Source organism: Leptidea sinapis, chromosome 32 (assembly GCF_905404315.1).
Source record: "Leptidea sinapis chromosome 32, ilLepSina1.1, whole genome shotgun sequence".
Classification (NCBI taxonomy): domain Eukaryota; kingdom Metazoa; phylum Arthropoda; class Insecta; order Lepidoptera; family Pieridae; genus Leptidea; species Leptidea sinapis.
Genome location: NC_066296.1, coordinates 10,103,090 through 10,391,447, shown reverse-complemented (window position 1 = coordinate 10,391,447; position 288,358 = coordinate 10,103,090). Strand labels below are relative to the sequence as shown.

Here is a 288,358-nt window from a genome sequence, read left to right as displayed (position 1 = left end):
TGCATACCTATGAAATAAATAAAAATAAAAGTTATACTAGTCCACAGAACTATCGCAAAATTAAATATATAATTAAAAGCTTTAAATTGAAAAAGTGAAATTTTCAAACAAAATAAATATTCAAATAAATGTAGTATAATTTAACTATATAGACAACTTACCTTGACCCCGGAACGATGTGCGAAGGCGGCAAGTTGTCGGCTTTACCTTTGATTCGTTTGATAATTTGCGACGTAATTTAAATTCACTATGTTTATTTATACGAACACTTTTTTATTTCGGGATATCTGAACTGAACTTAAATTGAATATTGTGCATTAGAATAATAATGGAAACGTAAATTTTCAAATTTTCTAAATGTCCACCACATTCTTGATGAATACACAAGTTACATCACCGTACAATGTTGTCTCGAAAAATAAATATCAAATTCACAGTAATAATAATAATAACAACTAACTTAAAAACACAATTTACACATACACAAAGTCAAATACCTAGTTAATAAGTGTCTATTTCACTAATTGCATTTATTAATTTTATTAGCTAAAAGTTCAGTTATCAAATACAATTACTTTTTACTTACTGCGCTAGTTAGCTAGAACTTCAATTAATAAGTACAATTAGTTTTTCATAGTCAATCGTTTGAGGCAATCGCGCAAAAAGTATGAAATCACTGCGAAATACAAATTAGCCTATTTACCCAGAAGACTCGCGATAAACTAAAGTGGTGCTCAGTTGCCACATAAAATAACGAAAAAATTATTCCTCACAATTATAGTTTATCGATACTTTTTTATACTTATTTATCAACCATCACCAAATACCTGAACATGGCTACTTATTTTGTGTTTTTCGAATATCTTAATAATTTTAACAAATTATTTATTAGATAAACTTTTTTTATTAGTTTTCAAAGAACTTTCTCCCACGTACAACCTAGCAGGCTGTGGAATGAACGTCCTTGTGCGGTGTATCGTGGACAAATGTCAAAAAAAGTATGTACAAATTTCTTAAGGTCTAGCAATGCTCATTTCTCCATAAAAAATCCTGAGTATCAAACGGGCAAGTTGGTACGATTTTTAACAATTAGATTGCTTTGTATTACGTAACATGTAAGGCATACCTACCCTACAATTCTATTTTATCGATACTTTACTACACATACACCAACAAGATAAACTAGCCTACAAACTATAACAATTAGTAATAAATTAATGAATGGGTAAATTTTGTAAAAAAGAAATTATTTTCGTAAGTTCAACTTACAAAACCACTGTTTTCTGAGTGATTTCTTGAGCAGCAAATAGGTAAGTTGTTACGATTTTTTATAGGTTGCTTTCGAATTACGTAACATGTCAAACAAGTTATAAATCGTTATTGTTAAGTTCTTCCCTATTCACAATAATTATCTCTCAACTCCTTTATAATTTATAAAAACTAAATCACGAAGGTGTTTAGTTTTAAATACCTAGGGTGTAGTGTATTTTTACAACAATCATTACAGAACAATTTTAAAATAAACTTAAATAACTTATTGTCCATTGATTACAACTCCCTTTAAAGAAAGCTAATTATCGATATAAGATATCTTTACACTACCCCGCCCGTACGAATTTCGAGCTTGCTTTGAATCGCGCCGCCCGCGACCGTCAAAGAGACACCGCCGGCACGTGTATGCTGCCAAAGAAAACCGCCACTGGCGGCAAGGCCGTCTTATGACACTATTGAAATATTCAAGTTCATTGAACCCTTGACCCAGTAACTAATACTACACAATACGTATAAATTTGTGCAAAATGAAAAGTCTACTTTTTGACAAAACCAATGCACGGATTTCGTTAATTTTTGGTATATCGTCAGCAAATATGCTAACAAGTATGTACCTACATTTGTTTCATAAAAGTTAGTTCCATACTGTATATCTATTGAACACGGGAAACACGCAATGAAACACAAGTAGCGCATTACAATGTTCATAATAATAACCAATAACGTCACTAAATCACAACGAATGAGTATAACTCAGTGAGCGGTGCATCGCGAATGAACTGCATTTTTCACTTGACCGCACTCACTTTGTTAACGGCCACCACATTACAACCTCTATTTCCATTGTGTGTAAGTTCAAAATACTCGTATCGCTTACATTTTGTGCCACATTATCCATGTGCACGAAAGCGGATGCGGTTTGGCCGGAAATAAACTAATTTATTATGTTTTTCCATACTAAATGTTGCGCGTTGTAAGCAGAAAGAATATTGCATAATAACAACGACGATTGAATCATGAGGTATGTGTTATAAAATCACGAATCATTTTGTCTTTAAATGACTACACTATCAGTGATTTGAAGATCAAGATACGCTCTCAGAGAAATTAAACGGCGTTTGAAACTACTCACAAAAACCATACCTATTATAAAATCGTCCACGGCTCTGATATAACCCTGGCGTCTTCCACTCTTACCAGTCCTTTAATTACTCAATAATTCTTGAATAATCACATAAGTGAACGTACAGAATAATGTCGGCTTTTTAATAGATTTTAATTCACATTCACACACATGCGATATGCGTAATGAGAGCCTAGAGAAATTGATCGTAATTGGGAACACAAATAGCAAGCGAGCCCGAGGCCGATCTCCTACCAGATGGACCGACCTAATAAAAGACTCCAGGTCCCCGAGGTTTAGCTCCGTCGTCAGGGCCGCGATGGACAGAAGCCGATGAAAACAAATAGTTCACTCCAAGTGTGGACCACTTGTTGTTGACAATGATCCTCAGTCATGAGAGAACAATTAGAGAGAGATTAGAATTAGATTAGAGGGAAGAGAGATTAGAGAGAGATACAGCAGTCCGTTCGTACGTCTGTCAGGGAGCTAAATATCCTAAGCTGCTACGGTCGGGTAGTTGGAACATTCACAGAGTTTATAACCGGTGCCACTTTTACAATTACAGAAGCGGCCAAGTGCGAGTCGGACTCGCCCATGCAGGGTTCCGTAGAAGCAAGTAACATAATATAAAAGTTCTTGTAGTTCGTTGTAACTTTGATCGATGTTTTATAATGGTATATTTAAAAAAAGACAAGTGTCTCTCGCGCAAACTAAGAAGATTCTTTTAAAAACCTATCAATAGATATCTCACACGTAAGGGTTTGATGAAAAAAAAATTTTGAGTTTCAATTCTAAGTATGGGGAACTCCCAAAAAATTTTTTTTGTTCAAATCTTAATGCGTTTCACAGAATACATCTACTTACGAAGGTTTCAACACAATAGTTCTTATAGTTTTGGAAAAAAGTGGCTGTGACATACGGACGGACAGACAGACAGACATGACGAATCCATAAGGGTTTCTCCGTTTTTTGCCTTGCAAAAATGATGGTATAGATGCCATCGTGTGCGTGAAGAACTCGCACGTTTTTTTAAATAACTTAAAAAAAGTATATCGGTAGTTACACATACAATAACGATGTTATTTGAGGGTGAGAAATCTCATAACTATATATTTATAATATTTAAGGTACAGGCAGAAATTGCTTTATTCTTTGAACACTCAAAGAATAACCACCCCACTCAAAACACCCGTATGACGCGCATAACCACCAAAATTATCTTTAAGATATCCTTTTATACTTCGAATAGTTAACCATCACATAAGTTAACAAAAAGATTCCACAATTATCTCAATTTAAAAGACTGTCTTTAAGATAACTTACTTTAGCAAGCTAGTGTAAGTGGTGAGCTCGAATATAATTTATTGTTTTGTGAACATAGACAACAAACAAGTTCAATTATAAGCTGCTTGTTAGATCACGTTTCGTTAATCTTTTCTGAGTGCAGCTTAGCGCTAAATCCACTTTGTAATTGTATGTTGGTTGCACTGGCAATTCTCTGAAATATTAAATTAAATTTACTGACGAGCGTTTAAGAGTATTAGTTGCTTCAATAACAAGGCTGTACAACTATGGTTATTTGTGTGGAGATTTAATGTTGGATCAACGGATGATCATGGGGTGTTTTTTATGGAAAAGGGGGACAAACGAGCGTACGGGTCACCTGGTGTTAAGTGGTCACCGCCGCCCACATGCTGTTGCAACACCAGAGGAATCACAGAAGCGTTGCCGGCGTTTAACGAAGGTGTACGTGCTTTTTTTTAAGGTACCCATGTCGTTTCGTCCCGGAAACACCGCACAAGGAAGTGCATTCCATAGCTTTGTAGTACGTGGAAGAAAGCACCTCCTTGAAAACCACACATCTAGATGGTGGGGATGATCCTAACTGTGGCGTGTCGTGCGATGGTGGAATTTGACGGCAGGAATCAGGTGAAGCAGCTCTTCGGAACACTCCTCATCGCCAAGAGATCCAGCCAGAGCACTGGGTCCCCGACAATTCGAGCTACTCTGCGGTGCACGCGGTCAAATTAATCGAGCTGATACTGGGGTGCATCAGACCAGAGATGACAGCAATACTCCATATGTGGCCGGACCTGCGCTTTGTACAGCGCTAGAATGTGGACTGGCTTGAAGTATTGCCGTGCTCTATTAATGACGCCGGCAGGGTTCACTTGATGGCGGATGATTGCTGCAGGACCCTATATCATTCATAATACGCATCTGACAATGTCAAGTCTAAGTAAGCAAAACGTGCAATCCGCTCTTGAAAGCCCTAAAGTTTGTGAATAGTTTCATAACCCAGTTGTAAATGTACCACCTGAATATACTCTTATGCCAACAAGTGGAAAAACATGAATTGTTCTTAGCGGGGATCAAACCTTGACAGCTTGAGGCAGACGTTAAATTATATAAAGTCCTTTAGAATATTACTTCTTAATAGCTTTTCCATTAAATTCTCAAATATTTACTAAAAATATTTCCAAATAGTGGAAAATTCGAACAAACAATCTCATGAATAATATTTCAACTTAATTACTGACATCAAAGCAATGTCTTAGAATTGCTTCATGTATTTATAGATGCTTAATTTATCGCTGTTAGCGCTCAGAATGGGCGTCGGAAAGTCGCTGAGACGATATTATGTCTCGGTCGATATTATGCTGTACTGTGTCACGTGCACAGATTACGTACAAACATGACAAGAAAAATGGTTAGTCTATGGACGTCAATCATTTTTAAATGTTTGAAAAGATTAATGAATCATATTAACAGTCAGAACAGGCTATTTAAGCTTTGATGACTGACTTTTTCGATTTTAACGCTGTTTGAAACGTCGCGGTCGTGCTCCTAATGAATGTAATAATAAAATTGGCAAATGTATCGAAGTAAGCTCTGTTCAATAGGCATTTTACTGTTTCTAACTTGAATCTTGCCACGAACACTGCAAAGAGTGCTCGAATCATTTTACATATTTTAAACGTTGTGTTAGACCACAAGGCACGCGCAAATACTTCATAAAAGTGAAATTAATTCGAAATTGAACTATTTTTTGATCTGTTGTTACTGTTACTGTTATTGATACATACATTAATAAAATGTACAATACAATTATAATTGTGTTTAAATTTCTCTGGTAAATATTGCTGTGACTATTGTACGCTCTTTTACGATCGTTATATAGCCGAGCGTGACAACTCAGTCTTATTCAATCCTCACAAAATAAGAGCATAGCATAATATCTAAAGATGTATTCACTTCAAAAATAAAAGAGCGTGAAAGTACAGCCAATATCCATTCCAATTACATTTCAATGATTGGCCGAACTTTTCATAAACAGGAGCACTTTAAACAGACTGTCAAATTTGTTGCGGTCTGGTATAATTCCTATGTTAATAGTGTATGTATATGAAATCAGTTAAAAACTGTTACATCATTTTTAAATTTTAGTGTGTTTATATAAAAAACAGATAATATGGTAATTTAAACACTGTTGCATAAAGCGGTTCCATTAATTAGTGTCACGATAGGTTAACAAGACGAGGCGCGCCGGAGAGAGGCTTTATAGTTCAAATGACATTTACATCAAAGATGGCAAAGGGCACTATTCTAATCAATTACATATTATGTTTCCTAAATAATTTAAATAAAATATATCTTTAAACTGTGAATTCATTTAGAATTACATCTTTTTAATCCTTATCAAATATAATTCAATTTTTATAAATACTTTATGGTTTGGACTTTTGAGATGTTGTGGCCTTCAAAGAATTTAAAGCGATTTATCTATAAAGTTTATATTTCTATTATTAATAAGTTGCCGATTTTAACAACATTAAATTAAAAAATTATAATATTTGAAATCACAAACATCAAATCTTAACTAGTAATTAATATTGTAAAGGTAGGCTAATTACTTGTATATAATATTAAATAGTATAACTTAATAGTATAACTTAAATAGTATAACTTACAATATACACAAAATTAACAAAGTATATTACTTTTATTTATAATTTCTCCAAAGATTAACAGGAGTTGTTCAAATATTTGAAATTTGTAGAATAATTTACCTGAAATTAGAACAAATTGACAGCTTTGAAGGTGATACGGCTGAAACCTTTTCACGATACGACATGAAATAACTTTTCATAACATTACCTCTCTAGTAAGGCGAATAAAATTTTCAGAATTGGAATACTGGGTCTCGAAATCTCGAGCGATTGCCAATTCCGTGGCCATCTGGAGGGCAAAGCCAAATTGGCTTCGAAGAAGCTGGGCGTCATCAATAGAGCACGGCAATACTTCAAGCCGGCCCATATTTTAGCGCTCTACAAAGCGCAGGTCCGGCCACACATGGAGTATTGCTGTCATCTCTGGTCTGGTGCACCCCAGTATCAGCTCGATCCATTTGACCGCGTTCAACGCAGAGCAGCTCGAATTGTCGGGGACCCAGTGCTCTGTGAACGGCTGGATCACTTGGCGTTGCGTAGAGACGTCGCTTCATTGTGTGTCTACTACCGCATTTATCACGGGGAATGTTCTGAAGAGCTGTTCAACCTGATTCCTGCCGCCGAATTCCACCTTCGCACGACACGCCACAAATTAGGATATCATCCCCACCATCTGGATGTGTGGCGGTCCTCCACAGTGCGGTTTTCAAGGAGCTTTCTACCACGTACTACAAAGCTGTGGAATGAGCTTCCTTGTGCGGTGTTTCCGGGACGATACGACATGGGTACCTCCAAAAAAAGCGCGTACACCTTCCTTAAAGGCCGGCAACGCTCTTGTGATTCCTCTGGTGTTGCAAGAGAATGTAGGCGGCGGTGATCACTTAACACCAGGTTGTCCTCCTATTCCATAAAAAAAATCGAATTTCAAGTTGAGATTTCAATTAATTTAGAAAACCATTACACAAAGGCAGGTCGTACAAAGATGGATTTCGGCGGCAGGAACCAGATCAAACAACTAATAAAATAATAAAGACGTATCGCTACGAATATTCAATAAATCAGATAATGAATACAAAGCAGACCAAGCTGATGACGAATAGTTCAAGATCTCCGATTGAAGTAAACAGCGTAACAATAGACTACGTCGACGAATATACTTACCTCGGACAGATAATCTCCCCTACGAATACTACCTCAAAGGAAATACATAACAGAATAAATATAGCATGCAAACGTTACTGGTCCCTAAAAGAGATTATGAAAAACCCGTCATTACCACTAAAACTCAAAAGTATTGTTTACAACAAGTGCTCTCCCAGCCATGACTTATGGTTGTCAAACATGGGCACTAACCAACGATAATCTCAATAAACCAAAAACATGCCAACATAACATAGAAAGAAGTATACTAAGGATTAAGAAAAGTGGTAGAATAAACTTAAAAGAAATAAGAAAAAGGACAAACATTGCAGACGTATCACAAACTATTAGTAAACTCAAATGGCAATGGGCAGAACACCTAATACGGGGCAAACAAGAAATATGGGCCAATATAGTAACAGAATGGTATTCTAGAGAAGGAATAAGACAGAGAGGGAGGCCGAGTCGTAGATGGAGCGACGATTTAAAAGATGCCGCTGATGTGATGTGGATCAGATCATGTCATGATCGAGAACACTGGAAGAGCCTGGGGGAGGCCTCTGCGAAAGCAAAACAATATATGCCGATGTCTACTGCAAACTAAATGTAAATCTAAAACTATTTAAAGATGGTTATTGAAGGCTATTATTATTATCGCTACGAATATTCAATTCAAGGCATAAGGATAATTAAGAATAACTATATTATTACAAGTGAGCAATGAGACCATTGAAAGATAGACTGACAGACGGTGAAGAGTTCCTTTTATAGGTATGCTATATCAGAGTTTCATCATCATCATCAGCCGGACGATGTCCACTGCTGGGGAAAGGCCTCCCACAATGATTTCCACGACGATCGGTCCTGCGCTGCCCTCATCCCACGTATTCCGGCGATCTTGACCAGTTGGTCGGTCCATCTTGTGATGAACACACACTGGTTGAAAACCTTCGTCTTCAAACACTGTGGTATTTGAGACGAGCAGATTTTACGGAGCTTCCCGAACACTGCTTGAACTTTCGCGAAATCGGACTTGCCTCACTGGATTGTTTGTCCAAGATAGACGTACTCGTCAACAATTTCAATTAAATAATTTTAATTATAATATAGATATTATATTCAAGTAATTAGCCTACCTTTATCAATATTAATTACGCCATCCAACTGAATAATGATGGCATTAATTATTAATTGCGTATTAACTGGTACATTTCGCTCAATTCGAATAATCAACGTGTTCAAAGCTGGTTCAAAGGATGTAATATATTAGTTTATGTGTCTGTGGCACCAAAAAGCTGCGTTTCTTTAGGCAAGAGCATAGACATTGTCAAAAACTCAATAAAGTTTACTTATAATTAGTTATCATGGCTGTATAAATGACAGATAAAAGTAGAGGAGAAGAAAAAAAGTGTGTGCGTGTAATCTTTACGCGCGATTGAAGTAAAACTTAATAATAATTAACTTTAAGAATAATTAACAGATACATAAATAAATTACATTATTTACAGATACATCTATGAAAGTCGTGTTACCAACTAAGAACTCACGTATTGCTGAAAAGCTAAGAGCATAGTTAGATTTTTTGCTATTTTTTTTTCTACTATAACCTCATGTTTTGAGCAAAGTTTTTTTTTCATTTTCTCTACTGAGTAAAAAAAAATATTTATAATTAAATTATTATAACAAGTGAGATTTTATATATTTTACAAAGAATGATTATTCATTAGAAAATAAACACTTACACTTTTTACAGGTCAAATAATTATTAGGTTCTTGATTTTCTCTTTAAATCCTATTTATTGATGATTATTATTATCATTTTATATTCTATTTAAAGTCATTCATACCACTTGAACATTTTGAAATTTTCAATCATTAAATAAAATAATTGAGAATAAAAAATTGAAGGTTACTGAATATTAACGAATAAGGCTGTATGGGCTCGAACACTTTACCTGTCCTAATAATGGACGAAGAAACCACCATCAAATCAACAAATGGCGCTAATGTCAGAAAATTTCTGAAAACTTTTATTTATTACAAAAGTAGTATTAAATAAACGAAATATAAACTTGAAGATTTTCAAAAAATATTACTGAGCAACTTGAAATATTTTTTAAAACCATTTTAAGTCTATAAAATTGTAACAGTTAAAATATTGTTTCAATTGACTTTTTTACTGAGCGTTACTACCGTCAGAAAAAAATCTGAGTCGCGCCTAAAGAAGTTTCACTTCAAATTTTTTTTTGATAAACAAGCCGTTTCTGTTTCCACCGATGTAATATATATAGCAATATATATACCCTAAAAATGTGTTTCTTGTATTTCAATCGGAACACAAACAAAAAAATTACTCAAAAGAAAGGAGTTGTGAACCATTATTAGCTACGATGACAGTATAAGCAATTTATACATTATTATTTAATAACAAAACAAATATTTTTTCTCCTCCTGGGAGGCTCGTTTGCACAGGAAGCCGGCTAGATTATGAGTACCACAACGGCGCCTATTTCTGCCGTGAAGCAGGAATGTGTAGACATTACTTTGTTTCGGTACATTACTGAAGGGCGCCGTAGCTAGTGAAATTACTGGGCAAATGAGACCTAACATCTTATGTCTCAATGTGACGAGCGCAATTGTAGTGCCGCTCAGAATTTTTTGGTTTTTCAAGAATTCTGAGCGGCACTGCATTGTAATGGGTAGGGCGTATCAATTGCCATCAGCTGATCGTCCTACTCGTCTCGTCCCTTATTTTCATAAAAAAAACTGTATATACAAACATTTCAAGCACTCGTTAAAAATCTACTAAGAAAAAGTGATAAACATTTGAAATAACATTTACGAGACCAGACGACGCTAAAAATAATATAACTAATGCTAAACAGCATCAGTCCAGATAGACGTGCAATCACAATGAGAGCTGAAATCCTAATCACTTAGCATCAGGCGATGGAGTTCTATTTAACAAAATGTGATTCCTTTTAAGCCGTTCATTTTATTAAGTAAACAATTGAGAGGGTTGGTTATCAGTGGAACTGTTAAGACGCCATAAATAAGCCTTCGTGTAACAGTTACTAAAAGAGTTATCTTTACACAGCTTTGTTTTGTTATATTTAAAAATAAACTGGTTTAGCCTCAGTGGTTTTCCTTACCGTGCATTCATTAGTCGTCATGCAATAGAATATTTATATTCAAATATATTTATTTGCAAAGGATTTTGTTTTATGACAATATGAATATTATATTAAAACTACCACGGCTTTGTAAAAAGGAAGATACATCCAGTATGTAATGAAATGAAATGGATTAAAATATCAAAAATATTGTCACAATCCTTTTATCATTTAGGTAAACTAGTTTGAATAAAACATCGAAAGAATTCGAACAAAAGTTCTTGGATCTAAATGCCGTAACTACTATCGACTCAAAGCTAGAAAAATTTCTCATTAATTCATTCAAACTCAAATATTTTTATTCAAAGTAGGATTTAAAATCACTTAGGCTGCATTTAGTGCTCGACCGACGGTCAACACTGACGTCGGTCGAGCGTAGCTATAATCATGAAAACATAATATTATGAACCCGTTCAGTCCAGCGCTGATGAATTGCTACGCGCGTAGAGCTCCGACGCGCTGATGAGAATCGTAGGTCGGCCTCGTGGGTCTGATGTACGTCAGCTGACGAGCTATGGCGATAAATAAGTGCGTTCAGTGCGACACACGTGTAACATCGTAATCAAAAATGGTAGACAAAAATTTTCGTTTTGGCATGTTCTAATAGATTGTTTAAATTTCTCCTTCAATTTGACGCTCTGTAATAATTGGGCAATCATGATGTCTTCTCCGTCTTTTATTCCATAATTGTTTGCGTAAATATTAAAGAGGATTAAAATGGATTCATTTTTCTTCGCAATTGTACACGTGCAAGTTTGCTGTCAGCTGAGCACTAAACGCAACATGGTGAGCAAAACGACAAAATCTACTAAAACTTATGCCACAGTTTGTACAAAATTCGCTAATGTGCCAATGTCAACAGTTAAAATGTTCAATTCTTTAAATATATAGATAGCGCGAATATTGTGCAGCACAACACAGAAATTAGCGCAAGCTAGTTAAACAACAAGTTGTATACCTATAAATTTAAATATTAGTACCTCAAGTTTTATTTAAAACGTTGATTATGGCATAATATATGGCAATATAACTTACGTATGACAATAACACAAAGTTCATCTTATTTTTTTTTTATGAAAATAAGGGACGAAACGATCAAGACGTTCAGCTGATGGTAACTGATACACCTTGCGCATTACAATACAGTGCCGCTCAGGATTATTGAAATACCCTAAATTCTGAGCGACATTACAATTGCACTCGTCACCTTGAGACATAAGATGTTAAGTCTCATTTGCCCAGTTTACTGGGCTGGGCTTAAGAGCTTCGTTGGTGTTGGTAATCGTTCACATAAATGTTGAATTATCTATTCAGGAAAACACAAGCTGATTGAGACAAACATTTGAATGAAAGCATTTTATAATTGGACGTAGTTCCTGAAAAACGTTCCAAGCCACAACCATCACATTTACTTACTACTTCAATATTATACGATCCAACGACATTTCAAAGCTAAAATATCCGCCGCCGCGACAATTGAATAATATATTACAATAAATATTCTTTATAACTCCTGTAACTGTACTTAACCGCATATAAACTGGCATCGATAGGGGTCCTTCCCCTAACGCGAAATAAATAATCACGTACAGATCTTATCCAAGCGAAATACGATGGCGAATGGAAAATAGTTTCCACCCTTCCAACAGAGAATTTTAATTAGCCTCGCATGGTAAAGAAAAACTGCAGTGTTTTCTAGAGATAAGTACCGGCCGGTGGAATCGAGAAGCGATTAAAAAAGTAATTGAAATTGCGAACGATAGCAAATACAAAGTTTTAACTATTCTTTTACGGTGACATAAAATTTATTTACTGGTACTTAAATGTTTATTTGAGGACTTTGTTTTTGAATTACAGGTTACTTTTATTGAAGTGGAACGGTTTTAATTAACTTGTATTAATTACTAACTCTAGTCTTACTGACTTCTTTCAAAATAAATAGTTTACCCAGTTGATATATAATTAGTCTATTAATCTATTTAAATTAGGATAATTTTTTTATTATTATATCTTTTGTTGCTAGGAATGAATCTGAGGCCAGTAAAAATAAAATTTAACTTCGCACTAAATTTCCGACCCAATTTTTTTAGTAAGGTCAACTTTATAAAAAAGAAAACTCACTCTTACTCCACTAACTGAGCATAAAAATCACAAAATGGTGACCGATCCAGGTGGAGCTTCAAGCGCCATCTTGAAAAGTTTGGCCGATATCTCGCTCACAATTTGCTGTAGGGCTATATTTACTAAGACCATTATTGTAGAGAATAAAATATTTAATCAGTCTGAATTTGTATTTTTATTAAATACTTTAAATGTTGTTTCTAAGAGTCACTTTACTGTATTGTGTTTCATTGATTGCGCTAACAATCTTACAAATCTAACACTTTTACGATAGAATTGTTTTAAACCAAGTATATTATACCTTAATGTAAAATATCTATTTCGCGGTCATTTAAATTTCAGTCTAGCATTAGTTATGTAAGCAAACAAATTAACTAAAGTGTATTTTTCTAGCTTGATGTACCAGGCAAGAAGAAATAATAAAGAGGTTGCATTAAAACAAAAAGTTGGAGTTATGAGCGGCACGGAGCAGCTGCATATCGCCAGCAATATTCCAAGCATCTGAGAGTGTACAAGAAAACAATCTTAAGATAAATTTATCCCGAGGCAAGTTGTTGTAAAGTTTAGTTTTGACGTGAGCGACGAGGCTTTGTACTTTAAATATTTTCTTGAAAAGTTTCGTTAAGACTATTATTATGCTTTGCTATGACGATCGTTTAAAGAAATAAGCTACTTCTGTATTCAAAAATTTCTAATTTACTGATAGCTTTTATATTTAATCAATTTGTGTTGTTTATTATAATACTAGCTAACCCGACAGACGTTGTCCTGTTTATAACAAAAAAAAAATCTTGCGGGTGGAATTTCTTAAAATCCGTTCTTAGCTGACCTCTACTCGGCGAAAGGAATATTCCTACCAAATTTCAAGTCTCTACGCCGGCTCCAGAGATATCGCGATGAATGACTATATACGTGGAAATCTATCGGGTGGCCAGGATCGTTGTCAGATATAGTTCGTTACACGTCACACGGTGGCGCTGTTGTCGAAATCGATCTTAGTTTTGATTTGATTTATTTTACATTTTACGATCAAAAATATTTTTATCTAGTAAGAATTTTTTAAGATGTGTTCTTCGGGATCTGGATAGGATTTTTTAGTATACAAACATTTATTGTTAAGTTCTAGCACTTTTGACCACTCTCGAGTTGTGGCGCCATCAACAGGGTCTATTTCTCAGTTGAGAGAGTTGCATTTTAGTAAATTGACTTGAGATATTGGTCTTTCAACTCTAAACAATTATTCTTATGTAGTTTCTACCAAGATTTGTGGGCTATGGGTCATTTAGCTCAGCGGCTAAGAGCGTTGGGGACGTGGGTTCGAATCCCGAAGCTACCATAATAAGTGTTATAAATTCAAAATCAGGCGTATATTTCAAGATCGGATCGGGATTTTTGATGGAAGAGGAGGATTGTACCGATAAAGGCCCATGTAAGTAAGAGATAGAAGGCAGGCAGGTCAGACCGTGGTTAATGATGGTCCGTAATAGGAAGGCAGATCACCTCGCTGAGGGACGAGCGTCATTATGTGATGGTGATGATATTAAAACGGGATGTGCTTACTTAAGACACGACAGAAGTGAAAACTTCATCAAGGCTAGGTTAATTATACGAAATAGAATATTTTTTGTTCTAAATTTTTAAAGTTGTTTCTCTGATAAATGTTGCGTCAGACAGATCCCGCTCCCTCAGTCAACTTGAGTCGACATTAGCCGAACGAGCGTTACATTGCCGAGCGTGATGGCTCAGTCACTTTAAATATCCACAAAATAAAGTACTCAGTGCGCCTAAAAAGTTTCTTTTTTTATTTTAATTCAAAGACGCTTACCAAGCAAAAAAGATAAATATTGTCTACAAACTTTTGAGAATGGTGCCAATTTAAATACATAATCACAATATTAAATACTTACATAAATAGATAATTGAAACACAAATGAAACTGAAAACAAAATTAAATGAACGATGCGGGACTCGAACCCACGACCTCTCGCGTGCTAGAGCCCTTTCTACTTGAGCCAACTGTCTTCCATAAATTGGTAAAAAATATTTCGAAATCGATTCAATAAAAAAAATACACTATTTAATAACCTATAAATTTATAAGTCGGTTAAACATTTTGAGGTTACCCGCTATCAATCCGCCTTTATTAGTTATCGAAGAGTGCACAACTTCGAGCGACAGAGTGGCATGTCTCGCAGTAGTTAACACAACTTATCACATACATTTCATAATACGGATAGCGCGCTTTATCGTAAATATTATGCGATACGCGAGCTTTCATAATGAAATTATTATCTAACATACGTCGCGTGACCGACTGTCGAAGAAATACATTTTACTTCTATGTTTCGTTTGATACCGCTTGACTGCGTGGTTTTGTAGGCAAAATACTAACGGCCTTACAAATAAAATTTTCATAAAGTTATAACTAAGCCTAAACCAAGACTAAGTAAAATGTTTACAAATAGACATTTTGCTTACGAATTGTTTGTTCGGAGGTATAAAGTCTCCCGCGTTTATTTGCAAGGCAGCTTGTCATTAGGAAAACTTCAGAATTGTCAGTGTATTGATAGTGTTGGCAACGATAATGTAAAAATTTTGCATTTTCTTTGTTTATCATCAGTTATAACTTTATACCAAGTTTATTTGTAGGGCCGTAAATGTTAACTCATACAATTTAAGGAAATTTATTAATTTGTTTACAGAACAATATATAATAGAGGATTCGAAAAGAAAGCCTTTTTCAACCATACCTTTAATTCGATGTAAGCTTTATATTATTAATTTAAAACTGATTTATTGAAATGCACTGACTATGGGAGAAATTACATAGCAATTGAAAACATGATTTACAATAGGAATAGGAGGACAAACGAGCGTACGGGTCACCTGTTGTTAAGTGATCAGCGCCGCCCACAATCTCTTGCAACACCAGAGGAATCACAGGAGCGTTGCCGACCTTTAAGGAAGGTGTACGCGCTTTTTTTAAAGGTACCCTTGTCGTATCGTCCCGGAAACACCGCACAAGGAAGCTCATTCCACAGCTTTGAAGTACGTGGAACAATGCTCCTTGAAAACCGCACTGTGGAGGACCGCCACACATCCAGATGGTGAGGATGATATCCTAACTTTTGGCGTGGCTTTAATTAATCTAAATTTCAGTGTCCCACCAAATTACAATCTCATTTGGTATAAAAAAATGAAAAAAAAAAAAAAAAATTGTGGCATAATAATTGATGACGACCGATTCTCAGATCTACCAAAATTTTTCGTACTGTATTTATTATATTCGATTTCCATCTTGCAACCCTATTGCGAATCTGTGGATGGAACAGAATAATATAAAAATCGCGATACAAAATAGGTGTTGATCGTAGAAGGCTGAAAATTTTAAGTTGTATGTATTTATAATGCTGAATCATAATAAAATAAAAATAAATAAAATTGTCAAAAAAAAATATAATTTAGGGATGGGTCACCCTTATCATTTAGGTATAGGAAAAATAGATGTTGACCGATTCTCAGACCTACCCGACATGTGCACCAATTTTCATACAAATTGGTTAAGCCATTTCGTAGGAGTTTGGTAACAAACACCGGGACACGAGAATTTTATATATAAGATAATAACTTATGTGTGTTACTTAGTTTTTTGTAGGTTGTTTATTTAACAAAAATACATAAATGCAGCTAAGTAAAAAATACATTTAATAAAAGCTAAAAGGAAAAGCTAAAAGCATATGAATCATACAATATAATTTATTACTTTAAACTGAAAATAACATAATATTCCGACTACTCATTGGTTAAGCTATCTCAATTGTATATTTTTGGATAATTCCTAATAACCTTTAATAAAAAATTATTTATATAACACACATTATATTAAACATAGCTAAAGTTATATAAAAATATTCAAGTAAAATACATATAGTATCTAGTAGAAGCCATTGTTTTAAGAGCCTTTTGTCCCGACAATAGCATCAACAAGTTCGAAACTAGCCTTAGACAAAGTTCTGGAGTCGCCAACTTAGTGCTCTTGTGATTTATTCATCAGTAACTTAGTGTTTAGAGAAGAAACTTCTCCTAACTTAGTATTGAAATCGCTATTTCTTATGTTAAGTTATACTTGTCTTTTTGTAATAATGCACGAAGAAAGCTCCATTTCCGTTGGTATATTACAGAACATTTTGTGACTTAACCGGCTGTACGATACCTGTACAGGGTTTATTTGTGTGTAGGTATATACTCCTGTGATTCCTCTGGGATTGAAAGAGAGAGGCGGCGGTAATCACATACACACATACCATCAAATGATCTGAGCACTCCTTGTATGGAGATATAGAAGAAACCATGAAAGCTTATTGAGAAGAAACATTAAAGGAAAAAAATAACCAAATGCAAAGATCCATAACAAACTCTGTAGGTTTGTAATAGCTAGAATTACCACTGCTCTAAGATAGAGGAGGATCGCAGTCGGAGACCCAGTGCTCTGTAAAAGGCTGGATCAGTTAGCGTTGCGTAGAGACATCGCTTCATTGTGTGTCTTCTACGGCATTTATCGGTTTCGGGGAGTGTTCTGAAGAACTGTTTCACCTGATTCCTGCCGCCGAATTCCATCTTCACACAACACACCACAACATAGGATATCAGCCCCACCATCTGGATGTGAGGCGGTCATCACAGTGAGGATTTCAAGAAACTTTATTACACGTACAACAAAGCTGTGGAATGAGCTTCCTTGTGCGGTGTTTCCGAGACGATATGACATGGGTATCTTCAAAAAAAACCGCGTACACTTTCCTTAAAGGCCAGCAACGCTCCTGTGATTTCTCTGGTGTTGCAAGAGAATGTTGGCGGCGGTGATCACTTAACACCAGGTGACCGCCAGGTGTACGCTCGCTTGTCCTATTTATCCATAAATAATGTAAGTAGTAATGTAAACTTTATAATCTATAAACTAATTAAGCAGATTTTTTATGGTATATGTCAGCCAGGTCTTTTTGCAGGAAAAGGTACCCAAAGCCATAAAACCAGGGAAGTTTGACCACAGCTACAAACAGCCACGCCTAAATATAATATCAATGTGGCAACTTGTTGCATCAAACATTTTTTTATGACAGTAAGGACGAGACGACAGGACGTTCAGCTGATGGTAATTTATAAATTACCATACCCATTACTATGCAGTGCTACTTAGGATTCTTGAAAAACCCAAATATTCTGAAGGGCACTACAACTGCGCTAGTCATCTTGAGATATAATATATTAAATCTCATTTGCCCAGTAATTTCACTAGCTACGACGCCCTTCAGACCGAAACACAATAATCCTTACACATTCCTACTTCACGGTAGAAATAGGCGCTGTTGTGGTACCCATAATCTAGCCTGCATCCTGTGCAGAAGAGCCTCCCACTGTTTTTAAATAGATGATTTACTTGACGATACATCTGTATACTGTAAATTCCATCTTTGAGATCAGAAAAATTCAACTTTTCTTCCAAAAAGTAGACCTATTTTAGTTACCTGAGTGAGAAGACATACAGACGTCGTCTGAACAATACCTTTGGACGTCTATCATTGAAGAAAGCAGGAATTACCTGAAAATAAAGAAAAAAAATTGTGAAAATTAATTTAATTTAAATAGCAAATGAAAAAATCAAATATTCTGAAGGGCACTACAACTGCGCTAGTCATCTTGAGATATAATATATTAAATCTCATTTGCCCAGTAATTTCACTAGCTACGACGCCCTTCAGACCGAAACACAATAATCCTTACACATTCCTACTTCACGGTAGAAATAGGCGCTGTTGTGGTACCCATAATCTAGCCTGCATCCTGTGCAGAAGAGCCTCCCACTGTTTTTAAATAGATGATTTACTTGACGATACATCTGTATACTGTAAATTCCATCTTTGAGATCAGAAAAATTCAACTTTTCTTCCAAAAAGTAGACCTATTTTAGTTACCTGAGTGAGAAGACATACAGACGTCGTCTGAACAATACCTTTGGACGTCTATCATTGAAGAAAGCAGGAATTACCTGAAAATAAAGAAAAAAAATTGTGAAAATTAATTTAATTTAAATAGCAAATGAAAAAATCAACAAAAGTTGCAATTCGTTGCAAACACTATTTTTTTTTGATGATTTTTAAGAAGGTACAAAATCTTAGACAAAAAAAAACTAAAAGGACATCTGGATTCGAAGCGGGGTCTTCTGCTTTCCGGATCACCCAATGTCCCATCTGAGCTATTAAAGTCTTGTATATAGTTGCGAAATTTACCTTTGTATTCTCATGCTATTGTAGCACGTAAAACTTCATTTTTAATATAATAACCTAGCTAGATCGATTTCTCGTAGCTACCTGTATACTAAATTTAATTATTTTAATGAAGCCCATTCCGAGATTCATATATATATATATATGAATCTCGGAATGTATATATATATATATATATATTCAAGCAATTCTTGTATATATATATATATATATATATATATATATATATATATATATAAGAATTGCTCGTTTTAAGATAAAAGATTTAACGTTTGTTAATTAAATGTGTTGCACTAATAAATGAATATTTATTTGAAACTTTTGACTATTGAAATCATAGTTACAAATTAATTATAACAAAAAGTAATCACAATGAATGAAATATATGATAGATGGGAGTGAGGCTTGAGTGAATCTTGGCTTGAACTGCCACCTACTGACCCAGCCAAGGTGAAATTTATAGAAAATATGAGTCTCAATATATCTCTTTATAACTAGACTCTCTAGTCTATGTAGTTATTAACAATTTTATATGGAAACGTTTGAACGGTGAATAGTGGATTGAGACTACAAAGAACAGGGATAGTTGGAAATCTCTAGAGGAGGCCTTCACCTTTGAGAACGAGTGGTTAATACATATATAAAAAAAAGTTATAATATTTAAGGAATATGTACAAATTATTTCATCTAGTAAGAAATATAAAGCTTTTTTTCTTTTTATTTATTTATTTATAGAATGTTTCTATTCTCTATACTCTCGTTGAAGTTCCAGAGATGTTAACTTGCGCAATATGACATTATGTATTTCGAACTGTTCATTAATTTATTTTGTATTCCCTCTAATCGATCTTTATACTTAGAACTTAACGGGTTCCAAACAGCGGAATAAATAAAATGGTACCATGGCATTCCATAAAACAATATCTATCTGTGAGATTCAATGACCTTAACCTCACATGTCAGGACAACAAAAGGGCACGAGACTGGTAATTCTTAAAATAAGATCAGGAAAATATATTGGAAAAACTGCGTCGAATGTGTTGAAGGGCGCTTAAGTCCTATGAGATAAGATTCTGACAGTGACAGATTGCTAGAAGGTGTCAGCTTAGTGCGACTCCTTGTGACGTCATAGAGTAATCTGTTCACAAAACCACGGGAGAACGGGATTTTATAATCTGTCTAAAGTGTATTCGTGCGTGTATGAGTTTTACAAAAGATATTTTTGTGGTTTAATATTCTTCACATAGAAATAGAAATATAATTTATTTAACATATGGAGTGACAATAACATAACATATTGTAGCAACACTTGGTAAACTTCATGAAGCTGCATCAGTTCGTAAAAGAGGCTTTGACATTGGAAGAAGAACTGATAAGAAACTTCCAGCCCATCATTTAAATCATATAACATTTAAGCCTATTTAATATAATATTATACTATTTTAGGTGGCCAGCGCAGAACGATAGAAGATCCATGCATCATTTACTATTCTGTCATTAATCTATCATAATCTATAGGAAGCCGTCTTTGTCAAAGAAGCTTTAACATATTTCTTGAATTACTGTAAGGTTTTTTATTGCAAAAATTTATTTAATGAAGGAGCTCTTAACTCTAGCGAACTTATTAACATCGAGCCAATGTGCCAATACACCCGAGGAGTGGAATCGAACATTTTCGAGTAAAATAAAATGCAAATGATTATAATCTGAGGAAATGATTAACAACATCAATTTTACAAACTGAACGCAGAGAACATTTTAAAGTGTGTGTTTGAGAGCTTTTTACAGCCTTAATAGCTCGTTATGGTATTGATTCCTTTAGAAACTTGATTAAAAATTTGCTATTAAAAGGTATTTCAATGTGAAGGAGTGACGAGACGAGCAAGAAGTTCATCTGATGATCATTGATCCTCCCCATTAAAATGAAGTGCATAGACCAAGTATAGTAACTAGACTAATAGATAGCTTCCGTCTCACTCACACAAGAAAAATAAAAACTTATGCGAGTCTCATGTAAAGAAATGAGATAGAGTGATTTGATTTTTTGTTTCAACATGCGTGCCGGTGTTTTCAAGGTCAGCACACCCGGTGTGCTAAACAAACTTGACAGCGCTGCACAGATATTTTGTTTACTTTTATTTGCGTCTATAAGAATGAGCTGTCATTGTTGTGAATCGTGTCAAATATCCACTATTTATTCAACATCAGTGACAATTTTAAGTAGAATAAAAGGAAATATGGTGCGATGTTATGTTTTACGATGTAAAAGTGATAGTGAAAGAACATTTGTGTTGTATTAAGTACCTATATATTTAGGATATTATCTGTCTTATGTTGGTCTCGCCAAACCGATGTCTAGTTACTATACTTGGTCTATGATGAAGTGCTTGTTGAAATGTGTAAACGAAAACTAATAGGTTTAATTTGTCACTGTCACTGTCATTGTTGATAGTGGTTTGCCTTTATGTCATATTATGTCAATGTTTTTTGTTAAACTGTGGCCCTCTCTGGTCTACCATATCGTACACGGTCACACATTCTAGCGCTTTACAAAGCGCAGTTCCAGCCACATATGGAGTATTGCTGTCATCTCTTGTCTGGCGCACCCTAATATTAGCTTGATGCATTTTACGGCGTGCATCGCAGAGCAGCTCGAATTGTCGGGGACCCAGTGCTCTTTGAACGGCTAGATCACTTGGCATTGCGTAAAGACGTCGCTTCATTGTATGTCTTCTACCGCTTGTATCACGAGAGTGTTCCGAAGAGATATTTCACCTGATTCCTGCCGCCGAATTCCACCTTCGCGTGACACGCCACAAATTACGATATCCCCACCATCTGGATGTGTGGCGGTCCTCCATATGCGATTTTCAAGGAGCTTTCTTCGACGTACTACAAAGCTGTGGAATGATCTTCCTTGTGCGGTGTTTCCGGGACGATACGACATGAGTACCTTCAAAAAAATCGCCTACGCCTTCCTTAAAGGCCGGCATCGCTACTGTGATTCCTCTGGTATTGCAAGAGAATATGGGCGGAGGTGATCAGTTAATACCAGGTGACCTGTACACTCGTTTGTCCTCCTTTTACATAAAAAAACGGTGAGTGTGCCTATTCTTTCTTCACTACAATAAATCTATGTTAATCACGTTTGGTATTTCCTTTTCAGAACTACCCTCAGATCATACATGATAGATTAGGTATTACGTCAAAATAACCGGCTGTGAAAACGTCAAAAATAATGATGTTGACGGTTAATCTCTATTTTGAGCAATGCACGTACACTAACACAACGTGACATACAAATCGCGAGTGTAAGACGTAGCTTATCACGTACACTAAACCTGGCCTGTTTTCATCTGCTGTCTAGCTGAAAGAGGCTCTATCTAGATGTATAAATTATTAAAGTCTAAACCCATAAGTACCGTTCAGGATTTCTAACAAACCCAAAATACAGAGCGGTACCTTAGTTGCACTCGCCACTTAGAGATATAAGATGTTAAATCACATGAGCCCAGTAATTTCAGTAGTAACTAGTAACAGTAGTAAAGCCTGCAAACCGAAATACAATAATAATTGCACAACACTATAGCTAAACCGTAAAAGAGGCCGCTGTGGGACTTATCTAACCGGCATTCTGTGCAAAGAAGTATCGAAAGTTGAGTAAAACTTTATTGTTTAAATCCAGCAGCACTGGTTTTAATTCTTTAAATATATTTAAAGTAAACATTGATAGTAATATTTTTTATGTTACAACCACAGGAATCTAAAGGAGCTTTAACTTGAGTTTGATTTGACTCGTTGTTCAATGATTACAAAATTTTAGGAGCTGACCTTATAACCCGGCTCGAGAGATGGGGATAGGCCGCCATGTTAATGACGTCATAGTGACGTCATTAACATGCATTCAACATTCAAAAATCACCAATCAAACGATTGCAATCCGACGACTGCCTGCTAACGTTACGCAAACGTTAACAAAATACAATTAAAAATCTTTATTTATCTTTATTTTAAACTAGCACTATAAAACACATTGAAATGTTAAAACAATTCTACCACATTCCAAGCTAGCAGTTAAAAAGCACTTAAATTTGAAGAGTTATTCCGCGGCACAGCCTAGGTAAGCACATAATAGGCACTGAAACAACGGAGGCTGCATGCAAAATGAACTACAAATTACAATTTCACATGAATTTTCTAGAAAGCTACGATTTGCATATATTTATTCAGGTTGTTTTGAGTTAGCTGAAAGTTAAGCTGAACGTAAAGTAAGTACCTAACAAATTGTAAAATAAGTCATATTTAGTGTACTGATCCCGAAGGATACTGCCTATCGGGTTTCTAACTAAGAGTCCGCTGTTTGTCTGTCAGCAATAGCACTTGAAAACCCAATAATTCTGAGCGGCACTACAACTGCGCTCGTCACCTTTAGACATAAGATGTTAAGTCTCATTTGCCCAGTAATTTCACTAGCTATGGCGCCCTTCGGACCGAGACACAGTAATGCTAACACATTACTGCTTCACGGCAGAAAAAAGCGCGGTTGTGACGACCCATAATCTAGCCGGCATCCTGTGCAAAGGTGCCACCTGGGTATATGTTTTCTGAGTTGTGCCTCAATTGTTCGAATTTTGCTTACCTTTTTTTTCGAATCTTTGGATAACGTTAAAATGACAGCAGCTCCTAGTAGGAAACACTGTTGAAGACCCCTATAGCTCCTAAGAAATGCATGTCGTATTGCACGTGTCACATAAAAAAAACTTATTAAATTTTTACTAAATATTGCAAAACTTTTCCCGTCTTTGTAAATTTCCAACATCCAGGTCACACGCTGTTTGCTTTTCATTTTCCCGAGCATTTCATTTAAATTTTTCACTAGCACCAGCTTTGTGTGTTAAGCGAAGTTAACTCTAATAACTACTGTACTTAAGTTTGCCATTTCATTGTTAAATATACAGGAGCCTGACAAAGTGCCGCATTACGTTTGCGGATTGGGCAAAAAATATTATTTGTAGAAATTAATATGTGACTAGAAGTGTGGGTGGAGTATTTACGATATTCGAATTTATATTTTAAGTTTGCTAGATTACGTTTTTGCGAAGCTTTCTAAAATTGGCAACGCTCTTGTGATTCCTCTGGTGTTACACCCCTATAGCCTAGTGGTTAGTGACCTGCCTACTAAGCTAGAGATCCCGGTAGGTGCGATCATTTATATGATGAATATGAATGTGTCTTTCCGAGTCATGGATGTATATTTGTATTTATGTATGTTTAAGTAAGTATTTGCATTAAATATATCGTCGTCTTGTACCCATAGTACAGGCTATGGCTAGTTTGGGGCAAGATAATTCGTGTAAGAGTGTGCCAATATTATTATTATTATTGACCGACGAATATCATACGTTTTTACTTTATTTATTTTAAAGCTTTCACCCGAGACTGCGATTAATATCCTTAAATAACTGTCAAATATCATGAATGAAATGAAAATTTCTTTCTGATCGAAGGAAGGATCTTAATAGCATTTTAGAAATAGAAATTTGAAATGCAAATTAGTTTAAGTAGAAAAAATTGTTTTGTTAAAATTTTGGCTGTTAATGATTTAATTTTGCGAGACATTACGAAACATAAAGTTTCTGAAACTGAAACAAAAAAAACTGAAAACAAAATAATTACTGAATGAACAGAAGTAGATACAAAACCTCAATAGTTATAACATATTTGGAACTGCACTAATGTTAGGTATACTCTATTGATAAGCGTAACTAAGCAGAGGTTCATATACGAGCTGACCCAGCAAACGTTGTATTGCCATATAAAGTAATTAAAAAAATCAGTAATTAAAATTTTTAGGATATAAAAAATTGATGTAACCGATTCTCAGACCTATCAAATATATCGTACCAATATTATTGTATTCGATTGGCATCTTGCAACCATATAGATACAAAAAAAAACTACGTTTAAAAAAACTGACTTCAAAAACTGAAAGGTATCAAATAATTAAAAATTAAATTTAATACATCTCTTATGCAAACCTTTACCTTTATTATTAATAAAGTACTATTATTTGTATGTGCTACATATTGATAGGTTTTAAGTCAGTGCCAAGCCCTAAACAAAATAAAACTTAATATTATAAACAGCTTACTTACTGTAATTATTAAGGTCGCCTCGCCACGCGTGTCGGTCCGCGTGGGTTGTTTGGTTAGACGAAGCTATCCCGCTCAAAGTCACGCGTGGCGAGTGTAGGTAGCTTTACTACATTTGGCTCGGCACTGACATCAAACCTATCAATATGTAGCACATACAAATAATAGTACTTTATTAATATTAAAGGTAAAGGTTTGCATAAGAGGTGTATTAAATAAATTTTTTAGTTATTTGATACTTTTCAGTTTTGAAGTCGCTTTTTTAACGTAGTTTTTTTTTTTAAATTTTTTACATTTTAGTGCCACTTAATAATAATATATAATCAACCTGAATGAAAAGTCCAAAAAAAAGCCGTACACAGAAACCAATTATTATGTCATCCAGGTAGACGAAAATTTTCATATAAATGTTTATAAAATGAAAACCACTGGGCCAAACTATGTAAAATGGGACTAAATGACATTTATTTCGCAACAAACAAAAGAAGAATTACGTAAATCGGTTCATGAATCTCAGAGTAATCGGTGTACATACATAAATAAAAAATACCGATCGAATTGATACCTCCTCCTTTTTGAAGTCGGTTAAGTCAAAATGTAGAAGGACGAAAATTTGAATTTATATATATTTTTTAATGCTGAATCACAATAAAATAAAATAAATGTCAAAAAATAAAAATATATATTTTCGGGTGGGTCACCGTTATCATTTAGGGGTATGAAAAATAGATGTTGGCCGATTCTCAAACCTACTCGATATGCACACAAAATTTCATACAAATCGGTTCATCCGTTTCGGAGGAGTTTGGTAACAAACACCGGGACACGAGAATTTTATATATTAGACTAGCTGACCCAGCAAACGTTGTATTGCCGATATTGAAATCGCGATACAAAAGTAACTGTTGATCGTAGATGGGTGAAATTTTGAAGTTGTATGTATTTTTTAATTCTGACTCACAATCAAACAAATTTAAAAAAACAAGTCAAAAAATTAAAAAAAAAAGTTGGCGTGGCACCCTTAACATTTAGGGGAATGAAAAATAGATGTTGTCCGACTATCAGACCTACCCAATATGCACTCAAAATTTCATGAGAATCGGTCAAGCCGTTTCGGAGGAGTTTGGTAACAAACACCGGGACACGAGAATGTTATATATTAGATGTAGCCTCTGGTATAATGTACTTGGAACGCTAGATGGCGTTAATTTCATAAATGATATCCATACTGTTATGATGCCGGGCGCTTGAGTAAATATGTCAGACGATCTTAATACTGGTACATTTTAGCCACCTGGAAGCAATTTCATTTTTCATGTGTCCGTTGTCCTTTTCTGTACCACTGACATCGTGTGTGAGTACATACTTTAGGTGCGAACAATGGGCTTATGGATCTCTAGTTTTGTGTATAATATCTTTATTATTTTACGTCTGAGCTCCATCGCTTACGAAACGATTTGAAATCCCAAAAATCCATAAATGATAATGTATTCAATGCTAACTGTAAATAAATTAATAACTCGTGCCTCGACATAATGAACTGAAGTTGTTATTTCAAAACCAATTTGAAAGTTTAAATTACCCGAAACGGTCGCTCGCGAACAATGTTCAATGTTACTGTTTTAATCTAACATCTTTTGTTCAATGTCAATTATGGAAATGTCTTAAGAGATACCTTAGTTGAGAGTTGTTCTTATAAATTAAATATAAAGACATGAGATGAGCTGTGAATATATTTCATTAAACTTTTTGGTAATCTACTGTTTCAACCGTAGAATATATTGTAGACTTTTTTTTATAATAAGACGAGCAGGACGTTCAGCTGATGGTAATTGATACGCCCTGCCCATTACAATGCAGTGCCGCACCGGATTCTTGAAAAACCCAAAAATTCTGAGCGGCACTACTATTGCGCTCGTCACCTTGAGTCATAAGATATTAAGTCTCATTTGCACGGTAATTTAACTAGCTTCAGCGCCCTTCTGACCGAAACACAGTAATGTTTACACATTACTGTTTCGCGGCAGAAATAGGCGCCGTTGTGGAACCCGCAATCTAGCCGGCATCCCGTGCAAAGGAGCCTCCCACTGGTATAGCTTATAAACGAATTGATAACCGATACTTATCAAAATCAGTTACTAACAATACATTCGCTTATCTTTTCTACCTTGCTGTATCTCCGTTGGAGAGATTCTTCTCTCTCGTATGCTTTGTTTGTATATACGCTAGTATAATGTTATTATATGGTTTCAAACTAAGACCATTTATACAACTAGATAGACTGTAACAGCTATGAAAACGTCGAGATAAATTGAGGTTGCCAGTTAACCTCTATTTTTAGCAACGCACGCACACTTACATATCGTTTCATACAAATCGCGAGTGTAGAAGGTAGCTTGTCATGTAAAGTAATAAACCTGGCCTAGCTCTATCTAGACGTATAAGTTATCTATGTTTTTTACCTATTTTAAATATATGCATTAAAATTAAACTACAATAAATTAAAGTCCTTATTTAAATGTAAAAATATATAAGAGACATCATTCCTGTTCCAAGAATACTGCTTATTACAGCAATACTTGTAATTAATTAGAAAACAGTAATAAAATATTTTTATTTCTCATCGTGAGCTCGAGAACTCTGTCATTTTTCTAACTAGTTTAACAAGTTATTTGATTGAACAGACTTCTGTGGAAGTAATTGAAAAATGTAATTACCTTGCTTCAAATATAACCTACCTTTGAGTAGAATTTTTTTATATATTAATCTTAGCGTTAATAATTAATACTTAAACAAGTAGTAAATAAAAAATTTATAGAAAAACGTCATACGCACTGTGTCAAGGCACAGTGCGTGTGACGTGCGAAAAAGGCTAAAATAAGATAAATAAATAAAAAAATCAAAATTAAAGTTTCGGATAAATAAAATTTTTAAAATTTCCTACTTCAAAGCTATCAATATGTAGCACATACAAAAATCGCATTTTATTAATATTAAAGATAAAGTTGTATTAAATTAAATTTTTAGTTATTTGATACTTTTCAGTTATTGAAGTCGGTTTTTTTAACGTATTTTGTTTTTATTTTACAGAATCAGTTAATAATTATAATATATAATCAACCTGAATGATAAATCCTAAAAAGCCGTACACAAATACAATAATATCATCGAGGTAAACAATTTTTTTATGGGACCAAATGGCATCTATGCATCGAACTAAAGAAAAGTTACGTAAATCGGATCATAAATCTCAGAGTAATCGGTGTACATTCATAAGAAAATACCGATCAAATTGATAACCTCCTCCTTTTTGAAGTCGGTTAAAAGTATGTCCATACAAAACCAATATTGGAATTAAAAATAATTATGGATCCCAAATGGAAATAAAAAGTATCCTATCCCTCAAGTTTGACTAAATTGCACTCCATTCCAGTAATTTAGTTTAGGACTTCGCTGGAAACAAACGTCAAGACACTGTATTTATATCTATTAAGATAGGAAAAATAACAACAGCTCTGTCGTGAACATGATCATGCAATTGGATCGAAACGTCAGCTATCGTGAGTGGTTAAATAATTGTAAATTCGAGTGATCGTCAGTAGGTCAGATCAATTCGACTAAAATAAGTCAAATCGTGGACGAATTATATTTTCTTACTTTTAAGTAACCATATTTTAAAGTAGGTAGATGAAGCATAGATACAAAACAAGCATTTAGACTAAAAAAGCTTGCGAAAAAAGAGAGATTTTTTTTTTATATGAGGCGACCGTGCAAAGGCTCACGGTATGGGAGTGGTGGGGCAACCGCCCATAGACATCTCTATCAAATATCTCTAACGGAGATACAGCAATAAAGAGAAATTAAGCGAATCTTTTGGTACTGTAACCAATTTTGATTGACAAGTCGTCAACAGTCAGCCACTCTTTTCCTTAGTATTTTCAATATTAAACTACTAGCTAGCGCAAACATCGACAAACAAAATTGATCACACATTACTGGACTGTCAAGTCGTTTTACATATCCTAAATCTATGGTTTGAAGTCATTTCACTTTTTGTAAAAAGCTTTCTTCTAAAGTTAAAAAAACGATAGGTCAAATATTCACGTATTAATAAACATTATTGAAGTTAAATCCACTTCTCTTTCCTTTCCTCCTCAGCCAGTTTCATAAATATAAACGGTTAAGGCTATAATAAAAAAATTTGCGTATTTATAATAAAATATTATAATTAAATTAAAATAATGCGGTACCGCCGGCAGTAGGTTTTAATGCTTTATAATGAGTCTTGTTTTTCTTATCTACTCCACTTGCATTTTTATTACGCCCATAAAAATGTTCCTAAGTGAATAATACTGCGGTCTTCTAATTTAAATTCATTGTTATAGGATTTCGGATAAGTTGGATTTTTATGTGTGCAAAAGAATTTTATTGTCCGCAGGGGTGGTATTTGTGGCAATAGAGGATGGATCTGTGGGCGACTCTGTGAGCTTGAAAATGAAATAGAAATATATATTTTTCCATAGGGAGTGACAATTCTTCGACCAAATTGGGGACGTTTTGAGAAAATGAGAGGTCCGAAGCACCCGCAACCGGCGAGCATGTATGAAAAGAGTAATAAATGTAGAGGAAGCGCGTGAGGTTTGTAAGGATAGAAGCAAATGGCATTCTATTGTCTTTGCCTACCCCGACGGGAACAAGACGTGAGTGTGTGTGTGTGTGTGTGTGTGGAGTGACAATAACATAACATATAACAACACTTGGTAAACGTCATGAAGATACATCAAGTTCGTAAAGTGGATTTGACATGGTGAGAAAACCTGATAAGACGCTCCCAGCCCATCTCTTAAATAATATAACAACTTGGCCTACTTAATATAATAATATCCGGACGACCGAGTCTTGCTCGGATTTTTAAGAATGTACAAAACTTGAACAAAAAAAAAACTAATAGTACATCTGGATTCGAACCGGGGTCTTCAGATATCCAGATCACCCAATGTCACATCTGAGCTATTATAGTCTTGTATATAGTGGCGAATTTTATCTTTGTATTCTAAGTTTATTGTAGCTGTTTCTCATTTAAACACGGATAAAACTAATTTTTTTAATTTTGAAACTACCTGCATACTAAATTTCATTAAAATCGTTGGAGCCGTTTTCGAGATTCAGAATTAATATATAATACAAGAATTGCTCGTTTTAAGATATAAGATTAAAACATTTTGCTTGCCTGCGCAGAACCAGACAAGAAGCATGCATCATTATCCACTATAATCAATATAATATACTCTAAACCATATAGTAAGCCTTCTTTGTCAAAGAAACTTTAATATATTTCACTTGAATTTGAGCGCAGTGATAACATAATAACAAATGAAAATCAAACGTCAAATACGAAACAGCTTGTCAGCTTCGATTCATACCTACTTTATCGGAGAGAGACAATGAGTACTTTAGCACTAATATGCAATTATGAATAATTAACGATGTTTTAAAACTGCCATAAGACATTATCAGTAAGACCATTATGTTTGTCAAAAGATAAGAATTAAAAATAATTCAAACATGCAATCAATCGTTTAGAATAACAAAACATTGTTCGTGGCTTAATCGTTCAAAACATTGTAAATTTTTAACTACTTACCTAAGACACAAATCTACAAAATCTAGAATTAAATAATATAATTTCCATCTACCCACATTAATCACAACATCGACGATAACCACAAGACGCGCTCACAAATGGCCGCACTTTAATATAATTTAAGTGTTCCGCGCACAAAACTTTTGGCCATAAAGAAGAGAGTCCGGAACATTTTTCATTAGAGTGGTGAAATTACAAGAATTTATCTAGTAAACAATTATATGATGTATCTTGCTAATTGTTCGCGCAAGCTATTTATCGCTTAACGAGTTTTAAACGGTGACATAACAGGGTATATACCGCACAGATGAAAAGGAGATTTTTAACACGACGGATTATGGCGGAAAATGTACCTTTTAGATTTTGGTCTTTATCACTTGACACTACAAGAACAACACTTTACAATACTACAAATTTATTTCACATAATTCGTATATTTTGCCCTGTGTTTCCCCGGGGCATAAAAAGTATAGGGAAGTCCCAGGCCCAATGTCGTAAGAGGCGACTAAGGACATTCACGAGTGGGAGGCTTCGTTGCTCAAGATGCCGGCTAGAGTGTCGGTACCACAACGGCGCCTTTTTCTGCTGTGAAGCAGTAATGTGTAAGCATTCAAGAGTTCAGAAGTTTTCTGAGAACAAAACCCTGACTTTTGAGATCTTTACTCACAAAGTTTAGTCGGAGCTGCAGTTGTCTTTACCTCACTCATGTTTGTCTCGCCCGCGTTAGCGCGACGGTATGTTGTTTTAGATTTCATAAATCTGAAAAATGCCGCATAAAATAATAGGAATTTAACTCCACAGTTTGGTTGAAAAATTCTTCACAAGCATAAATCTAGAATAACCAAAATGTTGCAGAATAGTAATACAAATTATACAGATGAGACAATTCGTAGTAAAGCTACGTTATCTCAACAATCTGTTACAAATATTTGTATGTAAATTGAATGGCTCCTGGCCGTCTATGGGCAGGCTTTATCTATTTCTCTCCAAGATTTCAATTAAACTCTGACAGGACAATCTTAGCTGATTACAACTTTACTTGGAAATATTTCATGCTGGAAATAATAGAATTTTGGCTTGAAATTAGAATACTTAAGAATTTCATACCCGAAGAAATTTTCTACTCGTTTTTTGGGGTATTTAATCTGAATGATCCACCACGCTCGGTTTGAAACTCGCTTGGTGAGCTAATTAAGTTTTTTGTGCTGTTAAGTACGCCTAGATGATGTGTGAGAAGATTTTTTATGGTTTAGTAGAAAAAAGAGGCTACGGGATTCTGAAGATGGTTTTACATCAGTGTAAGGAGTGGCTAATTTTTATGGATGTAAGTGGCGGAACAATCAAATAACCCAACTTTTAGTAATTACTTATGTTCCTTCGTCCGGAAGACGTCCTGACGATTTTTCCCCGATTCCTTTAGAAAGCTTATGCTTCGTCAGAATCAGTTTGCTTAACACGCCTTTTTTGCAGTTGTTAGATAGAATCACTGCGGACCGTGTGGCTTATCCAACTCCGTTTGTGACTTTTGATCTACTAATCGATAGCTACTTCATACTATTTAAAATCACGTTGCACGATATTTTTTGAAATCTAATTATAAATTGTACATCACTTATTGAATGTCAAAGTGTTTCAGCATTTCGAATAGAGTCTCAGCCTGAGAAGAACGAGCGCAAGAAACCCAGCGGGCTTTTAATTATCTTATCTATTTCCGCGTATGAACTGAGTCTATCATCCAGTCCATTAATGTGGAGGCAAATTGTAATTTTGAATCAAGATTAATGCTACGAAATATAACTATTCATATGAAGGCTGTGACATTAAGAAATCTATATCATGAAATACCAAAAGTGACAGATACTACTAACTCTAAAGAACTCTTTGATTACTTTGCTCGACGATTAATGTCATTCAACGTTTACCCTTTCTTCAAATGGACGTGAAAGGCTCTCATACATAAGTACAGGCTCGTAGCCAACAAGTTACAACATTCATGTTAATGCTCCCAGTAGCACACATGTTTGAAGGCCTACAAACTGTCATTAGTTCAAATTACTGGAGCGCTATCACTCCCAGGGAGGCAGTTACAAAGTTGAGGGTTTGAAATTCACGAACTAACACGTCTCGAGTACATTTTAAATTTATCAGCGTGTTTCTTACGACGTTTTGTACCTGGGTGAAAGTGTAACATTAATTTTTAATCAAGTTATGTCCATGTTTTAAGGGTGATTTACACTGGTCTACAGAAATTTATAATATCACAGTGTTGCAACTCGAAATAAATATATTTCATAGTTTAATTATGGTCATCAACATAATATGTTATCATTTAGAATTTAGATTCTTTACTATAGAAATAGAAAAATTTGTGTATGGAGGGATCTATAACACTGCATTTATGAACTGCTCTAGAGTAAATAAATCATTTGATGCAAGTTCAAATCTAGTTAAGATAATAGACATAGACTAGCTACTGTGCAAAAAGTTTTTTAATTTTATTCACATCTTAAACGTCCAAAACTAGGCTTCAGTCCTGAAAAAACTCAGCCAGCTCCTACTCTACTCATAAAATTTCGTCTCAATAGAATTTGGCACTATAAAATTTATTATTAAATAGCCTGAGGGCAGTCGCTCCAATCCAAATATGGAGTATCATTGAGAAGGTCATTTACGTTATAGTAATCTTTAGAACATAAACGTTTAATTAACAATTCTTTTGAATTAAGAAACACTTTTATTTTGCACATTTTCTGGGATCATGTTGTAAAAGCATATACATCACCCAAGAAAAGATTTACTAACTCGACTTATCTCGGCATAGTAAGTTTATGTTTGTTACTGGTGTTAACATAATGATTGTGCCCATGTATAATACCTAGTGCCTACATATGTATAACATTATCAAGAATATATTGAGATGCAACAATTATTTAATCAAAGAACAAACAAATTAATACCGAAACGACAGCAAATCCAATATGATAGAAATATTTCAAAGTAAAATGAGTTGGACAAAGTCTAAAATGTTTCGTTAATCTAGCGGAAACTCATTGCCCACCCATAAAATACTCCCCAAAAACCTGTTTCAGGGAAAAAGATCCAAACTACGTAGCGTTTCTACATTTCTACGGCATCAATCAACGTGGATATGACGTCACTCCGGCCGGAAGCTCTCCGGGAGGGCGAAACGTCGAAGCCCTTAAACGATTTTCGGGGTCACTAATGCCCTCCGTGTACATTATAGAAAGGTTCCCGCGGGAAGTTAATGGACCTCTCGAAAAGGACAAATGGCTGGATGTTCATCATATGTTTTGAGGTACAGTTATTAGGCCTTCATTAGGCAAGAGTAATTTGCCTAAGTAAATGTATCTATGTTGTTTTGTCCGATTTAGGTTTTCAGGCAAAATACACAATAGTTTAAGACATATTATCAGTGCTGATTACATTTACCCCTACATAACTGATATTTCCTCGTTCTTCTCAAATTAATTAATTTATGTATCGTTTAAAGTTTTAATTAAAACATTGAGTTTTAGTCAGTACAAAACTATTTAAAAATGGCGTAACACATTTTCAAACTTCCAATTTTCACGCTCGCCAATCGTCCAACGAATTAGCGAGACAAGAGTCAGCGAGAACTTTCATTCCAGTGATCGTCGAGTCAACAGCTCCAGAAGATGCTTCGTGTACAAGTAATTTTGTTAAACTTTAATTAATGCTAAAAATTATCGATTATAACATTTACAACAGCAATGAATTTCCGTACAAGAACGCCTCAAGTAAATAATTTTCTTAAATTTATTTGCTCAGAAATACTATTTTAAATACTGGGATAGCATTAATCCAGAGGCTATGTCGGTGGCTGTATTGGTTCAACCGTTGACTCTCACCACAGTACCCCGGTTCGATCCTCGCCCGCCACGTTTCAATATGTCTATGCGCTTTATAAATCTGAATTAACGCACATGTTATTTCATAGCTTCTATGCAATCGTTTTCAAACCATCTTGAATCATGACGTTGCATATTCACGTAACAGTAAGTGACCACGTGCTCCCAATATGATAATTTCACCTCTAATCGAACTATTTTTAAGTTCTCGGATTAATTATTATAGTTTGACAAAGTGAGGAGGAACACAGTCCTTAATCTTAGTGAAGTATTCATAAAAGATAGACATGTTAGGCTGAGATCCATAGAGAACTTAGACATTGCTCAGAATTATCCAGCAACTTGAGTCGAAGTCCGTATTTATAAACATCGGTTTGAAACCGAGCTAAGCTTTAGCTTAGATCCACCATAACGATGTCTTAGGAAAAACTGAGACTATAACCCGAACAAAAAGGATTTCAAGAATTCCTTTCGTCTTCACAACAGCTGTTGTCGGACGTTTTAAAATTCCCGTATAATACACTGTCTGCTGTCACCCATAGCTGTCACGCATCTTAAAATGCGTTCCGTTTCTCATACCAAACAATTGCCAAATAAGTTAACAAGTACGTATTGTGCATAAATCATTCATCGATTTCCACTTTTTTTCACATTTCCGAATCAAAGATTGCGCTAATCCTGAACTCAGCTAATTTTTAACCAACTTCAAAAAGGAAGTTATCAATTCGATCGGTATTTTTTTATGTATGTTTACGTAAGTAAAGTCTGAGTACGCCCCATAGATCTCAGCCTAAGAACTGGGTTAACAGGTTTACCAAAAAACATCATATCCCCAAATGTACCGCTTGTAATACATTTGTTGTACTAAATAAAGTATGTCATTACGTAGGTTGTGTGAAAGGCTCTTGAGGAGCTATTCACGAAACGTCGGTTGATGTCCAAGAGTGTCTATTATCATTAGCTTTCAACGTTATTTTGTTTGGATAGTTAATAAAAAGGCTCCCTTTATGTATTCTTACTTAATGCGGACCAAATGTTGTTTTTAAACCGACTTCAAGATAAGAAGGATATCAATTCGAGTGTTATTTTATGTTTGTTAGTTCAGAACTCCGTCCCTGATGCACCTATGTTTTTGAAGGCTTTTCAAAACAGTAAAAATGATGAACACGACTACAAATGCCCAAGGGAACTTTGTAATGATACGTATTTTACGAAAAGATAGTAAATAGATTATAACTAGTCAAAAGTAAAGGATTCAAATGAAAATAGCACTATGGAACTAATCTGGTCATGAATCTCCAAACTCCATGATCAACACAACTAGAAACTAAAAGTGTATATTTCGTATTGACATTACATTGTATAACATAAGCATTGCATTACTCAATTTTTATGTAAACTCGACCCCAGATTCAAAATCTAATCTTGTCTTTAAATATATTAAGATCATTATATCAGGATCAATAAGATTAATTTTTATTCTTTTATTGCGATTGAGTTCGTGACGTCACAGCTGTTGCTATAAATACCGTGGAGTGGCGGTTGACAGCCCATTTCACCGCGATCTAGAGCTTCCGACGATAGCTCAACACTTTAAAGAGATCTCGCGATGCTTCTTCGCCTAACCATCCCAACATCTTGGTTAGGAAGGCATGTGGGTACACCCCCCTTCACCATAGTGTCAACCCAATAAGACGTCCCAGGCACGTCACGGTAGACCCGGATGACGACATCGCCATCGCGAACGCGACACCAACACAAACACCGACACTGACACGCACACACCGCCTTCGCAGGCGTAGGCGCGGTCAACCACTGAAAACCACTGGCACTCATCACTCTGACGATGGCCAGCGGCCCGCACCCTGATACACCACACATTGTTTTGATATCCGACGAGACGTTAGTCCTCGTCCTGTAATCGTTCGACTACAGACACTCACACACGGACTGACTGACGGACTGACATACACCACTTACACAATCACAAACACACACAAACACAAACATACATGCACACAAACATTTACACTACTTACATACATACATACAATCATAAACACATACATACACACTCACATACATTACACAAAACATCACCACACTCGCCGGCGAGTGTGTTCTTCTCACCTTTTCATCTTTAATCTTCATTTCATCTTCATTTTCATTCTCTCTCCTTCCCACAAGCACACAGTCCGTCTGAGGTTCGAGTCTCTTTAGGAGACGCCCCGCGACTGTTGTTGCGTAGTCTTTGCGGCCTCCACGGCCCACGTCCTACTTCGCTGTGAAAGCCAGGGCTAACAGCATAGAGGAGGTTTTAGTCGGTATGGGGCGTCCGCTTACGCGGACACTCGAGTCCGACATATTACGCCCCGTTCGGGGGCGTAAATATGTAACAGTATTTCCTCCTCTCAAAAAAAAAAGACAGCCCATTTGCTGATCGGCGCTCGGACGGAAAAGTTCTCTGTGCTCGTTAGGTAACTCGGTCGATAATTTAAATTGACGGTTTTACAGTGTTGACAGTGACAGATAGACAGGGTGAATAGTCTATAAAAGGCGATGTCTCCCTAGCGTCAACACATTTCTGCTGCAACCGTTGACTAGTTAGGTCGTTACTCTGCCCAATTTCTATTTGAACATTGGTCACTGTGATATTTGAAATTTATTCTTAGAAGCTTAACAAATTGATGTATTTCATTTAAAAGTTAATTAATTAGATGTTGGCTTATTTGTGAATTCTTCGTTGGCGGTTTAAAAATTTTTCAATTGTTATAAATAAAAACCCTTTTGATCTTATATCCTAAAAATATCTATAATCTATATCATCAGTTCGGAGCGTTTGGTGTACACTTTCACTACTACGCTTTTTATAGAATAAAAATAAAGTTCACCTGAAATAATGCAGCATTGCAGCTTGTAGGAAAAATCGGTCATTATTCTTGGGAAAAAAAACAATAATCTGATCAGCATGTTAATTCTCATTAGCCCCGTAATTTCCTTCAGACCGAAACACAAATAGTGTCTGCACACTACCTGCTTGGCGGCAGAAAAAGGCGCCGCTGTGGAAGCCATAGAGGCCTACAGTGGTAAGGACATTCCGCAGAAAAACATTTTAATTTTGAGTCTATTTAGTGCTTCACCGACGGTCAGCGCTGACGTCGGTCGAGCGTAGCTATTACAATGAGAACATATGAACGCGCACAGTCCAGCGCTGATGAATTGCGACGCGCGTACAGCTACGTCGCGCTGACGAGATTCGTCAGTCTACCGGCGTACGTCGGGCCGCTGATGGCGATATCATACTGCAGCTTTACACGCGCAATCAAGTTTGCTGTCAGCTAAGCACTAGAGGTCAGCGCTGACTGTCGGGCGGGCACAAAATGCTGCCTAAAATAAAATCATATTTCAGTTGGCTTGGGCACGGGAAAGGACGCTGGTGTGGGACGCGACTTGCTTCGACACTCTGGCTCCTTCTCATGTCCAAATCCGTATTGGAGCTGCTGCTTCGACTGCCGAGTAAGGCAAGCGTCGGAAATATATCGGTCTCAGTGAGTCTTGCATCTTTGTGCCGTTTGGTGTCGAGACGCTTGGCCCGTCGGGCTCAGTAGTAGTATCTTCGCGCCTCAATCGGGCTACTGGAAACGTAAGCGCTAGCAGCTATTTCGGTCAACGGATCAGCCTAGCTATCCAACGCGGTTATGCTGCCAGTATTCTTGGTACTCTTCCACGTACGGATAGTTTTTATTTTAATGTAATCATCGTATTGTAAATATATTTATAAAATTTGATTTGTTTGAATAAATAAGTATTCTTTCAGAACCATCCCATATGAATATTTCAAACCCCAGTAATATTAAAATATCAACCTATCAATTGTTCCGCCTGCCTTAGCAAAGGACCCGTTAAAATATACCTTTATTTTCTTTTATTCAGGTATTTTAGCTTTATTAGTGATTTATATTTTGGTCGACATTTCATTGTAATATTGCAGAAAGCGACGTGAAAGTAAACAAATTGCCCTGAGGATTACTTTCGGGCGTTGGATAATTTACTCCTGAAAAATTGCCACTAAATTAAAAGTGCTGATAAATTCACAAGCCGTGTTGAATGTTACTCAAAATTCAACACGACTAAAACTAAATTCACCAATTATATCTTCTACTTAGTAAACCTTTCAGCATCAATTTTTTAATCTTACTAGTGATAGATATTAAATTAATCTCACTTATACAATAGGCCTTCACTCAGAGTAATACTACTTACCCATATTACTTAAAAAAATAATAACTAATATAAAATCAACAACTAACTAACATTAAATTTAATATTAGCTATATAACTAGATAGGGTTTTGAAAAGCTCTGTAATTTGGTAAGGTATGGATGGAATAAAGGTTTTTTTTAATAATATTTTTTTACTTTTCTTTTTTGTATGAAAGGGCAGCCGTGTGTCATGGTCGCTGGGGCTTCGGTACGCTGAACTTTCGCGTTACATGACATGTGTGACCGAGTAGTTGTTCACATCGCATAGTATTCGGCCAATGAATGTTTAACGCGCCACTGTCGCGTCGGTAAACCGGCGCGCATCAAAGGGTTTTATCGCGACAATTTTCACTTGTGTGACTTCACTTTGCCACTTTTGTTGCAGTCCTGAATTTGAGCAGAATTTTTAATGTTTTACAAATGTAATGTATGTTCGAACAATAACAAATAATAATTTGCCTACATGCTACAACCCTCTCATTTTGCTTCACAAGAATAAGCGCATACGTCGGTGATTGCTTACGTAGACAAGAGATCGCGAAAACCCGTACCTGTTTATATCGCACCACCGCGATCGGTGATACCAATATTCGCGCGTTAGGTACGTAAACATAGGTATGTTTTCGTCTCTATCTGGCGCGGGAGATCGTGAAGGCAGTCAGTCATACAGTACTTTATCAATCGGTCACCGCAACACCCACATGCTGCCATCGAATGGGTAATGTTTGGCCATCAATGTAAGTTAACCTCAAATCGGTATAATCGAACGAATTCAATTTGCTTAGCTTGACTGGATGTACGTCGTTCTGTATAAAAAAATCCCAAATAACGACACAAGGATTGACACAAGATGGAGCTTGATAACATTTAAAATCCCAATGCTGAGATGTGATATGAGGTTGTATTAATTTCTCAATAGGTATAATTATATCAAATAACCAAATGACTTCTTTAATCTGTATAAAAAGTTTTTACCCTTGTTCAACGTTCGAACGTAAACAATGAGTTAATTAATAAATGAAACTTTTATTTTAATTTAATTAATTAATTTGTAATACACCTAACTATGTTATTCTTCTTAGGTTTCTGCACTTTTCTTTATGTAAAATTTAACTTTATTAAAATTTAAATCACCCAATATGAACGGGCACCAAAGTTAAAGCATCACGTATATGTATATATTTTTTAAAGAATTTAACATGTGTACTTACAGTTTAAGTATTTTTCATTTAAAAAGTCGATTTTTTAAAATGACTGAGGTTGACAAGATTGGAAAAAGAAATTGACAGTAGTGAAAAATGTTTTAGCACCATTAAATTCCTCGGCGGTAATATTTGCTATAAATGGTTAGTATTGGCAAAATTAACTGACAGTGTCCTCTTCTTACCAAATGTGAAGTAGCACAGGATAATTTTATTACCTAATTGAGCTTAATATAATATGTAGGTACATCTTTTTGGCTTAGAAAATTACTATTCTGAAAAAGAAAATACGAACCATTTATTTCGAAAAAAGGTTAACAAAATCCATGATACGCATGTCATGTTGCATTATATTCTTACCATCGCATACTATCTCGTAATATAATAAATAAACCCTGGATATTCTCGTGAACATGTCAATGACCTACAATATCCATTTGCAGGAGATATAAAAAAACCCTCTTTAGAACACCATGGATAAAGGGGTGTCCCATGAAATAGGCTAGAAGCTTCAATAATGGCAGACGATATCATATCATTGAGACGGCAACGGCAAACTAACACTCGTAAACTCCGTTCTACATGAGAACGCAGCTATATTTGTTTGCGGTAGAGTAGACGTGCGACTTTACAATTGAATTGTTCGGTTTGTAACAAGAATTTGCGCTGGTGTACACGCTTCAAAACGCTGTTGGATAAAATCAAGGTCATATAATAGGTATTAATTCAAATGGATTCGAACAAAACATTTCTGAATATACAATTACATTTGTTACTATCTTAAAATTGCATATTTTCAAAAGAATAGAATAGTAACTCAGCGATTGCTCATTTAAAAATTACGTCCATATGGAACAATAATTATACCATCAAAAAAGTTAAATACCGAAACAACAATTAATATGAAGATAACCCTATTATTATTCTTCAAAATTTCTTTGATTTGATAGTAATTTAATATTTCAAAATGTATTTTTTTAATTACTTCGTCGTCAAAGGGCTGACATATTCTGCAAGTTTTTTATGGGTCCACAATATTATGGAACATTTGAAACTCAAATTTGAAGAAAGGGTGTTTAGTCAATAGCAAGCTAACTTGAGATTCCTTTAGAAGAACAAAATAAATCAGCTAATGCAATAACAAAAGGTTAACAGATATTTGGAGATCCAACCACGTTTACCTAATACAAACATCTAGCGACTTTTCTGCAACCGTCGAGCCATAGTCGCAAAGAAGTTGATCGTCGGTTTACTCTTGTGTTTACAGCCTTTATCATTACACATTCTAACTCCCGCCCATCAAACGAGCAGGACCCCCATAAATAAGCTACAGCCTCCAGATTGTCGGGATATAAATGAAAGGGTGCAAGAATTAGGGTTTTTTACTACGGGACCCTGTCATGGACCTCGCCGCTTTCGGACATTTTAATATTCTGAGAAAGGCTATTAAGATTGATGGAAGCATAGTATGAAAGGCATTGCGAGGTCTCAGTTATGTAATAAATTTGGAAATGAAAAATTACTCCCTCTCTCAGTTGAGCTGATGCGAGGATAAGCCGGCGTTTTTTATTTTTTTTTTGATTTTTCCTTCCTACATTAAAATTACCATTGTTACTTATAGTTGTCACCGCGATTTCACTGGTGTATTATAAATATTTGACATAGAATACCCACTCATGTATATTATACAAGGCATTACTGTTGCGGACTTGAAATGTACTAAGGATCAATTCTTAGAGATTGTGTTTATGTAACATTTCGTTAACGTGGAAATCTGATAATTAAATATTTTTATAATGGGCTCAAAGTTTTTTTTTTCATTTTCAAGATAAATAAGGACCCTGAGTTGCTCTCTTGTTGCCATCTGTCCGTCGAGCGATGTGCTCTGCCCACTGCCACTCCAGTTTCGCAAGCAGGAATAGATACTTACGTATAAATTTAAATGTAACAAGAAAAAATATATTTTCTTTCAACGCAACACTTTTAAATTTCAACGCAACACAATGGATGTAGGGCGTTCGGTACATAATAAATTTGGAGATAAAATCACAACATACGAATTATACTCAACATACAATTAATAATACATGCTGAAATAGCTTTCCGTACATCCGAGTTGCTTTAGATCGTTATTCAGCAGCAATATAGATTAGGTTAACATAATTTAATCTGTGGTTAAGTTCCTATCAAGACATACTCGTAGATGTATTTACATAATTGCAACCAGCGTGAGATGTGATGTTCCTCTAGACAACTTCTGACGAAGTTTTCAACTAAGTTTTCAATTAACCGAAGGATAGATATGCGCGAATGATTATGTACCTACAGGGCAACATAACTTGGATATCTAGAGATAAAAATTGACATGCAAATATGTCAACATAATTTAAGATTTAATTGCATCCCCAATTATTAAAAAAAGAGATCATTTGATTAAAGAGAAATTGGTGATAAAGGTTTGATATCGATCCAGTACGTAAATAAAATATTATTTAGTAAACGTTAATTTTAAATGTTTATGTGTTATGTCATGTCATTACAATTTTTTATTATTCAGATGGCCGGTGGGGCAGAAAAGTCCTCGAATAGCGACCACGTACCGGAAGACGCAGTGTTGGTAGGCCACCACAAGATGGACAGACGATCTGGTCAAGATCGCCGGAATATGTTGGATGAGGGCAGCGCAGGACCGATCGCCGTGGAGATCTTTTGGAGAGGCCTTTGTCTAGCTGTGGACGTCTTTCGGCTGATGATGATGGCGGGGCAAGGCCGGTCACATGGTCAGAACGTAGTCTACCCGGAATGCGCGTGCGACACAACCGCCTCGCTCGATAGTACTTCCCTGACTGACTGGTTGGAGCTCGCCCGGCGCTCGCACTCGCACCGCACGCTGATTACACCCGAGCTAAGAGAAATACCGAATCATCTCCATGATCGCTCGACGTTCTTGACGACATATTATATATTTACTATTTGTTTATCATAAGAACACTCTTGGCCATAGTAAGCTCTTAGCAGAACCCACTCACAAGCTCGCTCAGTTAATAATGAATTAATTAATGCATCGTACCAAACTTCCGAGACGGCTTCAGATGGAAACTCTAAAACTAAAGTATCTGGATATCAAAGTGTTCTTATTAAATCCCCTTTTGGCTAAAAGCCTAATGCTTTCTGTTGATATCAAGGATAAGTTTCGTTATAATTTACTTTCCAAGTTAATGTTTTGTTTGAATAACAAACATTATTTACCAGTGGGAGGCTTCTTTGCACAGGATTCCGGCTAGAATATGGGTACCACAACAGCACCTATTTCTACCGTGAAGCAGTAATGTGTAAACTTGACTGTGTTTCGGTCTGAAGGGAACCGTAGCTAGTGAAATTACTAGGCAAATGAGACTTAACATCTTATGTCTCAAGGTGACGAGCGCAATTGTAGTGCCGTTCAAAATTTTTGGGCTTTCCAAGAAGCCTAAGCGGCACTGCATTGTAATGGGCAGGGCGAATCAATTACCACCAGCTGAACGTCCTGCTCGTCTTGTCCCGTATTTTCATGAAAAAAAAATCTATTTGTACTATCTACACCAGTCATGCAATCCGAAAAGACGTTAATATTTTTATAGTGGCTGTAAGATGCGATAGAACAATTATTAGAAGTGCTAAGTTTTAATAAATAAGAATATAATCAATATGCTAAAGTTAGAATTTAATGGTTCTTTGATTTTTATTCAAAGTAAACAAATCTTATAACTATATTTACAATACCATCATTTCTTTAAATTAAAACTACCGTTTGCGGGGAAATGTACCAAGAATACTGGCAGAACTTCTGCGTTGAATAGCTGCCAGCGCTTGGGTATTCAGCAGCCTTATCGAGGCCTATATGTTAAATTGCTTATAAATTCTGTGGGGTAGTGCTAAAAGGACCAATATCAATCTCCTAATAGTGACTTTAATTTTAATATGACTAGAAAATAAGGATTTGTTTGCAAATGGCTTCATTATATACAAGTTTGTGTGTTCACCACTAAAAAGTCTCCCTTTGTCGTATCCTCTCGATTCGAGATCACTCCTGTAACTACCACAGCCTGTATTGGCATACTTGGCGTCGATATATCGAGCGACGTTCAGTTCTGTGGTCACTTGGAACAGAAGGCAAAACTGGCCTCTAAAAAGCTTGGTGTACTCAGTTAGGCGAGACAGTACTTCACTAAAAGCCACCGCCTGCAACTTTATAAAGTGCAAATTTGGCCTCACATGGAGTACTGTTCCCACCTCTGGGCGGGTGCTCCCCAGTACCAGCTTCTTCCATTTGACCGCATACAACGAAGAGCGGCTCTAATCATCGACGATCAAGTCATCTCCGATCGGCTTGATTCTCTAGCATTGCGTAGAGATGTGGGTTCTCTCTGCATCTTCTACCGCATTTATCACGGGGAGTGCTCAGAGGAGCTGTTCGGGTTGATTCCAGCGGCCGAATTCCACCATCGGACATTACGTGCAAAGTACCATCCGCATCACGTAGACGTCTGGCATTCCACAACCGCGCATTTTGTTCGAAGTTTCTTGCCTCGCACAGCCACTTTGTGGAATCAACTACCGGCAGCGGTCTTCCCGAACAGATACGACTTGGGGACCTTCAAGAAAAAAGCATACTCCCACCTTAAAGGCCGGCAACGCATTTCTTGACACACCTGTTGTTGCGGATGTCCATGGGCGGTTGCCTCACCTCTCCCCATCCCGTGAGCCTCTTGCCCGTTTGCCCCCTCTCATATAAAAAAAAAAGAGCTCTCAGGGGCAAAAACATACACTTCCTTAATAAAGTCCCATTCGCAATTCAGGTGTAATATATACAATTATTTATTTAAAGTCACTATTAAGAGAAAAAATTGATATAGGCCCCTTTAACACCAGACTACAGAATTATATTTGTACACTTGAATGAATGAGCAAAATGGCAGACCAGATGTTGTTCAACTCTTGCAATTACTGGTTTCAACTTACGAGTGTTTACGCGAAATGTGTTTCAGTTTGAAATTATAATCACATTTTTGATGTTCGATACAAATTCCACCACCCTTTGAATACGGAGCCCTATTGAGATACCTTTGTTCAGTAACCAGTGGGAGGCTCCTGCTAGACACAGGATGACGGCTAGATTATAGGCATCACAACGGCGACTATCTCTGCCGTGAAGCAGTAATGTGTAAGCATTATTGTGTTTACTCTGCTGCTAAACTGCGCACTGCCGCTAAAAGATGGTGTGCCGCAATAAATAATTGTTTATGGTAACAAATATTAATTTATAAATAAAACTATCCACATACTTGAAAGAAAATGAAATTATATCAATTTAAAAAAAAAACTACTGTTAATTATTTATATAATATTTTTCCAATCTCTGTTATCTTAAATAAATACATAAAAGTTTAAATAATAAATATACATTTAATATATAGATAAATAATGGTTAGTATTTGAAAAGGCCTTCATATAAAAAAATGGGTGTAACTTATACTATGGTACGGAACTCAAGTGCGGTGTACATGACTCCCAATTGACGACTATTTTCCTATTATATTATTAATAGGAAAATAGTAAATACCTGCTAATATTACTAATACACAACATAGAAATCACATCCATTCAACTCATATGTAACATTTCATGATGAGTAACTTTGTTGATAATGTTTGATGAGGGTCGGACTGTGTACATTCGGAGACAGTCATACAAATAATTTGAACGTGGTATTTGTTGTTTGAAGAAATATTTACAGTTCAATTTACTTTAATAGTTTATTTTTACCCAACTACAGCGATTCAGAATGAGGGTTATCATTTAGGTACTAGGTTACTTTTGTTTCAAGTTAATGATTGCTGTTATTTTAAAATGTATTGTTTTGTTAGTGTAGGTGATACGTGGGTAACAATGAAAATGTTAAGAACTGGCCAGTTAGAAAAATTGCTCATGAAAACTTTTTTTGAATTTCAATTTTAGAACTCTTTGGTAACTTAATGTAGTATATAGCATTTAACAGCGACGCATGATAGAGGTCTTCCTCTCTTATCTTCAAGAGACCTATCAGCAGATACGGGCAAGCCTAGGCATTGGTATGAGTCAAATTCAAAAAAACGAACATTTAGGCGTCAGAAAGCTTTCATCCTGATGTGATGTGATGGGGAATCCATGGTACCTTTGTACCAGATGGATTCCCCATACTTTAACCGGCGACCAGAAACACACGCATGGACTGGTGTCGCCAAATGTTAGATAAGTTCAACGGCGATGACTCAAATGCTGTATTTGACATCACAAATTGGATATATGGCTACGAACCCGAAACCAAAAGACAATCAGTTCAGTGGGTGTTTCCTTTCGAGGATCGGCCAACTAAGGTAAAAAAAGGAAGATATCAAGGAAAAAAGATGATTGCCTCATTCTTTGGTCGGAAAGGTCATATCGCGACAGTTGTGCTAGAAGATGGAAGGACAGTTACTACACACTGGTATGTCAATCGCTGTTTGCCTGTTGTCTTGAAAAAATGCGACAGCAACTACCTCGAAGCAGGATCCTCCTTCACCACGACAATTTTTCACCGCACTCCGCGAAACGGACTGTTGAATATTTGACTGTGGCAGGTGTCGAGATAATGAGTCATCCGCCATACAGTCCTGACCAGGCGCCCTGCAACTTTTATTAATTCCCAAGAAATAAAGATAAAATTCAAGGTATTCGCTTTACGAGCCCTGAAGATTCGGTGAAAGCGTACGAAAATGCCATAGAAGAGACCCCTAAGGAAGAATGGGCCCACTGCTTTTCTCTGTGGTTCCATCGAATGCGACGATGTGTAGAGAGGAACGGATATTACTTCTAAAAACAATAAAAGTATTAGCAACTTTCTACATTAAGCCATTTTTCATTTACCAAATATTTTCAGTGTTACCTAGGTATTGATCTTATTCTTCACGTGCCTCTCCAATACTAGAGGTCAGTTTCTTAAACTTTTCCTTGTCCACGGCTAGGCGGAAAAGTTCTTGGACTGTCTTGATACCAGTCATCTCTTATGTTTCTTATCCAAGACTTCTTTCTTCTTCCAACACCTCTTTTACCAGCATTTTTCCCCATCAAAATAGTTTGCAGCAGGCGGTACCTATCGCAGGTGATTATGATACCTACTAGATATGTTATTCGCGCACGCGTGCCTTCAAACCGACCTGCATATTTTGTCAGTAAATAGCGTTTATTCACACAACGTTTGATAGTGACAAACACGAGCTGTCTTTTGCTAATTGTTTAAATCGTGCTTTCCTTTGAAATGATGTAATCATTTAAATATATCTGTATGTTTTGCTCTTCTTTCAATATTTACCCACTTAATTCAAGAAAATAATAAAATAAATAACTAATAATTAAAGAAAATATAAAAAAATATTGATTATTGCGAATTTCGAAGAAATGGGCTCCCAATTTAAGTATAATATGTATTTATCCACATGGCTAGCCCATGTGGATAAATAACAAAGTTTCGGATTGGCGTTATAGTTAATAATATATAAAATACAATTGTCCTTAAAATGAGTGAACCATCTAAAATAAGACAGCGATTCCATAAGCCTATTTCTAATACATAAGCCACAGTAGATATTTTATTACATAACTACGGAAGGCAGGGCTATAAAACATAATATACATTCATTGCTTAACCACAAACTCTTAATTATTAATAATATTAAAAATTATTATTATTATTGGTCTTAAAAATTATTAATATTATTAATAATTTTTAAGACCAAGAACTCAAAAGGTTGTTTAGATTGGAAAAAGAGAGTCTGTTGTTGTAATTATTTCGAATTTTGTTTTCTACGAGTGGGTGGCACACTATGCACAGGATGCCGGCTAGATTATGGGTACCACAACGGCGTAGCTAGTGAAATTACTGGGCAAATGAGACTTAACATCTTATGTCTAAAGAAGACGATCGCACTTGTAGTGCCTTTTAGAATTATTGGGTTTTTCAAGAACTCCGAGCCGCACTGCATTGTAATGGCAAGGGCATATCAATTACCATCAGCTGAACGTCCTGCTCGTCTCGTTCCTTACTGTCATAAAAAAAACATAACATTTATATATGGAGTAAATACAAATACTTAGACATGGTAGAAATTATAGTATTTTCAGCGGCTATATAGACTACTGCTGCTGTATAAACTATTCGGAGTGGTCAAAAGTATTCCATTACCGTGAAGTTATATAGCGACTCCTAATCGCGATCAGACCGTATCCTGTTCGTTGCAAAACATAGGGTTGTCCTCTACGGATAAATGTAATAATGAAAATGTTATTTGAGGACTTATTGCAGTAAATCTAGTTACATTCTTCAGTAGTAATTTTACCCCACCAGCATAAGCATAAGCAACACTCCATGTTCGAGTCTGAGATGGTCGCAGTCGGGGGGATCAGGGTCTGTTTCTATATATTTTACATCAACAGATGTAGATATATAATTAAACCCTATGATATAAATCACTATAGCTTTCATAAACCGTCCTTATATTTCATAAAGGTAAGAGTTTTTCACAAGTCTTATATTGAACCCAAATAATAATAATGTTAACACGACGAACAAACATAAATTTGTTAAAAGGCATAAAAAGGCATAAAAGGCATTTATTTTCTCAAAATTGATTCCTTTAGAATTCTTTTTGATGTCATTTCTTATACTACTAGATACTACTACCGATTCGGAAACAAATGGCGCTCTGAGAGAGAAGAAGCGGCGCAAGAAACTCTCCCAGCATTCATTTTTTTTTGCGCTCTTTTCAATAAAAATATACAATATTGTACAGTCGCTATAAAATAATCACAATCTAGTCCCAGGCTGTCCGATCATTTAGATATTCAGCAGTGAAGTAATAGGATTAACGACAGAGCCATTTTTTTTATAAAACATTTAAATTTATTTATAGATAATGCCTGAACAGTGGCTGGGACTTTATTGTAGAAGTGTATACATTTACCCTTAAAGCTATTATGTATCTTATGAAGCCTACTAAAATTAGTTACAAGCAATCCCTTATTTCTAGTGTTATAATAATGAAAATCACTATTAAGAGCAAAAAGGTGACGATTTTTGTGAACATATATTAAATGAGGCATATAACTGAGGCATTATTTTTGGAATGGGTGGTAGTTTTTGACTTTCAATAAGTGATGTCATATCCTATTTTAAATAAAAATATTTGAATATGAATTTGAATTTTGAATTTGAATAAAATAAATTTATTAACATTCGACAACCCTAATTACAACAGTCTGTTCTTGAGAGCCAATCGGAAATTGAATTTCCGATATGATACGACCCGCTAAGAGATTGAACACGATACCGGCTCACATAAACGCTCTCCACTCAACTAAACGAATCTCGGCCCGATTTATTGTAAATTTAAACTGTATCGACCCTGGAAACCTTCCAAACAAGACAACCCTAGCGAAATAAACAATGTCTCTGTGTATTTTTCGGACTCTTCAGAAAACTTTAATATTTTTTATCGAAGAGTAGGACCAACGAGTATACATTTAACGTACCAGTGGGTGACTCATTTCTTCTCGCGGCCTATTTCTGCCGTGAAGCGCCTGTAAAGCGGTAACTTTAACCGGCATTCTGTCCTGAAAAGCCTCCCCGCTACTGGTAAGCTTCATGCCAATCTATCACTGATCTCCAATGTCCAAAAGCCCGACTACGCTCCTGTGATTCCTCTGGTGTTGCAAGAGAAAGTGGTCGGTGGTGATCACTTAATATCAGGTGATACCTACGCTCCTTTGTATATTCCTCCTCTTCCATAAAAAACCGTAGGACTTCAGTTTAAAGATATAAAAAATTCATATGTTGTCTTAATTAGAGTACTCTAACAAATCCTTAATATACAAGAATTAATTCAAAATTGATGAAACGTAGCAACAACACACGGGGGAACAATGCTTAATAAAGCTTTGTAATTTAAAGCAAACAACTTACTTCTACGTGATTTGACTTTATCCAAGCTAAGACGCTTCAAAATTAGCTGCACCGTAAGCCTTCGCGTCAGAGCTTTTCTTCCTCATATATCTTTACAATTTATTTATGAAATCTCAGCGCTTCCGGAATATTTAAAAGTTCCGTATTTTTGAAGTGAAAACTTCTTTCGCGGCGTTGAGCAGTTCTTTATGAAATGGGTATAAAATGTTAAACTCGCGTCAGGACACGTGGTCTGATGGAAAATTCGTAGTCATTGAAATTATGGATGAAATATTTATAGTTCAGCTTTTTCAACTTAATGATCATACGGTCATTGGACCAGTGGTTGAATCATTGTGATTGCGAAGCCGAAACACCGCGAGGTGGAGGGATCAAATCTCAGCCGTGAACTAATTTTATAGTTATTATTATTATGGATGAAAGTTTATTTTTCTAAATATCAATTGGCATTTTTGTGTACGATAGTGCAATAAATGAATATTGTATTTAACCACATAAATGCTAGTAGTTTTATACTGATAATTAATTAGTAATTCGTGCGAAATTATTCTCTGCCAACATTAATGATCAAGGTTTCACTTCTGCCGGTACTCCCGGAGTGCAATGCCTAATTTTTTTATGGAATTGTTGTATAATGAAGTCTACATGTCACCTGATGATGATCATCATCACCATTCAAAGACCTGGCGTGAAATAATAACAATTTGATAATTTTTAAAGTGATAACTTCTGGGATTAAAGACACAAATTCAATTTGAAAATAAAATATATGAACTGTTATGAACAATTGTCATATGAGGTAAATTGCCGAGTTAACATATTAGTTTTATATAAAAGCGGTAGCCGCCACGCGGTGCGGGGAGTTGGCGTATAAAATTGTGTGTGGAAATTAAAGTAATTCGGGAGTCAAAAAGTGTTTTTTTAAAAAGGCCACCAGCGCGTCCATCCTAACAGAACGATGCCGCACTCGAACCCGCGAACTCTCGCGTTCCGTGCGAGCGCTCAACCCCAGAGCCAACCGTTCGAGTGACGTATCGTTGAAAGCCACAAACTAATAGTTGAACAATACATACAAGATTTATCAAGTTGGCTAAGAGAAAGAGGGCTCGCACAGAACGAGAGAAGTCGCGGGTTTGAGTCCCGCATCGATTAATTTTTGTTTTCAATTCAAAATTTAATTTGTATTATGGCAGATGCTCAGGAACGATAGCGATGGGGATGCTCTGCGGACGCCCTCTACCACAACTAGAGTGTACCATAGATATATCCCACTGACGTTCGATAATACATCTATGTAAAATGAATGTAAGTTTAATGTGAGTAGATATAAAAATATGGTTTGGTATTTCTTTCCCAAGCGGTAGTGACATTAAAAAGAAACATAAAAGAATAAATTTAGAGAAAATAAAATTTAATTAAAAACGGCTCAAAGTGTGCTCCGCCTTGCTCAATACACAACCTCGCTCGTCGGTTTTGGCTGTGGCATTTCGCACCATCGTCGGTGAGCCTATTGATGCCAAAACCGATCCAACACGGTGTTCCATCTCGGCAACCGTTGGGCAATCGGAGAAATACACTCTGTCCTTCACATAACCATTTTTTCCAACTTGACATATTTTTTTGAAACCAGTACTTGAGTTTAATGACATCCTTGTATTGAGGTAGCAAACATTTATGATTGAAAAACAGAAAAACTATTGAAGTACACAAGTATGAGGTAAAATAGGTACGTAGGCCTTTCTGTTTAATAATCTGGTTCCCTTACATGACAGCATACTATGGTTGACAAAATTTTTGGCTTGGATAATTAATTATATTTTTTACGGGATATTTTGTAACACGTTGTGAAAGTTTTAATAATGTTATTAGTAAATAATGATAATAAGTATTTGTATGAGTTGTGGGAATCCTATGTAAGTATTTCAGGTGAATAAATTAATTTACCTTCCTGAATATTATTATTATGTTATTATACTTTATCAGAACACGGTATCAAATTGCAGCATTTCCTTTTCGATGCAAAATAAAGGCAATACTGAAACCTTCGTACGATTTTATTTCCTGCAAAAACCACAAAGGAAATGCACTGAAATCTCCAATGCTCAATATTTTCATTTCACATACGTGCCGGGAAATAGAACTTGATTTTACTATTCAAACATACGTCTAGTTGAATCCTTTTTTGAATCAACATTATCGTTCAATGTTCGGTATATTGTGTGCGGAATGAAACTTGCATACAATTTTATTCCTGAAGGATTCTGATATGAGACAGTTTTAAGTGTACTTTAGCTTTGGAATAATAACAAAAACACTAGAAAAATGAAAAATGAGAAAAATGGCGAAAAGCCTGCTTTTGTGACCTTTGACCCCAAGTAAATTTTTTTCCAGGTGTAGGATCGATAAGAACTTTTCACATTTCATTTATAAAAGTGTTACAATAATAAACAATCCTACCAATTTTCAGGCGAGTGTGATTTTCCTCATTCCTCATTTTTGTTCCAGTTTGACCGAACTACCGTTTGACAATTCACCATTTCAGTTTTTATTATTATAGATGATGTCAAAACACTATCTAACCTGAGTATATATTAATTACGGTTTTTGAGATAATACTGAATTTTAATAACGGAGCCTTAGTAATAAGATTCCCGTTAGTTATTTTTTGGAAATCTAAAAAGTAAAGAGATTGCAGTTGTTTGATGTTATATTGTTGTGAAACCATTCCGCTGATAGCTGACCAGTCTTAATAGGGTTTTATTTTTTATAATAGAGGGGTAAACGGGCAAGTGACTTACTTGATGGAAATAAAAAAAACAGGCTTCCATAGATAAGTTTCCGGCCTTTGAGACCGGAGTATGTTCGATATTTGAAGCTCCCTGAGTAGAGCCGGTTGTGTGAAGTAGCTGTGCGTGGCTTATATTTGTAGTTTAGTAGTTTGTAAGTACGTTGTTAGTATATTTAGTTTATATATATATATATATATATATATATATATATATATATATATATATATATATATATATATTGTATATTAATTTAAATTATATGTACTTATTGCTAAATTTCCATCAAACCCTATTTAACAAAATAAGATACTGTCGGTAAAAAGAGAAAACTATATTTTTTCGCGATCAGCAACTCGCGTTGAGATTAGCATCAAATAATCACTTAATGATTAGTGTTACCACTGTCAACAATTACCTTAACATACTTAATTGTTATCATCAAACTTCTTCAAATATTTAAACAAATAATTAGAGAAGTTAGAAATCAGAAACACGTCGATGAAACCCAACGCTATCGGGTTGCCATTAACAGACTGTAATTGAGACATTGTTGACTTTCGATCGCTTGTATCTGTTAATTGGTCGTCGTTATTGCCAAACTGTTTTGTTACGCTGTATCAAGTAATTACACTTACTAGTTAACAGCTTTTTTAATGAATAGGACGCGATACTATGCAGTGCCGCTCAGGATTCTTAGAAAACCCAAAATTTCTGAGCGGCACTATAATTGCTTCTTGATATCTTAACATCTTATGTTAAGTCTCATTTACCCAGTAATTTCACTAGCTACGGTGCCCATCAGACCGAAACACATTACTGCTTCACGGCAGAAATAGGCGCCGTTGTGGTACCCATAATCTAGCTGGCTTCCTGTGCAAAGGAGCCAGTCCAAATATAACCATTTTTAACAGTTCTTGAGAGACCGTTCGTGTGTGACAGTGGCTTATCAGAAAACCTTATCAATAAAATTTATAATTTGGCACAAATACACATAATATCTGAGTGGCATAACTTATTTATCTCGACATTTAGCATGTGTTCGCCTGTTTTATTTTATTAAAATTTAAGTCAATTCGAAAATGTGGTAAAACAACCTCACAACATAAAAATCTTAGGCCTACCTTATTACCCTAGTATCGGTAGCTCTACGAAAGGTGCCGCGCGTCTAAAACACTATAAGTTCAAAGAAACGGGAACGGAAGAAAGGAATTGACTTCGAAAAAATGCTGTTCGAAACTCTGTTTCACGATCTTGTGAGACAGATCGTGAAGAACCTTTATTAGCAATGAATGACAGGTAGCCTAAGACCCACTTATCAATCAACTTAAATTTAAAATCCTAAAAAATCTTCCACGTAAACACGAATGTTCATAAAAATATTCATAAACTGAAAATTACTACATATTACATGAAATTTTTATGGAACCAAATGGCAACTATTCCGTATCAAACTAAAGAAGAATCATGTTAATTGCATCATAAATCTCAGTGTAATCGGTGTGCATACATAAAAAATATACCAATCCAATTGAGAACCTCCTCCGTTTTGAAGTCGATAAAAAAATCAAATATTAGTATTAAATTTGGTCTTTTGACATGATGACATACATTCGGGATATGCCTCAGACTTGATTAGACGGCCGAGCGTAAGAAACTGTGTAGTATTTTTTGTAGTTTTATAAAATTGCATTACAAACAGTGAACGCATATAAAAGAACTCGCCGTTCCCGCCCTCTTCGCTTGGCGAATTTTAAAAGGAAATAAATAAAATTTTATTCATCTTATTACAAAAAGATAAATTTCGCAACATTGGTGGTAGTTTCATGTCGATAAGATCAGTGGTTTATGCGTGAAAGAGCCTCAAACATAGACCATTTTCATTAATATAGATTACAAAGGGATACGACATGACATCGTGTGACGCATCTAATATTATAATAGAAGCCATGTTAGTTTATTTGTCAAGCTTAGCCTGTCTTAATGTGTATAATATACATTCTTGATGACACCGTATAATACCGAATGCTACTTCATATCCCTCAATGACCTAATTTGCCTTAATTTTATTGGAATTACATCTCTCATGGACGGAAACTTGCATCGCTGAAGTAAACAAAGATCAAATCAAATGTCACGTGATAAAAATTTGCTTATCATCTCACCAGTAGGTGAGAATTTCTAACAACATTGTGATTACAATTCCTAGATACAAAAGTCTACCTAATTGTGTTATTTTTGTATTACATCCTCTTTCTACAATGTAAACTGATAAGGCAGCGGACTGAGATGAATGAGATCATGTTACCGATCCTGATGTAGAAGACACCATTCTTTGATATTTTATAAATAAGACAGAGTGCGCTATGAGTGCGAGTGCTGTGACAAATTGTCACAGGTAACTTGACTAGCAGCCATTTTGACACACACTGCCACACAGCTGCTATATAATAATATCTCGGGAAAGTTATTTATTTATTATTTATAAAATATGTACTAGGTTACTTTTAGTTATAATTTTTCTTTGTTATTATTATTATGTAGTGTTTCATGTGTGTGTCAAATAAAAGATATTATTATTGTATCAGAGAAATATTTAATGCGGATTTTGCCGGTATCGAGGCAAATAAAACAAAAACAAAAATGCACCGTACTGGCAGATAAACAAAAGACGCGCTAAAAAGTTTTATTTTTCGAGATAGGAGAATAACCCTCATAAAAAATCGACAAGGATGACAAAGTAGAAATGATCTTGGTAGTTGTGATTTGTACCTACAAGAATGTATTTTGTATAAGATGAAGCCTGAAGATGCTGCCTTGTCGTGGATGCAGTTCAATATTACATTGTTTAATCGAGCCACGTAGAAGTTTGGGCTTGATACTATGGTGTAGAAACGTTTTGGAACATTTGGGTTTTCTACAATACCTCTACGAGAGGTGTACCACTGTACAAAGTACGTGCACGACTGGATTCGTATTTTAGATACACTTAAGCTCCATACTACTTTTACTGAGTCCAGAACGTTTCCAGTTGAATACAATACTAGACTTCTGCGGTCAAAGAAAACGTATGTTCCTTAGCAGTCGGCAGCTGGTTTAACCATTTCCTATGATATTGCCAAGGAGCTTATTGTAATTAGTAATTACTTTCTCTATTGTATTAACATCATATGATCTATAAACTCCGTTCCGATTCCAACTAAATGAAATTCACTAAACAACAATAAATACCAAATTATAATTTGCATATTTTCTTTAGGAGCAACCAAAAGCCACTGTAAAGTTTAATTTATTTCTCACATCTCATTCAAAAGCGCACCCGAAAGTGCCTCGAGGCTTCGTAATAAGTGGATGGCATTTTCATATTTACTCCAAAACAGCGCCGCCTCAGGCGATTTTGTTTGAAGTTACCCTGGGACTTGCTGTAATTAAAGTCAAATATTTAACAAATTAATAACGTAGACAATTCATACAGTTAAAATAAATACAAATAAAAATATAGGAAGTTCTAAATTTAAAAACCAATCTTTATCAAACAAAATTTGGATTGGACCACGTACTGGACTTGACTGACCGACTGATTGATAACCATCAGCGCACAGCGTAAACCATTGGTGATAGAAACTTAATAATTCGCAGAAGGGCTATATGAATGAATCTCACCACTTAGGAAATTAATAAATAGTAGTTCAAAAAAAACTAAAAACACGCTTTTTATAGAAAACCCAACTTGATTGAAATTTATTATGAACTTTAAAATTAACATCAATTCCTGCCTTAAAGACGATTGATGAAAGTTATATAAATTAACAAAAATTTTATTTTGCAAATTGAAAAATGGAATAATTTACTAATGAATAAATTGTCATCGGTCCTCGAAAAATCTACGAAGTTTGAGCTTAATCTGGCCGTTTAAAGTGGGTTAAAATCGCGCCCAAATGAGTCGGTTACAAACAAATATTCATACACTTACTTGAGACAGATGTTAAGTCTCATTTGCCCAGTAATTTCACTTGCTACAGCTCCCTTCAGACCGAAACACATTAATTCTTACAGTATTCTTACAGATTACTGGCAGAAATAAGCGCTGTTGTGGTACCCATAATCTAGCCGACATGCTGTGCAAATGAGCCTCCCACTGGTACATTCTTGGTCTGCTTCTAGTTAGGCGGTTAGGCTAATTTCGTTATTTTACTCCTAAGACGGAAATAGGATTGAATGTATACGTGTCCAGTTCGTTGATTTTGAAGTAATGAGCAATAGCTGGTTTTTAGATGTATTTATAATACACAAAACAGCTCCATAGTTGTTAATTAATAAAGGTTTCACCATAAGCGAAAGCGTCTGGCAGACAAGAATAAGATGACACCTATCAAACGAACCGATTTCTTAAAGGTATACTTCGCTATTTACAATACGTGTTTGTGAGTAGTTTATGGAAGTAGGTAACAATTAATGTATGGGACACCTGATGGTAAGACAGCTCTCACAATTTTTGAGACATCAATGGAATTACAGAAGCGTTACCGGCCTTTTAGGGAACAGTGTTTTAAGGTACCCTCTACCCTACTCTATCTGTGTTACTAATAAACGCGAAGTTAAGGCGTTATTCCAAGTATAAAACATTTTGTCTTACCTTTGTCACTACAGAATTTCATGACAGGGAGAAGTAATTTTTAACTTGAAGTAACTTTATACTGCGTTTATAAATAAGACAGTTGGTGTACGTACTCTTTGAAAAACATGGTGTGGAGGAACACAAGAAGTCCAGGTGGTGAAGATGAATTCGGCGGCAGACATCAGGTGAAACAGCCCTTCTGAACACTAGCCGCATAAATGCAGCTGAAGCCCTGTGGCTTCTGAGGCCAATGAAGCGACTTTTCTACGCAACGACGAAGGAGCTGTTGAAAGAGCATTGGAGTAGCGATGACTCGAGCAACTATGAGTTGCACGTGGCCAAATAACTTGTGCTGATACTGGGGTGCACCAGACCAGAAATGAGAACTATACTCCAAATGTGGCAATACAAGAATATGGGTTCAAGTATGCCTTGCTCTATTAATGACCCTCTTTTGCATCGAAGCCAATTTGACTTTACTTTACCGATGACTTCATTAGCAATAGCTAGCACATGTCGAATGATGTAAATACAAAACATACAAAAGTCATAACAGTGACAAACCTCAACAGAACAAAACAAAACAAAAAGACATTTATCTAAGCACACCAAGAATAAGTCCGCAAATAAAAATAAATTATTCTTAAGGGATGAGAGTTAAGGGCATCAACTAAATGATTTCAAACTGAAATGCTCTTTGGGACACCTGAGCCTCGGCAGAACGACTTTAGAAACTGTCGCGCCGAAGGGACGGTAATGCCTTCAGTATAGTACTCTGAGGAGTTCATATGTCCGAGGAAGAGGAATTACCTTTTCACAAGATAAGTTGACTTATGCTACATATACAAACGGGAAGTCAATGTTAGTCCTATTTAAAGCAATTCTATTGTTTGACTTTGGACACACATATAAATTAAGGAGTAGCTTAGTGTCGATTGTTTAAAAGTTTTAATATGAGTTTAATTTCTATACTATATATAATTTTACCAGTGGAAGCCTTCCTTTGCACATGAAGCCGGCTGGATTATGGGTACCACAACGGCGCCTATTTCTGCCGTGTAGCAGTAATGTGTAAACATTACTGTTTCGGTCTGAAGGGCGCCGCAGCTAGTGAAATTACAGGGCAAATTAGAATTAAAATCTTATGTCTCAAGGTGACGAGCTCAATTGTAGGGCCGCTCCGAATTTTTGGGTTTTTCAAGAATCCTGAGCGGCACTGCATTGAAATAGGTAGGGCGTCTCAATTACCATCAGCTGAACGTCCTGCTCGTCTCATCCCTTATTTTCATAAAAAAAATATTCATAACAGGCAAATGAGACTTTCTAATGTGACTCAGGAGGTCAGGAGGAGAAGGAATTGCAGTTGATCGGGTTCATAGAAAATACCGCGAGGTAACATTAGTGGAAATCTTTCTCATAAGTCAGAATTTTATACCATTATTTATGTTGCGGTAACGATAACGGTAAGACGGCCATCAGTGCGATCAGGAGAACTGAAACTCCGACTATAAACTATAGTAAAACTCTAAAATTAGGGTTTCTACTGGACTTTTTCCGCTTCCGAAACTAAAACGATTGTAACTAAATTTTAGAAATTGAATTGGAAGATAATATTCCGTCTGACTGGCTTGATTTTTCCGCTTACATTAGCTTCATTTTATTTGCGCGGCCCATTGTAAGTAGAATATCTTCCCTACTAGCGTTGATTCACACGGTTTTAGCGCTAGACGCATCTAGGGATGTCTGCATCGCATCTACGAATAAATCTTCAATTCATTTTTTTTGTACGTAGCGTCGCTAACATTACTTCTATAACGGCCGTTCCCAATATACTATCTACAGATAGAGATAAATTGCTACCTTCTACTGTCAGTAATTAGCTGTCAATAATCCGACGCTGTCCCAATATAAGGCGATAAGAATGACTTATCGGGTAAAATTTCCATACAAACTTCTATCGCTGGTAAGCTATACGTCCTCTCATTGACAGACAGCGTGTACAGATAAGGTGAGTTACCGCTGATAAGTTTATAAGGACAGAAAATTCAACGATAGTTACTATTTTTATCTCAAGTAGGCCACAACCGGAGATAGACTGAATATTGGGAACGGCCGACACACATGTGAAATTCTGTGATTTTTATATAATAAATTACATTTTACCTGAATACATAATATAAAAATAAAACAATGACATTTTTAATACATTTGACTATTTGAAAATTTATTAATATAAAACGTTTATAAGTAGTAAAAAAAGATTATTAAAATATTATGATTTATTTACTCAGAGTGCAAACCCAGACTGCACTGCCGGCATTCACTGACCCCCTTATTCATAATAGTCTGATAACTTAAAGCATTGCTAATTCTCACTCTGTCTTCTTCTATTGACCTAAGTCAGAATGAGAAAAACACTCCTAAGCGGCTGTTTAAAGTTAGAGGACCATTATGAATAAGGGGGTTAGTGTTTGCCTGTAAGCGTCCTCTGCCCCCACCGCACCGCAACTTCCCACTGATGAAGATGTTCTACTTATAAAATTATTACCAACTTTGCATATTTTTTGGACATATACAAATATAGGTAATTTATGAGAAAATGTTATTACACACAAGTCAAACGCGGGCCACTATTACACTACATGACTTTTTTTAAATTAAAATAAGGGACGAGACGAGGAAGTTCAGCTGATGGTAATTGATACGCCCTGCCCATTACAATGCCACTCAGGATTCTTGAAAAACCCCAAAAATTCTGAGCGTTACTACAACTGTGCTCGTCATCTTGAGATATAAGACGTTAAGTCTCATTTGCCAGTAATTTCACTAGCTACGACGCCCTTCAGATTGAAACATAGTAATGCTTAAACATTACTGCTTCACGGTAGTGGTACTCATAATCTAGCCGGCATCCTATGCAAAGGAGCCTCCTACTATATAACAATATGCCACAGATTAGAGAGCAGCACGTTCGGGTTACATTACTATAATAAATAAATCTTTAAGAAAAGCATTTGTTCCTATTGTACCTATTACAGACAGACAGCATTATAATAGCAATAGGAAAATTTGTCTGGAGCATTCATTCTTTCTTCCACTTTAAAATGTCTTAAATTAAAATACCTTGGAGTAGAGTTTCTTCGACAACGGAACTTAACAATGGTTATACTTTATGGACAGACTCAGTAAAAAACTGGAGACAGCGCGACGTTTGAATCATATTGTTTGTAGAGATACGAGTAAATGGACGATGGAAATGTATGGCGTTTGTTTTACATGTAATTTTTAGTAAGTTTGTAACTATCCAGATATATTTGTAGAGATAAGTTATTTGTAGAGGTATGTTATGGATATGTTCTTAATTTTCAGTGTAAAAACATTTTACCAGGGGCAGGCTCCTTTGTACAGAATACCGGCTAGATTATGGGTACCACAACGGCGCCTATTTCTGCCGTGAAGCAGTAATGTGTAAGCATTACTGTGTTTCAGTCTGAAGGGAGCCGTAGCTAGTAAAATTACTGGGCAAATAAGCAGTTGAAGTACCGCTCAGAATTTTTGGGCTTTTTCAATAATCCTGAGCGGCACTGCATTGTAAGGGGCAGGGCGTATCAATTACCATCAGCTCAACCGTCCTGCTCATCTCGTCCTTTATATTCATAAAAAAAAATTACTAAAACTCTAATTATTAAACTGTGCTTCGATCCCGAATCTTTAGCGGTGTTATTGAAGAAATAGCGCCAAAATTAATAAAAATATTTTCAATTGGTGTCCAGTGCAATATAAGCGACTTAGGTACTATTTACGTGGGGAAAATGATGTAGCAATAGACTATAGTACTTGAATAAATTGGTCCATAAAAAAGGCGACGCTGAATATTATTCTACAGACGGGTCGTGGATTCGATTCTATATTTACACAAACTTTATGTACAAAATATAACACAGTATTGACACACTTTAACACACATTATCTTGCCCTAAACAAGGCATAGCCTGTACTATTGATACAAGACAACGATATATTTAATACAATATACATACTTAAACATACATAAATACATATAAACATCCATGACTCGGAAACAAACATCAATATTCATCATACCACCAACGGGATTCGGACCCGGGACCTCCAGTTCGATTCATATAGGCAGGGTCACTAACCACTGGGCTATATGAATCGTCAAATATCGTTATCTCAATCGTAATAAGAACCTAAATTAAAATAAAATTTCCTACAAAAATCTTTATTACTTGTACAATTAGCCATTAAAAGGTCCTCTTGTACAAGAACGTAATTAATTTACAATTACTAACAAAAGCTTTGAAGCCTTATTTAATAAAAGTGTTCTGAGGCACCGTTTGTGATTTATAATGAATTCGTATTTTTTTATGTCGGAATTTTAAAATTATTGTATTCAGTAGTAACAAAAAATACGGTTTTTTAAAGAAGCCTATGTTATTGTCCTTGCAACTTCAAAAAAAACTTCAACTGTAAAAAATTAATACACTAGATCACTTTTTTTTATGAAAATAAGGGACGAGACGACCAGGACGTTTTGCTGATGGTTATTGATACGCCCTGCCTCAATTCTGAGCGGCACTACAACTGCGCTCGTCACCTTGAGACATAAGATGTAAAGTCTCATTTGCCCAGTAATTTCACTAACTACGGCGCCCTTCAAACCGGAACACAGTAATGCTTACACATTACTGCTTCACGGCAGAAATAGGCGCCGTTGTGGTACCCATAATCTAGCCGGCATCCTGAAAATAAATACTATCAGATGACAACAAAAGTATTTAATGGAAAAAAAGGCTATGTTCGAGTCGGACTAGCCCGCGAAGGGGTCCGTACCATAAATATTTATTGTGCTCTGTTTTTAATAATTTTGTTATAGCGGCAACCGCATACATCATCTGTGAAAATTTCAACTGTCTGCCTATCACTGACAGACAGACAGTCTTAATAAAAGGGTTCCATTTTTACCCTTTGAGTACGGCACTCTAAACAAACTTCATACAATTTTAAAAAGTACTAGGTAATGCAACAGAAGTTTGCTTAGTTTTAATTCGCCTTTCTCTTTTGACTTAAATGCGCTTTGACCATTTAAAAAATTAATGCGATCAGATACCATTCAACTGCTATAGAAATATATATACGCAAACATCATTTGACCCGGCAAACGTTGTAATGCCATAATATGAATAATTAAAATTGTAAATCCCAATAAAAAATTTTTGGGGTATAAATATAGTTTACTACCGATTATTAGTTTTCGCTGTATAAAAATATTAATTAATGAAAAATATGCAATTAAAAAAAAATTGATATGAATAATAGATTACCAGACTACCCGATTTGCACACAAAATTTCTTATTTTAAAACTTTTCCAATGAAGTTTTCATGTTTGTCGTGTGATCTGTATGCTATGCTAACTAATATGTATAGATCTTTTTAATGTACTCATAAAATATAAACAAAAGTGAGATATCAACTTCAAAATCTTTTCCACCATTTGTCCATTTTATTACCAAAACAACTATCGCTCTGAATAAGTTACATAAACAAATGTACAGCTGCCAGAGTCACGTTTTAATATTAAAGACGCTTAGCATAATTTTAGTGAGAGTGAACAGCATTGATGCTTTGAAAAGCACATAAAATGGCGTCATGATCTGCGAGATCAGTTTCACTGAGCGAGCCTCTATCCCTGCCACTTGAATTTTTAATAACTTGTAAGGGTACTTACCCATATGGTTGAAGATAAGAGTGCGTTGACAGTTTGGAGTTAACTACTCAATAATCGATGTTCATTTATAATTTGCGGCACTGAAATTGTACTGAGAGAAGACCGCTTTAGTTTTTTGTTGTTTGTTACTACTCTACAGGTACAAGAAAAATTACTTGTTATACTATTTTTATTTCTAGATTTTTAGTGAATCTGACCTACACTAGCTAATTATTTGTCGAAATATGTGTAAATGTAATAAATTTGGCAAAGCAACAATGAACGTAAGCGCATTGCAATTTAATTACAGACAGTTAGAAATTCAGCAACAGATCGCACCCTTACTGTGAGTCGTTAGGGAGTTTCATTGATCATCATATTTGACAACGACAATTACTTGACCATAACGTCGTTATTGTAGGTGCCTCAAATATCAGGATAGCATATAAAAGATTACGCCTAGTATCGTTAGTTTGCTCCTAAGAATTTAAGAGTTCCGTTACTTTGTCATGGATCGCATAATCAGAACCTAACCAACCTCTCACCAAACTACCTTTGAAGTATATCCTTTTTTTATAGTTTTCTCATGGTTGCCGTTATCGGATCTGGACCAAAATAATGGGTCCACACGGGAAGCACCAACATCTTAATAAAAAAAGAATTATCAAAATCGGTTCACTCAGTCGAAAGTTCTGAGGTAACAAGGATAAAAAAACCGACGAATTGAGAACCTCCTCCTTTTTTCAAGTCGGTTAAAAAGTAGTCGAGATACCTATTGCGTATTTACGAAACTGCGCTAACAGTAATTTACATTTAATGTTGTTGGTGGTTAGAAAGGATGACAGATCATGAACATCAACCAACTGAGGTGAGCGGGCGCTGGCATCTAAAACTTAACTATAATTAACTTTAGGAATAATTAACAGATATATTCATATACTTTTTTTGCTTATCTGAAAGCTCATAGACAAAATATGTTATTTTCGTTTGCCCTTGTTTGTCCAACCTATTCTAGGACATCCAGTATATAACAAATATTCTTAAAAAGTTGAAAGACAAAAAGATTTAATTTATACCGTTAAATATGTGCTTAATTAATTATTAATTAAGAATTATTAATATCACACATATCAATATAACGTTGTAATTGAAAATTAACGAATATGGCTCGATGGGCTCGGACCTTTTGCCTGTCTTAATACACTTGGAGATTTCCAGAAAATATTACTGAGCAATTTGAAACAATTTTCAACCATTAAATTATAATGGTTAAAAATTATTTCAATTGACTTTTTTTCTGCCGGAAGTGCTAACGTAACTTCCGTCAGAAAAATATTCTGAGTTACCCCCAAGTCACGCCTAAAGAAGCTTTACTTCAATAAACTGTAACCTTAGTTATTAATTTAAATGTTAAACAGTAATTTACTGACTTCGCCTGGCAAGTTTAGCCTATTACGTTTTCAAGTCACAGGTGCCATTTACTACAAGTCTGTTCACGCCTTTATCCAATATGCGCCGCATACTTGATAGTTTGTCGCAACTATATTATAAGGTTCCTTTGAGCTTTTGAGTGATAATAATGGTTACGTAATGTAAAACAGGCTTGCCGGCTTGACTAGCACATTATATATTTCCAATATATAGTTAGGTCGTGCTGCAAGTTTTTGGATTCTCATTAATAATGCCACATATAATGTTTATGATGTATTAACAGTTTTATAACAGTACTTAGTCTGACCATAAATAATGTTACAATAAAGAATAAACAAAATATTACATTTGAATTAGGAATCTGTCGATCTTATACGATGGTTCATTGAGTTTTCTCATTTTTGCGCCATTGTACAATATTTTGCGATATTAAAATGAACTGGGGTGATAAAGAGAACCGAATCGCTGTTCGCGATTGCGATTGCATTACACAAGGTAGGTTTGAGCCAAATGCAATTTTTTCTCTCCATCCGCTTGGTATTAGTAAAATGTTTGTGTACCGTGCTATTTGTGGTACAATGAGACCTCCTCTGTTTGTGACAGTTTTGGAACTTAAAATAATAACAAGGCGATCCGTACTGTATGGTGGATGCGTCATCAGTTCTATATTTGAGGCCTTCAAACACCCATTCCTTACCTAAGGATGACTTTCTTGTGAGAACTTTTCGCAAACTTTTTAACCGACTTTAAAAAAGGAGGAGGTTCTCAATTCGTCTTTTATGTTTGTTACCTCAAAACTTTCGACTGGGTGAACCGATTTTGATAATTCTTTTTTTATTTGAAAGCTGGTGCTTTCTCAGTTGTCCCATTGTAATTTGGTCCAGATCTGACAGTGGAATCCATGAGAAAACTATAATAGTCTTAAATTTTGCTATACATACGTATAGCAAAGTGGATGATAAATTTACGAATAACTCAATATCGCGCCAACCGATTTCAATGATTCTTTTTTTATTGGAAAGCATATAATTCAAAGATAGTTTGGTTAGGTTCTGATCACGGAATCCATGACAAAGTAAAGGAACACTGTCTGTAATCAAATTTCAAAGTACTTACGTTCGTTGCTGCATTGAAAAATTTAGTATATTTACACATATTTAGACAAATTGTTAGTTAGTATACTTCAAATTCACAAAAAATCATAATATAAATTTTTTTAAACAAAAAAACAACCGCCTTCAAAAACACTATTCCAAAACAATAGATATAATGTGCACTAAAATGTATAAAAATAATTGCGTATTTTTATACAATATAATTCATTAATGTTATTCTAGTTACGATTAATGTAATATTTGGAGTCGGTGTCATTCGTTTTGAAATATCGTGGCGCTGTGAGTTCGCATGGTAAGAAATTCACTCTCATGATTTTGTCCAAACGCGCAATAACACGTTAACGCGCTTAAAAAATAATCATCATCACACTTCAGCCGAAAGACGTGCACTGCCAGACATAATCCTCCCTCAAAGATCTCCACGACTATCGGCCTGCGCTGCTCTCATCCAACGTATTCCGGCGATCTTAAATAAATTGTCAGTACATCTCGTGCCTACTCTGCGTCTTCGGGTACGTCGATATTTGAGGACTTTGGCTGCCCCAACGGCCATCTGTCTGCTGCTTCTATTATTACTCATATTATTATTTGCAGAGGGTGGCTATTTGGCTAGTCCTGATGGGGTCCTAGTAAAACCGCGTCCAGAATTGAACTACTGTATTCAACACTCATAATTATAGCTCATCGTCAAGCCCTGCCGCATTTATGAACCGCAGCGCTTCTTGACGCGAGTATTACAAACAGCATCTGGGAGTAGGGCATAGTCGCCAAGGTTGGTGTTGTGCTTATGCATTAGTTGGCCGCAATTGCAGAGAAGATGAAGAGGCGTTTCATCGGCCTCAAGGCAAAAGGCTGCTGCTTCTATACTGCTACTGGTACTTCAAATTCGCAATAATCCGAGCGATGTCGTTGACTTTTGTTCTTCTACAGATATCTTCATTTCTGATTCGATCTCGCAGGGTTACTCTGAGCGACCATGAGCTTTCTCACGAGGCCCATAAAATAGTCATACCTCACTACAAAAACTAATAGGTATATATAAAGTAGCAACTCATATAAAGTAGTACAAAAAAATTTTTTTAGTCGCTAATACGAAAGTTGTAAAACGATGTATCAAAATAGTATCACCTTCTAATCATCATTTCAGCCGTAAGACGTCCACTGCTGGACAAAGGCCTCCCCCAAAGATTTCTATGACGATCGGTCCTGCGCTGCCCTCATCCAACGTATTCCGGCGATCTTGACCAGATCGTCGGTCTATCTTGTGGGGGCCCTACCAACACTACGCTTTCCGTTACGTGGTCGCTATTCGAGAACCTTACTGCCCCAACGGTCATCAGTCCGCCGAGCTATGTGCCCTGCCCACTGCCACTTCAGTTTCGCAATCATTTAGGCTATGTCGGTGACTTTGGTTCTCCACCTTCTAATAAATGAAACTTATTCTCTATTGTTGACCAATACTCAATTGCTCGCTCATATAAAAGAAACGATTCACATAATGTAAGCAACAAGAAATACACAACATTAATAACGTTGTATAGCAGCTGCTGTTTAGAACAAAAAGTAAAGGAAAAGTTATATTGTACGTATGTTGCAACCCTGATTAGGGGTGAAACACACTGTGCGTTTTATGTCAACTGCCACTTATAATAATGATAATTCTCTTTTGCGAGCTGCGGTTTTGAATTGCGGGTTTGTTGATCTAATCACTAAGATTTTCTATAAATAGTAGTACATTTTTTTTTATTTTATGGAATAGGAAGACAAACGAGCATACGGGTCACCTGTTGTTAAGTGATCACCGCCGCCCACAATCTCTTGCAACACCAGAGGAATCACAGGAGCGTTGCCGGCCTTTAAGGAAGGTGTACGCGCTTTTTTTGAAGGTACCCATGTCGTATCGTCCCGGAAACACCGCACAAGGAAGTTCATTCCACAGTTTTGTAGTACGTGAAAGAAAGCTCCTTGTAAACCGCACTGTGGAGGACCGCCACACATCCAGATGGTGAGGATGATATCATAACTTGTGGCGTGTCCTGCGAAGGTGGAATTCCGCGGCAGGAATTAGGTTAAACAGCTCTTCAGAACACTCCCCGTGATAAATGCGGTAGAAGACACACAATGAAGCGACGTCTCTACGCAACGCCAAGTGATCCAGCCGTTCACAGAACACCGGGTACCCGACAATTCGAGCTGCTCTGCGTTGCACGCGGTCAAATGGATCGAGCTGATACTCGGGTGCGCCAGACCAGAGATGACAGCAATACTCCATGTGTGGCCGGACCTGCGCTTTGTACAGCGCTTTGCAGACAGATGTGTCAATTATTACTATTGTAGATCAAACTCAACCAAGAATTGGAAACCAATGGATGAATTCGTTTCGGTAAATGGTAAAAATCAGTATTCGTTGTTAGTACATAGAGAAGCCTAAATTCAGTTTGTTCTACCTTCAACCACAGTGTATGTCTTTTGGATATATTTAAAGTTTGGTAGATTTATTTTACAGAGCAAAAATATCACTAAAAACGAAACATTGCTATGTTTCAATTTAATGTGATATTTACTTACCAATTGACCGCACGAGACGAGTGTATTGACTACCATTTGGTGCTTAATCACCGATAGATAATTAATCAACTAAACCAAACAGTAATATGTAAATCGACGAGCAGCTGCCCACGACATTGACTGAGTGGATTCTCAATAATAGCAGCGGAAGTTAATCTTTCCAACATGAGTTAAAATCGGTGAAGCCTTATAGGAAATTATGCAGAACAAAAGGCAGACAAAAACAACAGGTACCTTGAAGTTTCACATAATGCATTTAGTAGCAAGCTCTTATTTTGACAAACAGACAGTTCAATGTTATTTATACGTATAGAAAACATCCGATCGAGCGTTGCCTCAAAAAGTGTTCACGCGCTTAATTTAGTTTTCACTCCAAAAACCCTGAGGGCAATGTTGCCTCCATGGTACCAAATCAACTATAGTAGAGATTGTATGCCAACAGATCAGCGTGGCGTCTGGTCGCTATTAGTACTGACGAAGCAGATAAAGTGATCAATAAATCGGACCTTCCGACGGCTTTACCTGGGACGTGATCTATAAATGATACTTATCAGATTATTTATTGAAGTAGGCGTTACTTTGCGGAAATCCATAATTATACAAATAATTTGAGTCTCGCCAAAATCTGGCACTGCCAGATTTTGTTTTGTTTTAATCTTGTAAAGGGTAGATGAAAGTAAAAATACTGAAAATAGAAGCCTTTATTCAGATAGTAGAATTAACGTACATATAGGTACTATCCTTAACTAAGTATCTATCACTATCTGTTTGTCTATTGACAAAGGCCTCTTCCAAATTCTCCCACTCTTTTCTATCTATAGCTATCCTAGACCATGTATTGCCTGCTATCTTTATCGTCTGACCATCTTCTGTATTGTCCTCCCCGTTTCCTCTTTATAAGGAAAGTAAACTGGATGTGAATAAACGAAAACACGGCCTATGCAAACATTTACGATCAAATCGGAGATATAATGAAAAGGAGTCAAGAATATCACCAATAAGAAAGCTTATATTAAGGTGTCTAATGGAGATCAATAGTCTTTTCCTACCTCCCTGGGTACATAAAGTTGATTCAACACATAACTTAACATAACGTGAAGACTCATAAAAGAGTGGTCCCAGCGTCTACAAGATCTGGCAGGTACCTCTGTCAGAGAGTAATAATTTGACGATTCATAGAGTTACCTCTATGAATCCTTAATCTCACCAGCAAGGGCACCTTAACGAGATGATAAGTCTAGTAGTAGTAAAATGTTTAAAGTTTAATGTTCATCCAACTCTGAAGTGTAATATGATTTACATTCACTTTTCAAAGTACATAAAACAAAAACATAAAATTAAAACCGGTTAATAAAATCGTACTGCACTTACTAATATGAATAGTAATTCGTATTGTCAGTTTATACAAATTTGCTAAGTGTCAATTTCTTTTTCAAGACGAGCTGAGGAAAGCCGACCTATTTCACAAAATCCTGAATAAATATCCAACATCAAAGCGAATCAGATATAAATATATGAGGGTATTTGAACACGGTAATTTCACGCATAATGTATCCCGTCCCGAACCGTGTACGAGGCCATTCGTCATCCGACTTCCGTGTGGGACAGACGTGTGTTATAATGTTATTCTCTATTTTAGCTACTATATTTTTATAATACTACAGTATGTCCAAGTCGCAGTTTTAATATAAGTTATTAAATATTTTAATAATTTAAGTTACATGGACTCAGAAATTAGTTAGAATCTCTACCAGTTACCACTAAAACAAACAGTTGAAGACAAACAAGCGTATGAGACGGATCTAGGTTCAGATTTATATCTCTAGTTATTAGTTACGTGCTGTATATTTTAGTGAGAACTGCAGTCAGGATAATTGAAATGCTTTCGGTTGGTGAGAGTGATCTACTCTAACTTATCGAGGCCCTGACATAGAACATGCTTACAATGTTCGCATTGTTCAGGCCATGTAGAAGCACGGGCGTGCATTGGTTTTCTAGCAAGGTAGACACTGTGAATCTAACAAGTCGTAGTTGAGCTTTGGAATATGCAAAGATTGCTTACCGTAAGTTAAATTTTATGAGTGGGTGTTCAATAGAAGTTTGGTTATAAAATAACGGAAACAAATTAAACTGAATTAACTTTAACACTAGTGCTATATTTATTTAGGTTTATAACTAGATATGCGCGCCCCTGTGTGGAAGTATCACGGTCACAGAGTACTGAGTATTGAACACTTCGAGCAACAAGTATCGTTATTATGTTTAATAGTTACGAATTACATTACAGCAGTAAGACTTAATAATTACGAATTACATTACAGCAGTAAGACTTAATAATTACGAATTACATTACAGCAGTAAGACTAACTGTAACGGATGTGCAGTGATCGTAAAATACACCTATTTCTGTTGTTAAATCATACCAAAGTAAGTATGAAATACTTCGGTGTAATTACAGAATCATGAGCCATTCCATCTTGTCATTCGAAACATAATTTTATACATAATAGGGGCAAACGGGTAAGAGGACGTGAGGCGAAGTGGCTAAGCAAACACATTTTCGAAATTCTCAACACGAAGGGTCAATAGATGCGTTGCCGGCCTTTAAGGTGAGAGTATGCTCTAAGCTAAGTTTCTAAGTCGTATCAGTTGGGGTAAACTGCAACCGGTAAGAAAGTGCCTGGGCGAGGCAAGAAGCTCCTCGCAAAACGCAAGAATATGTGGGGAAATAATATATATTGTAGATGTGACAACCATAGTAAAACGAAACATATTTAAATAACATTAGCAACATGTATGAAAGAAAATCACTAACTAGAATTCGTTATAACGGCCTTCTGCGAGAATCGAACTGGCACCGTTGCTTCACGTTGCTGCGTATATGTGAAAATACGGTAACTTTAACTTACTGTTCCGTTAATACTAACCGATTTTTGTATAATGTAAGTATCGATCGAAAGTCCACCTGCTTCCTGCCAACTGTACCATTTGAACGAAACTCAATTTGTGCGAAATTTTATCGTTTCCCCACCTACCTGGATATCTCAACGTTTAACAGGACGCCATGAATTTATGATAAGTTGATATAAGATGAAATATATTACGATTATGTGAGTTTCTGGTTGTAAAATCTAAGTTGTTTTGGATTTTACATCTATCAGATCGATTTTATATGTCAAAAATCTATTTATAAAGTAAAAATGTGACTTTCACACTATTTCTTTGTACTTCTAAAATCATATCTAGAAGACAAAATATTCCAGATCAAGGAGTAAGATGCTTGATCTGAGTTTTATGATAGAACCGGAGTCCCGCAGTGTTCAGTATTGGAACCATATCTTTACAGCAGACCTCTCGTATCCTATATACTAGATTATATATAGTATAGTAGATTACTGATTCTAGATAAGGTTGTATAAAAAAAATCGATACGACAAAGGCAAATCGTCGGAATCGAATACTTTTTGAATGGCTCGATCACTTCGCGCTACGTAGAGACTTTATTTATTGTGTCATCTATAGCATTTGAAGTGTCGGTTCACGCAGAGGTAATTATAAAATAAAAATTCAAGAATCCTGAGCGGCACAGCATTGTAATGGGTAGGGCGTGTCATTACATCAGCTGATCGTCTTACTCGTCTCATCGCTTATTTTCATTAAAAAAAAGTAAAAAGGAAGCCGACGTTGTATATAAATTAATAATGATTCTTCAAGAGCACACTCTCAATTATTTATTATGGAAATTGTATACCTTACTTACAGGCTAACTCAATATACATAAAATATATAAAGAAGAACTGATAAACAGTACAATACTTTTTTTGCAAGTATTAAAAAATTAGATCATGAAAAAAATTAAAACAACTAAAAGGTAAATAACAATTAAAATACAGTATGAATAAAAAAAAGTCAATGTAAGAATAATAAAAAAAACAACAAAAAAAACAAATCAAGTAATACAACATGGTGGTGATCATTTTTACACGCTTTTTATTATCTTCACCTGTATGTATATTTGTTTGTAACTGACTTCTTTGGGCGCGATTTAAACGGCCAGATTTCCTTCAAATTTTCGTAGATTCATCGAGGACCGATGACAATACATTAACTTCTTAAAATTATTCCATTTTTTAATTTGCAAAATAAGATTTTTGATAGTGAGTATAATTTTAGTTTAGTTTTCTATAAAAGCGTGTTTTTTAGTTTTTCTTTTAACAACTATTTATTTAAATTTCCGTTTATGTTAATGCCTAAAGTGTCTAAATTATTATGTTGTAAAAGTCTTTGTTTGTCATCAGTACAGAATCTTTGGTGTGCGTCTAAGTGTCCCCTTTTTCCGCTTTATTGTAATAATGATTTTTTTCTACCAAATATAATGCAACCAGTAATTGAAACTTGTTGTGCAACTACGAATTCTGAAGTTCTTTAGTCACATCTCCAGAAATGAAGGATCGATTGAGCGGTTGATAGTGCAAGGCAAGGTGGAGGGGAAAAGAACGAGAGCACGCTCACCGACGTCATGGACGGACCTTATCAAAACAGTGACCCAGACACCTGTTGTGGGGTGCTCCCGCAATGCTGCAAACCGTCAAAAGTGGAGGAGCATCGCGAGGAAGGCAGTGCGACCCATAAATGGGGAGACCAACGGCGACTAATGTTGCGTCATCTTGGCAACCACGACCACTCTGACAAGAGTCACCGATGGAGAAGAAGAATTTAAACTTATACTTAACTTAAAAGTAACCATAAGTTGTTCCAAAATAGTAACGAAGCTAAGAGTAATTTGCAAAATGTAAATTACAAAATGTCTCCAAAGCTACATCATTTTTTGTTCAATCACTTATAGTCTTAACGTGATCCATGAGCTTTATACTTCGTTGGTTTTCGTAAAACTGCCTGATCCGACATTATCTTTCCAACATCCCATATATTTCCCGGGAACCTTTCCAATTTTTTGATAAACGTGTCACTTGAAGGTTCGACAAGTCAGCCCTAAAAAGGTTTTCGATAATATCCGAGACAAATTTGCTCCGTTTGTGGCTTACAGATTTGTTTTCCACTTAAGTTGTAACTTAAGTAATACTAAATATCTTTATAGTCATTACAACTTATCTTTAACCTACTTCAAAAAAGAAGAAGTTTCTTGACTATGTATTTTATGTTTATTACCTATATCGGTATCCGCCGTTGTTGGAACGATTTGAAAGTATTACCAACCTCAAAATAGTTATAGAGTAAACTTTTTTTACCTTGTGTGTATGTATATATGTATTTCATACATGCCGAAAACCTAAAGCGGAGAAATATGCATCACTCGGTGATGAATACATATTTTTTCCCTTTGGGGTGGAGACGATTGTTCCTTGGGGTTCATCGGCACAAAAACTCATAACAGAGTTATCCAGGCGTCGAACCGATTAAACAGGTGACCCAAGATCTGGTACGTACCTCTGTCAAAGGTCTCTGACAAAGAGGTAACGTTGCCAGCTTCATGGGCACCTTACCTGCGTTCTTAATGATATTTACTATTTGTAATTAATTAATTTTATTAGCTTATTTAAGTTTTATTTTATTATTTTTTATATAGATAGTGTTATTAATTATTAAGCCATATGTAAATAATTTGAAATAAATTCCTACCGTAAATAAATACTGCATTTCATTATATGTATTAATGTTTAAGTAAGTACTTAATATATTGTGTTAAAAATATCGTTCTCTTCATAACAGGTTATGCCTAGTTTGGGGCAAGATAATTGTTATTAATAAATACGTATCATGGACAGGTGATAATAAAATATTGTCAAAACTAGGAAACGAAATAGGATTATCAGAATTATAACAAAAATAACGACACATACGATATTATATGTATTTCATTTTGAAGTCTATTGTGGACCTATTTTGCGAGCAACTTCCCAACCCAGTTGGTCAACTTCATACAGTCTTTATAATTCATCGGAGGTGTAGGTTTCCTCACGATGTTTTCCTTCACCAGAAGAACGTCGAATAATTTGTACATATAAGTATATTCGGAAAATCGAAAACGGGTGACAACTGCGCTGTGTCACTGATGCTCGTTCTTCGATTCAGTATAAAAATTAATGAATCATTCAAAGTGATTCCATCAATTCTAATGAAGAAATTTTGAATTTATTGAATGATGTTTGAAACAAGCAAGCAAACAGTATAAGTAAAATAAAGCCACAGATTTATAAGTAGTTGCTTTGAAAAGAGTTTTTCAGTGTATTCAAAGAAACATAAACCGCTCAAAGGAATAAGCTATAAATAACAAAATCTATTGATTTATTCATGAGCATTATATACATTCAGTATGTGACAATCCCATAAAGCATTTCAACTTAAAACGTGAGACGGAGAAACACCATTTTTTAGGTCGGCCATAAATATCCTCAGATAAATATGTATCATTGATCGTCTTGTTTCCATACGAAAATATTTGGGGTGAAAATTCAAATAGTTTTGGTACAGTTTAAAAGTTTGTTGGACTCGGAGCTTTGTTCGTGATAACAGCTTTGAAAGCTACGCAATACTTGTTTCTTGTTTTGAAGTTATGTATGTTGTAGAGTAGGTTTGTATTGATCTTTTTGACACATAAATAATAGATATAAAAATCATTTAGATTTTTTTAAATACATAATATAACAAATTAAACTTAGTCAATAATACTTTGTTTATAATTAGATGTATATTTTAGTCATATTCTATTGTGGTTACTGAGACATTCCTAGCAGCCCTTTGTAATTGTAATTGTAAATCTTTTTAGCGTACAAAAGAGCGTAGGGTAAACGACTTTTAAACGGAGAACTTGTGTTTCTAAGAATACAATAAGAACGAACCGTGGTAAAGCGCTGCCGGGTGTTGTGAGTGCAATAAATACTATTTGTATTCTTGCGATTGTTAAAAAAACTACGTTTAAAAAACCCACTTCAAAAACTGAAAAGTATCAAATAACTAAAAATTTAATTGAATACACCTTTACCTTTGATATTAATAAAATACTATTATTTGTATGTGCTCCATATTGATAGCTTTAAAGTCGCTGCCAAGCCCAAAACAAAATAAAACTTAATATTATAAACAACTGACTTACTGTAATTATTAAGGCTGTAGGTGTATTAAATGAATTTTTTGTTATTTGATACTTTTCAGTTTTTGAAGTCAGTTTTTTTAAACGTAGTTTTTTATTTAACAATCGTCAGAATACAAATAGTATTTATTGCACTCACAACACCCGGCATCGCTTTACCACAGTTCATTCTCATTGTATAACAGCAAAATTCTTACATTGGTATACAAATGTTATTAAAGAATTTCCAACGAACGCAACAAAATTATAAAGATCGTTTCCATAGAAAACCGTTTTGTTATGCAATCCTTAATCACAGTCGGATGGTTTAGCAACTCCAAAGTACTGTGAGCACGCGGCCCCGAGTAAGTAGAACATCTTCCCTACTAACTGTGATTCACGCAGTAATAACATTTAAAGCAATGACATTTAAATAATAGGGACATAGCACCTTCATGGTTTGAATTTTTTGAGTAAAACTTTTTTCACATGGTACCTATGTAGTTCTTCTTTTAAAAAATGTGCAACATTCAACTATCGACTTTCAGTTGTTTTTTTTCATTCAGCTTAGGCAAGAATGGTGGATACTTCGAAAATTCGAGTGATTTTTGAATACTAGTTCCAACTCGGAACTAACGCGGTAGAAACAGCTCGCAATATCAATGTTGCGTTTGGAGAGGGGACCGCTAATGAACGCACCGTGCGGTATTGGTTTAACCTCTACTATACATTTTGCATTTCACTTACCTAGCTGAAAATAATTCATATTATGTAATTAAGAGGCAGACTGAAAAAAAAATTTTAATATTAAATTATTATGATTGAATAACTCAGAAATGGTAACCTCAACAGCTCCTACGGCACATTCTTAGAGATCGCCGGCAAGCGTCTTGTGTCGATTTATCGAGAAGATGTTTTACTAAGTGTCTTTTTACTTACTCTGGCAATGCATAGGACCCTTTCATAGAATCATAATTGATTTTTACCCAGTAAATATAATTTATTTTAAGATTACACATTTGAATAAATTACTTTTTACAGAATTCAAACGCGTATATTGTAACAGTTTTTTAGTTACGTTTATAATAAATAAAAATGTAACTTAACGCAATATTTAATGTAAAAACACAGTTAAAATTATACGCGTTTTAATCGTTTAAAAAGTATTTTATTTAAATGTGTTACATTCGCGTTAATCGAAGAAAATACTAAATTACACATTTGTATGAAGTAATTCACAAAATTAAATCGAAACCTAAAATATGTAAAATTCAGTTCCTATAATGGCGCCCGACCTCTATTTTTCCGTTCACGATGTCGCCGTTCAGTTATAAGCATTATTAAGTACATTAAGCCAAATGAAATAAACGAATGGGGCAGCGCTATATCTCACAGATAATAATATGAAGGTGCATTTCAAAGGTTTCAACAATTATTTCATGACGAAACGTGCCTGAACAAAATTACGAAATTTACTATTTCTTTTAGGGAGGAAATGGAGGACAAATGAGCGTACCGCCCACGTTCTCTTACAACAATAGTGGAATCACAGGAGCGTTTCCGGCCATTTAAAAAGGTGCACCTACGCGATTTTCTTTAAAGATTCTCTGGATAGATCTTACTGGAATCAGTGCAGAATCATTCAACAAAGTTGAGTCAATCCAAATTCTCCAAATTACTTCTTTTCCAAATTTTATAACAAAGAACCCTATTTACTTACAACTACAATTAATATCAGCAGAATTAGCACTCATTCAATCACGCAATTAGTACTTACTTGTATTTTTTTTTTTTTTGCTATTTAGTGTTCTTAATTATATTACTAATTATTAAATTAGGTTTTATGTAATTTTTGTTTTGTTGTTATTACTTTTTTATTGTGATATTATTATTTTAGAATGGTAACCCTTCATGTCTATCCGCTAGACCACCTGGGGTTCTCCGGAAGACCAGCGCTGATCATATCACCTGTGGGTATGATCAGTATTATGCTGAGGTGAACTCCAATTCTGCATGTTCATGTAAATTAATAAATAAGTCTACTTGTCTACTAGGTTTAAGTCGCAGAAAAAAATGATTTTTCATTCTTCTTTCTTTTTTTCAATTAAATTACAATTTTGACAGTTCATGTATTCATATTTCCGCTTCAAAAATTGCTTCTTTTAAAAAGTAAATAATATTTTTGTTAAGCGGCTGTTCTTTACTTATATACTGTGGCAAGCAGAATAAAATAATATAATTTAAATAAAACACTTTTAAATGATTAAAACGCGTGTAATTGTAACTGTTTTTACATTAGATTTTTGCGTAAGAGTTACATTTTTATTTTAGTTAAAGTCCGACGTTTCAAGAGCTTTCCAGATCTCGTTTTCAGGGGGACTGCAGATGTAATGAGTCAAAGATACGAGTAGTATTTGTCATAGTTGTCATGTACCACCTCCGAGGCAATAAATGCCGCTAAACTTCATAATGACAACTATCTTTAGTTTTTTCTGAAAATTGAAAGAGTTCGCTAGAGAGCGCGATATTTAAATGTGTAACCCCTCACGTTACTCAAAGAAAATACCAAAATAATCTTATCTTATATCTTTAAACGAGCAATTCTTGTATATATATATATATTCCGAATCTCGGAAACGGCTCCAACGATTTTAATAAAATTTAGTATACAGGTAGTTTCGGGGGCGAGAATTCGACCTAGCTAGGTTTCAATATTAAAAAATGTAATTTATCCGTGTTTTATATATATATATATATTATATACACAAGACTATAATAGCTCAGATGGGACATTGGGTGATCTGGAAAGCAGAAGACCCTGGTTCGAATCCAGATGTCCTATAGCTCGGTCGTCCAGATATTATCAATTAATACGTCAAAATCAACACGAAAAGAGGCTCGTAAATAACAAAATCCATAATTAAAATATTATTACGTGTGATAGTAACCAGTAGAATTTCCTCTCTCCCCTTTATGGCTAGCTCCCATCCAACACTTTAGCCAAATTTAATCAAATATTTCATTGAAATGTGTTGTAAATCAAACACATTCCGCGCCGGGTATGAGGCGACACTGTCGTTTCCACCTCGCGGTATTATTGCTCGCCAGTAAATCTGAAGATAACGCGTTTCACGACGCGGGGGCCATCAAATCCCTTTCTATGTTTAAAATAAAAATTTAACGCAAGCAATTACACTTTATATCCTTTTATATTATATATTAAACGTATACTATACAAGAATTGTATAACTTCTTCGCCTCTGTCAATAATATACAACATTACGTAAACCTAGTATTTTAGATTATAATTTTTTTTTTAGTATTAACAGATGAACTATGCATATATTTTATTCGCGCAATGAAATGCTGTTTTTTTTTATGAAAATAAGGGACAGCTAATATAATTTGATACGCCCTACAAATTACAATTCAATATTCTTGAAAAACCAAAAAATTCTGAGCGGCACTACAATTGCGCTCGTCACCGTGAGACATAAGATGTAAAGTCTCATTTGCCCAAATTAATTTCACGAAGTTCCGGTGCCTTTCGACTTCATCACCAAATCAGTTCAATTTTTTTTATAGAAAAGGAGGACAAAAGAGAAAAGGAGGTCACCTGGTGTTAAGTGATCACTGCCGCCCACATTCTCTTGCAACACCAGAGGAATCATAAGACCGTTGCCGGCCTAGTCGTCGTCGTTGAAGGTGCTTGAAAACCGCACTGTGGAGGACCACAACACATCCAGATGGTGAGGATGATATCCTAACTTGTGGCGTGTCGTATGATGGTAATGACGGCGGCAGGAATCAGGTGAAACAGCCCTTCGGAACACTCCCCGTGATAAATGCGGTAGAAGACACACAATAAAGCGATGTCTCTACGCAACGCCAAGTGATCCAGCCGTTCACAGAGCACTGGGTCCCCGACGATTCGAGCTGCTCTGCGTTGCAGCGCTACTTAATTAATTATCATAATTAATAAGTAAATAAACCTTTAAATTTGTTTTGTAAAAATCGCGTAATTGTATTGTCACCATCCGTGAAATACAATATCATTGCAAAATTTAATATCCACGACACCAAATGATACTTTAAAAAACGCATTTAAATACAAAAGATGAAAAATTTGAGGAATTCCTTGAATAAGTCATTATTTCCATCATCACAATAGATTAACCCATATTATTACCCGCTACAATTATAAAGTTTCCAATGTCCTATAAACGACGAAGTTCTGTAATAAGTACTAAAATAATAATATAATGCTTATTATAAAAATAAAAATTAAGTAAAAATTAATTCTATTTTTATAAGTTTAGTATTTATTAGACTACCGACGGTGGCGGAAATATAAAAAGAAAACTTTTAACATTCATAAGTGTCATTTCCTTGACGTGAATAAAGTTATTTTGATTTGATTTGATTTAATTACATCATTTTATTCTATAATCATTATACATTACAATGATATTGTATTGATGATCCGTTCGTTCATTAATGAAATAAATTTTTATAATGTACCAAGGAAACAGAAATCATAAACAGATGGATTCAAGGGCCAACATCCTTTTAAGAATTATAAATCACAGAACTATTACGCCAATTGCTTTTGGGCCGGTGAACTCTAAAACCTTATAAGGGCCTATTATAGAAAAAGGGCCAGCGCCGCTTCAATGATTTAAACTGAATTATTCATAGGTACAGTTACCTTCTGTTTTTATATACCAGATATCTCCCTGATAGTTGTAAATATTGTATTTTATATAGAACTAGCTGACCCAACAAACGTTGTATTGCCGATATTAAAACTGCGATACAAAAGTAACTGTTGATCGTAGATGGGTGAAAATTTGAAGATGTATTTTTTAATGCTGACTCATAATCAAACAAACTTAAAAAAAATGTCAAAAAATAAAAAAATAAAATTTCGTGTGCACCATCCTTAACATTTAGGGGGATGAAAAATAGATATTGTCCGATTCTCAGACCTACCCAATATGCACTCAAAATTTCATAAGAATCAGTGAAGCCGTTACGGAGGAGTTCAATGTTTAACACCATGACACGAGAATTTTATATATTAGATATAAATATATATAACATGATGGTAAGTAATAAATATATAAATTAAAATTATCTAACTACATATATTTCAAATTTTAAAAGAATTACAAATGAAGATTAATTATGTACCGTTAATAACTATTAAGTAAACTATTATTAATTTACTGTTCTACTCAAGTCTGAGGCATAAATTTCCTAACGCGTGGTAGTTTTGTCTTTCAATAAATAATTTCATATCGTTTTGAATGAAAACATTTGAATTTAAATATGTCTACGTTCCACGATGTCTTCGTCGATGTACTGAAGAGGGAAGAAAGAAGAGGCAAGTCATTAAAGATATTTTTTCGAAAATTTATTTCTTTAGAATAGATTTGCTGTCAACTAAAACACTACTACCTCTTCGGAAACAAAAGGCTCTCTAAGAGAGATGAAACGTCGTAAAAGACTCTGCTGAGTCCCAGTATTCATTTTGCGCCTGAATAGTCATTTTACGCAAAATAATTTTTTTTAAGCAAAAAGGAACGACTTTTGTTAACATAAATAAAATTATCACTAACATAATATAGCATTTAAATATCTCTAATATTTACGTCAATCACAATTTCCAAATCCATATTCCATATCACCAAAACGTTCTATAGATTGTCTATTGAAATGCCAAAAACAGGTTAACAATGTTAATCTCAGATCGCTAATTAAATATTATCGTTTTCAAAGTTTTAAAAGACAAATAAACTTTTAGGCTTAAGTTAAGCGCTTTTGAAACGTCATTATAAATATTTCGTTTTAATTACTGAATCTACCATATGTTCGAAAAAAAGAGTACTCGTTAGAAGAACATACAAGAAACTTAACGGGAAATCTTTTCAATCATATAGAGTACTTTACAATTGGTAATATATTATCGAATTAGTTTGTAAGGTGTTGAATCCAGTGGACCTTTGCACAGGATGCCGGCTAGATTATGGGTATCACAAAGGCACCTTTTTCAGCCCTGAAGCAGTAGTGTTATTATTATTGTGTATCGGTCGGAAGGGCACCATAGCTAGTGACGTTACTGGGCAAATGAGACTCAATATCTTGTGTCAAGTTGATGAGCGTAATTGTAATGCCGCTCAGAATTTTTTGGGTTATTCAAGAATCCTGAGCAGCACTGCATTGCAATGGACAGGGCGTATCAATTACCATCAGCTGAGCGTCCTACTCGTCTCGTCCCAAAATGTCATAAAATATATACGAATCGTGTTTCAATAATATGATTTCATAAAAAGTAATAAAGAATATACTGTATAAATATAACATTTCAGATGTAAATTGAACTTAGAAGTCAGCCGTAACACAATGTCCGAATCAAAATGTTACCGATGGCTCGTATTAAGCTCAAGTTCAGCTCGCGAATGTTCATTTGGCGAACTGAACGGAGATCAATATCGTTGGATTCAGGTCGTTGAGCGGCCGCGGTCGTGCGCTCCAACTTACAGCCTCCACACAACTCCTGCTTGATACAGTTATTTGAGAGACCAACTTATTGCTTATGATTTTATTCCGTCTCCAGACTTGTTAAGCCAATTGAAAAGATTGATTTAATGCTCGGTGAATATTTGAATTGGATTGTATTCAATAAGGTAATCTGGATAACTAGATGTTACAGAGTATATTACTGTCATCGAATTTCTAATAATGAATAGATGTTAGAATGATTCTGTGTGGGATGGTGAAGAATAATGGTGTAAGTAGTCCGCCGGTTGGATGTAATTTTATATTGTGTTTGTCAAGAAGTGTGGTAGAGTTTTCTCAAGCTGAAGAATGTAAGGCAAGTATTTGTGGCAAGTTTGTTTTTTTTTTCTACAAATAAACCCAGTTCAATGTACCCAGAGGAGTGTATCAGCAACCAGTTGCTCACTAAGAGAAACGAGGAAAATATAGAAAGACATGACGTTTAAAATGTAATAATATTTTTAGGATTAATACACCCAAAAAGATTCATGAATAACTGCTAACAACCGTAATCATCTGTTTCAACAGGAAAAACTTTTGATGCGCAAAATTAGTCCTATCCATTGAGAGCAACAAAAGATAATAGAAGAAAGAAAAGAAAAAGATTAATCAACACACTCTTGCTATTATTTAATAGATAATTGGTATCTAAGCAATTTCTACACTTAATTATTTTTTGTGAGTAAATTCTCTGAAGCTTCCATTGTGGTTGTCGTTCCAAATCATACAATAATGCTATTAAAAATTATAAAACAAGGCAGAGATTTACCTAGTGCACTTCTCGCTTAATTTTCTTCAATGGAAATCTAACTGACTTATCATCTCTGCGTCGCTTTTTCGTGGGCACTAAACATTTCATTGAATTTCCAACGACTATTCTCTCCATGATTCTAAACTGCTTTTCAGAACACGGCCTCAGCAATGCGAATTGAATTCCCATAGCTTTTCCCTGTAATAACTCATCCAATAGCTTAGGATTCTCGTAAAGCCTGTTCTTGATGTATTTGAGTAGAAGGTCAATCTGAGAGTTTCTCAGCTTCATGATGGCCGCGACTGCAATCTTATCGAAGTCGTCCGAGTCTCTCTGTTCCACTTCTAACTTCAACTCGCTCTCATCAGTGGGGTATATTATTTGTTGGATCTGAAACCTATTAGGACCCGCTCCGACCATTAAAGCGCATTTAAAGTTAGCCTGTTTGCCCACAACGTTATTAAGCCAATCTGAATTCCGATCGAGCGCCGCCAGAAGGAAACTCATAAAGTCCCCGATTTCTTTTTGTTTTTTGTAGGAAACGATAGCCGCCAGCGCGATCTCTGGGAAAGATTCCGTGCTCCTTGGAGCGCTCGCGTCCGGAGGCAACTTAAGACACGGCTTCTTAAACATTCTGCTGGATTCACGTTTTAAAATGTTTACAACATTTCTAATTACGCTTGACGCTCGTTTAGACTGTAAACGAAGAATTTTGCTTTTGTATAGTACAGAAAACACAAATTTGGTTGACTTTGATGTGCGTTGATGTGTGTCAGAATATATTTTTAAGACAATTTGAAAGGATGAGTTTGAGCGAGTTTATATATAACTAGCTCGGGTCTAATTATAAATAATTGCGGGGTCAGTTTGTCGAGGTTTATTCAGCTGGGCGGCAATTAATTAAAGTTTGGCTTCTGGCTACAAATTATGAGATATATGATGGTTATACAGTGAACTTGCCTATGCTAAATATAAATATATTATTGAGATGCGCGATTAACGCAAGTGAAACCTATACTAATAAATGGATAACCGGTTTTTATTTTTGGTTTTAAGTCATGTGAAAACTACTGTACCGATCAGAATAAACTTACTAAGATACAGCGTGTTTTGAAAAAGGTTTAATGGTATATGATATGTTGGTGATAACTTATACAGAACCTATATTGTTTGACTTAGAAATATCTATATATTCTCAATACAAATAATTAGTCAAGCAACTTAAATGAGCGGGCGCGGGAACATTGTATGGCAAAACAAAGTTTGCCGGGCCAGCTACTGTGAAATAAACGATTATACCATTTCTTACTTTAAAACTTCTGCAACAGTCACTACACATATCTATATTGATTAATTGGCATGTATTGTAGATTCTTAGTAGAAATTTATTAAAAAACTAGCTGACCCAGCAAACGTTGTATTGGCGATATTAAAATCGCGATACAAAAGTAACTGTTGATCGTAGATGGGTGAAAATTTGAAGTTGTATGTATTTTTAATGCTGACTCATAATCAAACAAATTTAAAAAAAAAATTGGCGTGGACCACTATTAACATTTATGGGGATGAAAAATGGATGTTGTCCTATTCTCAGACCTACCCAATATGCACTCAAAATTTCATGAGAATCGGTAAAGCCGTTTCGAAGGAGTTTAACTACAAACACCGCGACATGAGAATTTTATATATTAGATTATTTTTGATATGAAAGCTGAAATTTCAAGCTGAAAATAATAAAATATTAGTTTTGGCATCATAGGCACATAATATCTTATATATAAAATTCTCGTGTCACAATGTTCGTTCCCGTACTCCTCCGAAACGGCTTGACCGATTCTCATGAAATTTTTTGAGCATATTGAGTAGGTCTGAGAATCGGCCAACATCTATTTTTCATACCCCTAAATGTTAAGGGTGGTCCACACGAATTTTTTTTTTTTATTTTTTTGACATTTTTTTTTAAATTTGTTTGATTATGAGTCAACATTAAAAAATACATACAACATCAACCACTAACCCATCTACGATCAAACGTTACTTTTGTATCGCGATTTTAATATCGGCAATACAACGTTTGCTGGGTCAGCTAGTTTTATATATTATTTTATAAAAGACCGAACATCAATATCTTATGTATATATCTTCAGACGTCACTGTTCAGTTTAAAAAGTGCCATCATCATCATATTGTTGGCGTCTCTATACCTAATATAATTAAATAGACTAAAAACTGCACATTCAATAATTTATAAAACAATGCTTGCTGTGTGTTCTAAACAATACCAAATCCAAAAATGTATATCCGGCAAATAGCAAAAAACTACTGAAAATATTGAATTCAAATTTTGTATGAATGTTAAAGGAGAGGTTGGAACAACGCTATACGCTACAAATAACACAACCCGTTTGTAAATACATGGGGTTCGTACATTTCACAACATTAAATATATATATACAGCAATAAAACAGGAGACTATAAATAAACTGCACCTTATAGCTAATTCAGCCAAGAAGCAGGTGACAAGTGCAGGTGTTAAGAAATGAAGTCAAACCAAAGGTTCACGCCGCATGAAGACACGCTCAACAAACAAGTACATGCTCTTATCATTTGTCATCTAGTAGCTTGGCTTTAACCGTAATTATCTGCTGCCTTACTGCACTGGCAGTAGAACTACCTGTTTGTAAAGTGTAGGTCAGGGTAACTACACTTTCTTATTCTGTGGTCGGTGCCGAAACTGCCACTACACCTATTTCTGGCGCGAAAAAGCGATGCACTATTTTATTATGAAAGACGAGGATGATGGTTTGTGATCACCGCGGCTTGAGCATACTCTCACGTAACACCAGAGGAATCACAGGATCGTTGCCGAGCACGTAGAAAACATGCCGTCAGATCTGTGGTCCTCCATATTTAAAAAATGGTTCGATCGCATGAAAAAATGTTTAAAATGTAAAGGAGAGTATTTTGAAAAGCAATAAACATAATATTTGGTTATAACGTGTTTTTTTAACTTACGCAAATCTTTTAGTGTGACCTATGTACTGAGTAGCATCGGGAACGCCATTGTGCGTCATCCATTTATAGGAACCTATGGCAATAAATAAAGAACGGAAAAAACGCGGAAAATAATTTGGTTAAAACTTAGTATCTCTTAGCACGAATTTCGATGTAAAAAATATTGTAGTTGATAGAGCTTTAGTCCACAATTACAATGATACCACTCTTATTACAAGGTAATGCACCGTTTTCAAGAAAATAACGAAAAAAATTCTAACCTAAAACAGATAAATCACGTAAATAACACTACTGACATCGCGGCAGGAGGCTAGAAACTGTCATGAAATAATTTTGGTTTCTTCGTAAAATATTTGGACAGGCAAAGGGTTTAAGCCCATATAGCCATAAATTGTATGAAAAACAGTGAAATGAAATGTAAAAAATAGTCTATGACAGATTAGACGGCTTCATCAATAATTATTTTTAGATAAAAGGAAAACATTTATAAAAGGGTTTAGTGTTCATGTTCATCAATCCCCAAATATCTATCGCCGCTGCCGCGGCACGCTACGCTCGGCTCGTGAGTTGTTTTAACTGTTCTAACATAACCTAACCAATTTTAATGAATTGTAGTTGATAGAGCTTTGGTCCACGATTATAGTGCTACCACTCTTATTTCAACGTAATACACAGTTTTCAAGAAAAACCAAAATAAATGTGTACCCTCCCCCCTCCCTAATTTGTTAATGGGGGGAAACGCCTACTATTTGGTTCTGGCACTCGCCGGCCGCTGCCGCGGCACGCTACGCTCGGCTCGTGCGTTGTTTTAACTGTTCTAACATAACCTAACCTAACCAATTTTAATGAATTGTAGTTCTTTTTATATAAAAATAATTATTGATGAAGCCTATCTGTCACAGACTATTTGTTACATTTCATTTCACTGTTTTTCATACAATTTAAGCCGTTTTATCTGTCACAGACTTTTTTTACATTTCATTTCACTGTTTCTCATACAATTTATGGCTGTATGAGCTTGAACCCTTTGCCTGTACTTATATTTTACTAAGAAACCAAATTCACTTTATGACAGTTTTTAGCCTCCCGCCGCGATGGCAGCGCTCATGTAGTGTTTATTTACGTGATTTACCTGTTTTTGGTAAGATTTTTTTTTGTGATTTTCTTGAAAACGTTGCTTTACCTTGTAATAAGAGTGGTATCATAATCGTGGACTAAAACTCTATCAACTACAATATTTTTTACATCCAAATTCGTGCTAAGGGATATTAAGTCCAACGCAATATTTTATTTATAAATTACTATATTTATTAATAAATTATTTTTCTTTTGAACGGAAAATGTTGATGTAGGTACTTAATATAATATATAAACAGGTTCACGAAAGACACCTTAAACTTCGATTGTACATCGCTAGCGCTTGTGCATCGCTAAATATATGTTTTGTATATAAAAATAACAGGCAGGTTGTATTCTACACACTACACAGCCTGGCCGAAACGTAACGGAAATGTCTTCTCAACTTCTCAAGACAACAGCGGCATATGTGCGATCCAATTAGTTATTGTTTTATTATTATCCACGTAGATCCATAACTCTTAAAGTTCTCATTTCAAATAAAGAATTCATATTATAATGATTATATAAATATTATGAGTCCTTTAAATAATCCTGCTAGCGTTTGTAATGAAAAGGTATCAATGTTTCCCCATTGAATGTGATAAAAGTAAATAATGTTAAAATCCTAAAAAGTTTCTTATAAAACTATTATACCTAACAATTTTTTTTCTGTACCTCCTATTTTCCATGCATAGGCATGATCCGTGACATATTCAAATATACAGGTAGGTAGGTAAAAACAATAAATTCTTAAGACAAATACCAGATAATATAATATATTATAATAACCTGGTAATTTTCCAAATATAATAAAATAGACATATTTTTGGATCCATGTCCAAAATAGAATAGAAAATATTTCCCGCGTTGTTAGTTATTTAATCTAACTTTTCCAAATAAAACAACATTGAAAAAAAAATCTACTTCAACAAGTCACAGCTCTAATCTTAAAAACCAGACACGATTTTTCCATTATAAACAAAAACGAGGCTTTAAAATAAATGAATGGGTACCGCTAATCGAGGTCATATTGTACCCAGCGGAGTATATCTATGCAAATATACAATTTTACACACAAACATGTGCTTAAAGACCTTATTAAGGGGAGAGTAAGAACAAGTAGTCAAGTAATAAAATATAAAACTTACCGAAAATCAACATTCTAACTTATCCCGTTACAATTCGCTCCAACAAACATCATCACGTTGTACGCACACACACGTCCGTAGCAAACGTCATAACCTTAGTTTACATCGTCAATTAACACAGTTAAACACAATGTTTCCGTAATATTACTAACACATATGAGGCATAATAACTTAATTTAGCACATATTAGAAGCACAGGTTTTTAACTGTCCGTGAACCATTTAAAATCCGTAAATATTTGGCAAACACGACGAATACACCACTCCTTTTCTCTCACAGTTTTCAATGATAGCGAACAGCTGCGTTATTGTATCAAAACAATGCAGCTTGCGACATCTCTTAGCCTGTAGAGGAATCATTTCACTACAGAACACCTCATTGAAGAAATGTTTTGTTATATCTACAGATGGCGCTTAATAAGAGAAAAATCTCATTTAATAATATTTTTAATTAACTAATACCTTGCTAGAAGTTAATTAATTATAAGAGGTACATATAAATATTATCCACAGAAGTAAATAACACGACAAAAATGTAGTTACTGCAGATATCATTATAACTTTGCATTTAGTTCTAATCTCACAAGAAACTTAGAAAGCTGTAAACAGTAAAAGTTTAAGGTAAAAATCATGATATTTCAATATAAAGTAATTTTCTTATTTATTTCCTCAAAATAAAATGAAAAAACCATATAAGAATTTAAACAAAACAAAAAAATTATACTCCACCGTGACAGTGTATGACACTGCCGTGACCAGGATTCGAACCTGGGTTACTACGGCCACAACGTAGGGTCCTAACCACTAGACGATCACGGCTAATGGAGTACACTAGCATAGTTTGAAATTATTGGTCAATTTGTAGGATTTTACTTTTTATAAGAGTTTTATTAGCAAATTTTTATCAAAGGTTTTTATAAATCCCGCTATTCAAGCTACAATCAATCAGCAGCATCGGTAACATACTTACAAAAGTGACAATTGTTTTTATTTAATAAGTAAGTATGTACGTGCTTTATGATTCGATTGTTGTTTCTTATTATATTTATTATGCTCCTTGCATTCGATTAAGCCGATGATCTCTTTGGTACCATCTATCAGTGGGATAGGTTGTTCCTCTCCCTATATTATTAAAAAGGTAAGCGATGACTGGTCCAAACGTCCTACTGCTGTAGGTACAGGCGCTGCTAGGTCATCGCGAACTCTACTTGTGTTAGTAATTAAAATTTATATTAGTATGTACCAATTTATTGTTGTTCACATAAAACCTTCTATGAGCTTGGTGTATAGCTGGTGCTGATGGTATGATGAAATCCATTGGAAAAGGAAGAAAATATAACAAAAATAATATGAAAAATAAATTAAGGGTGATCTAAGGTCGGGAAGTGGAAGGAAGGGAACAACAAGTCCTTTGAAAAAAAATTAAATAGCTAGTAAAGTTGTAGGAAACAAAACGATCTACAATTTTGCTGTTGCACTCTTTTCACATAACTTCGAAATTTACGTGAAAAATTCAGGTAAACTAGTTCTTGGTTTTTTATTTTTATCTTTTACAAACAAAATTGGAAAACGGTTGATCCTAAAGGCCATCCCTGCAACTTCCCACTAATTCCATATCTAAACGCTTCAAATTGTATTTATGACGATTTCGACCTCAAAAATATGATTAGAGTTATTTTGAGCTCTTCGAGCTCAAAAGTCTGATATAAGTTAAATAAAACCCTATTTTATAAATTTTTAAACTGCAATTACTTTTGAATGAATAAACCGATTTTCACGCAGTTTTCATTCGATCAGTTAAGCCGTTTAATTGGGAATCCAGAGTAATGCCTAAAAATATAGCAGATTATTAGCGCTAAACCAGTACACGATGTCAGATAGAATATCGTTTACTTTGTCATACATAACTTGGTTTCTTTTCAGTTTGAATACCTATCAGTGAAGTTTCATCCGCAAACAATACGACCTCATGTTGTTTTTTCTATAAGATTAGGAAGATCATATTTTATATAGCTAAGGAAGAGGATCGGTCCAAGAATAGACCCTTGTGCTATCCCCATACTGAGAGGAGTCCCAAGAGATCTCCTGCCATTAATTCCCAGTTACTAACATTCCGAGTCATCTTTATTTTATTTGGTGCATTTTTAATTATTTGTTTGATATGCATAGACTTTGCAGTAGAACAAACATTTTTAAATAATTTAGAGTATTTTTTAACATACTCGAGAAACGATGCATCATGAGTATATAATGATCTCTCACTCCTCCTATGAATGGCAGCTGTTGCCCAATCATTAAATGACAAGAGACCACCAGATTTGACTGTCTTAGAAGTAAACTAGCAAACTCTGTTTTAATGTTTTGTAATAACATATCATACATTTCATTGGGATTAATATTATATTTGAATAATTCCATAAAACCATCCATTTGAAGAAATTTGAGAGTTTAACTGACACATTACGCAATCAAGTCTATAGGACGAACATACGGTGGAACTCAAGCAGTGGTTATTAAACTGGAGGAGGCAATAGCTATAAAAGCCATAGATCACAAGAGATCACTTATCCAGTAAATGTGTAAGTACAATAGAACGAACCGAACTGTGCCTGAAATGTGGGGAAAAAGGCCAAAAATCATAGATTGCAAGAAAAATGTCTTTTGTGCATTATGCACCGAAAACAGGAATAAAAAAGACTGCGCCCATGTTGCGGGTGGTGGCAAATGCCCAGTTTTTGAGCTGCCCTCCAGATGGTTCAAAAGATACAAAAATAGTAAAGTTCCTTCAACTCAATGTTAACCATTGCGAAGTTGCACATGATTTTCTTACCCAGACTGCACATGAACTACAAATAGACTAGGTTCTAATTTCGGAACCATATAAGAATATATGTAACAGCTCATGGGTTACCGACACTTGCGGCAATGCCGCCGCATGTTCTGGCAAGTCCCAGGCTTACCAAGAAGTGAGCGTAAACACGGGATCTGTAAGAGCAAAGCTAGGCGGCAAACACTTTTACAGTTGTTAATTGTTATGCACAACCCAGTCTCACATTGGAGGAATATACGGACTTCTTGGAAGGACTCGCAGAAGAAGTCATAGACCACGCTCCTGTAGCCATTGCAGCAGGTTTTAATACGTGGGAAACTAACTGGGGCAGTAGGAAAACAAATGCCAGGGTATTGCTCGTCCTGAAAGTTATGGCGTCACTGGATGTCGTGTTAATTAATGCTGGAAACGAAGCCATATACAAAAAAGGGGATGATAGCTCTATTGTAGATCTTATGTTTGTAAGCACCCACCTGACAAAAGGCAACTATTCCTGGAAGGTAACTGAGGTCGACACAGCCAGTGATCACCAAGCCATTTCGCGGACGTTGTGGCTGGTAATAGTTGCTAAATACATCGAGGAGATCAACTGTCGAAAGCCCAGTGGTTTTTACGAAGTCATTGGAAATTGGATGCATCAGGTCGAGCTAGACCTTGCAGAACACAAAATGAAAGCCGTCCTCATCACAAGCAGGAAACAGACCGAAACAACTTAGAGTCGGAGGGCCAAAACTGAAAAGGCGACTGTTGCTGACCTCCATAGCTACATCAGTGTATGGCGCTCCTATCTGGTCAAATGCAATCACGAATAAGGAATCTCGGCGTAAAGCTGCTTCTGTGTATACACTAAGCGCATTGCGGGTAGCAAGTGCGTTCCTAACTGTCTCCAAGGACCCAGTGTGTATCATTGCTGGTATGTTACCACTACAAATACTCGCCTAAGAACGAAGGTCTCTTTACTAGCTCAGAAGAGATAGCTCTCACCAGACCCCAACCGAACCAACACTGGGATGCCTCAAGCAAAGGGAGATGGACTCACCGAAGTGCTAAATAGAAGAGCGTACTGTTATGGGTCTCTTTTGAGTTCGCTTTTTAAAAAAACCTTTATTTAGCACAGAGAAATATAATATATTATAAGGAATATGAAGACTTGATTATACAATAATAGTTTTAGACACCCTTGGGCAGAACCGTAACTTATGAGAAGCGAGCACGAACTAACTGCCCGCGCGCAGCTAGGGCTTATATAACTGATTCAATAATGCTGGTTGAGATGGAATAGCAATTAAGTCAGCATTAATACCTACATAACTGGGGTATAACACCTCCCCCCTTAGAAGGAACTTCGGGGAGAATCCGAAGTTACATCATCTTAAATTTTCGTTCTAATAGAAGGTGATGGAATTTCGTGAAGTCCGGAATTATTACTTTCTATATCTTCTGATTTTGTTTTAAATATTACTTTTGGTATCGTTACTTTAGGTCTGCTGCCAGGTCTTACACAGTTATAAAATTTATACGAAACATAAAATAATATTATTACACAAATGAATATAGTTAGAACAGAATAATGTATCCCGTATTTAATAATGTGTGGATTTTCTATAATTTTGTCTATGTTCTGCAGTTGGTTTAAGAAAATGTGTTTATTTAATTAAAAATCATTAAATCTATGTTCTGTAGTTCAATAGGGGATACATTATAACTGAGTTGATTAATTTTAGTTATGTTACAACAGTTATCACTTAACAAATTAAAACTTGGATAACCAATGGGTACAGAGACATTTAACGAGTTATACTTAGGAATTAAAGTGGTACTTTTACAATATCCAATACAATTACTGGGTAGCGTGAGTATGCCGGTGTAATTAAACCGGTACCTAAAATGTCAAATTCGAAAATTTTTGAGTTTCGACAATCTATGGAAACGTTGTTCAATGCTGATTGTATGAATAACCATTTGTTGTTCTCTATGGATTTCCAAATATCTAAATGACCGTAAATAAATTGGTATTCACAATTTTTGGGTGTTTCACTTATCACTTTCGTCATAAATTCACTTTCACAAATGGGTTTCATTCCTGAGGAGTAAATGTTTGTTATATCACAAATAAAGTTTCCAGGGACAATATTCTTACAAATATCTAGATCATTTAAGGTACAATAATGTGTTTTGTCTTTTGTCATTGCTATGTATTTAGATCTGGGTAATATGAGACTAAAAGTATTGGGCTTATCTAAATTATGTGGTGTTGGTAGAGCAACACTGTGAAATAAAACATATTCAGTGATAGAGACTAAAGGTATCTATCTGTAATATAAAAAATATCTTATTGTTAGTATAGTGATAAATTAGCCTAGATACATTTACAATAACATTAATGGAACTTATATCTAATTTTAAATTTTTTTTTTTTATTTAAATTTCAGATCGCTAGGCAAATATTGATGGTTATCGACGAGCTCTTTAAATAATTGTTGCGGGGTAATTACTGACGGATGCAGAATATTTTGGTTGCCAAATAGAACTGCATTTGTTAAATCTTCCAGTTGGAATGATAAAGTTAAGATTGAGGTTTCTAAATTATTAAGAATTTGATACATATTAAAATGGAACAACATTTGATTTGTTGCATTAGTGACGTTTGCTAGTTTTATTGAGATTTTGTCGATAGCCTTATTTAAATTGATTTCATTGACCCTTATTTTGTTTACTGTATCATTATATGATGAGATTGTTGATGTAGTTAATAAAATATTGTTTTTCATCAGTGAGCCAATTTAATTTGATTTTCATGTAGAGAAGTAATGGCATCATTAAACCGGAGACCGTCGGTTTCATCTCAGTTTCCGAATATTTGTTTTATTATTGTTCCTGCTCCACCTATCAAAGCTCGTTTTGATCTTTTCTCTAATAAATGTGAAATGGACGAAAATTCCTTATATATATCTGACTTATCATATTATGACAGCTAATTTAAACTTGAGCCAGTCCAGTCTTTTTACATAAATTTTGAGCTATGGTCAGGGCTGAGTTTATGTTTTCAATATGTGAGTTGAAATGGGATAAGTCAAACGGCATTATGACGTTTAGTTGTCCGCTGTTGATTTTCAGGTAACCAAGATAGTCAAAATAAAGTCCGGGGCTTGAATCTATCTGTTGTATGTAATAGTCTTGTTGGTTTCGAGCCTGACATGGTATTCTGTAAATTATAATATATATATACTTAATGTAATGGGTGTATACTAGTAATTATTTTAAACATAAAACATTATTCTAATAAACCTACAGGCTAACTTGTGTTTCTTATTCCTAACGGTATGATTAGGTAAAGGTGAATATCGCATCTAATAAAAAGAAACAAAAACAAATTATAATAGTGAGTATATGATTAATTTTAAATAATTCAACTATGTAATCCTTACACTACGGGTCAAGTTCGACATTTGCCGGTTTCACTTGATCTACATGGTGTGTAACATGACGCCGGTTGATGAGTAATGTGAGAGTGTTATTTCCGTTTACTTTAACTATTTTGTAAGGGCCCTTCCACACCGGGGAGAGTGCCCGTCTGAGTCTAAGGTGATTTTTCAAGTAGACGTATTGACCACTTTTATATTGGACCGGACGAGTGTGAGAGTCGTAGTAGGTTTTAGATGACTCTTTTGAACTCCTTATAAACTCTAACGCTTTATCACGTGAGTGCTTGAGGCGATTTTGGAGCATGCGGACATAGTCTGGGTATGTAGCTCCTGGAGCGTCATTATAAATTGAGTTAGGGATGAATGGCTTACAGCCAAACATCAACTCAAATGGTGCATAATGCGTCGTGGAGTGTACGGATGTGTTGTACGCGAGCATGGCTGTATAAACGTATCGGGGCCAATTTGTCTGTTCGTTATTTATGTATGATTTTAGGTATTCTTTTAAGGTTGAGTGACTTCGTTCAAGAGCACCTGGAGTCTGAGGATGGTAAGGTGAAGATCATAAATTTTTTATTTTAAGGAACTCACATGTCTTTTTGAATAGGTCTGACGTGAAATTGGTACCCTGATCTGTGAGAATCATCTTGGGTATACCAAATATAGAAATGAAGTGTAACAAGCATTCGCTTGTTTCTTCGGCTGTGGTGCTCCGCATAGGATATGCAGAAGAGAACTTCGTGACGTCGTCTTGGACAGTGAGGATATACTTTAACCTTGCAGTGCCAGCCTCAGGCAGTGGACCTACGACATCGAGAGATATACGTTGGAATGGAGCATTTGAAGTGCTTGTGATCTGCATTGGGGCTCTATTTATTTTCCTTAAAGGTTTATTTTCCTAACATGATTTAGATTGCTTAACATATGTTTCGATGTCACTACGCATACGTTTCCAATAGTACGTTTCTTTAATCCTATTGAACATACGGACGGATCCCAAATGACCTGCCGCGGAGATGTCGTGATTTTCATACATAATTTTCTTTATTTCGGATGGGGAAGGATATATAATATTATTATGATAGATAACTATTTTTATGTTTTTTTTATGGAATAGATAACTCAACATATTATAGATTTTAATAAAGGAATGTTTTTCAAATGGGTTTTTCAAATCAGAAATGCTAATTTCGGAGATATTTTCAATTACTAGTAATTCGTTTCTAATATGTTTAAATGTTTCATAGATTTCAGGGTATGTAGCATTATCAAAGTGATGAACTCTGGTGAATAAGAGGTAATATATTTTGCTGCCGTTATTCATTTTTATAAAGTTGAATAGTTCCTTTTCACTGCTAGTAATACTATCGGAATTTTCTGAGTTGCCTAGGATTTCTGGGATGTACGGGTTTGATTCATCCAAGTCAATTGAAGTGGGGATTAGGATTATTTTTGATGGGCTTTTCAACAAACTTTCATTGCGTTCTTCGATACAAGTGTCGAAGGTCTTATCCTTATTTAATATTGATTTTAGGAAAGTTGTGTAATCGTCAATTGGCACATCCGGGGATGTACTAGTGTATGGTATAGGATCGTGTACCTGGACTTCAGGTGTGCTTTGTTCTATTAAACAGTCGGGTAGATCGTCTAAGTTTAATTGGAGTAAGTCAGCTGATTCTTGTTGAGGTAATTCAGTTAAGTTTTGAAGAGGTAAGTCAAGTAGTTCGTGTTCAATTTCATCCCTTAAGGTGTCAGGAATATTGGAAGGTGGATTTAATAAAACTTCCTCAGGATTAAATGAGGGTGGAGAGATGAGTAGGTCCATTAAATCTCTATCGAGATTTTGTGATCTTTGTTCGGTGTTCGGGTTAGTTGTTGTGGGGTTTGTCGATTGAATTGGATTCACAGGAAAACAAGAAAGAGCGTTTGCATTGGAATTGGTTCTGCCTTTTTTTTACTGAATATCGTACTCGAATTCTTCGAGTTTAAGTCGCCAACGGACGAGTCTAGATCCCGGATCTTTACAATTAAATAGCCATTGTAGTGGTTTATGGTCGGTTAAAATTTTGATACGATGACCGTACAGATACGGTCTAAAGACTTTTGTGCCAAAAATTATGGCTAGACACTCTTTCTCGGTGACACTATAATTACACTCTGCTTTATTAAGTGTACGAGATGCATAGGCAATTGGACGGTCCTGTCCTACGTTACCTTGGGATAGGATAGCAGAGATAGCAAAGTTTGAGGCGTCACAAGTTAAAAGAAATGGCTCTGTGAAATCCGGGTAAGCTAGTATCGGTGCAGTAATCAATTTATTTTTGAGTGACTCAAAAGCCAATTGCTGTTCATTTTTCCAGCTGAAAGAAGTGTCCTTTTTTAGGAGAGAAGTTGGTGGTTTGGCTAATTTAGCGAAATCGGGAATGAACCTTCGGTAATACGATACTAATCCAAGAAAGGATTTTATATCCCTGGGGGATTTTGGAGTTGGGAATTCGGAGACTGATCTAGTCTTTTCGGGATTCGGTTTAACGCCTTCTTCGCTAATGAATTGCCCCAAATAGGCAACTTCTTTACGGAGAAACTCACATTTTTCAGGTTGTAATTTTAAATTGAAATTTCGGAGTCTATCAAAAACAGATGTGAGATTTTTTATATGTGAAGCTAGATCATAAGAGTAGATAAATATATCATCCAGGTATCCGAAGCATCTAGTACCTTGGAGACCGGAGAGACAATTATTCATCAATTTTTGGAAAGTTGAAGGCGCATTTTTAAGGCCGAATGGCATCCTAGTAAATTGAAAATGGCCCTGAGGCACTGAAAAGGCTGTTTTGGGTGCGTCTTCTGGGGAAGTGAGGATCTGATGAAAGCCCGAAGCCAAGTCGAGAGTAGTAAAGTACTTACTCATCCCTAACTGGTCCAGGATTTCTGAAATTTGGGGAATTGGATATGTTTCCCCAATTGTGACGTCGTTTGGTTTTCTATAATCAATTACAATTCTCCATTTGCGTTGCCCCTGGGAATCGGCCTTTTTAGGTACGATCCAGGTCGGTGAACTCCAGGGTGATGATGATGGTTTTATAATATTTTGGTTAAGCATTTTATCAATTTGGGTTTCGACTTCCTTCTTATGACATTCAGGGAACCTATATGATTTTGTGTGAACTGGAACATCGGAGCTCGTTTTGATTCGATGATTAAGGGCAGTAGTATAAGTGAGCTGATCATTGGGTAGATGGAATATGTCGGAGTACTGTGAGCAGAGTTCAATTAGAGCTTGGTATTCCTCATGATTTAAATGACCAGTCCTTAAAGAGTTTATTACTTCTGTAGTTCGGTCAACGAGCTCGGTGAAGGTACTGTTAATTTGCAAGGCTGAGGGATATAGAGGTTCAAGATTAAGTTTCAAGTTTGGATTAATGGATATAGGGGATTCCGATATGTTTGCGACCGTTACGTTAACACATTTGTTATCTTTGACTCTTACTATGCAGTTGGATAGAAGTAGGTTATGGGAAAGATGTTGATCCAGGATTAGGCCTTCTTTAAGGTCAGTGTTTTGAATTGAACACTCGATCACCGTCTCTGTACGAGGTGGAATTACATAGTATGGATCATAAAAATGAAGTGGTATTTTAAAATTACCTATTTTCAAAATGTCTGTGTCATAGTCGATGTTACGGCTGAATGATATAAGGAGGTCGGTACCTATGATGCCATCATATGGTAAATTTATATTCGATATGACATGAAACCTATGACAAATCGTTTTCTTTTCAGTCAGCTGTAATTTTAGACCAAAATGGCCAAGTGTTGGTGTAGTTTCTTCACCTGAATCAATTCCTTTAATATTAAGCGATTCCCTTTTTAGATGTTGTTTATATTATATACTGGACTGTTTTATTAGTGATATAGCTGATCCTGAGTCAACTAAGAGCGTAAGGGGAACATGTGAAACTTGCGTGTTTAAAAGAACGTGTGGTAACAACCTTTTAGTTGTGTCTATATTTACTTCGTAAATATTTTGATTGTGAATGTTTCCTTGATTTGGGCTAGACATAAAATTGGAGACGTCGTTGGTTTGGGGCTGGCTACCCTGTCGGTTGATGTTGGTTTTAGGGTGAATAGTACTGTCAATTTGGGGCTGGCTATCCTGTCGATTAGTACATGGTAAGATGGTAGTAACACTGTCAGTTTGGGGCTGGTTACCCTGTCGGTTAGTGTTGGATTTAAGGTGAATAGTACTGTCGGTTTGGGGCTGGCTACCCTGTCGGTTAGTACATGGTAGGAATTTGTGATTTTTGAGTGTTGTGTCGATTTTGGAAGATCTCCGGCCCGGACGGCAGAAGCGCGGGCCAGGCCTTAGTTTAAATCCTGACCTTGACCGGGTTGAGCATCATCAACCTCGTCTTGGCCATAGGCTTCACTAGATGTGTTTCGAAGGAAATTGACACGTGGGGGTGGTCTGAGAGGCCCTTGTTTCTGAAAGGTATTTTGTTGGTTACGGAAACGATTGTTATAGTCGCGTTTCCGACACACTGATATATCGTGACCCGATATTCTACAATATCGGCATATGGTGCTTGATGATGAGATTGTTGATCCCTGAAAATTAGAAGTTGAAGACTGTGAATTGTTGTTTGGATTTGGTGACCTTTGTGGTCGCCGATACTGATTCAAAGGTTTTGGTTTGTGCTCATTATTAGGATTTCTCTTGAAAATACTTTGTTGAATCCTCTCTCCAGATATCGCGAGGTTTATTGCCTCGTTACGATTCTTAGGCGACCTGCATCTCACAATGTTCGAGACCCGTGGTTGAAGGCCTATAAGGAAATGGTGGAGGGCAAGATCCTCCATAGCGGCTGTACGACCAGGCAACTCTTTAGCTTTAGTGTTAGACAAGGAAATTTCGGTTAATAATTGTGAGAGGCAAGTTTCCACTCGAAGCGAATACTGGCTAACGTTTTCCTGTGGGTTTTGCCTACTTTCTTGTAAGTCCGTAAGAAGATGTGAATAATGTTTGCGTTCACAAAACTGGGTTTTAAGAAATTCTCTGAGTTGATCCCAGGATGTGAATTCCTTTATAGAGCAAGCAATTTCTGACTTTCCATGCAACTGGCTAAGAATATATTTAAAAAGAACTGGTCTTTGTGAGTCGGAAGCTAGCTCATATGCGTTATTAGAATTAATTATAAATGAATTGACTGACTCTCGGCTGCCGTCGTAAGGTTTAATAAATTTAAATAGGGTATTTAGGTCTAATTCAGCCATGATTGTTGCTGCGAGAGTGGCTCTAGTCATTCTTGGCGAATGTATTGGTGATTTAGTTAGATCGGTGGAGGCCTCGTCCACTTCGGGGATGTTAATATTTAATTTAGTATCTTCAATCTTGGAGTTTTTGGGCATATTACGTCACTCTACACATCGCAGGTGTAATGATGCTTGACATAAAATATATACGATTTTGTAAAATAATTAACAAACTAATTGATTAAAATAATTTTAACAAATAGTCTGGAGGGACCCTAATGAACAGCTCTAGACAAAACAATGACAAAAGACTTACGATAAGGCGGCTAATACGGCGAATGCCTCGAGCATTGATGCGATAAGACGTGATTCCCGAAATGCTGACTCTTCAGTCTTTCACGACGATTGTGTTGCAAGTTGCACGATGAACGACACTTTGCACGATCACAGGTTCACGATTTTATGAATAGAGATTTTTTGATTTATTGGATTGTATATGATTTAAGATCACTGGAGATTTTGATTACACAATGAATGACACTTTTCACGATCACAGGTTCACGGTTTTATGAATAGTGATTTTTGATTTATTTGGTTTAAGATCACTGGAGATTTTTGATTACACGATGAATAACACTTTTCACGATCACAGGTTCACACTTTTATGAGTAATATTTTTTATTGGTTTATGAATAATTTAAGGTCACTGGGGATTTCCGTATCCCACCGCTGCCACCAAAAATGTTATGGGTCTCTTTTGAGTTCGCTTTTTAAAAAAAACATTTATTTAGCACAGAGAAATATAATATATTATAAGGAATATGAAGACTTGATTATACAATAATAGTTTTAGAGACCCTTGAGCAGAACCGTAACTTATGAGAAGCGAGCACGAACTAACTGCCCGCGCGCAGCGAGGGCTTATATAACTGATTCATTAATGCTGGTTGAGATGGAATAGCAATTTAGTCAGCATTAATACCTACATAACTGGGGTATAACAGTACCCTCGAGAGAGAAAGAGCCCAACTAAGGCACTCGCCGTCAAGTAGCTACTAACAGCTAAGGCCCTCCCCGTGAAGAAATGCTTGACGGCAATCCTGCGGCGAACAACGAGGGATCAGAAGAAAGAGGCGGTTTTTTATCGGTTACCAAACCGAGTCCGACATACGGATTTTTTTCCATAAATATATATACACACACACACACACACACACACACACACACACACACATATACATACATACAGACGTATGGACACCATCGCGGGAATAGTCAGGAAACCTTCCTAGGACCTTAGAACGTCGAGATCTGATGACCAGTAATCATGTCGCACATCTAAATATCGGCCTCAATTCAATATCAATATAATATTCTAAGCAGAAAACGCAAAAAAAAACATGGTAGCAGTCTTGTCATACTGTCTACTGTTGATATTTGCGTAAAAAATTCAAAAAAATAGGGCACAATAAAACTATCAATGCATAAAAAAAGAGTGCTCTTGGTTTTTAAAATTTTATCATCGCGGATCTTAACATTGTAATTATTATGACGGGTACTCACGATATATATTTTATTAATTCGCCCACTTATGAGCTGGCTAACCATGTAGCTAAGGTACCTATTGCCACCTTTGGTGTGAAGGAACGCCAACAACAAACACACCCGAAACAAAAAGACCCGAAAGAATGAAGTATGCACGTCGTCATATTGATATTGATATCGGCATCAAATCAATTAAAATATATATCGTATAGGTGACATAATATATAAAAATATATAAACAATGGTGTTGCCAACAACAAATAATAACCTTTTTTATTGTGCGTGTTTAAATATACTAAAATATCATTGTAAAATTATAAGTATAGTCTATATACATATAATTAAATAATGCACAACGTTTTCTCTTTGTAATATAGCATAAAATACATCTAATATTTAAAATGTAAAATTTATTGTGCAAACTGCTTTGACACTGGCAATAAGATAGAAGCTCTAAACATTTGGCTCGTCTACAGAAGAAATACGTAAATAATTTTACAAAAAATCTTAGTCGTAGCGACAGGTAACAGGCATGGTTGCCAGATTATTTTCTTCATTCGGCTTCTGACGATCATCGTGTTTCAATGTGGCCTTCTTGCTTTTCGTTTATATATTAAACTGTATTTTATATGTTTATATAATAATATGGGTCAATGAAAGTTGATATTAATAAGATAAACCTATACTATATACATGTTTATGTAGCTGTATATGTATGTGTATCTTATATTTGCAAAAAAGTGGAAAGTGAATATTTTGCTTTTATACAATATTTTATGATTACAGTTAATAATAGTAAATACTTTCACTCACGCGATTGATACTCTTCATTAAAACTCCTAAATAAGCCTTCTTAGAGTGCCTTTCCACAGGCTTAAAAGCTCGAAGCAGAAAAAGAAGGCGTCTTATAATATCTTATATAGGCAGCGAGAACGGTTTTGTAGATGGAGCATTACTAATGTTCGAATCCAAAAAAAACACTGAAAATTCGCTCATTATGAAAAGTGGTTAAAGGGCATACTACCAAAGCTAAAAACCAATTCGGTATTTGTTTAATTGTCCACTCCACCAAGGTTAGAATAGAACCCGACAATTGATCGACGGAAAGCGCAAATTATTGAATAGCTCATATCCAAACATGTAAATATTGAAGAAAATATGATAAAAGCTCAGTTACTAGACATCGTAGAAAGGGAAAAATTGAAATTCCGATTCGTTAAGCTTTTCAGACCCCGAATCAGAGAGCGAATATATATATATAAATTTATTTATTTAAGTTTTATGTATTATGAATCAAAATAAGTTTATTATTAACTTACCTAGGAAAATGTTGATAAACTCTGAATTGTCATTTTGACAATGACATTTCTTTGTTTACATTTGATCTCGAATTACATTTCCGAGTATGAGTACCCGTCTTAATAATTACTGTGTTATTGGTATTAAATCTAGATTGATATTATAGGATGTGCTTTGTCAGTCAACTTTGTCATGCGCCCAACGCGATACGCGATTTCAGCATGACATGATAACGGTAATTTGTTCGTGCGGACATATTGTCAATAATTGTCAGACTCGTAAATGATGTATGAGGGGATCAGTCATATGTAAACGAAATGGATTTTTGAACTGTTCATATTACCTAGTTGCGTGTACACTTTTCTAAAAGACTTGTAGCGCTTCTGTGATTCCTGTGGTGCTTCAGAAGAATGTGGGCGGTGGTGATCACATTATCAATTTTTATACCTAACAATGTACCTAAATCCCTTTAGAATAAAGTATTTTCTTTGATTATCGTGAGTAATTTCAATTTAAATAAAATACTACTTTATTAGGATGAAATTGTGCTCCTACAAAAGTTACGTTAAATAAAAAAAATAAATTTAAATGATTCTGAAATTCAATGTTTGTATCGCATCGTTTAATTATTTTTGAGTTTTAATAAAGTTTTTAATGCCTTACAAAAATTTATCTTATTTTTGTATATTTTTTGTACAGCACATGGACACATTTTTTTAAACAAACCTTAGTGCAAGTATTGACAAAAATATACGAATAACTACAAAACAATTCAATGCACACACAATACCGAGTCAATGAATCTACGTCACTTGTCTTCAAATTGTTTCATATAGCATTGTTTATTACAATGTGTAAATAAAAGTTGAATTCGTTATTTTTAATGTCAAAGGGTACTGAATAAAATAAGAAAATAATGAATTTTGATAATTACTTTAATAATAATAACAATAAAATAATATTTATTAATAATCACATAAAAACTGCACACAAAACTTACGAACAAAATTGATATGGTTAAATAGAAAAATGAAGAGAAACTGTTAAACATGTGAAACATTTATCATTAGTAAGGAAGTATTTTTGTGAGTGAAAGTTCATAGAATTAAAATTTGTCAGCAATATAAAAAGGGAAACATAACAACTACTTAATTGACTGACATCATTTTTCTAAACAAATCAAACAAATTTAAATCTACCCTCAAATTTCATATTTGCCTTTTTAGTTTCTTACAAAATAAATAGTTAAATATATTATTGAAGCTTGACCGTCCTAATGCTGTCTATTGGTTAGTCACATTACTATACCCAGACACATTTTGCGATTATCATTCTTTAATGATGGCTTCAAATGTATTTTTTTTATGGAATAGGAGGACAAACGAGCGTACGGGTCACCTGGTGTTAAGTGATCACCGCCGCCCACATTCTCTTGCAATACCAGAGGAATCACAAGAGCGTTGCCGGCCTTTAAGGAAGGTGTACGCGCTTTTTTGGAAGGTACCCATGTCGTATCGTCCCGGGAACACCGCACAAGGAAGCTCATTCCACAGCTTTGTGGTACGTGGAAGAAAGCTCCTTGAAAACCGCACTGTGGAGGACCGCCACACATCCAGGTGGTGAGGATGATATCCTAATTTGTGGCGTGTCGAAGGTGGAATTTGGCGGCAGGAATTAGGGTAAACAGCTCTTCGGAACACTCCCCGAGATAAATGCGGTAGAAGACACACAATGAAGCGACGTCTCTACGCAACGCCAACTGATCCAGCCGTTCACAGAGTTCACTGGGCCCCCGACAATTCGAGCTGCTCTGCGTTGCACGCGGTCAAATGGATCGAGCTGATACTGGGGTGCGCCAGACCAGATATGACAGCAATACTCCATGTGTGGCCAGACCTGCGATTTGTAGAGCGCTAGAATGTTGAAGTATTGCCGTGCTCTGTTGATGACGAAGAACGAAGCCAATTTGGCTTTGCTCTCCAGATGGCCACGGAATTGGCAATCGCTCGAGATTTCGAGACCCAGTTTTCGAGCGGTGATACGACAAATGGGTTTTTTTTGTGGTAAACGCGTAAACTTGAGTCTTCTGGGGGTTAAATTGGACAAGGTTCAATTTACCCCATTTCGCGACCTTCTCAAGAGAGGACTCGATAGAAGACACAAGTTTCTCCCGGCACTGGTCGACGTTTTCCCGAGAGAGACCTGCATGGCCCGTGTATACGGCATCACCAGTGGTGTCGTCTGCATAGCAATGTATGTAAAGCATAATATTTGTAGCGGCTGTCCAAATATGACTATGAAATGGAAATTACTTTCTAACGTGCTCTAAATGCAGTGGCTGCTATGATTTACTGTGCTTAAATATTTCGAATAAGAAATTTAATTCAATGTCGAAAACAAATGGATTTGCCAGTTATGTCGTTAAATCTATAAGACACACGCAAACTTCGGAGGAGGTAGGAAGGTACCTATATACCTTTTGATTAATAAGGTCTTACAATTAATTGGTTGTAAAGCTAAAGTTGTTAAAGTCATCGCAACCTTTTAAGTTTTAGCTTGAACGTCTACCTACCTACACAACAGAAAGCCTTAACATAAAAAAATAAATTTGACGTTTGATTCATAATAGATTGAAACAAAATTATTTTATTATTAAATTATTATGATTTAATAACCCAGAACTGCTAACCCTGCCCTGTGCCCTTTCCTGGCCCGCGTGCTCAGATGGCCAGAGGGCACGACAGCTGTAATTATAAAACAGAGAGGCTCATATAGTCCTTTGTAATATCAGGGAGCTGCAATCTAATCTAAATAGCGTCCACTTCCTTCTGGATACGGCCAATCCATTCCGTTAAACGTAATAAACGTCCCATAGCGTTAATGCAGGGATCTGCATCGATCGTGATTCTCTTCAACGCTCACCACGCCGGACGACTGGGCTCCCGTACATAAACTGATTATGCAGGGCAGCATTCACGACTCGCATATAACTTTTAACACATTATAGTATCCTTGCCGAGTTTATATACACATGGGTTTTTGGTTATTGATGGTACATGCTCTGATTAAAAACCTATAAACGCTGATGTCCCCCAAGATTGCATTTCTTCTGCATATCAATTATATGCAGCAAATCAGCGATATCGACATGCACCGTGTCTAAAATCTTTGCAGTCTCGGAATGGGGCCGCCAAAATCTAGTCCATCTTATAAGTTCCCCGCTAAAGTCTCCCTGTGTCGTCTCCTCTCGATTCGAGAGCACTCCGCTAACTGCCACAGCCTGTATCAGCATACACGTCTTCGATATATCGTTCGACGTACATTTCTATGGTGACTTGGGGAATGAAGAGAAGAGGGAATGAAATATCTTAGAACTTAGATAAGTACTCAAAGTAAGTACGTAAGTGATAGCTATAGTTTTATCTCATACTTACCACAATCAAGATTATTTCATATAGTTCTGATCTTTAAATGCGCTTAGTTATTTTTAACTTCAAAAATTATACTTTCCGAAACAAAAACCAAAACTTCAAATCAAAATCTCATTCCCCACTTCATATTAATCTTACTTATGTTCAAAACTGTAGATATGTAATAAAATGAGAATATAAATAACTACTTAAATAGACTTTTAATTGTCAGTTATCCTCCAGAAGAAGTTGGTTTCACTTGGTAGGTGATCACCATTGTTCATATAGGTCAGTGGTGATCACCCTAAACCATAATCTACAACTTTTCTTCAATCGAGCTCTGCTAGATGTTGTACATTTACTAAATTATTCATCAGAGATGAGCTATACATTGCTTGGATAAACGGAAATGAAGATTTGGGCCTCAGTACTGCGAGTAATTTACTCTATAACAAGTCCGATATTAGACCCTTGTATACCTAACAGGAGAATTCAATTTCACCTGAGTCTCAGTCGACAGCTTTAGAGGGAATGCGTGACTGTTTACTTTTTTATCAAAATTGGTGGCAGTCACAATAGCTTCGCTTTCCTTTTCTATCTTGCTGTTTTACGTTAGAGATGTTCTCCTGTGTCGCACGCTTTGTATTATACGCCAGTGTATTGTATTATTACTGGGCTCGGAACAGTAATGGGATGAGACTGAGGGACAAAAACACTAATCAATGCTGAAACGGACTTTGTTAATAAACTTTATAAACAAAGACCACTTACGAGCATGAAGCAGTGATCACTGGCCATTGCAGGATAAACAAACACCTACACAATACAGGAATAAATGACAATCGCAACTGTTGATTTTTGTCGCGAAAAGGACGAAATATTTTAACACATTCTGAATGCCGTGCGCTCCACTTTTTTTGGAATTTCTAAAAACTTCCTCGCCTATAAGGACATACGCCTCATAGAAGCGATCGGATTAGAAGGGCAAAGAATACAATAGATTCATACGGATCGCAGTATCCTTTTTACATGAATATTAATAAAAGCCAGTATCATTGCTATCGTTTATTGATTTAAAATACAAAACTTAGTGACATAAAGCTCTATCTTTTTATTGTTACAGTGCCCGCGGACTGACAATCAGATAGTAAATAAATCGACGAACTCGCCACATTCACCTCACAGTACAAATAAATATCGATACATACAATAAATAATACGTAAGCTTTACTAGCGTCCTCTGCCGTCCATCGTCGCCGGGTGCCACGTGGACTCTCTGTAAACACAACAGCCGCAGGTTTCCAACTCCTGACTCAGCCACCGCTCACTTGTGTGTTTTTTCATTGAAAGTTGTACAAGTGTAATACAAAAATGTTGTCTTTTGCTATATCAATGTCAAACACTAAATGCCCGCAGTGCATACAATACAACGGCGTCGCATTTTATTGGCCCGCAAGCAAAAAGTTGTCAACATTGGTATAACATTTTGAATGATAACGGTTCTTTTCGCCTCAATTGTATAATTAAAACAGTAACATGATAAAAAATACCAATAAACCCACAATAGGTGTGTGATAAAAACTGAATTCATTTAAATTATATTGAACATTATATTATAATCAGTATACAATTTATAATCATATAAATTATTCATTTAGAACAGCATTAATTGTTATATTTGCTCACATAGCCACTTTGTTTTATGTAGACTGTATTTGTATCAAGTAAATCTATTTCGGTTACAAATGGTTTAAACAATGCACACCTGATTTTAACCCTCAAACTGATATCTTGAACTATAGCCACCAATTCAGCCTATCTATAACTATTTTAGAAACAATATTGTTTATCCGACGCGCTTACAAAGTGTTACCATTCAAAATTTCAAAGAGTAGGGTGTTGTACCATCGTAAGTAAAATCTCAATTGTTTAAGTACACTGTAAGTACTGTAAGAGTGCTAGGTATTATTAATGGAAACAAAATTACTTACAAACGTACACCCCTTCGAACCCAGGTAATAAGAAAACATGTCCCAGTTACCGGCATAACAAAATGTGCCACATAGGTGTTAGTTAGTAGTCAGAGCTGGTGAACATTTTCTACCCGTCAATTATGCACAAAATGAGATTAGACGAAACTGTTTATATTATTACAAAAAATTTAAAAATCAATTCATACACAATCACAATAAAAAATGTCACAACAGCACAGTACAATGAATAAGAAAATAAGTTACATTATTATTATTTGGAAACCCGCCTATAAAATATTATCACCCTACTATGAATATCTCGTTTCCAATACCTATTTCTTATAATCCTAACAGTCCTATACCTCATGAAGCAAAAAAGTATTTTATAATGTTAAATATTATACAGATAAAGAGAGAAATTGAATGTAAGTATAAAGAATAGTCTATGATTCCGAGAGACCTAGACGAAGATAGAATCTACAATGAAATGATAAGGGCGAGCGTCGACGAGGCGAATACTTTGATGCTTCATGTCATAAACAAATTGTACCATACAAATGTATTTTAAAATAACTTTAGTATTTCGGGGAGAAGGGGATTTATATAAAATTTATGGCAACATTATGCAGTACAAAAAAATCTGCGTTCAGTTGCGATAACGTCGCGGCGGCTACGTCCCGGACGACCGAGTCTCAGTCGCGCCCTCCTCAGCTATTTCTGAATAATTGAAAAAAATATAATTTGCTAATTAACGAACGTTCGGAATGTAGCCGCGCGGACTAAGTCGCGCTTACTGTCCGACTTACCATGCGAGTACTATAAATAATAACATATCTCACTATATAACACTAGTGTTAATTCAAATAAAATGAACATCACGCTGTGTATTTGTCTACAAAAACAATATAAACTAATGTTTTACTATGCTCAGTTTCAATCGCAGTGTAAGTCGCGAGTCAGAAGCGCGCCTTATGCACATAGTTCCGGCACAGTAAGGCAGTGATTCAGTGTACGCTATACAAAATATCTCCATTACAAATTCGACCAGTCTGTTGCTATGAGGTTAATCTATTGTAGATTCAAATCCAAAAAAGGTTGAACAAGTCATATTTTTAATTAAACGCCTATCTGAAATACCCATTTATTACACAATTCAACGTTCCCATAACCTACAAGTACATCTGTATACAATTAACTAGGTATATACACCAGGCATCAATGTCGTTCTGTGCGTCATTGATGTATGGCGTACCTACACATCACAATATTCCGATGGGTTAAAAAATAACCTATAATTAGGCGAACAATGTACATCGCGTCCCAGATCGTGTACGACCGGGTCGCGTGAAAAACAAAAAATATAACAAGACATCAATTATATACAAGATTGAAATGCGAGGGCAATGTTTCATGAATCCGCGACTGGTATATCAACGGACCGTCACCGTTGTCGTTAATGCAATCGAAAATATATATATGTTTATCAAATGATCGTTCCGGAGTGGACGCATCGCTTGGCCCTTTGATTCTCAGTCAGTTGCCGACACTTTACAAAATATAAAGCTTGCGTTAACCGAATAAGCTTAACTATCGTAATATGTAACTAAACTATAGAGTAAACGGTTTTAATTGCAGTCTGTAAATATAAGTCTGTTCACTAATTATGTACAATATTTATTTTCTACCATATTGCGTCCATGATATGCATTGCGTAACAATAAAAAAACCTAGCTTCCATGCCCTTAATGTGTCCGTTTTTTGTGGACACTCCTAAGTACGGTCGAATGAAGCAATTTTTAAGAACATAATACAGTACATGTTATAAATCTGTGTGTCGGATGCGATTTTTTAAACCGCCGTATATTTTGTATGTAAAACAGAAAAGCTCCCACGTATGTGAAACGTACTACTTAATAATATTATATCGATGGCAATGAAAAAAACAGCAGCGTCGAAGGTTAAAACCTCGCACACGGCGCACAGATCGTCAACGAATAACTTTTTACAGTCAGACTTATCGAATTAAATAAAAATATTGAATTATAAATATGGTATCAGTCCAGAGGTTGTCGTCACATTGTAGCAGATGTTACGAATTCTCTATCATTATACTACCGACGCTCGCGGCGTCCGTCCTGTAGAATTACTTTACTTACACTACACCGACTCACACGCACGCCGTAACAAAGTCTTGATAACGGAGCCAATGAATCAAACTAAGCGAGTTCGGGTCTCCCCGCCTGTGACGTCACGAGTACATCAACAGAAGCTCTCATCCACACACACACTTGACCGTCCATCATTTGAGCACTTTCACGTATTCGAATGTTACTGTGTCAGCGGTAGGTTCAACAGTTATATAAAATCACTCGGGTAATATTTAGCTATACACCATGTCTGTGGGAGCACCGATCACTCACGACGCCGTGTCCTGTACATTAAGTACGCTTACGTCTCCGCTTGCGCGTGCGTTTGGACGCCTTGTTCGTCGTGGTGGGGCCGCGCTCGGGTAAGATCGGCGGTGTTCGGGCGCGCCGCCGTCCTCCGCGCTAGTGAATGGCGACGGGACTGTGCTGCAGCTGGTGCACGGGCAACATGTCGTCGTCGCGTCGAACGTTCTCGACCTCCATGCGCTCGGCGCCGCCCCACAGTCTGGTACCGCTCACTGTGACCAGGACACAATCAATGATAACATTCAACAGATAAACTGAAATTGTACTCATTCAATTTTATCAAATACAATTAATTAATGTATTCATTACTAAAATACCAGCTATTATAAAATTTAATGCAGTACAATTTCAGCTTATTATACTGAAAGGGAGACAAGCATTAATCTAAAGGAAATTCTATTTTTGTTTCACAATCTATACAATAGTAAGGATAATATAAAAATACCAAATGATTCTATTAAACTCCTAGATATATTTAAAAAGCTTTATTTAGATTAAAGACTACATCTGTGCAGAAACACAAGAAAATTGATGTGGAGAAAACATTGCAAATCGGTAAAAATCTGTAATAATCTATTCATCTCATTACCATGATTATTCGTCGAGAGAAGACCAAATAGAACTTGAGAAGATATACGTAATGAAGGAGTACTTGATGTAAGTACTTCGTAAATTCAGAACTATGTTATTTATAACTAGTCTTGCCATAAGCACTGTTACAATTAAAATAAACAAAATATTACATTTGAATCTGGAATCATTTTTATATGATTGATCATTGGGTTTTTTCATTTGGGCGCCAAAACATTGTACAATATTTTGCGAAACAAAATGGAGTGGGGTGATAAAGAGAACCGAATTGCATTACACAAAGTAGGTATGGAGCCAAATGCAATTTTAAAAACTCGCCATACGCTTGGTATTAGTAAAATGTTTGTGTACCAGGCTATTAATAGGTACAATGAGGACTCGTCTGTTTGTGACAGAAAAAGATCTACCCGTCCACGTAGAACGTGAAAAAGTACGAAAAAGGTGGTCAAAGCAGTAAGAGAAGGAATTCGAACAAATCCTGTCCGAAAGCAAAATATATTATCGCGGGAGATGAAGATAGCACCTAGAACCGTTTCGCTTATTTTAAAAGATGACTTTAAAATTATGAATGTTGAATGATAAATGAAAATGGTTCCCTTTTACAACTAAAAAACATAATAGAAATATAAACACAGACTATCACAGATTAAAACCATCAGACTTATGAGTGTGACACGCAACGCATTACACAGCTACTATACCAAAAGCAAGCGGTATTGCCATGCTAAATGATATATATACATGCATGACGAAAATATATAAAACAGTAATTATGTGCGAGGGACAGAATGCTTTATAAATATAATAAAAGGATAATTTTATTAGAGCTTAACCAATATTCCAAGTAATATTAATATTTTAATGTATTTATTAAACAGTGAGAACTTTCTTTTCATTTGATCTGTATGAAAAAATAATCCTGTTTGATTAACATTTTATACTAACTTATTATTATAAACAAACATCAAAAAATATCTAAACATATAAAAACTGATTTAAAACCACTGTCAGAAATAATGATCAGCTCCAAAAATCAATGATGGACATGAGAAGTGTTCATATGTAGCGTAATGAGCATGATATCAAGTTTTATATTGCAATAATTCACAATATATAAAACTTCATATCACTTAAATATTAACTAATGGAATATCCAGTTACGATGATATTGATCCTTGACCAAGGCACAGTATATTTTATATCGCTATATGGAAACGACGTACAAACGGTAGATATAACGCACGCACACATATGCAGGTGTCATGCTGTCTCAACGAGGCACGCGCAGGGCTCTCGCGACTAATGGCCATTCACAATATTCAGTCTATCTCCGGCTGTGGCCTACTTGAGATCAAAAAAAAATCGTAACTATCATTGACTTTTCCGTCCCTTGAATGACTTATCGGGTATATTGGGACAGCTTCAGATTATTGACAGTAGAAGGTAGTAATTTATCTCTATCTGTAAATACATAGTATATTGGGAACGGCCGTATCCCGAAACAGGACTGCGACGTCCGCTGATCGGCCTAGTTGAGACCTGCGTCAGTGTGCGTGCGTCGTTTCGAACGTTTCTGCGTATTTTCTTTACTGATTTAGCGTAGCTATTGCCAAGGGTTGGCTGATAAGAAAGTAGTCTACCTCCTACACCGTGTACCATGACAGTGCTTGAAACGAGTAAGGCAAAAAACATTCTTTGTATTGTAAGGTTTGTGACTGCCTCCTCGAGGACCTAGCCAATCACAAAGCATCAATAATATTGTCGTTTAAATTCGGTTATAGGTTGTTTCCGTACCTGATACATTCATAGCAGAGTCAAGGTATGCTACAGTGTTGTGGGTAGTCTCGAAAACAGAACTGCAATATAAACTCAACGAAAGCCCAGATTATGAAGGATATTCCATGAGTGAATGAGATGTAATGTAAATGAACCATGTAAGCAGTGTATAAAGCATATCATATATTTGTGAATAGCATCATTCAAATACTACTTTATGATTGTTGGCAAGATTCTTATAAGAACCTTTCTATACTAGTGTACTGGCGTGTAATTTAAGTCGTGTTTTGACTAGTTTTACAATGTTGTTTGTTCTAAAACGTTCTACGGCATGTAACGTGTACCTTGATGTGTATGCTTTAAGCATTCTCTTTTTATAAGGCATAATCTTTTTGAATGGATCAATTTAAAATTCTCCAGATTCACAGCCTGCAGTAATTTTCAAACTCATACATCTGCATGTTCCTTGTGAAAAAGAGAATACTCCGCTATTTGTTATGTATCGCAACTCACAAACACCCCAAGCCTAGTTTATTTTACTAAAATATGAGTTTAATTTTTTTTGGGTATAGACGAATTTACTATAACAAGTAAACTTCAGGAATTAGAGATTTAGAATTAGAACTAAAGAGACCATTCTTTACTTAAATAAAGTAGCTGTAAGCTATTCAAGTAAACACTCACTGGTACCTATTCCTGAATATGATAAAAGTAAAATTATGGTCAAATGTAAAATGTGGACGGAAGTTTACATTACGCGATCAAATTGGGGATGCACTGAAAAGGTTGATGCGGTGAGCAAGGGATGTATATTAGGAGCATAATCTATGCCTACCCTTTCTGGACGACAGGTGTGATGATAATGAAATTATGAGATGAAAGTCACATAGTATGAGTTGAAAGCGGCTTTAAATAGGGAGAGGAATAAATAGAGAGAATGAATATAATTTAAATAATAAAATGAGTACAGCAAATAAAATTGTAACTATCTAACAGACATAAGGTCTCAGCTTTATCACACAAGATTGTTGTTCCCCCAATATTATTATATATATTATTTAATTTAGGCATAAATGGAGATGGAATATCACCAGAAGTAGAATCTTAAAGTATGAACACATGAGCTTGACTATTAAAGGGTCCGTTCGGCCACATTTACAATGATCGACAACAATTTTATATTGCAACTATTGGTGTGGTGTGGATACATAACATTGAGCATTGGTAGCGAGGTGTGTTGGCTGTTGGTTGGTGAGGTGTATATGGTATGCAGACCTGGAGTGGTTAGTGGCGGCGTTATTGTGTCGCGGCCGAATCGCCGGCCGGCTCTAGTCATCGCGGATCCGATGGACCATCTGCCATCAACATACCACTCGTCACTTACATGGAAATCGCCTACCCTGTCACGTTATGATAGTCATCGTACGACCACCACGTAATCATCGTGCCGAAAATAGGAACTAACGGAAAATAATGTGGCAACACTTAATAAAGGTGGAGAAAATAGAAACTAACCGTAAAAATATGGCAAAAATAGGAACTAACTTAATAAACGTGAAGAAAATAGGAACTAACGGAAAATAATGTGGCAAAACTTAATAAACGTGGAGAAAATAGAAACTACCGTAAAAATTTGGCAAAAAAAAGGAACTAACTTAATAAACGTGAAGAAAATAGGAACTAACGGAAATTAATGTGGCAATAACAGGAAGTAACTTACTAAACGTGGAGAAAATAGGAACTAACGGAAAAGATGTGGCAAAAATAGGACCTAACTTAATAGACGTGGTGAAAATAGGAACTGACGACGCCATCTTTTAAAGGACTACTTTAATCTGCTGTCATCTAAGTTTCATTGTATCTCAGTATCATTTTATTTTTTGCACTGAATGAGTTCTTCTTGACTTATTTCACATTAATTCGTTGAATATCTATTGTTCATAGAAACTAAATTAATTTTAATGCAGTCAATCGCGATGGAATGTCCATCATTTGTATGTTGACAACTACATTACTTAGGACAGAATCATTTAACTATTTATTGATGATTACAAACACAATAAACACGACGATGTTAGGGATTTTTAAGTAAACGGAATGATTATAGTCATTCCGTCACATAATAAGTATTCAACTCAAGATGATATTCATTTATTATATCTTAAAGCCTATTTATTGCCTATTAAACTATTTCTGATTTATTTTTTAATATTATAGAGATTTAAAACTATAATAACGAACAAACAAATAGGCTTTTATCACACCGGAAGATAGAATTAAAAGTTATTTAATTAAGTAATTTCACTAAGTGTAAAACTTACAGAAAATATGAATATTAATTTAACTCAAAGTACTTCTGTTTGGTGTGAAAAAAACCTATTATGTGAGGCAATTTCCATGGCAAAAGTAAAAAGTGTTCCTCCGAAAGACCGCTTAGAGACGAGATGATAATGTTAGCTGAATATGACACAAGCTCCAATGATAATGTCACATCTACACAATAATGATTAATTAAACATTTTAACACCATCAAGACACCAATATTGTAAACAGAAATAACATTTGATATTGTACATAAATAAATAGATATATAGCGGAAAAGACGAGACATCAAGTACTTAATTTGCTATTTGTTTTTTTTTTTTTGAAGTTTAATTTGGTCAAGACATTATGTTTTATTTTTTCACCAGTTTACAAAGACAACTACTTAAGTACAAAGTAATATAATTGTAAATAATTAAAATGTAAAATTGAATATTCGCAAGTATCTACAATACTATAAATTGCCTTGTTTTTTATCACTTTATCATTCATTGTGATGGCTTTTTTGTGTGTGTAGCAGAATGTCTTCATGAAGTTAGTATATCTAGAAAAATTGTCATTAAATACACTCTAGAAGATACGCTTAAATGTTTAAAAATTGAATATGGCTCGATAGCAGTGATTTTAAATTCAAATTCAAATATTTTTATTCAAAATCATTTATTGAACGTCAAAAACTACCACCCATTTAAAGAAGACTGCCTCAGACCTGAGAACGGGCGCAAGAAACTCAGCGGATTTTTTGTTTTTTTATAAAAATATGGATTACAATGTGATATCGTACAATAAACATTTATAACTAAAGAGAGGGTGTTTCAGTCTGTGGTGTCATTAAGAAACAATTCATTTAAATTTCGTAACACATTTGTTTTGATACATCAGCCAATAAAAGACTTACTAACTCGACTTAACCGTTACATTATGAATATCACAGTTGTCAATGTAAATTGGTGAAAGTCGCTTGGCGCGCGTGTCAGACAGAGTTGCGAGTGCGACACTGACCGTGTTGGTGATGCGACTGCGGTTGCGGTTGCGACTGCGGCTGCGGCTGCGACTGCTGCGTGTTTGTCGACTCGTCCGCCGTCCGCTTGAAGAAGTTGTGTTGGAGCGCGTAGTATGGCGTCACACGCTGTTTGGGGTCGTACTCCAGCATACGTAGTATTAAATCCTGCAATAGTAACGTTATTACTGGTTAAATATGTCGTGTCAGGGCTATGGGGTTTGGAGGACACCAGGATAATTCCGCAATATATTGTTCTTAAAACATCGATCAAAGTTACAATGAACTACAAGAACTTTTATGTTACGTTACTTGTTGGGTTTCGTAAACCCTTCATGGGCGAGTCCGACTCGCACTTGGAAGTTTTTATTACAAGTAAGAAGTGTTTTACATACTGTCATACCACGACGTGTTATTAATTATTATATTACCAGTGGGACGGTCCTTTGCACAGGAAGCCGCCACAATTATGGATACCACAAGTATTTCTACCGTGAAGTAGTAATATGTAAGCATTATTGTATTTCGGAAGGGCGCTGTAGCAAGTGAAATTACTGGGCAAATGAGACTTAACATCTTATGTCTCAAGGTGTAGGGCGTATCAATTACCATCAGCTGGACGTCCACGTTACCTTAAACTTGAGGTAGTCGGAGACGGAGTGGCCGGGCTCACCCCGCCTCCGGGCCGCCGGGCCGCCGCCCTCCACGCCCAGGATGTCGTGGAGCCGCCGAGTGCCCGCAGGTCGGTACTTCCTGTAGCCGCTGTGGAACATTTCGTAACTCTTATTAACACTATCCCTGTTGAGGTACCGATGTTTATCTCCAAAACATAGAGAATGAAAATGAGTAAGCTTAGTCTATGGAATTAAAAAGTTAAGTGTCACAGATGACAGTTGACATGATGTAGAAAAAGGCTCAATCTACGTAATTAAAAATTGGTGTTTGTGAAAAATAGAAAATAAGGACAAAACATGTAAAGGAAGAAAATAAAACGAAAATATTAAATCATATGTTTTATTCTGCTGGAAACTACTCCCCAACAATCCCGACACCATTTTACCAGGAACTATCTTCATATCGGGTCTTTTATGGCTGAATTCTCATTTTACTAAACTGACCACCCGCTAAAATGTGAGCCAGAACTTGTACTGGTTTGGCTTATTTAACAGAGTGCACACATTTTGATATAATTATTATTTGTTGAAGTAAAACTTCTTTAGACGTGACTTGGAAGTAACTCAGAATATTCATACCGGAAGTACTAACGTTACTTCCGTCAGAAAAAAGTCAATTGAAACAATTTTTAACCATAATTTAACGGTTTAACAAATTGTTTCAAATTGCTCACAATATTTCCTGAAAATCTCCAAGTGTATTTGTCTATGACTAATTTGTAATAAATAATAAATAAAAGGTCTCAGTCTGACGTTTAAGACAATTTAAATTTACTTGTCTTTCAACTTTTTAAGAATATTTGTTATATACTAGATGTCCTAAAATAGGTGGAACAAACAAGGGCCAACGATAATAACATTTTGTCTATGAGCTTTCGGATAAGCAAAAAATTAATATATATGTATCTGTTAATTATTCCTAAACTTAATTATAATGAAGTTTTACTTCAATCGCGCGTAAAGATTACATGCACACATTGATTTTCGTATTCTAACTCATTTTGTGCCTATCTATCACACACAGCCAAACTATATTGAGTTTCAGTACTCCGTATAGGTAATCCCCAAATTTTATTGTTATTTTTTTCTATTTTTGTATGAAAATCTGAATGTGATGCACAGAATATATCTAATTACCAAGTATCAACAGTATAGTTCTTATAGTTTCGGAAAAAATAAGAATAAGTGGCTATGACATACGGAAGGAACAGACAGACAGACATGACGAATCTACAAGGGTTCCGATTTTTGCCATTTGACTATGAATCCCTAATAAAATGCACACAACTTCCTGTGGTGTTATAAGAAATTATAAAATACTTCAATGCATAAACAAGTATTAAATAATAATATTGATCACATATCTAAGCTATATTAGTTCTTTTTTTATGGAATAGGAGGACAAACGAGCGTACGGGTCACCTGGTGTTAAGTGATCACCTCCGCCCACATTCTCTTGCAACACCAGAAGAATCACAAGAGCGTTGCCGGCCTTTAAGGAAGGTGTACGCGCTTTTTCTTGAAGGAATGTCGTATCGTCCCGGAAACACCGCACAAGGAAGCTCATTTCTTTGTAGTACGTGGAAGAAAGCTCCTTGAAAACCGCACTGTGGAGGACCGCCACACATCCAGATGGTGGGGATGATATCCTAACTTGTGGCGTGTCGTGCGAAGGTAGAATTCGGCGGCAGGAATCAGGTTAAACAGCTCTTCGGAACAGTTTCTCCTATTTTCTTTTTCCAATAATAATTAAAAAAAAGTAGATACTCTTTACTGATAGTAAACTGTGTGTTTATGGATTATAAGTATTAAAAACAAATCTACGATAAAATGATACTGACCCGTCTTTACTTGCAACCTTCTTCAATGCATAACCGCCACCCTCAGATGCTGGTAATTTGTCGAAGAACTTTCTTGTTTTGTGTGCCTGCAATTATAAACCGAATTTGTTAATATTGAAGTCTTATATTTTAACACAATAAATTTAATTTCGAAATCTGAATATAAATTAAAGTGATATAAGTTAATAATATTGACAATATTATCTTAGTCGTAACACACCACACAATGATCTAAAGCGTAGCGTAATACAATAACAGTCACCCGTCACCCTGGATAATCCGGCGATACGGCATATCCTCACACGGTACAAATCGGTGCACCACTATTCTTTTTTTTTATGAAAATAAGGGGCAAGACGAGCAGGACGTTAAGCTGATGACAATTCATACGCCCTGCCCATCAAAATGCAGTGTCACTCAGGATTCTTGAAAAACCCCAAACATTCTGAGCGGCACCACAACTGCGCTCGTCACCTTGAGACATAAGATGTTAAGTCTCATTTGCCCAGCAATTTTACTAGCTAAGGCGCCCCTCACACCGAAACACAGCAATGCTTACACATCATCATCATTTGGTGGTGTGTGGTATGTATAGTATTAAGTAGTGTATATATAAAGCAATTTATTATTACACAAAGATTTATCAACAAGTTGAATGTTTGACATTGGCAGCGAAGCAACAAGTTACAATATATGTAACCAGAGTACATACAATAAAGACAATATCTGCGTAGGATCGGCGCTTCTAACTTTACCAATTAATACAAATTTCCACCCATTACTCGATCATTGCGGGAATTCGACAACTTTATCACGTTTCACATTATTACATAAGTTATAACAATGCATAATGAGTACACCTTTTAGGAGGTATTAATTTAAACACCTACCACAAAACTTGTTAACTTATGATGAATACATATTTTATTTTCACATTTTACGTGTATGTTTATCATACAAATATTATTTTTTTCATGTAATTCAGTTGGTCTTTCAAGAAAAAAGTTTCAAAAACAAGTACTGATCCACTAATAATACGACTTCTTTTTAGTTATAAAAGCTATGCAAAATCTTAGCGAATAATTAAATTTAATTTCGAAAACAGATGTAGGATACAACCCAAAAATATATGTGTTAACGTGCCTTAAAATAGTGATAATTTAGTGTCAAAAAAATTTAAATATTCCATATGTTTTGTCGCTATTTGTAAAATAATCGAGACTTCAATAAAAAAAAATTCAAAAGTCAATCACTCATAAGTCATTCGCCATCCGACTAACCTGATCCAACAAATGGTCGGGTGGCATGCCTAGCACCTCCACAATCTTATTCATCTGGTCCAGCTCGTTAGCGCCGCTGAACAGAGGTTCTCCCGTGTGCATCTCCACCAGGATACAGCCCAGCGACCACATGTCGATGGCCAGGTCGTAGGGGATCCCTAGCAGCACCTCCGGTGATCTGTAGAACCTCGACTGGATGTACTGGTATATCTGTAACGAAACCATTGTATTAGCTTTTTAAATATAATATTTTCTTGTTATACATAAAATTTGCTAAAGATAATGATTTCGCTAATGTTAACGCTAACCTTCAGCATTTGAACTTTTTAGTCGGACATTGATACAAAATAAAAAAAACATCAATATTGAACTTCTGACAAATCAGTAAAGAATCATTCGTAGTCGTATTATTCTATTCTATATAAAATGATGCAATTAACGTCGTTTTGTGAAAGCCCAATATTTAATAAAATATAATTGATATAGCGATAGTAACTGATACTATTATAAACGCACTTAATCACATTCTATATGATATTATACTAATTGTAAGCTTAGAAAGCCAAATAAACCATATTCGGCTAAAACTATTTGTGTTAATGAAATAAATAATTCCCAAGTGGCGTACATCAAATCACAAAATAAACAATTAGTTAATCCTGAGAATTGTTATTAATCACGTGTTATTTAATAAGGAGTACATTTACGGACACTGATTGGGTCCACATGTAGCAATATTATTATTTGTTTACATTGGCGCGTCGTAAAACACGTCGGCACGTTGTGATCAAAGTAAGACGCGCAATTTGTGATAGCCTCTGGCATCGGTAGTATCAATGAATATTGTTTGATAACAGATTCGTCAGAACTCGTCGCCTTGAGACAAGATTCTGAGTCTGATTTGCCCAGTAATTTCACTAGCTTCGGCGCCCTTCAGACCGAAACACAGTAATATTTACACATTACTGCTTCACGGCAGAAATAGGCGTCGTTGTGGTACCCATAATGTAGCCATATTCCTGTGCAAAGGAGCCTCCCACTGGTTTCATCGAAAGCTAAAATTGTATAAAGTTATATTACGTAGGATAAGTTGTTTTATGATATAAAAGATGGGCGTTTACCGCATGTTGTTGCAATAAGTTATGTTATTGTCACTCCCTGTGGTAAATACATTTTCTATTCTTTATTTCATTGTTCGACAGGGTCCTGCCTGTCGGACTACGAAAGGCGGATACATTTTCTACTTCATTTTGAATTTCTGTCAGTTTTGTATTTAAAAAGGCATTATTATTGTATAAAATAAAAATATCCTTACCCTTTGCCCTAATTGACATGAGCTACCGAAGTCCACTATTTTGATTGCTGACCGCTTAGGATTACATAGAAGAATATTCTCGGGTTTAAGATCACAGTGAATTATGTTTAGTTCTGAAACAAACAATGTACAATTTTACTAAGTTTTACCTCGACCAAGGACTTGTAGCGTTCATTTATTGTGATTCCATTATGTTTCTAATAAATATAAAACTGCAATTAAGTTGAAAAATAATAACCAAACAAATTTTGACAATAAAAATTGATAAAGTAATCAATTCATAATTAAATTCTTCCATCAACCTCATATTATATTTTTAATAATGCATTCGAATAGGTATATTCATTTATATTCAAATGATAATTTAAGTGACTTCAAAAAGCAAAGAAAACAAAAAGGTACAGAATTCACTAACCAGTAACCACTGAGGAAAATGAAAAATAAGAAAAAAAAATGTTCAACCTATAAGAAAGAGAAGCACTGAAAAAGTACCAGGATAACATATAAATGAAGAGTATATAATATAGAATGAATTAAGTTGTTGAGCCAAGGTTTATTTAAAAAAATATATTTATTTCAAAAATTACATTGCAAGTCTATTATACAATCATCTATCTACTAACTAATTACAATCCATATATACTTATTTTATGCTTACAACTAAATATTCCCCACTCTAATGTTCTACTTAAAGTGCTGAGGTGGAATTGCACCTAAAGCTAATTTGGGTAGGGCTGTCACTCTTAACTAATGCGACTCACCAGGCTGACTAAGGAACAGCAGCGCCGTACAAAGCTGCTGCGCAAATTTGCGCGTCAGGTTGAGCGAGACGCCGCGGAAGTTGGTGTTCCTGAGCAGGTCGTACAGGTTGTAGGAGAGCAGCTCAAACACGAGGCACAGGTGGTTCCGCCACATGAAGTGACGCTTCAATTTGACTGCGAATTACAACAGCGAGAATTAAATTTGATACAGAAATAGAATATGTAACACTTGCTCTTTGTAAAATCAAAGTGAGACAATCCAACATTTACGCTATGCGTACTTACTTAACTAGTGCAATTTGCGTTCCTATGTTTTTAGATGACTATCTCGACATTTTTATACAATACAGCCATTTTAATGATATAAAATTATAATTTTCAAAATCTGTCAAGTAAAGTACCTACTAACTGACCCGACAGAGGCTGTTCTGTCAATAGGAAAAAAATATGTAAGAATTCGGAAATATTGTAGCCATCGGAAATATGTAATAAAAGATAATGACTTAAAAATGAAACAAAAACGTATTTCTGAATGATTTTATAATATGTAGTAATTATAAGGATTAATATCGTATTTGTGTAAACAGCTTTTAAACTGCCGCTTTAAAATTGCCAATATATTTTAAAGTATTACAATAGATATCGTATGTTATCCTTTAAACAAACAACATATTATGCTGTCGCGGACTTTTCTGAAGATCACGATAAGATACACAATTTCACCATACATTATTTTGCCTTAGACAGCGTTTTCGCTGAGAGCTGAAAGACTACTTATTTTTTCCGACAGCTCCAACAAATATCATTAATGTATACAGATGGATGGATACAAAAATTTAACAATTTATATACTACCTTCCTCGAGAACCACACAAACCAATGGCGAAATCAGCATGAAAATCGGTGCAGTAGTTTTTGAGTTTATCGCGAACAGACAGACAGACAGACGCGGCTCAGGAGTTTGTTTTACAATATGCAGTGATAGACATAATGATATGACAGTATAATAAATAAGGATAATATTAACTTGTTGGACTGGAGTAATATTATATATCCCTTCTCTATCAGTTGGGATTTCCAAAGTGATTTTCGTGTATTATTTTCCTTTAGTCAAACTATAATATCCGTATAGGTTACGTATCTTATATCGTTAAACGAGCAATTCTTGTATATAAATATAAATAACGGCTCCAACAATTTTAATGAAATTTAGTATACAGGTAGTTTCGGCGGCGAGAAATCGATCTAGCTAGGTTTCAATTTAAAACAAATGTAGTTTTAATTAGAAACTGCTACATTAACATTAGAATACAAAGGTAAATTTCACCACTAGAGTACCTCAGATGGGACATCGGGTGACCCGGAAAGCAGAAGACCCCGGTTCGAATCTGGATGTGCTATTAGTTTTTTTTTGTTCAAGTTCTGTACCTTCTTAAAAATCCGAGCAAGGCTCGGTCGTCCAGATACTATGTATTAAAAGACGCACTCACCTATATAATACTTATTCTCGGCATCCGCCCTGTTCATCATCTCCAGTAACTTGACCTCTATTTGTGCCTGATTTAGGAAAGGTTTCTTATTCTTAATTATTTTAATCGCTACTTGACATTGCTCCTCGTGGTCATACGCTTTCACAACCTGAAATATAAAATCACTCACATTACGAATCATTAAACGTTTTTTTTTTTTTTCAATTTCATCCATCTGAATATACGTATACCCGCTTCAATTAAAAAGTGATATTCGCAACTTCGGTTGTTTTGAATTTTGAATGTTAAATAGAGTAAGAAGGCTTAGATACGTCTAGATAGAGCCTCTTGCTGTTAGGCAACGTATGAGAACAGGCCAGGTTTATAACTTTAGTATGCGTGACAAGTTACGTCTTAAACTCGGGATACGTATGTCACATTGTTTAAGTGTGCATTGCTGAAAAAAGAGATTAACAGTTCGCCGCTATTTTTTACGATATGTCACAGTCTATCTAAACGTATAAATTATCTATGTGTAAAGGATTAAATTATTACAATATAGCCCACGTTCATAAATTTTGTACTCCTCATATATAGAATCATAATAATAAAAATGTAAAACTTTGTGAATTTGTTGTAGGAAAATGGGCTGTGTGTGAAGACAAGACGTAGAAACAAGGTCATAAAGTACTACTGACACATTTTATAATACTAGGTAGATTACAGACGAGAGTTACGTCTCTGTCGATCACTTCAGTGGCACGTGCGAACCATCCTTGTACTGTAGAACTTACTATAGAACAGTTATAGATTCCTTGCAATTTTAAGCCCACACGGGATGTAGCTTTTTTATGGAAATAAGGTACGAGACGAGCAGGACGTTCAGCTGATGGTAATTGATACGCCCTACCCATTACAATGCAGTGCCGATCAGGATTCTTGAAAAACCCAAAAATTCTGAGCGACACTACAATTGCGCTCGTCACCTTGAGACATAAGATGTTAAGTCTCGCTCAGTAATTGTACTACCTACGGCGCCCTTCTGACCGAAACACAGTAATGCTTACACATTACTGCTTCACGGCAGAAATAGACGTCGTTGTGGTGCCCATACCATAGCCGGCATCCTGTGCATAGGAGCCTCCCATTGGTTACATTCTTTTTGGTTGGCTTACATTTCTATAGATCACTTCAGTGGCACGTGCGAATCATCCTTGTTCTGTAGAACTACCTAGCGATACGTGCCACCTCTAACAGTTATAGGTTCCTAGCAATTTTAAACCCGCACGGAATGTAAGTTCTATCAAAGTCAACAGACCCAGACTAAAAAGTATCCCGTCCATTCTTATGATAATAATACGTATTACAATCCTACCAGTCATGCACTACATCTGTACTATGACGCATATGTTTCCGTTTCCATTCACCAGTAAGTTATAAGTAACCCTGGGCTGACTACGATGACTTTAAATCAAAACTGCATTCGATTACTCGCATGTATATAATCCCCAGGACATAAACAATTATGATTTCTGCTGCAATATATGCAAAGATACCAGTGGCAGTTAAACAGTGGGAGGCTCCTTTGCACAGGACGCAGGCTAGATTATGGGTACCACAACGGCGCCTATTTCTGCCGTAGAAGTAATAATGTGTAAGCATTAACGTGTATCGCTCTGAAAGGCACCGTAAGCGAGTAAAATTGCTGCGCAAATGAGACTTAACATCTTATGTCTCAAGGTGACGAGCGGAATTGCAGTGCCGCTCAGAATTATTGGGTTTTTCAAGAGTCCTAAGCGGCAATGGGAAGGGCGTTTCAATTACCATCAGTTGAACATATTGCTCGTCTCATCCTATACTGTCATAAAAAAAAGATGGACCGGCATTCTGGTCAAGGTCGCCGGAGATACGTTGGATAAGGTCAGCGCAGGACCGATCGTCGTGGAGATCTTTGGGGGAGGCGTTTGTCCAGCAGTGGACGTCTTTCGGCTGATGATGATGATATGCACGAGATGTGTCAGGTAAACAAGAACATAATTTTTCATCGTGGCTTTTACTACAAGTATGGATACTCAAGTGTCGTAACGTCACGCTTGCGGTCGAGTGCTGGTCCGAAGTAGTTTCGACTTGTCACCTAATAAATCACTACTTTCGCCAAGATTGCTGTGTCGTTTGTGGTAATCACCTGTCCGAAGGATCCCTTGCCGATCGGCGACGAGATCTCGTACCGGTCGAGGAACTTCTCGCCCTGCTTGATGATGTAGTCGTGGTTGTCGTCGTCGTATCCGTCGTTGTACAACTTCCTCTCCTTCTTGTGTGACCCGTCGTCGCCCAGATACTGCTGCGCTCTCCGTTTCTTTTTCGCGTAGTATACCTGTAACAAAACACGTAACAGATTAACATCATGTTTTCTAAAGGAAATTGGAGGACATATTGCGCATTTATGGGTAAAATTAAAAATATAGTTGTGACAGTTGTGAAAAAATTGAGTTTATAACTAAAACTAGAGAAAAAAATAGAGGTATTTTGAGAAATTCACACACACACTAACACAAAGTGTCATACAAATCGCGAGTGTAAGACGTAGCTTATCACGCACACTAAACTAATATTCCTGTCCTGTTTTATCGGTTGTCCAACTGCAAGAGACTATCTAGATTCTAGACGTATAAAATATGATCTAAGGTTGTAATAATATAATAGTACGTAACGTAACGTAAAGCATTACAATATGTCTTAATCATAAAAGAGGATGCCTTATAGCCCAGTTCAAACATTTGTATGATGAATGTTTGTTTCGGAGACATGGAGAGACAATATATTATATATGTTAATTGTATTAAAAGATTTTCGTATAATATAAGCTTTCCCTAAAATTCCTGATTTAGAGCTAAACTCATGCGAAAGTAAGTACTCACTCACAAACACTCATTCACCGGACCTCCAAATATACAATTTGAGAACTCAAATCAGTAATCCCACGCGCGTTAGACGATGGTTAACATAAATAATGCCGTGATTAGTGCGTGTTTATATCTAATATAAAACTCCGATGTACGTGCATTCGTAATTCTTGTCGTTCTCATCAAATTCAAATTCAACATTTTATTGGGACATTTAACAAATATTCTAGCCACTATTTTAAACACAAAAACTATAACTTTCTAAATGTAGATAAAAATCCGGCGGTTCATACTTAATCTAGTCTTTGAAAAAGTCTAATGGACTAAAGAGCATTGGTACAATTATGTCACCAAAAAACCACAGCTTTTTGGTATATTATATCATATATGAAGTTCTGTTACACTTACATTTCTGACCTCATTTTTCTCCAGAATAGTTTTATTATTTCCCAGTTTTTATACACAGGACATCGCACCGGACTGACAAACATTCATTAAACTTCGTTCTGTTTAAAGAGAAATATGTAATTTAAGCCTATTGAAATATATTATGAATTATAAAGATGTAAAAGCCTATATCAAAATGCAACGTCATTCGTGCGTCAAATTCTGAAAAAGAAACCAAAAACACTCAAAAAGGTTTTGTACTGGCAAAAAAATCCCCGGGCCAGTTCAAGAAGTAAAAAACGTATTTTGCAAGTCTCAAAACCTAAGATGGGCGACCAACAACGAATTCGTGACACCAAAACTGTTGAAATTAATTCTAAGTTGATAGTTGATACCCGTAACAGAGAGGACCCCGATGCAGACCCAGGATGCGATGGTGTCTATTCCAAGGAGGAGTTAGGAAGCTTGGGAAGAGAACGTCTTCAAAAAAAGCCGGTGACCGAGTGATATGAAAAATAAACGTTGATGAGTTAACTAATCCCTATCTTTAAAGATAGGGTTGTCCGAAAGAAGTTAGTAGAGAAGCAATAGTTTAACTTGCTTCATATTCCTTTTAAGTAGTAGAGGTTCTCTAAATATAAGTGTTTTCCGATGAACTTTCCAACCATGACCAATTACATGAAGCTTTGCCGTCTTTTAAAAACGACTGTACAATTGGTTTAAATAATGTGAAATTCCCTTCAGTATAATAGCTAAACAAATAACTATATTCCATGTCCAAATAAAGATAAATTACAGCGATGCAGTTTGCTTTGTATAATCACATCATTACCGCCTATTGATGGTTCAAACTTGACAGCGAACGACAGCTGTGAGAAAAATGTAATGTTTCATAAGACACAGCGATTGTGGGCGGTCGGGAGTCAGCACAAAGCTACCGCATATGTAATGAGGAAATCAAGTGATGTGTATGCTGGAATCTGGACGTCCAACATTAGGGTTGTCAAGATCACTTGCTAGCTGAATTGTTCGGTATTTAACTGTGTGTTAGTTATCACAAATTTACCTAAACGAAAGTCTCATCATAATTACTTACATCAAAACCTACATGATTTAAATGGAATTTTCTATTTAAAACTATTCAGACAGCCTCGCCATCTAAAATTTATTACAATTCTGAGCACCACTACAATTGCGCTCGTCACCTTGAGACATACGATGTTAAGTCTCATTTGCCCAGTAATTTCACTAGCTACGGCGCCCTCAGACCGAAACACAATGCTTCACGGCAGAAATAGGCGCCGTCGTGGCCATAATGTTATGTTTAATTCTTTTTACCCTTAGCCTTCAAGTTTAGTAAACGTCTAGTAGTATAGTAGCAAGCAATCTTTGGTAATATAGCCAATTTGATTGACAACCCTAACAGGCGACGGGCTACGGGCTACGGTCGACGGACGTTGACCCAAATATGCGGTTGACATTGATCGACGACACTCTATATGTTTACGTATAGCTCCTCATACTGAACTCGTGCGGGCTTGGGTTCATTGCTGTTTCTTGTTGGCAACATTGCTACTTTAACCTACCTACTTTTAAAGTAGGCATGTAAAATGTTACAGTGTGGAGTAAAGATTTAAGACATAAGACCCAAAAAATATTGTCAGGTATATTGCCTCGAAAAGTTTGTTAGTTGTTGAAGAAAATCTTAATAATTAGGTAGTACAATAACTATTATAAAAAAACATCGGATTTCTTTCAGGAATTATCTTCTTCATACTCTCATACAGTCTACTGACTAGATGGCAAGTCAATAATATTCCAAGCAAACGATCCATGAGGTTTAAGTGGAGGCCAATGGCTGGCCACGATATCTGGCATTGAGCGTCGCTACGTAAATATATAACGTATCCGACAATAATAGCCAGCGGCAGCATAGCATTCAGCTTGCAGCGTAGCGGAAGTGTCGCGTATCGACTGGGCCAGCCAACCGATAACCCAAATTCTAACCGACCTATATACCTGTTTTGATGTACATAATAATTCACAGTCGATCAAGCGCCCCGACCGACTTGGCTTGCTTTATTTTATACAATTATTGTGTAATTGCAGACAGAGTGATACGGATAAAATCGATGTTTTTATTATTTTGTAAATCATAAAAAATTCCTTGACACCTATGTTTGATCGAAGCGAATACGTCGGGGATTGCGTATCTGAGGTCAGTGACGCCCATAGGGAAGTAAGGCGCCATCATTCAGCGATGTGACCTGTGGAAGTGTTGGCACCCTGGCTCACTGGCTCAGTCCTGGTTGACTCGCCTGCTGGCAGGCCAGTGACCGCGGCACGTGGTGAGATGAGTCGGTTGCCGGCGCGGGGCGAGGGGCGACGAGGCGCGCGGCGGCTGTCATTGATTTTCCCCCCTTCCCCCGGAGCGGCTAGGCGAGTCCTCTCCCCGCCGCGTCTCACCCACTTCCAGCGCCCGATAACGAGGTTAACGGGCGACGTAAGCGTCTCCTAAACTTTAATTATACCCGTACACCGTCGTGCATGTTTAACCCGACCCCTATTCGGCGTTCTGTTTGCAGGCCGTACCCGATATCGGCGGTCTGCGGCCGTCATCTGCTGCTTAGTGACCTGTTAACTGTGTCCTCAACGATGTTGAAGATGGAAAGGTCGGGATTGTGGGCCGCGAGGCAGGCGCGTATAAATTTTGATTCCATTTAAATCAGTTAACAACTTCCGATCGTGTATGAGACTGAGTAAACTATATGAATTAATTATTCGCACTCACTTTTGAGTTAAGGCGTCGCATAAGACATTTGAAAAAAGTTTGCACGTCGCACGAAATAAATTGGTGTACACATTAAAATAAAATGAATGAAACTATAAATCATCACGTGTCTAACGGAAGGTTTGGTATAAATCAATGTACACAGCTTAATTAATCGGATAAAATATTGCTTATCGCTTTACACATTCATCACGGGGTTCTGGCGTTCGATTCATTGTGTGAATGTGAACAAACAGTACATCAACCACCGGTGCAACAACTTAATAGAATGTATTTACATGTCATTTTCCTGTTTACATTACGAGACTACGAGTGACATCTTTCACAACTCATCTTAAGCCTGGATGAGGTCACTTAAATTATTAATATGGACCGTGCAATTTCACGATTAAAAAAATATACCTAAGATGCATTAGATGTGTTTCATATACCCTTATAAAATAACACAGGATATTATACTCGTACCAAGCCTTTCTAACAAAGTCTCTTGCTTCTTGGTCGCCTATATACCCGTTACTTTTCGCTGTATCTCCGATATGATGGTGGTTTTTTCGTCTAGGTGGATATAATTATTGTTATTTCCTTTGACATGCCTAAATGACCGCGTTTCCCTCTCATTACATACGATTTTGGTCCAAACATTTTGTCGATACATCCATAGTTTATAGTTAGATATATCGTTCTCGTACTCTTGGTCCGTGCGCCACAATCGCGGAGATTGTGGAGGTGGCACTTCTACTTCACCACTACAGTGGAAATCAAACGCGGAAATGCTATTTTCTTAGTATAATTCCGCGTACCTGGTTATAGATTTTACAGTGCGTAATTATATTTAGTATTGTAAATATAGTTAGTAAATACCTGTTGTTGTGAATAATTAATAAATTTTAATATTATAATAGTCCAAGGTGCATTTTAAGTGAGATTCAAAATATATAGCGATTTTTTTTTTAATATAAAAGGGGTCAAATCGGCAAGGGCTAAGTTTACGTGATATAAGTGAAAAAAAAAACATCGCGAGGGCATTTGCAATACCAAGGGCACAGAAATGCGCTGCCGGCCTATAAGGTGAGAGTATGGTCTGAGCTTGGTCTGGTATTTGGTAATACTGCAGCACACAGTTGATTACTAAAAAGCTGTACGCGGGTTGTACAGTTTCATTCAAAACATGCGGTTGTAGTTCTAGCCAGACATCAACATAAGTACCTATGGTAAATTTCGTATTTTATCGTAATGTCCGGTGGTGAAATTTAGAGAAAAAGAGAGTCGCTCATCATTGCATGGTCGCAGCCTCTGGATATCTTCGAACTCGATGCCTATACAGCTTATAAGGTAAGGCTGCCTGAAGCCTTTATCAGATTCAAGGATTGAACATCAATATTTCTGTTGCTAGATAACGTGGACGGAACAGTCAGTGAGATAAGGGAAAACTGAAAATGAGATTTATATATTTTTTACTATCAACAAATTACATATAAATATCATGATTCTTGTAAACACATAAACTCATTCGAGTTTAACCGTGTAATAAAAGAAATAGAAAACAACTTATAACTACATACTAAGTAATACTATTTTATTTGACAAAAAAAGCATAAGAATTTAGGTACTAAGACATATGAACAACATTATAAAGTAACGATTAAATATGACCTTATTCAAAACTTAAAGATCATAACAAAGTTTAGGAAAGTGAATGGGACGGAAATATTCCGTGGCGGACTTTTTTAATGTTTCCGCTTAATATTGCCAGACTTGTACTACGCTTCGGTTAGTGACCTATTGGACAAAGCAGTTCTAACCACTGTTTGAAGTAACCTACCACTTACAAAAACGACAAAATCGAAAGAGACAAACACAGAGAACGATATTATCTGAAAGGAATACTAATTTAGGCTTTAAAAATAATGAGAAAACAGTCGAGAACGTTTGTATCGAGGAATTACCTCTGATGTTTCCTATTAACAATTCTTAGCTTTAGTACTCGAACCCTACCCTTTAGCTTTATAACCTCATTCTATTCAGCATTGTAACGTATTGGGAGCTTGAGCCTTGGCCTACCTATATTAGAAGTGACCAACGTTGAAACTAATGATATCAACTAACATTCGAAATAAAAAAAGAACTTAGATTGCAATGGGTTCCATCGCATATTGGTTTAAGGGGCAATAAGGAGGCGGACAGACTGGCTAAGCAAGCAACACTGAAGGTTAAAAAGTATATAATTATGTATATTAAACCGGATTTTACTGAATTCTTACCAAAATATAAAAGGAAAAGTCAGGATTTATGGGGAGAGTAGTTTGATCGTGGATCTTTAGAAAAAGGAATTTGCTATAGAACTTTGCAGTCTCAGCCTCCTCATATACCGTGGTTTTTTAACGTAAAGATTAAAAGGAGGTTGATTGTTATTGCTCACAGACTGAGATCCGGACAGATGCCTTTGAATAAGTTTAAATTTTTGATGAAAATTGCGGAGTCACCTCTATGTGAGTTATGTGGAACAATTGAGGATGTTGAGCACTTGTTAAAGGAATGTGTCCGATTTCAATCTAGTAGAGACAAAATTGTAGGACTTATGGGTTTGAACAGATTTGATACGGGCATGTTTGTAAATATACTTGCCCGCCCTGCATCTAAGGATGCCATAAGTCTGTTTGAATCCATAAGTCTTTTTTTTTAACACTATAGATATAATTTGCTTTTGGTTTTATTAACTTTTTTTTTAGTTTAAGTTAAGAATTTTGTTTTTCTTTTGTCTTTTTAATGTACTTAGATTATAATGGGGCTGATATGTACATACGTATAAAAGCCCCTAAATCAATAAAGAAAAAAAAACTAACATTCAAAGGCCAATGTTTCGACTAGGGCTTCCAATCCTGCAATACCGAGATCCCGCACCATTTCCCAATCCCGCGGTATGCGGGATTACGGGCGCGGGATCCGCGGGATTTGCGGGACTGAAAAAAAAGGGTGCATGCAATGCAAAATAGGATAATCTGCGGGAATTATTATTCTTAATAACTCAAGTTATTAACTGTTTCGTATTTTCTTGATGTTTATTGATACATCCTTTTAGAATAGAATAAAAATTTAAGGGTGTGTACGTGAATGAAAGATTTCACGTACACACCCTTAAATTTTTATTCTATTTTAGCCTTAAATTTTTAGCCGTTAAAAGGAATACCGCCCACAAGTGTGGAAACAGAAAGGGCATTTTCTGGCCAGGCAATAGAGTAAAATACGAAGTAGTTTGGCAGACGACAGTTTGGAAATGTTGTATTTCCTTCACAAACATATTCAGTTAATATTAAAAGCTGAAAAACTTAATAATTAAGTAATAATTTATCAGTTTAAAATGTGTTTTTTTTGGTTGATTTTATAATGTTGCGTTGTGATTTTTTTTGAATAAGATTTGTTTTGTTTTACTTTTTATTCAGAATTTGTTATTGTTATTTTTGTGAAAAAAAAACAGTATAATTTGATTGATCTCATTTTAATAGTAATAATGTACGTAAATAACTGTGGAGTTGATAAATTCATTGTTTTAAAATGTGCATATTTTCAATATGCGGGATCCCGCAAATACCGAGATCCCGCGGGATTGAAAATTCGTAGTCCCGCAAATGCCGAGATTGAATACAGGCCGCGGGATTGGAAGCCCTAGTTTCGACTCTGGCAGGACTTAGCCCAAAATATTAATAAGTTCAATACTAATAAAAAAATAGCTCTGATAGTGGAATATATGATTTATTCAGGGATTAGGAGTGATCCAGGAAAATTCTCAAACTTTATAAGGATAAAGATAATCAATCAGTAACAATTGCATTTTAGACCAAAAATAATCATTCGGCGAAGTGGTGATGAAGAGAACCACAAGTGGCCACCACGACTTGTCAATGATATAATATGCAAATAATTATTTGACAGATGGAGACAAAAACCTTAAGCAACAACAACCAACCAAAACTAACGATTCTCCGTTAAATAGTAGCTGCCCTTGAAGCGATCTGGGTATGAAGCACGACGTTTGGTAGCCATACTCTTTCATGAAACCATGAATCTTTAACGTTATCGGTAAAAGTGTAAAATAAAGAATATAAATATACTACATCCCTATTACACACTGAAAATGCATTATAATTTTGTTACTTTGTTTAAAGTAATTACTCATATGCAAATAGTTCATTATTTGGAAGGTTTCAAATACCGCTTCTCACGGCCAATGATTCATCGTAGGATTTTATTTCGGACAAATGATTCATTCTATATGATAAACGATATTGTTAACACATATTTTAAAGTGCGATGGGTACCGTGGGTGTGGGTGGCGGTGATAACATAACGTCAGGTGACCGGGACACTTGTTCGTGCTCTTCTTCCATAAAAAAGGCATTTATTTTCGTAAAAATTAACTCAATTAAGCTTCACAAGGAGTAGTTCTCAAAATGAACATGGACAAGACGAAGATCATGTCAATGTCCATGTCGCACCTACTCCCGTAACAGTAGGGAACTGTACTCTTGAAATTGTCCACGAGTACGTCTAACGGACAATCAATCTAGTTAAGCAGGTCCAATTTCGCGAAATAGGTCACTCGTCGAATCCAACTCGGATGGGCAGCGTTCGGGAGGCTCCGTAAAATCTTCTCTTCCCAAATACCACAATGTCTGAAGACGAAGGTCTTCAACCAGTGTGTGTTGCCAGTGATGACTTACGGTACGCAGACGTGGTCGCTAACTATGGGCCTTATGAGAAAGCTCATGGTCGCTCAGAGGGCAATGGAGAGGGCTATGCTCGGAGTTTCCCTGCGAGATCGAATCAGAAATGAGGAGAACCAAAGTTACCGACATAGTAAAATTGTAGAACACATTGCGACTATTAACGTATCACTAACAATTACGCCAGTTGCAGCGCACGCGGAAATCAGATCGCAGCTCTTTCCTCGACTTACTTGACAAAAATCAATATTTGAGGCTAGAAGAGAGGTGATTCATGATGCCTAACGGCCTTTCCCAATATACTATCTACAGATAGAGATAAATTACTACCTTCTACTGTCAGTAATTAGCTGGCAATAATCTGTAGCTATCCTAATATACCCATCGATACGTCATTCTTATCGCCCTACATTGGGACGAGTGAATTGCAATTTCCATACAAACTTCTATCGCTGGTTAGCTTTACGTCGTCCTCTTGAGAGACAGCGTGCACGGATAAGGTGAGTTACCGTCGGTTAGTTTATTGGGACAGAAAAGTCAACGATAGTTAGGATTTTTATCTCCAGTAAGAGATAGACTGAATATAGGGAACGGCCGTAAATCTATTCCATATGTCAGATATATAATATTGGTATATTTCTAATGAGAATGTAGGTAAATGAGAAACCAGAAATATCAGACTGGGAGGTCCTAAAATTAGCGCGTTCAGACCAAAAACTGTTAAGCTTAATAATATCAGTTTTGATTGTATAAATTTTTAAAAGCTTGCAGTCTAAACTCCACACATAACTTGAAACTGTCAACTCGATGTTGCATTAAATGCTGTACAACTCTGTTATATACAAAGGAACAACTGTTGAGTTTCTTTTCCGGTTTCACTGAATAGAAACATACGAACTGGGGGTTCGATAAATATGATATTTATTTCATTTAGAGTGTCTTTTGGTTTTTCCTCCAAGTTGCAACATACATATGTTTAGCTAATAAACAACATCAAGTTTAGCAACAGATCTGTAATATGGACCAGTGGGAGGCTCCTTTGCAAAAAAGGATAGATTATGGATACCACAATGACGCCTATTTCTTCCGTGAAGCAGTAATGTGTAAGCATTATTGTATTTCGGTCTGAAGGGTGCCGTAGTTAGTGAAATTACTGGGCAAATGAGATTTAACATCTTATGTCTCAAGGCGATGAGCGCAGTTGTAATGCCGCTCAGAATTTTTGGGGTAATTCAAGAATCCTGAGCGGCACTTGTAAAGGGCAGGGTGTATCAATTACCATTAGCTGAACGTCTTGCTCGTTTCATCCCTTATTTACATAAAAAAATATACCTATATATCAGATATGTATCTAGGTACATAATATAGTAAAATTTTTTTCCTGCGCGAAATATATATTATCATTAATGCAGAACCTACATTATAAATATAACCTATATTAGCTCAACCTTAGCTCTTTATCAAAGTAAATTATTAATTAAATTTTATTAAATGAATGATAGTCCAAAATATGATCTAAGACGCGTAGTCCCACATAGTTAGAGCGAATCATGAAGGTAATGTTTCAGTTTTTTCTGAAACAACTCTCTGGATTGCAAATTTTTGCGTGTCTCATCTTAAATTACGTGACACGTTGTTTGTCCGCGGTGGACTCCTAAACTAATGAACGGATTTTAATGGGGATTACTTCATGGAGTGCAGTTTAGTCCAACTTGAGAGATAGGATAGTTTTAATTTTGATGTGGGACCTATAATTATTTTTATTTCCAATATTTGTTTTGTATGGACATATTTTCTGTGAGAGAATTTATTGACGCACGGTTTGACAGTTTCGCTGTGAAACAATTTCATTAGAACAACAGGTAAGCATATTTCACGAAATACAACAAATTCATAAAAAGGGTATTTTATTTGTTATGTAGCTACAGAAGACCGTCTGTCGGGTCAGCTTATTGATTTATAAATTGTTCATGTTCGAAGTTAAGATGTAAGACTATTGTGTCAACTGGCGGTACATCCCATCCTGTGATATTTGAATGATCACGAGGATCGAGATCAATCAGACGCCCGCCCTCGCCGCCGACTAGACATCTGCGTGATTAATATTGCACACACGCGGCGCTGATCGGTCCATACTGCACCGTGCTGCACGGCTATTAGTTTTACTAATGCACCTGCCCGGACGGCGCACGGCGACTGTGAACTGACTCGCATCCCTCAAAAGTAAACAACGACAACGCTAATTAATTTTTCATTGCCGCCAATGTGGTGACGTCATCGCGTCTGCAGCCGGATCTCGAGCAGCGCCACATGAATAACCGAACTGTTGCAAGTTACATCATTACCACCCATAAAAAGACAGTTATTGCGAGGAAATTTGCGCAATCAATTAGGAGTTTAAAGAGACCCCTTGTGGGGTGTGTGTGGGGTCGGGGGGTGGGGTTTAGGGGGGTCGCAGGCGGGGTGCGTGCAGAGTGCACCGACGACGGCGACGCGTCGGAGGCGCGCGCATCTGTGTGCACGAGGAATATTTACCCCGGGAGGGGGCGGCGGAGGTCAGTGACCCGGCCCTCAGCCCGTGTGCCGCGACGCACACGCTGCATAACGCACGACGCACACCGGAGCAGGGAGCCGGCGACGTGCGTGACGCGTCCGGTGGACGTCCGACGCACGCTCCGAAAATGCAACAAGTTCAATTAGACCTGAGCTACATTACAATTTTCACAAAGACGTGAAAATTGGGCGGCGGATGCCTTATCGATCGGCGTTTATTTAGTATGGAGACAATCTTATATTTATAACAAGGTGTAGTTTAAAATAAAGTGGGCGACAGTTACAGGCTACAGATAATGAAAGTTGCGTTTCGAGTTAAGCGTTTTCCGATGTTTTTGTCTGAATATAGGCTAGGCATAAATGTTGTTATTTAATATTATATTTGAAGGTGCACGTGGTGCGAGCAACACGGGGATAATAATTATAGCGCTGCTTTCATTTAGTCAATGATCCCGGCAGACAGACACTCGCCGCGCTCACCATACGCCGGCCACGCCGCATGTACTCGTGCCCCCCTTGCAGCGGGCGACGGACGGATGCAACGCCATAGCCTACCCCAAGCCGTCCCCACGTTGAGGCAGGTCAGTGTAGACTCGTTTCGAGGGCATTTTCATAATAATCGCCGGCATAAATACACAAACACTGCAAACCGATGCACTAAAATTAATATGCATCGTGTTTACGGTGATATGATATTTTGTACGATGTTTAAGTGATTGTGTGTAAATATTTTATGAATAGTTTTATATTAATTTATTTCACATGTTTATAAAACGGTCGCATAAAACCTTTACTTATTTATAATCTGATGTATCAACTGTACTGGTTAAGTTAGGTACTCTTTATGATTTTATTACTTCTGTTTTTAAACCTATATAGGAAAGTCGAAACGTTTTGTGTTGTAGGCTTGCATCACTTTGCAGATACGGTATGAATATAATGAAAAATTCTGCTTTAAATATTGATTTAAAAGAGGCAATAAGTTGCATGCCACTTCTTCTCATTAAAGCTAAATTTATCCGACGTGGTGGTAAATTTCAAAACTCGTATCTTTGAAAGCATTGTTAAATAAAAGACTTTTTAAATAATACCACTACTCAAGGGATTTTTTAAATTTTATTAAAAAAAACCGCTAATTTTCGTGCGCCCGTTCTTTATAGGTCTGAGGCATACATTTCGAATGCTTCAATATGTAATTTTTAAATTCTTCTCTTTTTTATTACATAATTTTTGTACAAACCACTCGACGACACTATCTTAGATTGTAGATATATAATTTGATAAACTACAATAATAAATATTTTATTAACTAACCTACTTCAATCAATCGAAGTGATCAATAATCTAAAATATAAAGGCATCCCCAATGAAAGTGTCACATGGCGTCGCAATAAATCATTCCCGAAGTGCAATCTAAACGAGTCGGCTCCTATAATAACGGCTTTCGGGTAGCGAGATCACTGAAAGCGACAAACAGCATGACTAATGTCTGAATGCGCAGACGATAAATTCAAATCAGAAGTGAGTACAAAACCCTCGCCCAGCCTCCAAACTACAGTGCCCATCGTTTCTGTACAATCACTGAAAGTGATAACGCACCTGATAACCGATACCTTACCCTACGCGAGGTGTGAACGCGGGCGTATAGTCACCAGATACGCTTACAGTATAAAGCGGGAAGACCCTACCCCTAACACCTACCCCTGCTACCTATCCTTAATTGTAGTTATCTGGATAATGGATCTGGACCCCTTGTGCATGTATTTATAACGTTTTTTATGAAAATAAGGGACGAGACGAGGAGGACGTTCAGTAACAACAATGGTAACTGATAGGCCCCACCCATGTACCATGCAGTGCCGCTCAGGATTCTTTGAAAAGCCAAAAAATTCTCTACGGCACTACTGCATTTGCGCTCGTCACCTGGATAAAAGATGTTAAGTCTCATTTGCCCAGTAATTTCACTAGCTACGGCGCCCTTCAGACCGAAACACAGTAATGTTTACACATTACTGCTTCCCGGCAGAAATAGGCGCCGTTGTGGTACCCATAATCTAGCCGGCTTCCTGTGCAAAGGAGCCTCCCACTGCTAAAACACTCACGTATGTATGTATAATGTGTACTTAGCCTAATTGTATACCTATGGGCCCTACCTATCGTGCTCCTAACGCTTAGCCCTAACAATAGCGTTCGAACAAAATCTATAAATACATAGAAAAGTAACTCCAACTTGCCATAAACAATTAATGATTTCATAAAAATCAATTCAAATAATTAATCCAGATCATATATTGACCATCAAAGCAACGCATCTTCAGGTAAACATTTAACTATATATTGGAATATAAAATCCGAAAATGTGCGAAATTATGGTGAACCTACACGAGGCATAAGCGTAGCCCGATTGAAATTTGAACAATACACGGCAATGTTTTGAGAAAGTCGAACAATGTAGCGAGCAGACATTGGAAATATTCAATTGCACAGAACTTACAAGATTAGATGCAGCTTATCGAATAAATAAAGCAATCATTGTGAAGTATTGATGTCATTTTTCCTATAGCTAAAGAAAGGCTTTAATTGTAACTCGTTAGATTTAACTATCTCAGAAAATCTTCCCACGGATTCGTTCAACGATAGGTTTACTGAAACAAGTTTTGTTAAATATATACCGATGCTAGATTTCATTCACATCATGCATTACAATCTCTAATCTCAAATCTGAATTAAATTTATAAGTGTGAATATAAATTTGTTCAGAAATCTATTTTTTTATGACCTAAAGTGACGACACGTTCAATTGACCTGTCTATAGATGTTTCGAAGTTTCCTACAAAGGGTTTTATTTAAAAAAAAAACTAAAAACTTCATAAATAATAAATTATGCATATATAAAATAAATTATGCCTATTTATTCTGAAATCACCATCTATTCCTATAAAATGATTTAGGTACCTTGTTCATCACGCAAACGTAATAACCGCAGACCCTTTCTGATACTCGTAAAATCCTTATAGCGTGACAAAACAATAAGGATATTGGGTAATGGAAGGAAGTATTGTTTGTAATGAGATACGAACGACGGGGGTGACGGGGTTCGATCTCAATCTGTCATTTGGTACTGTGGCTGGGTGCCGACCCAGGCGGTCGACACAAATAAATCAATAGTATCCTATTACTTTTATTACGGGAAGACTTAACCGTGGCCGAATATCGGGTGCTGGCAAAACCATCATTGCGAACCCGACACCGATTAAGCGTCCATTCGCCGTAAATTGTAATGTTCTAGATTCATAACTTCTTAAGGTCATAGCAATATGGTCTGAAAGTCGGAAGAAAAGGTCGTTTCTTTCATTTAGAATTCATGCACCAAAACTTTTACTTATAAAATTTGATTTCCTTTTTTTGAAATAGCAACAAAATCTTTATTGTCTACAGTCGAGTCTATTTACTTGGGCGAGTTTAAATTTTTTATAAGTCACCTTTGTACACGATTCGATAGAATGTAAAACCTCAACTAATATACAGCGTATGTAGACTGTTATATCTTTCGATTCTTTTACGATGTACCTATTAACTTCTTAATTTTTATTTTCTATTTTTAACTGAAATTAGTTGAAACGTTCGATTATTCTCTTTGTATCTTTGTGCCAGATCGTATTTTATGACTTTCTTGCCACTTCTAGGACTCATTAAAGCTCAACAAGTGGTAGTAAATGGGAAAAAATATAACTATGACATATATATTCAGATACAAATATTTTTATTCAAAATAGAACCTCTAAACAAAATATTGAACGTCAAAATATATATTTAGTGTCTTTTTTAATGAATAAAGTTAATTTGATTTGCTTTGAATAATTATTGTAGCCCAGAGGTAATGAAGTCCAGCATTTTTTACAGTGTTTGTGTAATCGAATGTCCAAATTTTAAACTGATCATAGACAATAGATTTAGACATTGACAATATCTATGTGTATAATATTATCATCTATATTCTTAGCTTAAAACCATAAAATATAAATATGATCGAAGTTATTAAACATATATATATTAATAATACAATACATTCTCGCTAGCATCTCTTACGTCCAGAGACTTAAACCTTCACAATACACAAGTAAGAATTATTAACAAGTTTTTGACAACACATTTATTAGAGGTTTTAACCAAATTTCATGGAGGATGCGTCACTCGAACCCGCGCCTCCTGGGTTCCGTCTGAGTGCTCTTACCAACTGCCCGAGAACGGACTCTAATATCCATATCAATATCAAAATTTCGACACAACCGAAATTTTTGTATATCTTGTTTGTTCAACTTGTGGCTCCATCCACAGGATCTACTTTACAGTCGAGAACCTGCTCAATCCCAATAATTGCATATTAATTAATTCACTGAAGCACCACGTATGATCATTAATGCGACATCAATGAGGTAGGTAGCTATCACGCGTACGGCTGAGCTGAATGCGTATGTAAGCACTACGAGAGGTCACAACTCCAGTCTAGTATAAAGGCAGATTAGTAATAAATGCCACCTGTAATCCGTTAATGCCGTCGGTTTGACCGCAACACGATCCAGCGCGCGGTCACTGATCTCCGATTGACGGCTCTTTTATATGTTCGCAGTTGGCGGACAAGCGCGGGGCTCATTTTGTATGTTCAACTGTCCAAATCACAATGCACACAGCACATTCTTTGAAGAAGAGTAGTTAATTAAAATTAATTTACTAACGGCCGTTCCCAATATACTATCTACAGATAGAGATAAATTACTACCTTCTAATGTCAGTAATTAGCTGTCAATAATCTGAAGCTGTCCCAATATACCCGATAAGTCATTCTTATCTTGGGACGCGTGAATTGAAATTTCCATACAAACTTCTATCGCTGGTAAGCTATACGTCGTCCCATTGACAGACAGCGTGTACACATAAGGTGATTTACCTTCGATAAGTTTACTGGGACAGAAAAGTCAACGATAGCTACGATTTTTATCTCAAGGAAGAGATAGGCTGAATATTGGGTACGGCCGTTATACAGTTGCGTCAGGTAATGTTGTGATAATATCAGAATCAACAGGGTCTGTGATGCCTAGGGTACAATCTCGTTAGTACTTTCCGCAAGCTGTTCCCAACTCAATGTTATTGCCGCTGTAGTGATGAACTCCAGTCTTGGCTAGTAGAACATAATAATCCACCTCAGATTTCCTTAGTGGGGGAGCATTCCTCGCATTGATGACCAGTTTGGTTTTTCCTTGTCTCAGAGTTATTAAGGTCTGTTTGTAACCTAAGCAATAATTGCCCGATTTCATAACTAGAGTCAATCGTGACGTGATTGACTCAATAGTCTTTTTTTGCTTCTTAGCAGCGACCATTTTGACAGGATCCCGAGAAATAAGTCTTAGCCACAAACTCCATGAAAAAAATGTAGTAAGGGAAAGGCCGGTGAGACTGCAGTCATTTGAGAGTTGAGACACATCTCTAACTCTTCAGTGTCGTGTCATATAAACGGTATACTTAAAAATCGTTTCGTAATGTGTCCATATGATCACATCATATACACACAAATAGACAATAACCGTTGAAGGAGATGGAACATTTATAATTTAGAAATTTACTGTCGTAATTAAACTTTTCGTATTGACTTTTCTTGATATTGCTTCATTTCGCAAAGATTTTGTGGATAACACAATTTGAAAGACCAAAAAGACAATCCGGTCTATGAATTGTTAAACTATATTTGAACCAAAGAATATGTAATAGTACACTTGTACGACGTTTTAAGGCTTTTTTATTACTAAGACAACGACCTTCTGTGTCGCGCTCAATCAAGTGTGTACAAATTACCCGACCTTCAAAATCATTATAAATATAATGTATGCCGCAGTGTAATGTTGGTGTTTTAATTTTAAGACACTTTTAGTGATAAAAAAATACTTAACAAAAAAAAACAACCGACTTCAAAAACACTATTCCAAAATAATAGATATAATATGCACTAAAAAGTATAAGAATAATTGCGTATTTTTTTTTTACAATCGAATTAATTCATCTAATTCTAGTTACGATTATTGTAATTTTTGGAGTCGGTGTCCTTGCGCCGCGACCCGCTCTCGCCTTTCGGCTCCTCACAACTCAAGCACATCTCACCTATAACTATGTATATAGTTACAAACCTATCTTGGATGACACAGACTCCAAAAATTTAAGACTTTTATGGTTTTCTCATGGATGCCATTGTCAGATCTGGATCAATTATAATGGGATCACACGGAAAGCACCAGCTTTCAAATAAAAAAAAAGAATTATCAAAATCAGTTCACCCAGTCGAAAGTTTTGAGGTAACAAACAATAAAAATACCTACGAATTGAGAACTTCCTCCTTTTTTGAAGTCGGTTAAAAACGACAGTTCAGGTTATAAATACGTTTAATAAATAACATAGTAGTTAGTAGTGAACCACGATATCAACATTCTAGGCCGGTATTTTATAATGGCGCCTCACTTTACAGTCTTCCCGTATAGTAGTAAAACCATTGTAGTAATGCATTTACAATTGACTACAATCTGATATATTTTATAGATTCATTTTGTAATACTATCCACGTGCTTAACACGTTATGAATAAGCTAATATACGTAGTTGATTATAATAATAGTGTAGACTCTTAATCATTAACATATTTATAATACTGCCTACATAATTCATAAGAGCACTGAACCTGTAGATAAGGTAAATAGATGTAACACTATATTACAGCCTTAAATATATTTGAGTTTTCAATGATAATATACTGAGAAAGTTGTCTTCTAAATATAAATGCATTTATTTTTTCATAATTATTGATTGCATTCGAATACTTTTTGATACCAGTGCTTCAGAAAACAATTTGCAATTTGTCGTAGAGAATAAAAACGACTCAAGGAAAACACGGTATTCTTTTTGCGCTTATAAATGATACGTGAATGATACCATATCGTACCTACTGAGACTAATAGTAAGTAATTGATATTGTAATGTTGGCAGTTTCGCTTCCTTTGGTAGAGATGATCATTACGCTTAAGTGACCTTGTTTGGCCACCTCTTCCATAAAGAAAATATACAGTCATAATATTGATTTCTTTAAATTTGCTTTGAGTGACTGCATATAGCCCACATACATAGCATGAACAGCTTTCTTCTGCAGCGAAAAAACTTTTTTAATTCAGCAACATGACCTCGTAGCCGTATGTCATGAAGCTGTGAAAATGACTAAAATAAAGAAATCTGGCCGTAGCAAAATTAGTGCAATCTCGTAATCTAACGGCATTTGCAATAGAACTAAGTCTATATGTCGGTTAGGCATTATGTGGACCCCAGTGGAGCTTTTAATCTAACATGATACCTAGAAAAACTGTAGTGACCACAAGTAATAGTCTCTCATCGTTCATAAGTACGTTGGCATGTATCTCTAATGTGTTTGGAACACACACACACACAACACAGACCGTAAATGTTCATTTATTTGTTGGAGTTTAGTCGTCTCATCAACTTCGGAGGACCGGTGCAGAGCTACAACTCACACCTGAATGAATGCAATTGCTTTCATCAAAGAGAGGCCAAACCGCCTCAATTTGCTCGTTCGCTTTAAGCCTCGCAATTGACGCAGTTACTTACTATTGAGACGTGTCCTAGAATATGGGTCTACTTTCCCCAATAGCTAGGTTAATTTTAGCCGTAGATAGTTTTTTAAGGGAGTCAGTGACAAAATGAGCAGACGATCATTCAGTGACAATATGTTCTGAGTCGTAACGCAATTCGGAACTTCCTAAGACTTAGATTAATGCAATAAAACCTCGATCAAACCCACCACTCCAATTTTTAAGATGGAATGCATCGTGTGACTGTAATGAGCTGAAGACTCATCTCAAAGTTAATCGAAGAAGAAGAGAAAAAATGTGCATCTCTAGAGTAGGTACTTATTTACTTTAATTTTTTGAGTTCCAATCAATTGTATATATTTGCGCGAGGTATATTATAAGGAAGGTTCTTCTCAATCGGTCACTCTTGTCAGAGTGGTCGTGGTCGATAAGATGATGCAACATTAGTCGCCGTTGGTCTCTTTAGTTTTGGGTCGCACTGCCTTCCTCACGATGCTCCTCCACTTTTGACGGTTTGTGGGATTGCGGGTCACTGCTTTGATCAAATCCGTCCATCGGATGGGTGAGCGTCCAATGTATAAGTAAGGTAGTGTGCAAGAATATCTGTCACGTGTATGGCGCGGGTTTCGCCACAGTTTGGCAAGGCCGGTAACGCTCCTGTTGTTGCTAGAGAGCTTGTACGTTCATTTGTCTGTCCTTCTAATCCAAAAAATGGTGGCGCATAGTTTTAATCTGGCCCTTTCTCAAGTTTTTTTTACTGTAATAAGGTAGGTACCGAGGACAATCACTCGCTTGGTATTAAGCGGCATAATGGTGGCGTAGGTGATTTTTGATCAGTAACGACTATCTACGTGATCACACACAAATCCATCCTGTGTCATTTTTATTATTGATAGCATTGGTTTCAGCAGGTCGTTTAACGACGATCTGTTAACAAAAATGTTGTGACGTTTCTTCATGACCTTTCATATCAAAACCGTCTAAATAAATATTCTCTATAAAAAGCATGACATCAAATAGATGTTAAATAAAGATAAAGTTTGGAATTAAGACAATCAAAACATTTTAGGCACTTCAATAGTGTTTCCCGCCAAAATCAAATGAGTACATAAAAATTCTGTTTTCTGTTTCTGTTAAAAAAATTCTAAATCTTTTGTACATCGCGACATTTGGACATGCAATATAATAAAAACATTATAATTAAATATTATTTAAAAATACTAGGAAAACATAGTAAAACTCAGTCCACGGCTATTTATAGGGTACTCTGGTTATTAAAAGGAAAATAAATTAGTACATAAATACGAGAAGTAAAATCAAGACAACACGGGAATTTTAATTAGTTTTAACACGCACAATACACAAGCTTGAGCGGGTTTTAAATCAGAATTATATATTCGCGAGTTATCCCCTCCTCGCGACAGGAGACTCGAAAGTCTTGAAACTAAAATAATTAAATGAATCGCCGCGTAGCGACGCTTGATGGAGCCACCTCACGTGTGCTTCAGCCGATTGTCTATAACAGGCTCCCATTAAAAATGATTCGCGCTCAAAAGCCCGCCCGCACTGTGTGCTGCCACTTCAAAGTTTGACCTCGCAATTACTAAAATTGGTTTGATTTACCAATTTAATTGTAACAAAAAGCTTATTTTTTCGAGCGGCGCGGACGGCTCGAGTCGCTGGAATCTGGACCGAGTGACTCCGGGGCCGAGGGTTTATTAATGATCGGCAGGGTCGGCGGTGGACAGGCGCGAGGGTCGGGGCTGGTCGGAATTTTGAGCTGTGGCGCGGTGTCTTTAAGGCGTAGTTTGTGTCGGAGGTGTCGGTAGGTGCGAGAGGAGAGCACTCGAGGTCGGCTGCTGAGAGCGGGCGCCGGGCCGCGGGGCGCAGCGCCGGAGGATGGGCCACAATCGATATTGGCGGCGCGCGACGTCTTGCGTCCCCCGCGCGCCCCGCACGTGAATGAGAGCGGCCATACTCATCTCTGCGACGGTGGTGGCTGCCGAGTGCCGAGTCCGCGCGCAACAGACACCCGACAACCTTGCCCGCTCTGTGCGCTATGCACGCTATGCTACAACTACCCGCTATCTCGCATTCTTTAACGTCCAAGAAAGCAAATAAAAAATCAAAGCAATCTTGCATAGGACCATACCTTCAGAAACTGTGAAACATAAACACGGTATAAACTATGCTCGCGTACCCCGGCTGCGTCTAGCAAAGGAGAGTAATGCGTTTATCAGTCTATGTCTCCTGCGACCGTTCTCCTCAGGTCTAAAGCGGTCTATTTTGAATGGGTTGTAGTTTTTGACGTTCAATAAGTATCTGAATTTAAATTTGTGGCGCTCTACAAAAAAACGAGTGCTCTATGGAGGGCTTTTATGATTCTTGAGGCATCAGTCACACGAGAGTCAGGGTTATCGATTTTGCATATTTTTGTCATTTATGTTTTAATAAACTATCGATCAGTTATTATTATTGAGCATATCTAATACATTTAAAAGACTAGGAAATAATATTGAAACTATATCAAATTTGAGTGTTGGTATTAGAAGTTTTATTTAGAAAGCCATGCGAGGTAATTTGTTATCTGGCAACACAAGTCTAGACAGCGATTCACGATCTCGCCGTATTAGTTTCGCTATCAATCCGCAAGCATGCATCGCGAGCGCGGAGGGGGCTAGACTTTTCAATATAGCCTAATATGGTGGGGGCCGGGCGTCCCGCGTCATTACTACACGTCTGCCGAATGTAACGTGACTCATTACTGATGATATTTGCGCTGCGGCTTTGTAATGTGCGTATACGAGGTCATGGATCTTTTACAATTATGATTGACAACTGGGGAAACATTATGAGTTTTATAGACATCGTTATCTGGTGAAGGAAAGCCAGGATAAAACAGATAACACTCGATAACTCGAGAAACTATTGTTCGTCTAGTCTGGGCTTGACTGAATTTTGAGACGTTAACGTGTAACGTCATTTGACTCTCCTTGTTTGCGCAGACGTGAGCGGCCTTAACCTGGTTATGACACAGCTAAGATCTTGACATTTCAGCGGCGCGGATATATGCAAAACATGTATGATAAGTCTATCAATTCCGAGGTAATGACATCGACACTTGAATAGTGACATCACTATTATCACAAAAATACCAGAATCGAATATATAAAACAATTAAACAAACACTATTGCAACAGAGGTGGCAAAACTCAAGGCGCGGCATGACATCTGAAAAGTGTGGGCATCATTCAAGTGGACGGATACAGCTGAATGACGGGTGAATCAGCATCCAGTTATAAAAGCAGTTTCATATATCCGCATTCTTAATATAATATAACATGGGCATATATAATGTGGTAAATAATGAAACACCACAATAGCAATAATGGGAGGTAGTCATAAGATGACTAATGTGAACTTAATTCCACGTTATTTAGTTTATATTCGTCGTAGCCATGTATATTATCATAGTGCACCTATATCCGTAGCTCTCAACAGGCAGCTTCAGTCGTAACTCATAGTGCCATCATAAATAATTATCCATCCAGAAAAAGAATCTGTCAAAAACATGACATTCTTCCACATAGATGACATAAGGGTCTATCTAAGAAGTCATGGAAGAAAGGCCGGCAACGATCTCGTAATTCCTCTGTTGTGAGCTTTTACAATTATTCATTACATTTTAAATCACGTCACTTACTACTTATACTATTTATATATTCTTTGCCTACACGACATTTTCCGTAATAATGGGTTTCAATGAGCTCCCAATATTTCCGCATAAAGTTAAACATCCTTAAGAATATATTTTGATTGCTGTAACTGTGGAAAGTGTTCATAGTTGAAACCAGGAAAATTGTATTAAGGAACATGTACAGACAGTGAAAAATAAAGACGTCCTAAAAACTGCCATAGCTAATCTCTTACCAACTGCGCTGGAGTCGGGGTCCCTGTCAGAAACAAATTTCTAACGCCTTTTCATTAATAACGAATTTAATTTGAAATTGATATTCTGATTGTTACTTAATTAAGGAATTAAATCTCCTCAATGCAATTTGCTGTAATCTATATTTTTTAATGTAAATATTGCAACATAACTAATAAAACCAAAGAGTTGTACCGATAGATATTGGTCGAAATAAATATACGGAGCCAGCGCTTAATGATATAATTTAGAGGGAAACATATTATATCTGTGTTCTCTCGCTTGGCACGTGGCTTGATTGGCAAATGCTACCCACATGCTAAGCCGGAATATCTGGGACCCCTATCGAAAGCCTACACCTAAAATCAAACAGAAAAATAAAGGAATTACTGCAAAACTATCTCTAAATTATGTGTCTACACTAGTGAGACAATTTGGTGTTTTTATACTGTTGTAACACACAAGAGTGTCAGAGAAGTATTCGTTGAAACACACACTGAAGTCAGTGGCACTCTTCGACCTGAGTTGGTGCGAGATGATGGCAATGAGAAACTTGGTGATCGAAAAGTAATTTGCGGTGATAGCAAATATTCCATAACTGAATGTATTTGGATGAACTGTATGAATGTGTTATGACAAGATTATGAGGCTGACGTGAATGCGAACGATTTCGATACAACCGAGCGCCGATACATTATACAAACAAGTACATATGTACACACGACTTATACTTCGTTACATTTTAACGATCGCGGAACATTTCCACGCGGAGTGTTGTTGCTGTATAACTGCATGTATGACACTACACTTGCACTTGTCCAAGGAGGATACTAATATGTGACGATAAAAATTTAAATAATGCATGAATACATGTGAACATTGACTAAGATTACAATACAATAATAGACAGTTTTGTTATTTTATATTAAATACAAAAAGTCTCGAAAAGTGCATCACCAAAGCAAGAAACAGAACATAAATAATATATTGAGATTCTGAAGCAGTCATACCATAGCGAGGGTCTTTAGCGATGGCCACCAGAGCGAATCAGACAAAGTCCTGAGCAGGGACACGGGCGCTTCCCCCAACATCGTCACGCACCGCCGGCGGGTCAGTGGACCCCGCTCGCGCTGCCGACTGGGCACCGGGCACTCGGCGTTACACTAGTGTGGAGCGCGGCACGTCATAAATCTGCACCGTTCGTGCGGCAACCGCGATTATCGAACGCGTGGACTCGACTGGTCATAACTCAGATTGTCTCTCAAGTATGAAACGTAGGCATCGTTGTTTTGGTCAGCTGACGCGATAGCAACACTTTCGCGCTAGGACGCCGACATCTAAATATATCGTCCGGCGTCTAAGGCCAGGGCGTCACTCGGCGCCCCGCTGATTCGCATAGGTCAGCTGTCACCGCGGCCTTCGCTGTTCGCTTTCCTGGGAATTTGTTTGAAGCAAATCATATGTTTACGCTTGCTGATGATTAACGCATCTCTCACACAACTTTTTGCCTAATTAATCTTCTCGTGGGAGTTCACTGTGGGATAGGAAATTACAATGCAGCCGTCATACTAGACAGACTGGGTCTTGATCTAGTTTTTTTGTGTTAATGTAATCTTTAATTAATTGTCCACTTAACATGCCTATTGTTACATTGAATTGCTACCAGCCAGTTTGTCTGGAATTATCTCAACTTAAATATTGAGATTTTAAAAAAATCTCCTTTTTTGATCAAATGCATTCATTGACGCGAAAATAATAAATCGTGTTACATATGCAATAATGAGTAGGTTTATTTGTTCCGCCTTCACGGACAACGATCACTTTGAAATTTTGCATTTTCATAGTCTGCGAAAAAGTGGCATAATTATGTTAATCTTATACAGACGTATAAGATTAACATAACAATAGCACTTTTTCTTCCGCTAATGCTAGTAGTAAAAAGTAGCTAGACCACGGGTTAACGTAATTAAAAACGATAAAAAGATAATCTGTATTAGCTTGTTCCATTTTTTCAAAATTTTATCGCAGTCAGCGTTATTACAAGCACATATACATTGCCTACATTTAAGCTGCTTTATATTTATATTTTATCTAATATTTCTCTACTGCAGGTTATCCACAGCAAATTTAATTTAGTCAGTCCACCACATCATGGATGACCTACCCGCGCGGTAGGTTATACTTCCAAGATAAGTAAGAAGTTACGTATTCTATCGCAGTATTATCAACTTTTATTTAATTTTTCATTGAATTTGTCATCACTTTAGTTTTTTTGAAGTTGATTTCTAGGCCTGAATGTCTGCTTGATTATCGTGTGTTCTAGCTCTAGGTTGTTCTCAGATAGTAAGACAACATCGTCAGCGAATCTGAAATGATTTATATTGAATCCCATCTTATGCCAATTTACTTTATTTATTATGGACTCTGATACTGAGATAAAAATTGTTGGTGAGAGGGGGTTCCAGTTGTCTCTAGCTTCACTCTGCTGTGTTTATAGATATATTTTAATACTTTAATGTACTTATCTTCTACATTCTGAGAGTTTCGGAGTACCCATATTGATGAATGAAGTATAGTGTCGAAGGCTTTTTGGTAATCTATATACCCTTTATAGAGCGATCGCTGGAATTCCTGGTATTTCTCAATAAGTAGCTCCAATCCATAGAATGAATAATGTGGCCGATTGTACAGTATCCTTTCCGAAGACCTACTTGTTCTATTGGCTGGTATAAATCGAGTGTTGCGCTAATTCTTTTTTTTTATAATTGTCGAGAAAAGTTTATATGACGGTCGGCAGAAGGCTGGTGGGTCTATCAGTTGTCAACCTGTCTAACAGTTGTTTATATCATTGGGATAGCCCTTTTTATATAGCAATATGATGTCTGACTCTTACCACTGCTGAGGCGTTGCGGAGGTGTCTAGTATTATGTTGAAGAGACTCATCAGCGGTCAGGCAAGGCTTGTGTAAGCCGCTATTATTGCTTCGGTAGTTATCCTATCTGGACTTTTTTGACTTTAGGTGCTTAATTTCTCTTATAATTTCGGATAGTTCTATTGGTTATATTTCTGTAGTGTTAGTTTCATTTTCCAGATGTAGAGAGCTTTCGTTGTCTATTTCTGGGGCGTCATATAAGCTTCATAGAAGGACGATTCAAAAGTTCTTGTATGGAATCTGAATATGAGTTCGAAATCGCAGTGCGACTTGTATTGACCTACATGTATGGGCTTATTAGTGCCGCATTCCAGCCCATTATAGTTAGCGTGTGTACGCGATTGAACCAGAATCGCGCAGTCAACGACCGCCCGGTCCTGCCCACTGTGTGGCTGGTAATTACAACCAGGTGACAGCACACCTATATCATATACTGACAGCCGCCTACGACTTCGCCCCCGGTTTTTAGGTAACGTGACGACGTGACTTTTATCGAATTTTGTTCACATTTCCTTCAGTTTGTGCAGGATTTTAACTTATGCGTTTGGATTGAATAGTTTTAGTTACTCTCAATATTATGAGCTATTTGCCAGGACTAGTCACCAAAACTGCAATCATAATTTATCATTTCAACCGGACGACGTCCATTGCTGGACAAAGGCCTCCCCCAAAGATCTCCACGACGATCGGTCCTTCGCTGCCCTCATCCAACCTGTTCCAGCGATCTTGACCAGATTATCAATCCATCTTAAAAACTACAATAGACGGCCAAAATTTGATTGTGTATCACTATAGCAGCAAACGAAAAAAGCCACGATTAAAAATGGTCGCTACACAACTTAAAACTCTTTTGTGGGAGCCCGATTCGTACTTGGTTTTTTCTTGCCTCTTCTAGTATTTTTCACACACGCATAATACGGCCTCGACCGGAACATATTTCATTTAAAGTATACAAATAACATCCGAGAAATAAAATAGCAAGCAATAAAACACCCACTTTGACAACGTTCCCAAAAACACCAATTAACTGTAAGCCTATTAGCTCGCGAGCCGGGACAAATGTAAAGAAGCTCTCTCCTTTACAAACAAACAAAAATATTTATAGAAACAACAAACGCCACGGCACCGATAGTGAGCACATGTTGCCCTTTGTCCTGGTTACTGACACTCAATAAACAGACGACTATTATCTCGTTTTATGTAAACATTGGAAGACGATTCTTGAGTTTCAAGCGCTCCCAGCTCGATTCCTGCCAAGTTTCCTTGCGCCACGCAACCAGCGTAGGAAGGCTTGGAAACCCACAAAAAATCTAACCACGAAAACATTTCTTTCTGTTTTGTTAAAACTACCTTGGGGTAATTAAAAAAAAATTGCATTCTCCCTCTTAATTGTAGAAATAAGGTTTGCTGTCATTTCTGTTTCGGTTTTTTTCTCTAGTTTTCAGTGTTTACACATCCATGCTCCGACCCATCTCTCCTTGAACAACTACTTTCAATATTCTTGGGGGAGGAGGTTTTGACGAATTTCTATGGAAATGCGCGTCGCATACTAGCTCCGTTACTTACTGAAGACACAATTATCGCTCAGGATGTTTCTTTATCTTTCTTTCTCTCTTTTTTCTTCGATCCTTTTCGCGACAGAGTCTTTACCTGATGTACTCATTGAGCTCTATTGTATATAGATATTTATGTTTCAGAGTTTGGAACTCTCCAGTTATGAAGAGTTCTTAAATACTCTCTGTTCAAAGAGAGCAGTATTCGGTTACGAATGGTAATACAAAAAAAAATTTATACAATTATTTTTTTTCTGGAAAAATCTTTGTATATTTATAATATTACCTAAGGCCTCAAAGCCGCCTTTTCAATAAAGTCCCACGGCAGCGATTATAATTTTCTTATAATCAAACTGTAGCTCGCTTTAAATAAACCTCAAAGCCACTAAATAAGAATATTAATATTGTATCAACGTGAAGCGGAATATCAAAGCAGCAGCAATAGCGGCACAAACGCTTCGTCAACGAGCGTCTGAAGCGAGCGATTTGGAGTATTCAACGGCCGCGCTCGGGAATTCGCCCACGCAGCTCAGAATACTTTAATGCTTCGATCCATATCCTGGTAAAATAATTATTATTGTGTTCCGTACTCTGTTAATATAGAGTTTAATTCACGTAACATTACTGAGCTCTGGTACAGATTAAAGGCGTTCATATTTATTGCATTACAAAGGACTTTTAGATAGCTGTCTATAATTGTTGAATTACTAAGTTTTGATGTATGGCAACTATATCACATCACATCTTATTTGGCCTTTCCTTGTGTATAGCACCAGGAAAACTTTCTGGCAAATATCATAAACATTCGAAGTACTTATATGATAAAGAATATTAAAAAACGATGATACTTAAAAAAAATTATTTGGGGAAGAAATTAGAACAGGGCCAGGCAAGACCAAATCATAACACAAAAGATTCAGTAAATACTCATTCATTAGAACCTATCCTAACTAGAATCATGCTACGATATAGCCGTGGTTGCTCATATTTCAATAAATAGTGTCAAAAAACCATAACATACAAAGCGTCTGTCAATTAAAGATCCAGTTTAGGTCTAGAGATGCTTTTTTTCTGCAACAGGTGATTTCACTACAATCTTTTATTATGACTTAATGTTATGGAATAGGAAGATAAACGAAATTGCACGGCTGATGTTCTTAAGCGATATCCAGGGTGTAGAACGGAGTTTGCTCTCTTAGATCAGTTTGTGCAATCAGATCGCTACTTACCGCCTGACATAAAATAAAAATAATGGATATTTTAGATATTATTAAACGAACAATTAGCATTTACTGGGAAAACACATTTTGTCGACTTAACACGCCCGTTGTCAACCAAAATATCTATTTCTACTAAATTAATTATTTTTAAAGTGTCTTCATATCACAATCATATATTTGCTCTAAGAGCTACAGAATGTTATTCAAGATTATTTTAATTATTAGTATTAGTTAATAATAGTAGAACGTATAAGATGCGTCTCATTACTCTCGCTCCCTCTGTGGCCAACACTCATCAGATCGTGGGCGTCGGCGTCGCCGTCGACTCTCGCAAGCATTCCAGCGATGTGCCGATAAAGCACGCGTTTAAAGAGAATTTAATTTCAAACGCGTATGGTTAAATAGAATCCAATTTTTATTGCGAGACGCGATAAGGTGCGGTTGACGTTCAATTCCGATTATACAATAATAATTTATTGTGAGACGATCTCGGTCAAAAAGAGCACCTGAAGCTAGCTTCAATATGATTTTTTTCGTTACACATACAGGTATACATTCCATCCATATGAGTTAAATTTGCATTAAGCTCCTGTGTAACGAAGGTTTTCTCTTTAATCAGTTACTTTACCCATCATGTAATTTATTAATGTTTGTCTGTAAATTACTAATATTTATGAGAAATTAGGGAATAAAGTCATTAAAACCTGGAGCCAACCGATCTCCTACGACAATCAAAACGGAAAAACTGTGCATCAGTCATGAAAAGTAGCGCCAGCGTGGACCTCAATCATTTAACCTGTCGTTTTTGATTGACAGAAATCCACGACATTACCACAACTCAGACCAGCTATCCGCTACTGATAGGTACTACTAAATAATCCTTAGAGTTCAATTCTTAAATATGGTCCACAAACATAATGGGAAATTCCTGGCTAAATACACAAACTCATACTTCGGTGGGTAATAGAACATTGCAACATTGAATATTGGAAACTAAAGAAAAGTATTTGCTAGAACATAACGCAAACAAAGTATTCAGCTAAGTAGCACCTGCAGCTAGCAGCGATACAACTGACTATGGCCTACGGAGTCTGGAACTTTCCGATTGAAAATTTACCACAATGGATCAATCTTTGGACGAAGTAGCCCATGAAAGGCCAAAAACAATATCTAATAATAATGCAATCTAGTGATCCGTTACTATCATCAGATTACGCGTAAGGTTAATAAAAGGCATAAAATATTTTCTCAGAATTGATTCCTTAAATATTTTTTTTATGTCATTTCTAAATAAATGTAATAAAATATGAAATAATAAAAAATATTTCATTCATAGTTATCTATCGTTAAATCATAAAAGGTTAATTTATGATAGCACCTCACTCCAATTTCAACGATAATTACAATAAATTGAACCAACCTATTCCAGAAGGTGTGTTAAACCGTAATCTGTGATTGTGTTTTGTCACTGTCTTCTTAAATGTGCAAAAAAGAGTAATCAAGTTGTTGGGACACGGATAACGCATTTAGACGGCTTCTGCAATACGGTCCTAAATCCATGCATTCCCAATAACTACTCATTGTTTACAAGCTCGCGCTCCATTGAACACCATGTATAAAATTAGTATTTGATCACTGAATATCTTACTGATATATGCGATTGATTGTCTGTTTCCACTGAAAACAATGAAACGACGAAAACAGTCGAATCGGCTTTAAATTTGGAACTCCTGCAATATTAGTATCTTGTTCTTAAATTATGCTAACCATCCAAATGACATACCCACTTGATAATGTTAACTGCGAGAGGACTCGGTGTCAGAATTCTGTCTCACTTTGGAAGAATACGTACTGTTTCTAAAAAGCCGAGTAAATAAACTAAATTCTTAATATTCGAATAGTTCATTAGCTGTCATCGCGATTGATGTCCACATTCATTCTTCTAACTGACATAAAATTGACTGGGAATCAATTGTAGCCGATCAAATTATATTTTAACTAAATATTTGCATCACTAAAATATTTCTTCATGATTCTTCACAACGACTACGACTGAGTAAGAGTACCTACACAGGGACTATAAGAAATATTTTGTGGGGCGATGCATATTCTTTTACAACAAGATCCCAGAAAATTTTCAAAACAAAAGTATTACGTTATTCAAAATAATTGTTAAAGCACGTTTGTCTGGTAAAGGTTACTATAACATAAATGACTTTCTTAATGATACTACAGATTGGGAGTAAATAATAAGTTTAATTGTACAATATTACTTTGTAAACATACTTTGTCGATGAAAAAAAAAGCCCGCTAAGTTTGTTGCGCCAGTTCTTCTCAGGTCTGAGGCATTCATTTTGGAATGGGTGGTAGTTTTTGACTTTCAATAAGTGATGTCACATCCTATTTTGAATAAAAATATTTGAATTTTAATTCAATGTATACAATAAAAAATTCTTCTAATAGCTTCACAAAATGTGTCACGCCCGACACTCGTATCGCACTGTAGAGCATATTTTAGCAATAGCAATTAAGACCGCTAGTGGGATCGCGGGGTGGGAGCCAAGAGCCGCTTGACAACAGACGCAGTTATAGTGGAATGGAATAGCTCGGCCGACCTGATCAATTAAAGAACGTCTGAATGTCAACGACACGACGCACCGGACGGTCACCTTGAAGACAGCCCGCAAGGTACTTGAGACGATTCCGCACGCACAAACAGCCTATCAAACTGACAGGGCCCTGTTATGATAACATATAAGAAGAAATAGACACAAACCATAAGCGAACTGTAAAAGAATTAAGATAGGTATTAGTATAAGTAAATTATGACCTCAGATACTTAGTTGTTATAATTTATAAGATACCAGTATCTGTGCCTCTGATAACGGTTCAATCTGAAATTAGCTTTTATAATAACTAATAAGATTCATAAGTTAAGACAAAATAGTTTCGAGCAAGCCCTTTAAGGGATCGGTATAACGCATCTGCTGTCTATCAGGCAATGAGTCGCGAAATGATAGACACTCCACATACACCACTACATGTTTTAAGAGGATAAATTGGTTGGGGCAATGGTTCTACTAAAAGTCTTTGGAATTGGTTAGAAAAGTTGTCCAGACCTCAGCAATATGAAAAAGTGACTTTCTACTATTTTCGTAAGACTAAATATTAAAGGTTCGTCAATGCTTGTCAATGGTTAAATCAACAATAAAAACATTCACCAAGTTCACACACCATTCGTCATCGTCAATGCAGGTACATAAACCCTTGCAAATATACTAGCCCGAAATAATTTCTAATAAACTTCTCTTGGGAGTGCTGCAATGACGGCTCGATCTGCAGATCAAAAGCTTTAAATAGAGCTAGACATGCATTTCGAAGGGATAAGAAACACACACGGCGGCAAGCCCCAGCCAGACTGGAACCCCAAAGAATACCCCCGTTTTCAATTTAAAAGGCATTGGATCGTTATTGTCATGAGGTGGTCACTGAGAATCAAATGAGCTCTATGCACATCCTTAAAGCTTTAGAGAACTAACGTCTATGCTCCATATTTTGCACAAATAGCGAATTATCTTATATTATAAAATAAGGGGCGAGACGAGCCGGACGTTCAGCTGATGGTAACTGATACGCCGTGTCCATTACAATGCAGTGCCGCTTCCTTGAAAAACCCCAAAAATTCTGAACGGCATTACAACTGCGCTCGTCACCTTGAGACACAATGTTAGGTCTCATTTGCCCAGTAATTTCACTAGCTACGACGCCCTTCATACCGAAACACAGTAATGCTTACACATAACTGCTTCACGGCAGAAATAGGAGCCGTTGTGGTACCCATAATCTAGCCGGCATCCTGTGCAAAGGAGCCTCCCACCGGTACAGAACTTACTACCGGTAGAAGAGAGAATCAACACTATATTTACACGTAATCGACAAGGTTTTCCTCACCATTACGAAATTAAACAAATCTGAAATGTTTACATAACTCTTGTATTAGTAACAACAACGTCAAGGGTATATTTTAAGGACGGCGCTCTCTCGGTCGCACAACGTTCATGAAGTAAATATCAATTCCTTATGGTTAGGAACAGAACTGTTGCTAGCCGTTATAATCCTATAATCTCCACAACACTCGAGGTTAAAATATCAACTTCCATCAAAGGAACTCCATATTCGTCCGTTGATAATAGCGGTCACAGCCTTTTAACGAATAGTCCATTTGAAAACAAATGATTTACTCCGCATAAAGACTATTAGTTCCAGAATACTAATCTCCAACTTGTGATTCCCAGAGTTCAGCAACATAATATGTTTTCATTGCATCGCGCAGTCAAGGCCGCCCGTAATTAAACGTCTAATCTCAGCCACATCTCTCGCAACTGCAGTACGACTTGCATCGACGCAGGTGCCAAAGAGGTTGTTCCCATTTCAATCACATTTGTGTCAAGGAGTTGAAATAGTAATAGCCATTGCTACTAACAGCATTAATTGTATTTATCGAGAACGTGTATAAATTTAGGGTAAATCGTAATGGAAGATATTGACTCTTTGAAGTATATATGCTATAAAGAGATCGACTACTAACTGCAATATTATTATATTAAACCGGATTTTGATATTTGCAATATTTCAACATATGATCGAAAATATGTCTAGAAATACTTATGTAGTGTTGTTGCCCCTTGAAATTTGTTTACCATTGGGTTTTTACCAATTTAAAGTCCAAACATGTCAGCTCTTTAATTTAAAAAAAAATACATCGAATCATCATTTTTAAAAACATATCAATGGATACACAAACACAATGAGATTTAGATTAAATAGGAAATGTATAACGTATAACGTGCGTGACTCGTTTTTACAACAACGACGTGCATCAACCTATGACACCTGCGGGCCTACCATGAACTCTTATTGCGATTCAATTGACCACCTAAAATGAACTGAATTGCTATTTCGTACCACGACGTGATTAGAGCTATCTAATTTAGGTTGACGCCAAATCAACTGATTAAATCGCAATGATGTCAATTGAATGTCAAAAATGATATCAACTGAATCGAATTTTAGTGATTCAGTTTAGATACCTAAACTAAACTGCATCGGATTCACATCGCTTATTAAAAGTTGATGGTAGGCCCTCTGTTGTAGGAAATACAAAGGACGTTCTATACATATAGACAATGCACCTCATACAAAATCAAAGCCGAAAAATGGCACATGCCACAAATGACACCATAATAATCTTCGACTGCTATGTGTATACATTTTTGCGTTTACTCCAGTTGTTTAAAATATTATTGGTCAATAGGCAGCAATGTAAACACTATTTCAGTTTCAGCTGCGTATTTTGAATTTAGAACCCGATTTGGACAGTAACATCAGTGGAGTAGCAGTTAGGTATTTTTTTTAAACCCAAAAGAAAAAGAGCGTTCCTGTAAGTTTTACGTTCGTCAGTCTGACCCTATTTTCCGATGAAAATCTGTTCAGTCGGAGGTTTTTTTCGTTTTTAATCAAAAATTAATTTCATATTATAAATGGGAAAGTTTGTATGTTTATTTATTGGCTTGTGTTTATATTTGTTACTTCTTTACGTTCTAAAGGGAAATGGATTTAATAAGTTAAGGTAACCTTTAATGAGAGAAATTAATACTCAAATATAATATTTTTATTCACATAAAATAATTAGTTAAACTAGTTATTTAAATGTTAGGTTCCATGAATTAAATAAAATTTGTCTTTAAGACTTTGATTTCTTTTTGGTATATGTAGTGTTAGTATATATATATATATATATATATATATATATATATATATATATATATATATATACATATACCAACATATCTTGGTATGACAGCTTTAGTCAAATTATAAATATGGCTAATTGGTCTTTAAAATAAGTATATTGACTTTCCAGAGAGATTTCAATCCTTTTAATATAAAAAACGTTTTATCATATGTTAATGAGCATGAATTTTTAAACGCTTAAATCTTTTAGTGGTGTATATAATATAAATCAACCTCGAGGAAGTGATTCGAGCAAATGCCGCTCGACTTATTTGTTTTGTAAAATTCTTCACATCTCTCTCTTGCTAACTGGCGCCAAATCTTTTTCACTATCTCGTGTACGGGAAAGCTGAAAAATATTAGCTTTTACATAATATTTGCGATGTACATATATCACTAGGTAACGATACTTCCGTGATAACGTGTAAATAGCACTAGTATGTAATTGTTCATGTTCTTGTTAGCCGCTCACACTACACAGAATACAATATTGCTAATCATTGTTCAGGCCTTTAAAAATTTTTTTTACAAAAATACAACCAACGTCAAAAATACTATTTCAAAACAATAGATATAATATGCACTACAAAGTATAAAAATAATTGCGTATTTTTATACAATCTAATTAATAAATCTAATTCTTGTAACTATAATTGTTATTTAATGAGAGAACCTAATCAAACTATCACGAAACTACCTTTGAAGTATATTCTTTCCAATAAAAAAATGAATTATCGAAATCGGTTGGCGCGATATTGAGTTATTCGTAAATTTGTTGCGCACATACTTATAGCAAATTTAAGACTTTTATGGTTTTCTCATGGTTGCCATTGTCAGATATGGACCAAATTAAGGAACCACGCGGGAAGCATCAGCTTTCAAATAAAAAAAAGGATTATCAAAATCGGTTCACCCAGTCGAAAGTTCTGAGGAAGGTAAATTGAGAACCACCTCTTTTTTGAAGTCGGTAAAAAAGAGCGACTCTATAGTTTTCATTTCTGACTGTGTCCTTTCATCTGTCCCATTCTGACAAGCGGGTCTTGTCTGGGGACTTGTCAATAATTGTACCGTATTTAACGAAATAATATTCGTTTTTATTACTTAATTAAATTACTTTCGCTTTTTGCATATCAATCTTATATAAATGAAATGATACGTCACATCACACCACCTTTTTTTGAGTCGTTAATGTATTATTTAAACACTTTTTATAGCACACTTAGGCTTGTTGATTGACCCACAGTTGACACACGACTAAGGAGAAAAGTGTGCTTAAAGACAATTTAAGCACACTTTTCCCGTTCTGCTGTCAGACTGCGAATAATATGTCCATATGTATAGAACGTCATTGGGAAATACACAAATCTTTAGTATCTAGACTTAGATCATCGAAATACAAGGAGCCAGAAAGAACGCGCGAAGTATCGTAGTTTTGAGGGAGCACCGTTCGGATAACATTTTGCAAGTTTCCAGTGCTTCAAACTCGAACACCGGAAAGTGTAACTTGGTGAGTACAGTGTAAAGTATCGTATAATATTGTATCGATATTGTATACGGAATTCAAGAGAGTTTAGTTTCAGTTTAACAATTTGTTTTATAATATACTAGCTGACCCAGCAAACGTTGTATTGCCGATATTAAAATCGCGATACAAAGATAACTGTTGATCGTAGATGGGTGAAAATTTGATGTTGTATGTATTTTTTTGATTTTAATGCTGACTCATAATCAAACAAATTTAAAAAAAATATCAAAAATATTAAAAAAAAATTTGGCGTGGACCACCCCTAACACTTAGGGGGATGAAAAATAGATGATGTCCGATTCTCAGACCTACCCAATACGCAATCAAAATTTCATGAGAATCAGTCGAGCCGTTTCGAAGGTGTTTAACTACAAACACCGCGACATGAGAATTTTATATATTAGATTAAATAAATTTTAATAATATAATTTATATGTTATTATGTATTTCACCCAGATAACCTAAAAAGAGAGACCCGAATGAATTTGAAATGGTTAGTAGGTCCATACTAAATACTGTATGTATTTTAAGCAACTTGTTCTTTACTTTCAGTACTGCTAAGAATATCCACAATAGCAAAGAGTTCTTTGATAAAAACAGTTTGTAGTAACGCCACACATACAAATAGGTGAGCTAGGCATAATCAGTTCTATTTCACCAAATAATAACAACAATCGCAAAGAAAAAGAATCTCTTTCTTCGTTTATTATTGAATTATATCATCTGCCATTCAGACTCTTGTTTGATATTTAAAAAAGGTAAACTAAGATAATGGACTCTTAAACGAATGAAAGGATTTTAATGGGGATTACTTCATGGAGTGCAGTTTGGTCCAACTTGAGAGATAGGATAGTTTTTATTTTGATTTGGGACCCATAATTATTTAGTGGCGCGCACCAACTTGTTAAGCCAGGCAGCGATGACGCGTGCCCTTCGTACAAATAATGAAATAGCTTCACAGACGGATCTGTTTTGTTGCACTCAGGGTGAATTCACGAGAGTAGCGTTATTTATAATATGTTATAAAATTTAGGAATTTAAAAATGTAAAGTGAAATATTGTATGTACCTCTATCGCATTGGAATATTCTGTAATGATAGTGTGTATTTTGATAAAATAAATAAATAAATATTTCTTTTGTAGGGACAAATTTACTATGAGAGAATTTAGTGACGCACGGTTTTGTCAAACGCTGTGAAACAATTTCATTATAACAACAGGGAGCATTTTTTACGAAATAATAGTTGAGTGACATCACTTATTGAAAGTACTTATACAACAGTCTTTTTTTATTACCTACAGAACAACGTCTGTCGGGTCAGCTAGTATAGTAGTACATATATATGCCGGAGCTATAACCTAAAATCACGCGAGCCCCAGCCCCTTCACCTGATGGCAGATATAAATATGTAACAAATTGATAATAGCGGTGTGACTTAAGATCACTTGAAAAAGGTGAAAATTTTATAATGGCGAAGTTTTACGGAATACAACTATCAACTATGCTAACTAGCGTTACACAGCTGAGCGCGGCGGCTCAGTTTCATTTAATACCCAAAAAAAAGTGCTCAGAGAGCTTACAGAAGTACAAAATTACAAAATTTGCCTTCAATCTTTCTGCCTGTATTTTGAATTATAGATATTGCCAGCCATATGATAGTGTAACCTGAAAACAAATCCTGCGAGATGAAAGCCAGTTTCACAGCGGTTACCCGCAGACAGTAAGGTATAAGTTGTATATTAAAAGTTATGCAAGACGAAGCCGCGCATGTGAGCACTACCAACTATACCTATATTATTATATTGTTAGTTGGGTTATTTGATGTGCGGCTCTGTCTGTGTGTCTTAAGTTTCCTCCGGCCGTGGGGCGCAACTCTGGGAAAGGCTCGTCGAAATGCGCCGCACCTTAAATAATCATAATTTGCTTATATTTCTTCTAGGAATTGTACGATACCAGAATCGGCAATATGTTCTTGGGTCACAACGGTTGCTATTTAGATACAACTATAGGTACCTACGTCTGTATAAGATCAGAACCGATTCGAATTGCATCGGTATATAAAATGTAGTAAAATTAATATGTTTTAAATTTGCCGTAGTAACTGCGATGAGTTCGTGAGAAAATTGTAAATTTAAAGTTAACACTAATACAACTGAAGTAAGCAACGGAAACCCTATTCCAGACTCCGTAGTCCCGACGGCCAATTGTCTGTCAGGGCTAGTAGCAGTATCTCATAAAGTTCAATCAATTTAGTTAGGAAACTTATATTTTGTGAATGAATTAATTAAATCAAGATGGCCGAAATGAAAAATGCGCGTAATTTTTGTACAAGAGTATCTTAAAAGTACTACAGTCTGATATCTCTTAGAATGGTATCTACGGAACTTACGATTTTTAACTAATATGTAATAATATCCCGGATGTCAAAGTGGCCGGCCACCTTGAGCATAAGCCACGCTCGTCGCAGTGGAGCTCGTTATTAATAGGCACGTCACCGGCGCGCGCGCAACCGGTCTGTTTGTCTGTCTGCGCGCAAGTCGCAACTGGAGCGTTGCGGCGCCGAGTCCGAGTCGACGCGCGCGCTATCATGATACTAATTCAAATTGTTATTCTGCAATAATTATCCTCTGTAACAGTAACGTCAGTCAACGGTTTTTACGGTGATCTTTATTCTTATTATGATGTCGCTTTAATAACAGAAAAATACAATTTATTACTGTTTAACCTAACTATCAAGGGTCTAACATTAATAACACAGGATCATGCGAAAAAGAGATAAGGAGACGTATAGGGATGGCCAAAAATTCAATTTCCGAGTCGCTTATGATATGGAGACACCGTAATATCACGCGAAAAACTAAAACCAAATTGGTTACTTCGCTAGTTTTCTCCACATTCAGTTATGGAGCGGAGACCTAGACACTGAAAAAGGCCGACAGAGGCCGAATAGACGCCTTTGAAATGTGAATGTGAAAAAAATGCTACAGATGCCATGGACCGCCGTTCGCACCAACGCGTCTATTCTGAGAGAGCTTAATGTCAAAACTAGACTTTCCACTATATGCCTTCGTAGGGTGTTAAAATTATTCGGACATATTGCTTGTAAAGAGGGCCACGACCTTGAACAGCTGATGGTGACAAGCAAGGTAGATAGCAAACGTCCCAGAGGACGCAGTCCCACGAGATGATCGGACCAAATACGATCTTTATGGGTTATTAACTCACAGATAAAGATCGGTTAAGTGAATTTTGATTTATCCATTACAAGGAACCATACAAAAATCAAACTTATAAGTATTGGTTCAGATTACAGAATAGGTAAATAGAAGCTTCCGTCGGACTCTTGACTGGCGGCAGTAAGTCGCTGCTAATTCAGGGATGGAGGAATTAAGAATATGAATCATGAGTGCTGCACTTGGAAGACATTATATTGTGTCGATAAATGTGTGCCCTTTGTATTTAATTGATAAATTTTAAGATCCTGTCTGTGAAAAGATTACACAGCTTAACCTTAAGATTAAAGCGGTGCACTACATGACGGCTCTCTTTTTATTATATATAGTATAATAAATAATCTTTACATATAATACCGACCGAGCGAAAATCTTAAAATCGAATTAATTATCTGAATATCTTTTTAGCCTTAGCGATCTGAGTATCAGCCTACGTATAATTTTTCATATTATCCCTATATATAACATAGTGGGCTCTGAGCGTAGTTTCAAAGCCAAACACACCGAGCCCATCAAATAGATCTTGATAGGTGATAGCGAGTATCAGCGGCTAGCATTACGATATTGACCGAGCCGTCAATTTGATACTGGTGTAGCTCGACGGACTCGGGACTATACATCGTATTTTTGCTAATTGAAACCATCACACATATTCTTTTATTTTGTAACGTATTGCTGCATAGGTATCCATTCTGGCTAATTATCATCAACGTTACGGTTTTCGGATATATTTGAGCTAAAAGAGCATTCGAATCCAACTCGGATGCTCAGCGTTCGGGAAGCTCCTTAAAATCTTCTCGTCGCAAATACAACGGTGTCTGAAGCCAAAGGTTTTCAACCAGTGTGTATTGCCAGTGATGATTTACGGTACGCAGACGTGGTCGCTAACTATGGGCCTTGTGAGAACCAAAGTTACCGACATAATCCAAATGATTGCGAAATTGAAGTGGCAGTGGGCAGGGCACTGGGGAATTGCGACCACGTATCGGAAATCGCGGTGTTGGTAGGCCCCCACAAGATGGACTGACGATCTGGTCAAGATCGCCGGAATACGTTAGATGAGGGCTGCGCAGGACCGATCGTCGTGTAAATCTTTGGTCCAGCAGTGGACATCTTCCGGCTGATGATGATGAAGAGAGCATTCAAAAAATATAGGGAAAAACGTATTCTATGGTCTATAGTGCTAACATTGACTAACTATTCATTCAAGCATATAAATGTAGTGGCAAGAATGTATCATACCTATCTAAAACACTTTTATACTTGACATATTGTATCAAGAACTTAAAAGAATCAAAACGAAATCCACGAAACACAATTGAACCTACAAATAAAATGAAACACAACAAAATTTGCAGAGCATCGCTCCACAAACCGCACGGGCGAATTATGTGCGAGCCAAAAATAAAACTCGGCCATTTATTAGCAAACATTTCCCTACATTAGGGCGATGTATCGAGATATTAGAGCATCAATCTTCTAGCAGTAAAGATAATGGCGGCTCCGCGCCAGTGTAATACTTCGTTGAGCGAACGATTGAAACGTCTCGTCGGACGTCCGAGGCGGTTGCCACGTGCGCAGAGCTCGGACTGTGTCGGGTATTAGAATAACAGGTATACCGGAAATATGTGGATGTTTCATTTGTACATTCTCTTTCTAAACAGTTTTACAACGGTTACTATCTATGCTTAGTCTAACTAACTAGAGGTAAGACAAATCTATCCTTTTACGCTTACTTACATTTCAATAACCTATCGACATAAAGCATTGGACTATAACTATACTGGACATAACTACGGATAGATAAGATCTTGTCACTAAACGGTGACAGCAATGTATCCGTAACTATTACGTTATTAAAAACAGCCGTATGAAAACTTACGTATATTGCTTCTCACTATCTATTTAAATACTTTGCGAGCATTTATAAGAGTAATGAATGTAGAGGAAGCGCGTAAGGTTTGAAAGGATACAAGTAATTGGCGTTTTGTTGTCTCTGTAGTACCCCGACGGGAAAAAGGCGTGAGTGTATGTATTTATGTATATATATATTACCTAAACAACACCCATTTTTGCACCAAACAGTAAAACGGCGCCACAGACTTACCTGAAACAACAAAAACAATATTTTGAATAGGAAGTAAACAGTTTAGAGTACACAAAATGTTGCGGATGTAAAATAAAGTATTTTACGTCAGGTTCTTTCCTACCTTATCATTGGTTATTCCAAGATAGCGAAAACACAAACGTAGCTAATGATTTTGTCCAGAGGGGCAGCTGTTATTAGGATTTTAGATAAATTAATTACATGAAGATTAGTATTTTATCTTGAATGATATTAAACAATAAATAATTCTTCAATATTTTCAAGGATACTGGATGAGGCATATTAGCTTTCCGAGCCCTAAATCTACTGTGTGAATTGAACGTTTCAAATCTAATTTACGATCATTAGACTCTCAATCCATAATCTGATTATCGATGTAATGGTCACTCAGTAATTTATTCTACCATCGCACTACAATACTTGATTACCATTCGGATGTGTGACGTTGCCAATGCGTTTTTCAAATAAATTTATGTATGTTTCTTTTTAATGTAAATAAGGGACGAGACGAGCAGGACGTTTCGCTCAGAATGATCGAAAAATCCAAAAATTAAAGCGGCGCTATAACTGCGCTCATCTCCTTGAGACATAAGATGTTACGTCACATTTGCCCAGTCATTTCATTAGCTACGGCTTATGCATTAGTGCTTCACGGCGGAAATAGGCGCCGTGGTACCCATAATCTAGCCGGCATCCTGTGCAAATGAGCCTCCCACTGGTAAAATATTTTAAAGGCCGACAACAGGTTGCGATTGCTCTGGTGATGTATGGGCCCCGGTGACAACTTATCATCATATGACCCCAGTGGTCACAGTGTCACAACACAGATAACCGAGGGTGGAACGAGCCAGTCATCGGGTACACAACACGCCGTGACGTCACAATGACGAGGCTCATTTCAATGCGGGGAAAATATTTTTCTGGGTGCGATTTTTAACGGTTCGGTAATTTGCGGCGCGCTACTCTGCCCCTCGGCCTTTCAAATTTTGATTCTACTCATAACAAATGCTTTTTATTAGATTCAGGAAAATATTCTCCCCTCATTCATTATTTATTATGGTCCCTAAGTAACAATTAATCAAATATTACTATTATAGCACTCTAGCGACCCACTCTGGCTTCGCTTAGTTTATCTAAATAATATTATATATACGTTTCTTATAAATTTTTAATCCTAGATAGAGCCTCTTGCTGCTAGACAACCGATGAAAACAAACCATATTTATTGCTTTAGTGTGCGTGACAAGCTACGTACGGTCACTTTGTGTTAGTGTGCGTGCATTGCTCAAAATAGAGGTTAACAGTCAACCTCAAATGTTTTCGACGGTTTCACAGCTGTCAGACTTTCTTCTGCCCATCAAGCGTAACGCTGGCCTCAACATATTCCTACAGCAGACTTCTATAGCTATGCTTAAGCGTTTAAATGATCTAAGGTTTTATGAGCAATATTTAATACCTTTGACACTGGATTGCGTTAATGCAATTTTAGAAAGAATCTCTATTTTAGTAGCCTAAAATCCCAAGAAAAAGGGAAGATGATACGCATTTTAAAAATTTAAATACAGAATTGAAGTTTTATACATATCTTCTAGAGTTTACGATAATCCATGGTTGCCAGTTAAAAAATTGCCGCAAGCAGAGGCTGCCAGAATTTCTATAATTGGCTGAGACTTGGCTGACTGAGAGCTGTCACCTTTTTTTTTCAATTGTCTATAGCATTTCTTTTTAAATGTAGTATAATTGATTAAAAAACATATGTGTAGTTGAAATTTATATCACCAATAAATAATACTAATATTAATAAATAAAATTGTTAATTCATCAATGAATTTCCAAAAATGTATAGTGACTCTACGTCACTAATTTACATCAACTTATGGATTCACTTAACGTGTTTCTCACGCCAATTGAACACAAAACTTATAAACTTCCTCGTGCCACTTGACTATATTAAAAAAACGTAAACATAATTAATAAGGCCCTCGAAGCTCCAACAACGATGTCTTCGAACGCCAGTTACAAAATGAATATTTGGCGGTTGGCCAAAAAACTTTTAATAGTTGCCGTTTTCAAGTAATTTGGCTTATTTGGACACAATACAGATTAAAACATAGCACACACTTAGCCCGCTGCACAAATCTGTCAGGTAATTGAAAAATAATTGAACTCGACAGTGATTGAAGAAAAAAATTAATCTCACTCTTAATTGTACATTTTAATATTTAAACACGATGAGATGATCAAAACGCACTGGCTAAAGAAACGAATACTCTTATGGAAAAATCCAACAAATAAATGATTTAAGTTATAAAAATGGAAGGGCTAAAACTTAATATATAAGCAAAATAGTACCTATAAAATTGGTAAAATGTTTAATAAACTTAAAAAATACATCGACTCACAATTTTACTTTAATTCACATTAAAACATGCGCGTATCCCATACATATCTACAATTTTCAAATTTTCTGAGGTTACCAGCTTGAGCAATAATGTTATTGCCTTGGTAACTACGGCGAGGTGTCTAGTTGTAAATATTTGTTTCAAGGAAATCATAAACGGCCAGCCTTACGCTAGATGAGCAGAAGAAACAGTGGCGGTGGACAGATAGGGAATATAAAATAAAACGCAATGCCGAATAAATAGGACTACTAGTCATTATTATTTTATTTTGTAGTAACGTAAATACAGCTTCATTATAATAAAATACCATTACGTTCGAGAAGCAATGCGTACGAGAATGAAAATATTCGTTACAAATATTATTTACTGTCAGCTGGTAAATAAAAGAAATCCGATGGAAAAAGCCCTGCGTTCAACTACCAGGGTGTTTAGTTCCTTGTGTGAAAAAACTAAAGAAAAGACATTATCCCATCCACTGGCATGATTTCTTCTAAGATGATTCGGGTGATAGGAACACGCAACGACAAGCATTTTACGACCGTTTTCAATAACGTATCTCTAGTTACGGATATCTTGCTGTCACCGTTTATTGACAAGTTCTTATCTGCTTTATGTCGATAGGTTATTGAAATGTAAGTAAGCGTAAAACGACAGATTTGTCTACCTCTAGTAAGTTAAACTAAGGATAGATAGGTTATTGAAAACGGCCGTAAACTGATACTAATATTTTTCTAATTCAAATAGAAAATTTGTTAACAACGAATATATGAGTGAAGGCTTATTAAATATTAGTCGTAATTGAATAATACCGTAGCAGTGTCAACAATGGATCCCGTAATGGAAACGAAACTAATACCCGAAATGGACGATTCTTGCCATAAAACGAATTCATCTCTCGGGTTTCTATATCGGTGATGTGCGCTGATATCAGTTCACTCGGACTCGATTTAATCACGGCTACGGCTAATCGCTTTACGAGCTATCAGCACCATAACATCTCCAACTATGCGTGTTTGCATTTGTACGTAGTGCGTTGTATTTCAATAAGATGTATGTGAGAAGGCATTTTGTATTATAATATTAATTATTGTTTCATTTTCTGAAATATGAGGCCAGACATTCGTGCGGCTCCACTGATGGTAACTTATATCCCTCTAGACTACGACACTGATCAAGCCATTAATCTTTGTCCCAAAATCGATTTGGCTGAATTAAGCTTCCCTTTCTTGTGCTATAATTATAAAATAGATTTAATAACAGGCATACGAGACACAGATATATATATGATCGGAGGTTTAACGCAGTTTGCATACATATGGTCTTACGGCCCCGTATATTATCTACAGATAGAGATAAATCACTACCTTCTACTATCAGTAATTAGCTGTCAATAATCTGAAGCTGTCCCAATGTACCCGATAAGTCATTCTTATCGCCTTATATTGGGACGCGTGTATCACAATTTCCATACAAACTTCTATCGCCTGTAAGCTGTACGTAGTCCCATTGACAGACAGCGTGTACGGATAAGTTGAATTACCGTCGATAAGTTCATTGGGACAGAAAACTCAACGATGGTTACGATTTTTATCTCAAGTAAAAGATAGACTGAATATTGGGAACGGCCGTTAGTGTTCTTTCACTTTTCCGTTATGAACATCATAAGATAAGCAGGATAATCGACCATTACGTGATCCGTACAGTCGCTGGTAACCAGACCAACATAAACAGAAAACTAACAAAAAGAAAGATTAATAATGCATTGTAGTGAAATAATAAAAAAACAACAATAAAAAGCGATGGAAAGAGGAACGGAGAAATAAAGTGCGGTCGGTATTTCGTAGCGAGGAGTGCGGGCCTCGATATCTGTCTAGGAAAGAAATTCAAATCCCCACATTAGAAACGAAGAATACTTTTAATCTTATTTCTCGGCGTCGGGTACACAAAACAGTTTTGTTCGGAAGCATTTAAACTGAATAAACCAAAACTATTCTCGCAAAATGGAAGGAAATTTTATACATTCTTGTGCTTGTTTTACGGTCGTTGAGATAAACATATATTTTTTTTATGAAAATAAGGGACGTTACGAGCAGGACGTTCAGCTGATGGTCATTGATACGCCCTGCCCATTACAATGCAGTGCCGGTCAGGATTTTTGAAAAACCCCAAAAATTCTTAGCGGCACTACAACAGCGCTCGTCACCTTGAGACATAAGATGTTTAGTCTCATTTGCCCAGTAATTTCACTGGCTACGGCGCCCTTCAAACCGAAACACAGTAATGCTTACACATTACTGCTTCACGGCCGAAATAGGCGCCATTATGGTACCCATAATCTGGGCCTGAGCCTCCCACTGGTAAATATAATTCTAACACCGTAAAATTACCTTTAACATATAATAATATATAAGTGACTATTACTAACTTTGTAAGAATTTAAAAATAATTTTAAATTGCAAGGGTTAACCTTGCTTTTGGTAAAAAGTGCGTTTGGTAATGGCAACATTAAATTCCATTTCAGTGGTCATGCGTCAGTAGGTCCTTGCTCAGTTACCCGCCGGCGTTAATTGCGTAGTGCGTAGACCAGTCCACGTGTTTGATTTTAATACAATAAATCTTAAGCCTTTAGAAAAATAAAGCTATGAAAACTTTCTAGAAGAAGAATCACTGTTCATTATTATACTATATTATATATAATTAATATTTCCATATTATTTATTCAGTGCACTATGTGATCCTGCAATCTCCATCTCCCAAGCTTATTTAAATACAAGAACCTTGTTAATTATTGTCAACGTATTTGACAAATTAACTTAGTATGCACTATTTCAATGCACGCCGTCCCTAGTCAGATCAGTTTAAAATATATCAGACAAGTCCATTTCATTTCCAGATAAACATTAACGAGATCGCCGTTTATAATGACGGGTATAAAGCTGTGACAAATTTATTTGTATTGTTAAGTACAAAGTGCAAGAACATTGCGAGCGAGTCTCTATCGACTAAATACGACTTAGAAGCAATACCTTGTGTACTGCTTCGAATGAATGTAAAATCGAAGTACGGAACAGCTTACGTATTGTTACGACCATGTCTCAACAACGCTAAAAGCCCCCGAGCGACGCGCAACCACGACATGACGATCAGTAGTCATAAGGCCTGGTCCCCGATCTATGACTTAATACAGAATGCTTTATTCAGTGCATTATAATACGACTACAATTGTTATTGAAGTGAAAACTTGTATAGGCGCGCTGAGAATTTTCTTTTTAGGGTATAGAACGACGCTAAGGCTTAGATCTATAGAGCGTACTAAGACTGCTTATATAAAACTTAGCTGAGTGTAAGCTTAGCATAATCTTTGATTTCATTTTTATAGTCATTAGACAGCTGAAATTATGAAAATTTATTGAATTAGGCGTTACTTTGCGGAAATCTATAATTATACAAATTATTTAAGTTTTCTTTAGTGTTAATTCCGCAAAATCTGGCACTTTTGCCAGTGCCAGATTTTGGCGAGACAACACGTCCTGAGGATGCCTCGTGTAGAGGCGAAACACGTGTCGAATTGTTTTAAAAACAAATATTGGCGGAATTAACACTTTCACGTAAGTAAAGTCTAACGTACGCTCTATAGTTCTCAGCCTAAGCTATCACACGCTCGCCCATGAAATGCTTGTTCGGGTGAATTGCGCGTGAATTGAGTAAGGGCGCGCGATCACTGAGAATATACAAATTTTGTTATTGTTATTTATTCAAATTATACATACCTACGTATAAACACCGTTTTTTTTAAGTTATAGGTACCTCTTAGTTATAACGCGTTATAGCGTTTGGTAAAATTGTGATGCCTATATTCAAGATATTCATTTAGCAAGAGACACTGTCAATATCATCAAGCATCCATCTTATGCTGCGGCCATATTGTTGCGATAAGGCGAAGTATTGCGTTGTCGCGACACAGTGAATTCGTCGTAATAGAATATCTCATGTGCCTGTAATTACAATGGATTAGGTAGGATTTTAACATGCTCTTTCTAAACACATAACCTAGAACATAACAGTGAATGTAAGTTATTATTAGAATCGTGCCGAGTGCTATGTCTGAGAATCAAACAGAAGCACCTAGAGATTTCTTTTATTGTTTTCGCAGTGAGCGCTGCTTCGGAGACGGTCGCATAATGATCGCGGCGGAGACAACTAGCTTCCGTTGCGAATGTCACGCAGCACTCAATACTACATCATCGACGTGTTCAATGCTCGTTTAACGAAAGATTCACAATTTATTTTCACTTACCGTATTGCAGATAAAATTACAGCGGCGCTCCCTTTGATAAAAAAAAATATTTTGAAATGTAAGTAAGGTTATGTTATGTTGCACAATTTCTCTTCTAGTTTGATATTAAGTTTTAAAGAACTAAGAATCCTATGAGGTTATAATTATGTCCATATATTTCCTCCGCTTGCGATTTAAATGATTCTTTATTTAGCGAGAAGGGTCTATCTTACGGGTGGTCATATGATTTTTATGCAAGGGAAGAATACTGAAGGGTAGTAAGTTATTCTTGGGAAAAAATGAGGGATGAAATTTCAAGTACATAAAGAAAGATTAAAACGAAAAACATCACGGTTACAGTACCTATACTACCTAAAATTAGATTTACGGGAGGAATTTGACCGGTAATATACTCACGTAATGGAACATTGCATAGTACATAATATACATATTTTAATTTTTTTTTTATGAAAAAAAGGGACGAGACGAGTAGGACGTTCAGCTGATGTTGATTGATACGCCCTACCCATTAAAATGCAGTGCACCTCAGGATTCGTGAAAAATCCAAAAATTCTGAGCGGCACTACAACAGCGCTCGTCACCTTGAGACATAAGGTGTTAAGTCTCATTTGCCCAGTAATTTCACTAGCTACGGCGACCTTCAGACCGAAACACAGTAATGTTTACATTACTGCTTCACGGCAAAAATAGGCGCCGTTGTGGTACCCATAATCAAGCCGGTTTCCTGTGCAAAGGAGCCTCCCACTGGTATTGAATTGGAATTGAAGCATTCTTAATATAAGCCCTATCGCATCTTCATTCCTTTACTCACCGAATGTTCAAAAAAAGTCGAGCCAGTAAGAAAAAGTATGTACAAGAAACATACTGTCTACTCGTTTCAAGAGACAGAGCCACAAAGAGAACCGTTGAAATTGATCCGGCATGATGTCATACCGATTACATATGCATGGTGATTGTCAATACGGCGGCGGAATGAATGCAACGATAACGGGAACATTACTCCTGCAGAAGTGGCTCCACAACTCAATTGTCGTGCGACAGACTGCACGAGTTATTTCTGACCGCGACGCACTCCCGTTGCGAGATCCGCGCCGTAAGTGCACGAATGAATTATTTACGCGGAAGTCTGTATGTCGACACATAAAGGCGCCGGAATACGCCATTTTGTACAGTTAATGTTCTGGTAAAACTACACCTTCATGTTAATAAAGGTTAGCTGGGAAAAAACCGCTGGATGCAAGAGAAACTACAATCTTTTTTGAGGTGAATACTTCTTCCTTTAGGCGCGTAGTATTTTATGGAATGAGATAGAGCTGCCAAGTTAAAGCCGGCTAGAGTCTACTAAGAGAGCGCAACCAGCTAGAGCTAAATTATTTACAAAATTAAGTTAAATACAAAAATTATTATTTTTGTATGATTTTCTTTCGTGATGTGGTCGTAAGTACCTGCATATCGTTTTTGCTATGAATTTATTAGCTTGGTATGTATTTTTGTTCGAATGTAATATATCTTGTAAGGTAATTTTCGGCCCTTTAAAACGGATTAGTTTGGAACTATACATACGTATTAAGGACCACTTGAAATCTGGGTGCATCTTAAGATATTTTCAAAATGACTCTACTTTTACCAATGTCTGTCAATAAAACAAATATAGCAAATTCACATCAAGCTCCCATCGCAAGCAGCCTGAGGCGTAGCGTAGTTTGTAATATATAATACACAACACTGACACCGTTAAAAGAACATCACGGGTCTCTAAGATGAAATGTCCCTCAGATCATGAAATACAAAAGTGCAACTAGCGCACCAATATTTAATGGCAGAAATAAATAAAATAATTTTAATGTACAAGTACATTGATCTTCTGAATACCAAAATATTAACTGATGATTTTTATGGAGACAATAGAATTCTGACTGTTAATTTTTCATATAAAACCTACATTAGTTGGCGAACGTCTTCCTAATCCGGATTGATAGCACCTGTTGGATGTTGAAGGGCGCGCGATCCTTAGCAGGCCACATAGTGCTTGATTTAAGCTCGTTAGGCACCGGACAGGCGTGATTGAAGGGAAATGATCTAACAGTGACATTATATGAAGCGGAACCGGCGGTTCTATTGTGAGGAGCCGGCGACCAGGAAATGTTGAATTATTCTATTGCAATGCGAAGGATAACGTCTTGCGACTGTGGCTTGTGCGCTTCCACATGTTTCTCACGTTCACAATTTGTTTATTGTTATGTCTGACTTCAAGTTGAGTGATTTTTTGAGGGTCTACCTAAGTAGTGTTGTGTCCCAAACCTGCGGATACAGTCTCACTAACGGCCGTGTTCAATAACGTATCTCTAGTTACGAATACCGTGCTGTCAGATCTTATTTATCCATAGTTACGTCCAATATAATTATAGTCCAATACATTATGTCAATAGGTTATTGAAATGTCAGTAAGCGTAAAGAATAGATTTGTCTACCTTTAGTAAGTTAAACTAAGGATAGATAGGTTATCGAAAACGGCCTTAAAATGTTTTTCTCCATCAGTAAGCCATTTTCATTATGTTATTATCGCTCGGTGTGCTTGCGAAAAGTGACTTGTGATATTTTGTTTCAAATTTTAAAAAAAATAAGCCAATAAGTATAGATTTTTTTTTGCCAAAATTTTAACATCATTTAAAAGATTAATATTTAACAAGAAACAGTTTTTACGCTGTTGTAAAACAGAATCAAAACGCATGTTCCCAAGCGGGCGGACCGCATGATATCAAAGGTAAAACTTTTATAGACGATATTCAAAACTAATTACCGATACTAAACTTAAAATACGCCACAAAGTAAATATTAGATTTACGTATAGTAAGTATCTACTTAGAAGCACACAAGGACCGTACAGGAACTTTTCAAATCACCCGCGGCGTTGCTTAGCGAAGTTTCATCTTTGAGGAATACTTTCTCAAAGGTTGTATAATATCGATAAAGACTATGGACACGTGTTTTAGAGATCAGCTCGCGGGACCATGGCCGGTCGCCGCGGGCGATGTTTATTAATGGATGGCCCGTGGTCGAGCCGCTCAACTACATAATCTAAGGTCCGTATTCCAGGTGCCAACTGTATTTTGTCAAAGTAAGACAATAGACACTTGATGTAGGATTACGTATTGAGAGGTTTGAGAGAGATTGAGACGCCATACACAACACGGGCCTATGATAAAATAGATCTAGTTATTTGGTCCTATTTAAAATTAACAATCAGAGACCCGTAGCATTGACGTATCTTATTTTGACTTTAAATATTTTTTTTTACTTTTTTTCAGAAGTAATTAGGGAGTATTTTTTGTAATTTTTATGTTCACCATAATTGTCGTATACTTTAGAACTACTAATTGTAACATTAGATTAAGAAAATTGTATTGTATATAATGTGGTGTGCTTTAATAAATAAATAAATAAATAATATCAGAATATATGTACAATTGGCTTATAGTTAATACAGATCTGAATCAGTATAATATTATATTAAATATTCAAATCAAACTTCTATGTAGGACACATTCAAAGCTCCATGATAATCAATATCATTATGGAAATAAAGGTACAACGAAAAATTTAACCATGTTTATTTAAAAATAAAAGGAAAGGAAAATCCTTGAATTATATAAGTTAAGTTCGATGTATTAAACAATAATGGAGTACATTTAAATGTAGCCGCCACGCTGTAGTCGCGTTGTGCGGCGTGCGGCCAGTGAGAAAGGTGTCGATTGATGTCGACCCTTTCAATAAGCACAAGGAATTTTCCGCAGCTAGGGTTGCTACGACACGTAATACCGAACTGGTTTAAAATAAAGGATCAATAGAGTTAAGTGACCATACGGCTGCTATAGAAGAAGCAAAAGACATTATCGGCCTTACAAAAAAAGTTGGTATAAAGTTATAACTGTGTGATGATAAACAAAGAAAATGCAACCCACATTTTTACGGTCTAGTTTTTTCATTTTTGACAATATTTTGTAAAACATTTTATAAAACACGATAAATTAATTTTTCACGATGGAAAAAATACTCTAATTGAGACGTTTTCTACCGTTTAACTTGAAGACAACGCAATAAAGTTAATACGCATTACTGTATTTCGGTCTAAAGGGCGCCGTAGCTAGTGAAATTACTGGGCAAATGAGACTTATCTTCTAATGTCTCAAGGTGACGAGCTCTATTGTAGTGCCGCTCAGACTTTTTGGGTTTTTCAAGAATGCTGAGCGGCACTGCATTGTAATGGGTAGGGCGTGTCAATTACCATAAGCTGAACATCCTGCTCGTCTTGTCCCTTATTGTCATAAAAAAAACTATTATTTAAAAAAAAATTAAAGCATAACACGATATTATAATCTGTATATAAACTTTTTGAGATTTTTATACGAATAATTTTTCCATAACGTATCCCAATATTGATGACGTCTCGTTATAGAGTTATAGACCGTAGAAAACTTTGGATTTGCGAATGTAATAACAGAGCGCGACAGCCCTAGCGTGTCAACATTCACTGAGGCCAAGAGTGCTTTTATTGCTCGCTTTATTGGAAAATACACTTCCGCGTTCTTCGGGTACCCACTGGCCGCAGTTACCCGTTACACATTAACGTTACGGGGGCGCGTTGCATGTCGCGCTCTCGATATACGGCCCATTATGATATTCAGGACCAAACATAAACCTCAAGTGCTGTTTATGAAACATACCATAGCGTAGCTATTAATTTGCGGTAAGCGAATTCCTGTGCTGCCGCAATGGTAAATATTTACTCGCGCAGTCCGATCATATCAGACACCACTCGAAGGGACGGCGCGCGGTGGCTCGATTGACATATTGTATCATTGATGCAAACGCCGCGTCGTAAACTAAACTTGTAACTTTTATAAATATTGTAAATCCATTATTAGAAGTTAAGTTCAGTGGATTTGGAGGTGTATTAAATAAATAAATAAACTATTTTACGATCTGCATTATAATAATAACGCTAGTTATGTTAGCTACGGCAGCTGTTTTTATGCGATTATCTTTAGCTTCCGGCTGTTTGTGATATTGACGTCAATACAATACAACACATAAATCTTTATTGATTAAACTGTTTTTTTATTGAATCTACCGCTACTTCGTAAAAGGTTGAGCTAAGGAGAAGAAGTAGCAAGAAACTCATTGCCACTCTTTTAAATCAGATTAATATTCTCATCAATTACAATATAATATGTAAAGTGATGCAACAAAATATACTCAAATGGCAAATAGTCAATGCCATACACGAGTAAGTCAAAAGAGTAAATGTAAATTGATACAAAAGTTATTGAGTACAGTATCTGCATCATCCATACTCATCGCAACAAAATCATTTTTGAACAAAAGAAGATTTTTTAAGATTAAAAAATAAGATAATTATAGGTACCAATTATTTGCTATAATTATTAAACTAACTATTTCTTATCAACAAAGTAAATTGAGTCCTCATGGAAGCTATGGCGGTAAAGAGTAGTTTTGGATATACGACCCGATATATTTGGCTATTTATCGCGGGCGTATTATAAATTTTCTTCTGGAGCGAGGAGCGCCTCGGTACGTGAGCCCGATGAATAAATGAATAATGACATTCGAAGGAGCGTCGCTTGCGGCATACAAATTTTCTCAAGATGCTAATAATGTAACTCTCATTTTTCACAGATCTTGATACCGACACTGTCTAGTCCCGATAGGAACGCGCCACAAACTGTGAACTATCTCCTGAGGGTCATGAATAACAATATTCAGGCACCCCAGGATCACATAGAATAAAAGAAATCCACATGTGCTGTTCAGGTTCGGAATATAAGGCTGAAGTATACGAAATGATTTGGTGATGTATTGCGAATTTAATGAACATTAGTTTAAATTCCAAGGTCATCATATCTTGGATGCACTGATCTAAGGGAGGTTACGTTATTTATTTGAAGAAAGCGGAGAAACCAGGAAAGATCTGACTTGGTGTGACATCACCGGCACACATTGTTTCAATGATACAACTACACTCCTCCATCCAAACTGAATGAAAACTGACAGTATTCAAAATTCAAACAACAAAACGCAGTATCAACTTTTACATTAAATGCTTAAAACACGGGAAATAGTAGGAACAACATAACCACCCAGGAGTTGATTATTAATTTCAAATAGGTAATAATTTAAATACCGCCGTAAGCCTGAACCACAGGCGCGGCACTGTAAACCAACCATATAATAATTATCTTTACCTAATTTTGATTACTCAATAACAATTCAATATGTAGGTAGAGACGTTTGACTCGGATTCCCATTCCTTTACGAGTCCCTGCGACTCGCAATTTGCAAATGAAAACAACTTATTGAAATTCCTTTCCAACTCGCATCGAGTCATCCGCAAGTGCATTCTGTGATCTGCGCCCGATAGCTGAGGGTTGGAAACTCCTTCATTACTTTCCAGCACTAAAAGTAAATGGGTTACTTCGCTTAAAATTCAGTTTAGCTGCTAAGCCGGATTTGTGTTGTTAGTAAATAAATAAGCGTTATATTAAACAGTTAATTCAAGTCTAACGCGTTTAATAACAGCGACTTGGAACAATTGTTTATACATAAATAATAATAATGAGGTACGCAAGAGAGCGAACAATGCAGCCGTCTTACGACTGTTCCCAATATAGTATCTACGGATAGCGATCCATTACTACCTTCTAGTGTCAGTAATGAGCTGTCAATAATCTGCAGCTGTCCCAATACACCCGATAAGTCATTCTTATCGCCTTATATTGAGACGCGTGAATTGCAATTTCCATACAAACTTCTATCGCTGGTAAGCTATACGTCGTCCCATTGACAGACAGCGTGTACGGATAAGGTGAGTTACCATCGATAAGTTTATTGGGACAGAAAAGTCAACGATAGTTAGAATTATTATCTCAAGTAAGAGATAAACTGAATATTCGGAAAGGCCGTTAGTGAGGCGTATGTCACTGTTGAACATATTATAAAACTCGCCAATCAGGCCAGTTCGGCATTAATTACAGGAAAAAAGCACTACGGCGCTATCTCTTGGCGTAAAATTTAAACAGACCATTAATGTTTTCGTTTGATCGATTGATTTCTTATATTTCGGTATTAAATATTGTTTTAATAGCCTGCAAGATAAGCTTAAGGAGGTAGAGTTTTGCATTCTAAGTAAAACATCACTCAAAAGAAAAACGGTAACGGAAAAATTTTCAATCACAACATTATTATATTATTTCATCTCGTATAAGTATTACTTGAATGACTATAGCTTAATACGTCATACGTTAATATAGACGTATAAATTATATTATTTTTTATTAACAAATTTATATTTCTATTATTCAAAACAAAAAATACAAGAACATATCCAACCTCCGAGTAAGGAGTCTATGACAGCTAAGTACGTATGTCTTTGTACAGCAACTGTACGTTAATGTTCTGTAACGTGTCGAAAGTCATTCCCATAGTGTATTTTCTACGAAGGTACCGTGGCGTAATTGCCATAAAATATAGCCTTCTATTTCTGCAAAAACCATTTAGGACTTGATTTGAAATATCAAATGAAGCAAGGACAAACAGAAAACTAGTTTTCTTCGTTATTGGCCAACTGATTGTGTTAAAATACTAATGGGACCCTATTACTTAACTTTATATCTTTAAACATACAATTTGTGATATGGTGACATGCAGTTGAACTCAATGTAATCAATTAACAGTCGGTTATACAATAATTTTACGCCGTTATTTATAACGCTTATTTTTATTTTTAATGTGTGTACATTATGCAGGCTGCGGGAGTATATATTTGAATATTATGTATCAAAAGTAGATACTTTAAGATCAATACCTGCGTTAGGTATATCTTCAACACCTTTATAAATTTCACCCTTTGAAAGCCGGAGAACCCCAATATGTTATAAACATATTAAGTGCGCGTAAAAGTTTTCGTTGACGGATGATTTTAATGCTTTTACGGAACTCGGCAGCATTTACATTATGTTAAGCTCGCTATAAAACTGTCAATACTTATTCATAAGAGCCTTCTATGTCGCTATAATGAAAAAGTTCTCGGTTCTTGTAACGGCATGTGAGTACGATGATAATAAATACTGCGATGGAGCATTACATTTAATCCTCTTGTAAGTCTATTATAATAAATAAGTGTTAAAGTAAATCAATAGTTCAATTACTAAACAACCGGCCAATCGAAGTCTGCGATAAACTTTTCAATTTGCGTTAAGACGACTCAATTTTGTTTGGCCTGCGAGACGCGTGAAAGAAAAGAAGCTAATTTCCTCTGGGACGTGGCCGGTGGCGTTTGTCGCAGGGTATTCCCCGACAGTCGCGTGTGGCGTGCGGCGTGCGTCCGTCTGGCGGCGCCATTAGTCGTCGCTATTTCGTTTGCTTATCTCGATTACATCGGGCGCGGTTAATCAAATAGCGTCGCATTTCTTCACTGTCCAATTTCGCGTACCACTGAACATCAATGTGGCCGACATTTCCCAATGGCTGTTTATATTAAATTCGTCTTTTTTTGTACAATCGCCTCTTTACAATCCCGATTATTTTCAATACGAAAGTCAAATTCATCTTCATATTACCACAATAAATAAACTGTATATTATTAACAATATATAACTTAATAGAGAAATTGTGTTTTGCATGTTATTATTCGTTTCATCTCCGCGGAACGTAAAAGGCATAAAAGACATTTATTTTCTCAAAATTGATTCCTTTAGAATTCTTTTTGATGTCATTAACGTGGCTAGCAAACCCAACCTTAGACTGGTACGGCTCCGAAAGTCGTGCATGCACAAAAATATCGATGTTGATTACACTTTTCGAAATACATATATAACAATGTATACTTAATTGCCTAAATAGTTCTTAAATCATATCAGTTTAAAACAATTAACAATGTGGTCTTAGGACTTATTCTGTGAGAGCTTTGAAATGAACCAAATCTTACGTAGTCATGTTTGAGCGCTTTTAAAACGCGATACTTATTGAGCTGTTATCAAAGACGATCACTGGGTTGTATGTATCTTTGATTTTTATATCTATCACATATCATCGTGCGGGTGAGGCGTTACAAATTACAATCGACTTGTTACCTACTCTATCGTCAAAATATATCTGGCCAAGTTCCGTGTCCTGGCTACTAAAAGTAATATATACGATTTAGAGTCGTATTAGCCAATAATAATTCAAAACCGCACCACCCCACATCTTAATGTTGTAATAGAGCAAAAAAAATGGCCATCCACTTTCCGCATTCCTGTTTCTTTATCACCGCACGCGTGCCTGCGCGTGTTGGCTATCTGAAGAGCTTGTTAAGTCGCTCGCTAATAACAAAGGCACTCACCCCACGCACGTCATACGTTCACCTAAATGACCGTTGGCGAGGGGAGCCGAGGGGACTCTGTTGTGACATATGTCCCTAGAAATATTATCATTGCTAATCCTATTTTGGCACTACATTATATTATTATACGTTTGTTGTTCGACCCGTCCAATAATATGAAAGTCTTGTAAGGTTAACGTTAGATTTTTAAAAGTGCCATATCCGAAGGGTCACTAGCAACCCATTATTAAGACTCGACTGTCCGGCCGTCTGTCCGTCTAACCAACGCCGTAATAGTTACACATAAAGCTACGATTACCGCTATAACAACCAATAATAAATACACGATGGCTACTGCAAAAAGTAAAATTTACAAATATACCCTTCGTGTGCGAGACCGTCTCAAACTTGACGGGCTTTTTATGTCAGCGAAGAGAGCATTTGATGGTAGATAGATGATAGCCCCTATTCATAACAAGGAGTTTCAAAAACAAAACATGTATTCGGCGTTTTACAGTTCGAAAACAAATTGAACTGTGTAACAAATACCATCAACAAATTATAAAGCCAGTCTCAAGTTCCATTTAAAAATTAAAAAAAAAAGTTTATAATAGAGTATGAACGCACCTGTTGATCAAAGAGGTGACATTAATAATAAATCAGATATTTATATACCGATTATAATGTAGAATGGTGATTCGTTTTCCCGGAATGAAGTTATCATTGTTAGCGCCGTTCTATAAGTGACCCAAAGGGCACTTGCATTTTCGTATAGAGCGTCCTCTTAGACCGGGTTCGCACTCGGGAAAATAGTTGGAATATTTGAGAAAACTCGTGGGGGACTCTTTAAATTCAAGAGGCGTGACCGCCGTAGGAAAAACTTGTATAACAAGCGATACGATGTGCGATACGACGACCGGAGTTATGTTCGCGGATATTTTAAAGTCGGTGTTATAAATTTTTAATAAGAGCATTTCTTTCCTTCTACGTCAAATTGTCTGCAACGATTTAAACGTGGGTCTTACGGGGGTGTAGGTTCAGTCGCCAATCTTGCATAATATATAATAAAGTTCTCAAGCACACACAAGTATAAAGAGCCTGGTCAGATTATTCTGGTTGAAAGTGACATGTTCTTAAAACGCGTTGAAGATTTAATTGTGTGGGTATTAATGAGACTAAGCCGGCACGCTTCGCCATGTAACGCACGTAATTGCCTCGAGGTGACGAGAGAAGCTCGTTCGATGAGTAGGTATATTTTTTAATATGAAAATAAGGGACGAGACGAGCAGGACGTTCAGCTGATGGTAATTGATGCGTCCCGTCCATTACAATGCAGTGCCGCTCAGGATTGAAGAAGAAGAAGGCGCTGTTGTAGTACCCATAATCAAGCCGGCATCCTGTGCAAAGGAGCGTCCCACTGGTTTGTATTGCCTCAAAGTTTTAATTTCTGTAATGTGGACTTAGACTCATTTCGTTAGGCGCGCTGAGGTCTTCACTTGTGGGTGACAGACTTAACCGAGCTAAGAGTTGTATATTGTATTATTAATCTCGCCCTTAACAATTTTTCACTTGCCGCGTATTCTTTCGTGTTTTTATACAACATGTTTTTAATTTTTCGTATAAACGAATGGAAAATACCATTTATGAGTTACGTTCAAAAGAAAAAGCAGAAGTGCGACAAGACCCGTGAAATGAAAGCTCGGTGCTGTCGAAACGACAACAAAATTATTGGTACAATAAAAAATTACAATCGCAAAAAGAAATGTAATAAATCAGTACAATGTAGACTTTGCTATCAATATTATTCAGGCGCTTAATAGTTTAGATTCACACACCAATCGTTGGAATTATAAGATGATAAACGATTTTTCTGATTAGTAATTTCAATTCATTCAATTCATTGTTTTCTATGAATATATATATATATTTAGCTATAATTATTATATAACACTTGAAGAGGAACATTATTCAACAATACATTATTTTAGTGCACGCCATGAAGCTTCCAAGAAGCCCTAGTGTATCTATCTATTAGTTCGTACGGAGTGAAAACGTTAAGGGGGTTGTTATTAACTCTTTTAACCGGTTAATTCACGTAACATACAAAATATGGAAGACCGACTAGCGTGCTATTCTCATAAGAGAGGTGAGTGTTGATAAACAAATAAATGATAGATGCATGCAGTCTCGTGACAGATTTAGGCGAGACAACACGTCCTGAGGATGCCTCGTGTAGAGGCGAACCATGTGTCGAATTGTTTTAAAAACAAATATTGGCGGAATTAACACTAAAGAAAAACTTAAATCATTTGTATAATAATTATGGATCTCCGCAAAGTAACGCCTATTCAATATTTTTTTTTTTTGATAATTATCATTAAAACGGAAGCTTTGCTGTGTCAAAAGAATCGGCAATGGATTTATTCAACAAAACCCTACACCTAAATGAAATAACCAAAAACTGTAAAACGGTTAATTAGCTATAATTATCTATAACCAAAAAACGAATACAGTTTTGTCGATGTACCTACCTACCCATAACGTTAACCAGTTTGTTTTTTTGATTTCCAAACCTAGTTTAAGATATTCGATAACGCGGCAATTGGTTCCTCACAGCCGATAGGGCACACGATATCCGATACGCATGGCGTACAGTTTACATAAGGTATATGTAATTGTAGCCGCATCGATGATGGCGCCGGGACCCTTTTGCTCCTCGGGGTTGGGTGTCACGGCCCTACTAGGATAGGCCTACTTTATCGATATTATAATATTCCGAACTCGCAGAAATGGTTTTGCCAACTTTGTTTTATAGTAGTAAGTAGTCCAAGATATAAGCATGAATTAGCGCCAACATAGACAAGATAATGTTTTTAACAAAAGATGACTAATACAATTATAATTAATCAAATGATTTGAACCCCGTACATTTCGGTGTAAGTGACATGTAAAGTCCCGCCAAAATAGCTCCTGGAACCGTTTCGGATTTGCCGGAAGGCATAATTGAAAATAATAAGATTAAGGTAATATTTGTTTTCTTTAATTATTTTGAATGTGCGCTACTGTTTTTCTTCCGAAATAAATTCATTTTCCATTCATTTACAAATTAGGTTCAGTCCAGGAAATTTGGACTAGTACCAGAGTAGGTAGGTTCGGTAAATACTGATATAAGTACATTAAGTAAAAGCTGTTAAAACATTACATAGAAATTGACAGAAAACGAAAAGTCATTTTGTTGCTCGTTATATATCAGCTATTTATATATATTTATTTAGGTGGATATATATATCCCCCATGATAACTACAATGTTAAAGTTCCGCGATGATAAAAGTTTAAAAACAGCTATTAGATATGTATGTGTGTATTAGCAGTGTCTCTGAAGATACACATATGTTAGCTTTATAAAATTATATATCTGCAAAAATTTATAGTTTAGCAAACCTTGAGATACTACTACCACCATAATACGGCATCAATTTGGACCCAGCAAATAAAAGTTACTATAGATAGCTACACTTATCACTGGGATCCTCCCAGTCCTCCCAATCCTCCCAGCTGTGATATCCTACGGATATCACAGCTGCGCCTTTTAAGTTCATCAAGCAGTAATGTGCAAGCATATAATATGTGGGTTCGATCAACATACTGAGCGGCACTGCATTGTAATGAGCAAGGCGTAACCCTTACGTGACTGTCACGCTTTGCTAGTCTTTTTATCGTAATCTTTACCCTCTTTTTAATAACGTATTAAGTATAATCACTTATAATTTTCCAATCAAATTGTACCCGAGCAAAAACAGGTTGCACCCTAAGTCAACCTTACAAGAGTCTTACATAGCAACGAACCTCTCTTCAAAATTTGTAGACTTAGATCTAGAAATAGAAGCAAATATGTTGTACAATAAAATATGTTTTAGATGAGGGAACCTTTCATCAAGTGAGGCAATATACGTCACTCAATATCATTATTATAATCACTATAGTCCCCATTTTATCAGAGCTTTTTTCTTCGTATTCAGACGTTGCAGGAAACCAGATATAGGTATAATAGATATTTCTCAATTAAATTTTCGTTGCTTTAAGATATAAGATGACGTTTATTGATAGGTATTTATTATTTATTCGAAACAAAGATAATATATATAGTAATAAGAAGATTATATAATCTCCTCTCAAACAAATACACTTGAAATTCTAATGTTGTTGTAATGAAAACATTTCACAACAGAGTAATGAAAGTGATGAAAATATTAACTCTATCTCTCAATCATATTTACAAAATTGTATTTAAATCCAGTTAGCCTTGTATTATAGGCATATATTAAGAATATTTTAATATTACTATACATGTCATGCTTTGGGAATTTACTTTTCTGAATGACTAACTTGTCGAGTTTGGCATTCCTTTATGCGTATTCGGAAAAATTCGAAGACTAACCGCCAGAGAGATTATTTCTTTAATAACGGCTAAAACTCACATGTGAGTGAGCGCAGAGTAGGTGGTTATAATTAAATACTGATCTATTTTGTCAATGCCTATTTTTATATTGTACACAAGTATAGTGTATCAAGTGCACCAAGTGAACACAACAATTGTTTGAACAGTAAATTGATTAGCACAAGATGAAGACAGAAAGCGCAGTTGGCCGTAAGGCCCGGTTTCCACCAAAGCGGAGAGGAGATGTGAGCTGTGAGAGCTCAAAATCAGTCAACTTATATCTACGAAAGGAAGACGTCATGTCGTTACAAATGTTATATTTTAATTTACTTGAGGAAGAGGAAACAAGCATAACTGAAAATATTAAAAATAAATTAAAATAAAAACCGATATCAATAACAACAAAAACTTTATTACCGACTTTAACAGTATGTAAATGTAATTTGAGTTAATACCACGCTAAACTACTAAAGTCGGTTAAAGATACGGAAGGAACGAAAAGTGTGCGAGACGCGGGGATAAGGGGCGCCCCGCCACCCGGCCGCCCGGCTACAGACACCTCACATGTCCGCTCTGAGCGCCGCTTGCTCGCTCGCGGCATAAAATGAAAGAAAAATGAGTCATCTCCTCTCCTCTCCGCTTGATCCATTTCCACCGAATCTAAGCGGAGAGGAGATGTGGAAATAACGATATATTTGTTCTCAAAACGCACCTCTCCTCTCCGCATTGGTGGAAACCTGGCCTAAGGTGTGCGGTCTGGCGGTGTGGTGGTCTGAGAGCGGGCGGTCGAGCCGCTCCACGGCGAAATAAACACAAAACGTTTGTCCAATTACTGTTGTCTCACACAATCACTTCCCACAACTCCAGAACGTGGCTGAGCCGGTCAGTGTGCATTTAATTAAATTATTAGCCCGGGGCCATCGAGCGGCCAATTTTGGACGGGGCGAATAACTGATGTGGATCGGTCGTATATAACCATCAATATTGTCATTTAATTGTGTCAGACATTGTTTGTAAAATTTAAAATTACATGGTTAAGGTTTATTTATATTATGTAGCCGGTTATAAATACGTACTTAAATCTTTAAGTTTTAGGGTACTATTTATTTGGTATGGTTGATGATAAGTTCATTCCAACTCTTTCTTTCAAACAAAACTAATGTTAAACGATCTTGCCATGTCGATTTGATATTGGTATGGGAAAGTGTTTGGAGTCATACAACTATGATACTTACGTGCCATTTGCCAAAATCATCAAGTGTGATGCCATATGTCTTCCTAATTTAATATAAGCACTGTTTTTCTTATGCTAAGCTGTAATAAAAATATCTATCAAACTACTGAAGATCGTTATACCTACACAGTTTACGGCATTTTAGAGTATATCAAGTCGTAGTCACAGAATTTAGTTTTCTCGAGAATTGTGAACAAAAACCTAGATTGTTACACTTAGGTACAACAGTAATTCATTTATGAGTACTGCATCTTAATTTTTTTGTAAAGGCTTGTTTGGTGACACATAACGACATCAGATTCCAAATCACATTATTTTGAATGCTTCTACTGCCTACTATAAATATTTGTGCGAATAATTAGATATATCAAACCTAAACAACCGTAACGACAAGGTCTTGTAGTTTTACATTTGTAAGCGAATTCAATCATTGAACGGCGCTTGATTGATGCTATTGTTAGATCACGTGGTGCTCTAATGTAAAAAAAAACTAACGAATATACAAACAATAATACACTGAGTTAACCACATGATCGTAGCATTAGTAAGTATCGTGATTGAAGCACACTCAGTGACGGCACGGTAGCGAGGTGGCGCCGCCCGGGTATTCCCCGTCCGCCGTCCGCATGGCCACGTGGTCGCATACGTCACACGTTCATGATGCTACTGCCAATGTACTCAAGCACGGTACAGTATAAAGAACACGCTAATAAGGCATCTACCAAATGATTATTTATATTAGAGTTGTACATTAATAGATACAGAACCATACCAACCAACAATGAAACCTTACATCATTCATACGTCTAAATAGACTGTGACAGCTGTGAAAACGTTGAAAAAATTGAGATTCTATTATGAGCAATGCACGCACACAACCACAAAGTGTCACACAAATTGCGAGTGTAAGACGTAGCTTGTCACGCACACTAAAGTAACAAACTCGGCCTGTTTCCATCGGTTGTATAAATTATCTAAAAATAAAAGTTTACAGCAAAAAAAGTCGTAACCTTTTTATTGAAAAGGTTTAATCAACGATCGTAGTAGTCGTTGACGGGTCAAGTGATGGTATATAATCACGACCGCCCATACAGCAACAGACAAGCCCAAGCGATCGAGCCTATCACAAAGTACTGGTTCTCCAACCATTTGAGTAGCTCTTGTTTACACGCCGTCACATTGTCTAAGCTGCACCAGACCAGAGATGATAACAATACTTAATATAGTTTCTTTTAACCAATTAGGCTTCCGTATGACCCCAGACATGGCAATCGCTTACGTTAAAGAAATTTTGTCATCAAGGAGGGATACCTAAGACCAAATACGGGTTTATCAACTTCAAACTTGAGTCATTTACCAGAAATTCTTATATTTTTTTTTATATTTTTATTATTTTATTATATTTTTCAATTCAAAATAATATAGTATTCTATTTTATTTGTACGTATCTGCGCCTTCTAATAAAATAATGATCTTAAAGTTTTATCAGTAAAATCATAAATCTTACCATGGTTTATCCCATGTAAATTATGCACATAATTTAGGAATACATATAAAAGTTTCAGAGCAAATGCCGCAGTTGACGGAAACGGGAAGCAGTTGATAGATAGCCTAATATGTATATAAATATAACTTATAAATAAAAAGTTAGCCACAGTAACGTCTCCGTTGTTTGGTAACAAACAGGTTTCAGACTAAGGCGGAACAGTTGACAGCGAGATCAAGTCGCAACGGAATTAAGTTAAGAAGGGCCCGGGCGGATTATTTACGGAATGCTCGCCATTCGTCACAGCTCACCACGACTCACGACTAATGATGATCGAACAGCTAGTTCATAGCTCCACACAGTGCATATATGTTTAATGATTGTAGCAAATATATTACCTATTTAAATATTTAACAGTGGAAGGCTCCTTTGAACAGGATGCCGGCTAGATTATGAGTAGGTACCACAACGGCGCCTATTTCTGCCGTGACGCAGTAATGTGTAAACATTACTGTGTTTCGGTTTGAAGGGGCGCCGTAGCTAGTGAAATTACTGGGCAAATGAGATTTAACATCTTATTGTCTCAAGGTGACGAGCGCAATTGTATTGCAGAATTAAGTCTTTCAAGAATCCTGAGCGGCACTATATTGTAATGGGCAGGGAGTATCTATTACCATCAGCTGAAGGTCCTGCTGGCCTCGTCCCTTTATTTACCTATGTACAAATAAAAAAAAACTAATAAATGTACATGAGATTTTCTCTCAAACGGAATGTCATGATGATAATATTATGTTGATATCACGCCGTGATAGTTACTATAATAATAATAATATATATTTTTGCATTATCTATACATAAGAGATTTCCACGTATATAGTCACTCATCACGATATCTCGGGAACGATTCGAGCAAATTTCAAGCCTTTAGGCTTGAAATTTGGTAGGAATATCCTTATCACCGAGTAGTAGAGGTCAGCTAAGAACGGATTTTCCAAAATTTCCATCCGCAAGGGGTTTTTTTTATTATGAACAGAACAACGTCTGTCGGGTCAGCTAGTTAAATATATTTGAACCTAGAGCTACATTGCCATAGTCCGAAATAGTTACGGAGTCTTCAAGTTTTTAATAAATTATTTCACCGAAAGTGATGGTTGAATCTGGTGAAATTATCTTTTAAAAGCTACCAGAGCTAACCTTTTTGTTTTAAAAATATTCCTGATATTAAAATATTATTGCATAACGGACAATTGTTGTATGTCATAAAATATTTATTGAAGTATTAGTTACTTTGTTCAATCAATAATTAAATGATTTTAGATTTCTTTAGTGTTAATTCCGCCAATATTTGTCTTTAAACAATTCGACACGTGTCTCGCCAATATCTGGCACGAGACTCAAATTGTCGAATTGTTCAAAGACAAATATTGGCGGAATTAACACTAAAGAAAACTCAAATCATTTATTAAAATAAATTAAAATATGTTCAAAGTCATTTATAAGTAAAAATCGTTAATCTGTTGAATCAATCGTTTATGCTGAAATTGTCTGAATTATCTACTTTGGAATTGGTTATAATTTCAAAATTAAATAGGACAAGTTTATCGCGTATTCAAATCATAAAAATCAGTTTCACAGCCAAAAGTAGCGTGTCGAGGCTTTACAATGCCAAGTGCCAAAATATTTAAGAACAATTAGGGTTGGTTATTGCGCCATTTTGCAGTCTAACGATGCGTAATAAAAACTCAGCTACTATTTAACACGACCGGTGTACTTACTAAAGAACCGCTTCATAGTTTTTAGGACCTTTAGACATCATTCATATTGTGGTTAAATGGTCGCAAATATGTGGCACCAATGTATTTTGGTTATGATTATTTTATTTTTAACCGACATCAAAAAAGGAGGAGGTTCTCAATTCAACTTTGGTCCCATTGGTGGACGTCGCGCGTGCGATACAAGCACATCTCACCTATATACATAGCTATAAACCAAGCTGAGCGGACACCGACTCCAAAAATAGCAATAATTGTAACTAGAATTAGATTAATTAATAATATTAGTAGATTGTATAAAAATATATTGAATTAGGCGTTACTTTGCGGAAATCCATAATTATACAGTTAATTCCGTCAATATTTGTTTTTAAAATGTCTCGTGCCAGATTTTGGCGAGACAACACGTCCTGAGGATGCCTCGTGTAGAGGCGAAACACGTGTCAAATTGTTTTAAAAACAAATATTGGCGGAATTAACACTAAAGAAAACTTAAATCATGTGTATATATGTATAAAAATATGCAATATTTTTTTTTACTTTTAAGTTCATTTTGTTGGATGTTGTTTGTTAGACAATTTCAGTACCTAATATTTTTTCTTTATGATTACGTTTATGTAGTTCTCTCTACCCGTGTGGTCATGTTATTTTGCCATTATTGGGTCACGCTGTACGTACAGTAATGAATGACGCACTTTCGGCCTAATTGTCGCATCAAAACGAAAGCAGTTTCCATAAAAGTGTAGCGTAGTCTCGTGCCAGATTTTGGCGAGTCAACATGTCCTGAGGGTGCCTCGTGTAGAGGCGAAACACGTGTCGAATTGTTTTAAAGACAAATATTGGCGGTATCAACACTAAGGAAAACTCAAAACATTTGGATAATTATGGATTTCCACAAAGTAACGCCTACTTCAATAAATTTTCTGTAGTGTAAATAATAATTTCTTTACTGATTATCCCTAATTATTTATCGGGCTTATAGCAAAACAAAAGCAACAAATATTCTCAGTACAGCTTCATAACATTATAGAATTTAATATTCTGAAATATGTTACGTACTTAAGATGAGTGGTGACGCCATTGCCCCCGATAATTTTGCTTCGATAATGTTCAAGGTAACATTGTCTGTTCAAATAACTTGTTTCAGGTTATTTCTGTGAGGATGCATCACGTTCATTCACACGAACTCGGTCGAAGGCAAACCAGTTCCTAGACAGGTGGCCCGTGGCTGTAGAGTGTAGACGAACACAGCGACCAAACAATGCCATCTCGGCCGCGGCGTGTTTAACTTTATCACAGATTACAATGGCACAAATTAATTAAAATATATAACTGGATGTGAATTCAGTACTCAGCTAATATATCGTATAGTATAGTATAGTAAGTTTATGATTATTTTATTGATAGGATTTTTTAAAACAAAAAATTATCATGGGATTTGGGTTGCAATAATGGATTTAAATCTAAATCAATCGTTCTTTTTGTTTGAAATCTGTGTGATCTAGTCACAGGAGTTTACCAGTGGGAGGCTTCTTTGCACAGGATGCCATCTAGATTTTTGGTACCGGCGCCTTTTATGCTGTAAACCAGTAGGTAATGTGTAAACATTACTGCGTTTCGGTCTGAAGGGCGCCGTAGCTAGTGAAATTACTGGACAAATACGACTTAACATCTTATGTCTCAAGGTGACGAGCGCTATTGTAGTGCCGCTCAGAATTTTAGGGTTTTTCAATCATTCTGAGCGGCACTAGGTTGTCATGGGCAGGGCGTATCAGTTACCATGAGATGAACTCCATGCTCGTCTTGTCCCTTATTTCCCAAAAAATAAAGTATATTATTTTCATTTTCATATTTAATTCCCAAAAAATAAAGTATATTATCATGTACAGTTAACGTACATAAATTTTATTTATGATTACATTATTTACACATTAAAATAATGTTATTTAGATTTCAACGTGTCTCTTTCTCTCTCTTCTTCATATATTTCGAGAGATGTAGACTAGAGTCCATGTTATGAGAGCTGAGTCCGTGTACGGGCTTATATCACACAAACGTTTTTTATCTCTGTCTCTCATACCAAAATATATAGTTTTCTCTTTTTCGTTATAGGTATTCACACTGTCGTCCTCAAAAATGTTTCACATAATAAAAACAATATATTTGCTCTAGTCATACTAAACATTTAAAACCTACACTTACCGCGATTACTTTGTACTGTGCAAATTATAATCAGAAAAAAGCGAGCGCGCCTTTCCAAATCAATAATAATATCCGAGTATTATAGAATAATGAAACATCAGTAGCAGCTGCTATTGAAATACAACCAAAGATTTATTGCCGAATGGCGGGGGTTCCTGTATTGGAACAAAAAATAAACTCCACTCACCGACCGATCTGTTACCACCTGCTTGGAGAGAAGAGGAGCGATAACATGGGATACGCGTCTTACATTATTATTAGTTTATGTAACTTAGTAAATATAAATAGTATTAAAAAAAACTAAAAAACACTTTATTATAATAAACCGAACGATAAAATTTTAAAAGAATCTCTAAAACTTAACATCAATTCCTGCCTTATCAAATTAATGTAGTACTGTCATTAGTCCTTGATAAATCTACGAAGTTTGAATGAAACCTGGCCACTTATGTGGGTCAAAATCGCGCTTAAATGGGTCGGTTACAAACAAACATACATACATACAGGTGAAGCTAATAAAAAGCGTGTAAAAAAAGGGATGTTTTGGAAACTACATACATATAAGTCAGCGTATTCCTTATAGGTACCATTACACTACATTTTTTTTCTTATTAAAATAAGGGACGAGGCGAGCCGGACGTTCAGCTGATGGTAATTGATACGCCCTACCCATTACAATGCTGTGCCGGATTCTTGAAAGACCCAAAAATTCTGAGCGGCAGTACAACTTGCACTCGTCACCTTGAGACATAAGTTGTTTAGTCTCATTTGCCCAGTAATATCACTAGCTACCGCACCCTTCAAACCTAATAACAGTAATGCCTACACATTACTGCTTCACGACAGAAAAGGTGCTGTTGTGGTACTCATAATCTAGCCGGCATCCTGTGCAAAGGAGCCTCCCACTGGTACTACTACTGGTACATAGAGACCATTAGAAATTAGTGTAGTGAGTAGTATGGTGAGAGAAATACAAGTTTCAGTGTTTCGAGCTACAAACAAAAACAACCGTTAAATTTTAATATGCAATTGGATCTTCTGCTCCAACAAACAGTGAAATCTGGCAGCAATTAATTACGCGTGATAAAATTATCACATTACTTAACGCTTTCCAAAATAAAATTACCGTCAACTTTCACGTACGGTTCATGATATCTATCTAATTAAAGACTCTAATTGTAATTTTATAACGTAATTTAACCAAATCCAACTTCAAACAATCTTGCGCCGCGCATTTATTTATATTACACATATTATTATACTAAATAATAAGAAAAAAAGTGTGCGGGTACTTATGTACGCAGTAGTTACACCTATTTGGCGTAACAAAACAAAAATCATTAAAAAAATTTTTATTCTTCGTGCTTTTCTTACGTTTGTAAAATGAACAATATTGAAATAAGGAATGTATTTTACAACCAATGAAAATTTAATCAGGTATATTGCATAATTTACTTAAATAAAGTTTATTTAAATATTATTGAATTATTTTTTCACAATCAGAAAGAAAATTTTTTTTTTTAATTTTACAACTTATTCAAAAGTTATTAAATCCTTGTCCATTGGTTGTGGTTCAGTAGGTTACAAGAGGCTAATGGTAGCTGAAGAATTATTATTATAATCATTCACTTTGTATTGCCCTAACGCGCCAAGAAGAAGTAAAATCTAAAAATTAAACATGAATATGAGAATAGGCTCAAAATAATTCAAATGAGCCGAGAAATTATTATTAAAACATAAAACCTACGTATAAATATGTATTGAACTGATTAAAACTAGAAAATGTCGTTCAGCACACAGACAGACAACCAACACAAATGATTTACGATTCATTATAACACTTCCAATATGAGGTATTTGCTCGGTGTTTAATTATAAAATGTAATGGAATAACTATTATTACAGTTACTTCAGCTCTGTATTGCGACGATGACACGTAATTTCCCCTGGGCGAGTGCGGTTACAGTCTTCGCCTTATTGTAACATCAATGTCTGAATAACCACCACCAACTAACTTAATTTATTTAATCATCCATGCATCCTTTATATTATAAGATATAATTATTATTAAATTACTATTCTTTCGTATCTAAGGAAGTGCTATCATAAAATAATCCACACATCACACTCGGTATAATTAATACCGAGCTAAAGCCAGGATTGGAAGCCTATCCACATGATCGGATATGGTCCGGCCGAACCATCGGACGCGCTCCGGTACCGGACCATATTCGATGGTATTATTGTCCGGACCGTCCGATGGTCCGGCCGTACCAAATTCGACCATGCGTTTTGGCTATAAATAATTGTATCCCGCCCATACATCGGGTTGTTTTTGAACAATTGCAGGCATACCATGTGACAAGTAGAGGTTCTCAAAATATTCGCATTTCCTTTTTTATTAAAAATTATTTATGTCGTCGTACCAAATTAATTAAACTTTAAAACAACTTCTTATCACCAGATAATCTCTAAAAAACTGCTAATTAATATATTATAATAAGAAAGTATAACAGTAACGCTAACGGAATGCAAAGATAATTAAAAGATGTACGCGTATCATATTCTGACTACTAAAATTTGAGGAATCCTGGAGCACGCAATGCTTACAGCCGGACTGTGAATACAAGCAATATAAAATCTAAACGAGTGAAATAATGTGAATCCCAGAGCTCATATAAAAACTTTATTGCATGCAAGAGAAAAACGTCATTCGCTCAAAGCGTACAATATCATTGAACCCCCCAGCCGGGGCCCGCGCGGGTGAATTAGACAGTGCCTTTGGTTCGCCGATAGATTGAGTACAAGACGCCCGGGGCGCAGCCTCACCATTATAATGAAACTCTGTGTAGCTGTGCGGAGTGCACTCACAATAAATGTACGTTTATTATCAACTGTTATGTAACAACTGTCTGCTGCGACTTACCCACTTCCGAGCTCTGAGCTCAATCTTGTTAACGAATACTGCGTCGTATTCAAATGGTGACATTTTAGATTAATTGAGCTTATGGCAGAGCGAAAATCACACATCAAGTACGCCGATCGCTGTAGCTTTGTATGATTGATATACTTTACCTTACGGAAACATTAAGGTTTAGGAAAATTATTTGTTTCACCACGATTGTTTCATACAATATGCATAATAGTTTTGATCAAATAAGTATGTCACAAGCATATTTGGTACATATTACAAAAGACCTCTAAATGAGTAACCCTTGATCAGATGTCGCTGTTGTTTATGTTCGCATAAAAGTGACATCAATACAAGAATTACTATCGAATACGGACGGAGCCTTGAGGAATACGGACCTTACCACCAGATTCGGGCGTAAAAAGGTATACATAGAAAAGGTATATTTATTTTTTAAAAATTGATTACGTTAGAATTCTTTTTATTTGATGAATTTCCATTTATTTGATGTCATTTCTAATATACTAGATTGTACTACCGCTTCGGAAACAAATGGCGCTCCGAGAGAGAAGAAGCAAGTAACTCTCCCAACATTCTTTTTTTGCTCTCTTTTTAATAAAAATATACAATATTGTACCTACTGTCATTGCTATTGCTATAAAATAATCATAATCTAGTCCCAGGCAGTCCGATCACTTAGATATTCAGCTGTTGAGAAGTAGGATTACACTGAACAACTGACCCGTCAAATTTTATTCTGTGAAATAGGCACTCGATTTAAAAATAACGATCCACTAATAATAATGAATGATACAAGTGCATTATATGTAATACTCATATACAACAGCCCACCAACAACATCGATGTAGAGTACCGCGATCGTTATCACAACAATGACATTGATATCGCGCCGCGTCGCCGACAGACGTGCCAGTTTCCAACGGTCTCAGTGATAACATTTTTGGCGCCAACGATGTCGTAATCGGCAGTATCAAATAATCCCTGTCATTACTATCCAGCGGTCCTGTCGGTGTCTATTTTCAGTTTCAGTTGTTCTCATCGACGTCATTAATTAAAGTATAATTACTTACGGCCACGGACTAGTAATAAAGAAGGACTCCGCGCCGTGATATTAGCAATTGGCATGTTTACTATCTTTACGCTCGTGTGTGCGGTTACGGGGTATACCAGTTACACAATATTTTCTCCCTTAAATAAACATATATCCACAAATATTTTTATATTATTGTTTTTATACTTTTTCACAACGCACGATGGCATTTTTAAAACATTTTATTGCGATGCAAACTGATCTGTCACAGACGATGACAAATCTCATAATGGCGGCCGATTGGCTTGAATTAGTGTAAGTGCATGCGTGGGGCTATGTATTTACACGTTTACCGGCTTGTTTTGGTGCCTCACTGTTATGTAAGGTGACACGGAGTCCTTATTTTTTTACTCGTCCCTGCTTAAGGCATAACGTTACTTACGTTTTAAATCTTAACGCTTGTCGTGTTTCAATTCTCAAATAAAAAATAATACTGCAATAATATAAATTAAAGAATTGCTATTTTTATTAAAGCTAAATTAACTACTAACACGTATATCTAAATGGAGTCGAATCCGACGGGAAACAAATAATATTGTTGGCATCAATGATGTAAATCACTATATCACGCGGCTTATCAAACATAATAGTTTGTCGATTAGTTGTTTTGTATTCCGTTTTCACACTTGACAACCGTCGCCGTACCAAGGCCGTCCATGGCAATCGTAGGCGAAGGTTTCTCGATTAAAAACGATTAAATAAAATCGCAAATCATGTCCGTTATTTACCTATGACAAATGACAACGATATATTGTGCTTCAAAAAATACTGAAAAGTATCAAATAACTAAAAATTGAATTTAATACACCTCTCATGCAAACCTTAACCTTTAATATTAATAAAATATATACTATTATTTATATGTGCTACCTATTGATAGGTTCAAAGTGAAGTCACAGTTTCAGTTTTTGGAGTCGGTTTTTTTTACTTTTTAGTGTCGGTTGATAATAATAATAATATATAATCAACCTGAATAAAAACTCTTAAAACAGCCGTACACAAAAAACAATTATATCATCCAAATAGACAAAAATTTTCATAAAAAATGTCCATAAAATGAAAACTACTCGGCCAAACTATGTAAAAATACCAAATGGAGTCTATTGCGCATCGAACTAAACAAGAATTACGTAAATCGGATGATAAATCTCAGAGTAATCGGTGTACATACATAAAAAAATACCGATCGAATTGAGAACCACCTCCTTTTTGAAGTCGGTTAAAAATATAGAAAAACGTCAGTGAAGCCGTAGTTTTTTGTACCGCTCAGTCGACAGGATGTATACAAAACGAGTGGAGAACACCTGTTGTTTGTGTTCTGTTTTTTTTTTTTGTTAACTGCTGCGACAGTGAACAACTTATGCGTTTCATTTGGTTTGCGTTTACGTGTATGAGGCGTGAAAATATAAACCTGCGATCATCTAAGTGACTTTTCTATCCGAGCTGACATTTGGACATCGGAAGCCCAAGCCACTTGTTCATAGGTAGTCACCCCAATATAATATTTTTGTTGAACCGATCCCATTTATGTTAACGATAGTGTAGTCGAATGGATTAAAACTCAGTATATATTCCCAATGCAACCAACTAAGTTGGCCTGCGCGGGATACCTACTGTACTACTACTAATACATGTGCATTCACATTCAAAGTCAAAGTTAAATAAACTTTATTCAATTAGGCTTAAATTAAGCGCTTTTGAAACGTCACTATGTTTCTTTTAAATTACTGAATCTACCATAGTATGTTCTAAAAAAGTAGAGCTCGCGAGAAGATCATACATGAAACTCAACGGCCACTCTTTTCAATGAAAAAAGTATTTTACAATGGCTGTAATATACAAAACGAATTAGTTTGTAAGGTGCTGCATCCCACATATGAATTGTGTTACTTAAAAGCGTTTTAACTACTTACCAAATATTTAATAACAAGTAATAAAGAATAAACTGTATAAATATAAATTATCGTATACATATTGGGTGCATCAACCTTTAGAGCTTGAATTAATTGTTTGTGTAAGGATGCTTCATGAACATTATGGTCGTGATTACTGTCATAATTAGTTATCGCATCCAACAACTGCAATGATTTATTAACTATAACAGGTCGACCAGGCACCACAAGCAACACCCGTTCACAAGTTGACTCGTGGACCAGCCATCGCACACATTTGAGGGAAGGAGACGACCCAGCACACGATGCCATCGCAAGCAATGGTCAGGTAATTTTCAACACATATCGTTATTGGCCAGTACAGCTCTAGTCTAGTCTCTAAAAGCGTTCACCTTTATAAGGCGTCTATGGGTCATATAAAAACTTTGAAGGCTGTCGTCATTGATGGACATATTCATTATAGATGGAGTGACACTTTAGTTTGGCTTTGATGCCAGTGCCTGCATCGGTTGGAAAGTGAAATCTAAAACCATAAAAGCTACTTAACGGACACTTCTCTATTTCAGTTATCTATCTCGATCCGAACCAAGGAGATAGACCCGTGTATCTCTTCCTTTGGCACATCTTGGTCTAAGATTTAAGTCTTAAGTATCTCTAATTTTATTTCCTATTACATTTGATGTAATATTGCTCATCGACGCCGTAAGGATGTCACTTAGTGGTTGGTACGTGTCTTCAACCAATACACCACTCAATCGATCTAACAAATATGAAAGTCGTATCTTAGAGTGTAAACAGGCGCCCATTTATGTATTATCTACTGTCATCCTGATGTTACCTTCCCATATTGTTAAATCAAGACAAGTTAAATACATATACGAATTGAATAGCTCATATAATGATCGCAACTCTTCGAAGGGTCGAGAAACAATACGATATGCCAGCGACCAGGTCATGATCCATGATTTTATTTGTGCGTGATACATCGCGAGCATGTTATAAACAGTTCGTAAAGCAAGTACAAGTGCACCGCACAATATTTGCGCAACGATCAACACTTCTAACGATGTCCCAGCTCGATACAATAGTGAATCATTAATTCGTGTGCAAGGTTTATTTACAACGAACACTGTCATCTACTATGAGATTTTAACTGATTTAACGTGAAAATTACAAACACTAAATAATAGCAGACATGTTTAAACTTGGATTTAATATTAAATTAGTTGTTAAGATCCATCCAACCCTTTAATTTTCATGTTCTTTGTTCTTCTTCATTTCATTACTCTATAAAATAACCTCTAGAGGTTGATTGAGGACACACGATTAGACTTTTGTTCAGCATAAATTTTTTATTAACTATATTCAAAATAAGCTTTAACTCTTAAAAAACTCTATTTTAACGCAATAAACGCTAGATATTCGTTGCGCGTTGCGTTGCGTACAAATAGTCGACTATAAGAACTGAAACCTAAGCAAGCCAGCTCTTCGTCACCTTCGCTACCGTCATAACTTTAGCTAGTAAGACATATTACTTTTATACCAAGAAAAAGGAGTGTTCCGTACTGAAACCAGCACGGAGTGAGTCATACAGGAGCGGTGACAGAGCGGACAACGAACATATTGATAGTGCATACCGGTGACGAAACAATTCAAGGTATTTTATCAAAATCCGCCTGGTGATTATAAACAAATTAATAGTGCGGCGACATTAATGAGTCGCGCACGTTCACCGCGCTATGCAGTTCACGGAAATTTGATAATTCATTGTAATTCTGATAATTATTAATGTTGATAGGGGCGGAGTGGTGATTGTGCGTGTAGATACGTGCCTGGCTGCTAATGTGTAACGGCGCCTTAGCGCACACGTCGGCCCGTTCACAATTCATTCATTACTTCTACAAGTCTGTTTTTATATTCTTTTTCAGAACGTGGGAAGTATTATTTATCATTTATTTTTCAACATTGAATGAAGACGATTTTTTTAAATTTTCAAAATAAAAGATCCTTCCAAAGAAATACAAAAGCATTTACAATATTAAATCAACAAATATTTCATTGGACAGGGCGACAATATTTTGAAGTATCACAATAATTATACATACTATCAACGCAAACTTTACCATCATATCGATAGTTACAGCTTACGGGCCACTAAAATATAATCTCAATAACAACAGCTAGAGTCTTAACATCATGATATGAACTGCTCACATTTAACTACTAGAAAAAAAATGTGTCCGTCTGTATTCTTAACTCATTCATACGCAAATATTTGCTATTCACACAAAAAATAAGCAGTGGTATACCTCTCATGTAAAAAAGCCAGACATAACTCAACGTCTGGCCCGGGCGGGTTTAATCACCTGTATTCAATACTGACCTTCGCATTTTTTAATTACGGCTGCGGCGGCACGGCGCGTCGTTTTGTATATTTTAAAAGATATCGGCGTTACATATCCCAAAATTAATATATATAAATAAGACTCACATCATTCATCTTGAACATGTAAAGTTATACGCCAACTTACCTGTAAGAAAAAAATAAATCTAAGTAAATAAGTATGTACGAATTAAGCAAGACCATCAATTGGTGGTCGCATATATAAAAATTAACAGATCAGAGTTGCCGAGAAATAGAAGTTTAGCAGTGTCTATGACAATTTTCTTCTATTATGATAAGGCGAAAAGAAGAAGACGTTCACTTGATGATGAGACGATAACGCGATGACAGGGCGGATGCCCGTCTACTTTAGTGGTTTGCGCGGTATTCTTGGAAACTCTAAAATCAGAGCTGGTCCACGATTACCTAGTGACGGCACATATAAACACATGGTCGGATTTGGTACTACCGGACTATCGGACGGTCCGGTGTGTACCTTGTACCAATTGGCCCGGCGTCATACTCTAGTCGGTACGGTCCAGACAACGCGGCATCATACCATCAAATATGGTTCGCTAGCTGTCGCGTCGGGCCGCACCAAATCCGATCATGTGTTTGGGCTATAAGGTAAGCCTAGTAAGTTTATTTGCTTAGACGCCCTTCAAATCGAAAAACATAATATAATTCACTAAGATGAGAAGGCGCCTCTGTGGTACCTAATTCTAGCCCTTATATTGTGAAAAGAGCCTTCCAACGGTAAAAGAGCCTGCCTTTGTGGCAGACGATACTGTGCCGGTAAGCCCAATGCTTGCTTCAGTTGAACCAGGCATTACAAGAGTCATTCTTTTATCAGGAATGATGTAATGTCATTCATATTATTTGTATAGTCATCATGCGGCGATATAATTTGTTTTCTTTATTCGGCACCCATTTGGCAACCTCTTTACATTTTTTTACAATTGTAAGAGCCTCAAGGTAAAGGTTTTTTGTTTATAGACGCGTAAAAAACCTCTTTGTGGTGCTCAAGTCCTGAAGAAGTCTAAAAAACAAGAGCTCGGTTGAATCGTGGGCGGATACTATGAATCTACTGATTTTCTTCGAGTTTGTCGCTAACACTATTGTCTATAATATCGGCTTTCAGGTAGACAGACTAAGTCGAAATTTATAATAAATTCCAACGAATGAATATAACAACACAATATATATCAGATATTTAAACATTAGATGCTATCAGATATAGAATAAACTACCAATTGGTTAATATAGTCTAAATATTCTTACGGAAAATATAGACGCAATTGATGTAGTTATTTCCTTCACTTGCGAATTGAATCTTGGACTAATATATAGAGTCAGTGCTCAATAATTTATGTATGATAATAAGTGACGAGACGAGCAGGATGTTCAGCTGATGGTAATTGATACGCCCTGCCCATTAAAATGCACTGCCGCTCAGTATTCCCGAAAAACCCAAGAATTCTGAGCGGCAATACAACTGCGCTCGTCACATTTGCCCAGTAATCTCACTAGCCACGGCGCCCTTCAGACAGAAACACAAAAATGTTTACTCATTACTAATTCCCGGCAGAAATAGGCGCCGTTGTGGTACCCATAATCTAGCCGGCATCCTGTGCAAAGGAGCCTCCCACTAGTAAATTTTGATCCATGACTCCAGAAGTCAAGCTTCACCATAATATTATAAAAAGGTCATATCTATATTTTCTTAATGTAACGCGGTGGCGGTTAAAAAAATTAATAATTCACCAAGTTGCGAGCGGTCCGTCCAAAGGCCTCGTTTGGTAACGACCTGAGCCCGCTAAGAGGAAACCGGCTAAAGGTCAAAACTTAAGCTCTCTTTGTGCATTAATCCCACTATTTTATCGTATGTTCAACAACAACAACAAGGACGTATTTGTGCTTTAAAAAGAATTAATAATAGCAATTCAAAACATTCTTACATCATATATTTTTTGTCAATTATCGTACAAAAGGTCACAATGATACATAAAATTGAATTCATAATTTAATATTATTTCAACACAAAAACAAGAACGCAATTTACGCAGATTTGTTTTTAAACTAAAATATAAAATACCAGAAGCTAGACGAAGTATGGCAAGATATTATGATATAGTCTAGGTAGAGACTATGCCGGTAGATACATAGACAGACAGCCTTGCAGTCTACAACGATCCTTCTAAGAATCAATAGTTCCGAGTACTTTTTGCTAGAGGTTGGCCTCGCCCGTAGGTAGGTACACTACCTGCAATTTATAAATCTTAGTCTGGCCATAAATACTGTTACAATTAAAAATAAACAAAATATTACATTTGAATTTGGAATCTGTCATTTTTATATGATTGGTCATTGAGTTTTCTCATTTTGGCGCCAATAAATTGTACAATATTTTGCGATATTAAAGTGGAGTGGGGTGATAAAGTGAACCGAATCGCTGTGATTGCATTACACAAAGTAGATATGGAGACAAATACAATTTTTAAAACTCTCCATACGCTTGGTATTAGTAAAATGTTTGTGTATCGGGCTGTTAATAGGTACATTGAGACCTCTGTTTCTGTGTCCACGTAGTGTTTGTAGGCTAAAGGTGGTCAAAGCAGTATAGGAAAGAATTCGAAGAAGAATTCGTCCTGTCCGAAAGCAGAAGATTTTATCTAAGGAGATGAAGATAGCACCTAGAACCATGTCGCGTATTTTAAAAGACTTAGGACTTGCTTAAGAGACGTAGGGTGGTAAAATCGAAACAACTACTGCAGCGGTACGCAAAGGGAGGTCACAGTAAAATTGGTTTACGGATGAGATTTTTTTTTACAATTGAGCAACATTTTAATAAACAAAATGACCGTCTTTATGCTCAAAGCTCTACGGAAGCTTACCAATTAGTCGACAGATTAGAATTAGGTGGTTTGGTAGGGTAGTAGCTACTTAGTAGTGACTGAGCCATACTTTTGACAAAAAGGTATCAAAACATCGGCACAAGTGTATCAAGATACCATTCTTGAGAAGGTAGTGAAGCCTTAACAACACCAATGTTCAATAACCAAGAATGGTCCTTCCAGCAACCGTCGCAAAGCCTCGGTCCAAGCAGCCTTGGTTGGAAACGAATGTTTCAGACTTCATCAGAGCTGAAGACTGGCCGTCGTCGAGTCCCGGCCTTAATCCGCTGGATTATGATTTATGGTCAGTTTTAGAGAGTACTACGGCTTGCTACCTACCACTTTAAATAAGCTTTTTATATTTTAAATTGTTTTATATTTATGTATTAAACTAACACACTGTAAAAGTAATAATTTTTATTTAATTTAAAAAAAAAAATTATTGTTTCATTATTTATGGCAAAACTAGGTATAATAACAAATATTTTCTGAATTAATTATATACAGGCGTAGATTAGTATTAAAAACATAAAATTAATATTATTAATATTATCCTTTTCGGTTAAGATTTAAAAGTTGATGTGCTGTAACACAAAAACTTTAAAAAAATAATAGGAGCAGACTCTGCCAGAGTCGAAGAATATGGTGGTAGCATTTCAGTATATAACTGCAGTAACTATTCCACAACCTAGAATTATACTAACTTTATCGGTAAGTCTTTATGAAATAAAATGTATGGCGATCATTTTTCACTAAAAGATTATTCGTAACGGAGTGAAACCAAATCAGACTTTGCAAAGCATTGCTACACAAGTCCCTCAATATCCGTAGCGTTGCCAACTACCAAGTATTTAGGAAGCATCATTCGGTGAAGTGGAGCTGATGAAGATGAACATTTCAATCAAAAGTTCGTATGCATAAAAAGTGACGGACGAGCAATACACCTTGATTGAACCTAAAATGTGTGCGACACTGCTACTGCATTCGGTACTTTGGACACATAAGATATTAAGTCTCAATAGCCTAGTAACTTGAAGCCGAAACACAGCAATCTGAATTACCAGTACATCCACGGGAGATTCATAAACTGGGGCAGCACCGCGCAGTCCGGACTTCATACCGTTTACTTGTGTTACCGTGTTCAGTCGCACGCCGAACAACGTTTAGTAAAAATAGTGATTTGTGAAATCAAAGCCCACTGGTGTGTGAATAAAGAATTAAATGGAATTTACTGAATGGATACTGAATTAATTGTTCCAATAAATACACGATATCAGAACACAATATGTCGTAACAGGTGGAGCCTTACTCCCAACAGGTGGAGCCGAAATAAAATAAAAACATTAAAAGGCACTACGGCGAATATTTGCAAGCGCGAAGTTGGCCCAATATCTCCAGTGTTTGAATATATAATTCAAGTGTCTTCTTCGAGTGCGGCCCCGCCGGAGTGGTTTTCGACGTTCTCCTCATCGAGAGCTGAAGCTAAGCCTACCGATATAGTCACTCACACGTCGATACCACATAAGTGTTTTTGCCCGCCCTAAGAGACACATTACAACCGCGTCTTAAAATATACGCCATAAGTCTTTCTAGAGGTTTTATGATAATAATTTAATTTTACTTATCCATTAAATCGCAAATGTTATTGAATGCTAATAACTAACATAATATAACGCAACGACTGGCCACAAAATAAGTATGGACAGTAATTATTTCAGTCAAATTAATGCAATTTCATAAGATCAAATTTAAAACCGACGGTTTTATATAGAGCCCAACGACTGGTTAAAGCTGTTTTTATCTTTTTATTATTTATATATATTTGGCCAGTCTAGGTAGTGTGTTTGGATGCGGGTGGAAGTAACCCGACCCCAACCGGAAGTTAGCATAATATAGTCTCCTACCGAGGCTGTTACCATTTTATATTTCAAATCGAAAGTTGAAGCCCGGCAGAACAACATACTTCCCTGTTTACAATACCTATCGAATCGTTAACTAATGTAAGTAAAAAGGGACTCAGGAATAATATATCCCACGCGGCGAAAGGCTTAGGTTTATTTTGAAACGGCCAATGAGCGGCGCCGAGATCGGGAGAATACAACCTTCGATCTTTGTTTACTACACCTACGCAGCACAAGATGTACTAATAGCTTGGTTACATAACAGACTCTTATAGGAGAGACTTCTAATTATAGAGATGAAAATAGATCGCCGCGTCGCGTTCTTACTAATCTTATAATATTAATCAATATTTATATAAGACATCTGGTATTTTATGTATGTATATGAATCTTAAGTTTAAGAGTTTTTTTTTTGCAAATCGTTATAGGTATATTATGTTACCAATTAAATTGTGAATGTATGAATTACCAATATAAATGTGCCTTTCTTGAGTCGCATTTTTTTTATATAAAATTTAATTAATAATATTTACTTGATTGCACATGTAAAGCCTGATAAACCAATATTTGTTTATATTATACAAACTTATAAATATTAACTTATAAATGGAACTAATAAAGTCAGAAACGAAGCCAAACGCGTGCACCATTACATAAAAAATTTTATTGAAAAATGTATTTATGCTCAAAAGCTATCAGCGGCCACTTACTGCTGCAACAATAAATACACACAATTTGGAATTCGCTCCTTTTTCAATGTTATTTGAAAATTAGCGCATCTAACTGGATTCTATAGATGTAATATGTCAACGTATTGATAATGATAGTTGATGTGAAAACCGAAAATTTAAACGATTAATACAGCAATTGAGACACCAATTAAGACACCAAGGAGCAAGGCGCTCTACAAAAGTGAAACGCTAATATATTACGTGGAGAGAAAGGTTCCACAAGTTGAACAACTTCGAGATTGAGATGAAGGTTTGGAATGGAATGTCCCGGGCTGGCAAATATATACTTTTGTAATAGGTCACGATATATTATTGTGAGTAATTGTACCGTTAAAGCGGCTCATCAGAGTGTCAGGGACTTAGGGGTATATAATATATATATTTCACCGGGTGCCACCGTGGTGTCCGTAAGCTACCAAACAAGAGACCATACAGACACAAAAGTCTTGACGCGACGAACGACAGGTGAGTAACTCTCTATAGATCTGTATACATTTACGGCCGTTATCAATAACCTATCTATCCTTAGTTTAACTAGACGTAGACAAACCTATCCTTTTACGCTTAGGTACTTACATTTGAATAACCTATAGACAGATAGCATTCGACTATAACTATATTGGACATAACTATGGATAGATAAGATCTTGTCATTAAACGGTGACAGCAATGAAACAAGTTAAACTAAGGACATATAGGTTATTGAAATTAAAATCCATTTGTTGGTAGCGGTGACTGGTTGCGCCGCCGTGGTGTCTCGATGCCTTTGAGTATAGCCCTGACAGTTCTATTTAATACTCAAAAAGTGTGGGATTAGTTTGCGATAATCAGGAATTATTTCTGGAGCGAGAAAATAGATAAAGCATTACCTGTTTTCATCAACTTAGATAAATATTTAAACAAAGCAAACGAAAAGTGAACAGGCGAGATATGCAGGAATTCACTTCGATAAAAGTAAAAAAGAATGAATAATTTGTTATTATGGGGATTTCAATGAACTTAAATCCCAGGATCTATTTTGCCCCCTTCTTGCGCTAGCGCGCCTACCCTCAACTCAAAAGTTAAGGAGGAGATTTAAATTATATCCCCGAGACCTATTACTTTTAAAAGGCGTAGGATCCTCAGAGGGTCCAGGCAGGGCACGTCATCTACTTTAAGTGAAGGTATTTTAAGAGACCCCAGCCTGATTCTGGCAATGGCTTCGCATTCCAGAAAGATGGGTAACGGCTTCGCAGCAGAATCTGCACAGGTTTGATTCATTGAGACCCATTCTGGCTAGGTACCCATTCAGCTTGCAATGGCCGAATAGAAACCCTGTGAGGGCTCGCAGTGAATCCCTCATGAATAACTTATATTAATAGCCCGAGAGTAAGTCCCAGAGCGTAGTTTTCGTTTCAATCCGAATGTTTGAGATCACAAGTTTATGGTCTACGAGAGACCCGAGGGTGCGAGAGTACAGTCTTAAAAATGATTTTAATTAAACATTATGTCGACGAACTGCTGCTGATTTGCTAGTTAAACAATAATTACTTCTGTTAATTCTAACTACTTACATTGTTTTAATGACAAACAACGAGTACCTAATATGGTTGATATAAATGTTTGATCGCTTCAATAAGAGAACATAATATAATTGTAGTTATACACATATTATTAGTATTAAGCCAATAATTCATCAAAATTTAAAGTTGTTTATTATTGTATCCAAGAGTATAAGTAACAACCAACAGGTTAGGTTGAAGTTTTAATACACAAATTGATGTTAATTTAGTAGCGATATCACTTTAATGTTAAAACTATTGTAATATGCCTCCAGAAAATTTAAGATAGTCAAGTACCTATGTTGTTAAATAAACAAAGACGGTTTTATTACAAAAAGTTAATTCGAACATGGCTTCGACTTGGAATTTATCTTTTGCTATTACAAATCAGTGTTTAGCTTGTGTTTAACTAAAACGTCGATAAGCACAGAGTAAACTCTTCAGTACAGGAAGAATTAAAGGAACGAAACGCAATTGTTGTCAGCTATCATGTATCTGTCATCATACTATGACGAGTTTAACACCCATGTCTCATTAAGGATGGCTTCCTCTATCCAGTTATACAAAATAAACCAAAACCATCTTTGGTCTTTGAAACATGCCTTAAGAAGCATTAAGCATAACGGAAATATTGCATCTAGCAACGAGAGCGCCTTTCTGTACTCCTAACAGATTAATCCGAGCGAAGCTAATCGATGGCTGAACAAGAATTAAAAATATTTTCTATTTAATGGTGAGCTCTTAGAAGCGGGCAGCGGGCGGACCCGACACAAGATTTGCTCGTGACAATAAGCGAACGATCTGTTCAATGCATTTCTTAATGAGAGAACACAATAGCGGCGAGTTTATGGCAGGCTAATAACTATCGGCCTTTCTGTGCCTTACATAAAGCGGCAAATATCATGATCGTGTAGCTATATATTTATTATGAAAACTTTTTATGAAAATAAGGCACGAGACGAGCAGGTCGTTCACCTGATTGTAATTGATACGCCCTACCCATTACAATGCAGTGCTAATCAAAAAATTCTGAGCGGCACTACAATTGCGCTCGTCACCTTGAGACATAAGATGTGAAGTCCCATTTGTCATCCCAGTAATTTATCTAGCTACGGCGCCCTTCCGTCCGAAGCACAGTAATGTTTACACATTACTGCTTCACGGCAGAAATAGGCGCCGTTGTGGTACCCATAGTCTAGCTAGCTGTGCAAAGGAGCCTCCCACTGGTGGTATATTCTGGTATATTCAAAAGGATAAAGTATACAATAATAATTTAGTGTTTCCAGATCGATGTATTATGGTAACTTTAAAACACAGCGTAAACAACGTGAACACGAGAATACATGCGAAGGCTTCAAATAATTTGTGTTCGATATCCATAAATATCACTAATGTTGATATAAAAAGCAAGTCGCTATCACACACTAGTCGGGATCTAGTCGCCCGCGGCTACCCCGACCACGCTTCCATCTTGAGACGTCGCCACCACATGTCGAACGCCAACTGCCTGCGTTCACTTTTTTCTCAATCTCCGAAGAATATTGGCACTTAAACGAAGTTGGCGGGCGTGATCAACCAACGGTGAAATGGAAACTGCTTAGGTTCTAAATAAAGGTTTGATTTTTTTTTACCACGTCGTCAGGACAATAGAATAATATATTGATAAGGTAGAAATGAAGACGAGTAAATAAGATTTTAACGTTTGTCATACACGAGGAGGACAAACGAGCGCACGCTTCTTCTCTCTCAGAGCGTCATTTGTTTCCGAAGCGGTGGCAGTATTAGAAATGGCATCAAAAATAATTCTAAAGGAAAAATAATAAATAATTCTAAATTTTGAGAAAACAAATGCGTTTTGCCTTTATTACCACCTGAGCGTGTGTGATCACCGGTGCCAACATTTTCTTGCAACACAACTTGGGTAGTTAGTAGAATTTAAATATGTTATAAAAATCTAAGTAACTATAATATTTAGCCCAATTCATAAACATTTACGTGTAAATATGAATGAATAAATTGTTAAATGGAAAGACCCGAAAAAAGACGTTTGTACATACATATCGTCTGTTTAATTATTACCCGGATTGCTTCTAGTTTATCAACAACGCGCAAATTTGCGTCCGAACCCAATTTTTTGTCCGTCAGCCCGTCTATCAAAGACCACTTTGCATTTTTAACCGACTTCAAAAAAGGAGGACGTTGTCAATTCGTAGCTTTAAATTATTTACGCTTAATCATGAAATTGGGTGAGTTATAAAGTCACACAGCTGAAAAAAGGAATGTAATATATTTTTTTGGCATATGTTTGTCTACTGTTTTAGTCGGTGTATAATAGATCGTTGAATTAAATACGTTTGCACTGGTAATTACATGAGTACCGAACAGTCCGTGCGCAATTCACACTAGCACTTCAAATACATCTACATCTACTTTAAATAGATCGCTAAATATACACAAATTGAATTATAACATAAAATTGGAACTGGAAATCCGGTTGATTTAAAAATACAACTGGCCGAGTTGAGGTCAGCGGCATACATTCCTTACGGGCCATCGTTCGATTCCGATACCCGAGAGTATCAGAGAACACACCTTATGACATAGCGCATAGGCTCTAAAATCGTGAGCACGATTCGGAGATTCAAACAACGTGATATGAACCGCGAGTGAGTGCAGTTCCAAGAATGCATCGCCCCCCATACGTTATTGCGAACTTATTTAGTTCATATTTTTCCTGGAAGAAAGTGCGGTATTATTAACTTTGTATTTGTAAAGACCGCCGATTTGTTTTTGCGGATAATTTGGCAAACGCGAGTGCAACGTGGCACACGAATTAAATACAATATTTACTGTTAAATTGTTCAGAGCACACGTCATTATTATTGCGTTATTAAGACGTAAAATATATTTAAATCTATCTACTACCACCGTCCGCTTCAGATACAAATGACACAAAAAACTCTTCAAAACTGCGTCTAAAACAATATTTAAATTAAAATATTAATAAATGTTAATGTAACAAAGTCACAATTACTTAAGAATATACTTTTTATAAACATTCGATATCTACCTACTATTTATGGTTCTTACTTTGATGCATACTTAACCAATATTATAGAATGGGATTGTTCACGTACTACAAGTGTGTACAGACAAATTTAGCTATTGAGTATTATATATATTACAAGCTGACCCGACAGACGTTGTTCTGTATATAATAAATAAAATAATGTTTTTATATGAATTTGTCAATCATATTGTTATCATAACATCAAAAATTACTTCGTAAAATATGCACCCTGCTGTCGTAATGAAATTGTTTCACAGCAGAACTGTCAAACCGTGCGTCAATAAATTCTCTCATAGAAATTATGTATAGACTCTTCAAAGGAAAAACAAATTTGTTGTTTTTATTTAATTTAGCAGCATTTTCCTATTTATTCCTTCTCTGGATTTCCACAAATAATTCAAGACCTAAATTTGCCAAATCGGTCCAACCGTTCTCGAGTTATAGCGAGACTAACGAACAGCAATTCAGTTTTATATATATATATATATTATTTGATTATTATTAATATTAAATCTCAGCCCTCTTGGATCAATTATTGAAACGTTACAAACTAATTACTCCTCTAAAATGTATTAAATAAATAAAGATCCATTATATTGCGCTGCACACAAACAAAACTTAACAAAGCCTTCGCTATATTTTGAGGATTTGCTCATTTTGTTGATCAAGGTGGCATAGATATAATAAAATGATGGTACAGAGGGGAATAAAATAATTGCAATGAATAAATAGATAGATATTATAGATTCACAACACAAAGATAAGATAAGGCGCACACAGACATGACGACAATACAATATGCGATACATCGTGATTCGTGACGCCAGTGGAAGATATCTTATTATCGTGCGCGCCCGCGCCGTTAGATAATGCTGTTATTAGTTTTGTTATGACATAATTACTGTTTTATTTGTACAGAACAAGTGAATGCAGGCGCCTCACTGGAAAACTTTACCAAAGAATAAGTAATAGTATAAGTACAGAAGTTTTACCCCGCAAATTCAATTGAAGAAATAGGGACTCTTGCGGCCATACAATAAGGTGTAATTCAGATCGCACAGCGCTATTAGCCTACTTTTTTATTTACCTAGCAATTGTCTAAAACTCTGGCTACCTAGTATAAGGTCACCTTATAAAAAAAGCTCAGCAAAACTAGCAACAATATGTCTCATCAACCTTAGACTCCGGCTGGAAGGTTTTTTTAATGAAAATAAGGAACGAGACGAACAGGACGTTCAGCTGATGGTAATTGATACGCCCTGCCAAATACAATGCAGTGCTCGGGTTTCTTGAAAAACCCGATAATTCTGAGCGGCACTACAATTGCGCTCGTTACCGTGAGACATAAGATGTTAAGTCTCATTTGCCTAGTAATTTCACTAGCTACGGCGCCCTGCAGACCGAAACACAGTAATGTTTACACAATACTGAGAAATAGGCGCCGTTGTGGTACCTATAATCTAGCCAGCATCCTATGCAAGGGTGCCTCTCACTGGTAAGTAAGTAAAGGTAAGTGAAAAATCGACTTCCGTCATGACGTCACGTCAGTGCACACAGAAACAGCAGAGCGTAGCAAGTGCCTCGCACTCCTCGCAGAACCGACTGTGCATACCAATCGGAACGGTGCGTTGCGTCACGCGGCCGACGAGCGCATTGCGTAACCGACTCACGCGCATCACGCATGCGCCAGGCCGGCCGGCGGCCACCATCCGGCATTCCGCACATAAAATTTATACAAGGCTACAACATCCTATCATGCTATCAACTGTTCAAAAGTACTCAAAAAGTTTAAGATAGCGACGCCAGGAAAATACACCAGAATCACAGCAAGAAAAAAGGTGCTCATTACCTTCTCTCGGAGAAGAACAGTAAATGTAGATCAAACATAATAAAGATCTAAAATACGATGTAATGTATGTAATGTATCTATTGATTCTTAGAAGAGCTTATGACTTATCTCTCGTAACACGGCCCGCTTATCTAGCAGGTATAATAATATCGTACGTTGCCAGTTCCAGGTACAACACACTGGGTAACTTTATACACAGACCCACCAATGAGTTCTATTCAGTAACTGTCTTATTCATAATGACTTAGCGGTGATTTAAAAGTTCGCTAATATACGTTTGTTAAAAATGGTATTCATAATCGCATATTAGAGCTAAAACACCCATTATCTCTTCGATAAAGCTGACGTGACTAGCTAGGACTCTTCTATAAACCTATTTTAAGCACTCGAACGCAAAAAAACATAGCCGACATCGATCAGCTGTTCGTTAAATAATGTGATAAATAGCTTCCCGCTCAAAGTTGTTGGATATCCGTCATAGATTGACAACCGACAGACTTCAAACCTTGATTTTTGAAGTTTGAAATTATTTTGACATCGACTTTCGACAACTGACAAACCACTGACATTTAAAAGATGTCTGTTTCTATTGACAGTTCCTCATTAAATAAGTTAAAATCAGATTTTTTTTGTACGAAATGGCAACATTGCGTACTATAGAGACGTATTAGTCATGGGAGATTTATCTAACGAATATGAATAAGGAATTTTATCGAACGTTCGATAGGCTTAAAACACGTTTTAACTAATATAGCTTTATGCCTTCGAAAAGCGTTGTATTATGAATAAGGCAGTAAGTGTTTAGCACATCAGCGATCTCACTGATGGCGACTAGCCCGCTGCTATGAACCTTCACGATAACGTGCCGGATGTTTGGTCGTGTGTGGCATTGTTACGATTGCCCTCTACAACACCTTTGATGGACACTAACAACTCGCTATTGTGATTTTTAACTGTTAATTACGTTTGAATGGAGCCAACGCCTGTTGGTAATCTCAACTACAACGTGAAGGCATTTCGGTCACGTAAGGTATACTAGAGATTATTAAATATATCAAGTTATTTGTGAGTTTTATTTAGTTTATGGAGAGCGCGTCGCACCAATTGTTGAATAAGCCAAATAAAGCAAAAATATGTCAACTTATAAAATTTAAGGTGTCCTAAATTACTCATAGATTCCACCATGAGATCTGAGTGGATTTTAGGATCCATATATGGTAGGTATACTTCTTCAAACAAAAAAAAATACATACATAAAATATATACAAGAATACGTTTAAAACATTAACGTCTGTTAAAAGTGTTACAAATTAATTTACGGTTGTTCGGTAGTTTGTCACTTCTAACAAATGGTAATATGGCGTTTGTAAATAAGATCTTATAGCAATAATATTTTGAATCCCTATACATCATTTCCGCTTACATAATCGCAAGACTTTCTGTTTGCCACAAAGCAGAACCAAACTTGGTGATCATAGTCCGCTTTATAGAATGCAATTTTTTGCAAATTATTACAGAGATGCTATAGATATCTTCTGTGAGAATATGCCCAAAATAAAAAATAAATTAAGTACATAGATAAGTTAGCAAGTAAGTAATCTGTTAATCTTTTTATTGGCTGTTAGTCCTGTTTTTATCAAGCTTGTTTGTTAAGCGTGTTTTGTTGCGCTGTAGTTATTGTTTCACTTAATCACGCATGCCACGTCCACATCCAGTAGACTCAATTGATAAATAGTATTTTTGTATATTTTACTACTTTGCAATCCATACAATTGTAGTCTGTTTTGTGGACTAAATAAAAAAAAAAAGAAAAATCCAGTATTACATTAATTAAAATTGAAAGAACAACCAACACCTAGTAAGTATTAATAATAATTGTGTCACACACAGTCAACGTACGTCGCAATAAGCCACTCTATCGATATAAATATCGCGATTTCCGTTCGCCTTGTAAATTCGCGTTACAATAATTGCGCAATGTTGATGAACTTATTAAAAATTAACAAATTAACAATCACCAGCTTATGAATGAGTGGCGTGCTCGCTATCGGTCGGTCGGCCGGTCTCGGGTCGTGTCAAACGGATGTTTACATAACAGATAGGTTCACTTTCAGCAGTTCATTAGCCTTATGACTTTGTACTCGATGTTCTATTGATACGGAATTTGCATTATACATTTACAGTGATATGTCTCATAACAGGACTTATGGTTTTAATCTTAGATCATTTATACGTCTAGATAGACTATGACAGTTGAGAACACGTCGAAAAAAATTGAGTTTAGAACTAACCTCTATTTTGAGCTATTCACGCACACTTACGTAAAGTGTCATACAAATCGCGTGTGTAAGACGTAGCTTGTCACGCACACTAAACTAATATTCATGGTCTGTTTTTATTGGCTGTCTAACAGCAAGAGACTATCTAGACGTATGAATTATCTAAGGTTTTAATAAAATAATATTTTTTTTAATAAGGGACGAGGCGAGCAGGACGTTCATCTGATGGTAATTATATATACGCCCTACCCATTAAAATGCAGTATCGCTCAGGATTCTTGAAAACCCAAAAATTCACATAAGATGTTAAGTCTCATTTGCCCAGTAATTTCACTAGCTACGGCGCCCTTCAGACCGAAACACAGTAATGTTTACACATTACTGCTTCACGACAGAAATAGGCGCCGTTGTGGTACCCATAATCTAGCTGGCTTCCTGTGCAAAGGAGCCTCCCACTGGTAAAATTATACATAAATTTTTGAGCTATTGAATAAAATTTTATGTACATATAAATAATAATGCATTAAATCATCATTTTAATTAATTGTCGTTTTGAGATAACCGGACCAACTGCATCAGAAGCTTTATGCCCGGCTGAGCCACCCAAGGAAGGGTAAAATGTCTTCATAACCCTATACGTAAGTTTATTTCTATACAATGCCCTAGAGAGAACGCGAGGCGATTTTTTACCCCAATCGAATGGTCGAATGAACCCCCTCTTGCGGGTGTCACTTAATTAAGCAGGTCATAAACGGTTACATATACATATTGTTAGATCTACTATCAAAAAAATCACCATTCCCCGCGCACATTGTTAAGGTTTCCTAATACTTATCACCTGGGATGCCAGAGCCGGCACAGTTTATTTATTACGTAGCTAACAATACCCAGGGGAGCGCGTGACATTCTGTCCCAATTTGAGTGGGCGTTTTGCTACAATTTTTCCTCACGCGCAATTTAAATATTAACACAACGAAATAATACCCAAAGGTCATAATTACGACGCAAAAGTATTATGGATGTTTGATTAAATTTGGCTTGCGCTTCAATTTATTTTGTAGCCGCTAATATTATAAAGTGTGAAATAGGCTGCCTGCTACGGCGTCGGTATGAAATTAGTTTCATTTGGTAAGAAAATATATTATTTCAAACATGATTGCTACTAGACTTTATGCTGTGGCAATTTTCTCTACAGTACTAAACATTTTATGACAATAAGGGACGAGACGAGCAGGATCTAATAGATACATCCTGCTCATTACAATGTGCCGCGCAGGATTCCTAAAAAATTATGAGCGGCACTACAATTACGCTCGTCGCCTTGAGACATAAGATGTTGAGTCTCTTTTGCCCAGTTATGTCACTAGCAACCGTGCCCTTCGGACCGAAACATAATAATACTTTCACATTACTGCTTCACGGCAGAAAAAGGCGCCGGCACCCATAATCTAGCCTGAACAAAGGAGCCTCCCACCGGGTGTTAAAAACCACCCGTAAAAAAGGTGCAAATACATACCATAATATTCAGAACTTTCAAGATTTTTTTTATCCAATTAATATTCGCTTAACGAATATCAAAGACTCTGCCAGTGAAATCTTTTCAAAAGCATGTGTGAATCAATCCGTTCATACAGCTATCAATACCGCGAATACAACAGCAAAAACATGTCAGCAGCTGTAGGTACCAGAACATTTAATGTAAGCATAACATTGACGTAGGACGTTGCAAAATCAATAAAATAGGTTAAATATAACTGCATTTAACAACATGTATCGACTTATCGCGAATAGCGTCAGCGATTCAGCTCGAAAACGAGAGTGGGCTGTGATCCAGTGCGCGGGAGTGTGCGCGTGACGCGTCATCTCGCCGCGACCTCTGACGTCATCGGCCCTCAGCGCTCAACCCGCACTCTCGATTCTGTGCGTCGCCCGAGAGAGCCGGGGTCGATACCCGAAAACCTACCCATTCACCGCACGCGCCACAGGGGTAAACAACTTGCTTTAGTACAAGTCCTTCAAGAACTGAGATCACTGCGAAAGCAAGAACATATAATACAAGACAATAATGGGTTACGTAGAATAAGCATTGGGCTTTTTCGTCTTAAATTGGATATTTCTGTTTCATATCATAAATAAGTAAGAACTTCGAGTATAATAAGAAATGATAAACTAATAAACTTTTCATCAACACCCATGCTTTAATCCTCTATTAAAGATTCTATTACAATTTCTAATAACTATTAACATCATCCAAACGAGTATTGAAATGAAATTCAGTACAACATTATATCATTCGTTTTCATAATAACACTTGGATAACCTTTGGATGATATTATGGTTCTAGGACTGACTTTTTTAATGTTAGCCGTAAGTTTACTGTTTCAGAATCTTTTATAGAGGATTCATATTATGGGTGTAGATAAAGTCTTGTATGCAACTGTTGATATTAGGTATTAAAACACGAATGTGATGCTATTACCCACATTCGTGTTTTAATGCCCCTTATTACACAACAATTGCATAAATAACTAAAACTAAACGGATAATTATTGGTATAGATTAGTGGTGCATAAAACAAAGTTAAACAGTGTCTAAAACGATAGCGAATAACAAAATATGACTGGTCCCACCAGCCACCCCCTAAGTGGGTCCATTTAAAAGCACATTAACACGCGATCACAAGACATAAATTCTTCGTGATTACGACAACCCTTTCTATTTTACACGATTGGCATAATTGGTATATTAGCACGGTATGACATTTTTAAACTATTTGCGAAATTTATTACAAATTTTAAGGGGAATTTAAAAGGCAAGGCAAGGCTTTATACAAAATTTAAAACCAAAACTTTTAAGTAACAATATAAAGAATTCAAATGACAACTCCGCTGAATCCGTAGAAGGTGAAACTTCAAAACGCATAAAGGCATTTATTTTCTCAAAATTGATCATTTGGAATTACTTTTTTTATCACACTACGACTGCTTCCGAAACAAATGGCACTCTGAGAAAGTAGAAGCGGCGCGAGAAACTCTCCCAGCATTATGTTTTGCGATCCTTTTAATAAAATTATATATAAATAAAAAAATAAAATTATATATAGTTATCTATGCTCAATTACATGATGTTTTAAGATGTCAACTCAACCAAACGTTAAGATTTTGCAGAATATTCATCTCCCAACAATTGACGTTCGATCTTGTTATGAGAATACGTATCCTTAGATAATTTATACGTCAAGATAGTGTCTTGCTGTTACACAACTGATAAAATCAGGCCAGGAATATTAGTTTAGTCTACGTCTTACACACACGATGTGTATGTCACTTTGTGTTAGTGTGCGTGAATTGCTCGAGATAAAGGATTTGAGTACGCATCGTACGATTTCCCTAAATAGGAACTTAATTCATCACAATCGGAACTGAACTGTCAATTTGTGTTACAAGAATACGACTTAACTTTTTGACATAAGATCGCTTCGACCCTAGTCTCGTTTGTTACGAGACTAGGGCAACAGGAGTGGAGCCGGCCTTTTTGATAGGTGAACGGGCGTATTTTGAAAGTATAGCGGTAGCGATACGGAACGGGTGTACACTGTCATGTATCGATTGAAGGTACTTGGTAAATAGGAGCATGCAAACCAAAACACATAGTTAACAACTGGATAACACAAGCCCACACGCGTATAAAAACAATTTGCGCAAGTTTCCCACAGCAACCACACACGGCTGTGAGTCAAATTGATGAGTCACGCCGATGAATGGGAGTGGGAAACCCATTGTTTCTCATTGTTGCTCCTCAATTTCGGTCAGCTGTTTTGATAATAGGCATGACGGCTATGAGCTCACTGCTGCACACTGCGAATTAGCTTCAATGCTATCACATTACTTTTCTTAGTAGTACTGCTTAGTTAAAATAATAGAATTGTTGTAGCAGATCAACTATGTTTTTATTAAATTACCATAAATTTGATTCCGCAGGTAGTAACAATGTAAACTTCACCCCATTCGTGAAGACAGCTGTTAAGACATCTGGCGCTGCGGTCTGAGGTACCTTTACAATGTGAGGGTAAATAGATTGAGCCGTGCCGTCAATGAAGCACTACCTGCCGCGTAAACACACTCTTATATCACAAACAAAAACCAACAAAGAATAAATTAAAAAAAAAACCGATTTGAATACTGTTTATTAAAGGTAAATATAAATCCGATCATAATAATATACTAATGTTTAAAAATTATAATTAATAATTTAAGTGAGTTTAATTTAAATAAGATCTACATTAACTTTTTCTACGTATGTGCATATAACGACAAGCAAACCACTTTGTTTTATCACTTGTTCATGCTTCATAGAACATGAACCTACATTTAAAGTTATTAGCTCTTTAATGATTTCATTTAGCGATGAACTGTTGGGGATTATTTCTTGGGAGGTTATTATTTTTAATACTTATTTACTTTACATTAATTACCTACCTATACCTACGCTATAGATAGACCCTACACAACTAAGATGCATACTTAAGTGTGATATTCCATAAATATATGAAATTTTCATTACCTCTGCAATTACAATTTGTACAATTCCTTGCGAATCTACGTAAATCAAAAATAAGTTGTCCTATGGTCACGTTGGATTGTGGTGACGATACGAATGCTACACGACTGGATATGGTTCAAAACTAGGCGTAAAACAAGTGCCGGCACAGTGCCGCTATATTTCGCAAAGGAAATTATAATTGCTACTAATTTATCTAGAGAGTGTCGTTTACCAAAATCCTTACCAAAAATAGCCCGCCACACTCTTGAAATATCTCTAGTTACCACCACCTTCAATAACGTTGCATATTATTTTCTAAAATCTTAGCGAAGTTATGACATATAAGAGCATAGAGGAGTATATTATTACACTACATATCGTATTATTCATAAACCAAGAGCGAAAATACGTAGATACATATTTAATTGTCGTTTATGAATGCGATAAGAAATGCCGTCGATCAAGTTTCGGAAGCAAGGTGACATTAGCGACCCAGAGGTGACCCAAACTGTATAATAGTTCGACGAACTTGGCTTGGTGTTACTACCAGTGGCCACCTACGCGACACCGGATTTAGACGAACACCTACTGTAGGTAATAACAAAAACTTAACATATAAAGTGGATATCAATGAACACAACTCATTGATACTTTATACTAATTGCTACAATAAGGCACATATTTAGAATATATTATCATTTATAGACTCTCTTTAATAGACACATCAACTGCAGCAAAACCTTACCTTACCTAAAGAAATGATATTCATGTCAGGGTGTTTGAGGTTAGATACCTAACGTATTATCATCATCAATATCAACCCGAAGACGTCAACTGATGAACAGAGGCGGTCTGCTTCCAACGGTTTTCCGCTACTACACACAAAATTATTAACTAAAGATTGATTGTGAGAGCAGAACGACCAATAGTTAGAAATATTTAAAAATCTAAGCAATTATAAAATTGAAACATAAAATCCGAATTAAAACACAAATTTTATTTGTTTATTAATCCTAGAAGTGAGGGTTATCACTTATTAAAAACAGCAAATTATCCGAATTAAAATATTATGTATTTTAAAAAAATGTACCGAGCATCACAAACTGCAATGAAATCGAAATATTTGTTTAAAATTTCATCGCTTTCTTTCCAGACTTGTGGAATCCACCTCTAGACCAGGTAAAATACACGCACTGTAACGAGCACGTTACAAACTCAAGCTCAGATCTCTCCCCAAGTAATGATCGTATTGGTTAACAACTTCTCAATGATGCCTCCTCTTTTGTCATTCATTCTATGAGACGAGATGATATTTAAATTAATGTACACTGAAATTCTATCAACAAAATAGTAGGTACAAATAAGTTTCCTCAAAACAAAATAATCAAAGGAGAACGATAAAACGAACAAGTTTCGTTAAGAAGTACAAATGAAAGTAAAAACGTATTGTATATCCCCGCCTCGCCCATTGCTGGTAATAGAGGCGGCCACCTAACTAATTGTGCGAAACGAGATTAACGCCGCCGTCTTCGCCGTACACTAGATATATCACAACACATCCTTGGTATCCTTTACTAAATAAACTATTCTGTACATTTATACTACACGTTTCTTCGCAAGCATTGTTATAAAAATCTCTCCCTTCTGTAGATTTGGGTGCATGTGTATTACATAAACAGCATTATTTGCGTGTTTCTTTTTCGATAACAGACATGGCACCGTCACATATCGATACATGAAGGTATTATGTATAATGGCCATGATGATAGTATTAGGGAATCAAATAATAAATATTTAAATACTATTCAATTGATATAATAAAGAATCGTTCAGAAATTACATTTACGGCGGTTTTCAATAACCTTTCTATCCTTAGTTTAACTTACTAGAGGTATCCAAATGTTTTGAGTTTTCTTTAGTGTTAATTCCGCCAATATTTGACTTTAAACAATTCGACACGTGTTTCGCGTCTACAAGAGGCATCCTCAGGACATGTTGACTCGCCAAAATCTATATTAATTTATTTTTTAAATTTAATTTTAAATTATTTTAAAGACAAATATTGGCGGAAGTAACACTAAGAAAACTCAAAACATTTGTATAATTATGGATTTCGGCAAAGTAACGCCTACTTCAATAAATTTTCTTACATTTCAATAACCTATCGACATAAAGCATTAGACTATAACCATATTGGACTTAACTATGAAAAGATAAGATCTTGTCATTAAAACGGTGACAGCCATGCATTCGTAACCAGAGATAAGGTTTTGAAAACGGCTGTAAATCTATCCTAAGCTTTTCACTAACGCCACAAAATGCGGATATTAGTTCTAAAATAAAAACAAGACAAACAGCAGAATGTAATGTCAAAAGCACATCTCATACAGATGGGAAATAAAGCTTTTTAAGTTTTAATACCTACCGTATAAACATTCGAAAGTGTCATAAAAATATTTAGGACAATTTAGCGTCGCAATCAGTCCACTCACTTCGCCACTAATTAATATCGAGACAGGCTTTACTTAATAAACCATGTTATTTACTTAATTGGATTAATGAGACATTTTATAGGCAATAACTTAGTTACATCTAGATGACAGTGATCCATTTAGGAACATAATATTGAAAGCCCTCCAGGGAAGACTTCGATTTCATAATGAAAATGATAAAATAAAAATGTATAGGCTTCGTGTGGCACTCAATGGACTTAGAATACTAACTGATTGAGTAATGACAATAAAATTTATAACATAATTATACACAACGCAATATCATTTGGATCAAATTAGCTATATAGCATGAATTCCCCTTACAATTATATTTGGAGGGAAATAACAAATTTTCGAGTCATTTTCCATCTAATAATTAGTTAATAATAATTAGCGTTTGTCCTTCCACAGAATTATTTTTCACAAAATGGTGTATTTTTTAATTCCTAGAAATAACTTAACAACACCAGATACTGAATAAATGTCTACTGTTATGATAAAGTTCAAATATGTTACCTACATTCTTCCTACTGTCAATACGGCGCGACTAGTATACTTTAGTTATTTCCATAGTATTATGTCCTATGGTATATTGCTATGGGGCAACGTTGCCGATATTAATACAATATTTGTGCTGCAGAAGAGGGCTATTCGCGCTATTTATAACCTAGGCCCTAGAGAATCATTGAGAGCAAAATTCAAAGAAATTAACATCTCGACTGTTGCTTCTCAATATATTCTTGATAATGTAATGTATGTTCATAGGCACATAAGTGAATTTGCCAGAAACTGTCATAACCATAATGTTAACACCAGGAACAGACATAAACTGATGATGCCTACTACTGCAAAGTCGAGTTAGTAAGTCTTTTGTGGGGCTATGTATATACTTTTACAATAAGATCCCAGAAAATGTTCAAAACAAAAGTGTTACGTTATTCAAAAGAATTGTTAAAAAACGTTTGTGTGGTAAAGGTTACTATAACATAAATGACTTTCTTAATGATACCACAGATTGGGAATAGAGCGACCGCCCTCAGGCTATTAAATAATAGGTTTAATTGTACAATGTTACTTTAATTGTAAAACTTATTTTTGATGAAAAAAAAAATCCCGCTGAGTTTGTTGCGCCCATTCTTCTCAGGCCTGCGGCATTCACTTTGGAATGGGTGGTAGTTTTTTTTGACTTTCAATAAGTGATTTCACACCCTATTTTGAATAAAAATATTTGAATTTGAATGATTTGAGGACTTTGTTAAATGTATACACAACATTTGCTATCTCGTCCGTCGAGTACTGGAGAGTTTCTTTATGAGAAGCTAATAATGGATGTTGATGATGTACAGATTCAAAATCTGGTTGCAATAATTTAATCGACCAAATAAAAATTTTTAACAGCCTGTACTAAACTGAAGGTATCTAAGTTTAATTCAATTTGTAGATTAAGCACATTTTTTTAAATCACTTACTTTTGTAAGTCAAAACGTTTGAGTAATTTTGGTGCAACACTTTACATACATTCAATTGTATTAAATATAATATAAAATGCGGAAACTGTAAATTACTATTTAAATAGATTAGTTACAAAAAGTGTCATTTGACAAAGAAATTGTATTATCTATAAGTCATTTGGCCTCTAAGTGACATTTCCGAGTTATAATAGAAGAAAGCTATTTTCTCCAGACTTAGGTTAAGATAAATGAACGCGTATCATCTTACACCATGAGAGCCGACAGGAGCCGGGGACGTAACAAAATCTGTCCTAATCAAGTTGCAAACCGCAGTATCACAGAGAGTGTACCGTAAATGTTGCCCTTATAATATCATATTATTATTGCACAGCACACCCAATATGGCTGGCAACATTACTTTTATTTACAAATCTGAGAAAGTGACACTAAATCTTTGTTAAAATACAGCAAAACGTTCTGATCTCAACAAAATAAAATGTTAACGGACTTGTAAAAAAATTAAGGGACTACGTGTCACCTTACATAACAGTGTAGCACCAAAACAAGCCGATTAACGTGTAAATACATAGCCCCACGCACACACACAGGCCGATAGGCGGCCATTATGAGAATTGTCATCGTCTGTGACAGATCAGTTTGCGTCTCAATAAAATATTTTAAAAATGTCGTCGTGCGTTGTGAAAAAGTGTAAAAACGTATGGAGAAAAAATTGTGTAACTAGTATCCCCCGTAACCGCACACACACTAGCATAACGGTGCTTCACTTGCTAATATCACGGCCCGGAGTCCTTCTTTTTTTACTCGTCCGTGGTTTATACTTGGTTCATTAGTTTCATAAGTAAATTTCGGTATAACTTCATATATAATATGGACAGGAACTTGATTTGTATTTTTTTTAATTCAATTTTGCAATAGCCCTAGCTTTCGTGCTTTCTGGGATCCAACAACATCATGTTACTTTTCAGCTGGGTGTTCAAGATACTTTACTATACTTAAATAATTTGAAGACTAAGTTATAGCTTACCCGATTAGAGAATTATGTCTACCTTCTTTCTCAGTCTTTTAATTAACAGTAAACAAACGTAAACATGTTATGCCTACTACTCGGCTAAGTCGAGTTTGTAAGTCTTTTGTGTGGTGATATATATGCATTAGAAAAGGATCCCAGAAAATGTTCAAAACAAATGTATTACGATTTACGATATTCAAAATAATTGTTAGGAAACGTTTGTGTGGTACGGGTCTTCTAAATTATAAATGACTTTCTTAACGATTCCACGGATTGGAAATGGAGCGACCGCCCTCAGGCTATTAAATAATAAGTTTAATTGTACAATATTACTTTGTAAACATATTTATTGATGAAAAAAAAGCCCGCTGAGATTGTTGCGACCATTCTTCTCAAGTCTGAGGCATTCTTTTTGGAATAGGTAGTAGTTTTTGACATTCAATATGTGATATCACATCCTATTTTGATTAAATACATTTGAATTTGAATAACTTGATCGTCACTATATCTACCTAATTGATTTCCAAACGCACACACGCGTTCAAAAACATAACATAATATTTTAAATTGTGTGTATTATTTTTGAGTTGAAACATCGGTCCGCAGTAAAGCGCACTTTACTAATTAAGCATGACAAGAGTTTTACAATTAGAGCCCCGGGGTCGCGACGATCGCTCACTGGGACCTAATTGCCGGACCAAACGAGATTACGGTCCGGTCGGGTCCGGTGCGATTCACTAACAAACCCGGACGGAAGCTAAACGAATCACACCTCACACAATCACATTATAGAACAATTGTTGCCTTTAAAATTGCATCTTGAATAAATAATAATAATAAATTACGTGACACGTTGTTTGTCCGTGATGAACTCCTAAACTAATGAACAGATTTTAATGGGGATTACTCCATGGAGTGCAGTTTGGTCAAACTTGAGAGATGGGATAGTTTTTATATCGATTTGGGACCCATAATTATTTTTATTTTCCATATTTGTTTTGTATGGACATATTATGGAGAGAATTTAGTGACGCACGGTTTGACAGTTCGTTGCGAAACAACTTCATTATAACAACAAGGAGCATTTTTGACGAAATAATTATTGGCAAATTCCTTATATAACAGTATTTTTTTTATTATCTACAGTACAACGTCTGTCGAGGCAGCTAGTATATATATATATATAAATTGTCTCAAACCCTTTGTTCCGTTTGCAATATTTACTAAAACCTTTACAAATATGTTGTATTTGTTGGACGGTATTACTAATTATGACAGTGATCACGACCACAATGTTCACGAAGCATCCTTATACAAACAATGAATTCAAGCTCTAAAGGTTGATGCATCCAATATACGATAATAAACAGTTCATTTATTTTTATGAAATATTAATTTGTTATGTATAATACAACCATACTCTATTAGATTGGAAAGAATAACCGTTGAGTTTCTTATATTATTATCTCACGAGCTCTACTTTTTCCGTAGATATGGTAGATTCAGTAATTAAACTGTTTGAATTGATTAAAATAAAAAAATATAGTGAAAAATGTAAAATAGTTCAAAACATGGTGAATAATATATTCAAATATTTAATAATATCGTGGAAAAATTGAAGATGTTCCAAGTTAGATATTATTAAAGGGAACAACAATTTCTCCATCGGTGAAAATTTAAAAGTCGAAACACGCTTCGGTAATAATTAATTTTCTTCACTAATTAGCCAAATTTCCCGCGTTCTTTCTGTATTTAAGACAGAAAAGGGAAACAAGATACCGGCCCGTCCGAAAATACACTGAAGTGTATAATATAAACTAATTAAGCAATTAGAACTTGAGCGTTGATCGATAAATACCTAAATGTACTAAGTTACTGAGCATGAATTTGTTTTATTATTTATTTTATAAGTCTGACTAACGATTACGGATTGCTATTATGCGATAGTTTTTGTTCACTTCTACTTCACCAGTGGGAGGCTCCTTTGATGCCGGCTAGATCATGGGTACCACAACGACGCCTGTTTTCTGCCGTGAAGAAGTAATGTGTAACCATTACAGTTTCGGTCTGAAGGGCGCCGTGGCTAGTGAAATTACTGGGCAAAAGAGGCTTAACATCTTATGTCTCAAGGTGACGAACGCAGTTGTAGTGCCGCTCAGAATTGTTGGGTTTTTCAAAAATCCTGAGTGGCACTACTTTGTAATGGGCAGGGCGTATCAATAACTATCAGCTGAACATCTTGCTCGTTTCGTCCCTTACTTTCGTAAAAAAGTGCACCTGGTTTACTCCTATATAATAGAGGAACATCTTAAACAGCCAAAGATATGTGTCTCAATTTACGTGAAAATACACTGTTAAACCTTTATATTTAAATCATGAATTATATAACACTAAACCCACAAATAGGTATTATTATGTTTTAGCCACTTGCCCAAGGATATAGATCCTTAGGTTATAGAATAGGATTCTCTTTAACTCTTAGAGGATATTGCTGTTCCATAAGAAATGATAAGGTGTTATTTACAACGCACTCTTAGCCTTATGATATAGTGTATCAAAACGGGTTATGGTCATGACACACATAGAGCGTCAACACCATTGATAGATAAGTATTATCACAATATTATTTTGGGTATCTAGTTAAATTGCAAGAATTATAAAAATTTCATCAGAATCTTTGTGTCGTTTATGTGTTGCTGAGCAGAGGGGTTAGGGTATCTACTGACAACTAGTCGCTCGTCGCTACTTCACCCAGGCAAAGAACAGACAGCAATTAAGAGCGAAAACTTTGACTACGTTGTTACGGTGTACATTGCATTATATATGTAATTGACATTAACGTACGGATCATTTTATAACAAAAACAGTCTGTACAAACTTGGATATCATCATCTCTATCCTGTGAATAATGCCTGGTGTTTCTCTACAGTGCGACTCTCAAACAACTTTCTGCCGTACAATCAAACTGTGGAATGAACTACCCTGCGCGATGTTTCCAGGGCGATACGACAAATCTTAAAAATAAATAATAGTTTAAAAAACACGCTATTTATAGAAAACCGAACTAAAAAATTTAAAAACGAAAGATGAAAATTATATTAATTAACAAAAATCGTATTTTGCAAATTGAAATATGGAATAATTTTATCAAAATAATGTAAGCCACCAGGACTCGATAAATCTACGAAGTTAGAACAAATATACAGGTGCAGCTAAAAATAAAGCGTACTGTAAAAAGCGCGTACAACTTCCTAAGTAGCCGGCAACACTGCTGTGATAACTCAGGTCTTGCAAGAGAGTGTGGGCGTAGATGATCACTTTTAAATACAATAAAAAGCCCATGCTACTTAGTGATAACACCTATAACATTATAATGTTGTATTTTTTTAAATTTGTAATGTAGTTTTCTAGTTTAACCACCACAAAACAAAACTCCTCTTCATAAGTTTAGTAATTACCTACAATTCTCCAAGTGGCTAAGAGATTGAAAATTAAAATCTTGTTACCATACCAATCATTCGATCGCTGTAGTGCCATAGCACTTCTGGCCAGAGTTCGCATAGAAACTTTTATACTTAACTTAAATAAATATACATTGGATTCGATTTTTCTTCCGATTTTTTAATTTAATTTATTCACGCAGTTAATTTAAAAAAAAATAAGCAAATTAGGATAATAAGAATGATTAATAGGTTCACATCATAAGGTTATTAATTAAAAACCGACGCCGAAGAGCACGTCCCCATTCCCGTGAAACGTTTCAATATATTCAAGTGTGACAAGGCTGTACAGACCACCTAAGAAACAGCGTCTCAACTTAACGTTTTCGAGTAAATCATACAGTGACCAGTGCGAGTAGAACCGTAGCGATGCAATATCTAGATAGGTCCGCGCGGTGAGGCGAGTCCGAGATAAGTTGGGCGCGCGAGCGAAGGCTGATCGATGTCAAGTAAATTTTACCACGCAATTAGTAAACCGGCGGATACCTTGGCACCGATATTCTTATTCGTGCTGTCGGCCTCTAGTTTTGTTTTTCGTTCAATTATCGTGAAATGCAGCAGTCAACAATCCAACTGTAGCAATACCGAGATCATTTAAACATTACACAAGCTTGCATCATGCCAGTACTAGTAAACAACACCATTATTTTTATTATGTATTAATATAAATATAATCCCAGAAGTGAGGGGAGTCACTTAATAAATTATTTCGAGTTGAAAGAGCGACATCTCAAGTCAATTTCCTGATATGCAATTATTGGGATTGCGCAAGCTGTTAACTGTAGAGTAACATGCCAAGATTTACGAACGATGCGTCAGACACGTCATCGTTCCCAAGAATATTACCCAGCAGGTGTCGGGATTATATGCTTGTTTGGTGATCGTCGCTTGATGTTTGGTCATCACCGCCGCTCGTAATCTCCTACAACACAACAGGAATCAAAGTACACGTACGTGCTTCCCTGAAATACCGCACAATTAAGCGCACGAATACTAGGTTATAAGTGAAAAAAACTTCCGTGAAAAATGCAGTAGAATCTACGCAACGCCCAGTGATCTAATAATAATAATTCCAGCAGCTCTGCAGTGCACGCGGTTATATGGTTCCAGCTGATACTGGGACCACCTGAGATGAGACTACTCCATATTATATGGTCGGACCCGCGCTTTGAATGTGGCGTTAACGTATTAACTGGACTCCCAATGGCCTATTAAAAGTCGTCAAAAAATGTCTGTGAGGCGTTGTATATGTTACGTATAGTTACTTTAACACATTATGCAGACAACATTAAAACATTCATACAAATTAATACCTTCTTTCGTGACATTAATGTTCAAAGTATTGTATTAAACATTGCCTATTTCACACGTAGGCAGAGTTTTGCTTCAGGCAATTTTTGTGCGTGATTGTGAGTCTGGTTGTGTATTGTGTACATATAAAATTGTGAAGGCGACGGTTCTGGATCAACTGGGATAATAGCAAGAAAGGAATTTTTGAAGGAGTAAGCTGAGAGGAAGCTTCGGAGGCACTTGTTAAATTTCGCTTCGACCACATAAACAAAATAATTATGCAGTTTTCCTTATCGGCAGAATTAGAACCTAATCCTCGAGAGGCACAAACGTTTAACACTCGAACAAACGGGCTTTTCTTTTAGATTTTAGATGTTTGTATTACAAATAGATTACATATTTGAGCTTAAGCGATTACTGTAGCACCAATTACCAATATATTATAATATTAAACAAGTATTTTAATTGTATTTTTCCGTGTAGACACAAATGTATCGAATAAAACCAAGATAAAATTATAATTATAATGTTAATATACTAATAAAAATTTATAAATTGTTATAGGTTGTTAACATACATATAATTTTATTTAATATGACCTACCGAAGAATTTACGAATTTAAGATGAAAAAATGTTTCATCAAGAAGTGCTATTTTGTACCATGAGGCGTAACCAAGGGACAAAATAAAAGAAATATTATATTTATTGGTTTGGTTAATTAAGTTGATAACTTTGACTTGACTCTCTCCGTTAATTATAATTATAATTAAAAATAAAAAATTGACTTTCTCCGTTATTACTAAAAGTTACAAACAATAAAATAAACACAAAAACGTCCCGGCTTGCATTTTTCCTTTTATGTAATAAAATTTTATTTATTAATTTCTTCATTAGATTAACCTCGTTTTGACAGAGAGAAAATCAAATGGATAATAGCTGGAAACAAACTTTAACAATTTTTTAACCGATTTTATTACAGGTTCATACATACTTTATTGCCCAACCTATAATGTTTGGCGTCTTTTTCTGCTGTGAAGCAGTAATGTGCAAACATTACTGTGTTTCGGTCTGAAGGGCGCCGTAGCTAGTGAAATTACTGGGCAAATGGGACTTAACATCTGATGTGTCAAGGTGACGAGCGCAATTGTAGTAGTAGTAGCAGAATTTATGGGTTTTTCAAGAATCCTGAGCGGTACTGCATTGTATTGGGAAGGGCGTATCAATTACCATCAGCGAACGTCCTGCTCGTCTCGTCCATTATATTCATAAAAAAAAATGTAATTTATATATAGTAGGTATAATATAATATAAAATAAACCAATAATTAGTTATTCTGTTAACAATAATATGTCTGTTGCTAGCCGGTGTTGTTTTTCCCCAAGCGCGAGCGTCACTAGTCGCTAATGCAAGTCCACAAAGCGAGTCAAGGCCTGCGTCCGCTACGTCACTCGGTACTGTTACCACCCGTACGGCCGACGGAACGATGTCGCGACAATGTATTATACAACAGAGTACGGTTTATTTATCGATGAACACTTAACGTTCCAGCTCTGACACGAGAATGTAAATCTTGGCCTTTGGGAAACAAACATTACGGATGTAGTTTTATAGTAGATATTAGCAGTAACGGATTAAGCTTACGCGGGGCCCGTAGCAAATTCTTTCAATGAGCCCTTGGTATATATACTGGAAATAGTCAGTTACCGAGTGTCTGACGTGGGTTGTCTCAGTAGGAAAAGTTGAAACGTTTCACGTTTATGCCACATCAAGAAATTCATTATCTTAATAAGTATCTTTCAAAAAATTATGCTCAGACAGAGATGAGTGGGACATGCGAAGCCCGTAGCAATTGCTACAGTTGCTATATGGCTTATCCGGCATTGGATATTAGGTAGAACTTTCCTTGGAAAACGAATCCTCTATGCCCATTTGAACTTATATTGACCTATCAAGAAGTGGGCAAGTGTATCGTCGGCTAATATAATTTATTTCACAATATATTGTATATCTTGCCAACAACAACCAATGCTTCCGTAAGCAAAAAGGCTTCAGATAACATATTGATGTCACGCAGCATTACTTAGCCCGTCGGTTTAATTATATTGCTTCTAATGCTTTCAAGTATGTTGTATAAAATAACTTACACGATTATGTAATACTCCCAACACACCGCTGTACTATACGCGTACATTTACTTACGTACGTATAATAAAAATTTATTGCATTATTATCAGGAAATAAATTTCAGAATTAGATACATATGTAGTATTATTATCTGTATTTGAGATTTTGAAGGTATTACTAATATAGGCTGAATGGCATAATATATTAGCAATTGTACTCCGCCGGTGAATTTATAGGAAGTAGTTTTAAATTACAATATCCATGACTACAGCATTTTATTTCAAACAAGCTTCACCACCTGACCTCTTATTAGAAGTCCGTCATTTTCAAAATACATACTATATGTGGAATAACACAACGCTTTGGTGAGAAATAAATCAAGGTAGGAATTTTACCAAGACGAAATACAGGTTGAAAGTTTAAATATGAGAAATTTGTAACGTTAAATAAACATATATATTTTCTACTCCTCAACATTTATCTGTCATTTATACAGCAACGACCAGTAATATAAGAATACATATAATTTATTGAGACTTTGAAAGACATACGCTATGGCCTAAAAAAAGCATAGTTTACCGTAGGTACTATAATGTCGCCAAAAAAGGATGATGAAGGAAAAAAGATGGAACGAGTATGTGGCCCAACAGGTTAAGCGGTTCCATAGCATGTCCGTTACATTCATAATAATATGTTCTCTGTCGTAATTCTGAAACTTAAAGGTGGAAAAGAGTGTACCTTTTTTATGGAATAGGACACACGAGCTTACGGTTCACCTGGTGTTAAGTGATCACCACCGCCCACATTCTCTTGCAACACCAGAGGAATAAAAAGAGCGTTGCCGGCCTTTAAGGAAGGTGTACGCGCTTTTTTTGAAGGTACCCATGTCCATTCCACAGCTTTGTAGTACGAGGAAGAAAAGTCCTTGAAAACCGCACTGTAGAGGAGCGCCACACATCCAGACGGTGGGGATGATATCTTAACTTGTGGCGTGTCGTGCGAAGGTGGAATTCGGCGGCAGGAATCACGTTAAACAGCTATTTGGAACACTTCCTGTTATAAATGCGGTAGCAGAAACACAATGAAGCGACGTCTCTACGAAACGCCAAGTGATCCAGCCGTTCACACAGTTGTTAGAAAACATTTTTTAAAGCGTCTTAGCATGCGACCTAGTTGCGAACTCTGTAAATATTGAGTCGACAGTTGCTGACACGGCTGCACTTCCGACGGCCACAACACATGAACGTGTAACAAACACGAACAAACAACTATTATGACCGACATTTTACTTATAACAATCCGCCTCTTTCGACACGCACCGACCTATTTCGCGCGTTTTGCATTCACTCCGGAGCGGGGCATAATTCCATCCGAAACTCCCAATATCATCTCGGGGATTGAATAAATTAAGCGGTTTCATTACGAATGGGAAATAATTGAAAGTAACGTTGTAAAATGGAATTTGTTTTGGGCACGTGCTGGCAAGCAGATGCGATTTGAAATAATAACTCCCAATCAACTTTTAAAAATACAAATGTTATATTAAGCCGTACTGTGAGTGAACAACAAGTTACAATGAGTTTATTTCAGTAGCACAGGTTGGTCTATAATTATATATATATATTTATCTTCCTAGTTACAATCAATCAATCGAATTCTTGATTTGCGTATAAACATGGTATGTTACGATGGTACAATCTTACAGTTTCACATGTTTCGTCAGGTTGTTTTTTATGAAAATAAGGGACGCGATGAGCAGGACGTTCAGCTGATGGTAATTGATACGGCCTCCCCATTACAATGCAGTTCCGCTCAGGATTCTTGAAAAACCCCAAAAATTCTGAGCGGCACTACAACTGCGTCACCTTGAGACATAAGACGTTAAGTCTCATTTGCCCAGTAATATCACTAGCTACGGCGCCCTTAAAACCGAAACACAGTAATGCTTACACTTTACTGCTTCACGGCAGAAATAGGCGCCGTTGTGGTACCCATACGGCTACCTGTGCAAAGGAGCCTCCCACTGGTAAAGGAAAAAGGTTTAACTAGGCATGCGAATTAATTTAATACAATCAATGGTAGTAAAGTAAAGGTAGTAAACTACATATTCAGCAAACTTTTTTATCGTCAGGTAATTCAGAGACATGTTGTATATCTCTCTTCTCTACTTTCTCTGTCACAAGCTTTTCTTCTCCATCTTTTTGATGCGTCACCTTCTCATATTTTTTTTCAGTTTCTTCGCCCCTTTTTGCTTATACTATTTCTAGGATACCATTCCAAAAACTGTTAAGTTTATTTTACTCTGTGCGTTTTCGCATTGTGACTAAAATCATTTGTTTAATAGCTCCTCTCCAATTTGCGAGGGAAAACTATATGTTCACGCACTTTTTGTGCGAAGCACGCAGAGTAGGCTAAGATTAATGGCAATTACTGACACACTGCAGAATCTACGAGGTATGATGGTGAGTTTCGCTTGACAGAATAAAACATACGAGTATGTGAGTATAGTTTCCAAGTGATACTTTACTCTGCCCCTAATAATTGAATTGACAAACATGTAGCCGCAGGACCAAATCTAAAGCACGGTACAAACATTTTTTTCACCTCTCCAGCACGAAAAGGGCGCTATTGCTACGTGAAAACTCGCAGCATAGGCCCCTATGCTGCAGTTTTCAGCGTTTCGAGCGTGAGGCAAAGTGATTTAAATTTCGAACCCCACGTGACCATACATCCGGGAATTACTCCGCGTTAAAAAAATAATGCAATCCGGTGCGTTCCGAAACTTTTTTTAGGCCAGCGTATTATCTCAATGTCACAAAAATTTATATGTTACTAATCGAAATTTAGATTTATAAATATTATTATTGCCTTTTTAAAGACTTCATATTTAAAATAAATACTAGTAAACATTATATAACGCTTACTAAAAAATATCATGTTTGGTTTACATAAAAATTTTAAGCAGTGCAGTTTCCGTACGCAACATATAAATAAAAAAATAAACTTAATTGTTTCTCTTACTATAAAACTTTACTCGCTAGTCGAGGTGAAAAGTTGTATGTTTCACACTCGCAGCAAAAAATAACTTTGCTCACTTGTTAAACAAATAACAATTTTTTCATTTATTGTTTAAAACAAAGCCTACCTACAATAGAAGAAAATTTATTGAAGTGGGCGTTACTTTGCGGAAATCCATAATTATCCAAATGATTTGAGTTTTCTTTAGTGTTAATTCCGGCAATCTGGCACCGAGACTCAGGATTTTGGCGAGTCAACACTTCCTGAGGATGCCTCGTGTAGAGGCGAAACACGTGTCAAATTGTTTAAAAACAAAAATTGGCGGAATTAACACTAAAGAAAAGTCACATCATTGGGACATACAATAGAATTTCTATATCTAAATACCACGAAAACCCCTAAAGAGTTTATCTGGGCAAATTGTCGCTCGCGTTTTCAGAATTATATTACTATAATAATTACAATAATTAAATAATGGTATATTAATATTTACATTGGTCTTCACATAAATATGGCTGTTGTGCTAAAAATTTTTTTTAGTACTCATGTATATTTTCCATTCATTTTATATAAATTTTGTTGATAATCTGGCAAATAGTTTAAAATATTAGGTATTATATTACTTAGCATTCTTATGCCATAGATGTTATTGGTTTTTGGAATGCTAAATCTCTCGGATTTTATTAAGTTTCTTAAATTGCTTGGCCTTTGATATGCTAAAAATAATAACACAATCGTAATATCTATTCGTCGCTAACAGCTGATCGCGAATCGAGTGCGCACGCTCAAATGCAAGGCGAAAGCGTATCCGCACGCTGGGAAAGTTACTTAATATCTGATAATGCAACATGTGAAGTATGCGATAGACACGTTACATCGGGAATGTGTTCGCATATTGTGTGAGTGACGGATATTAAAAAATTCTCGTGACGCTAGAGCAGCGTGGGTTCAATAATTATTGTGATACACCGCGTGAATGTTGTTATTGCTACGTCATCGGTGCTTTTGTTTTCTATCAAGTAATGCAATTACATTTTATTTAAATATACTGAGTGTTGCCACATTTTTTTCACCTCGATATCGTGCAAGATATAATTATACAAGTCGGTAGCAAAGAAAGCAAAAATGCAAATCAAAATAAAATTTATATTATAAAAATATTTTTAATTAAAATAAAGATATGATATGCCTTATTGAAAGTCAAAAACTACCACCCATTCCAATAAGAATGCCTCAGACCTGAGGAGAATGGGCGTAACAACCTCAGCGGACTTTTTTTCATCAAAAAAATATGTATACAAAGTAATATTGTACAATTATACTTATTATTTAATAACCCGAGGGCGGTCGTTCCATTCCCAATATGTGGAATCGTCAAGAAAATAATTTATGTTATAGACGTATAATTATTACATAAGTACTTTTATTCAATATAAAAAATGACCATAAGTAAGATCTCCATATTATCCAATAAGGCGATATTTAGCGACAAGTTATTTTATTAGAGGGCATAAACATAAGTGTAAGGCTTTGAAAACTACACTCAGCGGCACAATTAACCGCCCACCTTGATTTTTTACGATTTTGGTTTAAAAAAAAATTGTGGCCTTACTTGTGAATGTTATTTTATAACGTAGATATATTGAAGTAAAATGAAAGATAATATTGTTTTTAATTATTACGTTTATTTATTAAAAAGTCTGAAAAACACTTTGACCGTAAATTAACAAATGTGATGAAATGGCTTAAAAATAAAAAATCTGATGAATAAATGAATTCTAATAGTGCGTATTTCCACCTCTAGCCCTCATGACTTCCATCAAACGGTTTGGCATGCCGTCGATGACATCTTTGATCTGTTGTTGTGGAATGAGCATCTCTGAGCATTTATTCCACCTCTTTCGAAGATAACCAAGTCGGTGCGTGCTTCGTAAGTAATGCCGCCCCATATCATGATAGAGCCACCTTGGTAACCTACTGTTTCCACAACAGTACATGGTGCAAACCTTTAATTCTTGCGTCTGTATACACGCTGGCGACCGTCAGGACCGTGCAAGCATATTCTTGTCTCGTCAGTAAACATAACATTCTTCCATTGTTCCATATTCCATTCGGCGTGCTCTCGGGAAAAACGAAGTCTTTCTCTCCGGTGGCCTACGAGCAATTGTGGCACTCGAGATGGTCGAAAAGCTCCAAGGGCATTCTCTCCTAGTCTTCTTCTCTCTGTTCTTTCACTCACTTGAATATTGCGAACCTCACGAAGTTGGTTTCGTGCCTCAACAGCTGTAGTGAACCGATTTCTTAGAACATTGGTCACAAGAAATCGGTCGTTACGAGCGGAGGTGCATCTTTTTCGGCCCTGTCCTGGTATTCGCTCATAAGAGCCAGTTTCCCGAAACCGTTTCTTCCGCGCCACGTAACGCTGACTAAACCCTTCGTCGATAAGAGCGACGGCTCTCGCCACTGAATTAGCATCAAATGGCATGTTTGTGATGTCCAAACACTAGGTTTAAGTTACGAAACCAAAAAAAACTCAAATTGTTTACTTTTAATGCCACTGACGCTACATTGCGTAGCAGTATGGCAACGACAACGATAATGAGACGAAGTTCGATATTTATCCTAATCACAATTTATGCGTAAAAAAAACAAAGTTAAGTGGGTAGTTTGTAATTTTTTCGTCACTACATTTCTTTCACACTTGACTTATTTATGCCCAATAACTTACAACTGCGATAACATCAAAATTTGCCACTTTAAAAGGGTGGGCGGTTAATTGTGCCGCTGAGTGTATATTCCTTGGCTTAAGCCGCAAACTACTACTTCTGAGTCTCTAGTAAATGTAACCAAGTCTTTTTTTTATTTTAGTTAATTAAACTTTTCCAATGATTTTATAATATATTTGAGTTATCTCATTAGATGTTGCAATACACTCCTTGTTCACATGACAGACTGCCGATTAGATATGTATGACCTGCATTTTATAAATCAGGCCATAAGATATCTAGACACTAAAATATAGTAACATTTTATGTATTGTACACACATGACAGTACGAAAAAGTGTCTCCCAGACCCACTCACTTCTCAATCATTTCATTTCAATCTAACGAATCCAAATTGAGGTAGAGGTAGGATGGATGAAACGCAACGTTACGGTCTCGTTGGCTTATTGTTGTGCGCAGGCGGTAATTTTATCTAACGTCATTGCTCAGTTGCTTGAGCGTTGACAAGTTGGCCCATTATTGTGTTCATATGTGTGTTGGCAGATATCAAGAAAACGAAACGCGAGTTAACAATTTGAAATCCAATTTAATTAATATTAGGAACACGCTAATACTTCAAGGTGAAGCCAGACAAAACATGCAAGCTATAGTTAATAGAGCAATATGTATATAACTGGGGCGTATTAATATAGGAACACTGCAAGCCGAGCACCACACGGCGATACAACATGTGCATTGAATGCAAGTGATAAATGTTCGTGGAACGGGGTCAGTCAATCTCGAGCCGGCCGCCGAACTATAAATATTGATCCGCACTCTCCTTGACTCGGATCTCGACAGACCGTCAACATGTTGCGAAAGTCGCCCACTCTCCGTTAGTCATTGTCGTCTGTTGCATGCGGTGCAGCCTGCTTGCCTCACCAGTCAACACTCATTCGCACCTCTGCATCTTGTTAAACTGTTATGTAACTCGACTTCTATGTGCGACTAGTAACCATACTGGTTATAGTATATTCCAACTAGGCATTTACCCACTTATTCATAATGGTCCGCTAACTTTAAACAGCCGCTAAGGAGTGTTTTTTCTCATTCTGACTTAGGTCAATAGAAGAAGACAGAGCGAGAATTAGCAATGCTTTAAGTTAGCAGACTATTATGAATAAGGGGGTTAGTATTAAACATTGCACTTTACTGAATATTGTTTTTATTTATTGCATAGAATAATTTTTTAATGAATTTCAAACTTTTTCTAAGCCCCAATTTACAAACGACAAATAAGGCTATTAAATAAAACGTTTCATTCAGCACAGTCAAGGAACGCAATAAAGCTACTCCTGTTTTAGCGAAAGAGTGTGACAGATGGAGTTATAATAAATAATGATAATAAGCGAAATTAGCTAGGCTTATTTGAAAAACGAAAAACACGCAATTACGTAGGTACTGAAGTAGGTTATTTGGATAAACTTCTGTTGCGTATTACAACAAAAAACAATGTATTCATCAAAAAGTATTTGTTGCTAATGGTCAATATGCACGTTAGGTGACACGTGATGTTTCGTCAGAATCAGTATTGGTCGACAACCCAATGTGCCACAATCATGATGCAACTGGGTCGCTTGAAACCAATGACTTGACCGAAACCGCAAGCAGGTATTGATAGCAGTTCGCAAAAACTGATTCCTAAATATAACGCAATATTGAAAAGCCTGCTTAATTTACCAGATTTTACAAAGTCAGCTCTAATACCAGTGGGAGGCTCCTTTGCACAGGAAACCGGATTATGGGTACCACAACGGCGCCTATTTCGACCGTGAAGCAGTAATGTGTAAACATTACTGTGTTTCGGACTGAAGGGCGCCGTAGCTAGTGAAATTACTGGGCATATGAGACTTAGCATGTTATGTCTCAAAATGACGAGCGCAAATGTAGTGTCGTTCAGAATTTTTGAGTTTTTCAAGAAACCTGAGCGGCACTGCATTGCAATGGGTAGAGCGTATCAATTACCATCAGCAGAACGTCCTGCTCGTCTCGTCCCTTATTTTTTTTCCTTAAAAATAAAATGTTAGGAATTAAATTATTTGAATTTTATTAAATCTTATTGAAATTAATTTTTTTAATTCCTTGATTATAACTTATAAGATACAAAATAAATAGCCGACATTTTTAGATATGAATTATGTTTTATACTTCACAGACTTAGGTACCTCCCAAGTGAGCTGTTACTAACGTGAATTCTCTTATTATCTTATGCAACGTTTGCTTTGATCAAAGTATGTGTGAATTTCACAATTCGCCTCAAAATAACAATATTATAGATTGACATAATGCTGGCAAATTCTTAAAATTGTATCAATACAAATGAAATCGTACTGAAAGCAATCTCTACATTTAATAAATCTGTTCTAAGACAAACAAGTGTGATGATGGCGAGAACTTATTTATGGAAAGTAATACGAAAATGAATTGTTTACGCCCACGCGAGGCGTCGCACGGCCGAGATAATAACATCTACCCACATACCTCTGTTCCAATCGATAGCTGCAGGCAGCGCTAGGCTATCATTTATATTACCTTCTCCGTGGCTACACCGCCGTGAAATACAACGCACGCCTACTGTATGTGAGTGCTATTATTTAAATAAAATTATTGCAAGGTTAAACAAACAACAATTTTTTACCTATAAGATCCAAAATATGCAATCAAAATAAGTGCTTAATAAAACCTCCATCAACGCACATATCTATAAAGACAAAATCTACACACAAATACAACAAATCAATAAGTATAATATTGATGGCGAATTGCATAACTTGAGCAACTAATAATATGAGGTACAGTTCCACAGAATGATTGCTAAATAATTATTATGATTTATTATTATGATAGGATATAAACAAAACAAACGAGTACCAATCAATACATATTTATAGTTTTACGCACTGGCGCGACGCCACGTAAACACAGCACCAAATGGAGCAATGACCACACAGTAACGCAAATAGGATATTGTCTAATAATAAATGTTTAAAAATAAACACAGAATTGAGTTGGGGAGACGCCGCGTGTCCCATAGCGATAAGATTAATGCCCCCATATGCTGCATCTTCAAATCCCCTCAACTATTGAACAAAAAAAACCTAAAAAAAAATATTGATCTAATTTTTTTTTTGATTCTATTGATTGATTAAACTACATGGTATATAAAGGAGTAAAAACATATTTAATCGTGGAACCGTGGAAGTCAACAGTTGGAATTAAAACAAAGTACCGAAGTACAATAGGAATATGTTTTGTATTCATTGTGTAATAATAGCTTATATATTTGTATGTACGATAAAGTTAAAAAGGTTTGCGACACTTTCACAGAAGCCGTAGTGGAGAAGAAAAGTGACGCAAAGTCCACGAGGCGGTCGGTATTAGCTTCCTACGTATTTGCATCAACTGCGCCGCAAAATACAGTCCCACGTGCCGAAAGGTCACGCTGGCTTGCTGCTCTTGTTGATTGGCCGTTTTAAGTGATTGTTAGTAGTAGATTTTTTAACGGAGCCAAATTCCAAAAAAGGTGGTATTTATTATCTTTTACTTTAGCAGATCTAAGGCGATCTTACACAAATCAAATACACTTTCAGCTACAGTAGACTTGGCTACAAAAATCAAACTTAATATAGACTGTAAAAATATTGTTTTAGGAGTATTCATATACCTTAAAGCATTTGACACAGTAAGCTATTCGTTACTAATAAAAAAAACTCGTAGGTATTGGTGTCACTGGTACAGCACTTAATATGTTTATATCTTATTTAAGTAATAGATCTCAAGTAGCAAAAATAAACTATATTCAAAGTGAGCCCTTGCCCATTACTTGTGGAAATCAACAAGGTTCAGTATTAGGACCATTAAATACTAATTAGGAAAATTTTAGACAAACAGATACATTCAGAATGTTAATTTACAAAAGAAACAAATACAAAATAAACGCAATAATGAAAACTTACGAAAACAATGAAGACACCTAAATGAACACCTATGAAGGTGCTAAACTGTACAATGGACTATCTTAGGATATCAAAGATGCAGGCACTTTTAATTTATTCAAGCTCCTTTTAGCCGAATGTTTTACAGATGACACTTCCTTTATCTAGTGCACACACTTATATTTAGTTTTATACCTATGTCTATCATACGGACGATTCATAGATTATTATTTATAAATGTTGTTTTCATGTAAGTTTATATGTTTTTAATGGTAATGAATGATCTTTCAACCTAAATATGTGTTTTATAGCTAGCTGTAGGTACCTTGCGCGCGTTTCTACGCTACTGACTCAAATAAATTTGAAGGAAAGACATTACACAAACATTCAATTTATTTGGAGTCATTTTATTGATCATCAAATGATAAAATGCATAGTTTACGATTCTATAAAGGACATACAGATAAACATTCATGATCATATACATAGATATATGCATACATCAAATAATTAATAAAAAAAAAGTTTATAATATGACACAAGTTTAAGCTGAGGCTGATGTATAATAATTGATAATACCAATAGGGAAACAAGAGCAATCCTAAATAATTATTTAAACGAGGATAACTATTGAATTGTTAATTGGCTCCTTATCAGCATGTTTCTGGGAATGACGGAATTTAACAGTAGTTTTAAAAATAAGATAGCGCTAGAAGTAGTTTCATCACACATCCGAACAAGTTTTTGATTCACTTCACAAAAAATCATAAAAATTAAAGCTGTTTTCGGGAGTAGAAAAACAGGCACAAAGAAAACCTCCGCTAATAAAGTTTGGGAAAGAATTTTGCAGAATAATTTTCCTCGTACAGCCGGCCCATATAAACGGCGTATTGTTCGAGGTGTTTGTTGAAGGTATACTGAGAATCACTTACCTCGTTTATGTGTTTGTATGTCTTGATGAGATCCACGCTAAGTTTCCTTAACGGTGCCGTTGAGGGGTCTCGAAAGTGGTGTGGTATCCTCGCCTGCATCGCCTGTTGATCGAATTCAACTCTGTTATTGACTATCAAATATTTCCTATTAGACTGTGCGGACGGTTTAACGACGATTTAGCCCGCCATGGAAGTGTTTTGTAATAATAACATGGCGTAATTGCCCGTAGGATGAAATCTTTACAGTTATAATATAACAGTAGAATACTGTGTCACTATCATGAATTTAGCACTAGAAGATTAGTGATTATTTAAATGAAAAATGAAGTGAATTTATTTATTGGTATTTATTTTAGTGTCATCTTCAAAGATGAATTACGATAGGCTGCCGTCACTGAATTATTAAGTACGTACACATCGATGGCGGGCAAAAAAATCGAAGTGATCACCGTCAGCGCAGCTCCTAATGGCGTTGCGTGCATGCTTGCTAGCTTCTAAAGTATTATATTACGTTGACTTATGTATCAATTGGCAAAAAGTGTACCCTCAAGATTTAACAGAAACAGGCAAGGATTGCCTTTGGCCACTACTGTCCCGTCTGTGGGCGTTAGTCAGATTCCGGCCACAACTTTAATAAAAATGCAATCATTATTGAAATAAATTAATAGAAGTAATTTTGTTCTGTTATTCGTATTCGCAGTGTCAATTGGGCTTCAACTTCCACAAATAATCTGCACTAACTACGGCTATAAATATCAGTATTTTCAGATTTGCAAAATAAGATCTAGCAACATTCACTGAGGCCCAAACCTATTCTGACAGTTTATTCGAAAACAAAATTATAAAAGCTTAGAAAAGTGAAATATAACTAAAACATTCACGCATTTATGAAATACAGGCATACACTTATTTATAGAAATAGGTGGACAATATGTGATATGTTATAAATAGAGTTTTGATAAACATCGGTTTAAAAGCAAAGAAATATCAAGTTTTGTGGAGAGTTTCGAAAATTTAAGGTATAAATAGCATCCATTTATACTAATAAATATATAATATTATTATTAATTCGCAGATGAGATATTATTATTATTTTAGTCCGATGTTAACATAACAAGTCTAACAAATAAACAATTAAATATCTAGAAATATTAATGCACTGTGTAATTTCTGATTTAAAAACACTGCTCACCGTTGGCTAAGTCTTAAATTGTTTGCTTGTTAGGCCCTTTAAATATGTGCATGCAAGCTTTTAAACTAAGATTGAAAATAAGACGCGTACCATTTAAGATCAAAACACAAAAAAGTTGTGAAGAGATAAGTTTCTAAGTGAGGCTGATGTGATAAAAACAAACGAGCATAACGTAAACATTGCCAAAATATGATAATTAATTTGTGTCTGCTAGTTTGAAAAAAAAAAACAAAAGCATTTATATATATAAATGTATTTTTGTTAAATAGATAAATAATACTGAACGTGGGTGATAAATAATAAATGGTGAATTAACACGAGACAGTCCAATACAAATTTGCCCTGTTGATGAAAAGTTAATTATTCATTATTAACTAAAACAATCTGGTAATATTCACCCAGTTTGTGGTGGGCATTCCCCTCCTGCGCGGCACTTCGGCCCCACGGATCTTGCTGAGGTTAACCCTTTACGATAATTATTTCTTGGTCGTACTGATTATCTGTTCATAAAGTCGAAGCCTCATGTAAGTTATTGTAACCAATATCAAACAATTCAATTATTTATTAATTAATTGTTGAGTCAATGTAATGCATGAGCAAACGTTATGCAGAGATGAAGGTATATATACCAGGTTCTGCATGAACGATTAGTAGATACGCAGCAGTTGATTTGTTTAACCATAAGATATCGGGCATCGTACTCGCAAGAACGGTCTTCGATGTCTCAAAGAAACAAACAATGAAAAACTACTTTATTTTGTACGCGTAATGTTTCTGAAGTGATCTGAGAAATCCTAACACAAATTGCTTAAATATCTGAGCGCTGCTAATCAACACCCAGAGTCACATAACTAAAACTTCAAAATGTGACGTTATTTTAAGTAAAGTTACAGTGTACAGTTTGTCATATCTTTACATTACACAGTACAGTTACCGTTTAGAACACTGGTTGTAATACGGTCACAAGAAAACCTCTTAAAACAACAACCGGTGTTGGAGCAGTTCATCAACACCCTCCGATGAAAGAGAACCGAGTTGTACGCAATTAGTAGCACTTAAGGTGGATCATTTATTTACCCGCGCATAATGTGTAGCCCGACGCGTGGTAATGACTCACTTAATAAAACAATCAACCTGACGCTGTTCGCATTTTCCGGCGTAAGAAACATCCGTTTAAAATACAAGAACCTTAAATTAAGGTTAATATTGTATGAAGGTAGCTCTCCAACCGTGAAGACTCAAAAAAAGTTTTTTTTTAAAGATCTGTCAGTTAGTAAGAATATATTAGTAAATAATTCAAATTGGCCTTAAATAATAAAATTCTCTTCCATAATTTTTAATGATTGATAGTTTATACGAATATGCCAGAACGTATTTTTTGTGTAATTTATTACTCAATCATTTCAGCTTCATTCACGTGATTTTACAATTTGTTTATGTTAGATCGCAATGCAGAGAAAAATAAGAGCGTTTCCGACCCTTGAACCCTTATTATTTACCATTCGAAATACCCGTCGCACGGACGAGGTAAATTTCCAAGATATTTACAGATATGACCAAAAGTTATTTCAATAAACTGACTTTTTTTTTCTATCGCTACCATTATTGTGTTTATTTTTATGTTTATAGTACGTATTTACAAAAGATTGATTAAAGAAGTTTGACTAGACAAGCATTTTTTCACATTTATTTGGAAATACGAACTTAAATATTAAATTAATAACTATAAGTCATATTATGCCATCACGTTTAGTCAGATATTGGTGACTTTCAGATTATATTAATTAGCCGCGATAAACGCATCTGCAACATGAAGGTTTCATAAAGTAAATTTGAATTAGTGTTACCAGTCGTATTTTGTGTAGTTGTAATTAGTGACAAGGGCTCTTGTTAATGGTGTTAGGACGGAACTGCCTCGTGCATCATTTACCTGGACGGGAATACGGTAGCGCAGAAAAGCTCTTGGGTTGCGCGCGGGGGCGCTCACCTGAATGTCTGAGGGTGCGCTCATGGAGGCGAGCTGGTCCTCGGCCACCAGGCGCCCGTACAGCGGCACGTGGCGCCGCTCGCCGGCCGGCTCCGGGATGCCTCCCCCCACAGCACCCACTGTTGACAACAAAACATATATCGTCTTTGAAATGCTATTGAGCAAACAAACTAGGTATATTACAATACACAAATAAAATTTAAAAAACAAAATTTTATGAACGATTCGGGATTCGTACCCACGACCTCCGGCGTTCCGTGCCGGTGCTCTAACCGACTAAGCTAACCGTTCGAGTACCGCCTCGTTATAAAATCCTGTTTGCTTTGTTCAACTCTCAGGTTGTGGCTTTATCTTGAGTGGAGGTCGTGGGTTCGAATCCCGCTTCGTTCATAAAGTTTTGTTTTTCAAATTTTATTTGTGTATTAATCCTAGAAGTGAGGGTTATCACTTTAAAAACATAACATATTGTTTACAATATAATAGATATAGCGCGAACGTAATTCATCAAAGTTGTGACATAGGTTAAAAAAGAGAGTTAACGCTTTTAAATTTAATTAAGCCTGTTATCCTCATCCATAAAAAATACATATAATAATGGATGATCAAAAGCCTGAACTTCACTGATATAAGAATCTTGTAACTTCAGGGAGCCATAAAGGAGCAAACATTCATAAACTTATATATAGATTAATAAACACATCTACATTATACAACCTATAGATACGCTTTCAGATAGAACAGATACAGGTTATTAATATGCTCAATTAACTGGCATCTTTTATGTTTAGCGTAAAAAAAACATAAAACTCATTCAAAACCAAAATTCAAAGGTGTTTCGATTATCTTATGAGAAGTACGTATATAAATATATTGGTTCTATCCTAAATAAAAATACAACTCAAATATTTTACTCAAGTAGATTTGAAAATAGAACAAATTTCAATAGTCAAATATTTTCTTGAATCGGCGGTTAATTCGTAAAGCTGCTTTTGTTGAAATAAAGAATTGGCAAGAAATTCAAAATTGCTCTTTTAAATTTTTCATTAATAGTTTTTTATTAAAAAGTAAAGATCCAAAAAGTACCATTATTAAAAGGCATAAAAGTCATTTATCTGAATGGATTTTGATGAAACTTTACAATAATATAGCTTACACACCAGAATAACACATAGGCTATTATTTATAAAACTATCGCGTGAATTATACTTTATATGGCAAAACAACGTTTGCCGGGTCAGCTAGTAAGTATTAATTGCATTAGAAAGTAAAGGTCAAAACAATGAAAGCCTAATTAACAATTTAAATACATTTTTTTATATTTTCTACCACTAAGATATTTATATCTAAAAAATTAAAACCATCTTCACGTTTCGCAAATTAGGTTAGGTAAGTGGCAGTTAGTATATTGTATAGAAAAAACTCCAAGTCAATAAACATCGTGAGCGGTACAGTGCTAGTTCAGACATGGATATAAACGAAACCCCTTTCTCACAAAGCAGAGTCCACCAAACGAAGCGTCACTATTTCAAAGCTTCGAAACATGCTTGACGGATAGCTGCGGCCGCTTTCATTCGCATATGTGTCTGCTCGAGGTCTATCGATAAATGGGGAACCACAAAGAACAAACTGAAGGATATTTACTATCATACAATTTAATGAATTAAAATATGATACGATATTGAGTGTCCGACATGCTTTTATACATACACCTCCAGTTATGAACACGTAAATGTATTGTTGTTATACAGTGGCACCTCTTTAGGTCGAACCTCAACGACTCCTTTAAAGTAAATTCAGTACATATTATATTACCCCTACAGCTTGGAGAAAAATAAGATACCACCAACATAGAGTATATGCCGACAATGTATGTACACCATTTATAAACCAATTCTATGAAATGATAAAGGTTGATTCACACATGTTCGCTCAGTTCAGTATCAGTGCTAAACTGTTGCGTCAGTGAAAACGTGTCCATCGTCAATTACCAAGCGTGACTGTTATGGCTCTGTTCAATTTTCCGGGGCCAGCAATGAAAAGCATTGCTTTAGACTAAGAAGAAAAGCAGCATGAACGAAAGAGGCCAGAGGAGATGCTTTCGTACAGAATATATGAAAGAATATTTCGCACTGCGTCGGTACTGTGTCGGAACTGTGACTTCACTGATATGTGTGAAGAGGCCTTAAAGCAATTTATGACTGACGTTAACACGTTCATGTTTTCAGGTGTTAGGTGTTTGATTTTGGGTACTTATTATTATTTTCATTACAACTTTTACAAAAATGGTCCCAACTAAGTATGTTTGCTGGTTTGAAAACCAACGCTGGTCTTCCGTTGGGCCATTTGGTGACGTCACGCTAGATGTAATTTTAAATAAAACAAAAGTTATTTTAGCTAGTAAATGTCAACTGTCAAATTATAAATGTTTTCTACTACGTACTAACTGCCACAAGTCAAAGTGAAAGTACCAACTGACAAGTGCTGAATTTTTTTCAAGATCTTATAAAAATACTATAATTCTATATCAGATATTGAAAATCCTTACATACAGCATGAACAAGATGATGATTATGATACAAGTGACTTAAGTTGCTCACGAGTTTAATACGCAATTTGTCAATATGCGAGGAAAACACAAACATGTTTTGCATACATTTTTAAACTATCTTAAGCAGCAAAGTAGTTTTCTCTAGATTTTGCATTAGGCAGGCTTTCGTTTGCATTTTGTGCTGTATTAGTATTTTGTATGCGTTCACTTAAGTCCTCCGTATGTCGAAGACTCAATAACTCGAAGTTTTTGGCGTGAATATGACCAGAACTTATAATGAAAAGGAAAATAAATATTAAATGTTTATGATATCCTGGTAGTATAAGCTTGTACTATAAATATCGTGAATCGCTCAAAGCATTAATAGTGTATATTATATATATATATATTTTTATTTATTTAGTGGCTTTTATACGTATGTACATGTCACCTCCATTATAATCTAAGTACATTAAAAAACAAAAGAAAAACAAAATTTTTAACTGAACAAACAAAAAAACATTGGTTTATTGTATCCTATAGAGACGATAATTAATCAACCTAGTAATATGCTATGTTTTTTTTAATTTTGCAAAAGGAGAACTTTAAATATTAGAATTATTCCGTTGATTAACAATATGTATTTTCATAGCAACACTTATTTACCACGTCAATTATATTTTATTATTTTTATTTTCTCCCCGTAAGAGTCTACACGAATATAATATAGTATTTACATTATTCTGTCTAGGAAAGTCGAGGGTCATTTAACTAGTTTTAGATTTTATTTAAAATACAGCACACGCGTAGCGAAGGAGAGTGAATACACTCGAGAAGTCAAAGGTCACAGACAAGTTAATTCTATGTTATTTATGTACCGTCTGGCTCAACGTGACATTTTCATACTAAAACAGAACATCTCGACTCTGGCTTCTTGGACATGTTTTTTGAACACAAAATTCATTTAAATAGATAATATTTTTTTAACCTTAAAATAGACATACGACCATCTGCAGTAAGTATTATTAAATTACATATCAAATAGTGCAGTATTTCGAACCAATTTATTTTTTTAAGAAAATAAGGGACGAGGCGAGCAGGACGTTCAGTTGATGGTAACTGATACGCCTTGCCCACGCCTACAATGCAGTGCCACTCAGGATTCTTGAAAAACCCAAATATTCTGAGCGGCACTACAAATGCGCTCGTCATCTTGAAACAAGATAATCTCATTTGCTTAGTAATTTTACCAGCTACGGCGCCCTTCAGACCGAAACACAATAATGATTACACATAATTGCTTCACGGCAAAAATAGGCGCCGTTGTGGTACCCATAACCTAGCCGGCATCCTGTGCAAAAGAGCCTCCACTTGATACTTTAATAAATAGGATCTTGGAGATTATTTATTTTATTGAATGGCAATTACTATTTCCATATACGTTGTGGTAACGCATAAAGTTCTGTTAATCGTACGGAGTGCTGTTCGGGTTGCGTTACGCTCTCAAGTGCACGTCACTCATAGTTTCACAACAAACTACGCAGTTAAACTCACATGTTCTGCTCACATGCACCGTGCGCTCGACGGTCGTAGCGCTACACATGTGACCTTTGCGAGTGCATTATTATACACTGGCGACAAAGATCTTCCTCGAGTATGTGCGAGAGGCGTGCGCCCGCGAATAAAACCGCGTATTTTTCATTTACGGGGATATTTACGGACGTTGAACGAATATTATTCACAATTTCAAAGAGTTTCAACTTTTTTTTTTATGAAAATAATGGACGGGACGAGCAGGCTGTTCATCTAATGGTAATTGATACGGCCTGCCCATTACAATGCAGTGACGGTCAGGATTCTTAAAAATTAAAATACCCAAAAATTCTGATTTGCACTACAATTGTGCTCTTCTCCTTGAGGCAAGATGTTAAGTCTTATTTGCCCAGTGATTTCCTCCAGTAATGTCTTTCCAGAAACACAAAAATGCTTACGCATTATATATATTCTACATGAGCATAATAAACAAGTGCATTTAGTTTCGCCTTTACCTCAAAAATATAAATAAAGTGCTAAAAAAAGTGTTGGTATTTAATAAAGAAAAAAACTATATATAGAATAAGAACCACCAAGAAATACGATTGGCATTTCACGGCCGTTATATCTAAACTAGAAACACACATACTTTAATGGTGTTTAAACAGAAATTTCCTTGTAATTGTCACAAACTTGTATATATATCACATATTATATATGTACAATAATTTACTTACCTCTAACATAATATTATGTTAGTCGGAAAAAGCTTTGCATTAATAGATTGACTAAAATTGCTACTAAGACGTGTAAAAGAAATTAATATTGTTGAAAAAATATTACTTTTAACAGTAAAATCATATCTATATTAATTCGGCAACGACTACTGTCTACGTAGGTGAAGAAGATATTGAAATTCAGGGATAGTGAATTGTAATATTTCAGAGTAATCCATATAGGATAATCCTTGTAGGAATATCATGTATATATGAAACGACATCGAATCTGTTTTTTCGAAAAACGCAAGGCTGAAAACGAAGAGTGTATTTTACTATTACTTTTATTTGACCAACGATTGGGAGCCCTGGGCAAAGGTAATATTAACTTGTTAGGAGGCTTCTACGCGAGTGAGAATGATTGGGTCATGCGATACTGGTGTAGCATTGCGCGTGCCGACGAATGTTACACGAGCTCGTAAAGTAGAAAATGATCAGAGAAACTAAATCTAATCAATTACATCATAATTATAATCCTCAAACTCGATGTACAACATTTTTTTTTAAGTTTGATATTGATGTGACGGACCAACGTTAGTTTTGTATAGCTTACTGATAATTTAGTTAACTACTAATTGATCTTCTTAACACAGATCAAGTTATTTAATTAAGTAAACATAAATTGACCCTATCCGATAAAAAATAACAAAGATTGTTTACATATAAAATAGTAAGTGAAATAACTATTTCTCATATGATTGTTATTCTGTAGGTGACTTTTTTTTTTTGTTTTTATTATGAAAAATAGAATTACAATTTATTATTATATAACAGGCCAAAAACCACAGACGTTTGTCCGGCATGTTAGAAGAAAAACTATTATCGTCTACAATAAATATTAATATTAACTTATAAATACACAATTTAATAATATAGGTACAATACAAACGAAAAAATTAATGTAGGTACAACAACAACAGTACTTATTGTAGCACGGGTGAGTCGCATGGCCTGCCACCGCAATGTATTGAATTTTTGAGTGACCGTCTGTTTAGATATATTAATTAGTAAACAATACTCAACTTTATAACGAATAGTTAAGTACTCAATTGCGGATAGCACATCACGCTACGCGCTAATCATGGCTTCGACAACGAAAGGCAACTCAAGACATAAAGTTATGACCAATATACAGGTGGTTTAAAAAGAATAACTTTAATTTAGTTTTAATATTTTTTGTATTTATCTTGTTTCTTATTTCAGGATTGATTGTATTAAGTAGGCGGGGTACTAAGTATGCTGTAGTTCTCTCACCGTATACATTTCTGGCTTTCACCGTTTTATAAAATTTATTTGTTTGATTGCGTGTAATGGTTTCATGATTATATTTTTGTAGAATGTTCTCATTGAACATTTGTTCTTTTAATATATTGTAGTAAAATTTAGATTGTACTGGTAGCACCTTACAGTGTTTGAATAAATTGAACTCATCATTTTGGTTACTTTCTTTTATGTTTTTTGAAACAATTTGTTTTAAAATTCTGTTTTGCAACTTTTCGATCTCATTTAAATACGTTTTGTAAGTTCTACCGTACGAACTAATACCATAACTTACTATTGTATCGGCCAATGTGTTATAAAGCAACAGTAAAATTTTATAAGGTAGTTTACTTTTAATTATTTTAATGTTTGCGAGGAAAGCTCTAAGCTTATCACAAACTGAATTTATTTGAGGGTGCCAGTTAAATTTATGGTCTATAATTAATCCAAGATATGTGTGCGTTTTAACCGAATACTAGGGTCCAAGTTGTGGTGAAACTTACTGTAACTATTGTTTAAAAAATGGTACATAATATACTAGTATATAGCAGCATGAATCTGGATTATCTCACAGATATCACAAAGGTAAAGACTATTGTATGTAGTCGTGATTGATACACAGATCATGATGACGTTGTCGGGGTTGCTCTGATAGGTTTCTACTCTAGCGTCGCGCGCCTGTTCGCTACGTCACCGCTGCCGAGCGCAGGCCGTTGAAACCGGGCGCGTCCGCGAGCCGGCCGACAACCTGTGGTCGGTATGCGCGGAATGTGACTATTCTCCCGAGGATTGGCGTGGGAGGAACAGCATACGTACTGCAAATGCACTTCATACCATATTTATACAATAAATACCAAGCTAACACTATACACGAGACAGCTATGCAGATATTATGCGGTACCCACATAACATGGACTATAAAGCCGTTTTATACGTCAGTATAAAGATAACGATATAAGAATGAGCTAACCACTAATGTTAGTGACGCAATCTTACATCACTAAAACATTCTAAGCGATTGCTAAAGGTACTTTAATTTGTTTAGAAATAAATTTAATAGTACACACACGAGTCTTAATTTAAATATCGAAAATTACTAGCTATTAATAAATAGCTGCTAGTAATACAAAATTATTGTTTATTACAATTATTAATATTCAACAACAATTGGAACAATTAAGTGGTGCGATAACATTCCGCGGTAGCACGAGATCGTATTACGTATAGAATGTGACAGTTAGCCGATACAAAGTTCAAGAAATACGAATGGCGTAGCAACACGAGGCAACTGCGCAGTTCTCACAGACTCACATTCAACTATCTGTTAAGATGTCCTGCGTTGAGTGCACGAGATACGTTCACACCTTCAACCTATGTTATCATTCTGCATTATCGGAATTTTTTACTTACATACATTATTCTTTATGGATTGTATAGACATTCCTAATATACAATACGTCGTGTAGTAATGTTAGTGTAAGTATATTACTATACTGAACACGATCGGTAGGTACAAAGGCACAAAGCATATTCAAGAGACTCGCATTATAAATAGATCTATCACTATACAACGTTGTATGATTCGATTGAGATTATCAAAAGCGGATGCAATTAGGACATAGCGTTGCCGCATGTTATTGTTAACAGACGCGCGTGGTCGCTACACGTGGCGTCGCAACCAGAAAATTGCGCTTGTCGCCGTGGGCTCCGTACACACGCGGCTGGCGCGCGCTACGACCCTTCCCTCGCAACTAACGCGCGATTTCCACCAGCGCGATACTGTGAGCCGTCAGCCAAGTAGAAGGCCACGTGATTCAGATCATAAACACGTAGCGGCGGCCGCCGACATTGTGTTATGATCAATCATTCATCAACAACCGATGCTTCAAGACTGCCGAAAAAATCGACTTATTTATGAACTTATTGAATATTTGATAAGATCACTGTGAGGCATTCTTGGGATCTTGAATATTACAAATTGCAACATTTTGATGCCAAAGACATGTGTTGATACAGATGTGAGGGTTTCTAAAACAAAACTACAAAAAAGTCCTGCAACGAAACAAAATTTATAAACACGTCGACTTTAATCTTTTGTCATCACATACATTACATTCCCCTTCCGGCAGCTGCAATCCGTGCAATTTCTTCCGACCGTATGCTAATTCTCGAAACAAACAATGAAAAAGCACCGATGAGACGTTATTCCACTCCACCTGCGCCCGTCCCAACCGAGCATGACGTAAGAAGACCCTCCCGGAACTGAGCCGGAGCGTAAACATCCCACAAACACATTCCGGAACAGATTTCATTTATTTACATATCGACAGCCAACCCCTTGTCGAGTACGCTTTTATTAGACGTCTTCGAATAGTGAATAATTCAGAGGTTTTTCTATTAAGCACTTAGGCAAAAGAATAATGCATCTAGTAAGTTTTCATAGCGGGGGGTTGCCGCGCCCCCACTGTCGCATAAACACACAACTCTGAGAACTCATTTGCATCGTCTTGGCCCGTGCAGTTAAGTGTTTTCTAATATTTTTAACCCTTTTTACTTAAAAATTATATGATTGTATGTAGATAAGCTTGCGATGGTATTTTGTACCAAAACTTTGGCAAGACTTTACTTTGAATTTTTGTATGTAGGTGAAACGAGAAGCAATAGATAGTTTTTTAAACATTATTATACATATATTGCATTTGTCAAACGATTAATTTCTCCCATTAATTTTTTATCTAGTACTTACATATCTATAACAGATTTGTGAACAGAATCTTATTAAAGTTTTTCCAAATAGAAACATTAACTATCCACGCAGCGTAAATGAATGCTAAACTAAATTAAAGTATACGCTACTGCCCCGGTAGTGAGGCAATAACAAGATTGACTTGCTTGCTGTGCGTGCAGAATACTCTAGAATTGTGCCCGTGTCTACGACAGTCGGTTGGGCCCCATTCATTTGAAACATAGCCGATCAAAGGTGAGTGTGTCGACATCTGCAATAGCGACCATTTTATTTTTTCTCTAGTATGTACAACGCCTACATTAATCAAAGTATCTAGATTCTAGTTTAATCGAATCTCGGCGCAACAGACGCGCAGAAGTATCTTTACTTCCTGTGTAAGTATTTCGGATATCGTAAGTAGCCGGCAGCGCGCACGCGGGCCCCCGCTTAGGTTAAGCGACCGTCCGTTGTGTCTGGCCGTTAACCCGAGGCCCGGCGGGTGCGCGAAAACACCGCGCTCGGACCGTTATCGGCACAACCGAACGATCGCCATCATTCATGTATTTTATGCTGTTTGTATGATTTGAAGCGACAGGTGAGTAAGCTTGGTGCAAGTGTAAGTTTTAATGGCGGCCGCGGATACAATAGACGTCTGGCTTTTGTAATTTCGCAATAAGAGTTATCAAATCTAATCTTATATCAGATTGTTGGTCTTTATCGACAAAACTATACACTTTCCTTCCCCAATATCTCCATTTCCCACGTACACATTTATTAATAAATAAAAAAATAGAGCTAGTATATTAACATTCAGAATCCCTTTAACACATACGTTTATATTGATTACACAGAGCAAGCTACTTGTAGAGATATATTTATCTGGGGAGCATCTATCCAGCTAACAGGCCGTGTAGCTGTGACATTTACAAGTCACCGGGAAGTACGTAATGATGTAACATTAAGACAGACTCTTTAAGTGGCGAAAGAGAACACTGCGATTATTTCACTGTTACTCACAATTGAGATTTATAACAGAAAAAAGCTTTTCAGTGAAACGACTAACTGAATGTGTTTGTTAATTTGTGAAAAATGGCTTCAAAGTGCCTGTGTTATGTACCTATGTCTGGAGGCTATTTTACTAAACAATATTTTATTTAGTAAGGTGCATTGTGAGATTACTCATGTGTCCAACTTATTGTGTCTTCTAACTTATATTTAAAACGATTTTCCTGTCTTCTCTATCCTTTAAAATAATATTATTAACGTTTTATGTATTATATTTACAATTAACATATTGCTTTAAGTTAATGTCTCTTACAATTTTTATTATCTTTTATCAAACTATCCAACCACAATATTTAGCTAGATATTATGTATTGCTTCGATTTAAAAAAAAAAAAAAACCTCTCACAAAAGCTTTACCACAAATATACAATAAAGTAAATGAGTAAGTAGTTATTAATACTTATTACTGTGTGAATTTGCAATTGGTAACTGTACAATTTTTTGCTTGTCTAAAATCTCATTAACACAAGCCATGGATGGATCGCAAAATTCAACGGGTCATCGACGTGGGGGCCACTTTGGCTGTTGAACATTATTTTACTTGGTACGCATTAGATGTATTTTTAATATAAAAATCTTAAACATATACTTTACATATTAATTATGCTCCGAAAATATTTTCATATGAAAATAGTTATACTAATCTATGCATAAAAGAGTATTTATTTATTTAGAAATACCAACATTGGTTTACATTGATGCATTATATATTTATAATACAAACTAAATATAATGTAACAAACAATTACAATTACCACATGCTTTAATAATTTTCAGAAAGTAAATATTAGTTTAACAGAAAAAAAAACTTATATGCTAACAAGTAATAACGGTTAAATGATTTGGTATTAAATTATTATTATAAAAGACTAAGAAATATAATTATTATGACTACATTTTATTCACTAAACATACACACAAATAATTTACGTACTGTATGGACAGAAGACGTGAAACTAATATCGATGTAATCACTTTAATATGTGTTTACCATCTTGCACAGCCTAGGAATAGGAGAGTTCGCTCCAAACATATATCTTCGAACCGGTGGAACTAGCGGCACAATTTGCTTCCGGGGACACCTACTAGGGACACAAAAATTAATTTTACTCACAAGTTGAGGACAGTCAATCTTGTCGTTTAAAAGTTTTAGCAGAGTGTTTTTGAGTAGCAAAATATAAAACTTGTTCACGCCATATGGAATGACATGATTGAAATCAAAGGATTAATTATTGGAGGCGCAACATATGAATAGTGTAGCTATGACAAGACCAGCCCGAGGTTAACCTACTGCCTTCCAACGATATCGCAGTAGATTGGATTGGATGTCTGAGTTTCATGATGCTGTTGTCATCTGATTTGGACCCATCATTAGTCATGCCAACTTTTTATGGAAGCCTGAGGTTTATGGCTCTGGACAACAACCAGTTTATATTTTTTGAAAAAGTTTTTTATTGGTGTAAACACTTACAAAAAAAAGAGTATATACACTCTATTTTTAGCTTGGTATTTGTATGAATGTGACAGGTTTTTTTTATCTTTATTTGGATATATACTTCATATTGAAATGCAGTTTAAGAATCTGTTGATGGATAAGATAAAATCTGGATTCTTAATTCTTTACTTTTATGGAATAGGAGGACAAACGAGCGTACGGGTCGCCTGGTGTTAAGTGACCACCGCCGCCCACATTCTCTCGCAACACCAGAGGAATCACAAGAGCGTTGCCGGCCTTTAAGGAAGGTGTACGCGCTTTTTTTTAAGGTACCCATGTCGTATCGTCCCGGAAACACCGCACAAGGAAGCTCAATCCACAGCTTAGTAGTACGAGGAAGAAAGCTCCTTGAAAAGCGCACTGTGGAGGACCGCCACACATCCAGGTGGTGGAGATGATATCCTAATTTGTGGCGTGTCGTGCGAAGGTGGAACTCGGCGGCAGGAATCTTAACTTAGAGATCAGATTAATAAAGCTGCCCTTAATTTAAATACCCATTATTGTACTCTATTGCATCAAATTTATTATTCGGTGTCTTTGCAAGTGCATGATGTGAATAACGCTATTCCATATTTAGAAATAGATCTTATATATTGTAAAATATGATAGTAGGATTTTTACTATGTATTTTACGGATGTATTCATAACAATATTCGACTCATTTAGACACGAACGATTTTGAAAAATACTAGAATGTATGAATTCTATTTAATTTACTTAATAAAAATACTTAATACATGTTTAAGAAAAACATAGGTTTTCCGCCTCGAAAATACTAATTGATGACATCAATAGAGCAATGAACCGAGGAGGTGTGAAGGTCGCGACAAAGGACAAAACCCGCCGACGTACCTAAATTGAGTCTCCTTATGAAGGCTAAGTCCACGGATACTGAATTATTTATCGAAACTTCGAGAACTTCACATTCCCGTCGCATCGAGTGCTAGTTGTGCCTTTTGTACGAATAAATCTGATATTCATTACCTTACTAAAATATTTGCACATGTTCTTGGAAGGTGGATATGTGCGAGTCATTCGTTAAATACGGAACAATTTGGGAAGAACATACCGGGCAAAATAAGTACCAAGACTTAAGAAATTACGACTTATGTAGCGGCATTATGTGTAGGACACCAGTGTGGAAGATAAAATGTTTCTTTAGTGAGAATTTGCATTATTATAATTTATTTTTTAATTTATTTTTAATATCTGTTAATCAATGACAATTATTGTCGTATCCGCAACGATAGAACTTCCAGAAGGACTTTGCTTTCTTATACAAAGAAAACTACGCAGAAAATAATTGTATTAAATCTAATGTTTTTGTTACAAGATATTGTGTTTGAGTCAAAGAAAGCATCCATTCGCGCCATTTCTGACCTCCTATACAGCTGCACACAATTGTTATTCAAACATTAATTGGCCGGACCATATTAAGTTTTGTTGTAAGCGACTTTCCATACTGGTTCAATTATTATTAAAATAAACCACCGTTGGCCGCGCAAAAACCTTGGTGGCCGGTCGTTGACACCGAGGGGCACTTTAGGGCTGACTCGTCAAACTACGAAAGAGCACCTTATAACATTTATCTGACTATTTATATTCTCACCTGACAGGTGGATTTATTCATGCTTTGTTTCGCGCGGAGTAATTGTATTAAGTTACGCGATAACATTATTTATACGGTACTACAGATTCTGGGCCTCAATATCGGCTATATACAATCAAAGCAATAATGTGTGTAGCCCCTAAATAAATAAAGAAAAAAACAACAATGTGTGTATTGTGTCGTTCGATGAAATATTCTGACGTGAATCATTAAGTATCTGTTATGATTCATACAAAACTATGACAACATAGTTTATTTGGGCGTCTTTTATCACGTCTGCTGACGTCCTTATGGGGAGACAACAGGTATCATCCACATTACGCAAACATATTGTCTGCTCTGGTATGATGATAGTCGTGTTTCTAGTATAGAGATTGTTCTACTTATTATTATGTTAAGGGATTGATGCAAAATCAACATCGTATAATCATTCTGATGTCAAAGAGACCTTCGATCTACCACTACGATACTATCAAATTAAATACTGCAAGAAAAAATACTAATCATCAAATATTTGTTATCTATTATCAATTTTATTCAACAACAATATCTTGGCAAAAATTTTTTAGTCAAAATCTATTCATTGTTATATCATTTCTTAATAAAAGAAACATCAATAGACAAACAAGCAAATTAACTGCATTTCTTGAAACGATACCGGTGCAATTAGAAAGTTCACCACCATATCATATTGTATCAGGTGGCCATTAATTAAAACGAATACATACCTACTTACTTGGATATATTCTTATTCTGTTATATCAATTGTCAGATATTAATAACATTTTCATTATTACTTGGAACAAATTGTTTAGCTGTTGATAGCTCCGGCAAAAAAAGCATCATATCGCGATTTGAAAACAAATTGATCCGTTGAAAATCAAGCAATTCTACCAAAAAGTACGTAAATAATATAAATATTATGCACCTATACAAAAGTAGTTCGAAAGCTGCACCGATGGAACAACATTCATAAATTTCACCAATGAATTACAATTCTGTTAGGGCACGCCGCGTGATCCAATCTGTTCCGCATTCCAAAATGAAATTCATTCACAGGTCGATCGCCGATTGCCGAGTCGTCTAGACTGTTTGTCGGAGAAAGGTGACCAGGGACCATTCACTGGTGAGGCGGTCAGACAACATCGAGCGCACTGCAGAGCCATCACATCATCGCTGACTGATGGCCGTTGACACACATGGTTGCAAAATGGTTGTTTCATTTATCACTTTAATTGAATACTACACTTATGCATGATATAATGTTAAATATTTATGCTTCCATTTAGTAAATATTTAATCTTTTCGGCAAACTATTTTCCCAATAAATTTTTACTAAAATATCATAGGTAATGTTACATAACGTGACATTTTGGTTTTATTATGTTGGTAGAAATGTCTCATTTTCATCTGCGTTTGGTTGCTAATATTTAATATCATTCGCATCTCGCATTAGCCAATCACGAGCGGGCATCGACTCAATAAATCGTAACATGACGGAGCAATGGAAATGAGAAAACGTTAAACACAAGTAAACTATAGCCAAGTTACTTTCGAAACACGATATCATCTACATGACGTTACCTCGGTGCACGAGCGTTTGGTTTTAATAGCGGCACTCTGAGGCAAACATCCGCATAGCAACAGTTTTCAGACGAGTGAATGAAAGTTGATTGCGAACAAAAATGCGAGTCTGTCGGTGCTCTCGGTAAGCCGTTAATATTACGGCGATGTCCGCGGTTAAGTTCAAAACGGCTTCTTTTTCCAAAGAAATAAAACTAAGTTGATGCGTTCAAGATCTAGATTTTAGCTGTTACTAGTTTAAACTTTGAATGATGTAAATATATAGAGCCAGTCAGTAAACCGACTAACACACAAATAAATATAGATGTAGTTAAAATGAATCACCTATTTCGGGAACTCAGTTTCATAAATACAGCATGACTATGGAGTGCCAAAGGCGTGGGACGTACGATACTCGAATAACCCGTACAATAGGTACAACAAATATAATCAATTTAACGTCATTTTAAGAGATATTTGATATTGAACAACATGAGCAATAGAACATGGTGGTGAAAGGCATAACATTATCAGACACATTGTTTTGACATTTGCAGTGTATAATATATCATATTTAGGTAATGTATGCAGGTGTACAATAATCCAACTAAATCATAAAAGTTTCGCAACGTGTTTGAGATTTATTTCAAATTCTAGCTGACCCGGCAAACGTTGTTTTGCCATATAAAGTATAATTCACGCGATAGTTTTATAAGTAATAATAAGTAAGTAATTATGCCTGTACATCATTTTGTTCTATTGTCAATAGTTTTTGCAGCGCACGCAAAAATAGGTTTTCGATTTTACACCTTGTGTTACAAAATAGCAATTTTATTACGGATCCCTAATTTTGAAAAAAAAAAAACATAGCCTATAGCCTTCCTCGATAAATGGACTACGCAACACTGAAAGAATCATTCAAATCGGACCAGTAGTACCAGAGATTAGCGCGTTCAAACAAACAAACAAACAAACAAACAAACACTGCAGCTTTATAATATTATAGTATAGATTACTATGACTCGGGAGCTATAACGTATAGTATAAAAAAAGTGTTAAATCCACCCCAACTGTTAAGGAGGCGTTAAATCTTATTATCTAATAAAAGCATCAACGCGGGGATAAAGTAAGAATTAGGTTAAGTTCGGGGTGGACGCGTTAAGCAATTTTGGGGTCGAGGCTGCATTATAGGGTCACGACATGTCCTCTAAAATAACCTCTGTAGTGGACTTTATGGGTGTTAGATGTACTTCCGATTATTGTAAACTCTTAAGTTATTATTTATATCAGTTAATAATAATGTTCCGCTTTAAAATACTTAGCTATTTAATATTTTTTTAATTACTTAAAAATAAGTATATATCTTATATATATATGATACCTTTTAAATTGCGGGAGCGTATGTAAATAAAATCCGCGAAAACTGAAATTACCTATTTATTGATAATTCTACATCGTACATTCGTTTACTCGGAATTACAAGAAACAGATAATTAATACGACTGAGATGAACACCGTTACCAAATATGAAGAGACACTATAATAAACATATCGTGGTTTATTAAAAAAAAACAAGATCTGTCAACTAATGTTTGATTCCCTAATATTTAAAGAATCGGCCAGGCCATAGAAATGTTGCCAATGTAAAATCAATTTATTTGAATAGAACCTTGTGGAAGGCTGAAGATGTATGTATCTTTTACAAATGCAAATGTTTACTTTTTTATATAAGACAGACAAAAGGGCAAGTCTTGATTTCAGACAAAAGTTTGTTCCGGTTCTCATCGACGCTTTTCTGGGACATGTTGGGACGGCCGATGTAGGAAGCATACCCTGTGGTGTTGTATGCATAGCAATGAATAATGCTGATTTGCAGCATATTTTATTGATATACACAAGAAACAATGTAGGGGATAGTAGCAGCCTTGCGGGACACCAGCATTTATGGGTTTTAAGTCAGAGCATGCAGAATTGATAACAACCTTGATGTTCTGATCGGCCAAAAAGCTAGTGACCCATTTGCACAACCTCTCTTGAAATCCATAGCCTTCGTTATGTCCAAACTCACCGCCATAACCCTTCAATTCAAACGCTTGCGCCAATTTATGGGTGAGCTATGCAAGAAGATCTGAATGTTTTGTTGTAATCCTAATCAACAATTACATATTGAATCTATAGCTCACATCACCTTTTATAAATGTATACTTAGTTGAAGCAATTTTATAAATCATCTCATATAATATCTTCTATTGATATGTTTATCTCGAGATTTGGGCAAGTTTAGGTATTTGTATGAATGAAATGCAGTCTTATAGAAACAAGTGTCAAACAAACTTTGCATCAGATCCAGAGGACATTTCAACAGTCCCTAAAAAGCACACCACCTCAACAATCCACACAGATAATGATTATTATGTAAGAAAGGTTGTGAGTCATCATTGAGGCTGTAAGGATAAAGCACTTTGCAGTTATTGTTGGTCCTAAGCTAATTCAATGAAATTTTTCATATTTGATATTATGGGCTTATCAGGGGAAATAAGGCTCGCAACCAAAGTGGAGGACATATTAAAAAAGATTGACAGCTCAAATGGCAATAAACAGGATACAATATGACCAGAGACAGCAGAAAAAATAGAAACTTTCAAAACAGAATGGCAACCACAAGATGGAAAATGGAAACAGTGCAGCCAAGTCATATTATGATATAATAAAGAAAACTGTGCTATTTGGATGAGAACTGCAAAGGACATGAAAATATGGAAGAAACTGGAGAAGCCCTATGTGCATATAGAATATAGAATGCACATTTAACAGAACACACTAAATTAGAATATAGAATGTATATAATTTAATGTAATTAGTAGTCATAACACCTTAATATTATATTAGCCTGAATAATACATTTAAAGTATTTCCTATTGCAATGTAAAACAAGGATCATTTATTTCTGTATATCAGCAGAAGTTTCATGCACCCTTGATTCAAGAGACATGACACAATTTTCCATTATGCCACCTTTAGCGAACATGAGTGCAAGTGATCTTTGTCAATGTGTGGACTGTGGGTGTGTTGTTGGATGCACACATCCACCCTGCCTGATCAAATAACTGCTCTAGAACCCTTTGACCTGAATTCACGACAATATTTGAAAAGGCTTCAGTTGTAGCACATGATGCTGGTTTTATTTAAGATAATATTTGTTTTTAATTATAAGTACGAGGGGAGGTCAAAAAGTTCGCGGAATGACTGGGAAAAAAGATGAAATGATACATTATGTTATTTTTCCTTTTCAATATATTCCCCCTTAACACGAATACATTTTTGGGATCTGGCATATAACTTATTAATACCGTCGAAAAAATAGGTTTTGTCTTGGGCGTCAAAATACGCCGAAATCGCCGACTTGACTTCATCATCGTCTCTAAATTTTTTTCCACGCAGCTCTTTCTTCATCTTTGGGAATAAATAAAAATCGCTAGGGGCCAGGTCTGGACTGTAGGGTGGATGGCGTAGTTGTTCAAAACCGCATCGATGAATGGCAGCCGTCGCAACATGACTCGTGTGAACGGGCGCGTTGTCGTGCAAAAGGAGTACACCTTTTGTCAGTTTTCCTCTTCTTTTTTCTTTAATAGCTTCTTTTAATCGGTCCAATAGGGAAGCGTAGTACTCTCCCGTTATAGAAACACCACGTTCTTTATAATCGATCAAAAGAATACCTTCAGTATCCCAAAAAATAGTCGCCATGATCTTTCCGGCCGATTGCGACACTTTAAATTTTTTTGGGGGTGGTGTGCCTTTTTTGTGCCACTGCATCGACTCCTGCTTTGACTCAGGCTCATAGTGGTGAACCCAAGTTTCATCACCGGTTACAATTCGGGCCATAATTTCTTCCCTAACTTCTCCACAGCGGTCCAAATACTCGCGGGAACAGTTGACGCGCTCACGTTTTTGCAGCGGCGTGAGCATTCTCGGGACCCACCTTGAACACACTTTACTCATGCCAAGATGTTGATGAAGAATATTTAAAATTGTGGTTTCTGATACTCCAACTGATGCTGCAAGTTGTTTCTTCTTCAACCTTCCGTCTTCCAATACAAGTTTTTCAACTTTTTCAATGATTTCCGGCGTAGTGGCCTCAATGGGCCGTCCAGGTCGAGGATCATCTTCAATTGACTCCCTTCCTTGCTTGAAAAGGCCGTGCCATTTGTAAATCATGGTTTTACCAGGAGCAGAGTCTCCGTAAACAGCTAACATCTCTTGCAAAATAGTTTGAGGCGTTTTTCCTTGTTTGGTGAGGAACTTTACGACGGCGCGATGTTCAATTTTCTCCATAGTGGCTAGTTTGTTCCCGATTTACTTGTTCACTCGTTTGTAACTCGAAAGCTAATGACCCAATTAGGCTAGAAATTGGCATATATAGTAATTATGAGTTACTCAAGTAGCGGCTACCTGGAGGAGCGACCTCACCCCCGCCAACCCCGCCATTCCGCGAACTTTTTGACCGCCCCTCGTAATTGGTTTGTCATGTGTTTTATTCATAATGTATATTCTAACTGTAGATAATCTGAATTTTAATGAAACATGTTTACATATGGATGAAAATTTGTACATATATAACAGATATTATTTTTACCCAATTTTAAATAATGTTAGGTAGATAATTTAACATAGTTATTGTTAAAATGTTAATCTTTTCTAGGTCTTCAATTGTGCTTTTCTATAACTTTACTAAACTAATATCTCCCAAAAGAGAATGTGTTCTTATTATACTATTCATATATCTACTTGACTTGGTAAATTTGAACACAATGCTCTGCATGGTATTTACTGTGTGCATACACACATGTATTAGTATAGCACCTACTTACATTATTTTATAAATTGAAGTTTCCTCTGTAATACTTTATTTTTCTATTGTTATTTATTTATTTATTAAAGCACACCACATCATATACAATACAATTTTCTTAATCTAATGTTACAATTAGTGGTTCTAAAGTATACGACAATTATGGTGAACATAAAAATTACAAAAAATACTCCCTAAATACTTCTGAAAAATAGAACTTATACTATCTAAACTATAATAAAAACAAAAAAATAAAAAATGAAAGTACAAATTATAACTTTAACTTATTAAAATAATGAAAATAATGAAGACGAAAAAAAAGAAAAACTACTTATTTGACAAATGCGATTGAGTACGAGCTAAGTGTTTAACAACATTTTCTTTAAACCTGACCAGCCCACCACCGAATATATCAAGTTCTGAATTGGTATCGTTTAACTTATTGTACTCGCGAAGAATTCGAGCGAGAGGCACCTGAACTCCCAGGTTGGTTTTTACAGAAGGAACTTATTGTTATCCAATATTGATATGATTCAATAGGTGCTTAAAAATTAACAAAATGTAATCTGTGTGTGTATTTTACTAATCTGTGTTGGTAGTTTAATCTATTTTAGTATACAATAAATTTACAAACATCTAAATATTTATGATATAGAAGTGCAACTTGAAAGTTATTAAAAAGAAAGTAATAGATTATGCAAACAGAAAGTATCCCCACCCCAATATATGTAATCCACAAGCATGTACTTATTTAGAACTTTTAATATTAAATCGGTAAAAAAAATTATGAGTATAATTTCGAGGTCAAATAATAAGAAAAGTGATTTTTTATTGTAGAAGTTTACTTACTTCACAATAATTTGTTGTATGAGTTTTAGTAATGTGTAGTATATAGTGAAGTGTCGACCAATCTTTTCTGAAAGTGTGTGTGCGCTGTAAATTTTTTATTAAACTGTTATTAATGGCTGTTTTCAATAAAGTATCTCTGTTACTAGTAGTTATGGTTAAATGATGCTGATGTTGTAACCATTTAATGACAAGATCTTATCTATCCATAGTTATGTCCAATATAGTTATAGTCCAATGCTTTATGTGCATAGGTTATTGAAATATAAGTAAGTGTAAAAGGATAGATTAGTCTACCTCTAGTAAGTTAAACTATGGATAGATAGGTGAATGAAAACAGCCGTAAATCAATATGTATAGGTGTATCCATACCTAGTGTTTTTCACATTTTTTGTGACCAGGTTCCTTCTGGCAGAGATCACTGTTAAGTCATAATTGTCAAACTTCTAATAGCTAATTATATGCCTTCAAAAATAGTAATTCACACAGAATTAAAATAGTTTTAGAGGAGAGAAGAACTGCTTAGCATTGCTGGGTACACTATGTGTCAGAACAATTAATTTATTATTAATTTGAACACTTCCATAATTTATGTATGAGAAATTTATATATAAGGATAAAATTTATATAGTACCATTCTTTTGATGGTAAGTAAAAAGTAATACTGAAAAACTAGTAGACCAGTAATAAAACTGTTTATGCAAGTGAAAAATAATAACATTAATAACACTTTGATAAACATTTATATTAGTTATCTTCAAAAACTGTTATAGATTATGTTAATAAGTAAACATATATTTCACCTGTTACATATAATATAGTTTTTAATTATTTAACTTTACTGTACTTTAATGATATTATAAAAAAAAACGCAATTGTTGAGTTTCTTGACCGTTGACATTTGCAAATTAGAGGCAGTGATAAAAATGTAATTTGATGATAAGTTTTTTTATGAACCTTTTAAATAAAAGGTTATCTGATCTACTGAAGTGGAATAAATAAGTGTGAATAGATGGCTAAAAGGTATTAATTTTTTGCACACATGGAAATAATTTCAATATGAGATTTTTTTTTGTAGTACAATACTTTATCAAAAAGTAATTATATTCAATTGAATAATAACAGTGCAATCTAGCAATAATATAACAATTATCACCAACCACCTTATTTAATTTATAACAGCTTAAGGCTTTACAGTTTACATTAATTGAAGGCACTAAGTTAAAACTGTTTATAAAAATTTGTTTGTGAATGTTATCAAGAAGCACCATACAGTGGTAGCCGACCATACTCGTATTGTACACATTACATACAGCTACTTACATTTGTTTTTGGCATTTTCATCCATTAGCATGTTGAAATGGTGGTGGCGGTTCCACGCAGCCATTTTGCCTTCGTGCGGAGCCCCGAGAAGCACTAGGGCCGCCCCGGCGGGCCCAACTCCAGCTAGGGGCTCCAGTGTCCTCAGTACACTAAACTTTGTCACACACTCATAACCCAAAAAACATTAACACTAGCTCACTGGCGTATAAAAAATGCCGTCGCCTAGGACGGCGCTATCATCGATGCCAACTCGAGCCACACATGCCTTTGCACTTCCGATCCACACACTTAACGATGCACTCGCGAGTAAATAAGCTCGAACTCGGTTCCGAGCGGTGATTCACCTCCGATACCAACAACTGGCAGTTAGCACGCTCCCGGCTGACGGCTCCGCAGTGCAGGCGGAATGTAGCGTCCGCTCGCCGCGACTAGGTACCGACTACCAATCAAACTGACACCCAAACACTCCGTCGTCACGTGTGCGATCGCCGCTCAGTCGCTCACTGTGATCAACGATCCGGCCGCACTCAATAAGCTATCCTCTATTTCTCGCGCATAAAAACATTGAAACTCTTTATTATTAGAGACTGATAAGTTTATTCCAATATTATATAAATTCGAACGCAGCTAGTAGTTACGACTTGCCCACCGTGAGAGAGCAAGACGGACAACGTTTTTCTTCGATCCGATTTAGACGAACTAAAATCGAGATCACGAGCCGCGAACAAAATAATAACATATACGCATGAGATGCTTAAAATATATGCACGTGGGTAAGTAATATTTGACGAAACTACAAATAACAAACAAAATATTTGGTTCGATACAACAAATCCTCTAACACAAGCTTCAAGGCTTGTTAAACAAGCCAGTGCACGAATTCAAAAATTATGAAAAACCAAGAACACCATTACAATCAAAATGTTATATATTATCGATAAATTATGAATTACACTATTGCATTAATATGTTTATCAATTTCACTAAATGTAAACAAAACACAGCCCGAGTTACATTCAGTAAATCATTGGTTTTGGAAGCGAATTCACGAACGCGTTTATACAGCGCCACAAGTAGAACAAAACATGGCTGATGGCAGGCGACAGATCACAAACATCACTATAGTACCGACGTTAACACAGACTCCAAAACGCGTTTATATTGTAGTTGTTGTCTATGACCGTAATATTTCATCTCGATTGTAGAATAGTTCAGACTAATTTAAAAATATTTTTCATTACGTAGCTACCTATAATAAAAAGTAGTAAGAGCATTCGTGCTTAGAATAATTTAGAAATATGGATACTATAATTACTTACGTACGTAGTTTAGTTCCGTCCATTGAAGCTTACTTATTTAAAGCTATGCTACGACTAAAATAATAGGTCCGCAAATTTATTTTTGAAATGGTAGTTGCTCTTACATAGCCTGGAACTGAACTTATCACGCATTAAAATTTTATATTATTTACATATTAGGTTATTATTAAATATTACGTGATTTGAATTTACGTAGTCCAAAATTATGACTTTCCTTTTTCTGTAATATTTTAGAATATACTAATTTTTTATCAATATTTTAATATTTCCATTATTGATTCTATATTCATTTCCATACTTTTATATTGTTGGTACCTACTTGTAATAATAGTAATCTCTAGCAACATTTACTTTGCACAGATAAAAAATATACATTGAACCATAGAGATTCCTCCTTCTACGTTTAAATTTAGTACTATCTTACTAAATAAAAGTTATAACATGGACTTATCATACACACAGGACTGAAAAGTAGTTTAATTTACAATACTTAGTTTAAGCTTTAGTATTAATTTGCATGATCTATCGTCCATACTGCCTTAAATAGCTAAAATAGAGCGGTATGTCCCGTTTCCTTATCATGCCTAATTGTTGTGTTCAACCCTGGTAAATACTATGTATTATAATAAGTTAATGTTTTTTCACAATGAATCTGTATTTAAAAATAAAACGTGGTTAAATGAAAATATCGTATTATCAACTTCTACAATAAATTCTATTTTCTGCTGGTGCCTTTTTTTAATCGAAATTGATTAAATCGAGCGAACGGGTAACCTGATGTTAAGCGATTACTGCCCACATTGCCCGCCTTTGTTGGCTTTTAAGGAAGTGTACCCGCTTTTTTGAAGGTAACCAAGTCGTATTGTCCTAGAAACTTCACTTAAGGAAACTCATTCCACATCTTTGTACTACATGGAAGAAAGTTCCTTGAAAGCCGCACTGAGGAGGAGCGCCACGCATCCAGATGGTGGGGATGATCTCCTAAATTGTGGCGTGTCGTCTGAAGGTGGAATCCAATGGCAGGAATCAGGTGAAATAGCTCTTTTAAATACTCCCCGTGATAAATGCATGATGCCACAAATGAAGTCTCGACAGCGACATCTCTACCCAGCGCCAAGTGATCCAGCACAGAGCACTGCGTTCCTGAAAAATCCAACTGCTTTGTGTTGCATTTGATCAAATAGATCGAGCTGATACTGGGCTACACCAGACCAGAGATGACAGCAATACTCCATATGTGGCCGGACCTGCGCTTTATACATATAGTACTAGAATGTTCGCCGGCTTGAAGTATTGCCGTGCTCTGTTAATGATGCCCAGCTTCTTCGAAGCCAATTTAGCTTTGCGATCCAGGTAACCGCGGAATTGGCAATCGCTCGAGATTCCGGGACCCAGTATTAAGATACTAGGCAAGGTTTTAAGGGAGGTGTTGTTGAAGAGCGGTGTTACGTCAAATGGTTTTTTTTTGTGGTAAACGTGCAAACTTGAGCCTTTGGGGGGTTAAATTGGATAATTTTCAAATAACCCAAGGCGGCGACCCTCTTAAGATTTTATTAAAGGCCTTTGCTATACCCAGGCTAACTGCCAGGCCTGTAGTTTGCCGGATCGAAACAGTCTACTTTTTTTTTGGATCGGATGGACAAGGGCTGTTACTTTCGATAACCACCGCCCATCTATGTGTTAGGTATATCAGAAGATCACCTGCCGACCGACCATGGCGAAAACCGGTCGTTGGTCAACTGGAGACCCTCTAGGTATACCGAGACCTGGTAGTTAATAATGCTCTCCATGATTTTGGAGAGCAGGTAGATAAAAACTATATAACTATATAAAAACGGCCAGTTTGCTGGATCCAAACCACCTACTTTTTTGGATCGGATGCATAAGGGCTGACTTCCATGAGCCGGGGAGTACGCCTATTTCAATATTTTTCAAACTAGTCAATTCCAAAAACTAATCAGCTTTTAATATCAAAAAACTACGTCGATCACCACTAAGCCGGTCAAAATTGGTTGATTCGTTCGTGAGTTATCGTTGACGAAAGAAACCCGAAAAAAGTGTTTTTTCGGAATAATTTAAAATTCCGAGATCAATCAAATAAAACAAGAAGATTCTTTATGATGCTCAACATCGAATGTCACCATCCGCGTGAAAATAAGTTCATTTATTCAAAAGTAATTGCCGTTTGAAAATTCAAAAAAAGGAGTTTTATTATACTTTTACGAGACTTATAAGCTCGTAAAGCTCTCAAACCTAGAACAGCTATACAATCAAAGAAATAAAAATAATCAGTTAAAAATCTCTAACAAAACTATTGAACGACGATTTTTTTATGTTACCTTAAACCTAATATAAAACCATTAAAACACAATAATTATGTACTATAATTACCTATGACAATAGAATATATTTTGAGACTTATATGAGGTTAGATTCTGTGACTATCAGATTTTTTTTTATGGAATAGGAGGACAAACGAGCGTACGCGTCGCCTGGTAGTAAGTGATCACTGCCGCCCACATTGTCTTGCAACACCAGAGGAATCACAAGAGCGTTGCCGGCCTTTAAGGAAGGTGTACGCACTTGTTTTGAAGGTACCTATGTCGTATCTTCCCGGAAATACCGCGCAAGGAAGCTCATTAGCTTTGTAGTACGTGGAAGAAAGCTCCTTAAAAACCGCACTGTGGAGGACCGCCACACATCCAGATGGTGGGGATGATATTCTAACTTGTGGCGTGTCGTGCGAAGGTGGAATTCGGCGGTAGGAATCAGGTTAAATACCTCTTCGGAACACTTCCCGTTATAAATGCCGTAGAAGACACACAATGAAGCGAAGTCTCTACGCAACGCCAAGTGATCCAGCAGTTCACAGAGCACTGGGTCCCTGACAATTCGAGCTGCTTGATAGATTGACAGATGACTGCTATAATCTTGGAAAAACGGAGATAGCTGAAATCCACTACGTTTTAAGCAACTGTTCGCTTTTCAATCTTAGCTGGATTATACTGCGTCGCCATAATAATGTAATTACTATTTCAATCTTACGTCAAAACACTGCACGTTTCATACTAAACTAAATTTCACGTAGGCAGTCCCGCCCATCCTACTCGTTGGAGTAAATGCACAAAAGAGTTCTGTGGTAACGCCACACGTTTTACGTAGAATTTAGATTAGATCCTCTTTGGTTCTTATTCTGATGTGAGTTAAAGATATACAATAATTATTTTAGTTATTTACTAATAACTAAATAGTAGTAGAATCAGTTTCTTTTTAATAATATTAAACATTTAAATTTCATAATATATGTACTGAAATCTAATCGTTAGCACTTAACATTGAGTGACCTCCGAATTGCGATAACAAGACTCAATTACTGTGAAACTGGCTAGTGTGGTTACAATAATTAATAATAGTTATATTTTCATTATCCAAAAACATGCCGAAGCGTGGAGGTGGAAGAATCCGAACTTGGAGGCCCGCAGGTGAACATTATGGTAAGAATAGGTTAAGAATTCGAACAAAGTTGTACATGTAGCGTGTACTACGCACTACCGCCATTATATTTCCATGACGTAAGCTGCGAGAAAATATTTTGTTTTTAATATTATCGATGGTTATAAAGTATTCTAATAATTTTAAAGCATATCCTTATTTCAGAACATGATGACCGTGCACACAGTAATAACATTCGAAGAGTTAGTTTTAAGCCTGGATCAAATAAAGGAAAAAATAAATTTAATAACTGGAATAATGCTAAGTTGTTATTGGATGATGATGTTAATATGGGTGGTGAAGGTGGTGGTATGGTTGAGTATAAGAAAAGTTCATTTAGAGGAAGAGGTGGACGACTTGGATCACCAACCCCTAGATCAGCACATAAAAAGAAATTTTATGCTGGTATCTTGCCTTGGTATCAGGTTGTTATACCATATGGAGCAAAACATGAAAAAGATATTATGCTGAAATCTCTTTTGAGTTATATATCACCTGAAATATTTATTCCTCACTATTTCAAAGTTGAAGGGAATGCTGTTTCATTTTATGTAGATGATGCAAAAATAGCTGAAAAATTATTCTACGCTGACAGAAAAATTACCATGCCAAATGGGTTCAAACTGATTTTAATTGTCAGAAATTCTGTTCCCCGGATTAATATTAATGCAGAGATGCAGGAAAAGATGAAATTAGCTATGGCAAAAAGATACAATGCGACCACAAAAGCATTGGATTTGACAAAGTTCCATGGGGATCCTGGTAAGCCTGTTAGATCTTTAAATATTTATTTGAAGTGAATGTTGTACTAAAAGTAGTATTTACTAGTTGTGTGTACTCTTGGCAGAGTTGTTTATGATATGGTGTATATTATGACTAGTAATTGTCTTGGTCACCTACAAAAATTCATCACTCTCAGGCTACTTTGCACACCATACTTGCTAGATGGTTACAGCGGCACCTTTTTCTGTTTCTGAAGTGTGCCCTAGTTAGTGGAGTTATTGGGCTCATGGTACTTATCATCTCATGTTGAAAACCTCCATCTTCAGACATTGTGGTATTAAAACTAAAAATAATCCCATTTGTTGTATCACTGCTCTTTGACAACACTTCCCTTAAAGACTCTCCGAGTATCAAAATACTGAGTCTCGAAATCTCGAGTGATTGCCACTTCCATGGCTATATGTCCGAGGGCAAGCCAAATTGGCTTACATGGTGTTAGATTATAATGGACAATCACAGATTATATTACTTACATAAAATATTATTAATAGCAACTTCTTGTATGTTTTCAGAACTGGTGGACGTATTCTGTGCGCTATTTCGGCCAATCATAATGCTAGCCGCAATTGATATAATTGCTGAAAATATTCCTGATTTAGAAGCACTAAATCTCAATGACAACAAACTTCATGGCATGGAGCATTTGAAAGTGTTAAGTGCTAAGTTCAAACACTTGAAAATACTTTACTTGGGTGATAACCGGGTTAGTTAACTGTAATTAGTTATCTTCCAATAATATATTTGTTATTGATACTAATACTTTAGAATTTAGAAACTGTTTAGTCATGCTTAAAAATACAGATTTTTTAAACAAGGCGGCAATTGTATATATATTATGTATATATACTTTTTTATTGATAATTTTTCAGATACCATCGATTGCATCATTAGAGTCGCTGAAATCATTGGCATTGGTGGAGCTTTACCTCAAAGGAAACCCTTTGGTGAACAGGTTCAATGATCATGAAAGTTACGTCAGGTAATATTTAATCAATCTTTGCCTCACCCAATGGTTTGGTTTGATAATAAAATTTGGCATTATGCTGATTATGAAATACAATGTCTTTTTGGTGGTAGAAAAAGTGCTCCAAATAATGGTATTGTAATTTTGGCAGGTTAGACTGTGTTGGTTGGTGGTATAGTGAAGTATAAGATTTTCTAACAGTTACAAAAATAGATTTCTTTATTTATTGTTGTCTAATAATCTGTTTGAGTCTAGTGTTACTAGACTCATAAATCTCTATTAAATACTTTTGAAAGTTTTAAAACACATGTTACTTATTTGAGAAATATTTGATTTTGACTTCCCTTTGTTTGATCCTCATCCACCACTTGCTTTGACATTCTATAAGGTCGCTCTTTTGATTCCTTTGTATTAGAAACTAGTATGGGCCATGTTGGACACTTACAACGAGGTGACCAATATCTAAGCTCATTTGCCTTCCATTTTCATAGAAAAAAAACAATTTTAACAGTACTTATGCACTCTCTAAACTATAAACTACTTTAAAATAATAAGTGGATATTAAAATAAATACTGTTATAATTACACACATTCTAATCCAATAAACAGTGTTATGAATTATTAATTTAGGTGACCCAAATCTATGCTCATGTGTCCTCCATTTCCATAGAAAAAAATGTAATTATTACGGTGTGAATCATTAACATTGCTAAACTGCAAATTCATCAAAATAAATACAGTTATATGTACACATGTTTTAATCCAAAAGTTTTATGAATTATCAATTATTTAAATCAAATAAGTATTAAATTAATGATAATTCTTATATAAACAAATATTTTATTCATGAAATGTATTATTTAAAGCATAGTTTCTCAACCTTATTTAGCTCACCACCCACTTTGAGAATATGTTTTTTTCTAGAGTGTTTTCATGTATTTTTTTGCCTTTTTAGACTATATTTTTTAATCTACCCACTGGCGTAGATGTGGCCATCTGCGCCATCTATCTATCCAATGCCCCCTAACTTTCTCTTTCTTCTACGGCCCCCCCCCCCCCCCCCCCCCCCCCTGAAAGTCCCAAACACCCACAATGGGGTGTTATCGCCCACGTTGAGAATCTATGATTTAAAGTTTATGATATTTTTATACCTTATACTGCTAACTTGCGTTTGTTAACCACTTATCCATATTTATTGTGTAGCTTGTTTACATGTTGTTCAACAAAAAAATTTAATAAAAACATTCAATTTATTATTATGAATTTGCTTATTTTGCAATTTTAATTGTACAGTTTTTATTCTAACACATCAGAAATAGGACTTTGTTTTTAAAATAGAGTCGATACAATAAAAGAGTTGTCTATATGTAATGTTAACTCTATAAATTACTACCTACTTGAGACTTCTTGGACATATTTTATTTTACAAACAAGGTCACTAATAATACAATAAAAATTAAAAAAGAAAGTTGACTACTGTAAATACAATATTATATTGATGCCAATGTGCTTATAGTAACTATATTATATATAGGTATAGTTACTTATTGATTATAAATGTATTTACATTAGTACAGTTTTCAAGTAATTTTGAATTACATTATTTTGAATGTTATAATGATGTGTGAAAGTTACAGAGATTGTGAGTTGCCATATTGTTTGTTTCTTCAGTGATGTCCGGAGGAAGTTTCCAAAGCTGTTAAGATTGGTAAGTTGTGAGGGAAAAGTAGAAAGTATTAATTTAATTGATTGTTATCAGCTTATTTCGATATTATGGCTACTTTGTACTTTAAGCTACAGAGCCGAAATATCAATTACTTTCAATAAGTAATCATCATGAAGGTAAATGATTACTTATGTAGTGAGCAGGCCTACCCGTGAAAGGTAACAACAATTATTAAATAATAAATGGTGAAACTGAAATTGATTTCATGTAAAAACAAATTTAAAAGGTCTAAATTTCACATATTCCATATCAGATTGTTGTGAGACTTGTCAGAGTGAAATGAAAAGGAGAATGGCGAGCTTGCATGTATTTTGGGACCCACTGGTAGAGATAGTGTACAAGCAGGGGCGTGCAGCGGTTTTCTACCAAGGTAGGCACTATGGATATAACTAGTCGTAGTTGAGCTTTGGAATGTGAAAGGATTGATCTAGTAGCAAGTAGCATTTTGGTTATAAAATAACGGAACCAAATTAAACTAAATCAACTTTAACACAGTCCTATATTTATTTCGGTTAAGAACGACATAGGCACTGCCTAATTGCCTATATGATATGCACGCCCCTGTGTACATGATAGAAACTAGTTATAGTTGTAGAACGGGATAGAAGTAACAAAAAAGCAAATGTTAAGCATGGCTTAAAAGGGTAAGAAAAAAAAGATAAAAATGAAACAAACTATAATTAAAAAACAAATTAAGCAATTATTATTTTTAATTATACCAAGATGTGTGGGTAGAGGTTATTGCAAGCTATTGATTATAAGTGCTTACTGTATCATAATGTATAATTTGATTATTGTATAAACCCAGCTATTCAGATTTTTAGTAAAATGTACGTAAGTTACCATATAAATGTAAGTAAGTTTACCTACAAATTCCTAATTACCTAGTTGAAAGAATCATAACTGGTAGGTATCTAATGCACTTATTTTACATAAAATAACTGACTGTATTGATTAATTTACTGGGGTTTTTACAACACATTCTAAGTGAACTTAAGCTATATATATGAGATTCTAAAGTCTTAGGGAATAAAAAAAAAATTAAAAGATTTAATAAAATATAAACTGACAAGGGCAACATGCCATTGGCAAACTTGTGGTATACCTTCCACAGGATCCATAGTAGGAAGAATAGAATACAATAGAATCTCTATGGCATAGCGTTACGTTTTTGCACAACAACGTATTGTGTAACAAATTTTAACATTTTCTTATTTCTATCAACTTGTCTATGTACGATGCTCCTTTAATTTTTAAAATATGTGGGTCCATTTCTGCGATACTCCTTTACGATACACTTTGCTCGTTAAAATATTTCGGAATCTTGAACCAGGCATCAATATATTTTTAATACCGAAAGTACCGGCAGCCGCAGTGTTGGTAGACCGCACAAGATAGATTGATAGGCTGATGATGATGATGAAGCGAGTAAATAAAGCCCGTATAAATATTGTATTCTACTTTGTGAAGGATGGCGAGGATCTACCACCACCGATTGGGTTCGACGTCCCTGAAGACGTATCGCTGCCACCCATGCAACAGTCATTCCTTATTGACCCTAGCGGCCAAGAGCTTGTGAGAGAATTCCTAAAGCAATACTTCGCTATATATGACTCTGAGTCGCGCCAGCCATTGCTCGACGCATATCATGAATCAGCAACTATGTCTATGTCGGCAAATTATTTGAGCAGTGACAATCGGAATAATACACAGAGGTAAGTTCTCTTTGTATTTTATGCTCTTCGTATAATATATTTAAACACACACGAATTACAAGCTACGCCATACAATCGCAATATGTATGTCACTGTGTTAGTGTGTGTGTGTTTTCAGCTGATGGTAATTGATACGCCCTACCCAAAAACCCAAATTTTCTGAGCGGTACTACAATTATGTACACACACAAATAACACAGTAATGTTCTGCCGTGAAGCCGGCTTCCTGTGCATGTATGAAGTTAAGTCTCATTAGATCATTTACTCACTACTTTTGAACCGAAACACAAATATTGCTCGCACACTACTGTTTGATGGCAGAAAAAAGCGCCAATGTGGTTCCTATCTAGCTGGTATTCTGTTCAATAAACTTTCCACTGGTTTTATTCACCGAACAAATTGAGAACATTTTTTATTTTAGGTTAAACGCGTATATATCAAATAGTAGAAATATAATGAGGATAACAGATCGTGAATCAAGAAGAAGATACTTAAAGACGGGCAGATTGCAAGTGGTGTCGTTTCTCTCAGATTTACCTAAATCCACACATGATTTGATGGGATTTGCAGTTGATTTATTAGTGTTTAAGGTAAGTTGTTTTAATACACATAACATTCCTATAGTGCTGGAATTAACAAAGCTAGCTAAATCTCAGAGAGTAACTCTAGAGATGTCAGTTTTAAACAGGGTTTTTTCTTTGATTAACGCGAGTGTTAAACATTTAAATAAAATACTTTTTATAGTGTTTTGTGCAACAGTTGTATAATGACGGTCAAAAAATACGAGTGTCGTGGGTTGCAGTGAATGACCTAGTTGTATGCGACACTTTGTGTAACTATACAACGTGTCGCTCACAATAATTTTTCTACGACTAGGTTATTTTGAATAAAACAAAAATAGAAAAAACAAATATCACAAAATTTCGACTAGCCGCTTAATTGGGCGGGAAATGTGTTGTATACATACTTATCTCTGGTGAGTGGTTTCATTTTTCCTCCAAGGAATGGCAAAGGCACAGCCAACGCGGGAAAATTGTAAATTACAAAATATACCTAGCAGCATGTTATCGGCAAATTATGCTATAATTTTTTTTAAGTTGACATTAAAATGTTTAGCCAAATGATTTGAACATGAAAAAATATTGTATAATATATACCTATAAACTAGCTGATATGACATCCGTTGTTCTGTAGATAATAAAAAAAATACTGTTTATAGGAATTTGCCAATAATATTTCAAAACATCAAGAAATCTTTCGTATAAAATGATCCCTGTTGTAATAATGAAATTGTTTCACAGCGGAACTGTCAAACCGTGCGTCACTAAATTCTCTCACAGAAAATATGTCCATATAAAACAAATATTGAAAATAAAAATAATTATGGGTCCCAAATCGATATAAAAACTATCCTATCTCTCAAGTTGGACCAAACTGCACTGCATGAAGTAATCCCCATTAAAATCCGTTCATTAGTTTGGGAGTCCATCGCGGACAAACAACGTGTCACGTAATTTATATATATTAAGATGTATGTAATATAATTGTATGTACTACGTAATAATACCTAATATTTCTATGAATCTATCATACCTAACCTTGATCTGTGCCACCAAAACAACTTCTTTATTGGCGACATTATAGTACAGTACACAAAGCTTTTTTAGAGTATTCTCTATGGAGTCCTTACTAGTACTTGACTTCAAAGACTCAGTAAAGTATGTACTTAAATTATTGGTCGTGGTTGTATAAATGACAGATAAAATTAGAGGAGTAATAATGATTATAGGTTTGCCTTTGTTTTGAAAGAATGCCCAGTTCTTTCGAGATTTTTTGTATTTTATTACCTACTTATTTCATTGTCTAGTTTATTAAGTTTATATTTTAATATTTTGAAAGACGTAATTAGTCTAAGTAAAATAATTGTGATTAAGTATCATCAGTATCGATTGTATTCGATTTTAAGCTTATGGTAAATAAAGACCTTTATAAACCAAATAAAACTGTATCTCATTATTGTTTCCATACAATACTTTAGTTGCAGGCTACAAGTAAGATTATAGTAGTAAGTATAAGAAAGAATCAATAATAATTAAGAATTCAAAGAATTGCTCTTATAAGTACCTACTAGTATTGTGGGTGGCTGCAGAAACTTTAGCATCGGTTTTATTACTCTAATCATTAGGTAATCTAGGTCATTTGGGTCTTTTCGCCATTATCTCAGTGTTATACCAATTTATTCCGAGTCTCCAGACTTCTATCTGTGGAACACTGTCATAATTGTACAGAAACTACCTCTATCTAAGATATCTTCTTTAACATTTTATATTCTTCAACGTCATAAAATCTAAACTACACAATTTAACTCTGATCAGATTATGTATATTATCATATTATTGCATTGCCATCGAAATAGCTGAATCAGATATCGGGGAGTGTTATATATGTTACTTTCAATATTTGAACTTTAACAAAATACTAACATAGATATATACCAACCAACCCACAAACAAAATAATGTTAAGTAAAACCTTGCAATAATAATAAAATGGTGATACCATACCGTGATGTTCTCTCTTCCTATAAGCAAAAGATACAACTATATGTCATCAATTATTTATTCACCTATTGTAGTCCCTGGGAGAGTTAAATTATGATACATTTTTTTTCTCGTATTAATCAAGCATACAGTACAGTAAACAACCATAATAATAATAATAATATAATATCACTTTTATGATGAAATAACTGCTGTTGTTACTAAGATATATTAAAAACAGATACACTTAACAATATTATTTTGTTTGCAGCCCACAATGCTGGTTCTAACAATGAATGGAATATTCAAAGAGCATTTCACAAATGGCACTCCAATGCGATCGTTCCATAGGACCTTTGTGATTGTGCCCAACGCTGGAGGTGGTTTCTGCATTATCAATGATGTTCTATTCATTACAAACGTTACTAAAGATCAGGTAAGTTGCTACTTAAAAAAATCTTTCATAAAAGTACCTATTTGATAACATGCAAGTGATGACAATATTATAATTTAATGATATCTTTAAAAAATATAATATGGGATAACTTGTGATTTGTTGTACTATCAATTATAATTTACAAATACATTTAAATTAAACACTTTTTAAAGTTTTTACAGTAATTTTTACCTAAAATTACATTTTTATTATTATTTTACTTAACCCTAATAAAATAATAAATTAATTCAAATATATTATTAAACATTCCTGATTGTACATTCACATATCTTTCCACTCTCATGCATAACATAGCCATCAATAAGAATGAATTGGTATCTACAAAGTTGATCATTCATTTATTTAAATACATATGTAAAAATTGTTTATTAGTGTATTTAATTAGAATCCTATGAATTTAACAGGAGAATAAAGCATTCAAAGCTCCAGAGGTAACCCAGCCAGCAACTCCTGCAGTTGCAGTTGCGCCAAATATGATTACACCAGCCATGACTGCCCTGGCTGTAAGTACTCCATCACAGGATGATACTCACAAAATGATGCTCAACATGCTCTGCCAACAAACGGGAATGAACGACCACTGGAGTATAAAGTAAGTAGCAATTATTTATTTATTTATACTTTAATAAAACGGCGTGAGCCAATTACAATATAAAGTATGTAATTAATTACAAATAAAATGCTAAAATATTACATAAATAATTACAAAGTTTACTGGAATTAACTATCAATTAATAAACATCCAAATACCGTTCATCCATTGCTCTCGCAAAAACGCAAGCACTCTGTTAGAATCGTCTGCCATCCATCCGCCAAATATATCAAAAGCAGGGTTGGCTTTGAGAAGAGTGTTGAGAGCAGAGATACCTCGGTATAGGTGAGTTGGTGCGAGCCACAGTATGATGTGTCGGACTCACGAACAATTTATGCCTGCGCCTCGAATAGTAACTGTCCGGTACAAAGTTTATGTTCTTATTACTAGCTTATAAAATCTGTAGTAATATTATCAGCCTAGCACACCAGTAGATGTTATTCTCATAGGCTCCATACACTTATTGGTAATAACATGTTTAATAATTTTGTGCTTTAAAGACCACTTTCTAAAATATTGATGTTTAAGATCTTCATATACAATCAATTTACCAAATTTTATATATCCAATGCATTCTATTCCTTAATTGAAAAAAATAATAATCCTCCATGAATTATATTGGTTCTGTTCCAAGATCTGACAACCAAATCAACCAAACTTGAAAATGGTTTCATAATGTTTTAACCACTGTTGATGGTTAGAAAACTATAAATTGAAGGAGGCCTGAACTAAAAGTGTTAGGTGTTATTCTATCTATTGGTGAAGGGGTGGTGGTAAATTGAAAAAGAAAAAATATTTTTGACATACTTAAATGTCATATCCTTGACCTAGATTAATAAATTAATTTTGATTTGATTTATTAAAAAAAAAACAAAGAGTTTTACTGAATTCGAAAATTTACATGGGAAGTTATATTTTACAGTAACCTCTATATTACTATTACAGTACCTATAAATCTGACCAATCTATCTGCCACAACGTTTTTCAATTATTTTGCTTGCCTTATTCGTTCCGGGGTATACATATAACGAACGGCATCGAAAGACAAGATAGAGAAGACAATGGCGTAAGAAGGCGTGTGAAACAGACAGGAGACCTGTAGCTGGCTTTAGTTTAGCGTCGTATTTGTATTTGGTTCAATAGAAGGTTTTATCACAACAAATAAACAAAATATATAAACAAAGGGGACGTTAAGATGATGGTAATTGATACGCCCTACCCAATGCACTGTTGCTCAAAATTATTGAAAGACCCAATAATCTGAGCGGCACTACACTTGCGCTCGTCATCTTGAGGCAAAAGATGCTAAGTTTTATTTGTCCAGTAATTTCACTAGCAAATGCGCCCTTTATACCGAGAAACAATAATGCTTACACATTACTGCTTCACGGCAGAAAAAGGCGTCGTTGTGGTACCCATTATCCAGCCGGCATCCTGTGCAAAGGAGTACTATACTAAGTATGTAACACTAATTAATAAATTTGTTTGACAGCTGCCTGCAAGAAACTGGTTGGGACTACCAGCGAGCTCTGTTTATATTTAACCAGCTACAGTCAGAAGGAAAAATACCTCCAGAGGCATTTGTTAAGTGATGATAACAAGTGATATGTTGTTTGTGAATTGAAACTGAAGTTTGGAGACTAATATAGCGATTGTGATTATTGTAAATAATGATGGTGAATGAATTTTGAGAATTTAAACATAATGTTAACATTTTGAAAGGACTTACACATTACTGTGTGTGACGAAACAGATGAACGGATAAACACACGTTCAGAACAACTGTAACAACAAGGTGTCATAGTTTGTGTGATATAAAAATTACACTTTTCCTGTTTGTTCTATTAAAGAATCATGGTACTACATTCAAAATCTATTGAGATGATTTAATATTTGTGTTAAGAAGAATGACGTCATTGGTTGCAGTGAAGTTATGGACAATATTTTCATTTAAGAACAAACGAAAAATAAAGAATTATTTGTATATATACACAATTGGTGTACTTTGTTCTTGCTATAAAATATATTAGGCTTTTTTTTTTTTTATAAAATTTCACTCACAATATCATAAGATATGATTCATATCACATTATTAAAAAGCTTAATATATTTTGTCATAGAGTCAATAATTAAAAAAAATAAGAAAAATACAATAAAAATTAAAAAATACATCTTTGAATGTCTTTTTCCTATTTGATTTGTAATATTAATTAATATTAATTGAGTAAAAAAAACGTGAAAAAAATGTAAAATTTGGTGTCTGTGTACTGTAGAAAAAATGGCACTGTATGAGAACAGCTTACATTTAAAAAATGTTATGTTTTATTCAGACTGTAATATTGCTGTGGTTAGTTTCGTATTGTAAATTGGAAAGTTGTTTTTTGTACTGATTTTATTCAAAAAACTTACCAGATATCTCTAAACATATATGAAAAAGTTGTTATATATGAACCATTTAATTGTCATCAATAACTTAAAATAATTAAGCAAACATTTTGTTATCTGTGATTTAAAATCTGTCTATTTTTGTTTGTCAGCTCTTTTATTATATATTCAAGTTTAGCCTGTATACTTTATAAACTGTATAAAAATATTTTTCTTACTGTGTAATTAAATTTTAATGTTATATGTACTTTTGTATTCAATTTTGTTTGTGGCACTATAACTTGAGATCTGAGTTTAGCTGTGATTGGACAGCATGAAACGGGCTTTGGCAACCTTACCTGGTCGGTTCTGCGGTGCACTCACCCTGTGTGGGCATGGTTGGGGGCATTTTTAGACCCTCGTGTAAAATAGTGGCGGAACCCCTTAGGATATTAACCCTCTGTGGGCTAGCTGCTTATTATTTACCATTTTTGCACGTTTTACTTGACTTTGGTTTTGGAAGCCTGCCCCGAGTGCTGTGTAGTTATGTGCCTCATTTGAATTAAGTATAGAATAGTTACTTAGGGTTAATAAAAGTATTTTTTGTATTTGCTGTTTTATTTTGATAAAATAATACATACTTCATATTATAAAACAATTGCCTCCGCCGCGTCTGTCTGTCTGTCTGTCTGTTCACTGCACCGATCGTCGTGCTGTTTCACTTATGGATAGCGTGATTCTCGAGGAAGGTTTTAGTATATAATGTGTTCAGTTTTTGTATATATATTGTATGCATTAACGATATTTGTTGGTGGTGTCGGATAAAAATAAGCCGTCTGGGAGCTTTCAACGAAAACGCTGTCTAAACCCATTGAGATATAATAAAATAATGTATGGTGGAATCGTGTATCTTACATAGTTCTACAGAAAAGTACACGATGGTATATCTCTTAAGGATGAGATACTATATCCATTTTAATGCTTTAAATAATTATTATAAATGAGTGATTACATATAAAGTGGTAATGTAAAAGCTGTTTACACAAATACGATATTAATCTTTATCAGTTTAGTACAACATAATATAAAATCATTAATTTCCGATGACTTCAGACTACATTATTCCCGAATACTTAGGTAGGTACATAATTTTTTTTCTATTCACAGAACAGCTTCTGTTGGGTCAGCTTGTAATGATCAGATAGAGCTATGTCCGTTATTATATTTACTTCATGACACTGGTAGTATTAGAATCTCTGTAATTCAAACTTAAAACGTAAAGGAGGCACCAAAAATTTCGACAAAGTTTTTCACCTTGATGAATTTCATGGAGATGAAAATATAGAATCAATTATTTTGTTAGATTCATACATAAATTCTTTATCATTTAAGTTCTGTGGATTTTGTGATGTTTTAAATAAATAAATAAATGAATTAGTTATTTATTGATACTTTTAAATTATTATTTTTCTGAGAACCAATGACGAACATTCTCAACGATTTCTTAAAATCGGTTACGAGGGCTGCACTAAAAGTATCGGGAATGGAATATTTCCACTGTTCCTGTCATATTAAAATCTTTTTAATTGAAAACTCCTTGGTTTTAAAAATCGAATACCATTTATTTATTTGAAAAAAGATTCTCGGTATTGTCACAAGGTCTTTTCAAACTTGTTTAGTCGTTGAGAAAATGGAATTGACTCGAGAAAATTCTAGAGCGATGATTTATTATGTCTTTCGAAGTGGTTCAACACAAAAACAGTGTGTTGACCGAATGATTTCTGCATTTGGTGATGATGAAGCCCCATCCAAAACCACAATTTATCGCTGGTTGGCTGAATTTCAACGTGGACGTGTCAGGCTCAGTGATGATCCCCGTCAAGGTCGTCCAAAAACTGCAGTCACCAAAGAAAACGTTGATGCTGTGCGTAAGCTGATTGAGGAAGATCGACATGTGACATACCGCGAAATTCAGGCATCTTTAGACATTGGCATGAGTCAAATACAAAATAATCTTTCATGAACAATTAGGTGTAAAAAAAGTTGTTTTCCCGATGGATACCGCATTTGCTCTGTGAAGAGCAAAAAGCGGCTCGCGTCACTTGGTGCGTCAGAACTCTCGAAAGATTCCACGCAGGATCCTCAAATGCTGTATACAACATCGTATCAGGTGACGAATCCTGGATATACGCGTACGAACCCGAAACAAAAAACCAGTCACGAGTTTGGGTGCTCGAAAATGAGTTAAAGCCAACAAAAATTGTGTGTTCACGGAGTGTTGCAAAAAATATGGTTGCCACGTTTGTCTCCAAAACCGACCATGTTGCGACTATTCCTCTTGAGGGACATAGAACGGTTAATGCAGAATGATATGCTAGCATTTGTTTGCCACAGGTCGTTTCTGAACTCGTAAAGCGAACTGCAACCGCCGCACCATCCTCCATCACGACAATGCGAGTTTTCACACCGCGCACAGAACAAAAGAGTTTTTAGAGCAAGAAAACATAGAATTATTAGATCATCCGCCGTACAGCCCAGACCTAAGCCATAATGATTTCTATACTTTCCCTAAATAAAGAATAAATTGCGTGGTCAGAAATTTTCATCACCCGAAGAAGCTGTGGACGCATACAAAACGGCCATTTTGGAGACCCCAACTTCCGAATGGAATGGTTGCTTCAATGATTGGTTCCATCGTATTGAAAAATGTGTCAAATTTCGCGGAGAATACTTCGAAAAGCAATAAATACATTTTTAAATAGCAATGTTGTGTCACTTCCTTGATTCCCGATACTTTTAGTGCAGCCCTCGTATTTGAACCGATTAAGAATTGTCTACTTATGTCGAGTGTGAGATTTTTAAATTGTTGAGTTGTAATGGTCAACATCAAGCATGTTCGAGATACAGAAATCGAATTTATTTTTCGCGTTATGAAAGTAACTGGGCTAAAGTCTTGTTACCTATTAAGTATTTCGATCTATGGAGGGTTAAAATTTCGACTACTGTAATATATACTTCGACTACTGTACATAATACTGCGGATTTAGCAGGCAACCATGCTGATTGTGCCAAGAGCGGACTGCCTTAAAGTTTAGGCAGGCTACCGACACCACTGGAGCGCCTTAAATAGTCCGGTCAATTTAGACATAAAGATAGTGATCAAATAAAGAAAGTTCCGACAGAGCCAAATCTTCGTAGAGACCTTAGGTTTACCACAAGGAATAAATTGTCAAAAGTCCCAATCAGTCCCATGTGCGAAGGGACTTATTCGGGGCCGAAGGTCAAAATTTTAGGTTTTTTGGATTTTTCTCGAAAACGCTAAGTTTTTATCGAAAAAGTACTTCCGAGAAAAGTTGTAGATTTTAAAATTCTCTATAAAAATGATTTTTTCTCTAAGACCCACCTTTTCCCAGATATTGCGCTTGTAAGAATCACGTTCTACATAATATGCACACATTTCCACACCACCTGTGAGGTACACTAGTACTCGGCGCGTTTTTTTATCTTCAATCATTCTACCCGGTGGCGGGTACATAGTATTATCAAACACACAGGATTGAATATCTTCTCGAATAATTTCTGCCGCAGCTTTTAAAGATTTACACCGTTTTTCCTTTTCATTCAAGTTTTTGTTATCAGACCAGGCTTGACTTAAAATGTCTTGGTAATTGTCTACAAAACAAATAAATGTTAATTTTCCAGGCTTCTTTGTAATAATAATTCTACTACCATACTTTAATTTCAATCGTATTTTTATAATCCCGTTTTCTAAGGCTACATTTTGGCAAACATTCTTCAGTTCATCTAACGAAAACTGGCAGTCATCGCTACATTCAATGAAATTGAAAATTTCCTCCATTGCAGAGTTTATAGCCTCACTTTGAGGACGGCCAATTTTACCGCCAGTATTAGGTCTCAGGAAGGATTTGTAACAACTGTCATGGTATTTAGCGTCAGCAGCAACTAAATCATACTGAAAATTAATACGCGCAAAGACAGCTTTTGACACATCATCAGAACGATCTTTAGCTAATTTTAAAAAGGAATCTTTGAATGTAAGTGTAGAAACTTTATAAATTTTTCGGCGATAAATCTTCACTTTCTTCTTTTCTGCTACTTCATCCGCTTCTTTGCCACA

The 288,358-nt window shown here is 35.8% G+C and overlaps 4 protein-coding genes, 1 non-coding gene and 1 pseudogene across 8 annotated transcripts; 2 read left to right on the top strand and 4 right to left on the bottom strand.

Annotated features, from left to right (window-relative positions):
• Nucleotides 1-82,734: 82,734 nt before the first annotated feature.
• LOC126974295 (uncharacterized) lies at nt 82,735-83,657 on the bottom strand. Its single transcript, XM_050821764.1, has one exon. It carries the CDS (start codon nt 83,511-83,513, stop codon nt 82,899-82,901), a length of 615 nt encoding a protein of 204 aa, XP_050677721.1. The 5' UTR covers nt 83,514-83,657; the 3' UTR covers nt 82,735-82,898.
• A 5,251-nt stretch (nt 83,658-88,908) lies between these two features.
• Trnah-gug (transfer RNA histidin (anticodon GUG)) lies at nt 88,909-88,980 on the bottom strand. The gene has a single exon. It is a non-coding gene; the product is annotated as a tRNA-His (tRNA).
• Nucleotides 88,981-106,975: 17,995 nt separating this feature from the next.
• Nucleotides 106,976-269,352, bottom strand: LOC126974271 (serine/threonine-protein kinase minibrain). 4 transcript variants are annotated; one of them, XM_050821727.1, is made up of 12 exons: nt 268,270-269,352; nt 246,642-246,817; nt 243,520-243,621; nt 125,564-125,752; nt 123,400-123,547; nt 121,910-122,083; nt 121,149-121,261; nt 119,834-120,043; nt 118,554-118,639; nt 116,671-116,800; nt 116,041-116,206; nt 106,976-110,561 (listed from the first exon to the last, which is right to left on the bottom strand). In XM_050821727.1, the coding sequence occupies exons 1-12, from the start codon at nt 268,331-268,333 to the stop codon at nt 110,446-110,448; spliced, it is 1,674 nt and encodes a 557-aa protein (XP_050677684.1). In that variant the 5' UTR covers nt 268,334-269,352; the 3' UTR covers nt 106,976-110,445. The 4 variants fall into 4 exon arrangements, with proteins under 4 accessions (XP_050677684.1, XP_050677685.1, XP_050677687.1 ...); XM_050821728.1 differs by having other exon boundaries at nt 246,699-246,817; XM_050821729.1 differs by lacking the exon at nt 106,976-110,561 and adding an exon at nt 113,837-114,071.
• LOC126974297 (60S ribosomal protein L30-like) lies at nt 141,755-142,173 on the bottom strand (annotated as a pseudogene).
• A 3,411-nt stretch (nt 269,353-272,763) lies between the features above and the next one.
• Nucleotides 272,764-275,880, top strand: LOC126974290 (nuclear RNA export factor 1-like). The gene is made up of 4 exons (XM_050821760.1): nt 272,764-273,082; nt 273,246-273,842; nt 274,376-274,566; nt 274,733-275,880. Exons 1-4 carry the CDS (start codon nt 273,025-273,027, stop codon nt 274,844-274,846), a joined length of 960 nt encoding a protein of 319 aa, XP_050677717.1. The 5' UTR covers nt 272,764-273,024; the 3' UTR covers nt 274,847-275,880.
• A 10-nt stretch (nt 275,881-275,890) lies between these two features.
• LOC126974291 (nuclear RNA export factor 1-like) lies at nt 275,891-284,828 on the top strand. Its single transcript, XM_050821761.1, has 6 exons — nt 275,891-276,535; nt 278,024-278,268; nt 278,690-278,858; nt 281,079-281,243; nt 281,669-281,856; nt 283,349-284,828. The coding sequence occupies exons 2-6, from the start codon at nt 278,087-278,089 to the stop codon at nt 283,446-283,448; spliced, it is 804 nt and encodes a 267-aa protein (XP_050677718.1). The 5' UTR covers nt 275,891-276,535; nt 278,024-278,086; the 3' UTR covers nt 283,449-284,828.
• Nucleotides 284,829-288,358: the final 3,530 nt, after the last annotated feature.

Bases quoted from the DNA above. Each gene is read 5' to 3' on its own strand.
- LOC126974295 (XM_050821764.1), bottom strand. From the start codon at position 83,513: ATGTTTAAGAAGCCGTGTCTTAAGTTGCCTCCGGACGCGAGCGCTCCA.
- LOC126974271 (XM_050821727.1), bottom strand. From the start codon at position 268,333: ATGGCTGCGTGGAACCGCCACCACCATTTCAACATGCTAATGGATGAA. The intron at 243,622-246,641 runs GTAAATGATGCA...TTCGATCAACAG, and splicing joins GCTACCGTATTCCCGTCCAG to GCGATGCAGGCGAGGATACC. The intron at 118,640-119,833 runs GTTAGTCGGATG...TTATAATTGCAG, and splicing joins CCGACCATTTGTTGGATCAG to GCACACAAAACAAGAAAGTT.
- LOC126974290 (XM_050821760.1), top strand. From the start codon at position 273,025: ATGCCGAAGCGTGGAGGTGGAAGAATCCGAACTTGGAGGCCCGCAGGT. The intron at 273,083-273,245 runs GTAAGAATAGGT...TCCTTATTTCAG, and splicing joins GCCCGCAGGTGAACATTATG to AACATGATGACCGTGCACAC. The intron at 274,567-274,732 runs GTTAGTTAACTG...ATAATTTTTCAG, and splicing joins TTTACTTGGGTGATAACCGG to ATACCATCGATTGCATCATT.
- LOC126974291 (XM_050821761.1), top strand. From the start codon at position 278,087: ATGCAACAGTCATTCCTTATTGACCCTAGCGGCCAAGAGCTTGTGAGA. The intron at 281,244-281,668 runs GTAAGTTGCTAC...TGAATTTAACAG, and splicing joins CAAACGTTACTAAAGATCAG to GAGAATAAAGCATTCAAAGC. The intron at 281,857-283,348 runs GTAAGTAGCAAT...TTTGTTTGACAG, and splicing joins AACGACCACTGGAGTATAAA to CTGCCTGCAAGAAACTGGTT.